The sequence below is a fragment of the Daucus carota genome, chromosome 5, assembly GCF_001625215.2.
Source record: "Daucus carota subsp. sativus chromosome 5, DH1 v3.0, whole genome shotgun sequence".
NCBI lineage: Eukaryota > Viridiplantae > Streptophyta > Magnoliopsida > Apiales > Apiaceae > Daucus > Daucus carota.
The window spans coordinates 35,317,179-35,547,394 of record NC_030385.2 but is presented as its reverse complement, the minus strand read 5'-3'; the positions used below and the strand labels follow the sequence as shown (position 1 = coordinate 35,547,394).

General features: G+C 33.6%; 24 protein-coding genes, 4 long non-coding RNA genes, 14 other non-coding genes and 2 pseudogenes across 60 annotated transcripts; 28 read left to right on the top strand and 16 right to left on the bottom strand.

Moving 5' to 3' along the window:
- The first annotated feature begins 20,344 nt into the window (after nucleotides 1-20,344).
- On the top strand, nucleotides 20,345-20,447 carry LOC135146907 (U6 spliceosomal RNA). The gene has a single exon (XR_010284000.1). It is a non-coding gene; the product is annotated as a U6 spliceosomal RNA (small nuclear RNA).
- A 4,926-nt stretch (nucleotides 20,448-25,373) lies between these two features.
- TRNAG-GCC (transfer RNA glycine (anticodon GCC)) lies at nucleotides 25,374-25,444 on the top strand. Its single transcript has one exon. It is a non-coding gene; the product is annotated as a tRNA-Gly (tRNA).
- Nucleotides 25,445-25,700: 256 nt separating this feature from the next.
- LOC135146893 (small nucleolar RNA U3) lies at nucleotides 25,701-25,912 on the bottom strand. The gene has a single exon (XR_010283987.1). It is a non-coding gene; the product is annotated as a small nucleolar RNA U3 (small nucleolar RNA).
- A 3,611-nt stretch (nucleotides 25,913-29,523) lies between these two features.
- LOC135146826 (U1 spliceosomal RNA) lies at nucleotides 29,524-29,683 on the top strand. The gene has a single exon (XR_010283923.1). It is a non-coding gene; the product is annotated as a U1 spliceosomal RNA (small nuclear RNA).
- A 194-nt stretch (nucleotides 29,684-29,877) lies between these two features.
- Nucleotides 29,878-30,047, top strand: LOC135146896 (U2 spliceosomal RNA; annotated as a pseudogene).
- A 1,372-nt stretch (nucleotides 30,048-31,419) lies between these two features.
- On the bottom strand, nucleotides 31,420-41,144 carry LOC108222801 (photosystem II reaction center W protein, chloroplastic). 7 transcript variants are annotated; one of them, XR_010292275.1, is made up of 6 exons: nucleotides 40,997-41,144; nucleotides 39,621-39,695; nucleotides 39,244-39,422; nucleotides 36,096-36,338; nucleotides 35,409-35,581; nucleotides 31,790-31,811 (listed from the first exon to the last, which is right to left on the bottom strand). XR_010292275.1 is itself a non-coding variant. In XM_064094318.1 (5 exons), the coding sequence occupies exons 4-5, from the start codon at nucleotides 36,238-36,240 to the stop codon at nucleotides 31,498-31,500; spliced, it is 459 nt and encodes a 152-aa protein (XP_063950388.1). In that variant the 5' UTR covers nucleotides 36,241-36,338; nucleotides 39,244-39,422; nucleotides 39,621-39,695; nucleotides 40,997-41,130; the 3' UTR covers nucleotides 31,420-31,497. The 7 variants fall into 7 exon arrangements, 1 of the variants encoding a protein (XP_063950388.1); XR_010292276.1 differs by having other exon boundaries at nucleotides 31,794-31,811; nucleotides 35,409-35,524; nucleotides 40,997-41,143; XR_010292274.1 differs by lacking the exon at nucleotides 31,790-31,811 and adding an exon at nucleotides 33,638-34,139.
- Nucleotides 33,077-33,179, top strand: LOC135146906 (U6 spliceosomal RNA). The gene has a single exon (XR_010283999.1). It is a non-coding gene; the product is annotated as a U6 spliceosomal RNA (small nuclear RNA).
- Nucleotides 37,661-37,731, top strand: TRNAG-GCC (transfer RNA glycine (anticodon GCC)). The gene has a single exon. It is a non-coding gene; the product is annotated as a tRNA-Gly (tRNA).
- Nucleotides 38,138-38,349, bottom strand: LOC135146889 (small nucleolar RNA U3). Its single transcript, XR_010283983.1, has one exon. It is a non-coding gene; the product is annotated as a small nucleolar RNA U3 (small nucleolar RNA).
- Nucleotides 41,145-43,231: 2,087 nt separating the features above from the next.
- LOC135146898 (U1 spliceosomal RNA) lies at nucleotides 43,232-43,390 on the top strand. Its single transcript, XR_010283991.1, has one exon. It is a non-coding gene; the product is annotated as a U1 spliceosomal RNA (small nuclear RNA).
- Nucleotides 43,391-43,645: 255 nt separating this feature from the next.
- LOC135146854 (U2 spliceosomal RNA) lies at nucleotides 43,646-43,841 on the top strand. The gene has a single exon (XR_010283949.1). It is a non-coding gene; the product is annotated as a U2 spliceosomal RNA (small nuclear RNA).
- A 1,720-nt stretch (nucleotides 43,842-45,561) lies between these two features.
- LOC135152987 (uncharacterized) lies at nucleotides 45,562-48,714 on the top strand. The gene is made up of 2 exons (XR_010292399.1): nucleotides 45,562-45,904; nucleotides 47,311-48,714. It is a non-coding gene; the product is annotated as an uncharacterized LOC135152987 (long non-coding RNA).
- LOC135146843 (U1 spliceosomal RNA) lies at nucleotides 45,731-45,889 on the top strand. Its single transcript, XR_010283940.1, has one exon. It is a non-coding gene; the product is annotated as a U1 spliceosomal RNA (small nuclear RNA).
- Nucleotides 46,004-46,201, top strand: LOC135146897 (U2 spliceosomal RNA). The gene has a single exon (XR_010283990.1). It is a non-coding gene; the product is annotated as a U2 spliceosomal RNA (small nuclear RNA).
- LOC135146878 (U6atac minor spliceosomal RNA) lies at nucleotides 47,715-47,845 on the top strand. Its single transcript, XR_010283972.1, has one exon. It is a non-coding gene; the product is annotated as a U6atac minor spliceosomal RNA (small nuclear RNA).
- On the bottom strand, nucleotides 48,322-49,642 carry LOC108222802 (photosystem II reaction center W protein, chloroplastic). Its single transcript, XM_017396716.2, has 2 exons — nucleotides 49,386-49,642; nucleotides 48,322-48,713 (listed from the first exon to the last, which is right to left on the bottom strand). The coding sequence occupies exons 1-2, from the start codon at nucleotides 49,471-49,473 to the stop codon at nucleotides 48,400-48,402; spliced, it is 402 nt and encodes a 133-aa protein (XP_017252205.1). The 5' UTR covers nucleotides 49,474-49,642; the 3' UTR covers nucleotides 48,322-48,399.
- Nucleotides 49,643-55,845: 6,203 nt separating this feature from the next.
- On the top strand, nucleotides 55,846-61,267 carry LOC108220391 (F-box/LRR-repeat protein 17). 3 transcript variants are annotated; one of them, XM_017394143.2, is made up of 11 exons: nucleotides 55,846-56,625; nucleotides 57,178-57,279; nucleotides 57,607-57,751; nucleotides 57,854-58,038; nucleotides 58,244-58,348; nucleotides 58,661-58,758; nucleotides 58,871-59,091; nucleotides 59,179-59,245; nucleotides 59,335-59,420; nucleotides 60,180-60,290; nucleotides 60,933-61,267. In XM_017394143.2, exons 1-11 carry the CDS (start codon nucleotides 56,048-56,050, stop codon nucleotides 60,996-60,998), a joined length of 1,764 nt encoding a protein of 587 aa, XP_017249632.1. In that variant the 5' UTR covers nucleotides 55,846-56,047; the 3' UTR covers nucleotides 60,999-61,267. The 3 variants fall into 3 exon arrangements, with proteins under 3 accessions (XP_017249632.1, XP_017249633.1, XP_017249634.1); XM_017394144.2 differs by having other exon boundaries at nucleotides 55,847-56,625; nucleotides 60,180-60,278; XM_017394145.2 differs by having other exon boundaries at nucleotides 55,847-56,625; nucleotides 60,180-60,285.
- Nucleotides 61,268-61,927: 660 nt separating this feature from the next.
- Nucleotides 61,928-68,810, top strand: LOC108220097 (ATP-dependent kinase-like protein notR'). Of its 3 annotated transcripts, XM_017393763.2 has the most exons (12): nucleotides 61,928-62,136; nucleotides 62,812-62,945; nucleotides 63,271-63,314; nucleotides 64,075-64,152; nucleotides 64,608-64,800; nucleotides 65,558-65,588; nucleotides 65,667-65,725; nucleotides 65,903-65,976; nucleotides 66,961-67,047; nucleotides 68,018-68,079; nucleotides 68,193-68,221; nucleotides 68,344-68,810. In XM_017393763.2, exons 1-12 carry the CDS (start codon nucleotides 62,088-62,090, stop codon nucleotides 68,428-68,430), a joined length of 927 nt encoding a protein of 308 aa, XP_017249252.1. In that variant the 5' UTR covers nucleotides 61,928-62,087; the 3' UTR covers nucleotides 68,431-68,810. The 3 variants fall into 3 exon arrangements, with proteins under 3 accessions (XP_017249252.1, XP_017249253.1, XP_017249255.1); XM_017393766.2 differs by lacking the exon at nucleotides 62,812-62,945 and having other exon boundaries at nucleotides 61,959-62,136; XM_017393764.2 differs by lacking the exons at nucleotides 62,812-62,945; nucleotides 63,271-63,314 and having other exon boundaries at nucleotides 61,958-62,136.
- Nucleotides 68,811-69,879: 1,069 nt separating this feature from the next.
- Nucleotides 69,880-71,787, bottom strand: LOC108220212 (auxin-responsive protein IAA16). The gene is made up of 5 exons (XM_017393913.2): nucleotides 71,352-71,787; nucleotides 71,011-71,252; nucleotides 70,655-70,790; nucleotides 70,212-70,273; nucleotides 69,880-70,131 (listed from the first exon to the last, which is right to left on the bottom strand). Exons 1-5 carry the CDS (start codon nucleotides 71,642-71,644, stop codon nucleotides 70,094-70,096), a joined length of 771 nt encoding a protein of 256 aa, XP_017249402.1. The 5' UTR covers nucleotides 71,645-71,787; the 3' UTR covers nucleotides 69,880-70,093.
- Nucleotides 71,788-74,327: 2,540 nt separating this feature from the next.
- Nucleotides 74,328-77,703, top strand: LOC135152874 (uncharacterized). Its single transcript, XM_064094019.1, has 4 exons — nucleotides 74,328-76,039; nucleotides 76,120-76,791; nucleotides 76,878-77,155; nucleotides 77,627-77,703. Exons 1-4 carry the CDS (start codon nucleotides 74,328-74,330, stop codon nucleotides 77,701-77,703), a joined length of 2,739 nt encoding a protein of 912 aa, XP_063950089.1.
- Nucleotides 77,704-80,263: 2,560 nt separating this feature from the next.
- Nucleotides 80,264-81,742, top strand: LOC108221667 (uncharacterized). Its single transcript, XM_064094018.1, has 5 exons — nucleotides 80,264-80,723; nucleotides 80,852-80,984; nucleotides 81,081-81,392; nucleotides 81,511-81,633; nucleotides 81,731-81,742. The coding sequence occupies exons 1-5, from the start codon at nucleotides 80,389-80,391 to the stop codon at nucleotides 81,740-81,742; spliced, it is 915 nt and encodes a 304-aa protein (XP_063950088.1). The 5' UTR covers nucleotides 80,264-80,388.
- Nucleotides 81,743-81,794: 52 nt separating this feature from the next.
- Nucleotides 81,795-82,579, top strand: LOC135153011 (uncharacterized). The gene is made up of 2 exons (XM_064094582.1): nucleotides 81,795-82,295; nucleotides 82,387-82,579. Exons 1-2 carry the CDS (start codon nucleotides 81,819-81,821, stop codon nucleotides 82,567-82,569), a joined length of 660 nt encoding a protein of 219 aa, XP_063950652.1. The 5' UTR covers nucleotides 81,795-81,818; the 3' UTR covers nucleotides 82,570-82,579.
- A 14,622-nt stretch (nucleotides 82,580-97,201) lies between these two features.
- LOC108220674 (auxin-induced protein 22D) lies at nucleotides 97,202-98,234 on the top strand. Its single transcript, XM_017394513.2, has 2 exons — nucleotides 97,202-97,493; nucleotides 97,632-98,234. The coding sequence occupies exons 1-2, from the start codon at nucleotides 97,342-97,344 to the stop codon at nucleotides 97,987-97,989; spliced, it is 510 nt and encodes a 169-aa protein (XP_017250002.1). The 5' UTR covers nucleotides 97,202-97,341; the 3' UTR covers nucleotides 97,990-98,234.
- Nucleotides 98,235-100,077: 1,843 nt separating this feature from the next.
- On the top strand, nucleotides 100,078-104,811 carry LOC108219732 (NADH dehydrogenase [ubiquinone] flavoprotein 2, mitochondrial). The gene is made up of 10 exons (XM_017393236.2): nucleotides 100,078-100,259; nucleotides 100,355-100,387; nucleotides 100,482-100,547; nucleotides 101,912-102,028; nucleotides 102,259-102,336; nucleotides 102,491-102,596; nucleotides 102,726-102,772; nucleotides 104,144-104,221; nucleotides 104,323-104,388; nucleotides 104,466-104,811. The coding sequence occupies exons 1-10, from the start codon at nucleotides 100,194-100,196 to the stop codon at nucleotides 104,571-104,573; spliced, it is 765 nt and encodes a 254-aa protein (XP_017248725.1). The 5' UTR covers nucleotides 100,078-100,193; the 3' UTR covers nucleotides 104,574-104,811.
- Nucleotides 104,812-106,245: 1,434 nt separating this feature from the next.
- Nucleotides 106,246-109,179, bottom strand: LOC108220849 (V-type proton ATPase subunit F). Of its 3 annotated transcripts, none has more exons than XM_017394720.2 (5): nucleotides 109,042-109,179; nucleotides 108,754-108,824; nucleotides 107,892-107,973; nucleotides 107,688-107,770; nucleotides 106,246-106,609 (listed from the first exon to the last, which is right to left on the bottom strand). In XM_017394720.2, the coding sequence occupies exons 2-5, from the start codon at nucleotides 108,814-108,816 to the stop codon at nucleotides 106,445-106,447; spliced, it is 393 nt and encodes a 130-aa protein (XP_017250209.1). In that variant the 5' UTR covers nucleotides 108,817-108,824; nucleotides 109,042-109,179; the 3' UTR covers nucleotides 106,246-106,444. The 3 variants fall into 3 exon arrangements, with proteins under 3 accessions (XP_017250209.1, XP_017250210.1, XP_017250211.1); XM_017394721.2 differs by having other exon boundaries at nucleotides 108,754-108,885; nucleotides 109,042-109,157; XM_017394722.2 differs by having other exon boundaries at nucleotides 108,754-108,843; nucleotides 109,042-109,137.
- Nucleotides 109,180-109,648: 469 nt separating this feature from the next.
- On the bottom strand, nucleotides 109,649-112,104 carry LOC108220506 (uncharacterized). Its single transcript, XR_001806744.2, has 3 exons — nucleotides 111,601-112,104; nucleotides 110,009-110,153; nucleotides 109,649-109,934 (listed from the first exon to the last, which is right to left on the bottom strand). It is a non-coding gene; the product is annotated as an uncharacterized LOC108220506 (long non-coding RNA).
- A 2,475-nt stretch (nucleotides 112,105-114,579) lies between these two features.
- On the bottom strand, nucleotides 114,580-122,757 carry LOC108223730 (histone acetyltransferase GCN5). 2 transcript variants are annotated; one of them, XM_064093291.1, is made up of 14 exons: nucleotides 122,074-122,739; nucleotides 120,038-120,102; nucleotides 119,788-119,868; nucleotides 119,259-119,291; nucleotides 119,090-119,161; nucleotides 118,710-118,878; nucleotides 118,471-118,514; nucleotides 118,109-118,208; nucleotides 117,680-117,748; nucleotides 117,212-117,266; nucleotides 116,235-116,353; nucleotides 115,761-115,854; nucleotides 115,026-115,167; nucleotides 114,580-114,951 (listed from the first exon to the last, which is right to left on the bottom strand). In XM_064093291.1, the coding sequence occupies exons 1-14, from the start codon at nucleotides 122,593-122,595 to the stop codon at nucleotides 114,885-114,887; spliced, it is 1,632 nt and encodes a 543-aa protein (XP_063949361.1). In that variant the 5' UTR covers nucleotides 122,596-122,739; the 3' UTR covers nucleotides 114,580-114,884. The 2 variants fall into 2 exon arrangements, with proteins under 2 accessions (XP_063949361.1, XP_017253609.1); XM_017398120.2 differs by lacking the exon at nucleotides 119,259-119,291 and having other exon boundaries at nucleotides 122,074-122,757.
- Nucleotides 122,758-124,367: 1,610 nt separating this feature from the next.
- On the bottom strand, nucleotides 124,368-126,805 carry LOC108220733 (glutathione S-transferase T3-like). Of its 2 annotated transcripts, XM_017394582.2 has the most exons (3): nucleotides 126,674-126,805; nucleotides 125,234-125,652; nucleotides 124,368-125,123 (listed from the first exon to the last, which is right to left on the bottom strand). In XM_017394582.2, exons 2-3 carry the CDS (start codon nucleotides 125,645-125,647, stop codon nucleotides 124,503-124,505), a joined length of 1,035 nt encoding a protein of 344 aa, XP_017250071.1. In that variant the 5' UTR covers nucleotides 125,648-125,652; nucleotides 126,674-126,805; the 3' UTR covers nucleotides 124,368-124,502. The 2 variants fall into 2 exon arrangements, with proteins under 2 accessions (XP_017250071.1, XP_063949644.1); XM_064093574.1 differs by lacking the exon at nucleotides 126,674-126,805 and having other exon boundaries at nucleotides 125,234-126,665.
- Nucleotides 126,806-127,383: 578 nt separating this feature from the next.
- Nucleotides 127,384-138,901, bottom strand: LOC108220514 (uncharacterized). Its single transcript, XM_064093573.1, is given in 16 exon segments — nucleotides 127,384-127,811; nucleotides 128,081-128,352; nucleotides 128,618-128,830; nucleotides 128,946-129,203; nucleotides 129,789-129,956; nucleotides 132,738-132,803; nucleotides 132,884-132,903; nucleotides 133,004-133,063; nucleotides 133,153-133,213; nucleotides 133,305-133,502; nucleotides 134,629-134,686; nucleotides 134,772-134,889; nucleotides 134,978-135,016; nucleotides 135,132-135,201; nucleotides 135,743-135,845; nucleotides 138,560-138,901. Coding segments are annotated over 16 exon segments (1,920 nt in total). The 5' UTR covers nucleotides 138,640-138,901; the 3' UTR covers nucleotides 127,384-127,675.
- Nucleotides 138,902-139,176: 275 nt separating this feature from the next.
- On the bottom strand, nucleotides 139,177-140,500 carry LOC108222597 (protein ELC). Its single transcript, XM_017396493.2, has one exon. It carries the CDS (start codon nucleotides 140,438-140,440, stop codon nucleotides 139,376-139,378), a length of 1,065 nt encoding a protein of 354 aa, XP_017251982.1. The 5' UTR covers nucleotides 140,441-140,500; the 3' UTR covers nucleotides 139,177-139,375.
- Nucleotides 140,501-143,480: 2,980 nt separating this feature from the next.
- On the top strand, nucleotides 143,481-146,355 carry LOC135152979 (uncharacterized). Its single transcript, XR_010292367.1, has 3 exons — nucleotides 143,481-143,731; nucleotides 145,049-145,138; nucleotides 146,132-146,355. It is a non-coding gene; the product is annotated as an uncharacterized LOC135152979 (long non-coding RNA).
- A 2,337-nt stretch (nucleotides 146,356-148,692) lies between these two features.
- LOC108222461 (uncharacterized) lies at nucleotides 148,693-150,483 on the bottom strand. The gene is made up of 3 exons (XM_017396380.2): nucleotides 149,776-150,483; nucleotides 149,490-149,682; nucleotides 148,693-149,397 (listed from the first exon to the last, which is right to left on the bottom strand). Exons 1-3 carry the CDS (start codon nucleotides 150,100-150,102, stop codon nucleotides 148,928-148,930), a joined length of 990 nt encoding a protein of 329 aa, XP_017251869.1. The 5' UTR covers nucleotides 150,103-150,483; the 3' UTR covers nucleotides 148,693-148,927.
- An 8,074-nt stretch (nucleotides 150,484-158,557) lies between these two features.
- On the top strand, nucleotides 158,558-160,964 carry LOC108219936 (probable histone H2A variant 2). Of its 2 annotated transcripts, none has more exons than XM_017393533.2 (3): nucleotides 158,558-158,706; nucleotides 158,986-159,116; nucleotides 160,428-160,964. In XM_017393533.2, exons 2-3 carry the CDS (start codon nucleotides 158,994-158,996, stop codon nucleotides 160,722-160,724), a joined length of 420 nt encoding a protein of 139 aa, XP_017249022.1. In that variant the 5' UTR covers nucleotides 158,558-158,706; nucleotides 158,986-158,993; the 3' UTR covers nucleotides 160,725-160,964. The 2 variants fall into 2 exon arrangements, with proteins under 2 accessions (XP_017249022.1, XP_017249023.1); XM_017393534.2 differs by having other exon boundaries at nucleotides 158,610-158,706; nucleotides 158,989-159,116.
- Nucleotides 160,965-161,791: 827 nt separating this feature from the next.
- On the top strand, nucleotides 161,792-164,548 carry LOC108219934 (beta-carotene isomerase D27, chloroplastic). 2 transcript variants are annotated; one of them, XM_017393532.2, is made up of 7 exons: nucleotides 161,793-162,065; nucleotides 162,168-162,307; nucleotides 162,490-162,582; nucleotides 162,823-162,896; nucleotides 163,214-163,326; nucleotides 164,075-164,167; nucleotides 164,261-164,548. In XM_017393532.2, the coding sequence occupies exons 1-7, from the start codon at nucleotides 161,840-161,842 to the stop codon at nucleotides 164,299-164,301; spliced, it is 780 nt and encodes a 259-aa protein (XP_017249021.1). In that variant the 5' UTR covers nucleotides 161,793-161,839; the 3' UTR covers nucleotides 164,302-164,548. The 2 variants fall into 2 exon arrangements, 1 of the variants encoding a protein (XP_017249021.1); XR_010291983.1 differs by lacking the exon at nucleotides 164,261-164,548 and having other exon boundaries at nucleotides 161,792-162,065; nucleotides 162,823-162,885; nucleotides 163,220-163,326.
- Nucleotides 164,549-165,677: 1,129 nt separating this feature from the next.
- Nucleotides 165,678-169,422, top strand: LOC108223925 (2-methyl-6-phytyl-1,4-hydroquinone methyltransferase, chloroplastic). Its single transcript, XM_017398398.2, has 3 exons — nucleotides 165,678-166,520; nucleotides 167,641-167,947; nucleotides 169,040-169,422. The coding sequence occupies exons 1-3, from the start codon at nucleotides 165,946-165,948 to the stop codon at nucleotides 169,193-169,195; spliced, it is 1,038 nt and encodes a 345-aa protein (XP_017253887.1). The 5' UTR covers nucleotides 165,678-165,945; the 3' UTR covers nucleotides 169,196-169,422.
- A 607-nt stretch (nucleotides 169,423-170,029) lies between these two features.
- LOC108220617 (uncharacterized) lies at nucleotides 170,030-170,990 on the top strand. Its single transcript, XM_017394430.2, has one exon. The coding sequence runs from the start codon at nucleotides 170,096-170,098 to the stop codon at nucleotides 170,678-170,680; it is 585 nt and encodes a 194-aa protein (XP_017249919.1). The 5' UTR covers nucleotides 170,030-170,095; the 3' UTR covers nucleotides 170,681-170,990.
- Nucleotides 170,991-175,647: 4,657 nt separating this feature from the next.
- Nucleotides 175,648-176,468, bottom strand: LOC135152955 (uncharacterized). 2 transcript variants are annotated; one of them, XR_010292322.1, is made up of 2 exons: nucleotides 176,172-176,468; nucleotides 175,648-175,966 (listed from the first exon to the last, which is right to left on the bottom strand). It is a non-coding gene; the product is annotated as an uncharacterized LOC135152955 (long non-coding RNA). The 2 variants fall into 2 exon arrangements; XR_010292321.1 differs by having other exon boundaries at nucleotides 175,648-175,945.
- A 5,750-nt stretch (nucleotides 176,469-182,218) lies between these two features.
- Nucleotides 182,219-182,290, top strand: TRNAE-UUC (transfer RNA glutamic acid (anticodon UUC)). The gene has a single exon. It is a non-coding gene; the product is annotated as a tRNA-Glu (tRNA).
- A 152-nt stretch (nucleotides 182,291-182,442) lies between these two features.
- Nucleotides 182,443-188,074, bottom strand: LOC108223164 (ETO1-like protein 1). The gene is made up of 6 exons (XM_017397282.2): nucleotides 187,788-188,074; nucleotides 187,247-187,605; nucleotides 185,418-187,130; nucleotides 184,078-184,369; nucleotides 183,473-183,782; nucleotides 182,443-182,883 (listed from the first exon to the last, which is right to left on the bottom strand). Exons 2-6 carry the CDS (start codon nucleotides 187,372-187,374, stop codon nucleotides 182,663-182,665), a joined length of 2,664 nt encoding a protein of 887 aa, XP_017252771.1. The 5' UTR covers nucleotides 187,375-187,605; nucleotides 187,788-188,074; the 3' UTR covers nucleotides 182,443-182,662.
- Nucleotides 188,075-199,863: 11,789 nt separating this feature from the next.
- On the top strand, nucleotides 199,864-212,982 carry LOC108223995 (protein LIFEGUARD 2-like). Of its 2 annotated transcripts, XR_010292065.1 has the most exons (5): nucleotides 199,864-200,211; nucleotides 200,416-200,529; nucleotides 201,278-201,435; nucleotides 201,557-201,815; nucleotides 212,553-212,982. XR_010292065.1 is itself a non-coding variant. In XM_017398509.2 (4 exons), the coding sequence occupies exons 1-4, from the start codon at nucleotides 199,965-199,967 to the stop codon at nucleotides 201,761-201,763; spliced, it is 726 nt and encodes a 241-aa protein (XP_017253998.1). In that variant the 5' UTR covers nucleotides 199,864-199,964; the 3' UTR covers nucleotides 201,764-201,960. The 2 variants fall into 2 exon arrangements, 1 of the variants encoding a protein (XP_017253998.1); XM_017398509.2 differs by lacking the exon at nucleotides 212,553-212,982 and having other exon boundaries at nucleotides 201,557-201,960.
- LOC108221666 (flavone synthase-like) lies at nucleotides 204,802-207,528 on the top strand (annotated as a pseudogene).
- LOC108220845 (protein FAF-like, chloroplastic) lies at nucleotides 209,142-211,442 on the bottom strand. Its single transcript, XM_017394715.2, has 2 exons — nucleotides 211,259-211,442; nucleotides 209,142-211,074 (listed from the first exon to the last, which is right to left on the bottom strand). Exon 2 carries the CDS (start codon nucleotides 211,012-211,014, stop codon nucleotides 209,530-209,532), a length of 1,485 nt encoding a protein of 494 aa, XP_017250204.1. The 5' UTR covers nucleotides 211,015-211,074; nucleotides 211,259-211,442; the 3' UTR covers nucleotides 209,142-209,529.
- An 8,873-nt stretch (nucleotides 212,983-221,855) lies between the features above and the next one.
- Nucleotides 221,856-221,928, top strand: TRNAF-GAA (transfer RNA phenylalanine (anticodon GAA)). The gene has a single exon. It is a non-coding gene; the product is annotated as a tRNA-Phe (tRNA).
- A 257-nt stretch (nucleotides 221,929-222,185) lies between these two features.
- On the bottom strand, nucleotides 222,186-227,357 carry LOC108220775 (serine/threonine-protein kinase Nek4). Its single transcript, XM_017394632.2, has 15 exons — nucleotides 227,198-227,357; nucleotides 226,376-226,542; nucleotides 226,189-226,255; nucleotides 225,800-225,865; nucleotides 225,585-225,631; nucleotides 225,461-225,506; nucleotides 225,283-225,363; nucleotides 225,136-225,178; nucleotides 224,968-225,017; nucleotides 224,808-224,889; nucleotides 224,655-224,704; nucleotides 224,216-224,289; nucleotides 224,050-224,101; nucleotides 223,182-223,640; nucleotides 222,186-223,037 (listed from the first exon to the last, which is right to left on the bottom strand). Exons 2-15 carry the CDS (start codon nucleotides 226,459-226,461, stop codon nucleotides 222,393-222,395), a joined length of 1,848 nt encoding a protein of 615 aa, XP_017250121.1. The 5' UTR covers nucleotides 226,462-226,542; nucleotides 227,198-227,357; the 3' UTR covers nucleotides 222,186-222,392.
- Nucleotides 227,358-230,216: the final 2,859 nt, after the last annotated feature.

Here is a 230,216-nt window from a genome sequence, read left to right as displayed (position 1 = left end):
GTTTTAATGTCCACTAAAGTTCGTAGAATAAATTTGACAGGGTATATTCTAGATTTAGTGATTAAAACAACCGGGTTATCAAAGCACAGAAAACTGTGGATATAACGAACAAGCAAGTTACTAACAACTTGAAAGCTTTACAAATGCTTTGAATGCAAAGTGAATGAACACTTGAAAATGAAGAATGGATGCCATATTTATAGGCAAAGCATTGTACATGCAAGACAATCACTAGACAAGACAATTACAAGCTAGCAAAGACAATTACAAGAAGGGTAAGACAATCTAGGCTTGGGCAAGACAAAAAGGGGCAAGGGAAGACAATCACAGATTGTCTACCAAGCTTTAACCAAGTCAGAAAGACAATCAAAGGGAAGGGAAGACAATTGCACAAGTCAGTAAGACAACTGCCAGAATCGGTAAGACAATCCAGGATTGTCTTGCACACCATCCACTTGACTCGGCAAGACAAGACAATGAGATTGTCTTGCTGTCTTACACATGCCTTCGGCAAGACAATTCACAAGAATTGTCTTGCACACCATTGAAATGAATCGGCAAGACAATTAGAAATTGTCTTGCTGATTCAACCAAAACCCAGGCAGACAATGGAGAATTGTCTTGGAAGCAAAGTGAAGCCACTCGGCAAGACAATCCAGAATTGTCTTGCTGAGGTGGTTTTTGTGATTAAATAAAGAAATAAAATAGTATATTAAAATAGAAAATTATTCACTTAATTAATTTAATCATATAAATTCATAAATTAAATTAATTCGAGAGTGAATTAATTTAATAAATAAATTACATAATTAATATAATTATTTGTGAAGTGAAATAATAGTCTATTAAAATATTTAATCACACAATCTTCAGTAGAACAGCTTCCGGTCTTCTTTAAACTTGAATAACTTCTTCTTGATTTGTCGAACGAATGAACTACCACTTCTGCTTGACTTCAAATATTTAATTTGAATAACTGATACACAGATGTACTGTCTGGTTCATCTGTATCTAGTTAAATCAAATATTCTTCGTCAAATAAACAATAAGAATTTGGTTAGTTCGTCGAGTCTTCGTCTTGTACGTACATCTTCATTAAATGGAATCTTCTGATGAAATAAAGTATAGAAACTTTATGTCTTCTGAATTCCTGGACGTGCCACAAAAGATTATTTGTGCACTGAGGCTTGAACATATTAATGAACTTCTTTCAGTGGCGTGCAGCAGCATCCTGGAACTTATCTGACATATGATTTCCATAAATCATTTGACGTTCTTCGTACTGATTCCGATGACTTGCTATTTACTGAGCTTTCTGATCTGAGTTGAGTTGTACCTCTTTAAATACAAATAGGCTGAACATATGCCTTTCAATCTCCCCCTATTTGTTTGTTAACATAACATGCAAATTTCCTTAGAGGATAACTCAACTAACAGATAAGACAAAGATTTAAACAATAGAATGTAAATAGCAAAAGTTTACGGCTTGCATTAAACATTAAACCATGATCATAAATAGATTACAAAAGGATGTTCCTTGAACATATCTAACAAATATCCTAATCAATCTATTCACTCAGAACGAGTGACTTCTCCTTCTTCAGCATCAGAATAGTGAATAATTGGAGTAGAAGGCTCATTCTGAGTAGGCTCTTCAGCTGCAGTGGATTCTCCACGCTTCTTTCTTTCACGAGCCAGAGCTAGCTGGTGAAGAACTTCCAGATCCACAGGGTCTTCACGAAAGTCAGATGGCTGAGATTTTGTTACACCCTTCATCCTCCGAAAGTATTGAGAAATGTTTCTTCGAGTGCAGTAGGATGAGATTACATCATCAGCATCAGACTTGGCTTTAGATGCGAAGCCCTTGGTCCTTAGTAAGGTGGATGCTAGAGCCAGACGTTTGGCAGGGTACTTTGGCAAAGCCTCTTCATTTAGATAGACAGTGCAGAGGATTTCCAAGTGAACAAACTTGACACAGTATGGGTTCTTAACAACCTGAGGACTGTTGAAAACAGCACAATCCAACAGTTTGTCACGAAGAAGTTCATTCAAGTTTGAGCAACGCTTGACTTTGTTGCGAAGTACCCAGAGCTCAGATACAGAGAATGATTTGAGAAATTCGACAGATAGTCTGAATGAACCATTCCTCTGTGTGTAGACAATTAGCTCCCATTCTTCTAGCAGTCCCCTAACAGCAACAGTTACATATTCCAGTTCTAAGGCAAAGGCATGCATAAACACATCCTCATCAGGGTTCACCTCTCGAAGATCATATATCAGAGATAAGAACTTCTTATCATCGAAAGTTTCCCTTTGAGGTCCATTGAATATTCTCCTAGCAATGTCCCAGCCTTTTCCTTCTTTTCTTTTAATTTCAAGATTCTTCTGCTTGATCGCAGCATCATAGATTTTCTGCTTTTCAATCTTGATTTGTTCCTCTGTGATCAACTTGTCTTCCAGAAGTTTCTGATAATCACGAAGCTTACGCTTCCTGGCTTCATTTTCTGCTTTGAACTTCCTGACATTCTCCTCGTGTTCAGGATCAACAGGTTCTTCCTGAAACAAATAGCTTTCATCAAATTTACCTTCTTCTTCAGCCTGACGATAGGTAGCATCGAATACGTCATCATCATCCATGTCTTTGGGATAATCATCATAATTGTCAGTGTTGAAGACATTTTCAGATTGATGTAGTGGTTCTTTGCCTTTAGACCTTTTATAGCTTTTATCAGCTTCAGCTTCAGAAGATTCTTTGCCACTTGCTCTTTCTCCACCCTTGTCACTCCTGCCAGCACCATCCTTATTACTCCTATCACCAGCATCAGCATTGCTGTGATCATCTTTGTCCTTATCTTCCTTATCCTTCTCCCCCTTAGTTGAGGGATCCTCTGGAGTAGACTGAGCTGTTGACGGATTAAGCTTTAAGTGATTAACAACTTGAGCCAGCGTTTGCTCTAAGTTTCCAAGCTTTGTCAGACAGAGCTCCTGAGATTGATCAAACTTGTCCATCCTAGAGTGAATACCCTTGACATGAGCATCTAATTCCTGTTTGAGAGAAGAATAAGAAGGATCAACAACCTTTTCCTGTAGAGTCACCAACTCTCCACTTCTGAATCTGGCATTCTCAGCATTCAACCTTGAAATCTCAGCTTTCAGAGCAGCCATTTGTTCCTGTAACAGATCTGTGTTGGTGTGTGCACTCACCTCACGAACACTCAAAGATTTTTCACTATCCTCTCGTGCATGTGTTTCGCTCGGTGTTTGCCTGATTTCACTCGTGTTTGTCACACCGTCACCAGTACCTGTATAGACAACCATAGTTCCCTGAGATGGAACTGTAGGTTGTGAAGGAACAAATTGTCCTTCAGATGCCTGTGAAGGCTGATGTACTTGCAGGTTGCCAAGTATAGCCTGATCCAAAAAGAAAGAGTGATCAAAAAGTTTTTCATATGACAATTTTTGAATATCTGTGCTCTCTCTAAGTGAAGAATCAAAAGACAAAGGTTCAACTAGCGTGAGTGCTAGTTGCGTGCTTGACTCTTTACAGGATACCGCGGTTGGACGGCCAATTTCAATAAATGCATTCTGTGGAGAGAATGAATCTAGAGACTGTATATTTACCATGTCAGTGTCCAAATCCTTTTGGGAGGAAATGGATACGGCTGCAGTTGTCTCCGGTTCTGCCACCCTTTGCTTCTTATGAGACAGAGCTGCGGGTTCTCTCAGAATTGCACTCCCACTCCGTTTCCGGGCTACCTTTCGAACAACTGGTGTATGAGTAGTGTCGGTTGATGTGTTTGACGAAGAATCAGTTGTTGAAACGAAAACGTCAGCTTGGTTATGAACCTGGGTGTTTACAGGTTCAATGCTGGGAGTCTGGAAATCAAATCCAATATCACAATCAAAATCTGCAATATCAATATTAAAGGTATCAGTGAGATTAGAAAGTACCTGAGCTACCTGTAAATCTGTCCTGAAGTCCTGTAGCTCTGGATTGATAGCAGAATCAGCAGGCAGAGGCTGAGAGGTGGATTGTGGTGGAGGAATGGTATGTGTATGTGTAGGTGAAGGTGTTGGTTCAGATTGAGAGGGAAGAATGGAGGCTTGTTGGTCTGGGAAGAAGTTGTATTGTGGAGGGGATTGGTGTTGAGATTGGTGAGGAGAATTGTATGATGATTGGTGAGGTGATTGTTGTGGTGAGTTGTAAGGAGGGTTGTAGGGAGAGTAATGTGAGGATTGGCTGGATGATTGATAATCTTGGAGAAGTTGAAGTGGTTGAAAGTTCTGAGGAGGAGATTGTTCCTGAGGTTGTTCTTGTTGAAGTTCAGGTTGAGCCAGTTGTGGTTGATCAGGTTGATATTGTTGTTGTTGTAGTGGCTGAGGAACTTGGACAGGTTGAAGGGGAACATTAAACTGTTCCAACATGTAAGGAGTCACAACAAGAGGCACACTCTCATGCTTCTTTTGATTAGCAAGTCTTGATTGAATCTTGGTGCAAGTTCTTAGAATGGGCACCACTGCAGAATCAACGTACATTGCTCTATCTGCATCATTCATCTTGTCACTTAAGAATAGCATTAAGAACCGTGGAAAGTGACACTCAACCTTGTCATTGTCATGAATGGATCTCTGAGAGACAGAACCCATTTTTCTGATAATCTCCTTGAGTAATATCTTCCCGAAGTTAATTCGACGATTGTAAGCCACAGAGAATCCAAAGATTTGAAGCATAGAAGATATGTTGTGAAAATTCTGCCTTGTAGTGGGAGCAAATACCTTTGCCAAGGTATCGAAGAAGACATCCCATTCAGCCTTCAATTTGCTTTTAGACATTCTAGGGAGAAAAATCTGTCCCTGGTAGTGGATGTCTTGGAAGAATTGAGTGAGTTCAGCACTGGTTGGTTCCTCTTGAAAGTTATTCCTTGGAAACCCTAGAATCCGGTTCACATCATCGACAGTTATAACAATCCTTCGTCCATTTGGCAGATCACCAATCAACCTATAATTCTCGAGAGTTGTAGAGTTGACGGCATTAGAGTAGAAGTCGAAGAGTGGTTGCACTTGTATAGGAATATCAGCGGTTAGGGCAGTACTGACAAGGCTTTGTTGAGTCAGGAAACGAATCCACTTCTTGAATCTATCAGAACAATCCTCGAAGTTCAGGTTAGCACAATAATTGGTCTCAGCAATCTCAAATTCTCCGGCCATTTTTTAATAATTAAAAATTGAATTAAGCGAGAAATTTTCAAATAAAATGTTAATTCTCAATTATCTCGCAAAGTTCAATTATTAATTAAAATTGATTAATTAATTATTAATTCGAAATATTAAAATAATATCGAATTAAAAGTTAATTAATTACAATGGCACTTAGTCAATTAATCCAACTCAGAATTTCACAAGCCAAACGAGTCCTTAATATCAAAAAAACCCCAAAATTAACACAAACCCTAACTCCAAATTCGATTAACTCAGTTCGAAGAACACACAATCAACACAGAGTACTCAAACCCTAGGCTAGTCACAGCGCAAACTCAGTCGAAAAACCTTGAAAACGGACTAAAAACCGACGAGAATCCGACGAGAATCCGGCAGAGGTTCGGCTGAAATCCGGCGATTTGAACCAAACCAGCAAGCAAACGCTTGATAAGATGTGAACCAGCAAGTTTTTGATGAAAAACTTGAAAAACAAAGGTCGGAAACCGTGTGTGTATAGATGTGCAGATGGAGAAGACGAAGTGTGATCAGCAAGACAATCGAAATTGTCTTGTTGAGTTGTGGTCGAGAGTATAAGTAGGGAAGACAAAAACAATTGTCTTGACAGCCTACTGTAGTCTCGGTAAGACAATTTTGAATTGTCTTGCCGAGATTACACACTTAGCAGACAAAGGTTATGTCAGTAAGACAATAGGATTGTCTTACTGATACACGCGGAGGCTTAGCAGACTCGGTAAGACAATGTAATTGTCTTGCCGAGTTTGATAGAAGGACAAGAAACAAAACCGGTTCAGTAAGACAAAAATAATTGTCTTACCGAGCCAAACAGAAGACAAAAACATTGTCTTGCAGAGAAAAAGTAATAATAATATGATTTTTGATTATTTTAAAATATAAAACATTTTGCAATTAAAATCAAAAATCTATAATAAAGAAAATACTATAAATTACACAAATATTTTGTAAATTTCAACTTTAATTAAGTATAAATACTTATGACTTTAACTTTAATTCAAAAAGATGAATTAACTTAAAATCAAATATTTATGCTTAATTAATTTTGAAAAATACAAAATAATTACAAATAATTATCTAAATGCTTAGAGAATATTACAGGGGAGTGTATGAGCACTTAGAAAATTACCTACTAATGTACAAGCAAGCATAATTACTTAGAATATTATCAGATAATATACGGGAAATCATATAAAATCTAATAATATAGATATAGTTACACAGAAAATTCACATAAAGTATACAAACACATATAATACATATGAAAAATATATACAAGAGAACTATGGCATATTTAACATCCCTAACTCACAAATCAGCTTAGAGAAAGTGGATTCATCCAGTGGTTTCGTGAAGATGTCAGCAATTTGCTCAGTCGTGGGTACAAAATGTAACACCACTGTACCATTCATGACATGTTCTCGTATGAAATGATACCTGATATCAATGTGCTTGGTTCTTGAGTGTTGAACCGGATTGTTGGAAATGGCTATGGCACTTGTATTATCACAAAATATAGGAATTTTGTTTACTACAACACCATAATCATTCAGTTGATTCTTGATCCACAAGATCTGAGCACAGCAGCTACCAGCAGCTATATACTCAGCTTCAGCAGTAGAGGTAGACACTGAGTGCTGCTTCTTGCTATACCAGGAAACCAACCGACGTCCTAGAAATTGACAGCTTCCAGACGTACTCTTCCTATCAATCCTGCATCCTGCATAATCAGAATCTGTATAGCCGGTTAAGTCAAAACCAGTATTCTTAGGGTACCAAATACCTAAACCAGGTGTACCTTTAAGATATCTAAAGATTCTTTTGACGGCTATAAGATGTGATTCCTTAGGATCAGCTTGGAACCTAGCACACAAACATGTTGCAAACATGATATCTGGTCTACTTGCAGTAAGATAAAGTAGAGAGCCAATCATACCTCGATAGCTTGTGATATCAACTTTCTTACCAGATTTATCCTGGTCAAGCTTTGTGGCAGTGGCCATGGGTGTCTTTGCCGGTGAAGAGTCTTCTAGATTGAACTTTCGAAGAAGATCTCTGACATACTTGGATTGGCAAATGAATATTCCATCTTCCTTTTGGCTTACTTGAAGACCAAGGAAGTAGGACAGCTCACCCATCATACTCATCTCATAGTTACTCTGCATTAACTTAGCAAATCTCTTGCACAAGTTATCGTTAGTAGAACCAAATATAATGTCATCAACATATATTTGTACAAATATCATATCCTTATCATGCAATTTGTAAAAGAGAGTTTTGTCTATGACACCTCTAGTAAAATTGTTTTCAATTAAAAACTCAGAGAGAGTGTCATACCATGTTCTTGGTGACTGCTTGAGTCCATAGACAGCTTTGAATAGGAAGTATACAAAATCAGCAAATTCTGGATTTTCAAAGCCAGGGGGCTGTTCCAGATATACTTCTTCTTCTAGCTTTCCATTCAGAAATGCACTTTTCACATCCATTTGATATACCTTGAAGTTGGAGTGTGCAGCAAATGCAAGAAATATTCTGATGGCTTCAAGACGAGCAACTGGAGCATAGGTTTCATCGTAATCAATTCCTTCTTCTTGTGAATAACCTTTTGCAACCAGTCTGGCTTTGTTTCTTACAACAATGCCATCACCATCTAACTTGTTACGGAAGACCCATCTAGATCCAATGGTAGATTTTCCTTTTGGTCTTGGAACCAGGGACCAGACTTCTTGTCTCTCAAATTGATTGAGTTCTTCTTGCATGGCAAGAACCCAATCAGGATCAGCAAGTGCTTCTTCTATTTTCTTTGGTTCTAGTTGAGATAGAAATCCAGAAAATAAACATTCATTTGTCGTAGCACTTCTAGTCCTTACACCAACATCAGGATCACCAATAATTAGATCAAAGGGATGATCTCTGCTCCAAATCCTTTCCCTTGGAAGATGTGTCCTTGATGATTCAGCAGTATTATCATTAAGCTGAAGTGTGTGACTAGTTGATCCATCAGCTCCCCCTGAGTTGTTGCCAGGTTGACTTGATGATCCACCACTGGCATCAGTGGAATCTCCAGCATTATTGCCATTTCCTCCACCATTGCCTGGATCATTATCATTGTTGTCATCACCTGTTGCAACCTCAGGTGGCACATCATCATCTGAATCAGAATCTGGATAGTTGTCAAACTTCAGAGATTCAGATGGATCAGCAGATTGTATACTTGGAAGTTTAGTGTCATCAAATGTAACATTGACACTAACTTTCACTGACAGAGTATCAATTATAAAAACTCTATAAGCATTATTTGTATAACCAACAAAAAGTGCTTCATAAGCCTTTGGCTCAAACTTGTTCAAGTTCTCTTCACCATCTTTGAGAACATAACACTTGGCTCCAAAGACATGAAGATGTTTGACATAAGGTTTCTTGTTGTTATACAGATGAAATGGAGTTTTCATATGATCCTTGTTGATCAAAGTTCTATTCTGGGTATAGCAGGCAGTAGACACAGCTTCAGCCCAAAAGTACAGAGGAAGCTTTGCTTCAGCAATCATAGTCCTTGCAGCTTCGATCAGTGTACGATTCTTTCTTTCGACGACTCCATTCTGCTGAGGAGTTCTTGGTGCTGAATACTGCCTTCTAATTCCCTTTTCAGAGTAAAAGTTGATTAGAGTTTGATTTTTAAACTCAGTTCCATTGTCTGATCTTACAGCTTTTACAGGAACACCTTTTTCCAACTCAACCAACTTGATATGATCAATTACTGTCAGGGGAGTTTCATCCTTAGAAGACAGGAAGTAAACCCAAGTAAATTTCGAGAAGTCATCCACAATGACTAAGGCATATCTTCCTCCATCAATAGATGCAACATTCACGGGGCCAAACAAATCCATATGCAACAAATGAAGTGGATCTGTAATGGTATTGATGGTTTTGCCTTTGTGAGATGCTCTCTTCGCTTTTCCTTTCTGACAAGCTTCACAGAGATCATCAGATGAGAATTCCAGGGAAGGCAAACCTCTCACTAGATCTCTCTTGACTAGAGAGTTCATGGTTTTGAAGTTGAGGTGTGAGAGTTTCTTATGCCATAACCAACTATCTTCAGCAGATGCTTTGGCGTAGAAGCAGTGAACTTCGTTTCCAGGTCCTGAAGACAAATCAGCTACGAATATATTGCCTTTCCTTATGCCACATAGTGAAGGACGCTTATCCTTGATATGTTTAATGATACATATCTCCTTTTCAAAATGAACATAATATCCTTTGTCACAGAATTGACTGACACTCAGGAGATTATGTTGAAGTCCTTCAACTATTGCAATATCTTCTATGATAATCCTTCCAATTTTATACTTGCCATATCCCACAGTACGACCTTTGCTATTATCAGCAAAACTGACTGTAGGGCCAGCTCCTTCTCTTATGTCCTCTAGCAGGGATTTATTGCCAGTCATGTGCATTGACGCTCCACTGTCAAGCACCCAGGTAACACGAACAACTCCACTGGCACCCTGCAAAAGACAACTTGATTAGACAGTCTTTGGGACCCACACTTGATTGGGTCCTGCAGTCTTAAAGAACTGATTTCTATTAGGTAATACAACAGAGCCTCTTGGACTGATACTTGGTTCAGACTTGACTGAACTTACTTCCTTAACAACAGCCTTATAAACCTTAGTTTTAGGCTTTGGAACATAAGTCTCCTTCCTAACATGAGTAGGACTAGCAGTCTTTGATCTTGCATGCTTGTTGTTTGTGTGTTGTCTAGGTGATGTGTTTTCATTTTTAGCATGCAAATTTTTAAAATAAGCAGACATTAAATTGAAAGCACAAGTCATACAATTATCAACACTACAAAATTTATGACATGCATCAAAAGCAGGAACAACAGAAGTATCAGTCATAGTAGTAGGAACATCAATAGATTCTACTCTAACCTTGTTATCAGATTTAAAGTTCTCAGTAGAATGACACCTATTGTTCTTGATCTTACTATTAACAAAATTATTGGGCTTGTTGAATTTAGTTCTCTCAGAGTTGACACCTAAACCAGCTTTAGGCAACCTAACATTGCCTTTCACTTTGATTGGTTTCAGTGATGTCAAGATCTCATCTCTCTTCTCATTACTCTCTTTCAATTTAAGGTCTTCCTGTTTGAGTTCATATCTAATGACAACAGGACTCTCTAAAAGAGGTTCAGCTTCTGAGGTTTTAAACAAAGGTTTAAGGGAATCTTTCAAAACAAAAGGAATCCCTCTCTCTTCAGCACTCTTCTTAAAAGGAGTAATGTTACTAGCCTTACCTACAGATTTGTTATAGTCAAAGCCTATTCCAACAGTTCTCTTGATCTCTTGTTTATCATTAAGTTCTTTGACTATCAAGGAGGCATCCTTAAAGGCTTTACATTCCACTTTCTCTTCGTCTAGCTGAAGTCTTAAAGCAATCTCACCTTTCTCTAGAACTTTGACTTTAGCACATTGTAATCCTAAGTCCATAGTCAATTGTTCTATTTTAGGTTTTAATACTTTCATCTCATTCATTTTATAAGCATGAATTTCTAAGACTAAAGTATCAATTTTAAGATTAGCAGCTTTCATCCTTTTAATAGCATCATCTCTTTCAAGTCCTAATTGCATAAACAGTTTAGGGCATGTAGGATCTACCTGAAAGCTTCCAGCAGGAGGAGGTGAAGATGATCCAGTATTAGCCATGAAAGCAACATTCCCTAGCTGCTCCTCTTCATCACTATCTGTATCATCCCAGCTTTTGCCTTCTGCCAGATAAGATTTGCTTTTGAAACTTTGACTTCCAGAAGTACCATGATGCTTTATAACCAGTGCATCATACTTCTGCTTCAGCTCATCATACGAATCTTTTCTTTTTCCTTGAACCTTGGGCTGTTTGCATTCAGTTGCAAAGTGTCCAGGTTCACCACAATTGAAGCATTTGAACTTGCTTCTGTCCACCATCCCAGTCTTGTATCCTCCTTTGCTTGTAGAAGATGAATAGCCTCCCTTCTGAAACTTACTAACAGTAGGTTTGTATTTATAGGAAGGGTTCTTCCGGAATCTCATGTTTCAAAACTTCTTGGCAAACAGTGATAGAGATTGATCTTCTAACTGTTCAAGCTCTTCCATTGTATAGAACTCTTCGTCACCACTGGAAGAAGCAGTTTGACCAATCTCAGGTACAACAAATTCCTGAGTAGTCTTAGAAGGAACAACAACATCCTTCTTCTTTTCTTCCAGTACAGGTGACTCAACAACTAGAGCTCTCGAATGGTTTTGTGTTTTACCCCAGCCATATCTCTGTTTACTCTGAACTTGCTCCAGTTCATAAGTTTTCAAAACTCCGTAGAGTCTTTCCAGAGAAATCTCATTCAGATCTCTGCTTTCCCTGATGGCAGTGATTCTGTGTTCCAGATGTTCAGGAAGGGTTAAGAGAAACTTCATGTTGACCTCTTTCTTGTCGTAGAATTTCCCATTCAGATTTAAATTATTTATCAAATTATTAAGTCTGATAAATACTTCTGAAATCCCTTCACCGGGATGGGAACCAAACTGTTCATACTGAGCCATCAGTATCTCTTTCTTGTTTTCCCTAACTTCCTCTGAGCCTTCATTGATAATCTCTAACGTATCCCAGATTTGCTTGGCGTTTTTACAATTTACAACAGCATTGTACATCACTGGATCTAGAGATTCAACCAAAATTAGTTGAAGAGCATCATCTAAATTCATCTGTTCACTCTCTTCATCTGTGTACTCAGAAAGTTCTTTCGGAATGACCTGATGAGGTATCAACACACCATCCTCTTCGTGTGCTAATATGACCTTCATAGGAGTAGTAACACCTTTGTCTAAAATCCCAATGTATTTTCTGTTCGCTGTTCGAAGGAATAGGAACATGTGCCTTTTCCATAGGCCAAAGTGTTCCTGGCTGAACGGTGGGATTTTAATGCTACTGATCTTTTGCGTACTCATTTTTTAGGAATTTAAGGTGAATAGTGTTTGGATGAGATTTGGATTTTTGAAAGAAAAATATTTTAAATCAAAATTAATTTTTGGAATAAAATTAATTCGAATAAAAAATATTTGGACGTTACAGAGTGTGTATAGGATCTGATACGGAAATTGGTATCAACCGCTCTGATGCCAATTGTTAGGTCCGGATATGATTGTAGAAGGGGGGGGTTGAATACAATCAGTACCAAATCGTCGCGGAAGTGAATCTGATTGAATATGATTTGTTAATCAGATTATAATTAATTAATATAACAATGGTTGAAGTCGTTATATAATTAAAATGGTTCAGTTTTAATGTCTACTAAAGTTCGTAGAATAAATTTGACAGGCTAAAAAGGGTTAATCGGTTAAAACATAATCGAGCTGACTCAAAATTTGAAATTGGATTGCTCTCAAAAGGTTTGTATTTACATAATTCAAGAAAATAAAATTTGTATTTTAAAATAACGGTCCTTAATATAAATAAGAGAACTAAATTGCAAATTATAAAACTCAACTCAATCCCAACTTGCATTTACATTAGTGAATTTATAAAAACCTGTAACTAAATACACTGAAATAAAAATAAACTTTCACATGAGGTATTCAGAAATTATTTTAAATTTTTTTTTACATCGTTGTTTGTGTTCAGAAACAATTTCATAATATAATACATAATTTTTGAGAGGTCATAGGGGGTAAAGTAGCTGTTAGAAACTAATATACACATTGTTATCTCTCAAACAGTTAAAGTTAACGGCAAAATTGGACGGAATAGTGACTACGAGTTACAACTTGCACGGGAATGTTAAGTATAAGGTGCATATTGCCACATTTTAAAATTCAGGTACTAAACTGCGTTTGGAGCAAACCTAGGGTTACAAAGTGTAATTAACTCTAAAAATAATAATGTTTTTGATGAGTTTTTTTTTTTTTTTTTTAAACGCAGGAACCCACAGCCGCTACCCTTCGGGCGCGCAGTGGGTAAACCCACAAGCTCGCGCACTAGCCTGCAACCAAGAGGATAAAAGTCCCCTTGTAGGGATCTGCTGTATGCAACAACAATGTCAAACATGACCTCAATCTCTTTCCTCTCCCATTAATCTTTCTCAATCTCCCTCATCTCTCGATCTCTCTCAATCTAATAATTTGATCCCGAATACTATAATATAATTGCAACACATTTATCTTTTTTATGGTTTTGATAAGTACAAAGTTAATTTTAATTGTTAATTTTTATAATAAAAACTAAATAAATTAATTTTAATTGAGTAAATAAATGTATATAAATGAAAATATGTTATAATTCTATAATTTTTGATTTTGATTACCCAATTACAAGTTGAGAATCAATTTAGTTATCCGATTGCAAGTTTATATTATTTCAATTAGTTAATGGCAAATTTATACTAGTTCAGTTAGTCGCGTGAAAGTTTATTGAGTTCAATGACCCAATTGCAAGTTTCGAGTTTGTTCAGTGATGTTTTAGCCTATTAACCCGGACTAAAAATTATTAGATGATGATCTAGCATATAAACATTTTTCGGATTTTTAAGTAAATAAATTCAAGTAATTTATATATATAATATTTGAATAAATTTGTAAGTTATTATTTAGTTATATAATTACATTATAAATTTATTAAAAAACTTGAATATTATTATAATTATGACAAAGATGGCTTTTAAGATTTCCTAGTTGCTAGGAGGGGTTAGAACTTAAAAGTGTATTGGTCACAGATTCCCAATCAGTTAGCTTGCCAGGAGTCGCTGAGAGAGAAGAAGTGAACTTGTACAACCATGATACTAATTTTATGCCCATGTTTGTTTAGCAGAATCAACTTCTGTTTCTGTTTTTCATGGCCGATTTGTATAAATAAGTAGAAAGCTTTTCTCTCGGCCTTTCTTTTCAAATACTTTATCAACTTATTTACTTCTCACTTAAATTAAAGAAAGAATCAAGTTTGCCCAAACGTCTAAGCAACAGTTGAATACGTTTTACCAGAAGCTCTAATAAACTGTAGTCACAAGAGCATCTGTAGGCTTGTAGCTGATACTTGTATAGAATCAATAGTCTCTTATTCGTGCAGGATTCACATTGGGATGGTAGCAACTCTAGAAAGCTGGGATACTTCACTCACCCGCCGCACCGCGCACTCGATTCTCGAGGATTCTTCGATGCTCGGGGATTCTTGAAAATTCTTGTTAATGATTAATTATGAGTTAACTATTTTATCACTTAACTATCTTATAGTGTAATGCTTCTTAGCTAGCAAAGTGGCAGAGATCAGAAATGGTTTGCTCAGAACTCCGCTCTTATACTTTAGTAAAGTCAGAACCACTCCAACACCTCACCATTCCAACTTTTGCCATGGCTGCTGGGCTTCTATTTTCAACACCTCGCCATTCCAACTTTTGTCATGACAGGCAACCCTGCACAAATTTTACAGCAAATGTAGGTATTTTTTTTTATTTTTTTTTTTGTAAAGTCTACATACACGTAGATGAATTGTATCGAAATACAATAAACCGCATCAGGGATTTCTTTCTTTCAAGAAAGTTTATCATCTAACCGAAAGTCATGCAAGCATAACTCCGGACGCTTAGACAATAAAGCTTAAATGAATAAGTAAAGAAAACCCATAAGTCCCGTAGCTTCCAGAGTATCCTGAAAAAACAAATCAAACAAAACATAAATCAACATACAAAAAAATCACACACATATAAGTTTAATTAAAGTAAAATAGAAAATCTAATAAAAAGCAAAACAAAAATATATATATATATTAAAAATAGATAGAAAATAAAATAATATAGAAATATTAATTAATTTCTAACCAAAGGAAAATCCTTTGGTTAGACACATAAAAATTAATTTTTTGGGCACAATAAAATTAAAATTTAAGTGAGGAGTAAAGGATGAAATATAATTAAATATAATTAAATAAAATGATCATCAAAATGGTCAATAAGCCATTAAAAGTGGCATCCATAATTGGAACAAAAAGCCATAAAAGGCACTATAAAACCATTAAAGGCACAATAAATTCATCATTAATGACACCCATAAATGGTTTTTAAATTTTGAATCTTTGAAAAATAATAAAAGTAAACAATTTTCAAATTTGGATGGTAATTGATTATAACTTAAGAAAAGTTGACTAATTATATACTTATATATAATAAGCGTAAGGGAGATAATTTGGTCGCATGGTCCTATGGTCCAAAAACTGTTAGGTCCGGATATGATTGTAGAAGGGGGGGGTTGAATACAATCAGTACCAAATCGTCGCGGAAGTGAATCTGATTGAATATGATTTGTTAATCAGATTATAATTAATTAATATAACAATGGTTGAAGTCGTTATATAATTAAAATGGTTCAGTTTTAATGTCCACTAAAGTTCGTAGAATAAATTTGACAGGGTATATTCTAGATTTAGTGATTAAAACAACCGGTTATCAAAGCACAGAAAACTGTGGATATAACGAACAAGCAAGTTACTAACAACTTGAAAGCTTTACAAATGCTTTGAATGCAAAGTGAATGAACACTTGAAAATGAAGAATGGATGCCATATTTATAGGCAAAGCATTGTACATGCAAGACAATCACTAGACAAGACAATTACAAGCTAGCAAAGACAATTACAAGAAGGGTAAGACAATCTAGGCTTGGGCAAGACAAAAAGGGGCAAGGGAAGACAATCACAGATTGTCTACCAAGCTTTAACCAAGTCAGAAAGACAATCAAAGGGAAGGGAAGACAATTGCACAAGTCAGTAAGACAACTGCCAGAATCGGTAAGACAATCCAGGATTGTCTTGCACACCATCCACTTGACTCGGCAAGACAAGACAATGAGATTGTCTTGCTGTCTTACACATGCCTTCGGCAAGACAATTCACAAGAATTGTCTTGCACACCATTGAAATGAATCGGCAAGACAATTAGAAATTGTCTTGCTGATTCAACCAAAACCCAGGCAGACAATGGAGAATTGTCTTGGAAGCAAAGTGAAGCCACTCGGCAAGACAATCCAGAATTGTCTTGCTGAGGTGGTTTTTGTGATTAAATAAAGAAATAAAATAGTATATTAAAATAGAAAATTATTCACTTAATTAATTTAATCATATAAATTCATAAATTAAATTAATTCGAGAGTGAATTAATTTAATAAATAAATTACATAATTAATATAATTATTTGTGAAGTGAAATAATAGTCTATTAAAATATTTAATCACACAATCTTCAGTAGAACAGCTTCCGGTCTTCTTTAAACTTGAATAACTTCTTCTTGATTTGTCGAACGAACGAACTACCACTTCTGCTTGACTTCAAATATTTAATTTGAATAACTGATACACAGATGTACTGTCTGGTTCATCTATATCTAGTTAAATCAAATATTCTTCGTCAAATAAACAATAAGAATTTGGTTAGTTCGTCGAGTCTTCGTCTTGTACGTACATCTTCATTAAATGGAATCTTCTGATGAAATAAAGTATAGAAACTTTATGTCTTCTGAATTCCTGGACGTGCCACAAAAGATTATTTGTGCACTGAGGCTTGAACATATTAATGAACTTCTTTCAGTGGCGTGCAGCAGCATCCTGGAACTTATCTGACATATGATTTCCATAAATCATTTGACGTTCTTCGTACTGATTCCGATGACTTGCTATTTACTGAGCTTTCTGATCTGAGTTGAGTTGTACCTCTTTAAATACAAATAGGCTGAACATATGCCTTTCAAAAACTTATCATCCGTTGGATCGTATATTGAACAAATAACCACCGTTAGATTAGAATAAAATTAAATTATGTTCTATAAGGAAACTAACATCTACTTGCATGTTTATAATTCCTTTTCTGAATTCAAAACAAATTCTGTCTTTCATGTGTTTTTGGTTTTTTTTTTTAATCCAAAATAAATATTTCCTACAAATTATAATTGTAGAATCGTATAAATCGCACCGTCACAAAATTATTTTTATCCATCGGAACGTATATTGAACAAATAAGCACCGTTAGATTAGAACAAAATTAACTTTTGTTCCATAAGACAATTGATTTTTTTAAATATATAATTCTAATATAATGAAAAATATTCAAATCACTTTATAATAATTCTAATATAAAATACATTTATAAATATAATCTAATAGGAGTTGGCGTCACATATTCTACTTAAAATAATTTAAAATTTGATAGAAAGAATTTAATACTTTGGCATGATACATACAATTTTAATTTATTATTTATAAATTAATTTTTTTCACACCATTTAAAATATATTTAAAAAGTTTATAAATAATTAAAAGGGCTTTTTTCATGAATACTCAAGTCAAAAAGAAATTTTGCCAAAATACAATCATTTTTTAAAACAAATTGCAAAAATACTATCATTCAATTTTTTTTGCAAAAATACGATTTTGCATATGCAACCAAATCTACAACTACGAGCAACCACACTTTCAACTAAATATGTAACTTTTTAAAAAAATGCTAAAATTATATTGAGTTGCATAATAAATTGCAACTAATTAAACTAAATGCCCCTGCGGGATCAAAAGCAAAATCAACAAATATTGCAACCACAAGCAACCGACATTAACCAAAACTTCTTGGAGAGATGAGCATAACAAATCGGCACCAACATCCACTTTTAAGAGCTTCTACTTCGGCCTTTCTCCCCTCTCTTGGACTCATCCTGCGTGTGCCCGCTCTAATCACCGATCCAACAATCATCAAGAACACCACGAAGATTGTACTCACTATGAGTATGCCTAGAGTTTCGCGATCAGAGAAAGTACAGCCGAGATAATCACGAGATCGGAGAAAGAGATAGAGAGAGTGAAGAGAGAGGGAGAAGAGAGACAGATCAGAAGGGGAGAGGCAAGAACACGCATAGATTTTGAATTGAAAATGAAATGCTGACTTACACGTATAGATAAAAAGGGGACGAAGATGATGATGCTTGTGTGCCGTAGTTATGCAATTTCTTTAACCCAAATATTAAAAGTATCGTATTTTTGTAATAAAAAAGGACAGGTAGTACAATTGCAATTAATATGGTAATAAAGGGTATTTTTGCCAAATTCCCTAATTAAAAAAGCTCACGTGCCTTGCACGGGCTATAAGCTTGTCTCCATAATATACAGACAACACATTTAAGGAGCATTAAAACACATTTAAGACATATAAATCCAAAACCAATTTCAAATTTAAATTTATCAATTTATCAATTTAAGATAATTCATTTGTATACAAACGGTCAATTAATTATTCAAATTAAAGCATAATTTACTCAAATTAAAAACAAAAATACAAGTTAATGCATGTAGTGGAAAGTCAAATTCCAAGGATAAACAAATTTAAAAAGGAGTCAACTATCCATTCAAAAATAACTGATTTTAAGATTTGCAATTACTACTATTAAAACCAAATAATATTCAAAATTACAAATCTAAAACTAGAATCACGGAATAAAATTAGTCAGTCAGGCTAATCTAATATTGCAACACGCACTAATTAAGTCACTAGTGCACCGGCTCCACCGTCACCATCCAAGAACCGCAAACAATTATCATGAACACTAGCGAAAAAACTAAAAATCGAACATGAAGATACAAAACACCAAATGTAACTGATAGGAAGATCGATAATACATATCCAATCTTTTCAAGTTCGGACAAAAATAGATAGAAAAAGATGAGAATTGGATACGAAAACAACCCAAACAATAATAAATTTAAGCACACAATTATACCTAATCATGAAATATGAATCATCTCACAATAATATATACAATAAAACAAAAACCAATCACATAATCATAATCATGTAGGTTTATGTTTTGAAAAGATCACACCTGTTTTTTTTAAGTATTTCCGCAGATCTCCAAGACAATTTGCTGATGAAGGAGGTGTTGACAGCGTAGATGGCGTTGCCCAAAGATTAGTATAGAGTCGGATATTCTTTCCTTAGCCATGGCGCTTAGATCAAAGATTAAAAGTTAAAAAGATACGTTAAAAAGAAAATAGCAATGTTGGTGAAGCATGATCTGAGAAGGGTGGCTAATGCGGTAGGAGTGGGACAATGGTGGTGTGTTCGGGGACAAACGCCCGGTTGTTATTGAGTTTAATAGTATAGACTATTGACCATAGAAGCGAAGAATTCAATGTCACGGTTGCAGACTGCAAATGTAGGTATTTTAGTATTACAGAAAATTAAGCTAAGTGCTTGATTATCTTAACGGCTAATCCATTGGTCATGGGGTAAATCACATTTGTATTTTTTGTAAATTTTATTTTCACTTTATTAATCCTACCAAAAAAAAAAAAGCATTTGCATCACACTTAATCATTTGATTTTGATATAAATGGGCATCAAATGGAATATGTAACTTTTACACAAACACTTGAAATTCGACAAATATCTTGACACTTGCAATACTACACTTTTCATGTAGTCGACCGGTGCTGCATATCGAGGCTAGAATCATGTGACCTTATCACCGACTTATGTGGATATATTATGAGCAGCAATACTTTGACATCAGCAGAATGTACCGGCTGTTTGGGTGACTACAGAGCTTATTTGAGCATTTAAATCTGTGACTTTGGGGTGTGTGTGTGTGTGTGTGTGGGGGGGGGGGGGGGGGTAGAAGACCCAACGCACCCCGCGAAATTCGGACACTTAAGAAAACCGAACAGGCAGAAAAACTAAGATGTCGAAATTGCATTTCATCCTAATTGAGAAAATTCTACCCCCGAACAGGCAGAAAAACTAAGATGTCGAAATTGCATTTCATCCTAATTGAGAAAATTCTACCCAATTTCTTCTTTCTGAGGACATAGTTGCCAAATGATCTTACAGAGTTACAGTGTCAACGCTATATTCCGTTAAATTACTCCGCTGCTTTTCAAAACTTCAAACTGTTTGAAAATTTTCCAAGTTAGCAAATAATGTATTGGATTAAAGGGTTAAAGTCAAATGGTCAGAGGTTCTTGGAGCTCAATTTCAGTTGAAGTGATAACTTAAGTATCCCACATCATTTGAAATATGGAAAATTGAATATTTATATAGCAATGAGAGCAGCACTAACACTGTCCCTTCGGGGACATCCGATAAAATTGGAACGATACAGAGAAGATTAGCATGGCCCCTGCGCAAGGATGACACGCACAAATCGAGAAATGGTCCAAATTTTTTTTGCCATTTTTGCAGTGAACACGTACTGTTGAAAAGGCAGAATACCAGTGGAGAGGACTAGTTAAGAACTTCATACTTCAGAACAAGCTAGTTACTAACAATGAGTAAGCTTATGCTGATGAATAGAAATAATGAGTTTAATCAATGTTTTAGGTTGTCAGATGTAGTTTTTTGAGCATTTGGCAGATAAGTCCAAGAAGCGATTTTGGTCAATTGCATTATCTAAAAAAGAGTTACACACGAGTGGTAGACTTATGCTGATGAATAGAAATAATGAGTTTAATCAATGTTTTAGGTTGTCAGATGTAGTTTTTTGAGCATTTGGCAGATAAGTCCAAGAAGCGATTTTGATCAATTGCATTATCTAAAAAAGAGTTACACACGAGTGGTAGACTGAGCACATGACAAGAAACTAAAAGAGAACATATAGGGCAATGAACCGTGTCTGTTAAACTGCGGTTAGTAGGTAGAGGCTGCATATGACGAGACTATATAGAAAGAAATATGTCAACCCAACTTCAAGACAAATCCTACTATATAGAAAGAAGATGTTAATCATGCAGTCATGTTTCATCCACCAGAATCAAGATGCAGAGGAGTACAGTACCTTTTTTATTGTACTTGTGGACTAGTACCAGCTTTGAGGGTAATCCTTCACATAGTCATAGTACCTGTGGACTATGCTTTTCTCCGGTTCACCTGTCTCAGTTTCAACGTCTAAAAATATAAGACATTCTCAAGACTGTTTAGCAAGAAGTGCGGGCATAAACATTTCTTAGATGGAAACTGAACTAGAGGGACATCACTAAATCCATCTAGAGATGACCAGCTGTAAAAAGCAGAGTCCGAGTTGTGCTAACATGATGATCATGCAAAGGGGGACGAGATCAACAAGAATCTGGCTGAGAACAAAGACATGAATGCAAAAGGGAATGTGATAAAAAGAATATAATCCGTCAGAAAGCAGCATGCCGACCCCCTCTGAAAAGGAAAGGAAAAAAGAGAAGAAACAGCGGAATTTGGCTGAGAACGATCCTCTACGACTCATATGGCCAACAAGGTCAGAGGGCTACTGGTAAGAGGTCTCTGGATTTTGTGTTCTGTTCACCTGACACCTGTTAAGTAGTCTGTGAATTTTTATAAAGATCAGTATACTCTCCACATACATTACAACAATAACGGTAAGACTACTAATCCTTCTCCATATACTACCAACAAGCACTTTGTTTGCAAAACAGACTTCAATACCTCGAATTCAGAGATACAAAAGCATACTTACAGTATAAAAAGATGTCTAGATAGTTCACAGTACAATGCCGGAAACAAATGAATGTTTAAAATCAAACCGAGTACATATTCCATGTCAGATCTTTAAAGTAGAAGTGCTAAACCCCTCCGATTAATATCTTTGGGACATGAAAATTATCACTTTAACGAGGTCATCACATAACATGGGTTTACATTTTTATACTTTAGAATAATTAATATTGGCCATATATATAAGTTTTTACATTCTAAGGAGATATAATGCATGTTAACACGTCAAAACATTACATACATATTAGAACACAATTTAAGTTTGTGAAAATCCGCCATAAAAACAACATACAGATATCATAAAAAATCATTGAAAACAATTAAGATGATAATGGTTGGTGTTAAAGTTATTGAACAGCAAAATATAGCACAAACTAGTATCATAAAACATTTTTCAAATTCGTAAAGTGCATAAAAAAGTGATCATATTTGAAAAAATTACCTTATCCAAAAGTTGGGACCAGGATTAGATACTGTGATATTCTTAAAACATATCAATTACCTCGATAAAGGGGAAGTTGAACTTTAACACTAGTCCCGACTGGGGATCAAAAGCTTTATCAATAGAGAGGGATCACTTTGGAGAGAATCAACATGGAGGATATCTAATGTATATGCAATATAATGCGTAAAAATTCTGGTAAGCATATGACATGAGAAGCTGAGGGCAAACATATTCATGAAAACTCATGACCAAAAATACTTAGGCTTATGTTAAATCAAACATGAGCTGAACTCAACAATATTTTACATATGAATGCTAACAATTAATTGAATTCAAAGCCAAACTTGAGATGACCTCGGGCATAATATATTTTAAACAAACAAGACAAACAATTTTCAAGTCAAAATCTGACTCGAGCCGGTGGTAGACTAGTAGTGGACTCTGCAAAACTATCAAGGTTTTCTAAAATTATGTACTAAACTCAACCTGAAATACAAAAAGAACAAACATTAACTTACGCATACTTCTATTACAGGGGTCCATATCAGATGGGACCAGCCTCTAATTATTCTCGACCCTTCCAGTATTTCTCCACCTGTCATTCTCTTATTTTCCAATAATGGGCTCAGATTCACATGTTGATTTGTTAGCCTAGTACCGTTAGTTTGTCCTTAGTTTGTCCTGTAGTAGAGGACCAGTACTGATTTTCTATATATGCTCCTATGTCTGTATGAACCTTTTTATGCAGTTTTTATATATTCATCTTGTTGGCTTTGCTTGGTCATTTCACTGCATCTCATTTTACAGATTCTTGCATTGATGTGTTGATTGATTATCATCATTTGCATTTATTTTCAATCTGTCATCAACTTCATCATACACAGCATGACAAGCAGTTAAGATATGATCTCATACCTATTCAGTGACATTAGAATTAAGATCCCTGATGTTTAGTCCAGCCAAAATTCGTCCTTCAACAGATGGTCTGGTTTTAAATTCTTTTTACAAAGTGAGGCTGCTTATTGAGACTGAAATATTGAGTAAAGGGGGCAGTGCTTTGACATCAACCGAAATTGAAATATAATTTCGGTAAATTGCAGCAAGTAGCAAGCAATTAATTAATGACATGTATTCATAATGAGAAACTGTAACTTTTAATTAAATTTTTTTTGGAATAAAATCAATTAAACAATGACAAGTAGCTTTTCTAATTGTTGCAGATTCTCTCCAAGAACTCTACTACAAGTAGACAAATGACAAGTGTTATACCTACAGGCATACACTAACATGATGTGTGATATTTTATGACATGTATTACTAATGAGCAAATTGATTCATATGTTTTAATTCTCAACAGCAATGAGCATATAATTGCTAGTTAAGAAGTATGTGAGTAGCTGCTAGTAGATATAAATTACCCCCGGCCAGCCGGCCTTGAAAACAAGATATACAATTAAGTATTTATTATATAAATTGTTATTGCTAGATCAGCTTTTCATTTCTGTTTGATTTTGTAATAAATTTAACAAGTGTGTCAATATAGAGCTAATAAATAGAAAAGTTAAACACAAAGCATCAGGGGTCTCGCTGGACATACCGGACATGGGTTCAATTCCCTTCTGGTGCAAAGCAATGATAAAACAGGCAATTAAATTGAAGCTGTACAGGCCCCCCATATCAACTTGCCAGAAAATGGAACTTGACCGCTGCTATTTCTGAACAAACTTTCAAGATGAACATGCTGCTTCTTTTCTTTATTTTCTGTCTGTTATGGTTTTCTTATGTTGTCCATAGTTATTCTTTAGGCTCAAAAGCATCCTCTACTTGTATTCTTGATTCTGAAAAAAAAATCATGGATGTAGAAGTATACTATTGTGAGAAATTGTTTGACGACTATGGTGGACCAACACATATACCACTCAAGATATAACCAAATGTACTATTTAAAAGACTGCTATTTTGATAAGAGATAACAAATGATATACAGGCATGATCAACATCTGAATTTATAATCTACATCGTCCTAAAGGTTGAAAGGCCAAGTACTCATGTAACCAGAACTCCAAAACCTATTTGCTTCATCCAAATATTGATTTATTACAAGCACAGATGTTTAAGTATTGCGTACAAACGAGCTAATATTGAAATATAGATATTGCCATCGATAAGAGATAATAAATGATACACAGCCATGATCAACATCTGAATTTGTAATCTACATCGTCCTAAAGGTTGAAAGGGCCTAGTACTAGTGTATTCAAAACACCAAAACCCTATTTACTTCAACTCTTATATGGATTTATTACAAGCACAGATGTTTAAGTATTGCGTACAAGTGAGCGGATATTCAAATATAAATACTGTTATCGAGGAAGTTGATTAAAATGTGCGCGTGGGGGGGTGGGGTGGGGGGGGGGGGGGGGTAAATAGGCTCTATCAAACAACAGCAACAGCATCCCAGCCAGGTTTCTAGGTGACTGTGATCCTTGAGAGCTCAGATACCCTCTCTACAAGAAGTTATTTGTGAGGAACGATTATAGCATTGTAAAATTAAACTATATAATGGTAACAAATCACTACTTAATTAAGAATTGAGAGTCTGCGACTGCATACAAAGACCAAATGGTCCAAATCTTGAGTATGGATGGCAATGCAACATCACTAAAATTCCCCTCAAATTCCCATCAGAACAACTAGTAATTGGGAGGTCAATATAATTTTCATAAATATTGTAGTGCATGTGATATCTTCGAATTGCTAGGAAATGCAAAATCAGTCAGGCGTGTCCAACAGTTAAAAAATCAATTACATATCTTCACATTGAGAAACATTTCTGTGAGTTGGTTGTTGCCAGACTAAACATCAAAGATGTGAAGGGTTTGGATGAGAGAATCATTGATATTACTCTTTCAAATGTTGTAAAATCTTCTGTTACACTATAAGTAGCTATGCATTTAGTAACTGGGGTAAGTCTCTAAATAAATAATAGCTAAAAAAGACCCTCAAGACTACATAACAAGTGAGCAAGACCTAGCAGACCTGATAAACTGGAAAAAAAAAAAAATACTCAATAATTTAATTTAATTTCTTATTGTCTCTGTACTGTTTCATTATTTTAAGAAATTGTGTATATGTAGCTACCAAAAAGACATTTACACACAAAGCACCAGTGGTCTAGTGGTAGAATAGTACCCTGCCACGGTACAGACCCAGGTTCGATTCCCGGCTGGTGCAAAGCAGTGATGAAACAAGCAATATAATTGCAGTTGGATGGGTCCGCTGCCATTTCTGAACACACATTCAGAACAGAAATTGTTGCTCTGAGCTTTACTTCTAGTCATATCTTTTTTGTTCTATTAATTTCTCATGGTAAGTATATCAGTCCCATTATAATGTGCAAGTTGTGCTTACATGATAATCATGAAAGATTATAAAAATGACACAGTCTCTGGACAGAAAAATGACATAAGGAAGAGATGAAAAGAATATGGGTCTGTCAGACAACTGCATGACCACCCCAACCAGAATCTGGCCAAGAACGATCCTCTACGGCTCATATGGCCAAACAAGGTCACAGGGCTGTTAATCACGCTCTGGTCATGCAGTCATGGTTCATCCACCAGACTTGGTCACCTGCCTCCTTAGAAATCAAGGATACAGAGGTACGAGCTTATAGAACAGATCCTGTTCAAGTAAGGTCATGAAATACAAGCCTTAACAAGTTCAATAAATTCCTGAGACCATTTTTCTTTTCTTTCAATCTGGTACTTATTTTGTTAAAAAAAGATCTGGAACTTGTTGTTCCGCTTAGGGTTCTTGTTGAGATCCATATACTATTCACATACATTCCGACATTAGGAGTAAAAAAACTACTAATCCTTCTCCATATACCAACCAAGCAGTGTGTTTACAAAACTGATTTCAATACCAGGGTACAATAGCATACTCAAAGTATAAAACACAAGTGGACAGTTCTTTAGTACAATATCAAGAATAAAAGACAGTTAAACATCATAATTGAAACTGATTGTAGCATTTGCATGTTGGAATCTAGAGTGAAGTTGTAGTTCCTGCATAATTAAAGTTTTGCATTGTTGTTTTTATCGCCTCTGAATCTCAACAACATTTATGAACACAAAAGTACTTAACACAAAATTCCCTTCCTCCTCATCCACAAGCTCTCCTATATATGCAGGAAAGAGTATTTACTATATTCTAATTCCACATTAACTAGCTTAATCACCTGTCATCTTTGCTTATCCAGAAAAATCAGGTCAACTACGTTTATCTAATGAAGAACTTATCCCTTACCATATATATGTAAACAATAGGATGCTACTTGCTAGAGAGATGGTTTCTTTCAGATATAACACAAAAAATGGAATTCTTCAAACAGCAGCATTGAAGTCAGACGAGAAGGAAGTTATAGTTTATAAAGAAGAATCAGGCGAAAGAATGTAACCAAGCTTATGTTATTTAATAGTAGACAATCTTCTACTGAATGGTGTCTCACTAATTAGCATGAAATTGTGATGCAGGCAGCGAGGCCAATTGTGGTATAAATTGTACCTTCAAGCTAATTTTGACTGCAACTGCCACTACCATAATATAGATGACTAGAAGAAGTGTATATCACCAGAGACAAAGCCACAGTCCTGACCAAGCGGGGACAAATTTTTCTGCGACCATTTAGATATAGAAACAAGATATGTACGCTTTTAGGACCACGAAAGTCATGCTACAAAACAAATATGTAAAAAAAAACATTAAAAGAAAAGAAGAATTTATGAAGACTGAATACTTTTATCGAAAACTAAGCATTACTACATAAATTAGGCATCTAAAAAAGCATTACTACTTTTATCCTTGCTAATTGCTAATCAAATTAGTAAATTAACCGACATGTCCTGTACTAGTATTGGGGCTGTATAAGGGGTCGGAGCTCACATCTTGCTCACAAATTAGGAACTGTCGTTTCTCTTGTCTCTTTAAAATTGTTCTTCTTATCCAATTTAAAAACCCCAAATAATAACTAATCCTAGCTTTCGAGCCATGACACATGAACCCTAGTAGGCCAGCTTGTATTAAATCAAAATCTCGATGACTTGAATAAACTGCAATGAAAACCTAATTAAAGCATTATGATTAACCTGATCCTGAAAAGGAAAGTTAAGTGTTTCACTTACTCAGCAATCTCAAATAAAAAACTATGTATACACACACGCAAGAAGGCCCTCGGAAGTGAGAAAGAAAGTTAAGTTAGTCTTACTGGAAGCAAGAATCTAGTTGGAAGCGACAATCTAGGTTAGTTGATCAGCGGGGATTTTGTGGTGTTTTCATCTCTCCGATTTTGCACGGGGAACCGCCACATTTTGTTATCCCTCTTTCTGTTTTAATAAATTGAAAAAAAGCAACTTGGGGATTAAGTTTTACTCCAAGTTACTGAGACCACCTAAAATGAGTCTCGTATTTTACGTGAATCGGACTTAATCGATGAAATTACGAAACAAAAATTACTCAGAAATCAATTAAATTGATTGAGGATTAATCGAATTGATTGGTGATTAGTTGGAGATTCAATCATTTCGACGTGCTACGGAACACGGATTAATTGTTGACTAATCATAATTAATCATCGAATTTTAGAACAGAACCTAAAATTCATAATAATGATAAAAGGTTAAAATAATAATGTATGTCTGAATTGATAATATCAAACAAATTTCTATTATTTGTGCAAAATGTATTCTACATAAAATGTATTCAACATTATACAATAGAACAACCAGTGTTACAGAAATTGGGAATCGGACATAATCGGCTGAGCTACCGATTCAAGGATTAATCGGAAATCGGAGATTAATCGGTGTGAAAATCAGATTTATTTTAATATTAAAATATTATTTAATATTTAGTTATTATTATATTAGCTATTTAGTAACTAATATATTTACTATATTCACAAACTTTATAATTACTCATATTTAAAGTAATATAGTATTTTAATTCTAATAATTTATCATATATACTTCAAATAAGAAATATATATAAGGATTAATCGGATTTTAGAAATCGGATCGGTGACCGACCTTGCAGGGGATTAATCGGTTAAATCGAGGATTTTTAGAACACTGAATAGAACGTGTAAATTTCTGACAAATATTTACATCAATTTTTAAGTTTTCTAGATAATGTTTTAATTTTGACAAATAATACGTTGATAAGATAAGTCACTTACCGAATGGGAAGAATTAGTAATAGTCGGATCAGACCAATTGAACGGGTGGGTGTGATGTTAAATATTTTTTAATAAGATGATTCTGTCGAGTGTCGCACTGTGATGTGTTGTCTCTCAATACTCAATAAAATTTTGTCTTGAATCATGATACTTAAGTCGATCAATGGAAACATGAATAAGACAAAATAATAATTAAACAACACAACAACACATATATGAGTAAACCGATCAATGGGAACATGAATGAGACAAAATAATTTGATTACAACAAAAATAAATCAAGTTTAAAATTTTGGGGCCGTTTAGATAAATTTAAAATAAGTGTTTTTTGTTTAAAGTAAAAAAGTGAAGTAAAAGTCAGAAGTAAGTTAAAGACTTATAAGTGATTAAACTGTTTAGGAAATAAGCAGAAATCTTGAACCAAAAGCTGGTTATCCTTACTTTTTCAAGGTGCTTCTAAACTTTTTACACAAACGGTACAAATAAGTGCTTCTAACTTATAAACCCATAAGTCGGTTTATAACTGTCATCCAAACACCACCTACGTTCAAAATGAAATTCAAGAAACAAAACAAATATGAGAATTTTACTGGTGCAAGCAGAAATGATTGATTGTATGGACTTTAAGGCTGGTGTATGAAGAAGACATGTTGCATGGACTTTAAGAGTCGATGTGTGTAGATATTTTCTATTTTAATTTAAAAAATATTAGTTTGTGTTATATATAAAGAATCTAACATAAAATTAAAAATAAGATATGTACTAATTTATAGAAATAAGTTAGCAAGAGGTAGATTTTGGAAAAATAAAATTCATTTTTGTGAATTTATATGATAAAAATTATTATTAAAAATAGATAATTTATCAAAAAACTTTCTAATAAGTCATAAATTATCTAAAATTAAAAAAAACTCAAACATAACATTTATTTTGTGCCACCATAGTTTATTTAACTTGAAGGGTACAATTCCAAAAAGGCAATGGGTAAGGGGAAGATAGCGTACCACATCGAGGGGGATGAGAACAGAGCCTTAGAAGCATTGCATAAATTAGGACAAAGGGGCAACATTACAAAGTACTTACCTGGATGGGGTCAATGGATGATCAAGAAGGTCCATGGCCTAGGTTAGTGACCTCCATTGCACTTGGGAGGGGTGCTCGCCTAAGATCTACCCAAGTGGTGGAGTCTACATCATAATTTGTGACAGGGGGACTTGCGTTCGCGCAGTCCCCACAACTCTAGTGAAAACGTTAGTGAGCATGTTATTGTTATAATCTTTAGTGTTGTTTTCCCAGATGATCAGAGCATAAAATTTAGTGTTGTTTCCCCAGATATTTTCTTATAGTTTGCAAGTCCCGGGTACCACATCGAGAGAAATAAGTTAGAGGTACTGAGCTTTTTAAACACGATCACACCAAAGGTTTGAGCATACCTTTCTCGGCCTTTTGGCTAAGATCAAGTGTAGTATCTGTTCTTATAATATCTGATATGTGGGCTTATAAGTTCACACGATATTAAGGGGCTGTTTGGTTGAGAGAAGCAGCTTCTGGCTTCTGCTTCTCTTGACCCGTTTGTGTAAAGAAGTAGAAGCACTTTTAAAAAGCTGAGAATGCTAGCTTCTCTTTCACAGCTTCTGCTTCTTTTCCAAACATTTTATTAACTTATTTACTTCTCACTTCTACTCCATTTCTTTACTATAAGCAAGAAGTCACTTCTTTTAAGCTAACCCAAACGGCCCCTAAATTTATTTTTTGAGGGGAAAGTGTCGCCATGGTGTTGCACTACTGCCTTGGCCTGGCCCACACCACCAAATCAAAGTCCAATTTTTTGTTGTGTTTCCTGATGATTTGGTAGCAAAGTAGGATCATTCAAATTTTGCAGTCTAGGAACACAAGAAAACGTAATGGTGTTACGTTTTGCACAAATTTAACTAATTCCTCATTAAACATATAACATACCGATGAGGATCCAACAAAGAGTCAAGCCAAATCGAAATCCAGTTTTCAATTCTAAGCTTATTGCTCAAGCCAAATGTTTTTTAGTCCAATTCCTGCCATGACTGTCAGCGATCATGATGCTCCAGTGTCCCCATTGGAGCTTCCCTTTGTGATCCAGTGATGGCAGTGATGGCTTTCATTTTAGATCATGATGCTCCCATGTCCCCGTTTGAGCTTCCTTTTGTGATCCGGCTTTCGTTTCAACACCAGTAGAACAGAAATTAGGTATTTTAGTATAAAATTTTCTTTATTAATAATATGTTTAACGGGAACACGACTCAAAATAACTTTTATGCAATTATAATATTAATTCTTATCAAAATTGATAAAAAAATTATAACGCCATATAATGGAAACAAAGTGCGGATATATAATCACAACAACGATGGAAGAGTAACTTCAGAGGGAGAAAGTCAAAATTTTCTCCAACTCCGTCGAAGCTTTTGAACAAAAATAAGTTTTCACCTCATATTGTTACATGACATTACAGATCAGATATATAGCTTATTGTAATCTTTTGAGTAGAACTAATGCATAGTAATACAATATCTTTATATGTGTATATTCACTTCAGCTATTCTCCCACATCAGGAGCATCAACAACCCTGCTTGCTTAAAATATTTTCCTGTTATTGTTGTGTTCGTAGAAAGGAGAGATGGTTGGCTTTCTGCTCCGGTGGATCTTATAGCCCAGTTCTTTTTTTGGCAATTCAGTACGAACCCGACCCAACCCAACCCGAAACCCAATTTACTGAGACCGAGACCCGAAAGTGACCCGATTGACCCGAAATTAGAATTTCATTTCTAATAACTTCAATTTTTAGTTTTATTCAATTTCAAGTGATTTTAGCTTGACTCGAAATCGACCCGATTGCTAACACGAACACGACCCGTTACCCGAAATTGCCTCCCCTAATGCCTAATTAATGAATCAAATGAAAAGTAAGCGTGGAACTGTAAGAAGAGAAAAAAGTAGAGTACAATCAAATGAAACTTCATAATGTACTGGTTTTACATTGTTGCCTATTTCAGAGAGGTGTACAAGTTTAGCTTACAGGGATAAACCAGATTCCTCATCCTCATCAAGGCCGGAGGTGTAAACAAAGTAAAGCGACCAAATCAAACCAAACATGCCCAAAAGGATCCAACCTAGAAGGTTGTTGCTCAAGCCAAATGGAAGTCCAGTTCCTTCCGTGCTCAATCTTTCATCAACTAGTGCCATGGCTGCAGGGCTCGACATGGCTGCAGCAGTAGCAGCAGCCATCAATGATGCTCCCATATCCACCTTCGTGCTGCCCTTTTGCAATTCAGTGTTGGCTTTCATTGAGCACCTCACCTTTCCGACTTTTGGCATGACTGGCAATCCTGCACAAAGTGTACAACACTTAGTAAAACTGAAACTAAAACAATCTAGCAATAACAATTATTAAAAAGAAATATCTGCTAGTTAGCACTTAGCTTCCTAATTGATTCACTAGTGAGGTATGCTAACCAATTTAATATATATAGGAGTGTTTTCACATACCAGCCAATTTAGCAATCGTTTTTTTTACAACTTAGGCTTATATGCCTTGGAGAGTGTTCCGGGACAACAATGAATAAACCTGCCGCTTAAGGCTATCAATCGCGCTCGAAACAATAGAGTTACATAATTACATAAACAGAGTTACTTGAACATCTGTTAAATTTTACAAGTTTACACAGTATAGTGAAAGATAATTAGCCGTAGAGTACATAAAAATTCTTCACTAAAGGTTTTATTTGCTTGTCGAAAAGTAATTTTGTATGAAAAATGTTCTCCGAAAACTTTTGTCATGACAGGCAACCCTGCACAAATTTTACGGCAAATGTAGGTATTTTAGTATTACAGAAAATTAAGCTAAGTGCTTGATTATCTTAACGGCTAATCCATTGGTCATGGGGTAAATCACATTTGTATTTTTTGTAAATTTTATTTTCACCTTATTAATCCTACAAAAAAAAAAGCATTTACATCACACTTAATCATTTGATTTTGATATAAATGGGCATCAAATGGAATATGTAACTTTTACGCAAACACTTGAAATTCGACAAATATCTTGACACATGCAATACTACACTTTTCATGTAGTCGACCGGTGCTGCATATCGAGGCTCGAATCATGTGACCTTATCACCGACTTATGTGGATATATTATGGGCAGCAATACTTTGACATCAGCAGAATGTACTGGCTGTTTGGGTGACTACAGAGCTTAAGTGGATTAGAAGACCTAACGCACCCCCGCAAAATTCAGACACTTAAAGAAATCGAACAGGCAGAAAAACTAAGATGTCGAAATTGCATTTCATCCTAATTGAGAAAATTCTACCCAATTTCTTCTTTGTGAGGACATAGTTGCCAAATGATCTTACAGAGTTACAGTGTCAACGCTATTTCTGTTAAATTACTCCACTGCTTTTCAAAACTTCAAACTGTTTGAAGATTTTCCAAGTTAGCAAATAATGTATTGGATTAAAGGGTTATAGTCAAATGGTCAGAGGTTCTTGGAGCTCAATCTCAGTTGAAGTTATAACTTAAGTATCCCACATCATTTGAAATATGGAAAATCGAATATTTATATAGCAATGACAGCAGCACTTGCATTGTCCCTTCGGGGACATCCGATAAAATTGGAACGATACAGAGAAGATTAGCATGGCCCCTGCGCAAGGATGACACGCACAAATCGAGAAATGGTCCAAATTTTTTTTGCGGTGAACACATACTGTTGAAAAGGCAAAATACCAGTGGAGAGGACTAGTTAAGAACTTCATACTTCAAAACAAGCTAGTTACTAACAATGAGTAAGCTTATGCTGATGAATAGAAATAATGAGTTTAATCAATGTTTTAGGTTCTGTCAGATGTAGTTTTTTAGCATTTGGCAGATAAGTCCAAGAAGCGATTTTGATCAACTGCATTATCTAAAAAAGAGTTACACACGAGTGGTAGACTAAAGAGCACATGACAAGAAACTAAAAGAGAACATACAGAGCAATGAACCGTGTTTGTTAAACTGCGGTTAGAAGGTAGAGGCTGCATATGACGAGACTATATAGAAAGAAATATGTCAACCCAACTTCAAGACAAACCCTACTATATAGAAAGAAGATGTTAATCATGCAATCATGTTTCATCCACCAGAATCAAGATACAGAGTACAGTACCTTTTTATTGTACTTGTGGACTAGTACCAGCTTTGAGGGTAATCCTTCACATAGTCATAGTACTTGTGGACTATGCTTTTCTCCGGTTCACCTGTCTCAGTTTCAACGTCTAAATATGTAAGACATTCTCAAGACTGTTTAGCAAGAAGTGCGGGCATAGACATTTCTTAGGTGGAAAATGAACTAGAGGGACATCACTAAATCCATCTAGAGATGACCAGCTGTAAAAAGCACAGTCCGAGTTGTGCTAACATGATGATCATGCAAAGGGGGAACGAGATCAACAAGAATCTGGCTGAGAACACAGACATGAATGCAAAAGGGAATGTGATAAAAAGAATATAATCCGTCAGAAAACAGCATGCCGACCCCCTCTGAAAAGGAAAGGAAAAAAAGAGAAGAAAAACCAGAATTTGGCTGAGAACGATCCTCTACGACTCATATGGCCAACAAGGTCAGAGGGCTACTGGTAAGAGGTCTCTGGATTTTGTGTTCTGTTCACCTGACACCCGTTAAGTAGTCAGAGAATTTTTATAAAGATCAGTATACTCTCCACATACATTACAACAATAACGGTAAGCCTACTAATCCTTCTCCATATACTACCAACAAGTACTGTGTTTGCAAAACAGACTTCAATACCTCGAATTCAGAGATACAGAAGCATACTTACAGTATAAAAAGATGTCTAGATAGTTCACAGTACAACTCCGGAAACAAATGAATGTTTAAAATCAAACCGAGTACCTATTTTATGTCAGATCTTTAAAGTAGAAGTGCTAAACCCCTCCTATTAATATCCTTGGGACATGAAAATTATCACTTTAACGAGATCATCACATAACACGGGTTTACATTTTTATACTTTAGAATAATTAATATTGGCCATATATATAAGTTTTTACATTCTAAAGAGATATAATGCATGTTAACACGTCAAAACATTACATACATATTCGAAAAAAAAATTAAGTTTGTGAAAATCCGCCATAAAAACAACATAAAGATATCATAAAAAATCATTGAAAACAATTAAGTGATAATGGTTGGTGTTAAAGTTATTGAACAACAAAATATAGCACAAACTAGTATCATAAAACATTTTTCAAATTCGTAAAGTGCATAAAAAAGTGATCATATTTGAAAAAATTACTTTATCCAAAAGTTGGGACCAGGATTAGATACTGTGATTTTCTTAAAACATATCAACTACCTCGATAAAGGGGAAGTTGAATTTTAACACTAGTCCCGACTGGGGATCAAAAGCTGTATCAATAGAGAGGGGTTATCACTTTGGAGAGAATCAACATGGAGGATATCTAATGTATATGCAATATAATGCGTAAAAATTCTGGTAAGCATATGACATGAGAAGCTGAGGGCAAACATATTCATGAAAACTCATGAACAAAAATACTTAGGCTTATGTTAAATCAAACATGAGCTGAACTCAACAATATTTTACATACGAATGCTCACAATTAATTGAATTCAAAGCCAAACTTGAGATGACCTCGGGCATAATATATTTTAAACAAACAAGACAAACAATTTTCAAGTTAAAAGTCTAACTCGAGCCTGCATGCAAACATTAGGCCTGATTAGTCTACTAAACTAAGTGGTAGACTAGTAGTGGACTCTGCAAAACTATCAAGGTTTTCCAAAATTATGTACTAAACTCAACCTAAAATACAAAAAGAACAAACAAACATTAACTTACGCATACTTCATCATACACAGCATGACAAGCAGTTAAGATATGATCTCATACCTATACAGTGACATTAGAATTAAGATCCCCAATTTAGTATTTTCCTGATGTATAGTCCAGCCAAAATTCGTCCTTCAACAGATGGTCTGCTTTTAAATTCTTTTTACAAAGTGCGGCTGCTTATTGAGACTAAAATATGAGTAAAGGGGGCAGTGCTTTGACATCAACCGAAACTGAAATATAATTTCGGTAAATTGCAGCAAGTAGCAAGCAATTAATCAATGACAGGTATTCATAATGAGAAACTGAAACTTTTAATTAAAATTTTTTTGGAATAAAATCGATTAAACAATGACAAGTAGCTTTTCTAATTGTTGCAGATTCTCTCCAAGAACACTACTACAAGTAGACACATGACAAGTGTTATACCATACACTAACATGATGTGTGATATTTTATGACATGTATTACTAATGAGCAAATTGTTTCATCTGTTTTAATTCTCAACAGCAATGAGCATATAATTGCTAGTTAAGAAGTATGCAAGTAGCTGCTAGTAGATATACATTACCCCCGGCCAGCCAGCCTTGAAAACAAGATATACAATTAAGTATTTATATAAATTGTTATTGCAAGATCAGCTTTTCATTTCTGTTTGATTTTGTAATAAATTTAACAAGTGTGTCAATATAGAGCTAATAAATAGAAAAGTTAAACACAAAGCATCAGGGGTCTAGCTGGACATACCGGACATGGGTTCAATTCCCTTCCGGTGCAAAGCAATGATGAAACAGGCAATTAAATTGCAGCTGTACAGGCCCCCCATATCAACTTGCCAGAAAATGGAACTTGACCGCTCTGCTATTTCTGAACAAACTTTCAAGATGAACATGCTGCTTCTTTTCTTTATTTTCTGTCTGTTATGGTTTTCTTATGTTGCCCATAGTTATTCTTTAGGCTCAAAAGCATCCTCTACTTGTATTCTTAATTCTGAAAAAAAATTCTTAGTTTGTAGAAGTATACTATTGTGAGAAATTGTTTGACGACTATGGTGAACCAACACATATACCACTCAAGATATAACCAAATGTACTATTTAAAAGACTGCTGTTTTGATAAGAGATAACAAATGATATACAGGCATGATCAACATCTGAATTTATAATCTACATCGTCCCAAAGGTTGAAAGGCCAAGTACTCATGTAACCAGAACTCCAAAACCTATTTGCTTCATCTAAATATTGATTTATTACAAGCACAGATGTTTAAGTATTGCGTACAAACGAGCTAATATATAAATATAGATATTGTCATCGATAAGAGATAATAAATGATACACAACCATGATCAACATCTGAATTTGTAATCTACATTGTCCTAAAGGTTGAAAGGCCTAGTACTCGTGTATTCAGAACACCAAAACCCTATTTACTTCAACTCTAATATGGATTTATTACAAGCACAGATGTTTAAGTATTGCGTACAAGTGAGCGGATATTCAAAAATAAATATTGTCATCGAGGAAGTTGATTAAAATGTGTGTGTGTTTGTGGGGGGGTGGGGTGGGGGGGTGGGGGAGTAGGCTCTATCAAACAACAGCAACAGCATCCCAGCCAGGTTTCTAGGTGGCTGTGATCCTTGAGAGCTCAGATAGCCTCTCTACAAGAAGTTATTTGTGAGGAACGATTATAGCATTGTAAAGTTAAACTATATAATGGTAACAAATCACTACTTAATTAAGAATTGAGAGTCTGCGACTGCATACAAAGACCAAATGGTCCAAATCTCGAGTATGGATGGCAATGCAACATCACTAAAATTCCCCTCAAATCCCCATCAGAACAACTAGTAATTGGGAGGTCAATATAATTTTCATAAATATCGTAGTGCATGTGATATCTTCGAATTGCTAGGAAATGCAAAATCAGTCAGGCGTGTGCACCAACAGTTAAAAAATCAATTACATGTCTTCACACTGAGAAACATTTCTGTGAGTTGGTTGTTGCCAGACTAAACATCAAAGATGTGAAGGGTTTGGATGAGAGAATCATTGATATTACTCTTTCAAATGTTGTAAACTCTTCTGTTACACTATAAGTAGCTATGCATTTAGTAACTGGGGTAAGTCTCTAAATAAATAATAGCTAAACAGACACTCAAGACTACATAACAAGTGAGCAAGACCTAGCAGACCTGATAAACTGGAAAAAAATACTAAATAAGTTAATTTAATTTCTTAGTGTCTCTGTACTGTTTCATTATTTTAAGAAATTGTGTATATGTAGCTACTAAAAACACATTTACACACAAAGCACCAGTGGTCTAGTGGTAGAATAGTACCCTGCCACGGTACAGACCCGGGTTCAATTCCCGGCTGGTGCAAAGCAGTGATGAAACAAGCAATATAATTGCAGTTGGATGGGTCCGCTGCCATTTCTGAACACACATTCAGAAAAGAAAATGTTGCTCTGAGCTTTACTTTTTAGTCATATCTTTTTTGCTCAAATTCTACCTAATCCTACTAATTTTTCATAGCAACTATATCACTCCCATTGTAATGTTTGTCAAACACATCCAGATATAACTACTTAACTAGTGTACTGTGAAAAGCAAAAGCATGTAAAAGTTGTGCTAACATGATGTTCATGAAAGATTATAAACAATGACACAATCTCTGGACTAAGAAAAGAATGGCAGTAGGAAGGGATAAAAAATGAAAGATTATAAACAATGACACAGTCTGTGGATAGGAAAAGAATGGCACTAGAACGGGATAAAAAAATTTTTTGGTCTGTCAGACAACTGCATGACCACCCCAACCAGAATCTGGCTAAGAACGATCCTCTACGGCTCATATGACCAAACAAGGTCACAGGGCTGTTAATCACGCTCTGGTCATGCAGTCATTGTTCATCCACCAGACTTGGTCACCTGCCTCCTTAGAAATCAAGGATACAGAGGTACGAGCCTATAGAACAGATCCTGTTCAAGTAAGGTCGTGAAATACAAGCCTTAACAACTTCAATAAATTCCTGAGACCAGTTTTCTTTTCTTTCAATCTGGTACTTATTTTGTTAAAAAAAGATCTGGAACTTGTTGTTCCGCTTAGGGTTCTTGTTGAGATCCATATACTATTCACATACATTCCAACATTAGGAGTAAAAAAACTACTAATCCTTCTCCATATACCAACTAAACAGTGTGTTTACAAAACTGATTTCAATACCTTGACAGGGTACAATAGAATACTCAAAGTATAAAACACAAGTGGACAGTTCTTTAGTACAATATCAAGAATAAAAGACAGTTAAACATCATAATTGAAACTGATTGTAGCATTTGCATGTTGGAATCTAGAGTGAAGTTGTGATTCCTGCATAATTAAAGTTGTGCATTGTTGTTTTTATCGCCTCTGAATCTCAACAACATTTATGAACACAAAAGTACTCAACAGTCAACACAAAATTCCCTTCCTCCTCATCCACAAGCTCTCCTACATATGCAGGAAAGAGTATTTACTATATTCTAATTCCACATTAACTAGCTTAATCACCTGTCATCTTTGCTTATCCAGTAAAATTAGGTCAACTACGTTTATCTAATGAAGAACTTATCCCTTACCATATATATGTAAAAAAATAGGATGCTACTTGCTAGAGAGATGGTTACTTTCAGATATAACACAAAAAATGAAATTCTTCAAACAGCAGCATTGGAGTCAGATGAGAAGGAAGTTATAGTTTATAAAGAAGAATCAAGCGAAGGAATGTAACCAAGCTTATGTTATTTAATAGTAGACAATCTTCTACTGAATGGTGTCTCACTAATTAGCATGAAATTGTGATGCAGGCAGCGAGGCCAATTGTGGTATAAATGTAAGGCTTTAACACGTACCTTGACCTTAACCCATCAGGGTACCTTCAAGCTAACTTTGACGGCAACTGCACTAACATAATATAGATGACTAGAAGAAGTATATGTCACCAGAGACAAAGTCAGAGTCCTGACCAAGCGGGGACAAATTTTTCTGCGACCATTTAGATATGGAGGCTTTTACGACCACGAAAGTAATGCTGCAAAACAAATATGTAAAAAAAGACATTAAAAGAAAAGAAGAATCTATGAAGACTGATTACTTTTATTGAAAACTAAGCATTACTACATAAATTAGGCATCTAAAAAAGCTAAAATAAAATAATTGCATTTCTTTAAGGCTTCAAACTAACTGCTCTCACCATTTTAAAATATAAAATAACTTTCAGGGTCGTTACCTCATATAACATTGGATATATAATCAAGATTGTCCTCAGATAGCTGTAGGAAGAGCAACACTAGCTATACCATACCTGCAAATACCATGCATGATATATAAAACAATGGTCTTTCTAATGTGTGCCCAATGACACACAATAAACACTAAATTTGATGAGTTTGGTGCATTTCTATTGGTGTGAATGCAGGAGGGTCCATCCATATTTATGATTACAAGACCAATAAAAATGCATCAAGCTCGCAGGAGTTGGCGCTTATTTTGTGACCTTGCACACATTAGAAAATTCGATAAAACAAATAAGGAAGTCTAAGAACGTAGTTGGGTCCTGTGAACCTACCTTCCTATGCTTGGCTCTGCCAATGTTTATACTATGTGGAACTTGTAAAAGTTGTTAAAAATAAACATGTGAAAAGAAAAGAGAGGGAGGGAGAGAGGGGGGCAACAGTGCATATTATGATGTAACAAAAAGAATCATCATGCTCCTCTGCACTTCATGTCCTTTAGATTATGTGGAATGATACAGTTGGAGGCTTCTACCCATATTAAGGAGTTCTACTGTTCTAGTGTTACTATGATTTGGGTCACTTGACACTTATAGGGGCTTATAAGAACTCAACAAGACTTCCATGAGCACAAATAGTTGAGCCAAACTCAATAAACTATAATATAGGTGGCTATATACTTAATTTGAAAGCTGAATGAAGATAGCTCAAGCCCCAAACTACAAACTGAACAAGCTCAAACTAGAAGAAGAAACTCAATGCAATATGGCATCGGAAATTTTATATATGAGTTTGTGAATCAGATAGATACAGCAACTAAAAAACAAAGCACACAAATCTAACTAACCCTTGGAGTAAAAGGACATAGTTGAGTTTTAGTTGGAAAGAACTCGACAAAATGTCCATGATGTCATGTTTTAATTATTTCATCATTTGGCAGGTAAATCGGTTCATCAGCATCTATAATAACAAAGCTGATTCCTTGCTAATTGCTAATCAAATTATTACATTAACCGACTGTCCTGTACTAGTATTGGGGCTGTATAAGGGGTCGGAGCACACATCTTGCTTACAAATTAGGAACTGTCGTTTCTCTTGTCTCTTTAAAATTGTTTTTCTTATCCGATTTAAAAACCCGAAAAATAACTAATCCTAGCTTTCGAGCCATGACACATGAACCCTAGTAGGCCAGCTTGTATTAAATCAAAATATCGATGACTTGAATAAACTGCAATGAAAACCTAATTAAAGCATTATGAATAACCTGATCCTGAAAAGGAAAGTCAAGTGTTTCACTTACTCAGCAGTCTCAAATAAAAAACTATGTATACAAGGCACTCGGAAGTAAGAAAGAAAGTTAAGTTAGTCTTACTGGGAGCGAGAATCTAGGTTAGTTGATCAGCGGGGATTTTGTGGTGTTTTCCTCCCTCCGATTTTGCACGGGGACCGCTGGTTTTGTTATCCCTCATTCTCTTTTAAGTTGGAAGAATGCCAAACTTGGGGGATTAAGTTTTATAAGTTAACGAGACCACCTAAAATGAGTGTTCCAAAAAGTGGGAATGAGATTAATTGTTGAAAACACGCAACAAAAGTTAATCGGAGATTAATGAAATTGATTGTGGATTAATCGAATTGATCAATTACTAGTCGGAGATTTAATCAAATTCAACGTGGTACCGAACCAAATTAATAGTTGACTAATCATAATTAATCATCGATTTTAGAACAAAACCTAAAATCCATAATGATGACAAAGGTTAAAATAATTATGTATGTCTACATTGATAATGAGCCTGTTTAACGGAATTTATGACTTATAACTTAACGTGACTTATCATAAGTGGGTTGTTTAAAATGTTTGTTTGGGTAATTTTGATTTATTAACGGCTTATGGGGTTATTAAAAGTATAATAATAAAAATAAAAGTGTTTTATGAGTAATTTATGACTTGTGGGTGATTTTTATTAAAAAGTCAAGTTCAAAAAAATTAAATTACTAAAAAAGTGTATGAAACTAACTTCTGGTTTTAAATCAGCTTCTGCCTTATTCCCGACTTTAAGCTGGTTTCTGATTTATTATATAAACATACATTCTTCAGTTTAGTTGAATACCACTTTAAGTTAGGACAAACAAGCTCGATATCAAACAAATTTCTATTACTTGTGCAAAATGTATTCCACATTTTATGTAAAATGTATTCTACATTATATAATAGAACGCATGGATGTCTAACAAATATTTAGGTTAGTTTTTAAGTTTCGTAGATAATATTTTAATTTTAACAAATAATATGTTGATAAGATAAGTCACTTGCTGAATGAGGAGAATTAGTAGTAGTTTAACCGGACCAATTGAACGAGTGGGTATAATGTTAAATATTTCTTAATAGGGTTTGGTTAGTGTGTGCCCATGGGCACATGCTAAGCACTAACATTTATAAAATTGGAGAGTTTTGATTGGTGTGGTTGTTGCAACTGCAGGGAGGTCCACCATTATTAAAGAAGCTAAGCCAATAGAAACCATCCAAATTCATAAAATTTGGTGCTTAGTGTGTGCCCATGGGCACACCATAGAAAAACCGTTCTTAATAAGATGATTCTGCCGCACCGTAATGTATGTCTCGTAATGTATTATTCCACGGTGCTGATTAAAATCTGTCTTGAAACATAATACTAACTGGGTGTTTGTTTGACACTTATAAGTCCAATTTCTGAGATTATAAATTAGAAACACTTATTTGTACCGTTTGTGTTATAAGTCAAAAAGCACTTATAGAAAGCTAGGAATGTTAGTTTTTGTTTCATGACTTCTACTTATTTCATAAACACTTAATCACTTATAAGTCTTATCTTACTTCTAACTTCTACTCCACTTATTTATTCAAAACAAAAAGCACTTATTTTAAACTCACTCAAACGCCCCCTAAGTCGATTAATGGGAACAAGAACAACACAAACTAATAATTAAACAACACAAATACAAAAATCTTAAACCGATCAATGGGAAAATGAATAAGCTTAAATAATTTGATAACAACAAAAATGAATCAAGTTAGTCAGATTATGTTGCCGAAGTGAAATTTAAGCAATAAAACAGATACTAGATTTTTACTGTTGAAGCAGAAAAGATTAATTGGAACACTTTGTATGGACCTTAAGATTGGTGCATGAAGAAGACTTTTGGCATGGATTTTAGGAGTCGATGTGTGAAGATATTTTTTGTTTTAATTTAAAAGATAGTAGTTTGTGTTATATATAAAGAATCAACATAAAATTAAAAATAAGATATGTACTAATTTATAGAAATAAGTTAGCAAGAGGTAAATTTTGGAAAAGTAAAATTCATTTTTGTGAATTTATATGATAAAAATTATTATTAAAAAATGGATAATTTATCCAAAAACTTTCTGATAAGTCATAAATTATCTAAAATTAAAAAAAAAACTCAAACATAACATTTATTTTGTGCCACCATAGTTTATTTAACTTGAAGGGTACAATTCCAAAAAGGTAACGGGTAAGGAGAAGATAGCGTACCACATCGAGGGGGAGGAGAACAGAGCATTAGCAGCAGAGCATAAATGAGGACAAAGGGGCATCGTTCCAAATTACTTACCTGGATGGGGTCAATGGATGATCAAGAAGGTCCATGGCCTAGGTTAGTGACCTCCATTGCACTGAGGAGGGGTGCTCGCCTAAGATCTACCCAAGTGGTGGAGTCTACATCATAATTTGTGACAGGGGGACTTGCGTTCGCGCAGTCCCCGCAATTCTAGTGAAAACATTAGCCTTACTTTATTACTATTGTTTTAATTGTTTTGTGTTCCCCCAAATGAAGAGCGTTATTACAGTTGAACGAGAACATAATATTATAATAAGTGCTATGTTCGAACGAGAACATAGTTATACTAAGATATAAAAGGTGTTTTTTAGTATGCAAGTCCCGGGTACCACATCGAGAGAAATAGGTTAGAGGTACAAGAGCTGAACTATTTAAACACGATCACACCAAAGGATTGAGCATACCTTTCTCGGCCTTTTGGCTAAGATCAAGTGTAGTATCTGTTCTTATCAGTTTAATATCTGATATGTGGACCATTGGTTCACACGATATTAAATTTATTTTTTGAGGGGAAAGTCCTATCACTATAGCTTGCTATTGGGGGCTTTAAGCGTCGTCATGGTGTTGCACTACTGCCTTGGCCTGGCGCACCCCACCAAATCAAAGTCTAATTTTTTGTTGTGTTTCCTTATGATTTGGTAGCAAAGTAGGATCATTCAAATTTTGCAGTCTAGGAACACAAGAAAACGTAATGGTTTTACGTTTTGCACAAATTTAACTAATTCCTCATTAAACATATATAACATACCAATGAGGATCCAACAAAGAGTCAAGCCAAATGGAAGTCCAGTTTTCAATTCTAAGCTTATTGCTCAAGCCAAATGTTTTTTAGTCCAATTCCTGCCATGACTGTCAGCGATCATGATGCTCCCATGTCCCCATTGGAGCTTCCCTTTGTGATCCAGTGATCGGCTTTCATTTCAGATCATGATGCTCCCATGTCCCCGTTTGAGCTTCCTTTTGTGATCCGGCTTTCGTTTCAACACCAGTAGAACAGAAATTAGGTATTTTAGTATAATATTTTCTTTATTAATAATATGTTCAAAATAACTTTTATGCAATTATAATATTAATTTTTATCAAAATTTATAAAAAAAATCATAACGCCGCCGCGAAGCGCGGCTTTATTCACTAGTTTTTTAATAAGATGATTATGTCGAGTGTGGCACCGTAATGTATTGTTTCAGAGTGCTGATTAAAATCTGTCTTGAAACATAATACTTAAGTCGATTAATGGGAACAAGAACACCACAAAATAATAACTAAACAACACAAATATTAAAATCTTAAACCGATCAATGGGAAAATGAATAAGATTAAATAATTTGATAACAACAAAAATGAATCAAGTTAGAAAAATTATGTTGCCGAAGTGAAATTTAAGAAACAAAACAAATACGAGATTTTTACTGTCGAAGCAGAAAAGATTGATTGGATCACTTTGTATGGACCTTAAGATTGGTGTATGATTTACTCAAAAAAAAAGAAAAAAAAGATTGGTGTATGAAGAAGACTTTTAGCATGGATTTTAAGGGCTCATTTGTTAACGAGTGAACCATCCCAAACTGAACAGACAATCCATTTTATCGCTCAAGGCTGTTTGATGAATTTCGCTAGACTCACTTCTTACAACAAATATTATTTGCAATAATAGCACAAACAGTTTTTATTATTAACAAAAAGTTTTAAATGAATATTTTTTATTTTGCCATCATAATTTATACAATAATTATAAAAATTTAATACAACATATAATAATGATTGATAGTCATAAGTAAACTAAATTTAATAGAGGGAAACACTAGAATATGAATCCCTTAAATTTTGAAAAATTTTAAAATTGAATATTTTTTATTTTTCCATCATAATTTATATCTTAATTATAAAAATTTAATAATACACATAATAATGGTTGATAGTCATAAATAACTAAATTTAATAAAGTGAAACACTTAAATTTTGAAAATTATATAAGTTTATATTCATAACTTTTCAAAAAATATTTAACAAATAATATTATAGTTTTCGTTCAGATTAGTTATCATTCAAAAGTTTCAATCATCTAGAAATATTTGTTCAGATTTAACAAATGACCCTTAAAAATCGATCTGTGAAGATATTTTCTATTTTAATTTAAAAATATTAGTTTGTGTTAAAAATAAGGAATCAACATAAAATTAAAATAAAATATATGCTAATTTAATGAAATAAGTTAGCAACAGGTAAATTTTGGAAAAATATAATTTATTTCTGTGAATTTATAAATTTATCAAAAAAATCTGATAAATCATAAATTATCTAAAGTAAAAAATTACTCAAACATAACATTTATTTTGTGCCACTATAATTTATTTAATATTTTACTTGAAGGGTACAATTCCAAGAAGGTAAGGGGTAAGGGAAAGATAGCGTACCACATCGAGGGGACTGAGAACAGGGCATTGGAAGCGGAGCATAAAATAGGACAAGGGGGCAACACTACAAATTACTTACCTGGATGGGGTCATAGATGATCAAGAAGGTCCATGGCCTAGGTTAGTAACCTCCATTGCACTTGTGAGGGGTGCTCGCCTAAGATCTATTTAAGTGGTGGAGTCTACATCATAATTTGTGACAGGGGGAATTGCGTTCGCGCAGTCCCCACAACTCCAGTGAAAACGTTAGTGAGCATTTTTACATAGCCTCCTTGTTATTGTTATAATTTTTAGTGTTGTTTTCCCAGGTGATCACAGCATATTTTTTAGTGTCGATTCCCCAGATATGTCTTTATAGTTACCAAGTTTAATATCTGATATGTGGGTTATAAGTCCACACGATATTAAATTTATTTTTCGAGGGGAAGTCCTGTCACAATAAATTTATTTTTCGAGGGGAAGTCCTGTCACAATAGCTTGCTATTGGGGGCTTCATGCGTCGCCTTGGTGTTGCACTACTGTCTTGGCCTGGCGCACCCCACCAAATTAAGTAAAGAGTTCTGTTTGATAGTGTTGTGGTTTTACTTCGTTACTGATATAGCCCTTTGCTTGTTAAGCCAAGTAGAAGATTATACATCAGAAATTTGATAGTGATACAAATAGTATGCAGACTGATATGGAGCACAGAAAGTTTACCATAAGCCTGCAACCTAGAGCCCTAAAGGCAATGCCAAAAACACATATGGTAAGCCTGCAACCTAGAGCCCTAAAGGCAATGCCAAAAACACATATGGCAGGAGCCGGAAAGGCAGAATATGGAGAGAAGTAGCTAATACTTGAGAGAGAGATAAAAGTGAAGCTAGTTAGTCACATGGAGATAATAAGTTTCAACTTAGATTTATGTTTAGTCCAAATATGTAGTCTTTTTGGCGTTTGCCAGATAAGTTGTTGAAGAACTGCATTATCATAAAAAGAAAGATAATAAGTTTCAACTTAGACTTATGTTTAGTCCTAATATGTAGTCTTTTTGGCGTTTGCCAGATAAGTCGTTGGTTACACACGCGTGGTTGATTAAGGGCACATGAGAATAGACTGAAAGAGGACATATATGAAAACAAAACTAATCGTCTGTTAAACTGCGCTTGGTAGGAGAGGGAGGGTGCATATGAAGACAGACTATACAGAACAGGGATGCCAACCCAACTTGAAGAAAAACCCTCACTAGGACTCCAAGCTTTTAGGGTCCACGGACAACATAAGATGTTAATCATGTAGTCATGTTTCATCAGAGAGGAATACTTTATTCGAACTCTTGGAATCGGTTATCACTTTAAAGAGTATTAATTAAAGGGTTCATGTATAAGTGAGGTATTTTGGACTCTTGAAACCAGTACTTTTCATAATTTTAAGAGTATAGCATGTTTAAAAAAATAATTTGCTGGACGTTATATCAATTTAATTGTGATACATTAGACCCTTGATCAAATACTTTTATCCTGAAATTTGTTCAAGACAGGTTAGTAGCACATTTAACTTCTGAACTAGGCGATCAATAGCTCAATTTTGTTCGAACTTATCCTGGTGTGTTCCCGATCTAATGTGACACTGTACTTTAACTCTATCTTCTAACTTCATGTTCTTGTATTGACAGATAGCTTCACATATACATGCCATATTAATTTCTATATTCAGATGCTCCGTTAAGAGTAATAATACAAGAAATCAGTTCTTTATCCGGCCTGGAAACATATATCACTATGTCATCAACAAAATGCAGATATATAATCACAACAATAGAAGAGGAACTTCAGAGCGAGAAAGTCAAAAAATTTCTTCAACTCCGTCGAAGCTTTTCAACAAAAATAAGTTTTCACCTCATACTGTTACATGACATTACAGATCAGATATATAGCTTATTGTAATCTTTTGAGTAGAACTAATGCATAGTATTACAATATCTTTATATGTGTATATTCACTTCAGTTATTATCCCACATCGGGAACATCAACAACCCTGCTTGCTTGAAATATGAACTCAATTCTCCTGTCAAGTTTGTGTTCGTAGAAAGGAGAGATGGTTGGCATCTCCCCTGACAGGGACGGGAACTGCTCTCTTGAGCATTACCTGTTACCACACATCCGGTTAAGGCTTTCCACTTCGGCGGATCTTATAACCCAATTTTTTTTTTTGGTCGTAACTATTGCTCATGGGATGATCTTAGGCTATGCATTCATTCCTAAGGAACATATTGAACCTATACAAGTAGTGACTTGTCGAGCAGCATGCCTTTTTAATAATCAGAACACGCGGCTACTTAATGAATCAAAGTGAAAATTAATGTTGTGTTTGGTTGGGGTGAATGATTCTGGAAGGAATGTAATGAAAAATGAACTATATTATGAATAATTATTAAGAAATTCCATTCCTTCCTCCATTCCATTCCTTACCTCATTTGCTAAATATCACACCTTAGATGGAATGCTCCATTCTCTCCCATCCTCAATTTCTTCTCAAAACTCATCATAGCAATTTTGCACTCCTTCAATTTTATTTCAAAACTTTCTTCCTATCTCTATTTAGTTTCATGTATTTTTATTCATTCCATTCCACTCTCCCCAACCAAACACAACATAAGTGTGGAACTGTAAGAAGAGGAAAAAGTAGAGTACAATCAAATGAAACTTAATAATGTACTGGTTTTACATGGTTGCCGATTTCAAAGAGGTGTACAATTTTAGCTTACAGGGATAAACCAGATTCCTCGTCCTCATCAAGGCCGGAGGTGTAAACAAAGTAAAGCGACCAAATCAAACCAAACATGCCCAAAAGGATCCAACCAAGAAGGTTGTTGCTCAAGCCAAATGGAAGTCCAGTTCCTTCCGTGCTCAATCTTTCATCAACTAGTGCCATGGCTGCAGGGCTCGACATGGCTGCAGCAGTAGCAGCAGCCATCAATGATGCTCCCATATCCACCTTGGTGCTGCCCTTTTGCGATCCAGTGTTGGCTTTCATTGAGCACCTCACCTTTCCGACTTTTGGCATGACTGGCAATCCTGCACAAAATGTACAACAAATGGAGCTAAATTAGTAAAACCGAAACTAAAACAATCTAGCAAAACAATTATTAAAAAGAAATATCTGCTAGTTAGCACTTAGCTTCCTAATTGATTCACTGGTGAGGTATGCTAACCAATTTGATATGTTTAGGAGTGTTTTCACATACCAGCCAGTTTAGCAATCGTTTTTTCTTTTACAACTTAGGCTTATATGCCTTGGAGGGTGTACCGGGACAACAATGAATAAACTCACCGCTTAAGGCTATCAATCGTGCTCAAAGCAATAGAGTTTCATAATTACTGAATGATTATGTACTATAAACAGAGTTACTTGAACATCTGTTGAATTTTACAAGTTTACACGGTATAGTGAAAGATAATTAGCCGTAGAATACATAAAAATTCTTCACTAAAGGTTTTATTTGCTTGTCGAAAAGTAATTTTGTATGAAAAATGTTCTCCGAAAATTTAATTCTAAATTTTCCGGGAAAACATAAGATGAATACCTAAAGCTGTACAGCACATGAATCACACAAGATTAACATTTATTTTGTGAGAATATATCAATTGTGATACCTACCTTTCCGATAAAAATTTACCCAAGTTGGCCAAATATAAAACTTTAATGCAATTTACATAAAAACACATAAGAAGTAAGATGATTTTTACCAAGAATTGGGGAAGAAGCTCGCAGAATGGGTGCCTTGTTGGCTAGGCCAACTTGGGTGGCTGAAATGCAAGCGGTGATGGTGGCCATTTTTCTGCTCAGATGATCTCTGTTCAACAAGTTTGAGTCTTGACACTACTTCAACTTGCAATAATAAAACTTGTTACAATATAATATTTGTGCAGAGTGATATGGTTGGTCCAGTGTGTCCAAAGTGCACCACACAACTCAGATACGTAGATTGCACCTCATCTGCTGTCACCCAATTGGCTCCTTCCACGTACCTTATCACATTTAATTTATTTTTAGGCTTCTTGGGCTTTAGTGCTGTCGTCAGCATTATTACTTGGGTTTTGTGTTGTTTCTACTAGTGGGCTGACAACTGTAAGAGTATAGTTCATTTTCCAAATTTTCTGAGCCCAATGCTTGTGTTCTCATTCCAAACATAAGTGGGTAAATAGAAGAAATAGGTACTTGTGCTAAGCCCACTTCCTACATTATATAAGATCTATTTTATTCTTATTATATTATATTTATAATAAAATAATATTTTATTTTATTTTTCGTTTAATTAAAAATTGTTAAAATTGTAATAGTTAAGTCAAGTGGTTAAAAACTTTCAATATATTTAATTATAATAAGAAAACATGTCCAGTTACTAAAATACAATATATTATTAAAAATACAAATTCCAAGAAAATATATTACATAAAAAAGATTATTTAACATTAAAAAGAATTCAGATGAACAGTAGTTAACTGTTTAAACCGGCGAGTCGTATAAGATCATGTCCGGTTTACCCTTTTAAGGTTAATTATCTAGTTGGTCACTCAAGTGGACTTAATGTATCAAGTTGATCACTGAACTGAAAACGGTATCAATATGATCACTAAAGTCATCATAAATAACAAACAAGTATCTCGATATATGAGTTCAAGCAGTAAAAATATTATTTATAGAGTTTTACGCATTATTCTTGAATATTATCACAACCAACTAAAAGTTTATGACTTCTAGTATTTATGATAATATATTTAGATTTTATCCAATTTATTTATTATTTAATTTAATTAAAACAAAGGAAATAACTATATAATAAAAATAAATAATAAATGAACTCAATAAAATCTAAATATATTATCATAAATACTGGAAATCATAACTTTTTAGTTGGTTGTGGTAACATTTAAAAATAATGCGTAAAACTCTGTAAATAATATTTTTATAGCTAGAACTCATATTTCGAGGTACTTGTTTGATATTTATGGTGACTTTAGTGACCATCTTAATACCATTTTCAGTTCAGTGACCAAATTGATACATTAAGCCCACTTCAGTGACCAACAAGATAATTAACCCTTTTACTATATATATCTGGTTTACTAATGAACATATTGATTTTTACTATATAATCACATAGTCGTATATATTTCTTCCATCTTTCTCATTTTCTAACATTTTGTATTTCTTGACACATATTTCAAGACGCATATAAAATATAGTTTCATAACTTTTTAAATATTTTATTTTTTATATAAAAAATTAGATATTAAATCTTTAGTAAAACAAGGTTCGAAATAATTTATCATATTATATTTTATGAGAGCTTAGAAATGCCTATCAAGCTCCCATCCACTCATATCTCATGTAAATAATTGAGAGGGGAGAAAATATTTATAGATTGATAAATAGTGTAATGATACCGGACAAGAGAAAGTATATAATTTAAAAATTAAAAAGCAGGCCTGTGGTCACACAGACTAGGGGTGAGCGTGGTTCGGTTCGGGGCGGTTTTAAGGTAAAACCGGAACCGGAACCGCGAATCTTCGGTTTTTAAAATTAAAAACCGAAACCGCAACCGAACCGTCGGATCGATTTCGGTTTCAAAAACCTCGGTTCGGTTTTAGTCGGTTCGGTTTCGGGTATAAAACCGCAAGAAATGAGAAAATGAAAAAAAAATTACGTATAGAATCTTTAAAAATTATTTACAACATTAAAAGTTATCTCTTTGTATCTTTACGGTATTAGATCAATGAAAGAGTCCAAGGCTGCGAGTCTATGATTTTTATAGTATGTTTCGTACTGCTCTTTTGGATAAAATCTAAGGTATGTAAAAAAAATCGAACCTAATTCAAGTATTCTCCAACCTATACCAAACTATAATCTAAATTCTATATATTACTTAGTTACGGTTCATGATATATTAATATAAATATATGTATATATTATCTTAATGCAATATATGTACATATATAAATATATTTATAATTATATATGTATTATAATTTATAAATAATAGTTATTTATTTATTTTAAATAATCGGTTCGGTTCGGTTTATTTCGGTTCGGTTTTAATCTAAAACCGGAACCGCAACCATTAGAATCGGTTCGGTTTTTTAATTTGCGGTTTCAGTTCGGTGCGGTTTTATACGGTTCGGTTTTCATCGGTTTTTAACGGTTTTGGTTCGGTTTCGGTTTCAATTCGGTTTTTTGCTCACCCCTAACACAGACCATCAAACCGGCCACGTCCATTTTGCATCATGTCTCTGTAGGGGTGGCAATATTGGACCCGACCCGACAACCCGACACGAATTCGACCCGCAAAATACGAATTCGGGTTGGGGTTTTTCGGGTTCGGGTCGAATTCGGTTTGACCCAAAATCAACCCAGAAAAAACGGGTCATTTTCGGGTTGAATTCGGGTTACCCGAAATTGACCCGAAATTACCCGAAAATTAATATATAATATAAATATTATATATATTTATATATATATTTATATTATTTATATTAAATTTATTAGTTAAATTTGATATAAAATTATTTAATTTAATAAAAATTAATTTATTTGGATTAAAATAATATTTATTTATTATTAAAAAATATTTTTATTAATAAAGATTAATTTTCGGGTCGGGTTCGGGTTACCCACGGGTAGTGCGGGTCGGGTTCGGGTTGGGTATTCTGACCCATTAAAATTTCGGGTCGGGTTCGGGTTGGGTAAATTTTTTGACCCGCGACTGTCAACCCGACCCGAACCCGACCCGAAACCCGAAATTGCCAGCCCTATGTCTCTGCAATGCAACATATACAAGAAAATGTTTACTCAAGTCACTTTGCAAGACCTCAAGTAGTAAAAGTGCTATGTACTAAAGATATTCTAAAGCAATGTTAAATGAATTTAAAATCGTAGTAAAAACGCCGTGTACTAAAGATGTTCTAAAGCAATGTTAAATGAAATTAAAATCGAAAATTGAACTGAAATCTAAATTTTTTATTTAGTCGGTTTTTATTGTTTTCTCGAAAACTTCCGTTTGTTGAATTTTTTGATTTAAATTGTAATTAGTTTTGATTTGATCCAATTTTTTAAAAATAGTCTGACTTAAGCTAAAATAACCAATTTATATATATATATATATATATATATATATATATATATATATATATATATATATATATGTTGTCTGTCTGCAGATTATCTCACAATATGACAATAACGATAATTTATAAACGACCTAAACTAGTGCGCGCACACACATATATATTATATTATGTATAAGTCAATACGTCGATATCAATAATATATGCATGACTTAGATTATATGTATATATATTATATTTGTGTATAATTTATCATCTTTTATGATATTAATAATATATGCACGAAGTAGGCCGGCTGTATGTATATTATATTGTTGCGTACTTGTGATTAGATTCTACTCGCCAAATTCAAGTCATACACATATAATCAAAGACTAACATTCTTTTATGACAAAAAAAAATATCATTCTTTGATTATCAAATTAGTTATGTTCTTTTAATCAAATCTAAATATTATAATTTCGATGTTTCAATATGATGTGAAATTCATAAATCTCAAAATCATAAAATACCTGTTTGATTATTTTAAAATTTGGAGGTAAATAACAAAAACTTATGATATTAGTATACAAAAAGGAATTATTAATGTACATGAGAAAAAGATTTTGACTAATTTGTGATTATTTTTTAAGATCTTTTTCATCAACTTGATTGTGTTCATTTTCAAATCTAGCAAATGTTTATATGTTTAATATTAAAACGGATCTTGTGAAAAGAAAACTGTAGATTCGGAAATATCTAATCTCGTCGAACATAAACATATATATACCATCTCACATGTTTAAAAAATAAAAATGTCACATTCGGTTATCTTAGGTTAATCCCATAATGATATGATCTTACAATGTATTATTTTAATCAATTTGAATCCAACCGAAACTCAAGAATCATGATCTTAATTTATTTATTTTAATTGGGCACGTATCGAATTTTCGATTGAGTCCTATTTCGTTAGCTCTACTTCTTAATTACTATATCTCGAGTTGAGTAAACATATTCTTCATCACTATATATCGTTAAAATTATTCTTTAATTACTATACTCTGAATTGAACCTAATAATAAGAGTATCATATTCTTCATTACACAAAACAGAGTAACAAATTAAAATTATGAAACTTATTTATTTGTCGTGAAGTGCAAAATCACGCGAATAAGATTCTCATCGTGTATCTTGATTAACTGGAGTATTGTTTGTCGGTTCTTATATAGATGTTTAGATGTTTCAGTGCGAATAAAAACTTGAATTAGTATATGATATTTAGCTTGAAACTCAAATCACAAATGTGGTAAATAATATATGTGTTAATTAATTAAAACGTGGTTCGGTGATCCCACTATGTAAAGAATTCTAACCTTACTACATGAACATATATCACTCACATGCTGTCAGCTACAATTTTTTTTAAAGATTAACTAGCTAGCCTAAAAGGGTTATCAAATTTGAAAGTAATATTCAATTCTAATTATTACGAATCTCCCTTGATATTGAACAACTATCTTTCGGAGATGTCAAATATATATATATATATATATATATATATATATATAACTCTTTCTCTTCCTCCCTCCGTGCAAAGATTATTTTTCAAGTGTGATTATAATTTTTAACCTATTTTTTGATCATAGTTATTCATTTGGACTAATATTTTCATACAATATTATCAGTTTTTTCCATTTTATGATAATGGATACAGTCACACAAATTTTATTGTCAAGTCTTACGTGAAGACATCATTCAAGTCCTTTTCACAAAATATGTTTTGAATAACCGCCAGGTTGTCGAGGACAGCAATTCCCGCTAAACTAGACAAAAATCGGAAAATTATGAAATTAACTATTAGGGACTGAGTATTTTCAATTCATTCAATATATTCATTATAAGATTTAGTCTACAAAAAATGAGTAACTTATAAGTTATAACCTATTAACTTTAGACAGTATTAATATGATTTGATATATAAATTATGATTGAAACTAAAAAATATTAAAATTAATCAAACGTAAAATAGATTATTATAAATTCAAGTCAAATCTAACAAAACTCTAGTTCATATCAATTTAGCTGAAATTCAAATCTAATAATAACATAAATCATATTAATTGTGCTCAGTATTAATCTTGATAACAAGAAAAGATACGAGATAAGAGCACACTCATAATTACACTTGAGCATTAGTCGATTTAATTTATAATCAATTCAAGATGTAAAAAAATCTAGATAAATTCGACTCCTAAAGCCTAATAATATATACATGTGCATATTAAAATATGTTTACTTAATACATAAAGCTAAAAATAAATTTCATAATATACTATAAAAATTCCATTTTGATATGTATATCATATAAATCGAATTTTTCAAATTAAGATTTGTATAAGTCCAACTAAAAAATCTAAATCAAATTAATTTTAAAATTTCTACACCGAACATACATGATTACACAATTATTTTCATTTTCCGATTAGCTTTTGCTTTTTCGAAAATAAAAATTTATATTTATTAAAAGACAATAAGGAAATTTTGAATTCTGATGCAATTCTATTATCTCTTCTTAAAAAAAATCTAATATACCAAATTCAGAATAAACTTAAATTATCTTTTATAATATTCAACGAGTTACGAAGAATATAAGGAAATGAAGCGTGAAATTCATCATTTTTTTTCTACTTTTTTGAAGAAGGAAATTCATTTTTAATGTATTTACTATACAGACATTTCACAAATGAGGTAAATAATTTAGCACATGAAACTCTTCGTAAATGTTTTCATCTATATTACACAGATAAGCAAAAAGTAGTAATAAACCATGGGTTTGCCTAGTGTGGTCATGGGCACATGCTAAGCGCGAAATTTGATAAGTTTGGTATGTTTTGATGAGTGTGATTGTTGTACTTGCAGAGATTCATGAGAGCCAATCAAAATCTCTCAAACTTGTGTGCACACTAGAAAAACCGATAATAATGAAATGCATTTAAGTAATCTACATTGATAACAAAAGATAATGAATACTATAAGAAAATCTCAAAAGTGGTAATAAAGTTGAAAAATACGCTCCTAATTAATAAATTTCGAAATGAGGGCGCCAAAGCATCCTATCTTCCCGCTTATTTCAGACCAGCCTCCCCTCCGCCCTCCTTATATCTCTTTCATCTCTCTCCCTTCCCCTCTCTCTCTCTCAATCTGTAATTACGACCTATACACAGATTGAAACACAAATTAATTTACTAGGTTTGACTATCAACAGTTGAGCAACTAAGAGAGAGAGATATATAGAGATATAGATGCAAGGGCACCAGCCGCATCCAGCGACTCCCGGCGGCGGCGCCGACTTCGCCGCCGCGTTCCGTCCGAACAACGGCAAGAAGCGCGGCAGTTACAACTGCGGACGGTGCGGCCAGCCGAAACGAGGCCACATCTGCCACCTACCACCTTCCTCCGCCGGCGCCACGCCGACCGACTCGACCTCGTCGGCGGCGACGCCGATCTCGGTCCCACGGCCGCCACGTCAGCCCTACACTCGCCTCCGCCGCGCACTCTCCTTCGATGACGCCGCCGCGGAGTCTGAGAACGAGAACGAAGAGAGAGAAGAGGAGGAGGCTCCGAGGGAGATTGATGAGGTGGCGATGAGGTCAGGAGAGTTGGGAGGGATTTGCTTGTATGAAGTGATGAGGAGATTGGCGCCGATGGAGTTGTTGAGTGCGGCGAAAGTGTGTAAGGGATGGAGAGATACATCTAGAAGGATTTGGAAGGCGGCGGAGGAGTTAAGGCTCAGAGTTCCTGTTAGGTCTCAGCCCGGATTTCCTGGATCTGTTCTTCGGAAGTGCCCCGGGCTTCTTCGGCTTTCGCTTCGTATGGAAAGGTTTATAGTCCTCTAGATCTAATTACACTCTTGTTTATGTATGTTTGTATGTATGTGTATTCGTATGAATGAATGCTGGTGCTGATGAATCTAAACTTGGATCTGTATCGATGCTTATCAGATTTAATATTGTGTATTTGTGTTTGTATTAATTGAATTTGACAGAAATGTTGCAATGTTTGAACTGGAACTATGCAGTAGAACTGTACATATAGAGGCTAGTGCTGTTGAATTGAAAATTGGATCTGGCATACTTAACGGATTTATTACAGTGTATGTATGTGTGTTGATTGAATTAATGCAAATTGAATTTGATAGAAATGTTGTGATAGCTGATCTGGATACATGTCATAGGATTTTATGTGGAGAGATTAGTGCTGATGAATTGGAAGTTGGATCTGTCATGATGTTTGATGGATTTATTATTATGTGTTTGTGTGTTTTACTTTTATCAGTAGGATGTGGATTTGATAGAAATGGTGGAATTATGAATTGATGTGTTAATGGTTGATGTATAATTTATTGATCTATTTGTGTTTATGATTTGTGCAGTGATGTGGATGCGACGATGTTGGCTTGCATTGCATTTTCATGCCCTAATTTGCAATCTTTGGAGATTTTTACTTCTGATACCTCAGTTAATCGGATTACTGGGTAAAATTTATTGCTTCAGTTTTTGCTTAAAATTTAATATACATTCATTTCAAACGGGCTTAAAATCTAATATACATTTGCTGAAATTCGTATCTTGTTTCAATTACTCATCAATGTCATCTATGGAATCTATACGTAAAATTTTATATATTGTTTCAGTTTATTTTTCCGTGTCATAATCTCATTCAGTTATATCTTCCATATAAAGTAAACTCTCATGTTTCTTATTTTGTGGGCAAGCGGATGCAACTTTTAAATGGATACTAGTCAATTGTTTATGTTATAACTTGTGGTCGTGAACTGCTGCTAATGTTTGTTTTGGTGCAGGGATGAATTGGGTCGCTTTGTAGCTGATAAACGCTGTCTATCAAGTCTTAAAATGGAAGGGTGTTGTAACCTTGGTAGTTTTAATATTTATTCATCAAGTCTGTCCACACTGTGGCTTTCCAATCTTCATTCACTGACCAAGACGGTAATTATATTGCTAACCTTGGTTCCTTGAGGCTTGAGACACGATTCTTTTATTGTGCTTTTTGTATATGGATCATTTGAACTGGGTGTCTATTGTCTATAGGTTTTTAATTGCCCAAATTTACAAGAGATCTCTCTAAATTTTTCTTGCCAAGAGAACGAATGTACTGATCTTGCTACAATGGTTGATGGTCTGGGAAGAAACTGCCCAAAATTACAAAACATACACATTGCTTCAGCTCGACTTTCACATGCTGTTGTGCTTTCTCTGACAGCTGCACACTTGAGGTTCGTTCGGCCTTTTTTTCCTGGGTGGCTCTATTATTTAGTAAATTATAATGATGATAAGGTTGTAACCGATCATATGTAAAATGTATTAAATTTATATAAGTATTTACTATCAATTTCCATGTGGATTGTTTTGTTTTACTTTTACTTGCAATAAGAGAAAATGAGCTATTTGACAAAAGTTTGTTGTTGCTTCTCTATTCAGGGGTTTGCGAATGCTCTCTCTCGTCCTTGGAACTGAAATTACTGATGCATCTGTTGCAGCAATTGCAGCAAGTTACTCTAATCTGGAATTACTTGATCTGAGTGGGTATGTTGCAGTTTCAATCTGCTTTATATGTTCTTAATAGTTGGATATAAAGAAGCAACCAGGGCTTTTACTGCTACTACTACATAATTATGGCACTAGGACAATAAATCTCCTCCCTGAAACATAGAAAAATGGTCACAATACCTTTGTTTTTTATTTTCTTTTTTTGATAAATTTCATCTTTTGATTTTGTTCTTTAAGAGACATACACATTTACTGAAGTTAAATATTATTAAATTGCTTCAGATTATTTAGGAAATGTTTATGTATTCTAGTAATCTCTTCCTGATTAAGTTGCAACTTTGATTTCAGGTCTGGTATCAGTGACAGTGGAATAGGAATGATTTGCAATGCATTCCCAGACACTTTATCCAAACTTCTTCTAGCTCTTTGTCCAAATATAACCTCAAGTAATCTCAATAATCACTTATTATGGAAATTTTAAATGAGTATATAATGCATATGTCTGTGATTTTCTACATCCTTTTCATAAACTTATGGTCTGGTTTGTTTTTGTTGCAGGTGGCATCCAGTTTGCCACTGCTCAGTTGCCACTTCTAGAACTCATGGATTGTGGAATGACTATTCGTGATTTGTATGAACAAGATCCGACTTCTGAAGTAGATACTAATTCTGGAGCACAAACACCATCAAAGAGCAAGCTACATCTCATGTACCAAAAGCTGATAATCAAGCATGGCCGGTTGAAGAAATTAAGCTTGTGGGGTTGTTCCGGCTTAGATGTGAGTTTTAATTAATATGAAGCATGTTCGCAGAGTAAATATTTACTGTCCTCTGTTCTAATTTTAGAATTATAAAATTTGATGCAGGCTTTATACTTAAACTGTCCCGAACTCAAGGATCTCAACCTAAATTCGTGCAAAAATTTGCACTCTGGTATGTACTTTATATATGATTGGCTTATCACCTCTTCAGAGTTTGAATACTTCATATTTCATTAACATTTACTCTTGAATTATACCCAGAGAGCATGCTAATTCAGTGTCCCAATTTGGAAAATGTGCATGCATCAGGGTGCCAAAGTATGTTAGTTAAAACCATTCAAGATCAGGTATAATTCAAGCCTTTAATTTTTTTATATCTGCATGTACATTACTATTGCCTTCCGTTTTCATGAGTCAGAGGGTCCAATCTATAATGTATAATTGGGGTATTGCTTGTGGGAACAATCTGTAGCTTTTTATAACCCTCTACTTTTTTAAAAACTATCACGTCATTTTCTGCAAGTACCTAGCTTCATTGGTGGAAACTGAGAGGAAATAGATATATAATGCTTCAGTTTTAGGAAGAATGGAGATTGAAATTTCATTATTTGAATAAGTCGATATTTTCTAAGTAGAATGTAAGTAAGAATATAATTTTTTTTCCATCGTCTCATTATTTGACACTCATAAGTTATGTTTGTATAAACTTTAAAGTGACTGTAATCCGTTTCCTATATATAATTTATACAATATTGTTAATACTTGATCCCTTGAGATAATCCCATGAATTAGTTCTGATCACTTGCTAGTTCGTTTGGGAGATTATATAATTCAACCATTTAGTGGGTATTATAATCCCATAAAAGTGTAAACATTGGTCCAAATATATTCTGTGGACAATGGGATAACTTACGAATGAACTTTCATGGAAAATCTAAATAAAGAAGCTAAAGGCTCAAGAATTATAATCACATGAATTGAAAATGTCCTCAGGTCTCTATCTACATACTTGTGCCAAGCCATGCCACTTCCTTTGCAGCCCAGAGTTGATAAACTATCATAGTATGTTGAAGTTAAATAATGTTGTACTCTTGGTGTTTTTACAGGTCTGCAATGGTATGGATGCTTCACAGAACAGACTACCTTTCAAACGTTTAGCTGATGGCTCCAAGAGGGTCCAAGTCCCGCATTTCCTTAATCAGCAGGTGACTTGTGAGGTCCCATACTCCCATTTATATCTTGAACTGTTTCATTTTAACTACTAAGTTCTCCTTTATGTAGCCATTTACAACATAATGTACTATATGCAATTAGCAAACCAGTAGGACTGTAGGAGTCTTCATGTGACAGATATTTCTACTGAATAGACAACATTCAACTTTTTAAACCTTAGATGATAACATGTATAAAGACACATGACTTGGAAGATAGTGATGAAGGAGACACACAATATAAAATGCTTGTGACTTTAAAGCACAATATGAAATGCTCGTGGCTTTAAAGTTATAGGCAGTCCTATTCTTGAATCTTGACAATTTGAATGAGTTTAGACGAATTAAATGGAAGATTGTATTTTACTGTGACAAGTAGAATTTGATCTACCTCATTAACAAATGATTTTGAGTAGCTGAAACATACTGCAAAGGATTCAACGAGTTATGTGGAAACTCTATTTTTTGTTTCTACTCATTCAAGTGAAACTCTATCTTGGTTATTCTTTAAATGTTGCAATTTAAGTCTGGTGAATTATACGCGAGTTTATTTAGCCGGCTCTTTGAGATCAAACATTTTTTCCCCCTCATATTTTGTATCTTTTAGTTTTTGTAACACTAAAGAGAATGCAATTCTGGACAATGTAGGCATACCATGACAAGGAGTGGGGTGAACGGACTTGTAAGAGGAGGTGTACTTTGCTAGTGGACTAATGTACAATGCTTCAATGTATGAACATTGTACTCTAATTGTTGTTCAACCTTGTTTCCATTTTACATTCAAAAGGCATGGCCTGAAGTGTTCAGTGCCTGTAGTTGCTAGGACTTCCAGTGCCAGGTGGCATAATTGATAAATTCTTTTATAAACTCCTACATCTGATTTTAGATGTGAATCTGGGGATCAGAAAACATTAAGCAAAAATTGTTCTGGTTTCTAAACCCCGACACCATAATAAAATTTGCAAACTGCAAACCCTTGTGAATGTGATACTGTCTTGCTTTGATGATTGGTTTTTTTTTTTTTTTTTTTTTTGCCAAAGCTTTGATAATTGATCAAGTGCATAAATATCCAGCAATTATTACCGAGCATATTACTACCGGTTAATATTGGTGGTATTTCTATGCATATAATTAAAATTAGTGCAGGAGACTTGAATGGTTTCAGTAAGAATAACTATTTTCAGTTAATTATTATTATTATAAAAGTTACAAAATTTTGGTGATGTTATTAAACTTTCAATATCATTTAATATCATTGTTCTAAAATTCACCGATTTAACTGATTAATTCTCTTTGAAATCCGATTGATTTTTTATTATTTTTTTAATTGAAGTGTACATGAAAATTTATTAAAAATAAAATACTATGTTACTCTAATGAGTAGTGATGAACAGTTTAAAAACTTTGTGATACGGTCAATATATATTTTTAATAAATAACTAATATAATAATAATTAAATATTAAATAATATTTAAATATTTAAATACATCCGGTTATCATTCTGATTAATTCTCCCATTTTCAATAATTCTCTGATTCCGGTTTGTGCAGACCACGCGACAAATTTCAAAATAATATTTATTTTATTTTATTTTCTCTGAGAAATTATGATTACGTGTCCAGCTGCTGCGTGAAATCAAGGAAAATGGATATATACACGGACATAAACACACCTCATCGGTGGAGTACTTAGAGTCCTTTAAACACCTGTCTTTCACACGTACTTCAAGATTTCTTGTAGTAAACAGTCCTTTTACTGAAACCCAACACACACAATTACACACACACACACAGAGTCATACAATGGACGTCTTCTCCTTCTCTGCATCCTCCCCCCGATGTTTATCTTCAGGTATATAACTATGAATTATGTATCTATCGTTTTATGTCTATACTGGAATAATTGGATAAATCAGTAATTTAGACTTCAACTTGAATTGGTGTTATGTATTTGTGAAGTTCATAAATTAAAATTATTTGCAGTATATATTTATGCGTTGATGTTGAGCCATTGATCATCAGTAATTGAGTTGACTGATGTGATCAGTTGTGATATTTTATTTTAATCTTGTTTTCACATTTGAGCTTTGGTTTGGTCTATATATTTATTGAGAGAGCTGCTAATTCAACGATTCTTGTATCGAAATTTTGATTCGGCCTGAGGATTAATGTAATCATGTTTATATCTTATGCAATTGAATTGAGTCCTAGTCTACTACTTTGGTGATTATGATTTCTTAGTTGCCAATAAATATGTACATATATACTCCAATCCAGTTTCTAGCTCTTCGTTAAGTTCCGTGGTAGTAGTAGTATTTTCAGAGAATATATAGTGTGTTGATTCGTTGTTGAATTGCATAGTAGTTGTATTTTGAAGGAGTTAAAGTGTCCTTACCTGTCTTACTTGTTAATGTTCTTGGAGATATTGTGCAATTTGGCCGAGTGAAATTCATGTTTGTGGATTTTTCTTGGAAGTCATACAGCACACGTTTTATACTTTTCTTACTTTTTTTCCTTGTATGTACAGAGGGTTTCTTACTTAAACATATTAGAGTTGCTGATTGGTATCGAGGTTCTCTTTTTATCTTGCCCAATAGATGCTCATCTCGTCTGCTATCAACTCATAATACTCTAGCTATCCGAAAAGGAAACTGTGTGCAGGTTCAGTGCATATTACATATATTGGATTTTTCGCAGAGTATCTAGTTAGTTCAAATATGGGCAGAAAGAAGAGAAAAAAATATAGTATTTTCCATTTCTGTAAGCATAAATGAGAAAAGGATATAAATTGATCGAAAGCAAAAGAAGTTGCTACCCCCAAAAGTAATTATAAATTAGGAACATCTCTACTAACTACTAAAATTTAATACTCCTAACAGTTTCATTAAAACAATTGTAAATTCTTAATTCTTTTTTCTTTCATTCCCATGTACATTCAACTAGTTTATAGAATGTAATCTATATGTTGGTTTGTATACTTTTTTAGGTATCATGCAGCCAAAAGAGTGAGATTACTGTGATAGAAGCCCGGTATGCTATCTTTCCCTGTTCAAAAAGATTAGCAGATGAAACATACAACCACATTCGCCTTTTCTTTTAATTTCTTGCTGGATAACCATATCTCCCTTTGCTTGTCTTTTTTAATATATCTTGCAGAATAGGATATTTTAGCATGGTCCACTTATCGAACTATTGCCTAGGATCACATTTACAATCTGTTTTATTTGATTAGTTACTATAATTTAATAGCAATTATGTATTTCTTTGCTGAATTTTCTCTAACATACGAGACATGGAGTACACAGTAACTTGATAAATCAGGTGTTAGAAATGGACACTGCTTAATAATAGGCTGATCAGTATATATTTAGACGCAATAGAAAATATCAAAGTGTATTAACGTAAAAAGTTGATTATTCATAAACCTGCTTCTATCCAAGGATGGAAGTTGACAGATTCCCTGCACTTTTTTGTTCAATCTATTCCTCTTATACAATGGATACAATGTCTGAACACATTGTGATCACAGATATAGCCTGAAAATAGTCTCACACATTTAAGAATTATATAGAGGTGCGGCTAAATGATACAACCTTCCTTTAATTCAATTTCCTCCGTGAGATGCAAACTTTGTTTTCTTTTTAGTTTGCTGGATTGACATGTATGCAGGGAAAGTGCTCTGGAGTCTGGACATTCAAAATTAGCTTTGGTATTGTATTTTGTGATACATTTGTATATGCGACAAAGTTCAAATATGTTTCTTCAACAGAATTCTTTCAATTTTTTGAAGGTGTATGGATGAGATCTATGATACTTTGGCCAAGCGTATTGTTCCAACTGCAGCTGCTGCAACTGATGCCTATTTTAAGTAAGCCCAAACTTTTGAATCCAGAGGCAACTCACTCTTGATATTGTGAACATTAAATCTATGAATGCTCATCTAAGAGTCAAAAAGAACGGCATTAATGTCCACTGTGCTTGAGTTACTTATTTGATTAAACATCTAGAATCAAAAATTGAGTTTACAGAATGTTAAGGTGAATTTGTAATTACAACTTATGGTTCTGTTAAGAAACTCTGTGGTCATCCACAACTACTTTTGTGTACTGATTTCATTATCTCATCGTGCTGTCATCTGTCCCTTCTTTATGTTCTATTTGTTGGTCCAAATCGCCAAATCCTCCAAGTAATAAATGGAAATGGTTAGGATTCAAGCGTCACTAGTGTTTCGTTGGAAGTACTATATATTTCCTGTTCTAATTATATTTGATCTGTTAGCTGATCTTGTGAATTGCTTTTAAAAGTGATCTGGCATAATTATAGGCATATCATAGGTATAGCTGGCCCTCCTGGTGCCGGAAAGACTACCGTTGCATCTGAGGTTGCTAAACGTGTTAATCTATTATGGCCTCAAAAATCTTGTTCATTTGATTCGCAAGTTCAGCCACCTCCTGTGGCCGCAGTTCTCCCGATGGATGGATTCCATCTTTATCGTCATCAACTTGATGCCATGGAGGTAATCTTTCTCTACTTGTCTGCATCTACACACTGTATATATAAATTCAGTTATACATTCTATAGTCTCCTGCAGTTTTAGTAGTAATGGCTTAGGTGTAAACAATGGTCTGGAATCCCTTTTCAGTTCATACAGAGAAGCAAAAGACACTGATGTTTAAGAAAGCTAGTTTGACTTGTGACAGAGGAAAATAGGTGCACATCTGTCCGTGCATTTTGGTTAGTTAGACGAGTACTGTAGAACACAACAAAGTGGATACGATAAAAAAAAAGCTGGAGATTTCGATTGAAATATATGTCCAGAAAAGCTTCATACAAACACATCAACGTGACAATAAAAAGGCCTATCATTCTATTAATGACTTCAAAAGTCCCGATCAAAGACTAAAAAGGTTAAGGCTGAGTCCTGTCCTGGATTTTGGACAGGATAGGATATTTATGTTATGTGTTAGGCTTTCAACCGGAGCATCCATTCATTCTTGAGAAAGACCTTTGGATGTATCTATTTTTTTATTGCATTATTCATTATGGTATGGTAAGAGTATCTGGAGTGTTCAAAATACTTAGGTTAAAGAGTCCTATTTTAACGGTGGCCCTCTAGTTTCTTTCATGAAAAAGATAACCTCATTCTATGATATATTCATGTTTTTTTTACTATACTAAAGCATGAAACTGCGCAAGGTGCCTATTTTTTAAGACTTACTCATTAAATTGAAATGCTCAGCCATGACAAAATTTGAAAATTTCACCATTTTTAGGATCCAGTGGAAGCTCATGCAAGACGAGGAGGTAAAAAAATATTTCTGCTGTGGTCAGGATCTTAAAACTCCCTAACTCGTAAAAATGATGTTTTCCTTGTTGAATCAGCTCCCTGGACGTTTGATCCTGCGCTATTCCTTACATGTCTCAAGACTTTGAGAGACAAGGTAAGTAACTTTAATTGAAAAATTATATTTTTCTTTTGGTTTGTGAATTGACAAGATATGTCAATGTAGAAGAATATTGTTTTCACCCCATGTAAATATTATGAAATAGCGACTTGCTATATTTTTGTTGCAAACAGTAATATCTAATGTAACACTTCTGAGATCTATGTATGCCAGGGATCAGTATATGCACCGTCATTTGACCATGGTGTTGGGGATCCTATAGAAGATGATGTCTTTATTAATCTTCAGTAAGTATTTTGAGTTGTATTTGCATTCATAATATTGTCAAGTAGCTTTTTTCTGCTAAGGTGTGATTGCAGGTTAATATTAATTATGATGGTCTTAGTCACATAGATCTTTAACAAGACAAGAAAAATAATCGGAGTTCTAGATAGGATTCAACCTAATAACTGAATTAGCCATGATTGGTACTGAATTTAAGTGTTATATTGTGAATATAGGAAATAAGCTTATGTTTCGACTAATCAGAAAAGGATAGAGGAAGCAAATTATGAGAGGGGATGGGGAAGCAATGAGACCAACCTTCACCCTCAAAATTGAAATAGCAAGGCTTACTGTCAAAATAAAATTTTCATATATAATACAAGGGAAATTTTAAGAACCTACTATCATATACTGAGGCTTCTACTGTCCTGAATTACATTGTAAACATACTGCTAGGATAGATTTTAGCAAGGCTGACACACTCGAAGGTTGATCAAGGGCACTTAAAATGCAGACAGATGACTTACGTAGTCCTCATCAATAGTGACTTAACCCTGCTCCAAAGGCGCCAATCATCAGGATAATAGATACTTTCAAGTCCAGACAGCCCCTGTAACTTGTGTTGTTTGAAGTACCTTCCAATCTCCTATGCTGGTCGAACTCCACTCGTATCCCCCCCCCCCCCCCCCCCCCCTTCTTCCCTTTCTGAGATACTCTTTTTGTTGCAGTGCCATTACGCCATTGTATCTTTGTTCAGAGTTCTATGTGTTTAAAAGAGTTGCTCTTTCATGATAATGGCTTTTGCAGTAGTTAAGGGGATTAATAGTTAATACATCCTTCAGTCTGAATTGTATGTTATAAATATGCTACAGAGATGCCCAGTGTAATTGTTCAAATTGAACACAATGATCTATATAGACCTTGGGAGACTAGGAATAACACATTTAGAAATGGATCTTACTGAAAAATCTAGTGCTGAAAGTATTGTGTTTTGCCTTCTTTTGCAGGCACAAAGTGGTGATAGTTGAAGGTAACTATTTGTTCTTGGAAGAGGGAGCCTGGAAGGAGATATCATCTATGTTTGACGAGAAGTGGTAAACCATATGCTGATGTTAAATAGTTAATGTCGTTTATACGAAGTATTTTCATTTTATAATTGTTACTGCTATTAGCAAATTTTTTGGTTTGGAGACAACCAATATGTAATTATCTTACTGTGATCATGCGTAGTGTCTAGGAATTGTTGGTTGAACCTAGAAAATGGAGAATAGCGGCCTAAGAGCATCTCCAATGGCCTAAGAGCATCTCCAATGGGCTCTTCAAACAAGCTCTTGTTGGTTGAACCTAGAAATGGAGAGTAGCGGCCTAAGAGCATCTCCAATGGGCTCTTCAAACAAGCTCTTATCTGAAAAATTAGAGCTCCACAATTGGCTCCTTAAATAGGGTTGGAGTTGTCACGATATTTAATATGTTAACTTGTTAGGAGCCATATATTATATTATTTTTTAAGTATGATTTAAGAGCACCATTGGAGATGCTCTAAGCAACTTTCTAGGTGGTCTCCATTTTATCATTTTGTCTGTCTGTTGTATATGTTCATCAAATATGATGTAGTAGACATGCAAATATAAGGAATTTAACATCATGAACATTTAATTAGGGTGGTGTCCTCATTTCTGCAATAGTAGATCTTTTTTCAGTTCTTTTTACAAAAAAGATCGATGATCTGACTAAGTCATGCCTTGCTAACTTAAGACTTTCGAGGGCAGATGGGCCTAGCCTAGGAGTGTAATGTTAGTACATTGATTCTTTTAAGCTAATAGCTGTGAAGTGGTGAGGAGGGTGGTCACATTTCATGCAATCTTTGCATGGTCTTCCTGATAATATTTACCTTAACAGGGGAGCCAAAATTTGATTGCAGGGTATAAATACATATCAGTATATATCAGACGATGTTAATGTGATCCATCTCATCTACTTTATGCATTGATGTTATGAATTTTTTTGTATTTTTTACTTTGGAGTAGAGTTGATTATGATAGAAGTAACTGAAATTTGGCAAAGGTTTGTAGATATTGATATTGACAAAGCAATGGAAAGAGTTTTAAGGAGGCATATATCAACTGGTACATACTTTTTTCCCCATTGCTTTTTCTTTTTATAAATTTTTTAAAGCTCCCTTTTTATTTTCGATGTAAAATTCATGTATACTAATGTAATTTCCCCTTTTCTAAATCAGGAAAGCCTGAAGATGTTGCTCGGTCACGAGTAAGCTTTCTTATTGTTCTTTTTGATTAATTTATCCGTAACAAAAATAATCATTTTCTTACGCAATCGATGCTCTTTTTTGGTGCAAAGCATCTGCTTATAATTTATTGATCACTTCCCAGGTGAAATTTAATGACCGACCCAATGCAGAACTCATAATCAAGACAAAGAAGAAGGCAGACGTAATAATCAAGTCCATTGATTTCTGAGGTCAGCACCAGAATCAGCACATGGAAGATACCTAGCCTTTCCGATCCATGATTCTATGATCTCACATCAGCTTTTGATGATCTATTGATTTGTTGTTTAAATTGTGATGGTTGGGATGGTAAATGGTTCAGTCCGGACACCACCTCAATTAGTAGATAATAGAAGCAATAGTTTTCCTAGGGAAGTTGTTGGCACTGTGGTGCTCTTAGGTTGCAAAATGGTTGCCCTGTAATTTTGGTTTTGATGCTTGTTCACCTTTTTTTTTTTAACCTTGTTTAGTTTAGTTATGCTCGAAACCAAGGGACATTAAAGAAGTATATGTTCCTCAATTGCATTCGGCATGTAAATGGCTCAATTGAGGAGGTAACATTTTCATAAATTTTTGGAGTGTCCGCTGTACTGTTTAGCCCAAACTTTCCGAGAACTGTCCGCATTTCATTGGACAGTGCAATTTGCTTTGAAAACTTGGATTTAATCAGAAATTCTGAATTTTTGAAAACTTTTTATCAGAAATTGTGATTTGGTAAGTGCATAAAAGAATTTAGATTTGGATTTTAAGGATTTCGTTTGAAATCCTAAGAATATCAAATACTGGTCATTATAAACTTAAAATTTGAGAGGATCAAACACTGTGTTTGAAATGAAAACACAGAATGATGTATTGTATTGTATTGTATTGTATTGCAGTGATGATTATGTGTCTGGAATGGAAACACAAACCGATATAGTGTAATGATATGGTGTGTAGTTGTTAAGAAACTAAAATAATAAATATGTTTAGAAATTGTTAACAAACTAAAATTTTCAAATTGTCGATAAACTGAACTAGTCTATGTACAACTTACAAGACAAATATCTACCAATCACGTAAGTTTACGTATAAGTTATATTGTCAAAAATCTATCAATCTCGTATAATTAATTAAATATGTTATCGGAATTGCCAAGATAATTTTTTTTTATCAATTTCGCATATACACATTACTGAAATATCCATTAAAAAGTAAAGAGAGATTTCTATACAATCAAGTTTATTTTGTTGCCGGAATTAATCACCAAACATTATTTGAAACAACAGAGCAATGATTAACAGACACGAATCCTACATTATTTGGTGGCAGAGCAGTTGGTAGATAGAGTTGCAACTTGCATATCATATTCATGGCAGCTATTAACATGGCCAACATTGCAAGCAATACACACACAAACCTCTTTCAATTTCGCCATTAATGTTATGCAAATGGAGCCTAGTAACCCGACCATGTTTTCCCATTATTTCTTCCACTCTTTTATCTTATGAAACCATGGATCTATATGAAGATTTATGTAATGTGTATATCTACTTAGTTGCACATGTTCTTGTCCCCCTTTAAAGTTGACATTTTATTAAAATACAGGGAGATATATATTTAAACAAATTTCCAACAAAATTTAAATAATACAAGCAAATGATATAAACTTAAAGTTCTTATTATTTAAGCAAACCTTTGATTTATAATTATCAACTAAACAAAACAAACTTGAATCCAAGATTTATTTGTTTGTCCAAATCTCACACTAATTACAACTATAACAAACCATAGAAATATATATCTATAATGTGACAACCTGCTGCCTGAGTTGATCAATCTGTGCGACTGTACAGCTTGCTTGTCGTAGACTTTCAGGTTCTGTTTTTGCGTTTCTCCATGGCTCGAGGTGCTGAAAATTTAATCGAAATGATTAAAATTTAATCGAATGCATGAATATTTTAATAGTTCTCTAAATTTTCTAGTATTTACCGAGGTCCATTGCTTCAACTCCTTTCATTATGCGCAAGCGCTTGCAAGAACCAACAAACATCCTGCAGATTGAGAATTTGAGATTGCTTATGAGTGATTCTTATCTCAAATATACATAATTCTACTCAAAAAATAAAACAACTGGTGATTTATGTAGTTAAAACGAAGGATTATATAAATTATTACTTGTGCACCACCATACGTGCATATCATCACTTATGATCTCACACGCAAATCACAAATTTCAATAATGATCAAATTTAGAATTTCAAATAAAATTTAAATTTCCAAACAGACCATATCACATACCACAGATTTTCAGTTTTCATTTTAGGTTGATTTTCATTAAAACAGAGGCTATATATTAGTGATGAAATTGAAGATGGATAGATGATAGTACGAGAGGATGTAATGAATGAGAGAGTAGGTAAAAAAGAACTCACTCCCAAGGGACATCACCCACGAGCATCCAATCACCATCCTTGTCTTCATAAGTAGGAACATAATCAGAACTATTAAGAAGGTCCATCAGCTTCCTCTCATTCATGAAATCCATCATCCCTTGGCTCCCACACTTACCTACATTCGTAACATATTACAATGTCCGTCATTTATGTTTTAATGTTGTTAAGCGATCAGTTCTCCCAAGTCTCCCGTCCGAGCTCAACATCATTGTTAAGTGATCAATTTTACTAAAATCTTTAATAGAATTTATTCGAACAGGATGGTTCAGGTAGCCGAATATCAAAATTTAAAAATGTGCTTATAATAAGTTGAACATATGAGTTGTAGTTGTTACCAATAGTGAAGGAATTGAACATGTTGCCCAGGGCATCAGAGAGCTCCCGGTAACTCTTGTAGATGCTGAGATCCACTTTTCGCAGATAAGGTGCACCGTCCAAGCTCACCTTCACCAGGGCGGCACCGAGAGGGCTGCTAATTTTCTCGCCCTCCTCATCTCCATTTTTGCTCGATGTTTTCTGTGAAGACAGAATGTTCTTTCGGTGTGACCGCACTGGTGGCCATCCCACTATCTGTGCCCTGAAAATTCCATGCCAATATTCATACAATCTTAACACACGTTATCAGGTTACCAGTTCTCCTAAAACCGATCTTATATTAATCTTTAACACGTCTTACTTGGCGGGAGGTTTGACAAGTGAAACTTTAGAGCCACCATCACCGAGAAGATTCTTGATGTCCTTAGGCTGATCCACAATCTCAGCATCATGACACACAAGATTCAGCTTCAAATCAACATGAGTAGTTTCGACAAATCCTCTCTTGCCGTTAACATTTGTAGTAGAAGAATTAACATGAGTAGTAGTATTCTTCAGTTTAGTAGCATTTCCGGGTAATCCGAGCCGGAGTTCAGTCTCCTCGAAATTGATCATCTTTCCGTTCATCTCGCCTAGTATGCTCACAACTTCCATGATAATGTGAATAATTATCTCACGATTTTGTTGCTTTGATATATGGATAGGCTTAGCTAGATATTTATGTTTAGTGCTTGCTATTTGTTTTTGTTGATGTGGATTGGGAGTGCTTGCTGTTTTATTTATCAAGCCGAAACTAAGTGATCACGGTACCATACGAGTTTAATGGTATATATAGAGAGTGTTTTATCGGACTAAGAAAATTAAATTCATTTAATCTACCATGTGCTTTTAATTTAGTACCCCGACGCAATGTTCTAAAAATTATTTTTGATTTATTTAAAAAATATTTTACTAATTTATCATTTACAATTTAATTTGACTAAAAATCTACGTTAAATCATGAATTAATAAATTAATTGATTAATTTTGATTCTCGATTTATACGATCACGCGGATCACACAAAACAAAATTAAATGAAGCTATTATCGTTCTATATCAGCTTTTACCTACTGTTGTATATCAATCTTCTTAAAATTGTATACACAGAAACATAAAAGTAAACAGTGTAAAATTACGGAAGTAAATAACTGGAGCGGTGTGTTAATTTACTGCTGGGCTTGAATTGTCGTGTACAAACTCCCCATAATGGTCCATGGTCTCACCACGTTGTGAAATCTAGAGCTGCAGCTTCCCATCTTGCTGGGGCAGTGAGAATCGAAAAACAGACCTTATTAAACTCACGAATTCCAAGCTGTATCTATGCCCCATGTAAATATAGAACTATATCAGAGGAATCTAGCAGCTAGATTCCTGGAATTAGCGAGCGATTAACCAGACTTTACAGCAAAATGTCACAAATTTTTTTGGTAAAAGAGATATAGATTATTGTGTTAATTGACAAAATAAATCAACGCGAGTAACACATTGGCACCCCAGCAAACAAACACAATACTATCCTACTAGTACTTTATAGAGTTAATGACACTTTATAACCCCTAAGTTTGCTCCAAATCGCAGTTTAGTACCTAAACTTTAAAACGTGCCAATATGCACCCTAAACTTAACATTCCCGTGCAAGTTGTAACCCCTAGTCACTATTCCGTTCAAATCTACCATTAACTTTAACTGTTTAAGCGGTAACTGTGTGTATATCAGTTTCTAACAGCTAATTTATCCACTGTGACTCCTCAAAAATTATGTATTATATTTTGAAATTATTTCTGAACACACACAACAATGTAAAAAAAAATTAAAATAATTTTAAAAATATGTATCTAGATTTAGAATCTGAAAATTTATATTTTTAAAATTATTTTAAATTTTTTTTACATCGCTCTGTATGTTCAGAACTAATTTCAAAATATAATACATAATTTTTGAGGGGTCACAGTGGATAAAGTAGCTGTTAGAAACTGATATACACACAGTTACCGCTCAAACAGTTAAAGTTAACGGTAGATTTGAACGGAATAGTGACTAGGGGTTACAACTTGCACGGGAATGTTAAGTTTAGGGTGCATATTGGCACGTTTTAAAGTTTAGATACTAAACTGCGATTTGGAGCAAACTTAGGGGTTACAAAGTGTCATTAACTCTACTTTATATGACTAAATAGGTTTAGTTTATAGAGTAGCTATAGGTTGATGATCGAATTCAAACCCGTCTTTTTATTAAAAAGATGGCTTTGTCTCTTTCTCACTATATATTCTCAATCTACCTTCACCTTTCTAGACAAACACTAGCCGGCCGGTATGGAAACACCGAGGAGAAATCCAAAAGAGCTAGCCTAGCAACACTACGTAGCAAACGAAGGACGTATTATTCAGCTTGTGCTGGCTTTGATAAAGCAGCGGCTATTAAGTCAAAATCAATTATACACACCGACATATCATAATTCATACCACTACAAGAAAACAGGTCAAAACCGACCGCACAAAACCGACTGCCGCATATAAAACCGACCGACGGTCGCGTGGTCGGTTTTAACCCGTCGAAATCACAAAACGACGTCGACCTGGGTGACGTGGCAACAAATAAAACCGACCGTCGGCAACGGTCGGTTATATGTATGACATGGCACTGTTATAACCGACCGTTCCTTGTGGTCGGTTTTGTGTTCCGCGAAAAAATAATTAAAAATTAATTTAAATAAAAATATCTGTGCGTCAGCCCCATAAAACGACGTCGTTTTTTTTGTTTGGTACTAAAACCGACCGATTTGTCGGTCGGTTTTAACCTGCAGCTTTTATATCACTTTTTAGCTAGTAGTGAGCTCCCATTCACTTGAAATAAAAATCAAAGGAGAAGAAAGGAGCTAAAGTGGGGAAGAATTATTGCTTGCAAACATTTCAAGTAAGTGATTTTCATTTCTTTGCATTAAATGTGTGTGTGGTGGGTGTGTTAAATGTGTTTGTTATATTAAATGTGTGTGTGTGTATTGAATGCTTGTATTGAATGTATGAAATTCATGTCAAATTATTTGTTAAATGTATGTGTTATTACATTTGTGTATTGAATGTATGTGTGTATTGAATGTATGTGTGTGTTAAATGTATGTGTGTGTTAAATGTATGTGTGTGTTAAATGTGTGTGTTAAATGTGTGTTAAATGTGTGTGTAGATGACAAACTTGGATCGAAGTTGGATTAGTAATCAAGTGCAAAGTGATAAAATTTCGTTAACTCCGGAATATAGGAATGGTGTAGAAACTTTTTTAAAATTTGCAAGTGAAAATGGAATGGGAGAAGATGGTACAATGAAGTGTCCTTGTAAACGTTGTAGGAATTTGAATTGGTTAAGTATCGATGATGTTAGATTCCATTTACTTGCTAAGGGGATGCTTGAGGGTTATACCGTTTGGACATCACATGGTGAAGAAAGAGGAAGAAAACGTAGTCGAACATCGCATAATCGTTATTGTGTTCGGGAACCTACGAGGGTAGAACAACCGGTAGATTTGAATGCGATGCTACATGATTTTGCCGGTGAAAATTCCGAATTTTATAACAACGTGGATACGGGAACTAGGAATGTAGAAGAAGTTCCAAATGATAGTGCAAGAAAATTGTATGAGGTGATTGTTGAAAATGGAGCACCTATTTATCCCGGTAATACGAAGTATACAAGATTAAGCTTTACCACAAAATTGTTAGAATTCAAGAATATCTCACATTGTAGTAATAAGGCTTTTGATAGTTTGCTTACACTTTTTGCGGATGTATTACCAAAAAAACACACGTTGCCCCAAACTTATTATGAAATGAAGAAGATAATGAAGGGTTTGAGGGTTGAATATCAAAAGATTGATTTATGTGAGAATGATTGTATGTTATTTTATGGAGATGACAAGGATAAAGTTGTGTGTGATATATGTGGTCAAGATCGTTATCGGGATGTTTTGAGGAAAGATGGTAAAAAAATACCAAAAAAAATATTGAGACATTTTCCTTTGATTCCTCGACTACAACGCTTGTATATGTCAAAACATACATCCGACCATATGAGATGGTACAAGAATCGAGATGTCAAAGATGGAGAAATTAGTCATCCCGCGGACGGAGAAGAGTGGAAAAATTTTGATCGTCGATATCCATCATTTGCTCAAGAAATTCGTAATATAAGGCTTGGCCTTGCAACCGACGGTTTCAACCCATTTGGCCCTACCGGGAAAAAAACATATAGTGTGTGGCCCATAGTAGTAGTTGTCTACAATCTTCCGCCATCAATGTGTATGAAAAAACCCTATATGTTTATGACCGATATAGTGCCGGGTCCGAATAGCATTGGCAAAGATATTAACGTTTGTCTAAGGCCTCTCATTGATGAATTGAAGATATTGTGGAATACAGGAATTGAAACATATGATCAATCTTTGAAACAAAATTTTACAATGAGAGCGGCTCTTATGTGGACAATTAGTGATTATCCCGCTATGAGTATGATAAGTGGATGGTCGGGTAAAGGAAAATTAGGATGTCAAGTGTGTCTTGGAAGTGTGCAAGGGTTTCAATTAAAACATTGTGGTAAATGTAGTTTCTATGGCACGAACCGAATATTCCTTGAACCGAATGATCCACTACGTCGGAAAAGTAATTTGTTTGATAATGCGGAAAGAAGAGTGTTTCGTGGTCGTTTGTCCGGGGAGGGTGTAAAGGAGTTGCTTGACGGTTTAGTTTTTCCACCACCCGGAAAGACTAATACAAAGGCGAGGAGTATTGGATATGGGGAAGAGCATCATTGGACTCATGTTCCAATTTTTTATGAACTCCCTTATTGGTCTTCACATAGTTTACGATATTCAATTGATATCATGCATACGGAAAAAAATGTTTTTGAGAACCTATTTTTTACTATTGTGAATGCGAAGAAGTCAAAGGATCACAAAAAAGCAAGAGCGGATTGCAAGCACTTTGGTGTGTTACCTCATTTGTGGATCGATGAAAATGGCAAGTCACCCAAAGCACCTTTTTCCATTACAAGAAAACAACGTAAACTTTTGTGTGAATGGATTAGTTCACTGAAACTTCCAGACGTTATTCCTCAAATATATCTCGTTGTTGTAATGTTGAGGAGTGTACATTTTATGGATTCAAATCGCATGATTGTCATATATTTCTTCAAAAATTATTGCCTCTTGCAATTCGTGAGCTTTTACCGGCGCCTATTGCGGATGCCATCACGGCAATTGCAAATTTTTTTCAAGATTTGTGCTCATCCACGGTTACAAAAACCGATTTGGAAATAATGGAAAAATCAGTTGTGAAAGCATTGTGTTTGTTAGAAACAATTTTTCCTCAAAGTTGGTTTGATTCGATGGAACACTTGGTTGTGCATTTGGCGGAAGAAATTAGACTTGCTGGACCTGCTTACTGGCATTGGATGTATCCAATTGAGCGTTTATTGGGGAAACTAAAACAAAAGGTCGGCAATAAAGCAAGAGTTGAGGGTTCCATTGCCGAACGATATATGGAGGAGGAGATTGTCAATATTTGTGCGTTTTACTTTGCATCCGACTCGATTCACAATAAATTAAGTCGTAATGAAGTTTTGTTTGATGTACAAAAGACCGACAAATTAGAAGTTTTTAAATATCCATGTGATTCTCTTGGAAAAGAACGAAGTCGATATTTGAATGATGATGAGCAATTATTAGCTGATGAATATGTTCTTCTAAACTCTCCTGAAGTTCAACCTTATCTAAGGTATGGTATTTTATAATAAATTTTTGTGAAGATGTCGATACATTTTATGATAAATTCATGTTACTGACATTTATGCATTATTGTAGGAGGTACCAAGATCGAGTTATGAGACAACGTCCTGAGACAACGCCACAACAATTAGATCATATTGTGAAAACTCGATTCAAAGCTTGGTTTAAGAAAAAGGTTGAGAAAGACGAGATAGACGGACCTCGTTTCATGGACTTACTAGAAGGACCGGCATTAAAGGTCATGACTTTTGAAACTTGTCAAGTTAATGGATATAAATTTTCAACATCATCCGCATCCGGTTCCGGTGTTGTTGTTAAGGGAACTTTGCACGAAAATAATCTTGATTATTATGGTCAACTAATAGAAATTGTGAGACTTATTTATCAAGGATGCAATCACGTATATTTGTTCAAATGTATTTGGTTTGATAGTCTCGGAAATGGTGTGAGGATCGATAAGAATCGAGTGGTGACGGTTGATATAACTTCAAGATTGAGATCTAACGAAGTTTTTATTTTAGCTAGTCAAGCCTCTCAAGTATATTATGCTCCTAGCGTATTGGATCCACGAAGCAAAATATATACGGTGGTCAAATCTAAAAGTCGTCCGATTGATGAGTCAATTATTGTGCAAAACGATATAGAGGATGCTTTTCAAGAAGATAGATCTAATGCCGCTAGCTCATTTTCATTATTTGTTGATTTTGCACAATATGGACAAATACCATTTATTCGGCATGAAAATCAAGATGATGATGATGAAGAAGACGAATTGCGAGATGATGAAAATCAAGAAGATGATGATGATGTTGAACACAATGAAGAAGAGGAAGATGATAATAATGAAGAAGAGGAAGATGATGATGATGAAGATGATGACGGTTTTGATGACTTTCAATGATGTTTAATTTTGTGTAATGATTTATAATGGTGTAATGATATACAATGGTGTAAATTTGTTGTTGGTATTTTGTGATGTTTGGTTGTTGAGGATGCTTGGTTTTGATTGTTTGGTTTGATTTTGTTGTTGGTTTGATTGTTTGATTGGAAACTGCAGATTCTGCTGCAATTTTTTTAAAATTTCACCAGCAAAACCGACCGAATGGTCACAAAACCGACCACTTTTTACCATATTGATGCCTGAAAACCGACCACATTCGACTATAACCGACCGTTCTCATCACATAAAACCCAGAAAACCGACCGTCTTCAACAGAATTCGGTCGGTTATGAGACGGTCGGTTATGTGAATCAGGGTGACCTACTGCCACAAACCCGACCGGCTCATAACCGACCACTTATAACCGACCGTGGCAGGATTTGACCTCGGTCGGTTTTGCGTAAAACTCAGTCAAAGTTTTCATATTTAATTTGTCATAATATATATATATTATAATAAATATAATGTCCCAGAAAACCGACCGTACTCAAGTAAAACCGACCGAGCTTCTCCAGAAAACCGACCGTCTGTACCTATAACCGACCGTACTCATGTAAAACCGACCGTTTTCCCCTTTGACTTCGGTCGGTTTTAAGTAAAAGTCAGTCAAAGTCTATATATTATTTATTATTTATATATATATATAATAATAATATAAACATATATATATATTATATAAATATATATATATATATATTATTTTACATGTAATATTTATATAAAATATATTCTGAATATAAATATATATATAGTCACTTCAGTCTTCATCATCTCTGCATGACTGATACACGTATGGTTACAAGTGAAGTGTCCGGAGAGAAAGGTGTGAAACATAACTCTTGTTTCCTCCTTTCCTCACGGTGACAAGTAAACATTGTTCCTCCCATCCTCTTTGACAGTATTCAAAGCAGATCGTACGCTGACTCAATACTATTCAATACAACGTGTTTATATATTATTGGCTCATTTTTAATATATATTATTTTAACTTTTGTTTCCTATTTACTTCACGTGCCTAGAAATTAAGATTATTCCGATCTATGTCGTGTTCCTAACTGATATATGTCATAAGCAGTGTTGTAATTAAAAATCGCCGATTTAACCGAGTAATCCCCGATTAATCCACTGCAATATCGAACATTGATTGCATTTTTGAAATACGCATATATATTTCTTAATCGAAGTACATATGATAAATATTAAAATTAAAATATTATATTACTTTAAATATGAATAATTATAGAGTTTATGAATATAATAAATATATTAGTTGCTAATATATAGTAATATTACTTTTGATTTAAAATTAAAATATTATTAAATAATACTAGCTATTAATATATAATAGCATCCTAATATTTTTAATATTAAAATATTAAAAGTTATGGTTTTTATTTAATTAAATAAAACCCTAAATTTAGGGTTTAATAATAAAACCCTAAATTTAGGGTTTCTTAAAACCGACCGATTTTTGCTAAAACCGACCGCTTACTTTTTTGCGCCCAATTTTTCGCGAAAAATTAAAAGACGCGCCTTAGTTAAACGACGGCGTTTAGGAAGATTCAATGACATAACCGACCGCACAGTCGGTCGGTTTTATGCCCTGTATAAATAAAAAAAGACAGCCGTTACTTATATTATTGCCTTAACTCTCTTTAACCTCTCATCTCCTCTCAACTGCCTCTCTCAACTCTCAGCCCTCTCAATCTCTTTCGCTCAATCTCTCTCAATCTCTCTCGCTCTCAACTTCCTCTCTCTCTATCAATCTCAATCTCTCTCAATCTCTCTGCAAATGGCTCTCTCTACTTCAACTGCTGTTGCTCTTCTTCAATTGTTGATTTTGGTTCTCGATTTGTGCTGCCCATTTGTGCTCGGTTCTCAAATTAGGAGGGCTCGTTATGCTAGGAAGAAGAAAGCCCCTTCTCGTTTCAGTTTTTCTTCGGATGAACCCAAAGGGGTATGCTCGATTCTATTTCGCTTTTTAAAATTTTCAATTTTTAGTTTGTATATGTTGGTTGTATGTGTGAATCTGTATATATATGTGTGTATATGTATAAGTTTGTGTTAATTTCTGTTAATGTGTATGTATTTGTGTATGTGAGTATGTTTGTATGTGTTAATTAGCATATACGTGTATGAGAAATTTTGCATGCAATTTGTTCGTCGGTTATGTGTAATTTGTTGGTCGGTTATATGTGGGGTGAATTTTTTCTTAATTTTTCAAGTTTCGCTTCGGATGAACCAAAGGGGTATTTGTATGTGTTTGTATAGTTTGTGTAATTTGTATAATGTGTGTGTTTGTATAATTTTTGTAATTTCTTTTTGTATAATTTGTATAGTTTGTATAATTTTTGGCCTCCAATTTGTATAATGTGTGTTTGTATTTGTATGTGCTTGTATAGTTTGTGTAATTTGTATAATGTGTGTGTTTGTATAATTTTTGTAATTTGTCTTAGTATAATTTGTATAGTTTGTATAATTTTTGGCCTCTAATTTGTATAATGTGTGTTTGTATGTGCTTGTATAGTTTGTGTAATTTGTATAATGTGTGTGTTTGTATAATTTTTGTAATTTGTCTTAGTATAATTTGTATATTTTGTAACTTAATTTTAATGAATTGTATTGTAGGGGCTCTTTGGTTGGGTGATGATAGTCGTCATGATTTCAATGACGATATATATCATGGCAAGAAAACGGAAAGCAACGGACAAAGACACCGACAAAGGCAAGGGAAAGAGTGTCGGTAGTAGTACAAACAAAAAGAAGGCGAAGGGAAAAGGCAAGGGAAAAGGAAAGGGAAAGACGGGGTTGCGTGACGAGCCAACGGATTCGGAAACCGAATCGGAGCATAACACGAGGGAGGCGGAGGCGGAGGAGGAACCGGCGAGAAGAGTTGTGAGGATGCCACGGTCACATTCATGCGGCATTTTTGGAGCTAAGATACCAACAAGACCTCGACGGATCAATATCTCCGATGGACAGTAAGTATATTGTTTTATATGTTGTGTTTTGTAGTGATTTGTAATGGTTTTTAGTGTTAAATATATGTAGTGTGCGTTAGTTATTAATAATTTGTTCACGAGTTAATATTTATAATGTTCTTATATAGTATTGAAGATAATGAGGCAAAAAAGACTTTGCTTGCGATTATTCGGGCAAGATGGCCTTTGGGTAAGTACACGTTTAGTGACATAGACGCGGCTTACCCAAAGTGGCTCGGTCTAAGGGTTGAGGAGTTTCTCGTAAGTACATTTTTGTTTACATAATATGTTATTGATTTTGTTGGTAATTGATTTGATTATTCAATTTTAATCCTTGTACTTGTTGATATTATGTAGAAATATTATAGGCAATTGAAAGGTCAAAGCCGTTCACAAGCCAAAGCTATCATTGAAGATCACATAAAGGTCACAATCAAAAGGACCATGAATGAATTGAAGAGGAGGATCGAGAGGAAGTCAAGGGAGGAAGGGGTTTCGAAGTTGGCTTTGAAACCGGAATATTGGAATATCATTTTTTGGAAAGATCTTCTCAAGTATTGGGACACGGATGAAGGGCACTTGCATAGGTCGGAAGTTGGAGCTGCTAATCGGCAACGCGTGGAAAGGTTGCATAGCGCGGGTGCTCGCTCCTTCAACCGTGTGCGCGAGGTAGTACTATTTTTAATATGCAAACACACACACACATTTTGTTTTTACCTTATAATTATATAATATATAATATGATAATGCAAATGCTAATATAAGTTATTTTGTGGTATAATTCAAGAACATGAAAAAGAAATTGTCTAAAAGTCCGACAAAGCTTGAGGTGTGGGATGAATGCCACACTAGGATCACCTCCACTCCCGAGAGCCGGATATATACTACCCCCGCCGCTATGCGCATTGCGGTAATCTTCTAATTTTAGCATTTTAATTAATTGTGATAACCATGAATACGTCAATATGTTTATATGTTTAATTAATGCTTATATCTTCTAATTTTAGCACTTTAATTAATTGTTTATATCATAACCATGAATGCTAATCAATTGTGATAAATGTGTAGGAACGATATGCCTCCATTCTTGATCGTATGCCGGTGGAGGTTACTCAAACGGGGGAGCGGGATGAGCCTTGGGATTGGTGGATGGAAGCAATGGAGGTTCCCCAAGGCGAGAGGCCAAAAAAGAACTATGTTGTGGGGTTCCCCAAAGCTCGAGCTAGTGATTTGATCCCAACACTAGCCACGCGCTATAGGGATTCCACCCGTGGCGGCGCCGGCTCATCCTCATCCGCTCCAACACAAAATCCAGTGGTTCCCGATTCCATCTTCCTCCCGATTGTCCGCAATGTGCTCAATGAAACCCGTGCCAATCCTCTGCAATTTGCTCGTCGCCTATCGGATGAGGAGATAACAACCTTTGCACGCACAGCCCTCGAGGCGTCCGATCCAGCCGCTGACCCGGCTCGGAGGGCGGAATGGAATAACCTTCTTGGCGGCGAGGTTGTGCACATTGTAGGGACATTGCTCGAGGATGTCCTCCAAAAAATGGATGCTCGTGCTAAAATGGTAATAAAATTATGACTTAATGCTTTGTTTTTTGTTTTTGGTTGATACGTAAAAATGAATGGATTTCTAATTGTTTGACATGTTTTTGTAGGCAACTGCGCAAGAGGGAGAGAAAGATTATACGGATGTGGACGAGGAGACGGATGAAAACACGGATGCTGAGGGTGAAGGCGAAGCCGGTGGTGAAGGCGGTGGGGAAGGCGGTGGCGAAGATGGTGGCGAAGATGGTGGCGACGGTGGTGGTGAATCATCCGATGTTTCATTGACCGATTAGTTTGAATGTTTGGATTAGTTTGAATGTTTGAATATTAAGACAATGGTTTGAATGTTTGGATTATGTTTGGATTTGTAATTAGTATGTTTGGATTTTGAATTGTAATTAGAATGTTTGGATTATGTTTGGATTTGTAATTAGTATGTTTGGTTTAATTAGAATTGTTTCGTTTAATTTTGTTGTTGGTATTTGGTGATGTTTGGTTGTTGAGGATGCTTGGTTTTGATTGTTTGGTTTGATTTTGTTGTTGGTTTGATTGTTTGATTGGAAACTGCAGATTCTGCTGCATTTTTTTTAAAATTTCACCAGCAAAACCGACCGAATGGTCACAAAACCGACCACTTTTTACCATATTGATGCCAGAAAACCGACCACATTCGACTATAACCGACCGGGCTCATCACATAAAACCCAGAAAACCGACCGTCTTCAACAGAGGTCGGTCGGTTATGTGACGGTCGGTTATGTGAATCAGGGTGACCTACTGTCACAAACCCGACCGGCTCATAACCGACCGCACATAACCGACCGTGGCAGAAGGTTGACTGCGGTCGGTTTTGTGTCAAAGTCAACCCAGATAAAAGGCACAAAACCGACCACTTCAGTCGGTCGGTTTTACTAGTGGCTTCTGACGTGTTGTGACACGTGTTGACACGTGGTTACAGGTGGCATCAAGTGGAGCCACTTTTCTGGGAACAAAAAGGCACATAACCGACCACTCACTTGGTCGGTTTTAAGGATTAAACCCGACCAATTCACATAACCGACCAGGGTTTAACCGACCAGCCATATCGGTCGGTTTTAGGCTTATAACCGACCGATATTCTTCATAACCGACCGATTCGGTCGGTCGGTTATGTCCTGTTTTCCCGTAGTGTACACACCATGATCGACTTGCATGGAAACCAAGACATGCATGAGCACGACCTGTGAACTGCGGGTATCTGCAAATATATATGCTGATATTATTAGTTAATTAAGTTAATAATTATCTAAAATTAAACATATTTCAATAAGTTAAGTGACATTCAACGGCAACCACATTTTAAAAAGCGGAGCCAAAAATTGATTTCTTTCTGAAAATTTGAAACTCTGACCATTTTTTAAAAAATCGATGTAAACTTTGGTCACAAATCTAAAGTTTACTCTATTATATATAGAAATGCCAAATTTTATATACACATTTATATGATTTTAATATTTTTGGCAATTGGAGAGACATTTTCATAATGAGGAGAATGTGAAGTGATTTGTTATAATTAAATTGGAGCAACTTGTATAATGGTTTATGTGCAGCTTGTGTATAATATTATGGCCATGTGTGGTGACTGGTGAGTGGTGAGATGCAAAACGGAGGTCCCGCAAAAGGGGAGCATGTGGAAGTGTTGGCGGATTGTCACCCAGAGAAGTCAAACTCTATTTCATGTGCGCCGCTGCAATGTAGGTATCTCACTAACATCCATTAATCACCCTCTAAAATTCTTTTCATAATTTTCATTCATTAGCCTGATCAGTCTTCTTTATAATTTATCTCATAATTGATTGTATTAAGACAAATCGTGTCTAATATTATTTCACTACTACTAGTAATTGTCTTTCTGGGACTCTAGGCGGAATATCACTTGCTTTTTTAAACCATTATTAATCCAATAGAGGCCCTGCAAATGTCTGACTTGGGAATCCAAAAATTACAGTTCTGTAATTCGGTTATCTATTTACTAAATTATATGTAACTATGGTTCCTGTTTGACTCAAGTTTACTTATCTGACTTCTGATTTATATAAGTTAAAATCAATTTATTCTGACTTATAAATTAGAATATGAGAAGTTGAAAATTATATTTTTTATGACTTATATATATTTTATATTTTTTTATTTTGTCGTTACAAATATGTATAGGATCATAAGATCATTCTAAAAGATAATTTAATAATTATTATAATATTAATAATATTTATACGTAATAAGTGTTGTAAGTATCTAATTACATATATTAAGAATTATTTATAGATAACAGCTTAATTGTAAGTGATAAATATTTCTTTTCTTTTTGGAAACAAGTGATAAATATTTCTTAGAATTACGAAATGGCTCATATTCGTTGACTTGCAATTTTTCCCTGCATTAGTTTTATCGTCCAATCTTAAGTATGTGGCTCAGCCGGTGGGCGTAGGCGCGAGTAATGGTCAAGTGAATCTGGTCCTGAGTAAGAGGCGAAGATGTATTCGTACAGCTCTACTTCATAATGCTCTCACATATTTGAAGGGTTCACGGGCATCACGCTTGTCATTGATCAATTAGATACTACTCATGCATTATTTTCGTAAATTTCCACGTTAAAATTGGAACTAGAATCAAATATATTTCATCCATTTTCGAAGGTTTTTCAAAATCATATACATACACGGTATAATTCGTACAAGGACTCGCAGAAACAGTAGCCTTACATAAAGACGGACCATGCAATACAGCAGCAGTGCATGTTTCATTTTCTTTGAAAAACACCCATCGTCGTTATTTTTCTGGTAGGTAAAACACACTTGTACGAGACTATAGACAATGGAACCAGTAGGAAATTGAGTAGTTAACACTATGTAGGGACTTGCGAGTACCTCAAAGTCCAAGAAGTTCCAACACTCCCCACCACACGTGTGAATCCGGTCCCATATCTCCCCATCACCATTTAATTCGTCGCACGTGTGCCCACTTCTTTATTATTGTAGGGTTTCGCCGAGTTCATTCTGCAACTTCTCCAAATTCTCTGCACCAGCTCTACGTTGCTGCCTAATTTTAGTGTACCGGCCAATTTTATTTTTATTTATTTAATTATCCAGAACGCAAATTCTGAAAATGTATATTGTCTATCGCACAAATTCAAATAAATTTAATGCTATGACTCAGATTTTCTCCATGGATTTTAGTGTGGCAGATACCTCTCCCTTAGCGAGAAAAAATGCCGACAATTAGGTTCGAATACTTACAAATATTGATAAATATGCTAATCGATGATAACAGAATATAAGTGCAGATGAAAATGATATTCGGAACGAGTACATCTAATAGTACAGACAAAGACAACACAAGCTATTCAAAATAATTTACATAATTTAGTCAAAGATGTGAAGCTCGTGTAGGGCTCCGAGAATTCAAACTGGTCCTTCCATGATCCAGTACCCGTGGGCCCAAATGTCTGTGGTCCTTCCAATCGTACGAAAATAAGTGAGTTGGGCTCACCACAATAAAAGCCCAGGATTCTAGAAATGAGTTGTATCCGGCTGTAGAGATAGCATGAGTCATTGTAGATAATATAAATGATGAAAAAACACATACATTGTGCACCACCACAGAGGAGTACTACACCCCCAGTGTGGTTTAGGTATGGGGTGGTGCATGCCATGGGGCCTCTGCCTCTTTTATTTGGTAATATAGGGTGTTGTTTGGGTCCTCTGGGGAGCAATGTAAAAAGGTTTGTTGAATTTTATCAAGTATAGCTCGGTTGTATACTTGCTGGCAAGGGGCGAATTTGGGGTTAGTCTTGATATGGTTTGATTTCAAAGATCCAGATACATGCACTGTGTGTCTTATTTCGAACACAAGAATCTTCGAGATTTAAATGCCCGTGTCATGTACGGAGAAGCTGGGAACTTGAGATGCAATCATAATTCATATGAATCATATCAGTATTTTTCGTCCCGATAATACGGGATAAACTCACCGGTTAAGCTATCCAATCGAGTTCAATACCGTTTTTTAAGTTTCTCTGGACATTGAAAACAGAAGTCTCTCTGCCGAAAAACAACAAGTTGGTAAAAAAAAAATCCATATACCATGGGACTTGCCTGCATGTGAACTGCAGATAAATTTCTGAAGGATCTTATGTCATGTGTAAGCAATCTTAAAATCAAGGCAACCGAATAAAATGACTTAAAACCTCCTGATTCTGTGCCTGATTAATCCAAGACTTTGTGGATCTTAACTGTTAACTCTGATCTTAGAGTGGTTTTGAGACAATTCGAATCCTGGAATCCTGCAATGTTATATATATATTAGTTACCTTTGGATTGCATCAAAATAATTAAGATCGCCTTGTTCCCTGTAGGCTTACAGATATTTATAAAGAAATATAAAAATACAATGATCGTGTCAGCGCTCACTTCTTCATTCTTATCTCCCAAGACTATCAGCAGTTCGTTGTTCGGAGCTCGGCTGGAGCTGGCTCAGGTTTTTGACTCGTCTTCACAAATTAATTAAACGTCATTTAAATTTTAATTATTGTTTATAATTCCAGTTTTGGAATTAATGATTCTCTCTCGTGATAACGTAATTTTTTATTTTCTATGTCTCTCTTAATTTTTTTATATTTTAAAACTTTTTATAATATAAATACTAATCATTTTAGATACTCCTATAACATTTCATTTCTATAAATTAAATATTAACAAACCATATCACGCCATCAACTAACCTTATTTCACGTGAACGAAATAAAATCAAAAATAAAAAGATATACGAAATCTATTATATATCTAATAGACCAACTATGAGTAATTTAAATCAAAATGAGTAAATGACTAAACTACCCTTGCTCATTATGCATAATTTAATTTAAAAAGACCAGACTACCCTTACTCACTATTAATATTTACTTTTAATACCAACCTATTTATTAGACATTAATGTCTCTTCATTAATATGCATTAATTACTTTATAATTAAAACTCTAATACATATAAGTATATAACATTTATAGTTATTATGATTTAATAAATAAATAAATATCCAGTATTATAAAAAGCGAGAAAAAAAATATCGACGATTAATCGAAATGGTTAACATGGTCATTATTTGATTAATTTAATATTATATATGTAAAAATAATATATATAATCATTTTTAAAATTTTAATTTCTCTTAACAAATTTTGTAAATTTTTATATTTTGTATGATTTTCGACCCATTATTCAAAATTCTGACCAATTAGACATCGATTAAACGGATTTTACCAAATCGGATCAAAATCCGTCCGACTATTGATTAATAGGTTAACTCGGCCAATTTTTAGAATGTTTAATTGTTATTATTTAATAAAATTATATACATATGTATTAGAATAACTATAAATAATATATATAACTATATGACAAAACTCTAATTCGGCAAGAATCTCATTTTTCGTATTAAATTTTCAATAATTTTAGGTGAGTGGTAATTTAATTATATAATTTTATATAGTGTACTACTCCCTCTGTCCCATTTAATTCTATACGTTTATTTTTCACTGCTCGACACGCATTTCAATGCTCTTATAAAATATAGTTCCGGAACTTATTTTTGAGATTTTCTTTTTCTATATAAAAATATAACATCCAAACTTTAATTCAGAAAAGAAAAATTTTAAAAATAGATTGCACAACTAGATTTTATAAGAGCATTAAAGTCCGTGCCGCGTCCCCGTCCCCCAATGTATACTACTCAGGGGGACGGAGAGAGTATATTTTTTGTATTTATATTTTAATAAATATCATAATAGTGAGGATATGTGTACATATATACATCAATATAGAGTGTATTTGAGTAAATCTTATGAAAAGTGACTTCCTTCTTAAAATAAAAAAAAGTGGACTATTTGTGAGAAGTGAGTCAATACTTATAAGTGATTAAAGTGTTTGAAAAAAAATTGAAGTCCTAAAAAAAAGTTAGAATTTCAAGTTACTATGCGTGCTTGTGACTTTTTACAGAAACAGGTCAAAAAAAACATATGCGACTATTTTAGAAAAAAAAAGCCAGAAGCAAGGACAGATATACACATAATATGACTTAAAATACAAATAAATATTAAATTGAAATTAAATTTACAAATAATCTCAACTTAAAAAAGATGAACAAAAAAAATATGAGATACATTAATTTAATTCAAAACGACCAATTTACCCTTTGCTCATTATACAATATTTATATATATAAAGGTTATCATTGACTTTTAACACTAATGTATTTATTAGACATTAATGTCTAATCATTGTAAATTAATTCGATATGACTAATATACCCTTCTCTTAATACACATATTTTAATATATTTAAAAGTTATTATTGACTTTTTATACTAACGCATTTATTATACATTAATGTCTAAGCAATGTATTTATTATACACATTAATTATAACATGATCATTATTTGAAATTATTTTAATATTATACATATAAATAATATATATCTAATCATTTTTAAAATTTTAAATTTTCTCCACAAATTTTGTAAATTTTAATATTCTACCTGATTTTTGACTGATTAATCCAATTTTGACCAATTAATCATCGATTTAATCGAGTTTTACCAAATCGTATTAAAAATTCGTCTGTTATCGATTATTCGGTTAATCGGCCGATTTTTAGAATATTTAATTATTGTGATTTAATAAAATTATATATATGATTTAATAAAATCATATATATGATTTTTTAACTATACGACAAAGACTCTGATTCGACAAGAATCTTATTTGTTTTTATCAAATTTTCAATAATTTTAGGTGAATGATAATTTAATTATAAAATAAAATTTTAAATAGTGTATATTTTTTATATTTACATTTTAATAAATATCATCGTAGTAAGGATATATGTACATTTAGACATCAAGATAATAAGAATTAAAATACAAGTAAATATTACTTCAAAAAAAAAAAATACAAGTAAATATAAATTTAAATTATATATAGGGAAATTCTTGATGGTACTCTCGTAGAAGTGGTTTTTTTCAATGGTACCATCGCATTTTTGACTTCTACCGATGGTACGTTCGTACTTTTAATTTACTCTCTATGGTACACTCGTGTACTTTTTATTTACTCTCTATTGATTACAAACTTAAAACAAATTGTATATTTGAAATCCTTGCGAAAAGTTACATAAAATAGACCCTTAAATCATGTAAAACAGTCAAAATGATGGTATTCTTTCTGAGCAGTTTAATGTTCGATCGTAGATGAAAGTATACTCTTTTGTCATAGTCAAAACTCTAAGCTGACGATTACTGCGCGCTGCTGACATAATGAGATGTTATATTTCCAATTGTGTTTAAACATCATGTAATATATACTGTAGTTGATGATAAAAGAAGCAGTTTGGCTGCTACATAATGAGATGTTATATTTCCAATTGTGTTTAAACATCATGTAATATATACTGTAGTTGATGATAAAAGAAGCAGTTTGGCTGCTGACATAATGAAATGTTATATTTCCAATTGTGTTTAAACATCATGTAATATATACTGTAGTTGATGATAAAAGAAGCAGTTTGGCTGCTACATAATGAGATGTTATATTTCCAATTGTGTTTAAACATCATGTAATATATACTGTAGTTGATGATAAAAGAAGCAGTTTGGCTGCTGACATAATGAGATGTTATATTTCCAATTGTGTTTAAACATCATGTAATATATACCGTAATTGATGATAAAAGAAGCAGTTTGGCCAAGCATCCCGGTACAGGGGCTAATGACCAGAAGCCTGAAACAGTGATTAGCCGGTAACTATTTTTTTTTATTCTATATATCTAAGTATCTGACACATACTTGTAGCAGTAAAATCGAATCTTGATCAATTTAATCCAAAATGACTAAACTATCCTTTACTCAAAATACATTCAGTTTGTTCGACTCGATCATTGGTGTAGATGTCGTATGGCTTTCTATTATTAGATTAACACCTTTGTTTCAAAAAAAAAAAATATTTTTCATTCACAAAATTTGAACGTACGTCTATAAAAAAAAGAAAAGATTGGGAAAATAAAAAATTTTAAAAATGATTAGATATATATTATTTATATGTATAATATTAAATTAATTCCAAAATCATGTTATAATTAATGTATATTAATGATTGAACATTAATGTCTAATAAAATACGTTAGTTTTAAAAGTCAATAATGACCTCTCTATATATAAAAATATGTATTTTGATATTGCAGTCAATGGACTGGCTTGATGTATAATGTAGGAATTAAGTATCTATGGGGCTATGTTTGGCTACGAAAGTTAAGCCTTAATGTTTATTTGTTTTTATAAAAATGTATATTTTATAATTTTTTGGATATATCATATATAATTATGATTTAATAATAAATAAATAAATATTTAGTGTTGTAAAAAGCGGGAATCAGAAAATCAACGATTAATCAGAATGATTAATAGGATCATTATTCAGAATTAATTTAATATTATATATGTAAAAGTAATATAAATCTATTATATATATAATACATCAACCTTGAGTAATTTAATTCAGAATGACAACTCTGCCCTTCGCTCATTATACAATACTTATATATATAAAGGTTATTACTGACTTTTAATACGTATTTATTAGACATTAATGTCTAATCATTAATATAACTTAATGATTTTATAATTAAAACCTCAATACATATGTATATTATATTTATACTTATGATTTAATAATAAATGAATAAATATCCAATATTGAAAAAAAAAGAATCAGAAAATCGACGATTAATCAGAATGATTTAATATTATATATGTAAAAATAATATATATAATCATTTTTACAATTTTAAATTTTTCCTACAAATTTTGTAAATTTTAGTGTCTAGCCTGATTTTCGACCCATTAATCCAATTTTCGACCAATTAGTCATCAATTTAACTGAATTTTGCCGAATTTTATTATATATCAAATACAACAATAATTCCTAATTTGATATGAAGAGGCTAATCTACCCTTACTCACTATCATTGTATTTATATATAAAGAGGCTATCATTGACGTTTCATACTAACCTATTTATTAGACATTAATATCTATTCATTAACATACATTAATTATTTTATAACTAAAACTCCAATACATATATGTATGATATTTGTAATTATGATTTAATAAATAAATAAATATCCAGTATTATAAAAATCGAGATCGAAAAATCGGTGATTAATCGAAATGATTAACATGATCATTATTTGAAACATCAACCTTGAGTCATTTAATTCGGAATGACAACTCTGCCCTTTACTCATTATACAATACTTATATATATAAAGTTATTACTGAATTTTAATACGTATTTATTAGACATCAATGTCTCATCATTAATATAACTTAATGATTTTATAATTAAAACTTCAATACATATGTATATTATATTTATACTTATGATTTAATAATAAATGAATAAATATCCAATATTCAAAAAAGCGGGAATCAGAAAATCGATGATTATTCAGAATGATTTAATATTATATTTGTATAAATAGTATATATAATCATTTTTACAATTTTAAATTTTCCCCACAAATTTTGTAAACTTTAATATCTAGCCTGATTTTCGACCCATTAATCCAATTTTCGACCAATTAATCATCGATTTAACTGAATTTTGCTAAATTCTATTATATATCGAATACAACAATAATACCTAAATTAATCTGAAGAGGCTAATCTACCCATACTCACTATCATTGTATTTATATATAAAGAGGCTATCATTCACGTTTGATACTAACCTATTTATTAGACATTAATATTTATTCATTAACACACATTAATTATTTTATAACTAAAACTCCAATACATATATGTATGATATTTGTAATTATGATTTAAGAAATAAATAAATATCCAGTATTATAAAAAGCGGGGTCGAAAAATCGGTGATTAATCGAAATGATTAACATGATCATTATTTGAAATTAATCTAATATACATATACATGTATATATATATATATATATATATGATTACTTTTAAAATTTTAATTTTTCCCCACAAATTATATAAATTTTAATATTCTACCTGATTTTCGACTAATTAATCCAGTTTTGACCAATTAATCATCGATTTAACCGAATTTTATCAAATTGGAATAAAAATCCGTTTGATTATCGATTAATCGGCAGGTTTTTAGATTATTTAATTATTATAAAATATATATAATTATATGATGAAGACTCTAATTTGGCAACAATCTCATTTTTTTATATTAAATTTTCTATAATTTTAGATGAGTGGTAATTTAATCAATATATATATATATAAAGGAGGATGCGGGGCGTCTCTAGAATTGCTCGATTCAGTCTTCTGATTTTTCTTAAATTTTGGATAAAAAATATCATTATAATTCAAAAAATCATGTGTAAGAATTCTAAAAGTAATAGAATTCTTTTCTCATTGGGTTCTAGAAGTAATACAATTCTTTTTCTTATTTAGAAATCATAATGGTAATACAATTCTAAACAATATAAGCTACAATCTATGAAATTCTAAGTAATTAAGAAATAGGAATCTTAAAATAAAAGAGAGATAATTCTAAAAAATTAAGAAATAGGAATCTTAAAGAAAAAATTATAGTTAAAATCTATGAAATTGGATATATTTATCAAATTATAATTATAATTTTATCATAATGCAAATGATTCTTGATTAGTATTGTGTTTGAGGGGAGGGCGGCCCAAATTAATTTTTATCTACATAATAATAAATTTTTTATTAGTATTATGTTTGAAGGGAAAGCGGCTAAAATAATTTTTTATCTATGTTATAATATATTTTTTTTGTCAAAACAGGTAGACGGTTCAAAATAATTTTTATCCAATTATAATCTTTAATTTTATTATAATTAAAATAATTTTTATTAGTTTTGTGTTTGACAGTAAGGCGACTCAAACTAATATCCAAATTATAATGTTTTGTAATTAGTATTGTGTTTCACAAGAGAGCGGCTCAAACTAATTTTGATCTAAATTATAATATTTAATTTTATCATAAAAATAATAATTATTGATTAATATTGTCTTTGACGGGATGCGGTTCGAACTAATTTGACAGGATAACCACTTAAACAAATTTTTATACTAATTATAATATTTTTTATTAGTGATATGTTTAACGGGGAGATGACTCAAAATAATATTTATGCTATTATAATATTAATTCATATCAAAATTTATACAAAAATTATAATTAACGCCGCCGCGAAGCGCGGCTTTATTCACTATTATATAATAAAATTTCAAATAGTTTATATTTTTTGTGTTTAAATTTTAATAAATATCATAATATTGAGGATATGCGAACATATGGACATCAACATAATATGATTTCAAATATAAAAAAATATAAAATTACAATTTAAAAAAGATGAGCAAAAAAATACTCCCTCCGTTTCAAAATACATGTCCACTTTAGAAAAAAAATTCTGTTTCATAATACTTGTCCACTTCAACTTTCAATGTAAATATATATTTCCAAAATCAACTCTCCTCCACATATTTCAAATTTATATTTCCAAGATCAACCCTATACCACATATTAGGTTCAATTATGACTTATTACACCTCTTTTTTCTTAAAATCCACTTTTCTTAAAATATGTGATTTTTTGAAAGTGAACATGTAATTTGAAACGGAAGGAGTATAACATATATTAAAATAATAATTTAAAGCAGTCGTGCTTTGCACGGGTTAAGAAGCTAGTATATATTATAGGGTCGAATAATATTATTCGACCCTATTAATCCAATTTTCGACCAATTAGTCATCGATTTAACCGAATTTTAATATATTTTTTGTATTTATATTTTTAATAAATATCATAAAAGTGAGGATATGTGTATATACAGACATCAACATATTATGATTTAAAATACAAATAAATATAAAAAAAGATAAATAACGAGATATAACATATATTGAAGAAAGTGATTTAAAGCAACCCGTGCTTTGCACGGGTTAAGAAGCTAGTTAAGAAATTATGAGATAACCATGACTAAATACGAGTAAGTTTATAATTTTTATGATGAAAATTATAGAGAAATAACATGATTAAAAAATGAAAGTTCAAAACACATAAGTCAAATTTCGGATTCAAATAATTTAGAAGAAGTAATAAAATGATAAATATTTTTCCTGATCATGTTAAATTTGATTCCAAGCCGAGGAAAGGTAGCCTAAATTTTTTCAAGAAAACATCCATTTACAAATAAAAATGAGGAAATTAAGGATCATGAGTCCATGAGAGGGGGATTAGGCATGGCCACAACCCACATGTCACACCACATGCCCATGGCACCCACCTTTCACATACAAGTTTCTCTGTGGGCGCCACTCTATAATACAGATGCCCATGTCTGACTTCATCTCCCGACATAGCATAGGCCCCACTCACATGCGTTGTTTTTTTTTTTTTTTTTTTTGAAAATGAGAATGAATCTCAACAATATGAAACAGCAGTTCACCGTGATAATTCTTTCATTCAAGAAAGCTTATTATCTAACCGTCGGACATGCAAGATGACCGGGGAAATTTAGACAATAAAACTTTAATGTCCGAAAAGAAAAACCCGTCTTCTTCCAAGAATCCTGAGAATAGAAGAAAGAAAACAAGAATAATATAAGTCGACATATATAACACATTATATATATTATAAAAATAAAAGATAATATATCCAATAATTAATTAATATTAAAATCACGTGTATATTGCATGAGATGATCAAAAAATTCCCACAATTATGATAACTCATAATTGAGACAATTAAGCTCTTAATTAAGGTACAATTAATAAAATATTAACGCCCTTAATTAAGACACAATTAACGTCCTCAATTAAGGCCAATTAACACCTCAAATAAGGCACATTTAACTCCATCAATTATGGAGCACAAATTACACCCTCAATAAAGAGGCACAATTAACGCCTTCATTAAGGCACAGTGAAGCGCCTTCCTTTTTGAAACCGGATCGCATGCTGATCCCGGAACTACCGTTGCCGTCGTCACCCTCGGCCACCAAAATGGTATATATATTAAAATGCATTCATTTACAAGATTCAAAATTCAAATAACCCATAAATGGTACAAATATATTTAAATGCATTCATTTATAAGATTCAAAATTTGAATCTTTTAATTAATCTACTAATTACTACATAAAAGTTCAAATTAAAGTATGAAGAGAAAATTCAAATTTTAAAACCAAATAAATTAAAATAGTCAACTTGCCATTCACAAAAACTAAAATTAAGACCTACATTTACTACTATTAAAATCAAATAAATTCCAAATTTTCAAATCTAAACTAAAATCATGCAACAAAATAAGTCAATCAGAATAATCTAATATCAAAACACGCGCTAATTAAGCACCATTACACCACCTCCACCGTCACCGTGCAAGAACCGGAAAAACACAAACATTCATCATGGACACTAGCGAAAAATAAAAATCGAAAATGCGAATCCAAAACTCAAAAATGTAACTAATCATATGATATAAAAATGATTACAAATACCCAATCTCCTCCGAATCAGGCAAAATAGATCAAGAAATGACAAAATATGATACAAAACAACACATACACTAATAGATTCAAGCACACCACACCATTATACCTAATCATGAAAATTATGAACCACACCATAATAATATATACTGTGAATCCATAAATAATCACATAACCATAATCATGAAGTATAATGTATTGGAAAGATCGCACCTTGTCGAAAAGACTAAAAGCTTTCTGAAACGCGACAATCTTATTTGGAGGAATGTATTGGTAACGGTATTGAGAAGATCATACGGACAGCCAAGAGAAATCACCTAAAGTTTCTTTTTCACCGCACTTCTTGCCAAGGACTGAGGTAATTTGCTTTGGCGTTCAGATGTTATCCAGAATCAGCGAAACCGAGCCATTTTCTCCGGAGTTTAGTCTGCTTAGAGCACAATATCTTAGTTAAATTCAACATAAAATATGGGGTCCTCATAACTTAAATCATCAAGACTTATTCACATATCTAATAACATTTTTTACTCACATGCGTTGTTTGTCCAGTACGGGATCCCACGATTATGATTGGTGTTTAAACAAAAACGGGAGAATCGATCAGAGCCGTCGAGATGGAAAGGACCACAGAGGGCTTTAATACTAATCACTTTAATTTGTCTCCTCTTTGCTTAATCCCAACCCAACAGCTTTACCTGTTTTCGGGCTCACCTTGTCTCCCAACCGTGCCATACTTTACCCACACGCTTCTCTCTGCTCGTGAAACAAATCACACTTCTAGATACCACACAAACATTTCACACGCCCCTCTTTTCGTTTTAAAATTAGTTTGTTTTTCGAATTTTATGTTTAGACAAAATAGATGTATTTCAACTTTTATTTTTTTCAAGTTTGTTAGGTGTTATTTTTGAAATATAAATTTTTATTGGAGGTTTATTATTTTCTTAATAAATATTTTTTTTACATATTTTGATCAAATAGTTAAAAATTTTAAAATTTTTTATATATAAAAATATGTAATCAAAATTTTAATTCTGCTGTTAAAGAATCTAAAATCAAGTGTAATATTCAAAGTTTCAAATTAATATAAATAGAAAATATTTTTAAATTAACATGCATGCTTTTTCTTAGAGTAGATTAGACGTTTATTCTATCACGAAAAAAATACCCTACAGAACAAATAAAATACCGTGTGATGAATGGATTATAGTAACAGTAAGCGTGGTTCCAAAAGCGCGTGGAGGCTGAGTATTTCGTGTCCTGAAATTCATGCACAAAGAGAATAATTTGTCTAACCCTAACAATCCTATAAAACTCATTCCATTCATCAGACTATTCCTCACAACTCACAAACCATTTTCCAAGTCTTCTCTGCCTCACCTCATAATTTCAAACAATCAACAACTGATCGGAGCCTCGCCGGAACTCACAACAATCTTCTTTCTGCTTCTCAAAACTCGAAACATATTCATGGAGATGGATAAACAAATGATACAAGAGAACGATGATCTTCATCTCAACCTGAGATTAGGGTTACCAGGATCCGACGACACAGCAAAGAAAACAAGCGGTACCAAAAGAGCTTCATCTGATCATCAAGATACATCACCTCCTCCCACCAAGTGAGTATAAATTTCTAATAACATATAACTTATTTATTATGATCGAATAAAATGAAACAGAAGGAGTAATTTATAAATAGTTTTTCGTTTTATTCCGAAGTATATTAAACTTTTTTCGAAATTGTTATGAAATTATAGGACGCAAGTCATTGGATGGCCACCAGTACGATCATACCGAAAAAACATCCTCCAACAAAAGCAAGAAGAAGGCGCGATGTACGTGAAAGTAAGCATGGACGGAGCTCCATTTCTTCGAAAAATCGATCTTAAAGTCTACAACAATTACCCGGAGCTCCTCGAGGCCTTACAAAACATGTTCAAATGCAGCATAGGCGTGTACTCAGAAAGAGAAGGTTACAATGGATCCGAGCATGCGCCGACTTATGAAGACAAAGACGGAGACTTGATGTTGGCTGGAGATGTTCCATGGGAGATGTTTGTGACCTCTTGTAAGAGGATGAGGATCATGAAGGCTTCCGAGGCTAAAGGCTTGTAATGTTTGTTTGGAGATTAATTAAATACAATACACATATATATACGGTAGGGAATTTAAAGGTTGAGTTAGGGATCGATATTATATACTTATACAGGCTCCTGAGGAATTAAAAGATCGGAGCTCCGAGCAGATGTTCATATGGCCGCTTGGGTTTAATTTTGTTTTTGTTTTGCTTTTTCATGTACACGGAACTTTGTAGCTACATGCAGTTGTACAAAGTAACCTCAGTGTCTCTTTTTGTGTTAGTTAATTATCAGTCTTCGCACGATTTTCTTATGTACAACATAACCGATTCATAATTTTTATACAATCATACACTGCAAACTTTTTTTAGAGTTCGAAAGATCAATATTGTAGTTTATATATTGCAGTTTAGATTAGTTTTTTCTGGTTCCGTTACTAACCGTGAATGATTATAAACTTTCATGTGAGGTGATTATGCTAGACAAATAGTTACAAATTAATTGATTATAAACCTGTTCATCATTTCATGGTCCGGATTCTAGTAATATTATGTTCTCGAAAGTCTGCAACGTTCGATCCAGCACGAACTTATATCTTTCATGTATTAAACCATATATCTTTTGATCGTTGTAGAGTGTAGACTGCTTATATTGCTGGTGTTCATCATATATGCTATGTAACGAGAAACTTGACGGAGTATATTGGATTCCAATATTGCCAAGTTGTATTTGAAAAATATTCAATGTATTACAAGTTAGATATAACAAAAAATATGCTAACAGCTGCACATAAGTTGACTTAATTTTTTATTTTTTATGCAATAATACAATATATGTTAAAAAGAGAATCAGTCCCTAATGCAACAAGAAGATTTTAAATATTTCTCCAATTACTTACAAAGTTGAGAGAAACCGATTAATTTGCTGGACGTCAAATATTATTTTGTTATTTTTGATTAAATTTTATGTGGTGCTCATCCTTGAAGTAGCAGTCAAACATGACAACTTGTTCAAATCTTGCCGAGTGTGCATCCGTCCCCGTGTTTCACATGTTGGCATCATAGCGAAGACGAAGATGAGGATCCAGACGGTGGCTTGGCTATATAAGAACACAAGAGTGATGGTCATGTTTCGCCAGATTTCGGGCCACATACAGTCTTTGACTTGCAAATATCATGATTTTGGTTTCATGGCCATCCAAATTCATAATTTAGTAATTTCTAAATTTATAATTCACTAATTTGTGTTTAAAAATCTACGAGTATCATTTTTGCTAAGCATCATAAATATGATATAGGTGCCTAAACTTCAGCCTTGAGGGCACCTAAGTATGGGCCATATCGCCTGCTGGGTCGGGCCTCGACCTCGAGTATGGTTGGCACACAGAGAGAGTGTCTACGTTTCATACCAGTTCCTTTTAGCGACAAATCTCGGTGGTTAATCGATAATCGCTGTTCCATTGAAATTTTAATGATTGTTTTTAATATATGAATTTCAATAAATTTTGTGCACATTCTTAATAAAATGTCGCAAAATTCATATAGATTTTTTATTCAATCATAATATTTTAACATCTCATGAATTTTGGTGAAATTTCAAAAAATATAAAATACATGTCACAAAATATATCATTTTAATGGATTTTAAATAATGCCAATTGAATATAATCGGATTAAAAAAACATAATTTCAAATTCTGATTAAATATCACCAGATTTTGTAGCATAATTTAAAATCTCACTTGAAGACCCAAATATTTTAATTGAATTTTAAACAATTTCAATTGAATACCCACAATTTTCATACATGAAAAAAATTATTTAAAATCTCAATTAAATACACCCTCTAAAATTTTTACACAAAGTAGCCGAATGATATCATATATAAGAATTTTTTTTGTTTCTTTATCAATTCTCTTGCTAATAATTTATTTTGAATGATTTAGATTTTTACCATGTAACGGCAGCCCAACACCCAATCAATTCTTTTCCCCAGTTGAAAATTGGAAACGAATGAAGGCTTAATAAAACGAAAATGGGCCGTAATAAAGGATAAAGCCCACGAAACTAGGATGCGGGCTAAACGAGGCGTGGAGAGCACACGTACGAAGCTAAATATGTGGTACCCTGCGCACCCCCGTGTACACTAGCATCCTCTCCATCTCTCTCTCGTATCTCTCTCGACACAGTCTCTCCCCATCTCTCTCGAATCTATCTACATCGGCCAAGAAGGAAGAGAGAAGATGCTGAGACGACTCGCCACTCAGCGTCTAGTCCAGATCCGCCATGCTTTCAATCCAACCTCTCAGGTCTTTCTTTTCCGCTTCATTTCACGTACTATTATCTATCTTATATCTTATATCTAATCTGATATAATCATTCTCTTGTTTTCTCATCTCTACAGACTTCTCGATCCTTCTCAACTGCCTTAAATTATGTAACCCCCTCTTTTGACTAATTAATTGTTTTTGTTTTTAACAATTTCAGTATATTTTTTATTTCAATTCATTGTATATATGTTTGTGTTGTAGCACATTGATACACCTGATAACAACACCGAGCTTCCCTGGGAATTCAATCCTAAAAACCAGGAAAAGGTCAGCTCAGTCCCCGCACCCTGTTATTTTTGCTCGTTTTATTGTGTTTAATAGACTTACAAGTTGCCCGTAATTATAACATGCTTATTCAAGGTGTATTGAGCTTTTGTTGAATTTAATAAGCGAGAAATTGTTAGAGAAATCAAATGTCTTGCGCCAGGGATTGTTTTAAGTTTTTTAATTGTACAAGGGCTTACTTATCCGAGACGTGAGGGATATGTTGTTGACATGGAACTTTCTTATCTTCATACATTACCTTCTAGCAGTTTCTTTAATTCTGAATACTTTCCAAAGACTGTACTGTATATTCGAATCCCTTTTTTTCCCTTTCACTTTTACATGTTTTATGGTGATATACTTGTCCATGTCTTACGAAGCTTTAATTCACACTGTTAGGTTACAACCTCATGCTTTCGGTCTTTCTGATTTGTATTTGAATCCATTTTAGTTAGTTATAACTTGAAACAGAAAATGAGGGAGAGTTATCACCTTCTCCTTTTCTCCTTGAAGGATTTTTTCTTTTTCCTATTGCCTAACAGCCCGAAGTTAATTGGACATTTAGAAGAATCGGTATATTGAAGTTGCTTAGGCAATTTTTGCTATTTTTTTTGTGATTACATACAATTCTTTTATTTTGCACGCAAGGGTGCAAATGCATCCTCTACTTGCTTGGAAGAGTATACTCCCTCCGTCCCTCCAGATTGTTTACATTTGGGGAAGGAAAATTTGAAAAATAAGTTATGATACTATACTTTATATCCATCTTAAAATGCGTGAGTATAAGCTACTCACTCTGTCCCAATTTATATGTCCCTTTTCAAAAAAAAAATTGTCCCTCTCTCTTTTCAAAGCAATGTTTTAAATAATTTTTCTTAAAATACTCCTGAAACACAATTTCCAATGTTTGACTAATATACATATACTCACAACACACTTTAAATTAGTTCAGCTATAGACAAGAAAATTAAATACTCTACTAACATTTCCCATTCCATTACTATATACTTCAACTAACCACCAATAATCTAATTACTGTTAAGCGGATTCTTAGACCTTGTTCCGAAGCCCGACAAGGGGCCATATATACTCGAGACATATCAGATTAGTTCTTTCCTTTATACAGTACTATGGTATGGTATTACATATAAATACTAATCTCAGTTGCATGCTACAAGTTGTGTGTGGTTAGAGTAGATTTTTCTTCACACACATTTCTTTTATTTTTCAGTTGACCTAGTGTGCCTTACTCTTACGGAATACAGACACACAATTGTCAATTTCCAGTCTCAATAAATAGTCTTATTGCTCGTCATTTCCCGGGGAATTGGAATATTGATTTAATATCTATCTCCTGCTATTCACAGGTCAAAGAAATATTATCTCATTATCCTTCTAACTACAAGCAATCTGCAGTCATTCCTTTGTTGGATCTTGCTCAGCAGCAACATGGGGGATGGCTTCCTGTGTCAGCAATGAATGCAGTACGTGATGTCAACTACTGTATATATTTTTTAAGTCTTAGATATGTAAATATAATTATATATATGTGTGTTTTATCCAAGCACTTGTGCAAGGTTCTGATATGTTTTATTATTATAGTCCCATCTTTATATTTACTTTCTATGATAACCATGTTGCAAAAACCCTTTGAATTTTCATATAAGTCTTTCATTTGTGTGTTCTCACAATGTGATCTGTTTAATTGGTAAAGGTGGCGAAGGTAATTGAAGTTGCTCCTATTCGTGTGTATGAAGTTGCTACATTCTATTCGATGTTCAACAGAGCAAAGGTGATAGTGTTTCTTACCCTTTTTTGTTTGTATACAGACAATAGTATTTCATGCACTTGTCAAAAGATTGATGATTCATGATTGTTCTATTATATTGTTCAATGACCAAGTTTTTGAGGAAGATGAGTAAAGCAGCCACTCTGTTGTTTTGCAGGTGGGAAAGTACCACCTTTTAGTTTGTGGCACAACGCCGTGTATGATACGTGGCTCACGAGATATTGAATCTGCATTACTGAAGCACTTGGGGGTAAAACGCAACGGTGCGAAATCTTTAACATTCATATTTTTCTTCTGCTTTTTTCTGTGTGAAAATTGATCAGTACTGTAAGATTTCCTTTTAGTTTGTGGAGGCAACTCCTTGTTTGATATTTGCTTTTACTAAATTGCAGAAGTAACAAAGGATGGCTTGTTTTCTGTTGGAGAAATGGAATGCATGGTGAGATACTTTCCATTATCTATACATAGTTCCGCTAGATGAAATTATGCAATATACATAGAGGATAGAGCTAAGCAACATATGTATCTACATATAGTGTTATTGTGATGCATGGAATATATATATATACACACAGTAGGTGTGAGATGGATTTTTTATGCAGTGTTGGCTACTGAGAGGGAGAAAAGGGGAAAATAGGTAGAGATACAGCAGGAGTAGAGAGACTAGCTTGAAAAAGATACGGAGTAAGGACTTGAGTGATAATTATCTGTTAAAAACTTTGGCAGCAAGTTTTATATATATTTAAACATTACAACCAGAAGTTTTGATGAATTTGGACGGGCTCACTGAAAATTAAACATTTCATCTTGTTGGTGATTTTATGAATCAGATTCATTATGATATACGTATAGAGATTATCATAGACACAAGTATAGGCATAATGTCTGAGAAAGATAGAGCAGTAGATGAGTAACAAGTTTACAAGGTGCTCTAATAAGAAAAAAACTCAACTCACATTCTATATATTAAGAATTACAACCCGAAATTATGGTGGCTTTAGATGGGCTGACTGAAAATTGAGCATATCATCTTGGGAGTGGATTCATTGATCTGTTTCATTATGATATATAGACACAAGTATAGACATTATTTTTAGTTATATTGCTTTTAATATGGTACATTAGGAGTGTCAAGTTTGTGCATTAGCTAGTATGTGCTTTGGTGGTAAAGTGATAACAACATGCTAATTTAGTAGGCAGGTCACCTTTTTATAAAAGTGAGGCTCATTAGAGTACGTGTGGCTTTCTGTTTCTTTCTGCTTTTTTGAAGCAGGCATTATGAATGAGAGGTTCTAATTTTATAAATAACTGTTGGCGGCAGATTTTTATTTAGAAGAAATGGATAGAGTTTTAGGATACCACAGGTAGGAGAACCATTTTTGACACACAGAAAGAATAGTGGACCTTGCTAGTTACTTATTGTGCACATCTCATGTCAAGGAGTTTTGAACCCACAATTACGGAACTGATAGCCAAACTGCACTGTCCTGTAAAACTGGCTTTTTTGTTCCAAGAGTTGCATTATTATGGATATAGTAACGATTTATAATGATGAGAGTTTCATACCTGGCTATGGATTTTAGGGACAATTAACATTTTTTACTGTTTAAAATTTCGAATGAGAAGTTAGACTTCCAGAGCCTGTCGGTTTAAACCTTCAATAAGTTCATTTTAAAGTCTTGCAGTTGCCATGGCCTAAAGGCCTGGTAGTGTGCAACTACTGCAACTTAAAATAGCATTAATTGCAGTATTTTGGAATGGTTTTAAATTCAGTATTTTTGTTCATTATAATATTTATCTATTTCTGCAGGGAAGTTGTGTAAATGCTCCCATGATAACTGTAGCTGACTATTCCAATGGTTCTGAAGGGTATACCTATGATTACTATGTGAGTACCTGTTAACGTATTTTGCTGTGTGCCCGTGGCTCAGTGCATATCTGTTGTGCATTAAACAATAATAACATATTGGTCGCTTATGGCATATATAGGAAGATCTTACTCCAGAGCGAGTTGTTGAGATAGTTGAAGCTTTTAGAAGAGGGGAGAAGCCACCGGTAAGGCTGCTGAGTTGGGTCAAAATGTTATTTAATTAGTTAGAACTGGATTTGTAATGTTATATTTCAAATTGCAGCGTGGAACTCAGAATAATAAGCGCATCAACTCTGGTCCAGAAGGAGGGAACACTTCGTTGTTAGGAGAGCCCAAGCCACCTCCATGCCGAGATCTAGATGCATGCTAAAAGTGATCTTGTGTAATGTCATAAATAATTAACAGAGTATGGACGGTCACAGGCACCTGTGGTTGAAAACTGTTGGCCGTCTTGTTAAATGCTCACTGTTTTTTCACACCTTCACAGTTTTTGATTTGTAGTTGGTTTAAACAAACAATTAAGCTCGCTTGTTAAATGAGCTATTCTTTTACTTGTATCAGAAAGTCTTGATGTTGATGAAATCTATGGACTCTGTTTATGTTGTTCATAGGTGCTGCTTTGATTCTTATGTTGTGTTTAGTTGGGGTGAATGATTCCGGAAGAAATAGAATGAAAAATGAACTAACTTATGAACAATTTTTTAGAAATTTCATTTTTTCCTCCATTCCATTCCTTGCATCATATGCTAGATATAAGGAACTCGGCAAAATAGCCCCGTAACTTTGGGAGAAGGGCTGCCTCCTCACAAAGGGGGTCGCAGTGACCAGGCCCGGGCGACTGTTTACCAAAAACACAGGTCTCCGCAAAGTCGTAAGACCATGTATGGGGGCTGACGCCTACCCAGTGCCGGAAGGTCAAGGAAGTTGGTGACCTGATGACAGGGGAGCCGGCGACCGAAGCCCCGGTGAACGGCGGCCGTAACTATAACGGTCCTAAGGTAGCGAAATTCCTTGTCGGGTAAGTTCCGACCCGCACGAAAGGCGTAACGATCTGGGCACTGTCTCGGAGAGAGGCTCGGTGAAATAGACATGTCACCTTCAATTTGAGATGGAGTGCTCCATTCTCTCCCATCCTCAATTTCTTCTCAAATCTCATCATAGCAATTTTGCACTTCCTCAAATTTTTTTCAAAACTTTCTTCCTATCTTAGTAGTTTCAAATTTTTTTACTCATTCCATTCCATTTCATTCTCCCCAACCAAACACAACATTATTGCTGGCACGTATTGTTTGTAATTGTTTTTCTCTTGGTAATCTTAAATATCTGTGCAACTTAATACAAAGGCTTACAATGTTCATTTCATATACACAAGTCAATGTTGGAAATTCACTTAAAGTAAGTTGCTCAAATATAAGCAACTCATCGTTGTTGGATGTATCTTATTTTTTTCAAGTAAGTTACTTAATTTTGATTAATTTTGAAAAAGAGTTTAAACTAAAATTTAATTCATTAGTTATTTTTTGAAATTAATTCAATAAAAAAAAACTATCAACCAAGAATAGACACGTGTGTATGTATATATTAATGACAGACACAAATATAACTAAAATTTAAAAGATTATTAGAAGTATATTTTATTAAAAGTTATGAATAGTATATAATTACACACACATATATGATTTTTTCCAGGTTTTAGGTTATGATTTTGGATTAGATTTTGGATTTCAGTTTGAAATATCCAAAATCCAATTCAAATTAAAAAAAAATAAATGTAAGTCCAAAATCTCGGATTATCGATTGGATCAGATTTTTCTCAAATTACTAGAAATATCTTTCAAATTTGTTACTCAGAGGGCGTACTTGTACCTAAAACCTCTACTCCACCCGCCACTGAGACTTAAACCTTTAAACCTGAGTGCTCACTCTTGACTCTTCCCATGTTCACTAGAAAGGTGATCGATGGATACACCGAATGTATTAACTATTACGCTGAGTTCCTCATTTACACCGACATCTGATCAAGTCTCACAACTTAAAAAGAATTAGCAAGAAACCTCTGCACTTCAACTTAAAAGTCAACAGATAGTTACAATCTCGGCACTCATATTATTCATATATTAAATCCACTCAGAACCATGAGATGAAATCTGATATGCGGTTCCAAAAATAATTCATAACAAATACATTACATAATTGGTTGAACCAAGAAAATTGAATTAACATAACCTAATAATAGAGATATTAACGGCGATCAGATGCCACTGATTCAGAAGAGAAGAGATACTTCACTCGAGAAAGAACAGAGTCGTGTGCAGGATCATATGGATGGTCCTTTGAAGGAATCTCCAAAATTGCTGGAATGGGTTTGTTGTAGCTGTCAACTAGAAACCTAATCATGTTGGCAACCTGAGAATCAAGCATAAGTAGATATTAAATGTATATATATAAATAGAGAATAATGCATACAAGGTCAATCTTATATTGACACTTATATGAGGTTAATTCGGATACTATATTCTTTCTTTGTTTCATTAATGATCAAAATGCATGACAGTAAAGAATATGCAAATTAGTTGATATTTATAATTTGAATAGTAATAACTTGAGTACTTAACAATGAATGATTTGGCACCATACATGTAATAAGTATATATATATATTTTGCATTTACTAGGATATTATACTTCAGACAGTGAGGTATAATATCGGAAATATATTATTGCCTAGAACAAAGGTGAACAGATGGAGTACTAATTATCTATCCATCCTTCGCTCCCTAGTGAGAATTTTTTGATGGGTAATGCAGGATTAGAATTTTTAAAAAAAATCTTTATTAGTGTTCCTCGTCAAAAATCACAGATGGTCCATTCAATTAACAAGGAAGTTTTGACAATGCCTGGATATACATTGTTACATAGCCACATAGTCACATAAAGTACAACACATCATCCAGTAGCAATGAACATGAAACTTTTGCCAATTATAATTTATATAAACGGCAATGAACTAATCAATTTATGTTGCATGCTGAATAAGCATAACATTGATAGAATAGAATTATAAAAAAATAAGACAACCTTTATATTACTATTACTTGTTGTACATTATAACATCTCGTCTGACAGAAAATTTGAACCTTGAAGTATATTATTTCATTAGTACTATGTTACCCCTCCTATACTGGTGTTGGTTTTATTTTAGGATTCTTAGAGAATTTTGTTCTATCAAGGAGAGCATCAAAGCTTTTGCCCATAAATTATATTTCAAGAGCTCAAAATTGTCCAAATATAAAGTCTTCTAAACTTGTGGTGCGACAAATTGTCAATTTAAAAGAGTACAAAAATTGTATTACAGTGTGAGACTGCAGTACTATGCACAGCCTTACACAGCAACATAATTTCTAACACAAACTTCTCACACTCAAAAATATTGGGCATTGCAAATTAGGTAACAGAATAAAGACACAGAAAGGCTATACACTTACGTATTGGCTGACCAAGACTATTGCAATGTCCTCTCTAGCTGTGAACTCTTTGAATGAATCTTCGATTTGTTTGACAGTAGTTTCTGAAATTAACAATTATATAAGAAATCATAAAAAATCATAGTCAACTTATTATTAATGCGGAAAATAGCGTAATAGCAGGCAGCCCAAATATTATATAGTATTTCAAGTAAAGAACAGTACTTGAGTCCACAATAAGGTAATTTGTCTTCCTCCTTATGTCAACATTTCCAACTCCAGCAAGTAGAAACCCAGTTATTGTGTCCTGCATAGAAGAATCACTAACAAATTATTTAACTTCGCATCAAACGTTAGGACAATCCTACAATTTTAGAGCATTCTGCAAGCTAATACAAATCAACTAGGAATATATGCACTTAAGATCAGAGTTGATACTTATACGATGAAGCACATACCCCCCCCCCAAAAAAAAAAAACAAAAACCCGCCATTCTCTCTCATACACACACATGTGTATATTGGAAGCAACACAGACAAGCAATAGGGTAGCATTCTAGTAAAAGACTCGAGCATGAATAAATGGTGTGGAAATACACATCAGAGTACTTGGGAGACAAAGATTAGCGGCTAGAAAATTAGCGCATTCTACTAGTATGCTACACATTAATTATAGGTAAATCGTCTAACCCACAAGGTCCACTCATAAACTACTCCACATCAATTTTGCTATATATTTGAAATCAAAAGTACAGCAAACATCCCGCAGAAATTGGACACGGCATATGAATTGTTACATAGGAGCAAGACACGATTGCCCCCAAAGTTTTGCATGACCAAAACTTCACCAGGTTATTCAAAGCAAATAAGCGACCAATTGCATTCTTCGACCTCAGTTTCGTGGTATTTTACTATACATAGCCCTATACGCCAACATCAGATGCGAGATTAAATATTAAAATCCAATTTCCCAAACCCATAATCAGGCGGCAGAAAGCAACTTAAGCCGACCGCTAAATCAATACATCTCAGACATAAACATACCAAACAAACATATAATAGTAAATTAATAATAAGAAAACAATGACCTCATCCGCAATCATCGCGATCAATGCTGAATTGTTAGTGGGGATTTGAGCTCTGTTCGCCATTCAAACACCTAAATATACAAAACACAGCTGAGCTACCAATATCAGAGTGCTATTCATACACACCATCACCTAGAAATCGAAATGATTTCGATATCAACAATTATATCAAACACTAAACTATTCATAAAACTAAATCCAAATAACAATCTGAATCTAAACAATCAACAATTAAAATTAAAAGTGAATATAATAAACAATTAAAAACTAATTGCATCAGAAGCATACCTGACAGGTAGAGTAATTAATAAGATTGCGATGGATGAGTGGAGGTAAGAAGAGGGGTCTGATTTGCTTATTTCATTCACTAAACAGCACAGCGGACTGTTTGTTTCTTCTCCGACCTTTTTATGTTACAGCCAGATTATTATTTTATTTCTTTTTTCTTACATAATATTAATATTATTTTTATATATTCTATCTCTGATTTTCTTTTTTCATCAAAGATACTTCATTATAATTTGACAAGTACTACTTTCTTATTAATAAAATATTACCGCAAAACATATATATTTTTTTTTCTAAAAAGGGGTCACAAATTATAGGGTAATAAGAATTGAGCGACTAAAATTGATTTAAAATGTTAATATGGTCCATCTTTTAGGATATCAGTTTATATATAAATATATTTTTTTTAAAAATGTTTAACAATTTATTTCTAAACATATGATATAGAAACGATTACAAATATTTACTAATAAAAGTAATTAATCAGAAAATTAGTTTCAACAAATTACAACTAAACTAAAAACTTATCAATTTATAAAAGTTAAACATCATTCTCGATGTAGAGATTTATTATTTGCAAAAATACTTGTAATGGGGCGAAGGCAAATTAAATTTAAAAAAAATTAATTATTTCATCTAAACTTGTTCTTAATTCGACTTTGCAAAACACAGTATAAACTTTGTTGCTTACATGTGACTGTCAGATACTTATTTTCGACATACAAAACTGCGAAAGTATACAACAAAGTCATTTACATATGTGTTGAATTTCGAATTTGAAGTTTGAGTGCCGTCTTCGGATCCTAATTGCCCCTTTGGTTAAAAAACATGTTGACTTCAAATCGAACCCCTTCGATCATTCCTTCGTGGATTAAGTTTCCAAATTTTCAGACCTGTCCAAAACAATACTAATATCATATTCCTAAACCTGCAATGCTAGTGTTGCAAATACGTTTAGTAGTATTACCATGCATCAGGAAGCATCCACCTAGCATCTGTAACGAACATGAACATCTCCAATGTCATTAAATGAGTGTGCATTTGCAACAAACATCTCCAATGTCATGTAGTATTGCTCTCTGATTCAACTAGCTTTAACATTGTCTTCAGATCTGCAATCCAAGATGCATTAGAAACTCGAATGACTAACTTAGGAACACAGTACTGATGCCTACTCAAGAAAGCTGGAAAATATATTCAGAAGAAAAGCTAGCAGTTATAAGAAAATCCCATTGTGAATCTGGAGAGCATATTATATTTATAAAAGAATAGATGTAGTATAGGTATGTATTTACTTGCAATAGCACAACACATCTTAGGATACTGGAAATACATGCGGGAAAATGAAAACTAGCATATAAATGCAGATTATTCCAGCAATGCACTTGAACTTGATGTTTGCATTTTAAATTATATAAACAGCATACAAATCATTATTATTTCGTGTTCTTTGTACAACGTATTGATTATGGCATACATGTCGCTAAGGGTGAGCATTTTTAATTAACCGAACACCACCACATACCCGAAATAATTTTGGTTCAGTTAACCAAACTTAATATTTCGGTTCGGTTTTCGGGAGCCAAATATGAATTTCGGTTTTTCGATTTTTTAGCCACGGTTAACTGAAATCCGAATTGTTAACCGAGACATTGATAGGGTTATAAAAATATTATTAATAACATAATTCAAGTTCATTACTTCGAATTTAATTCCGTACACTTCCCTCAATCGAATATTAGCGGACACATATTCGAGGGAATATCTGATTCAAACCTTCGACCGAGAAATTGAAGCCCTATCCTAATTTCCTAATCGAATCTCAGTCTCTCAGTCACAATTCAACTATTGGAGGTAAATCTTTCTTTTAATTCAACTAATTTCCTTTGTTCCTTGCTATCAAATCGTTCTTTGCTACTTTCAAATCGTTCTTTGCTACCTTGTTCCTTGTTTGTTTGCTCCTTGTCCAGTTATTTAATCAAGTATAGAAGTAACAATGCCTGCTGTAATATGGGAAAACCTCAAGTCAGGGGAAATACAAGATGGAATGATTTTCTCAGTAATCTAAGGACATCATTTCAGTAATTTGATAGGGATAAAACTCAAATAGTAATATGGCATATATATTAGCCTAGAACAAAGCTAAACAGGTGAGAAGCCAACTATCCTATCCTTCTATCCCTCACCATGATACTTTGTAGATAATGAATAATGAAGGATTAAATATTATCTTCACTCAGTTCCTCAATACGGATGGTCCATCTAAATCATAGCAGTTTCGCGATCGCCGGGTATACATCATTACATAGCCACAAATAGCATTACATCATATCATCCAGTTGAAATAATACATGATATTTCTTGAAACTACAATATTATGAAAACCGAATATGGGTAAATAGCAATGAATTAAATCTATTTTTGCCCCTAGCAAAATAAACGTCAGAGTTCAGACTGATAAAATCAAAAACTATGACCTACCATTACTTGCCACTTACTGATTAAACATAAGACAAATAGAATCATAAAAACATGACATGGCCTTTATATTACTATTACCTGCTTGGACAACAGAACATTTTGTCTGATAGAAAATTCGGACGTTGAAGTTTGTGTTGATTTTATAGTGGGAACCTTACGAATTCTGTTCAATCAACAAAAGCATCCAAGTGTATGCCCTGTAAAAGTACTTCGTAAGCACAAATATCTTCATAACATAAAGTCTTCCCAACACTTCCAATCTAAGTTTATCTAGCATTGATCTTCTATTTTAAGAATAGAAGCGCTACCTGTTATTCCTATATTATTGCATTCAAACACTGAGATCTTAGATAGTAGTTTGTTTTAGATGATTTAAATACATATGAAACTCTTCTATAAACAAACGGAAATAGCAAATCCATAAACAGAGATGCACATTTGATAAATCACAAATTTAGACAATACTCGCTCAGCACTTTAGTTAACAAATAAGAGAAAATACACTAAGACATTAGGAAGGCACTAATACTAATCAGGAGAATCAGACAGAATTAGGAAGGCAATCTAAAAGGAAGTTAAAGAGACAGATTACCTAACCAGAGGAATTACTGAACAAAGAGAGAAAGAGAAATTGGGTAGATCTTCATCCACTTCTTGGCTACTATCATTAGATTGCACAAACAAGGAGCAGGGGTAAATTTACAGAACTATGCTTATGTGAACCATGCACAAAACACTCTAATTTCATCTACAAGCTTAAGCAATGAGCTACTAGCCTACTACTACTACAACTATTAGCACTTGCATCCACATATAGTCCGAAGTGATCTATTACTCTACTAATAAATTGTGCCCCCTTTGAGAGAAAGCTGTACTCAGATATCAGACATGATCATAAACAGAAGTTCCAAATTCAACAGGGTTAAGCATTGCAATTAACTTCATCAGATAAAGATGCAAAAAGGCTTTATGCACACATATTGGCTGACCAAGACTATTGCAAATTTTTATGTCCTCTCTTGATGTGAACTCTTCAAATAAATGTTCAATTTTTTCTTCAGTAATTTCTGAGATTAAGAATTAAATAAAACAAAGAAAGAGAGATTTCGTCTGGAAATTGAGATTTTTTTCTATCCAAAATTTATTGACAAACAAATCATCTTTATTGTCAATCTTAAAGAGGCCTTAACAAGCAACAACTTTAATATATGAAATCTTAATAATATCTATTTCCTTCCTTAAATTTCCTTCTTGTACCTACATCTAAAGATTATATGGATCCTAATTTTGTTGAATTATAAAGTTGGGATGAATTGGCCCTCACCACAATGGTAGTATATAACTGAAGACAAATAAGGCAAGCATATCTATATGTGGTGCTGAACGAAGTCATCCAGAACAGAGCATAATAGCCGGCAAACCAAAATAATTAGAGTATAGCAGAAAGAAATTACTCGAGTCCAAAATAAGGTCATTTGTTCTCCTCTTCAGCTAACCATTTCCAACTCCAGCAAGCGTCCTACACAGAAAAGTTACTATTAAAATAATTAACTTTAAAAAATCCCACAGGTATAGACTGTAGTCTATAGAGCAATTTGCGAGCTAACCTAAATCAACTGAGAATATACGCAGTTTAAGACCAAGTTAATACTTATAGAAGCAACAGGCACACCAGACAAGGCAGCCCCCCCCCCCCCCCCCCCCCCCCTCTCTGACACACACATTATTCATATAAATGTCTCAAATAAAAAATATATAACAGATAATAAATGAAAACTGCAATTGCTTTAATATAAAGTCAGCATTCAAGCAGTTAACAAAATTGCAGCAAACAACACAAGTTTACAAACACTAAACAATTCTATATTATACATTACAAATTTCTAACACCTAACAATTCATAAAAATCCCTAATAATTTGTATTCAACAATCAAGGTAACTGATCAATTATACTACTACTCCACTAAACATTAGTATAGTTAAGCTACCAAATCCAATCAAATCTTAATCAGAAGCCCCTCGACATGATCATGATCAAAGCTATACCCAAACAGGTGAATAATTCTTGTCCGCTCTCTCGAAAACCAGTATCATCTCATGGACATAAGAATGCGTATTTTGTTGTCCCATTCCTCCTTGAGTGCAGCACGGGTACTCCTAAGTCTCTTCTGATGTTCCATCCACATTTTCTGAACTATGTCAAGTGAATTCAGCAGTACCAAAACATCCTCTTCTGAGTTTCCTCCCCGCCTTCTCTCTGGAACGCGTTCGTGATCTTGATCATCGCTGAACGAGAGTCTTCGTCCTACATAATTACTTCCTAGTCTTCTCTTCCTCTTCCGAGTTGGATTCGGAGAGAATACTACTGAATCCATTGAGACAAAGACTATGTGTGTGGAGGGAGAGACAGACAGACAGAGAGAGTCGATTGCAACTTACTATGCAATATACAGAGACACAACCAATTAGCACAAAGCGAGCGAAAGAGCGAGAACGAGAGCGAGAGAGAGAGACTCTGCAAGTGCAACTCGCAATCCTCAATTTACAGACACAAGCAAACCACATACAAATCATACACAGACTGGAGGGCGAGTATACCTTACAATGGCTTGCAAGAACCAAAACGAAGCCCCTCGATGAAGCACCGGTTGGTGTATTTTACACGAGTTCCCGAAAACACGAATTTAGGCTTGTCGGTTTAGGTTGATTTGAGTAAGATCCTAGATTAATCCCAAAAATAAAGTTATCTTTGATGAGAATTTTCGATTAGAATTTACATGATCAGAAGTTACGCGAAATTATTTATATAATATTTATAAAAATTACATATAATTTTATATTTCTTTAAATTTAATTAGAATTTTACTTTAATATGCATATATAAATTTATAATATTAGAGTGCCTATTACCATTTAAACATATGTAATTGTCAAGACAGATCTGAATGAGTTTTAAATAAGTGCATTTTGATTAAAGTAAAAATGTGAAGTAGAAGTTATAAACGAGTTAGGACTTATAAATGATTAAAGTGTTTGAGAAAGAAGTAGAAGCTGTGAGAGAAAAACTAACACTTGTAACTTGTGCTTCTGCTTTTTTACACAAACGGGATTAGAAGATTAGAAGTCAGCTTCTTTGGAAAAGAAGTACTTTTTCTTGGTTGCAAATCAGGCACAACATTTTCAAAAGGGCGTACGTCCCATATTATTTGAGGATAAGAAAAGCTAAGATATCACATAAAATACATTTATGAATGATGATACAACATCCATCCCAACATATATAGGTGCAGTTTGACTGAATTATTTGTTTGCGACACCAGGTGTTATATGAGCCCCCGTGTGTACACCAACTTCCGTCACACTAATGTTGGATTTTGAGACCCGACTGAAGACCTAACTGAACCTTTGACGTGAAATGTGCTTCCAACCTGTCCATAATAAATGTGTATATTACTTAAATTTTAGTGACTCGGATATTTGCACAAAGTTGGCAATAACAAACCTAGATGAACATTTATAGTAGATGGTTTCAGGAGAGTTATATGTGCGCGCATTTGCAAACATCCTTTTGGCATCTGCAACGAACATTTCGAGCGTCATATAGTATTGCTCTGATTCAACTCGCTTTGACATCGTCTTCAGGTCTGCAATCCAAGATACATCAGATGCCAAATAGTAAGTTAAAGACTCGAAAAAGTTGAGTAGAACCTCACTCAAGTAGAAAGAACAGGTAATTATAAGAAAAGACAATTGTAAATGTGGATAGAAAATTATGTGAATAGAAGTAAAGGCATAAGTTAAGAAATATCCATTGCAAAACAACAGTGTCTAAAATTTCTGTACAAATATATATATATCACATCATAATACTGTAAATGCATGCGGATAAAGAGAATAAAACCAAACATATATGTAAATTACACCTGCACTGTACTCGAACTTTATCTTGGCATTAAACGGGTCATCATTGCCGTTTTTACATCATTTCATTGTACAAACTTTCAGAAGACATGTTAAAATCATATCATATTATATCTACAGTTCGCAGTTGTCATAACATATTTCTTTGTGATGTTTGGCATTAGTATCCAAAGAGAAAAATGGGAACCAAAAAGCACAAAAGAGACTGTAATTACAAGATGTTTAAGTGACAGTAATTTCCATAACAAAATTATAAACCTAGAAAACACATTTCATGCCATAAGAAACAAGCAAACACAGTCATGCAGTTTTTTACCCATGGGATCTTTTATTATATCGTAATAATCAGGCACATCACGTGAATCGACTGGTTCCTTAAATGGCCAAGCATCGGGATGGTCATATATAGCCTGCCCAAAAAGAGAGTACTCGCGTTTAGTTGTACACTAAAAAATGAAAGAGGCAGAGATGGCGTAAGACTATAGTGAATAACAAAAGTTCAAAAACTAATGTATGGTTTTTATCTTAATAGTCTTTAACATAGGACTTCTTATGCGAAGCCAACTGCCCAACTCTCCACTAGTCAAAGTCAACTTAGTTGCTCACAGTTTACCAGTACTACTAGAGATATGCAAACTTTGAATTCTTTAATAGTTTAAAATGTTTTATCAGAATTACATTCGTTTATAAGAAAAATCAACATTGCTTATCAGTATTGGAAATGCAAAATTAATAAATATTTGAAGGCTATAGCAATGGAATAAAGATTATAAAAAAAAAAAAAACCTGCCTTCAGAAGTGCACGCATGAGGGCAGTCAATTGCTTTTGATTAGATGTGTTGTCTGCAGAGGCACTTAATAATTTAAATCGTGAATGACCATACTGATCAGGACTCCATCCAGCCTCCTCTGTTATAAATGTCAAACCAACTCAGTCATTATCTGGTTGGAAATGCTTGATGCAAAGATATAATAAATGATCCTATAAAGTCCATATAATACCTTGAGCTTTAAGGAGAACTAGTAACTTAACACATGAAAACAGGAGCTTATAATCAGTCCTGTACAAGTATGCAATAAACTCAAATATATCTGTTAAGGCCCAGCTTCGATAACTTATATATCGACAACTTATATACGTTTTGGCAATGCAGGTTCATGATCAGGGGATATTAACTTGTCTCAAATACAATATGAAGATGACCGATGAAATTACTCAACTATTCCTGCTTGGGGCAAAGTCAATGGCTGTGCTAAAATCGATGGAGCTCTTGATATATTTTTGCACTAAAAAGTGATGGTTGGTTCTATATTTAACTAAATTGTTCATATTTAACTGACTTCTCCATTTATGGGTATAAAATTTGTTCACTTTATCTATTTCCCCAACTTTTTTTCATTATTTTAGTAATGTAGCAAATATAGCACTATATAAAATTTGTTCTATATATAGTACCAACTATAGCACATCATGGCATTGCTAAACTTTACTTTTTGTGTCATATATAGATATAGACTACATTTAACACATAATGAGGCATGTTCTTAAGTTTTAAGGTCTAGAACAATTGTGGTTCCTAGAATTTTTAACGTTCAGCATTTTAAGCATATAGCACCATTTTGTATAATTTTCCTTAATTATTATTTAGCAAAACTGCAAAATACAAAACATATGTAAAACATCCATGCATCAGATTTGGCGCATGAAAGTCTTAGGAGAAAAAGGAAAACTAACAGTAATAGCTACTGGGAGACAAAAAATCTTACTTAAACCAGGAATGTCCTCAACTTTAATGACTCTTTTAGGTACACCAGCTTCTTTCTGAACAAGATGATTTTGATGTGTGTTAAAATATAACAGTAATTTCACAGTATAATATCACGACTATGTTAAAGTAAAATTATTAATGACCTGAACCCAAAAATAAAAACCATTTACTTTATTTCATAAAATTTAATACTTTTCCAAATGCCATACCTACCAGGAGCAAGTTGCTAAGAAACCTGATATTATTTGCTTAGCAAAACCCTTGTCAGGCTGATAAAACACAAAACATGCATACAAATACAAGCAAGTATAACCAACTGCTAGCCCTTATTTCCCCCATGATTAACAATCGAAACAATCCAAGAGTGCATACAACATTATGAGTGATACTGTTAGCTGATAAAAGATGTACCAAATGGATTCACTTCCGCACATTACAAAATAAAGTTAATTAAGATAAGCTGTACCTTTTGGAAATCAATTCCAGGGTAGACTATATGACAATTTGATAGTTCTCGTATCTTTTCATCAATTGCCTGCCATAAGTAACACAAAAACAGTCTTACCAGTTTATTAATTAATGTGTAGTACGTACTTGCCTATATGAAAGGCAAATATAATTGTTTTGGGTGTAGAACCCCTGCAAAATCTAAGTTGGAAACTATTAAACTGTCATTGCTTGCTTCGCTATACTCTCAGTTCCTAAGATGTGGCAGCAGCATTCTTATATATTAGAACATGATCAGCAAAATTTTTGGAAAAAAAAACATACTATCAAGATGGCTAACAAGAGTGCATAACCCAAAGCAAAAGCAGTGAGCAGGTATTTCAAAAAATTTCTCCAATAAGTTCTTTCCGGTGATCAACTAAACAAGATTTCTGATAGATCCTGTTACCTGCCTCTGACGTCTGATCATAGTTGACAAATCAGTGTACGGCAGCTTGGGATCGATTTTGCACTCCATAAGTATCCCTCCATCATAATCTTTAATATACCTGCACATATGAGGATCTCACTAAAACCTAGAAGCTATGATACATTAACTTTGGCATAATCATGATTGCCGTCACGAGTAGAGGTAGATTCACTCATTCACTTGTACAGCAATAACAAGAAGAACTTAGCAACAAAAGTATCTAGGAATAAAAGGCAAAACAATGAAAAAGAGCATCAGCTGTTCAAGTATATAAATTACTTTAATGCAAAAATAAAATCCTTATAGGTCTTAAGCAATTAAGGAGTTATGCATATACATACCCACGCCACCGCTCTTGCTCCAAGTATATTTCTTTGGTGAAGCCCTATATTAACGCAATAGATACACATGTTATCTTAGAAGTATTACTTCAGACAGGAGCATATGAAACTAATGTTTTAAAAGCATCATCATTAAGGAAAAAGTGCCAGACTATTAGAACTGGGCAGGCACACAAATTACACAAAAAGAGAAGAAAAAAGATGGAAATCTTATTGCATGAAAAGTAAACACCTCTGACCTGTTTCTTAAAATATCCAACAGCGTTATTATCAGCATAAGTCAGAAAATGAGTCAGACCATCAGCATCACGTGCATGTTGCTTTAAATGGTTCATCAATCTAGTGCCATAACCTTTTACTTGTTCATCTGCTGTTATTGCACAAAAAGCTATCTCGCCAAACTTCTGGCTATGGTATTCAAAGAGCAGTGACAACATTGGATTTCACATCACAAAATTTTTACAATACACAGATTATTATTTACAGAAATGTAGCTCCAACCTCAGAATTCATGTATTTGACAATATAAATTCAGGCTGATAACAATAATGACACCCTGACTGGAGAATATAATTTTAAAAAATGCAACGTTATATGTAGCACATTATTACGTTCATACCTTAAATATGGTCGGTATGTTATCCCACCAACAACTGTGTTACTTCTGACAAGCATTACAGACTTATGAGTTCTGCAACAGACAAATTGGAAAAATACGAGTCATTCATTCAGGGAGAAATACAGAAATAAGCAATACTTACAGAGTAAATCTGATTACTGCCCCCTACATGTATCTACTTTCTGATACCAGATTCATGAAGCTGTAATGTAAATATTATTTTAATGTGAGGATAGCATTTACCCAAACGTGTCAAACAAAATTAAAAGCCTGACAAAAAATTACATGACAGAACTAGCTGTTTAGTGAGACAGACAGAGCAACTCAGCAAAGTGACAGTTATCTGGTACTTGAAAATGGCATCAGATGATCCGATATCTGCTATAACTAGTATAATGATTCTCAATGAAAAGTTTATTATATGCAAACAATAGCAAACACAATTCTCCAAATGGTAGCTGGAAACTGCAATCTGAATTAGTCTGTATCATCTAACACCTTGATACTTGATAGTCATGAAATGTGTGCGCGCGCATGAGTGTGTGTCTATTCTGTCTATCTGTATGTGTAAACATGCAGCATTTTCTTTAACTCAGGTACAGAAACTTTGTGGAAAGCTGTATTTACAGACAAGGTCATAATTAAAATTGTTATGCTTAAACATTTTATTATTCTATTTGCTATAAAAAGATGATTACCTGTCCATCACAAGACGCACAATGTACTCCTTTGGCATATTAGGCAGTTGCCTAGAAAATATATTCTTCAATCCTATTAACCTGTACATACACCAGGATAATATCATCTTAATTCTATGTTTGCAAAGTTTTAAACTTTGAAATAAATATAAACGATTTTTCTTATGAATAATGCAGATCTTTAAAAAAAATGTTCTATTTTAAGTTATATATAGATCAATTGAATATGAACAGGAAAGAGAATAGATACCAAACCATATGCTCATCAATACCATCATTTCTTACACATGAAAATTTGAGTCGCCCTGCTTCCTCCTACAAAAATAAAAATTTATTGGTTGACGGGTTACACAGAATAATTTAACAGAATCAACACCTTAGAAATGTACAGATATTTCCAGTTATGTTCTTGAGATAATAATCTTTACTTTGGCTTTTAACAGAAACAAAAGATTATGCTAGGTGGAAAACGAATCTCGGCCACCAAGAGGAAAGCATGGAACCTTAATGACCAATAAGTCCGACAAAATTATATTGCCAAGTAATGCAAGTATATTATTAACAAAAAATAAGTTAATGAATTAAATACACACACATATAAATACAGAACTTCGAATCCTATTGACTTCAACTAGCACAAAAAAAATCCAAGAAAGCAAAGATATACTGATACTAAATAAAAATAAGGGAAAAGAGAATCTAAAGGCCACAGTAGAAAAATTTTCTACTAGTGCACCTCAAGTTCACAATATTTAACATCTAATTAAAAATCCAACCGTACTATTGTAAATATCTAGTAATAATAAATAAATATGCAAATTTTCAAATAATTTAGTTATTTGGATCATTCGTTTCTAGTAAAAAATATTCGATCAATCTCTACTGTTAATATTATATAAGAAAATAATATCATTTTAAAATCAATACTCTCCAACTTAAATTTATATAATAAATATTCTACTACAATATTTTAACATAATCTCCATATTCGTACGGTAGAGTTGCGGAAAAACATCCATTAAAAATGATTATAGGCGCACTAATAGAAAAGTATTCTACTGTGGCCTTTAAAAACTCCAAGCCAATAAAATAATACAAAATAAGCTAAATACACAAACGTGTAAAGATATAAGTTAAAACAATATATATTCTAGTCAGACTGATTTTTAAATAAGTAGTCTAATATATCACAAGGAAATCACAAAGATTCACATCTCCCAATAAACATAATATAGAATTAAGCATTATTAAGGTAAATGTTTTGTCCAGAGTGCTTAAAAGCACACCCAATACCAGACTTCTTACTCATCTGTGTTGAGATCTGTCAGGAATCAGTAGGAAACGAAAATTTGAAGAAATAACGTGTTTTCATGACGGTTCTAGGAAGCAATCTTGACTGGATCCGGTTCATTTCTGAAATACATTGAACTGTCAGACATGGTTCGGTGGTGGAGTTGGGTTTTTCAGAATTTTGGGTTTCAATGGTTCGAAGAGAAGATTTTGATCAAGGTTGCTTCCAATAAATATCACAAAAACAGCATTGTTTCTTTCAATTCCTCCTTAAATCATCATGTGCGACTAACTCCCAACAGACATTCAAAGGCAGATGAGTAGAACATCTGGAACCTCTGGTTTTCAGCGCTCTGGGAAGTCAATTACCATTGAGAATGGTGGACACACATAAGCTTACTGTATGCAATATCTACTGCTTTGTTATGCATTACATGGTGAGCTCAATCAAGCCATCATATAATTATATAAATCTCGGTACAAATTTTATGTTTCTAGTAGGGAATCGTTCTCTACATATAAAACAATTGGACTAGTGGTAAAAGTAGATCTCAAGTATTAGATTACTGGACATCTTGATTGCATACCGACAAACTAACATCCAAGTTGCGAAATTTCCTAAAAAATTTGCATGCACAAACGACTTAATAGTTACCACAACCATACATCTCAACACCAAAATCACATTATCTTGCAGAAGTTCCCCATTTTCAACTTAATAGATTAGTTACCCCAACCTTTACATGCCTAATGACAAACTAACATTACAGTTGCGAAACTTTCTAAATTTAAGTAAAAAGTAACAATATATATAGGGTCACATTCAGCTACAACTTCTAAAAACTTCCAGCATTACCAAAAACTAACATGATCTGAATTTCAGATTTTGCCTGTAAACTTAGATCACTAAAACAACTCACTAGTTACCAGCACTGCATTGAAATAAGATAACACACACACACATACTGAAATCAGATATGATTAGTAGTAAATTACTTCTCTTTTCAAATTCTCTTCTCGAGCACTATAAGCACCTCCAGTCTGTATATTCTCCGTAAATATACTCTTAGCCGTATCCTCCTTACCTCCTAACCTCGCCGCGCTCTGTCCAACCACTGGATCCCCTGTAACAGAGTTTCCCGCCAAATTCGGTTCAACTTTAACTGAATTTTCAGTTTTGAGCTTCGTAGTCCGTGCTGACGGTCCCACACTATTCTCCAACCGATTAACCGTAAACGTGCGCATCGAATCATCATACTCTTCTTCGTCTTCGTCCACGACCTCTTCTGACTCGTCGGACGAGTCAGAATCATTGCCGCGGGCGCTGATGCTTTCGTCGTTGGAGGTCAGCGCGCCGTCACGAGTGTCGGAAAACGAGGACGGGAAGGGCGGCGCGTGGTTCTCAGACGCGCGCTTTCGTTTGCGGATTGATGAGGTGGCGGAGGCCGAGGCGGAGTGTGACGGCGACGGAGATTGCGTGCTCCGCGAACGTACAGGCGCCGTTAGGTGATTGTCCATTAGTGCGAAGTTCTCGGAGCTTTTAATTTGGTAAAGTGAATATAAATTAGGGTTTAGTTAGGATGAGAAAGGGAAGATCAATTGTTTTGATTTAAGGCTTTGTTTGGCTCTCCGTACTTCTTCACAGTTACATTGTTCTCTTCATTTGCAAACATAATCCAAATAAAGTTTGAAGTGATTACTTGGTAACCCTCCTAATTGAGAATTACAATTGATCTATGAGCTGTTTAGGAATTAGCGGTTAGCGGTTAGCTGTTAGTGGATCGAATTAGCTGTTTTGACTAACTGATTGAATTAGATGTTTTGACTAGCGGATTGAATTAGCTGTTTCTTGTAAAACTGTTTGGTAAATAGCTGATTGATTAGCTTTTTTTGACACAAACCAAAACCGCTAACCCAAAAAGCTCCTCAAAGTAGCTTTTTCAAAATTAGCATTTTGGATCTAAACCTCTATTTCATTCCGCTAACTACCAAATACTAATATTAGCTTATTTTAGTGGTCAAACCTCCAAAGCACCTCAAACCTCTAATTTTGCCCCAAACTTCTAACTTCCAAACAGGGCCTATGACTAAATAATACTAATACGTAGATTATTAATATTTCAACATACATGTGATTTTATAAAATAATTTTATTATGTGTTATGTATATTTATTTTTATCATTTTTTCTAGTTTAAGTTATGTATTAACTTATAATAACATGAATTATTTTGTTAATTAGTTAATTAAGATTTAAAATCAAAATATTTTTTTAAGAAAATGCAAACATGATTTTGATTCGTTTCATAAATTATAGTAATCCATAGGAGGTTGGCTAAAATTATAGACGGCGGATAGATATGGCTACAATCATAGACAACAGATAGGTATCGTGTGAGTATTTTAAGAGGTTGACTATATGTTTTATTTTTGGTATGGCAACTCACATTTTAGCCAAGGGTTTTCTATGATCGGAGATGTTAAGTAAACGTAAACTGTATTAGTGTGCAAGGACACCCTTTGCGATTTGCAACGCCAATAATCATTTGCTGAAAATCATTGGGTAAATAAAATTTTAAATATTTGTTTACATATTCACATAAAAATTTAAAATTTTAATTATACTACTTCAACCCTGACAACATTTGGATTTGGTTTACGATATAATGGAGGTGGAATCAGCGCCACAATGGCTTCTTGATAAGCTCATTAAAGCCTACCACGGGCCACGAGGAGGATGTGCTGAAATTGGTCACAGTTCTACATGAAATAAGGTTTTGACAGAATAAAGAAGCGCCGGAGGAAAAATCTGTATCCCCCGCTACTGCAATGGATTGGAGTTCCAAAACTATAGCTGACTAGAAGAGGCTAGGCTCTCTCCAATAGTTCTAAATGAAGGTAAAGCCATAGCAAGCAAAAATAAGCGATGGAAGCCACTTGATGAAGGGTAAAACTTGATGGAAGCCACTTGATGAAGGGTAAAACTTACGGTTGCAAGGCCCTATCTCCGTGTTCGAAGCTGAAGTTAATGGGGTTGGGGAGGCTCAAACACTGAAGTTATCGGGATTGGGGAAGCTCTATCTTGGGTTATATTTGTCAAGCAAATAACGATTTCTAAGATAAAGCAGGCATGTATTGACTGGAGTTGTATGCTAAATTTCTACAATAAAGCTATCCTGTATACAATATTTTGACTTCTCCTGTTTCTCCTATTTTGTTGGTAGAGACTCTCCTGTGTGATGCTTCTAACTAATGAATGGTGCATTTTTCTTCAAAAAAAAGAAAAAGATAGATCATAATCCAATAATTTTCCAATAAGTTCATAGTTTTAAGATAAAAAGATAATCATCCTATCACTGTTTCCAATAACTGCATATCTAAAAAGGGTCCTTAACTAATGTCTCCAATGATATACTCTCAGTTAATTTACAACTGAAATCCTGTGCTGCGTCTTTTCTTAATAATTGAAGATTTGAGTAAACTATAGTACTCGGCTTCAATTTCATCCATGTTAGTAGTGTTGGTAGACATAATGCGCTGCTCATAAAGTATTTCTTCGCGTTCTTCCTTTTTTCTTTCTCGCTCTTCCTTTTTTCGTTCTCGTTCTTTTTCTTCTTGTTCCTGTTCCTCTTTTCTTTTTTCAAATTCTTGTCTTTCTCTTTCCAGTCTCAGCAGCTCATCCACTCTTTTAATCCTTTCACTTCTTGCAACCAGTTGCGATTCCTTCATCTCAACAAATATTGCTTTAAAGTATTCATCCTCAGCTTCTTCAGCTTCTTGAACCTTTCTTTTTGTGATCTTATGCAATTCTTCAGTTGTTTTTCTTCCCATTGGTAGTTCTAGAGTAGCTTCATCTTCAACATTGAAACTAACCGAATCTGGAGTAGATGGAGAGGAGACTAATGAACTGGAATGTTGTGGTTTCTTGTTTTTTCTCTTTAGCAAGTTGGAGGCAAATTTTGGTGAATATCGCAACTCATTCCAACAATGCATGAAGGGGAAAGAAGATTTGTGTATACTTCTGTACAGCTCCAATGCTTGGCATACCTGCATTGCATTACCAAACTATATCAATAATTGTAATTAGAAACAACTGCTGCCAAAGATATTATAAAAACTGGTAACACATTAATCATGTTGAATAAATAACAATTTACCCTATTTTGTTCTGTGGTTCCACTCTGATTTGTAGCGTCTATTTGGTTGTAATACTCTTGAAATTTACCAACAGCAATTTGAATCGAAGACCACCGATGCATCAAAGAGTTAGTATGTCGATCAGAATCAAATTGCTTATGTTCATGAAAATAGGCTGCAATTCGTTCCCAGTATGGTTGTTGTGTTTGATTGTTTTCATGAACAGGATTCAAGTCAATGTTTAACCACGCGGACATAAGTAACATATCCTCTTGTGTTGAGAAATTCTTCGTCCGGGATCTTTTCTGTTTATTAACTTCAGAAGAACCGCCTTCTTGTGTAGTGGGGATTGGAGGAAATAAAGGGGACTGCGGCAAATATTCTGGATGATTGTCGTATGTACCATTATTCGACAAATCTGCAAAAGACTCCATGATCCCTGTTACGAATATAAACAGTCACTGACTAATAAATGACAACTCTCATAATGTGATAGTAAACAGTTCTTCTGCAATTTATACTATTAACAAGTATCAGTCAAAGTCATGAAAACGATATACAACCTTTGCAGTTGCATAGGTCTCTCACTTTACTTGACTCAACAAAATAATGCAATAGCTTTTTTGGACCAAAGTACATGATAACCCAGCTATAAGTACAAAGACCCCTTTCGCAGTAGTTTACGACGCAAATACAGATATTCAGAAGTTCCAATATCAGTTTACAATACCATGTGCTTCAATCTAGTGACTCCCTCATTACTGGCCCATAAAATAACAACCATTACCAATGTAAGAGCAGTATAGTTCTGCTGTATTAACCAATCACCCAATTTATAAGCCTTAGAGGATCTCATAAATACAAAAATAATTTGATTGCTGGATAATCTATGGCAGAGTCAAATAACCAAATGCACTCTTTTATCGTGTACAGCATCACACAATGTTTCAACTATCAACTATATATCACACATTTACCCCATGTAATTACTATCCAAGTCAAAAAACTTTGTCAAGTATCCATATATCTAACCAATATAACTTTCTGCTTCAAATTCACGACACTTTTAGTTTCAGTTTCGTATCAGGAACATGATTAATCCCAATCATCGTTCACTCATGTTTAACAAACCAACCATAAATGGCACAACAAATGTACCACAAGCCGAGCATAAACAATCTATCACCACTGAATCAAACCAAACCCTAGATGACATATACCGATACAAATCTCAAATCAAGCATTTTAGCACTCAAACAGCGAAGAATCACACACAAACATACACTTTAATTAAAAACACACAATTAAACCAAAATAGTGTACAATTATCTTCAGATTTCTCAAAGGTAATTTATCAAACACTCAATTTGCGAAATTGATAACATATACATATACATGCAAACAATTAGACAATCAGACAATTAGACATTAAGAACCCTAATTAATTTTCTGAGACGTACCTGAAAACCCTAATTGTTAATTTGACACAAAACAAGCATGGCGAGTGTTTTGGCGAGTGTTCTGGCGAGTGTTGCAGAAGATTTATGTTAAAACATACTAGTATTAGTTTGTGTTAAAATCTTCTAATATTATATAAAAATCATATTAAATTTTATAATATATGATTGGGCTTGGGGACAGTGTGAAACAGGAAAATATTCAATAAGATTTTTTTAAATTTTTCATGCACGGATTAGTAATTAATAATTTTATTGACTAATATGTATTATCATGAAGAGAGTTTTAATAAAAACTAAAAGTTCGGGATAAAATATAAAGTATGCTTTTGACGTGGTAATAGATTAAAAATAAAACTCTGTACTAAATACAGTGAAGTCCAAGGTAACTAAACAAGAATCTGTTTAGCATTCAATAAAATAAGTTTTGGAAAATTGATTTAGAAAACAATTTTTTTCACATGATCCCTTTTATTTCATCAAATAAAAGAAAAAAGAAAAAAAATAGGTGTTAAATGACCAATCTATCACTGTTTTTACAAAGGTAGCAATCCAAACGTTGGATCTCATCCATCTTTCTTTTAACGTCAGGTCATATGACATTTTGAAGTCCTTAACGTTAATTTACTAATTTATGTAGCGGTTCACACTAAAATACCAAATTGATTTACGTTTTGTAATATATTTCAGACCTAACGCAACACGATATAACATTTACTTTCAAATATTAAAATATTACTTTTCTGCGCCTTGAAGAGGTTTGCATATGACTATTTTCTGGACAAAAATACTGTAACAAGGTCAAGTTTTGCTATTGGTTACTCAGCACAACAGGCTTTCGCCAACCTACAAAAATGCTAAACAATCCTGACTATAAATGTGATGGTGCTTGCTATCTGCAGCACTTGTAGCCGAACTACTGATGTATCCTGAACCAAAGACCCGGGCATCCTTCAACTTTAATAGTGGAAAAGCATACCGAGATGAAAATCACAAAATGGTCCATTACTCTGATCTTCGTTGGTCTTTAGTAATGCTGTTGTACATTGGTAACAGCCACTGAGGACAAGGCCTTCTCCTTCCATAACACCGCCAATAAACTAACAAGGCCGACACTACTACACAAAGAGGAATGGCCCATCTGGCTCAGAAATAGAGTGAAAAGTGAAACTGTCAGTCTCTAACAGATAATGGAATATTTGTCAAACTATATTCGATATCTTTAAACATTTGCTAAATATATTTAAGCAAGAGCGTTTCTTTGGTTCTGTCCATGTCCTTTACCTATTAATGCATGGTCAATTGCAACAACAATGAAGACAGCTAATTTCTAATAAAGTGTGCGTTAAACAGGAAGGTGATAAAAACTTGAGCAATTATGTATAGCAAGTAAAAATATGATGTCATTACCTGTCCACATCAAGAAGAGGGCTGTAAACAAGGGTTTCCCAAGTCGCTACTACAAAATGCCAAACAGGGTTGTAATAGAGGGACTCCGCTGACCAAAACATCCTCGTGTACGTCTCTAAAAATATAAACATTATCCAAGCTCCCATCTCAATCAAAAAAAACTTAATGATAAACCGGCCTATTACCACCATGACAAGAGAGAAGGCCACCAACCAATTATATAGGCGATGGTTATATTCTTTAATAAATAGAGACTTTGATCTTCCCATCATCTGCAGAAACATGTTGTAAATGAAAAGGTATAACCACTAACATTTAAAACGCAAGAACGAAACAGTTAAGCGGGATATATAAGCTCCATTCCTTGCTAACTAATAAGATTCATATAAATTTTGGGGAATAACCTTCCTGGGATATATGTATCTGCTCCACTCATAACTAAACGAATATGAATATTGTTCACTGACATGAAACTCACAAGACACACTAAGGAGGAAAGATATTCTTTTAAGATTGATATAAATTTCAGGAAATAACCTTCATCATTCGATTCTCATAGCTGGTTTTAGATGGGCCAACACAATCTATTTCAAAACTTCTGTTGCACTGGAGGAAGCCTGCATTAAATTTTGCCATTGACGGAAGTCTGAGGACTTGAAGTCGGTCCATTTTGTCCTCACAACTAGTATATAGTCTCTCACATAACTTGGCAGAATTAAATTCGTTTGCCATAATGAAATTTTTATGCACCTGAGGATAAATCATTTGCCATGATGGAATTCTTAGCACCAGAGGAAAAATTATAATAAGCAGAAGTCCAACCATTCCAAAATCCAAATACTAGGTTATAGATCTAATCTCATACCTTCTCAATTTCTTCATCTAATTGTTCAACTGATTTTTTTGCATGATGACGACCAAAATGTTGCACATCAAAAGCCTTCATTGACAGTTCTCTTGAAGCTTCATGGGCTGCTTGCAGAGATTCCATGGAAACGGGTAAACCCACTTTCACCATCCTATCATTGTACAATTTGAGACATCGTTCCAGGATACCCTTGTTAAAAACCTCAACAAGAGAAACAGTTGAAGGGATCTCTCCCTTGTTTAAGGCTTCAAGGATCTGAAATGAAAAACACAAAAAAAGATATACAACCCAATCTAATAATATCAGAGACCTCTGATATAACACCACTGTCCCGTTCACCTTTCTGAGAGGGTGTTTCTTTCCCCGTTTTCTGAGGAAGATAAGCACGTGGTCTAAAATAAAGTATTAAGTATGATTCTTCTTTTCTAAATAAGTGCTTATTTTCCCCAAAACACCCTCTAACTATAGTTGAGTGCAAGATTACAAATGGTGAACTCAGATTGCTTTGCACTTCACGGGGAACCTTATGGATGCAATGAGCAGTTACACAAGACAGTAAGTAATTACAAGGAAGTAAAAGACACTTAAACTACTCTAATAGGCTAATAGCACGCGACAGAAAATCATGTGACAGTTTATCACAATTAGGTAGCTATATGTGGCACAATTTCACATATGTGGAAAATTTATCAATTTGAACGTGAGTATAGTAATTGGTAACTGGTTTCCATCTCAGAACTACTGGGCTAACAAATTCATTCTGGAAAGCTTTTGGTCCTCATTAATTCATAACATTTTTTTAAAACTTACAGGCAGAATAAATTGGGTTGAAGAAGGCACCTGCTTCAGAAAAGATACAAATTTCTTTCCATTTAGATGTTTTCCTTGCACAACTTTTGGACGAATGACAGATACAACAAGTTGTTTTAATTGTTCTCGCTTCTTGACATAATTTTGATCGAGGTCCTCATCCTTTAAGTCACAAAGCTTTGTCCGCTGAAGATGAGGCTGTTTCGAAATTTGAAAGAAGCTATTAGATCATATAAGTGACTTTGACTGATGCAGAGTGTTATGAACCTAACTTTTAAGTTATACCACAAGACGCTGACAACTTTGTGAAGGACATCAATACATACAAGACACAACAGTCAACACACCAATTTTATAGCACAGTAAGAGTGTCAATTTTATAGCATTGTCCCTGCATCAAGTTGCTATGAAATGACTAATTGCAAATAGTGTCTTCATTATACTACCAAGTGTATCATTGGCCGATTGTCAGCTAAGGGGTCATTTGTTTAGTCTTAACCATAACTTCTGAACCATTGATATATCTGAACGAATGATAATCTGGATCATGAGTGAATGATGTCATTTGATAAATGTAATTCTAAAATTTTCTGAATGATAATATTTGTTTGAATTTTTATATATATTTAATGATATATAATTGTTTTTAAAAAAATATTATTTACATAATAGCATAATATAAGAAATATATAATAATTTTATTTCAGCAATCAGGGTTATATACTTTATTAACTAATACATGTCTTTATAGAAAAAGTCCAAAATTTGTCCTCAACCACTTGTACTATTTAATCACACTCAATATATTATATTTTGTAAAAGTCCGTACTAAAATATTAAAATTTTGATAATTGCCGGGTTGATATATCGATACTATTCATACTTATGATTTAGTTTATCGTCGATAATTTAGTCATTTTATTAGCACAGTATTTATTTATTTTTTAAAATTTACCAAATTAAAATATATTTTATTATTAATTCAAACACAAATCTAAATTTAATTATCAATATTTATGTAAGTGACAGATAATTGATATAAATAATACGTAATTTCAAAGTAATCATTAATCAAAGTTAATTAGAAGAAAAAAAATCAACAAAAGCAATCAATTTCAACAATGATTAAAAGAATTAAAGAATGTAACTATGTTTAACAGTGAAATCGGCTGCTGGACCAAACCCCCTCCATTTCCACACATGAGTCGTCCAGCTAATTTTAACTACTCGTCCAGATTATTTCATTTCGTCCAGAAAAAAAAACATTCAACCAAACGATCTGATCAAAAAGCCGGTTCATCCTGTCCAGTTAAGCCATTAACAAATGGCCCCTAAGATGTTCCAAGATGCTCTTTTGGCAATTTTTTCTACTTGACACTTTTACAAGCAGAGAAAAGAGAATATTGTTTAACCCTGCAATTTCTGAATTAACACTACGTTACTATGATGACATGGAAACTTGATTTGTATCAGTTTACATATTTTCATGACATTGAAACTTGCTTTCTATCAGTCTATATATTCTCAGAAGGACCCAAATAATATATTTTTAAGAGAAAAGTGCACTTTGTGTACCTGAACTTAACCCATTACAGCACTTTCAATACTGTACTTTAATATCCTACACCCGATGTATCGTACTTCTCGATTTTATGCAGTTGGTGTACTTCCGTCATCTCACGCATTACGCGGTGAGATTAAAATGTAATTAGCAGGGTTAATTTAGTCTTTTAAATAATTAACACACATATATTTGGAGTGACCCAAGCACACCGTTTCTTCATCAATGAACCATCAAACGAGCTCTCAACCGCTTCGAGGGCATCCACATTGCCTCCCTCACCCCCACCGATCCTCGGAGCAGACTGCCTCCTCAAATTGGGCACACTCCTCCTCACAATCCTCCCAGTCGAGGCTCGACTCCGACACGAATCAGTCGAAGCATCCGACGAGCACGAAGCGTTCATCGACAAGCTCGGCCTGAACACCTTATCCCCTCCCCGCTGCTTCCTCGGAATCGACGGCATCAGCTTCGAGTCCGGCGACAATGTCGGAGACTTCTTCCCCCTAACTTCACTGATCTCCGACAATGTCGGAGACTTCTTGTCCATTCTGGTGGGTTGCTTAGTGACCGGTTTGCGCGACTCGGTGACCGATCTGGCGGTGTTTCCGGCAGGGCCGATAACCGGCCGGAGCGACTCGGATTCGGCTAAATTCATCGGTGTTAGATAAAATTAGGGTTTCTAATTCACTCAATTGAGAGATGAGATGAATTGGGGGAATGTAAACAAACCCTAGGATATAAATTGAGGTGATTTGGGTGATTTGTGCAAGTGTAATCTTTGCTTCGTTGCCGTTGTTAGCTTTTTCCTTCTTCTGACATGACACTATATGTGTGTTAATTATTTAAAAGACTGAATTAACCCTGCCAATTACATTTCAATCTCACGGCGTTATGCGTGAGATGACGGAAGTACACCAACTGCATAAAATCGAGAAGTACGATACATCGGGTGTAGGATATTAAAGTACAGTATTGAAAGTGATGTAATGGGTTAAGTTCAGGTACACGAAGTGCACTTTTCTCTATTTTTAATTCGTTTATTTTTCAAGGTCAATCGTGCTTCGACGATGTTATTTAATTACTTATGTTCAATAAACCCAGATAACAAGTATCTTTCCTGCCAAAGTATAGCCTCCTTCTTGCTGATTGAGGTCTAGCCTTTACTAATAAACATCTGATATTAGCTATGTAACAACAGAACTTGCATATTGAGGTGGCAAAATCCGACATGACCCGAAACCTGACACTAGTAAATACGAATTTGGGTAGCGGGCTTTCTCTTTCTGGTTGACAAGATATTCACTAGAAATATTTTGATCAAATTCAGGTCATCCCGAAATAAAGTTGCATAGCATGAAGCATAATGGATATCAACAGTATATAAAACAGAAAAAGAAGAATATAACTATTCAAACCTGCGGTAAGCTAAAGGCTGTGCTATTGTCACCCATAATAGCCAAGGAATCACGAATGTGATTAATCTGAATTAATATAAAAGAACATACAAGGTAAGTTTCATACGCACCAGATTTTACATTCTGAAAATTTGAGAGTGAATTACCTGATCAATATATTTATCACCTGCATTAACAAAAAGCATCTTTGATCCAAATATATTCCACATATGATCAGATAGGTACAAAACTTACTGTAAAGACAGAGATGTTAATGGAAAACTAACCATCAGGATTAGGAACACGTTTGATAGCTTCATCAACCATTTCTTTCACAGACTTCCCCTCTGTAAAGTTACCAACGGCACTCATTTTAAAGCAGTACCAGAAAAAAATAAAAAAATACAACCAATCAATGTAAACGATTCAAACTTACGTAAAAAGTCACGTTGTATAAGCCATAGAAGCTTAGCTGGTTCAAAGGCAACATCTTGCCCCTGCAATATCCACCGGCTCAAGAACAAATATGCAAATAAACATATAAGACTATATACACTTGGGTATAATATCTATATGGCCTCAGATTACCTTCACCCTGTTCATGAGAAACCATATCAAATTAAAAAAGTCAGTGTTGTTACAAGAACATAGAGGAAAGTGAAGATGAAATACTTGTACTGCCAGTTTAAGTGAAAATTGTTGTATTTATTGAAGTGCGCACCTTCCATAGAACTCTTCAGCAAGCTCAACAGCAAATGACAACCTAGATATGTCTGCTTCACGAATCTAAGAAAGCAAAAGAACAAAAAAATAAGATGTACATATTAAATCATACTCACTCCGTCACTCATTTCTTTACTGTTTGGCACGCATTTTAAGGCCTATATAAAAAGTATAGTTTCATTACTTATTTTAAAAAAAAACTGAATAAAAATTTAAACATTATATTTTATTTAGAAGGAAAAAAAATTAAAATAATTTATGAAACTACTTTATAAGAGCCTTAAAATGTGTGTCGAGCTCTCTGTCCCAAATGTAAACAAACAACCCACCGGGACAGAGGAAGCTTATATTACATGAAGATACGAGATTTGCTAACAAGGATGTGAAAAGCATCCAGGGGCACTATAAACTTCAGGCAAGTACATTCATTTCTAGCAAACGGATTCCTCATGTTCCCCTCCCTCCCTGATCTGCTAGTGCATATTAGAGACTTAATAAATATCATATTTTTAAGTGAGTTGTTTCATTTTCATTGTTTATCATTTCCTTTCCATTATTTAACAATAATAGGATCCATAAGATTCCTTACATGGAAACTCAAAAAGAAAGCAAATAAAAATTGAGACCAACATTATAAGAAATACAAAAAACTCATAACTTCCATCATCTTTTGGCATTAAATTACTTAAAGAAAAATAATACATTTTAAATTAACAAGTTATACCCATATTCTAGCACCAGCGGTAGTAGTTTTTAAGTACTGTAACTCTTAATAACCATCTACAGAGGCAAGAGGAGTCATTTTGTGTACATTAATTATTCTTTTCTTTTAACTCCATTAACAGACCAAAATATCAAAATGTGCAGAGACTGATGTGCCATACGCCTATATGGATGGCTACTGAACATCCTATATGGATGGCTACTGAACATCAAGTGTTCCCCTTATAAAAGTATTCGGCTGATTCCACATGTGTAATTTCCTGTCTTTGTGTAACTCTTGAGGCCCTTTCCTTTAAAATAAGAAGCTAAAACACAAGAGGCTAGAGTATCAACCAGCAACATGAAGTCAAAATACAGGTGAGGCATTGCCCAATGCACGCACAAGGCTAGTGTGTGTCTGTTTCTGTTTGGACTTTCTACTGGGGGTAAAGCAGTAAAAGAGTTTGTTACAGGCAGAACAACAAACCGTCTCAGGCAAATTGTAGATTAGCACCGAACTCAGAACAGTTGCCAAAGCAAATATCCTAACATGGAAGGTAAAAGGAATAAGGACCGAAGAGATAAAACTTATAGGCGCCTTGAAGCTGAAATTATAATAAAGAATTTCACCTATCATCGTATACATTTGACTTCCCAATACTTTCAAAACCCTCTGTGTCGAGGTAAAAGACAGAAGTTTTAACTCCATCGATATCTACCTCTACGGGAGTTCCCCATACCCATATACCTGCAGATGAACACAGGATACTATCAGTGATATCTAAAAGTGGAGAAGCATGTAGATCCACGGCACCATGATAAATCCCAGCCGATACCTTTTGTTTTAGTATCACGCATGTGTCCCACTCCAAAACCTTCAAAAGTCAAACATCAAATTCAAGCTTGACGGTGATTTTCAAATTTTAGGAAATACTAAGAGCGAGTGGTTCATTTTTAAAACAAACCAGTTAACATAGTATTAGGGGGCACCTTCATTACAGGAAAGTGAGAGAAGCTGATTTAGCAGAAACGATTTTCCAGAGCGATACGGACCAATCACCTGGTAAGACATCCTTAGAGATCAATTCATTAAACATAACCATGGTGCCACTTTATTTTTACTAAGTAACCATAGTGCTACTCCAGGGATGTTAGGGGGAAAGGCTAAAGGATATAGCATTAAGACATATAAAACAATAAAACTTTACAAAGGATGCTTTTGTCTAGAGATTGACAAGCTAATGTAAATTAAATTTTAAAAGGCCTGCTTAGTAGTTTTAACCCAATCTTCTGACACCGTTTGCAAAAATGTTAAACAATTTCTTTTTATACGTAACCGAAATTCCTTATATTTTTCTTTTAAAAAAAAAAAGAGGGAGTATTTTCTAGTTTCAGAATGGTTTTAAATATATCTCTTTTCACTAGTACTTTATACTTATGTAAAAAGCTTTTGACTTTAAAAGAAGATATATGCTTTGCTTTGCCAGATTGGGAAAGTTCGTAAATTGTTAATAATATTAAAGATACTATCCATATATACTGGAATTCGGCCATATTAAAAGCAGCTGAAGTATGGTAACAGATATTATTATCTTGCTTACAGCAACAGCTGCAATTGGGGTAGTGATCCTCTCAATTGCTTCCAGTCCAGCCCTCGCAAGCTGTAGCTTTGTATGTCCAGGATCTGGTTCTACAATAGGATACCTGCAGAAGGAAAAAAAAAAAATATATATATATATATATATATATATATACACACAGATATTTGCATCAGTTATTTTTGAGTTATGACTAAAGCTAAAGACAACCTTATATTTATATAGAAGTAGTAGCAGCTGATACAATTTCAAGTTAAAATTGAGATTAAAGACAATGATAAAAGTGTGTTTATAGAGGAAAGGTTGTACAACAACCAATGCAACATGTATATTATCATATGCACTGCATATTAGCACCTTTTTATTACAAAGGTCAACTACACAAATAAAGATACGCACAAACACATGCCTTAACTGGGGCATGAACCCGAGCCCTCTTGTTACCAAGATATCCACTAGACCACGATGCCAGGGATTACATATAAGCACCTGATACTTAAATAGACTGTATTCCAAAGAAATTTAAATGAAGTGTGAAGAGGCTAAAGACCACAATTTAGTTCGGAAAAAGAACTAAAGTAGTTAAATGCTAATGATATTTTTTAGGGAGTGGGAAATAGTTCTGATAATTAGTTCCATCGATCAAATGTAATGAGAGAACCCTTTGCAATAGCATGTTCATTCTCCAATATTCTTTTATGAAATTCACCTATGAAAAATGCGACTTTATATTTTTGCTACTTTGTATAAATGTAGAAAGTTTCGCAATGCAAAGCATATATGAAAATGAACAACAAAGTTTGAAAATGATGAGAAATGTTTATCCAACAAAAACCTGAGCATTCCTAAGAGCTCGAATCCCCACTATATAGAGGACAAAAGCGGCTCTTTGTATTTATTTATAGTACAAAATTCATCTAGTGGCTTCTACTATCACCTGTATCATTAACATGGTATCAGATCCTAGGTTTAGGGATAGAACTCGGGTCCTACCCCCAATATATTAAATTGTTTGTCTGTTCGTTGTCTGTTTCTCCACTCTTACAAGGACAGAGGAGTCTTAATAGTTTATGATCCATTTAGTAGCTGCTACTATCACCCTAAACTTTAAAAAAGCTAGCTATCCATTAGTATTATTTTTTGTGTCAAAAACAGTCGCTAAATACAGATGCACTCTATTTATTTTGAATCCAAAGAACTACCATTCAAAAATAAAGGGATGTTGGTTCAAAAATGTTTGTATTGGACTTGCAACAGTCAATAAATCCAGTTCCATTGCTAGTTAAACATAAATGTAGCAGGAATTCTTAGGTGCAAAATCTGAAATTCAGAGAGGATGTGTGCCAACAATGAGATTACCTTTTTTAGTGTAGGACAAGGCTAAGAAATGTTAGGAAATAGGGAATGAAACATATCTCCTCTAATATACCGATCAGATATCACCAAATTTATCAATATTCATAATACATATAGTGATAAATATACAAGAATTTATATAGAAACCCTATGTGTTGGATGGGTTAAATTTAAGATACATGTATATAAATCCTAATAATTATTACAATATATTTGAATAAAAGAAATTGAGTAGAAATAAACTGGGTAAATAATTTTTTTATGGATGTTGTTATCCCAATACACCATTATATAGGGTTACCGCCCTTTGGTCTCAGTTGAACATGGATTCTCCAAAGAAGTTTGACAAATCGATGATACTCGAACAGTGGGTCGAAATAAAGTAGGTAGATAAGATAGTGCCTGAAAGCTTTAGTTCTTTATGCCACTTGATGTAGGACAATTTAAGAAGAACGTTAGAAAATAGGGGATAAAACCTCTCCACTGAGAGTAGTAGAGAAACAACTAAATCCGCGTATATTTCAAATAATCATCAATTCATGATACTTAAAATATGAGTAATACAAGAATTTACATAGATTTCCTGTGACTTGAAAAATTCGTAAAATCCTAGGTAAGATGAAACGAATCCTAATAATTATCTGTAATCCTAACTGATAACAATTACCGTATATTTAATAGCAAATTTATTTCTTTCTTTCTCCATATCATAAATCCTTTTGCAGCTTAAAACAATGCCAATTGTATCTTTTGTCTCAACCAAGCAATTTAAATGCCTTTAAAACACAGATATTGGGTCACTCACAAGCATAGAAAACTTCAAAAACAGACCTTGTACGGTATTGTTCATGGAAGCTATAATTCTGAGAGAAAAAAAAAAGATTATTTGGTATTGTTCATGTAAGCTATAAAAGTACATGAGCTGAATCTAGTATGGTTTCAATTTTACTCCTACTTTATTCATTCTTAAATGAACCAACTGCAATATAACAATAACCTCTTGTAACTACTGGTTGCAAGTCTATGCTTAAGTTCTTGTTGCTAAGTGTCAATTCAATGTATTCGGAAACTTGCTTACATAAAGATTGAAAACAAATTAATATGCAAGATTAAAAGAACATAATATCATTAAACCAAATTACATTGGGTCGCATTTAGATTGATATAATCCCTATTAGTGTACTTGGTCTTTATTTCTATCGAAAAATCGAATTGAGGTCTACCTAGTGTCACACATTACCACCCCTAATTGTCACCAAGCTATACAAGCATATAGCAACTAATTCAAGCCTACAATTTTCATCATGTAAGCACTACAATATCATATCGATTGATAGAAATCATGATAGATCACATTGTGTTAAAAAAATTAATAAATTTAAAGTACATTAACAGCACGATAACTATACAATGCAGCTAATGACATTACAGAGAAGTCGAAAAACAAATTCGAAACAGACTTACGCTTGATCAAAATCATTGAATGTTAAAAACCCAGATGGAAAAAGGCCAAGAAACACAATGACCCAACTCAAAATCTTCATCACTGATCCACTCCTCTCATCAAAGAATGCAGTACATGGATGAAATGGCACGCATTTCTAGGCCCATTAGCGGGATCTCAGTAGAGCCATGGCCGAGCGTTCTGCTTATGAATCTTCGGATCAAGTTCCTTGAAATTATTATATATACGTGCGTATTTGTGTGTATAGATGTGATTATTGCAAGCCAAAGGTGTTTTTCTTTTTTAGAGCAGAATTCGACACAAGAGACTCGCAAGAGCCCAGGAGGGAATTGCTCGAGGGTATATATGACATAAGACATATTAGGTACAAAATTTTCCATAAAGTAACATAAGTTGGAATGTTTTAATCCGTATATTTATGTAAATAATGCGGTCATTTTAATTAAACTTAACTCATGTAATTTTGTGAAAAAATTTATATTTAATTTTACACATGAATTATTCTTCAAAATAATTTTTTCGTGATTATCAATCAGATCAAGATCAAATTTAAATGTTGTGTATAAAAAATATTATAGAACTTGGACTATTACCAATTGAATTGAATGTAAGTGGATTTTCAATATTTATAACAAATACTTATGATGTTGGATGATTTCTCGAATTTTAACATAAAATCGGATGCAACTAATGTACACATACTCAAAAATTTGAATGAATTCTAGAGACTTAACATAAATTGGATAGGACTCATTTACGAATTTTGCAACCATGATCGTATTATCTCACAATATCTATGTCAATTGCTGATATAGTCAATTTTGCAACCTATTTCTCATGGCATTCAACTTAACTAACTTGGCCCTGTGGAAGAATTGTTCTCTAGCCAAGCTCCTCACTTGTTTGATATAAAGATCAAAACTCATCACCTCTTCTTCAACAGCCTTGTCCAATGCATACATCAAATCTTCGATTGCCAAGTCTGCAGCTGCACATTCCAAAACTACTTGTGATTCATCATCTGCGGTCTCGAAAACATCTTCTATGTTATTAGCACTTATGTTGTCATGATCATGAGCTTTAATCCAGTTCATCACAACATCAGCTTCCTCAGTCATTTCCTTCACTTTTTTCTTCAAGTTTCTTTTTTCGGCCTCAAGTTTGACGATCATGTATTTTGTAACATCAACTCGCTTCACCATTTCAGCTTGAATGGTTGATAAATACTCTATGTCATTCTCAGACTCAGTCCTCAATGCCATCATGTCGTAGTGAAGTCCACAAGATAACCGGTCCATGGCCTGCCTTCTTGAAACCAATGAAGGCTCTATTGATGCAAAAGTGCTTGAATTATTAAAAGGATGTACAAGAGAGAACAGCTTGACAAAGTTGCGAACAAGGTCTAATAAGTTGCATGGAGGGGAGAGCCATGTTTGAAGGTAAGGCGTCAAGGTGGAGCCAGAGGGATCAACAAAAGGATGGTCTTGTTGTATCTGAGAGCCTAAATTTGATGAAACAAATACGATAGGAGGCGTGTTGGGATAATCTTCATGAAGCCAGATTGTTAAATTGATGGGAACGGTGGAGTTGGAGACATGGAGCTCTCCTGCTGCAAACAAAAGGTTAACAATGTTTCCATTGTTGTGTGTGAAAGCTTCAACAGAGGGGCGAAAAGATGGGAAATTTTGCAGAAGCAGGATCAAGTGCTTGCGGATCAGCAATTTTTTGTAAGGGTCTGTGTAGGATAGAGCAAAAGGACTTGTGCAAGAAAGTGCACCATCAATAAACTGAATTGAAGATGTTGATGACATTGTGAAATTATCAATGTGTTTTTGTTGTATCAGCAAGGGCCTGAGACTCCACCATATTATAACATACATATACTTGGTATATACCAAATATGTATTGTATAAGGTCGACGAATGAGATATACGTGAATCTTAAAATCTACATTAATATGATATTAAACACAATACAAGAAGACTTCAAAGATGGTGGTTGAAGTCCATCTATATAAAGTTTATTTACAGACTCTTGCTTCTTGGAATCTTCCAATTTGCCTTATAAACAAGCAATCTTATGTATATAGTCAATGTTAGAAAATCTCATCTGCATTTTTTATGCAGTGATATCCATCAATATGGATGAACTTTCAACAACTAGTATAAGTATATATAACTTAGCTCCAAGTAATCAAATAATTTATGCATTAAGCTTGGGCGTGATTATATCAGTTGTAATCAGACCTGACGTGTGAAAAATAAAAAACTTCGATATGGCTAAATTTATATCTATGGTCAAAGCAGTTAACAATATATATAGTAGTATACAGAACTGGTCTAGTGCCAAGGAGCAGCAACATAGTATGTGCATCTTATCAAGTAGGTTGGATGTTAGTTAGATACAAGATCTCTGTTTTGACCTCTATGTTTCTTATGTATAATTTTAGTACACTTAACAGCAACCCAGACAGTTAAAACTGTTCTTTAAGGTGATCAACGACGAGACGTGGGATTGATGTCTTAGATAAACTCATGAGTTGTGTATTTAATAATCAAATTTAGAGAAGGTTTTTTCCCCTAAATGAAAGAGAGCTTTTGATTTTTACTTTCTCAATCAGAATCATTAAAACTGATGATTGGAGATCTAGCTTTTACATGCAAATTAAAGAAGCTGCTTAGAAAGGAAACTCCTAGACCTAGAGTTTAAGATTCTGATCTGGTCAGCTAGCTAACTTTAACATGAACACTACTAACTACCAAATTAAAAGTACAGGTACTCCGTGTGATTTGTGTTTGAATTAGCTTCTATACTGTATAGAAGTTGCTTGATACTAAAGAGCTGCAAGCCTGCAACTGTTAATGACTAAACAGTAATAGCTAATTTGTCGGACGAGTGAATTTTGTTCAGCCAAATATGATTATTTATATTCTTTTGCTAATGAATAAATGGGAGTACTGCTCCATATTTTACATATCTTCTAAAACGTGCCAACTAGATGATACATAAATGCCACACAGATAGGGGCCGTTTGGATAAACTTAAAAAGTGTTTTTTGCTTAAAAAAGTTAGCATTCTCAGCTTCTTATAAGTGCTTCTGATTTATTACACAAACAGATCAAGAAAAATAGAAGTCGGCTTCTTATCGAATAAAGCCAGAAGTAGGCCTGCCCAAACAGGCACATAATATAGCTAACAGTTTTATACTCTCACAGATGCTCTTATTTCCTTAATCATCTGCATTTGTATTTACTCGTAACAAAGAATATGATTACTAGTTACCAGCATTTGTACTTATCCCTGGCAAAGAGCATGATCTTCTTGGATTAAAACATGACCTTCCTCCAGGGTTACAATATGCCAAATTTGCATAGTGCATGGTATGCCAAATCTAAGAGTAGTTTTCACATGATTCTTTCCTGTAGCAGAACAACAATAAAACCCAAAATGGCAGGATGCACATATGTGTTCTAGAAGCGGACCTTGAATTTCTGTAAAACAAAACTTTAAATCTTTTATGGTAAGATACCTGAAAAAGCTAACAAAGTAAGTTACTTTTCTCGTCCTCCTAATTTGTAGTAGACTGACAAAATTCCTGAAACCATAGCTATAGACTCAGGGAGTCAGTGTATGTTAGTACTTCAAATCGTTTCTTAAATTTTAACATGGCCACAACCTTATTTTCCATGAATTTGTCTTGGCACTCCACACTTGAACAAATCCTGCAACAATTTCGAAATGTTTCTTACATTCTTCTTGACCGATTCCGATCCTAAACATGTCATGATAAAGTTAAAATTAGGGAAAGAACTGGTCCACCACCTTTGCACCGGAACTTGTTAATTTATCATTCGGTCCACACGAGCGCCGAACCAAAATCCCAAGAATCAGAGTTACGATAACAAATTGAGTTAATTTTTGTAACAAAATCATTTGAGTTAAAATTTTAAGAAAATCCCGAGACTCGAATAAATAATTTATTTTATAGAGAGTGGCTATAGTTTTTACCAATCCTCTGAAATCTGAATCCGCCTGGCTGCAACTTTTCCCATGAAGTATGTGTTTTTATTTTACTATGCGTCTCTCTTTTTAACCTATTGATCATGCCTCCTCCATTTATCTTACTTTACCTCTCTCTTTAAGTGTACTTTACCCTCTTTTGTTTACAGCCAATGAAACCAGAACAGCCCAGTAAAATAAAGCAGTAAATATGATATTTTATTTTATTCCCCGCTTTTTTCTTATTTCATCACGATTGAAGGTTTTGACCCTTGTTGGCCCGAGGGATCCCTTGTAACATCTGGGATTATCCGTGTAATTATTTGAATGATTAATGAATATTATATGAATTTTATATGAATTTCTGTGAATTAATTGGTTCCTGTTCTATTAATTTAGTTAAGTATTTTTGATTAAATTTGAGGAATATCAATTTTTATATGTTCAGTACAAAATATAGTTTATTTAGATATGTTCATATCGATTTATGTATTGACAGATGATTTTATATTTGATTTATGGATTTAATTATGTATATTTTAATTAATTATTAATTATTTTGATTTTTCGAAAACCGTCAACCTGTAGCGGTACCGAGATTTTATTTCCCGAAAATTTCAACAAAATTCACCTTTAGCCTAATTTGAACATTCCGGACACTTTTCATGTTTTGACTTTTTCGATCCGGAGTACGGTTTGTTCCGGAGCCGGTCCGGCGGAGTTTTTCGGTATTAGATAATTATCTAGTTGTCTCGATAAACGTGAAACTGGTTATTTTATACTTATCCTTATCTTGTCATAATGACGGTGGGACCCGCATACTAATGACGGATTAAAAAGCCCCGTTTGATGATTATCTCGAAAACCGGTACCGATTGGACCCGTTTTATTAGTATAAAGCTGTTAAACATTGTATTTTCATGCCATATATGATTCAAAGGGGTACTAATTATTCATAAGTATAAATATACTTAACCGTACTTTATTTTATTACGAAAATCATAAAACCAGTTAAAACCGAGAAATTCCCGAGAGAGTTCTTCGTGTTCTTGAGATTCAAACGAGGATTTGGACGCGTTATCGGACTCGGATTTTGGCGTTCAAGGGCTCAAATTGAAGGTTTTAACAAGTAGAATCATAATCTAGCATCAAAATCAGTGCAGCAACATCAGGTGGGTGTGGATTTTGAGTTTTAAATTCGAAATAAATAGGCTTAAATTAGGACTTTTTGATTTTGAAGTTGTTTGTGTGATTTGATGATTGTATGTTGTAGATAATCTTCTCCTGGTCATTTTGGTATATCATATGCTTGATTTGGAGTTCAATAACATGTAGAAAAGTCAGTTTAATTATTGAAATTGTGTTCTTGGTGTTCTTGAGGATTGTTGCCGGAAAAGTTGAATTTTTGGCCGGATTTTCAATCCGTTAAGTCTGGGTTGATGTGGATAGTATCAGTAGAAAGGGCGTGTTGAGGGGAGTATGTTTATGTGTCCAAATCAGTTGAAAGAGCTATGTATAGCTCGCCGGATTCTGGAAACGTGGCTCGCCGCCGGCGAGCTTCGTTCTCCATTTCCGGCCTCGATTGAGGTTGGTTGTGAGATTGGGAGGTGCAGGAGTACTCAGGGTCATCCCTGCTAGTGATCTGGAGGTTTTGGGGGCCGGAGGTGGCCGGAACCGCCGTTTCCGGCGAAAGTAATTCGGCCGCCGGCCAAAATGCAGTTCAGTACCTCGGCTTTTGAATATGATGAAGCTGAGGTACTGTACTTTCAAAGTTTGCAAATCAAACCTTGAATTTTTAAAATCTTTTAAAAGTTTTATTTATTTAAATTTAATTTCGAAAATCATTTATTTTAATTTCAAAAATTGTTTTTAATTATTTATTAATTCAAAAATAAATCTGATTTAATTTATTAATTAATTTTAATTAGTAATTAATTATAATAATTAGTCAATTAATTTAATTATTAATTGATTAATTGTTTTAATTAATTATTAATTGATTTTAATTGATTTATTAATTAGATTTAATTATTTTAAATAATTTTAAATGATTTTAAAATTCCGAAAAATAGTTTCGAACTTTAAAATATTATTCTAAAATATGATTGAAGCTCGTTAATTGATTTCAAATGATTTCGGATGTGTTTTCGAGTATCCAGAAATGGATTATTTATTATAAATGGTTCTTTGACCCGTTTTAATTCTGAAAAATGTTTAAAAATTCATAATAAATACCAGAAAAATCCGTTTGACTTCAAACTTCTTTTGAAAAATATATTTTATTAAATATTTTATGTGATACGTGCTATGTGCTATCTGATTGAGATGTTATGTGTTTACGTGATTGATATAAAATTGTTTTTGATATATCTTTTGATCCGTAAATCGGATTTGGGTGAAACGAAGGGTAGATAGAAGCCCGTTTCGAATGTAAGATGATGAGAATAGTATGAGATCACATATTGATAATTAGTTGTGATGATTAGCAGAGAAGCCAGGCGTATTAGAGGGGGAAAGCAAGTGGATATAGAATAGTATATCGAGCAGGAGCGATTGAAATTTGAAATCGTCAGTATAAGGCAAGTTTCCTTGGTACTTTCCTTCAATTATATATATATGATCCTTGATGTGATTGCTTTGCGAGCTTTCTAATTCACTCATGACACTTAATGAGCCATATTATGAATTGTTTAATTCATCGATTCTTAAACCATCAACCAGATTCTTTGACTATCACTTGGATTATTCATTTATTGATTCTTGAGCCCTTAACTTGATTCTTTGATATCTATTTTGGAAACCTTATTCAATTGTAAACCTTCAACCCTTGAGATTTTTGGATAACTACCCTATAAACCTTATTTCAATGTTTTGACACACCTTTACTATCCAAACCAATTGATCGGAAGTCAATCATACTTGAAACACCATATACCCCATAATTGTTTATTTTTTTTTTTTTTTTTTTATAACCTAACTTCTTTGGATTTGACAACACCCTTTGACATGTGGATCTTTTAATAAAACCGGAAACCTTCTTTCATACAAATCATGATTATTGTTTCGCTTGGAAATCCAGATATGCTATATCTGATTCCTTAACTCGTGAAATTATTCCTGATTCTCATTATGGAATATCTTTAAGATGCTTCTGAACTGAATTCTGTTTCTGCTCCAAAAATTTAATTATGTTCTTAATGATTCTGTTTATTGCATTATGTTGTTATTCATCCTGATTTATAATAGAATTGGATAGTTTTCTTAAATGGACCAAATGAATGGTCAGACCAGATGAGTGGTCACTTTAGGCCAATGTGTGCCTTGGATCCAGTAAACGAGCATGGCGGGGCCTGCTCGGGGTTAGTGTCTGACTGATCAGCAGCCTAACCTTTGGTTTTTAAAAATAAAATTTAATATCCAATTCTAATTGAAAATCTAAAAAGAAACTTTGATATTGAGATTGATTCTCTTAAATACTGACTTCCATCATCTTTTGATAAATGTTTAAATGGATATTATTATACTTGCTGAGCTTGTCAGCTCACTCTTGCGATACTCTATGTTCTTTCCAGTGAAAGCAGAGAAGGTTGGTAACGATGATACTCAGGCTAGTGGTAAGGCCAGGATTCCAGGCTGAGAGATGGAGAGAGCTATCGGCAGCGCTTGACTTTTGATATATGTATTAATTTGAATAATGAGACACAAATGACGTGTAAGCTTGTAAGATTTAAGTTTTTATTTTGGGATTTGGGTTTGTAATAATTGAAGTTGTGTTGTGGCTTGTTTTATACTTTAACCTGTTGCGATCCAAGGACAGTTAAGGGTCACTATATATCTATTAAATCATTAATTACAGGTTTATGATAAGGTGTGGACCCCAAACTTCTGACCCGGGTTTGGAGGGCGTCACATCCCTTCCCTTTAAAAAAATTAAAAAATTTAGTGATATTTTTATATGTAGGGAGTTAACTTTGTAAAACTGTCATGAATATTTTATAGAATATTATATGATATTATATATTTTTGGATCAAGTTTTATGGAATACCCAAATATATTGAAATATTGAAGTATAAAATTGGATAAAATACAATCCAATCATTTAAATTTTAATTTTTTTTCTTAATTATTTTTAGAATACAACACATAACTACATAAGTATAGCAACAATCTTAATACTATACTCTAATGTTCTTGTCTTCTCCATACAACTCCATTTTATGGGAGAATATTTTAATAAACCTCTCATATTTTTGTATTATATTAAGAGACCTTATTATTTTGTTATGTATTTGTTATTATCAGTTCTTCAATGGTGTGTCTATGAGCACACGTTAAACATAAAATTTGATAAATTCTCTTGTTTTGATTGGTTTATCTTCTTGGATAATGATGCATTCTTACCGTTACAACAGCCACACCAATCAATATCATCCAATTTCATTGATTATAATGCTTACCACTGATGTCTTGTGAGCACACACAAGACAAACTCATACAGTATATTTCGGAGAATATTCTTGTGGACCCTGTCAGTATTCTCGTTAGAAAACAAAATAGGAAAGCACTGAAACCTCGAGTAAAGCATGCAATAACTTTCACAATTCCATTCATGGGTAATATCCCTTCTGTTTTGAAATATAAGTCGCTTGACTATTTTGCACGCGTTTCTAAGTCTTTTGACCGCATGCTGAAAATCATTATTTTTGAATTTTTTTTTGAATAAAAATATATGATTGATATTTTTATTCAAAAAAAGAAAATTTCAAAAACAATGATTTTAAACATGCGGTCAAAAGATTTAAAAATACGTGCAAAAAAGTCTAGCGACCTATATTTCAAAACGAAAGGAGTATTACTCTAAACAGGACTCCTTTCGCACGTGCCCAAAAAACGTTTCTCGCTTATATGTCGGGACTGTTTATAAAATGAGACAAATTATTAATTTACGTCTAATTTATAAAACTAAATATAGTCATGAGTGATCTTGTTGGTTTTGTATTTATGAGTACTTTAATATAGTAAAGTTTTTATATTTAATACTAATATGAAATTAAAGATAGTAATGATCAGAAGTGTGTGTTGGTAAACGTAATAAAGGGATACCGGAAAAGTATTTTGGGGGAGGGAGGGAGTAATATTTTTCAAGAATTTCTAATAAATTTATAAGAATTTCTCCTGCACGTTGTTAAACGAAGTCCTAAGTTATAATTTTAAGGAATATGCATAAAAATTCACTACAACAGAGTTTTTACTTATTTTTTAAATATTAAGGATTCATTTTTCAATTCTCATAAATAGGTAATCTCTAACTCATTCATTATTTGATTTTTAATTATTAAATATTCAATTCTCATCTTTTGCACAGTCTTTTTCACATTTTTTGTTAAAAAAATTAAATTAATATTATAATAATCACAGAGAACATAAATGAAATACTCCCTCCGTCTCAATTTATAGGTCCATTTTGGAATATACACACATATTAAGAAAAAAATTGGTTTGATGGAATCTTATCTCATGTATCATTAATTAGTGCATTGATAAGTGAGAATATTGTTGAGTTTCAAAAAAATCTCAATAAATATAGGAATTTAGTGCATTGAGAAATGAGAATAATGTTGAGTTTAAAAAAAAAATCACAATTAATATGTAGATAAATTTGTATTGAAAGAAGAGAGGGACAAATATTTTGGGACAATTTTTTTTTCCAAACTGGACCTATAAATTGAGACGGAGAGAGTAATTGTTAGAGTTGTCAATCAGAATCCTTATTTTTTAAAATTTGAATTGTTTATCATATATTTAAGAACTTTCTCGGTGTTCTGGATAAGACATGCATACGTAAACAATTAAAAATTAAATAACAACAAAACAAGGGCCCACCAGCTTCTCCTTCTGCTTTCTTCACCTGAAAAGAACTGATCGGAAAACAGAAAACCAGAGACAAAAAGAACATGGTAACACAAAAAACGAGTTACGACTCACGATTAAACTCAATAATCAGTTAATCACTTCACAAAATAAACAGCACTTTTCTCAATAGTTGTTACTATTCATGTGATAATATAATCTACCATCAACATCATCGAAAAACATAGAATTTAAGCACAAAATATGCAGCAATCAGTAATATTCTCATAATCATCACCATAACTGAAAGACACAAATCTGATAAGCTGCCTCTTTTACATGTTTTAGACTGACACTGTTTCATACTACTGGCCGGCCGGGGACCCTTACAAGTAAAAAAAACTAGGTACTTATAGTTCTGCCACACACTGGCATTTTACATTACTACTACTTTACTACTACTGGACTATTATTATAATTCCGGCCACACCAGAAACATTCCGAAGAAGTTTCTAGATCATTCTTCAGACATGCTGAAGAGGGTGTCACTGTGGCCGGAAGACGCTGGAGACTTCACAGCCGCCATCAGAACACTAGTTGTCGCCTTCTTGGTTCCGAACAATCCACCTTTGCCATGAGTTGTGAAGCCAGTCGAGTCCATTAGAGTCAGTGCTGGTGGAGCGAGTAGTGGCTGCTGTGGCGGAAATGTTCGGGTGTGAGGAGCGAGCCATTTGGACTTGACATAGTCTGCGCGGCGCCATGGTGGAAAAGGCATTCCTTTCTTCTTCAAGCTCTGCTTAGCCGCCTCGGAGACGAGATGCACTATGTGCTCAATACGATCAGGCTTGCCTACGAAGATCTCAGGCAGTATCTCGAGGATCGCGTTGTACTTGTTGGTTGATCTTGCGATGGCGAATTCTGAGCGGAAATCGATGTCCACGATTAGTCTCTCGTCTTTGGTGATCACATCAACGTACTGATGCTCACCTGCATATACATATATTTCAGATTTAATCAGTAAAGTTTATTAAACAAATTCGTTAATAAATCGAAACTTCGAGAACGATTTGATCTCGTACCAGGAGGAAATGAAACGTTTTTTCCCCAGCTCGATTTGCAGATTGAAGCGTCGTATCCGAGAGCTATGAGACCATCAGTAACCGATTTTCTGGTGTAATCGTTTGCGCAGTTGATGAGTTTGTTTTCGTCGACGATTTTCGCAATGTCTGCTAACAGATTGCTCTCCGAGACAGTCGAGCACAGCACCAACTCCTGTTTTACAGATTAAAAAATAATTAAAATGAATAAATTATCTACGAATTACATTTCAGGAGTAAAAAATTGGAATTCACCGTTTCGAATTACCTTGAGAATTTCACATGCATGAGCATGATGAGAATCGAATTCATCGTCCGAATCGCTGCTATTGAAGCAGTAGCACTTGCTCCGAGAACACTTCATCTGCTTCTCACCACCCTCGATGAAATTCCTCACCATGTTACCTAAACAAACCGAACTCGGATCGGATACGTCGTTTCCGCCATCCGCACCAGCTTTCTCCGGTGCCCTCAACGCATTGGCGAACGGCAGCTCGAAGAGCCTCCTGAGCCGCGATCTCACCGCTGGCCTCGCAAAAGCCGATGCCCCATGTGAACTGGAACCAACGGGCTGAATCTTCGATGGAAAAGGCATCTCTATAATTCAATCAAACAACAACAAATAGTCTCGTCTTTTGTAAACATCAAACAGTAAAAAAAACACGAGAATCGCTAGATCTATCTAAGCTTCAAGCCGAAAGCAAGAATTAATACATCTATCATAACAACTTTCATATAAAAATTATAATTTTAGTTGTAAATTGAGAGACGATATAACATAAACTTCATTTTCACTTATCGGCATAGTCAAATCACTTTCAATCGAACCGAACCGAATCGAAAAAACAGTTTAAAGGCGTTAGCTCCACATTCCGGCGGTCAGCTGTGTGTGAATGATCGCCGGGGATGTGAAAGAGATAAGATTTGTAAACAGATAAGGCTTCTTATTTTGAAATGTATGTATAGGTGTGTGTATACATATGTGCTATGAGGACTAAAGAGTGGAGTAAAGTACTGGGGGAGTTTTATAGGGGTTTTGCTGACATGGAGTGAAACAGTGGTTTTTGACATGACAGTGCGGATTTGATCATTCACCGGGACACGTGTCCGAAGGAGAAGCTCGTTGTGTGATGACAGGTCACCACCACGCCCACAGGAGTTGGCTTCAAATCCGGGAGTTAGACGTGAAGTTACAACATTACCCTCAGTATTTTACATGTTCAGTCAGTTAAGTTAATAACAAAATCATAATAATAGCATTTACTTTACCATAAAATAAGATGTTATTAATTAAAATGTTTAATCTCAATTTGTGCAAAATTTTATACATATAACACTACTTTTATACATATAATTAAAGAAATATATTATTTCTTGTTATAATCAGACTTATATGTAAGACATAAGAGTTTTTCATTTAAACTCATGGTATTAATAGAACAAATAATATTTTTATTTTTTTATTTTTGTGTTATCAATATCTTAAAATTATATATATATTTTTAAAATCAAGATCTTAGAATTAAATATATAATCGTCAGATGGCTCTTGTTACATATTTGTCCTTTTTATTCTAACCTTATAATGTATATTTTATTATATTATGTTGTCTTTCAAAATTGTAATAATTATATAAAATAAAATTACACTTTATGTACATAATCTTTCTAATTAGTATGTAGAATTTTAAAGCCTATTGGACAAAATAACAAACCGGTAAGAGGTTAACCCTCGTGACAAACTTAGTTAATCCTCCTGATGAAAGGAGGTTTAAAAGTGTACTCACGTTCATGGCATGAGAAAAGCTAACACATAGGAGTATATAATTACAGCTCAGACTTAAAGATAAAAATAATGATAAAACAAGCAATACAAAATGTTATTAAATAAATATATATTAAATGGATAAGATTTCAAAGAGATAAAATATCCATAATTTATTTAAGATATATGGATTTTTTGGTAATTTTACATTATATTAACCGGAACACAGTTTTTCAGCAATTTAAATCAGAACATAGTTTTATATCTGATATCTGGTATGTATTTACTATTTCATGCTAAGAGGTATTTTTGCTGATACCTCATGTCACATTTTTCTTTTGGTATAAAACGATAAGTATGAATAAATTCAGGGGACACGTATTTGGTATCATGTCTTTAATATTGATCCAAGTGTCCTACATGCATCTTTACGTTACATTTTTTGAATCGATATCCTTTTACAGTTGTGTTATGTGGACGGATGTGTAAAGATTGGAAGTATGTTAATAACTACATGTCCCTGAATATGATTATAAATTGTTTTAGGTGTATTTAAACAATGATGACAGGTTATACATATATTTAAATAGATAAAATGTGATCTATGATATTAACGCTTAAAGTGGTGTTTTAAATTTTCATAAAAACAATTTTTTAAAAAAGGTTTCCAAAAAAAAATTTAGGATTCTACATTGGCCCGTTTGGATGAGTTTAAAATAAGTGTTTCTTACTTAAAATATAAAAGTGGAGTAGAAGTTAGAAGCAAGTTAACACTTATAAGTGGTTAAAGTGTTTTAAAAAGGAGTAGAAGCCTGAAACAAAAACTAGCATTCCTAAGCGTTTATAAGTGCTTCTTCACTTTTTACACAAAGAATAAGTGTTTCTAACTTATAAACCCAAAAGCTGGATTTTTAAGTGGTAAACAAACATCACCTATAATGTCAGAAGTTTAAACAATAGGAATACGTTGCATAATGTCAGAAGTTTAAACAATAGGAATACGTTGCTTATGACTTATAAGACCGAGCTGGTCTTTTAACCCAACCAAACACTCTCTTAATACGTTTTTAATATCAATATTATATATTTAATATTTTTATAAAACTGAAATTTGAATAATTTAATTAATAAAATGGATTCGTGTAGGATGATTATAGTATTGAGATATGATGAGAACACCACAATTCTTGTTCACATTTCATTGGCCGACTTTTGTTTATAAAAATTATAATTTCACAAATGTAGTGAGATAGTGGGTCTGTTTGTATTCGAGAAGCATGCTTCTAACTTGTATTTTTCTTGATCCGTTTGTATAGATAAGTAGAAGCATTTTTAATATCTGAGAATGCTAGCTTGTCTCGTAACTTTTTATTTATTTTCCAAACATTTTATTAATTTATTTATTTCTCAATTCTAATTCAATTTTTTATTTTAAGCACAAAATCACTTCTTTTAAGGTTCTTGTTTTCGAAACACTTTATTAATTTATTTACTTATTACTTTTTTTACTTTATTTTAAACACAAAATGATTTTTTTAAGATTGTCCAAACGGCCCGATTGTATACTCAAAATGTAAAACACATGAATATAATTTTTACTTTGAAACATGTACTTGAAATTTGTGCTGACATAGATTCTTAAACTTCCTGTCAACTTTATGCAATATTGGTGTTCAGGAATGTGCACGTAAACTATACTGTATATAAGTTTCTTTTTCTCGCGAAATGACCATGCATGTTATATTGAGGAGCATTAAGCGCAAAAGGCAAACCATTTAACTTGGGGACTGGGAGTGTGGTTTAAAAGTTATAGTTTTCGATTCCAGATTTGATGAATCTTACTGCTTCCCTTTCTATTAAATGCCATCAGAGAGGTGGTATCTATATTAAATGAATATGGTAGTGAGTTGCAAAACAAATCTATATAGTTCTCTGTCATTGTGGTGTTAATTATCAAGCTGCCTTCTAAAGATCTCTTCAAAAACTTTGAAACCTGCAAAACAGTATGGCATACCACTGGAGATACCTCCGGCCACCACCCGGGGCTCTAAAATTCAAAATGCATGGAGTTTCTTCACTGACTCCAATGCAAAATGGTAATGGTGCAGTGTATATTAATGAGAATGTGGGGGCTCTCTTGCATTTAACTGTGGTCTGTGGGTGATATATGAGAAGGGCCTTCATGAGACTTTTAATAGTCGGTTTTTCCACTGTGTGCCCATGGGCACACACTAGACAAACCCTTTAATAGTATCATAAAAAGTTTAATGTGGGGGCTCCAGCATCTGATTAAGACATATAACTGTCAACTGATCAGATTAACATATTAATGAATAACAACAGATAGTCGTGCTCAGTTGCTTATGTGTGTGTGTGTGTTTTTCCTGCATGGAACAGAAAGACAAGGTTAGCTAGACTAGGACCTGAGATTGGGAATAGATGATCCAGACTTCATGGATGGCGGTGATACCAACGGCGGAACGGCCCGAGGCTGACTCATTTAACCTCCATAGAGGCATTACAGCGGCACTTGACAGATCAAATCCATGATCTTGGATTATAAATACTGTGTGTGTGTGTGTGTGTCAAGTCAAGGCTCCCTAAATGGTGAATCTTATTGTGATGTGAATGATACTCAGAATGGTATGCATGATGCAAGAAGAAATTTCGCATGGCAACCATAGCTGTAGCAATGGTCTCCGTCTCCAAGGTGACCCGGTTACATGAACGAAGAAATGACGGCTTCTATTTGCTGCAGCCATCGGAAGATATTATTGACCAAAGTGTGCATGCATATTTTATTGGCTAGGTCCGTGAGTGTTAGAATATAGCATGTTACTAGTATATATGGGATGCATGTTAGTCTTTGAGTTGCCTTTTTAATCCTTTGCAGTAGTCTAGTCTTGATATGCATGGTCTTTAGTGCTAGCTTTACTGGTATATACTAGCTTATAGCTGGTGCAAGGCACATGAATTTTTTAATTATTTATAAACTTTTTAAATATATTGTAAGTCGTGTGAAAGAATTTATTTATAAATAATAAATTAAAATTTTTAATTAAATAAAATTTGAAATTATGATTTGTTTGTAAGTCAGAACTATTGTAAAATTATATAGGTTCTACTTTTCAGATTTGTTTCTGTAAAAAAAAACTGATTACACATGTTGGATCATCCGACAGTGGCGATGCTGTATAAAATACACCGTCATAGTCATTAATGGCTTCAAATAAACTATTGTAATCAAGCCGCCATTTCTTTTCTCTTATGTATCATGCCAACATATTAAATTTTTCTATCAGATTTTAATATATATTAAGTAGAATATGTGACATCAACTTCCATTAGATTATATTTATAAATGTATTTTATATTAGAATTATTATAATATGATTTAAATTTGGCTTACTAATTTTAAAACATATTAGATATAAAAATAATTTTGTGATAGTGCGATTTATATGATTCTACAATTAAAACTGGTAGGAAATATTTATTTTGAATTAAAAAAATCATAAACATGTGAAAGGCAGAATTTGTTTTAGATTCAGAAAAGGAATTATAAACATGCAAGTAGATATCAGTTGCCTCGTAGAATTAGAAGTTAATTTTGTTCAAATCTAACAGTACTTATTTGTTCAATATACGATCCAACGCATGATAAGTTTTTGGACCATGTGATTATGTGACCAAATTATCTCCCTTAAGTTTATTATATATAAGTATATAATAATGGGTTTTGTGAGAAGTGGGCAGAAACTGTATGCCGGTCTTTTAATCATATGTGGGCCTTATGCGGGCTTTCTTTGAATATATTCCACGCGGATATAAAGGGACCGTTTGGGTTAGCTTAAAAGAAGTGATTTCTTGCTTAAATTAAAGAAGTGGAGTAGAAGTGAGAAGTAAATAAGCGAATAAAGTGTTTGGAAAAGAAGCAGAAACTCTGAGAGAGAAGCTAGCATTCTCAGCTTCTAAAAAGTGCTTCTACTTATTTACACAAACGGGTCAAGAAAAGCAGAAGCCGGAAGCAGCTTCTGCTTCCACCATCCAAACAGGCCCAAAATCTTTAACAAATAGCAATAATATAAGTTAAGTTTTAATTAAAATATTCTCTTTATTTATATCAATAACATTAATTAAAATCTTCTCATCTCAATGGTTATATTATTTTATATAAAATTTAATATTCAGTTAATATATATAGTACTACCACGTTCTTTGTTATAAATAAGAATGAAACTAATTTTTAGAGTTAGTCGAGTAAAAGTGATCTTTCACATGTTAGCAAAAATGAACAATTTTTTCAAAATCCATCTGATATCTAGTTGGCATGTAATTGGGATATGTCATCACAAATGGTCTTGTCGAGCGCGATATTAGTATCAAATTAAATCAAATATATATCCTGTATATCCGATTTAGAGCGAAGTCTGATCAGGATAAAATGTACACAGATCTATACTCTTGTTCCCAAAGAGCAGGGAGCTGTTTTCGTACATATCCTCGACTAAATGCAAGATAAAATTTTGCGTAACATGTATGTAAATAATACTTTGGTCAAGATTTTTTTACACAAGACTTATTTATATCGTAAAACCTTCCATCAACTGAATGATTTGAGCACTTCTCTTCGAACTAGAGTGTTGTAACCAGAAAAGCCCATGTTATCGCAAAAATTTTGCATGAATTCACCAACATGAAAATTGAAAAATGATAAAAACATCCCGTCTTCGAAGATTGAGTCGATGATTGGACATTTTAAAATTCCGCAATTTTTCCTTTGATTGCTGGTTCTCTATTACAAGGCCAATGTATTCAAAATCACTAATTGCAATATTTCTAACTGTTCCTTGCAAATACTTCCAATATACTCACAACAAACTCTCACAAATAACAACCACATGTTAAGAATCTTTTCCAAAACTTTAAAGAAAAGATATATAGATGTTTATAAAATGACGGTGAATGGAGTGTAAGGATTCAATACTGATGCAAATACTTATAATAATGCAAATACTTATAATGTTAGAGTATGTTCAAGCTAAATATTCGGTTTAATAATGCAAAAAATGGTTTAAGCGACAAAATAAAATCATACATGCAATAGATGCATTATTATCAATGAAATGGTTACAATCATAAAATAGACTCACGTGTGAGTTAAGATAATTTGTTAATTGTAACTCGACTTATTTTTCGTTCCATGCATCTATTGAAACGCAAAATTGGAAATGATTTATTTTCTTATTGACACTGAATTTATAAAATTTATAATGAAAGTTAATATGTGTGTGTGTTTATGTGAACATTAAAAATGTGAATTCAAGGGATTATGCTACTGTATATGTGTTATTAATTTAACATTTAAGATAATAATTTTAAATTTGATTATAGAATAATTATAATTTTATTGTAGAATAATGTCGAAATTTACATATCTCTCAATGATTCTTAAGATTAACAAAATGACATACTTTCTTTCTCATTTAAAATAAATATTTGTGAATAAATTTCATCAAAATATAATGAATATGTTGCTACTCATGAACTCTATATAAATAAGTCATTTGTATAGTACTGTTATTTACACACACGCACACATATAATATGCATAACACACGCATATGCGATTCATATCATAAATAATTAGTTTATTATCAAATCGAAGTTAATGTACAGACCATCACAATTAATTAAACCAGTTACACTGAAATCTAAAATCTCATTTCGATTTCGTTTCGAATCATAAATCCGTTTTTATTATGATTTGATTTGATGAATCCCGGGTCCAAAATCTAAAACAGTAACCCTAAACATGATATCTAACGATAATTATATGTATAATTTTAAGTGTTTGACACCCTTAAACACATCAAAATATTAGAAAAACAAAAATATAATTCTGCAAAAATCCTTCAAGAGAAAATTATTAGAACATGATCTGTTGATAATTACTTTCATTATTGCAAGAATTCGTGCTTACTCAAAGACGTTTTGTTGAATCTCTTCCATTATTTATGGGGCAAGTTCATATTGTTTATAAAAGTATTTGAAAAATAACAATATATGATCGATATCAAATACGATGTAGCAAATGAAGATAATACTGCACTAGAATTTCTACAATGCCATTCATCAAATATAAGATAATCTTAACTAGAATAAATTAAGATTAAACACATTAATTTAATTTGAAGTTGCTCTTTATCAAACTTGTGAATCCATATATTATATTTGTATAACATCTTTGTCTATTTCTATGACTACTAAATCATATAAATTATATGTATATTATAATATATATGTAAATGTAATATTAGTTGTCGTAATTATCTTTTTAAACATGAAAGATCATTGCCGATTTTTAAAACCCTAAACTGAAACTTGTTGCATTAATATCAACTATATATAATCCGCAAATACATAATCTATGTCATCATTAGTATATTTACTATAGTACCATTTAATCATGAATTTAAATTTAAATATAAATAATATATAATTAATGATCATGGCTGAGGCTTCCGCAATCTCTTGATAAAGATTTTCTTTTTCAAACTTAATGTATATATTTTAAAAGGATGAAATAATTTATGTTTTAGAAATGAATATCAAAGTGAACCTATTTCTGATCTGTGGTGCATCTCAAGTGGACCTTGACGAGCTCCACATGTAATATAATGTGATTGCTGTGAGATTAATTGTTAGTTTTTAATTGGTTTAGAATACATGAAACTTTGACGAACTTTGACGAGACTCTAATAAAACCGATATATATTAAATAGAATCGGGGCGGGGTTAAGTACATAATATCATACACAACTAATTTTCTCTTCATTTATATAATCAAAACGAATATACCAATCATGACTTATTAAATTTGTTAGATGGAGAATCAAAATCTCATTTCTCTTTCACTTCGAATCATGAACTATTTTTACGATTCACCTTAGATTATGAAATTTTTTCTATGATTTGAATCAAACTTTCGAATTTTTTGACTTCTTTGTGGTTTAACTCAAACCCTCGGGTCATATCTTTCCTGTATAGGATACGAGCACAGCCCTTGCAAGGGCCAAGGAGACTGTCGATGCATAAAATCCGATCTCCACCGTACAAATCCTTAAACTACATCCAACATCCGCTCACGTGACGAGCGTGGGCAAAGACGTTGACCTACCACTAGTTTAACAAGGAAGGGCAATTTAGTCCCAAAATAATTTCGAAATTAAAATTTTGCTATCCGCCCAAATTAGACCCGCCAGTACAAGTGGGCAGATATTTAATTTTAGGAAACTACAAGGGCAAAATCGTAAATAAAATATCAGAAGCGAAATAAAAGTCCCAATTATCTGACCCAAAGCAGAGCCTCATCCGCAATTTAACTTTCTCTCTCTAAAACTCGACGCCTCTCTCTAGTTTAAACAGCTCTCAGGTACTCTCTCTCTCTAGATTTACGCCGGTATATACATACATAAATTTGTACACACGTATAATTGAGATTTTGTCATGTTAATTCTTGAAGCTACGTTGATTTTTAACTTGTTAATCGCTTCAAATTCGCTAGATCTCGCTTATTTGTGTTATGAAATTGATAAGCTTGTGTATTTTTCTGTCTTTATGTTTTTGTGTGCAATTTTACACACACAGTGTGATTATGTGTCTGTGTGTGTGTTAATTTGGGTGTTGTGATAAATCTGTTTGTTTAATATAGAAGGATAGATGGCGGGAAAAGGAGGAAAGGGTTTAGTAGCTGGCAAAACAACTGCCGCGGCGGCAGCGGCTAGCAAGGAGAAGGATAACAAGAAAAGGCCGATTTCGAGGTCATCTCGTGCTGGTCTTCAGGTATAATTTTGTTGCTTTTATGTTTTTAATTCGCGTAAATTTTCACATTTTCTGATTATATTATGGGGGATTTTTGGGTTTTCCTTGTTTGCTTTCGGGTTATGTTTTATATTCTTTTGTGGATCTTGTGAATTGTATAATATATGAATTATGCACATTGGAGTTTAAGTGCTTGATTGATGTATTATGCGCAATCTTATACCTATGTTAGCTAATGATGGATTAAAAAATGAATTTTGAATTTGTGTTTTGTTAATAATTTTGCAGTTGAGTTGTATTAGGTTTTGTATACTGAAAATTTGTATTTTTTTTGGGAAGCTGTTACTTTTTTGCAACATTGACTTGTGTATTAGCTAATATTTATGAAGTTGTATTTTGTTAATAATTTTGCACTTGAGTTGTATTAGGTTTTGTATACTGGAAATTTGTATTTTTTTTTGGGAAGCTGTTACTTTTTTTCAACATTGACTTGTGTATTAGCTGATATTTTTGAATTTGTATTTTGTTAATAATTTTGCACTTGAGTTGTATTAGGTTTTGTATACTGAAACTTTGTAATTTTATGGGAAGCTGTTACTTTTTACAACATTGACTTGTGTATTAGCTGATATTGGATTAGTTTCTTATGAATGGTGTAAAAATAAATAAAGGTAGACCATAGAAGCCAAGTGCGTATATGAAAATTGTACCAATTGTTGAAAAAATGTGGATACAGCACCAACAGGCAAAATTTTGAAATCGGAGAATTGCACAAGTAAAAGCAAGGAGTATACTTAAGAAAGCTTTTGTCCCAGTACCTTAGTTTGGATACAGGCTGATTAAAGCAAGTGACCACTGGCGAGTAGCATTCACATGATATTTGGACTATAAAGTCTCTCTCTGTTAGTTAATCATAGTTATTCCTTCTTAAAACCACATACGGATTGTGTTGAAGGTTATGCTTTAATAACTCAACTGCTCACTTTATTATATGATCGTAAAGTTTCCTTCCATGAAACTTACATGTTTCAAAGTTATTCTTTGTTTGCCGATTTATGGTATCTTCGATTTGGTCTCAAAGGTAGTATTTGTTCAAATACCAAATGATGTTGTGTTAGGGCCGTAAAGTGCAACCAATTAGACTAGTATGCCTTTCAGGCACAACTGCAGGTTATCAGATATTGTGTTTGCTAGCTTGTTGCAAATTTTTCTGGGATTGCACAATATTGCAATCCCGTCAACTCTGTTGTAATTGTTGTACATTCTACAAGAAGTGCTTTATTTTAGAACTTTAATGTGAATGCCATTTGTTTGTTTTCTTTTGGACTTCAGTTTCCTGTTGGTCGAATTCATCGTCACCTGAAAACAAGGACTTCTGCTAATGGGCGAGTTGGCGCCACTGCAGCTGTGTATTCTGCTGCTATCCTCGAGTACCTGACAGCAGAGGTACTCGAGTTAGCAGGAAATGCTAGCAAAGATCTAAAGGTGAAGAGAATCACGCCTAGGCATCTGCAGCTTGCCATCCGTGGTGACGAGGAGCTTGACACTCTCATCAAAGGAACAATTGCTGGAGGTGGTGTTATCCCCCATATTCACAAATCCCTCATTAACAAAACCACCAAGGAATAAGTTCGTCACTTGTTAAAGCCAGTGTACTTGTCTATGGCTCTGTTAGATTGGTTTCCTGTTGACCAATGCTAAATCCTGTAATTGTAGTTTTAGAGATTCTTGGGTATATACCTTTAAGCGTATGTACTCCTTCAGCTTAAACTAGAAAGGGCTTAAACTAGAAGGGAGTTATTAGTTTGGAATCTATTAAATTCTTGTTTGCTTATGACCAGGTCAATGTTATGGATTGTGTTTCTTTAATCTTAGATACTTGCTGAATTATTTGTTTCATTTCCTTTCCTTTGCCAAGCACCTTGCTTGCAAAAAATACCTAGTGTTGGATCATGGATGTGGTTTCTGTACGGAAGCTCTGAACGAGTGACTTGGGTAATGATGTGTTCCTGACTTCCTGTACAGAAGGATTCTAGATTCCCGTACAATTGGTTTCAAATAGCAAATTATAATTTGATATATGTTTATTCTGGCTCAGTTTGGAAATTAATGGTAATTAGATGTTTTGTATAGTTGATTTAAGTATTTATTTTGACTAGCGGATTGAATGATGATTAGCGGATAGAATTAATTATCTTTTTGTAAAATTGTACCATACACTAATATTAGCTGATTCAAATGGTCAAACTTTTGATATAATCCAATCCTTAAGCAACGCAAATTGTTACCGGAGAGACTCTTTTATAAGAACCCTGAACCTAATATTTTTTGACTTGCAAACTAAAAATATCAAAGGTTCAGTGAAATGAACCCTGACTATCTACAGATGTCATTTCAGAGGATAAAAATGTTTGGTGATATATATTAGTTAACAATTTTGCTTAAAAAAGTTTACCAACTAGGAGGAATCATTAGTTGAGGCCGGACATGACTAATGAGTATATAATGAAGTTAAAATTTTGTGAACCAGGGAGATTGCAGAATGGTCACTGTCCACTTCTTAGTACGGCTTATGTATTGTTTAGCTTTCAGCTTCACACATGAGGAATCTTTGTGGTTAATATGCTCTAAATCTCTAACATGCTATTTTGTTGTTACATGCATCTCTCCAAGGAATTTAATAGAGTTAAATTGCGGAACTTTAAATTTTAAAAAGATACTATCAAAAATCAGAACAGACCTTGATGCTGAACATGGATGCAAGACTTGTTCTGCATGTCACCAGCTCAGTTCTTCCTTGCTTGAGCCAACACAACATGCACAGACGTAGATGTCCTCGTGCTGTGTCTGCAATGACGTCGCCAACACAAAATGTAGAAAGATTAACAACTTTAAAGACCGAGTACAAAGACAACTGGTTTGACAGTATCGCCATTAATCATCTGTCTAAGAGCGTACAAGAAACTATAGGTTTGCAGTTTTTTTTCCATATACATAGATGAGATGTAAATGTATTGGTTAAACAAAATAGTAACTGATGTATGCATGCGCGTGTTTGTTTTTGAATTATAGGATTTAAAAGTAGCAAGAAGGGATATGATGGTCTGGTGGAGGCCACAACAGCTGCAAGGCAGCACTTCAGCCCGGACCAACAAAGACAACTGGTCATTCAGGCACTTGATAAAGCTTTTCCTAAGCCCATCCTCTCTTTGGTGAGTTTTTATCATCATCATCATCTCTCTCTCTCTCTCTCTCCCCCTCCCTCCCTCCCTCCCTCTCTCTCTCTCTCTCCTTCCCTCCCTCCCTCCCTCCTCCCCTCCTTCCCCATAATATTCCTTATGTTTCATATCTGTATCAAATTTTAATCAGCATCAGTGTTATTTAATAATGGCAGATCAGGACAGTGCTACCACCGTCTAAACTTCAAAGGGAATATTTTGCTGCGTTCACTACAATATTCTTTCCCTGGCTAGTTGGCCCCTGCGAGGTATGAAACTCTGAGTTACACTAGCGTGCAAGTAATAGGAATAACATTATTGGTAGAGAGGTGCAAAGGTATGCGACTATCATCATAATACTTAGTATATCATGCAAGACTATCCAGTTAAAAAGACAGAGCCTAAGTGCTTAGCAAGCTTAACTTCGTACGTACATATGCTTGCAAGGTGAGCAGATGGCAAGTACACTCCTTTTCTTCCAACGCTAATGTAAAATTTTATGTTACAAGGTAAAAGAGTCGGAGTTCAATGGAAAACATGAGAAAAACGTTGTCCACATAAAAAAAATGCAGGTATGTCAATTGTTGTCTTATGTTAACATAGCTCAGTTTGAGTTTTGGGGGGTGGGGGGAGTTCCACTCTGGTCTATAGACTATGGGAACCAATTCTTCAGGCTGGGCATCTGGAACCCCCTAAGGATCCACTCTTTTTCTATAAGCAGGAATAATTAGTACCTAGCAGAACAGAATAAGTTGATTACAGACAGTCACATCTGCGCCAATATGTTCAATGCCCTTTAGTTTCTGTCACTAATGTGTCATCTTGACAATTCACTCAATTGAGGCATTATTAACATCACCTTGCATCATAAACATCAAAGTCTTATATTGTCGTCATAAGTTTCAGGTTTTTGGAGGAGAGCAATTGCGTCAACATGTGCACCAATTTATGTAAGATGCCTTCTCAAGCTTTCATTAAGGACTCATTTGGAATACCAGTCAACATGGTTCCCAGTAAGTATCTAACAACAGGAAGCCTGTATACTGATAACTAATTATGTCAGTCAGTGTGTACTCAAGCTCGCATGCCAGGTTATTTATTTTATAAATATGTCAATACAGAAGGGTACATATTATAAATATGTTTCTGGTAATGACAATAGACTTGCAATAATTTAGAACAGCTACCATAACTTCATAACAATTACAAAACAACACTTTCTACTTAGAATAAACCAGTAGGCCATATGGCAAAATGAAAAAGAGAGATTAGCAGACAAATTAAAATTAAAATTTATGTCTTAGCTTTCTCTGTACGCAATAGTCTTAGCTTTCAAAGGCGAGTTGGTCATTATATCACAAACTAGGATTTGTTGCCCGCTTCGCATGGTGCTTTGTTCGAGATTTTTTCTTTTTCTTTTAATTATTTTGTTAAACCAAATCTGTTAATAAGTACTGAAAATACAAACTTAACATTTTATTTGCGGGCTGCGCATGGTTCTTCTGATTTGGGCTTATTTTTTTAAGTCTTATAGACCAAACTTGATTATAGTCCATAAACGGCCCATTATTATTTAAAAAATAAATTCGTAAATCATTATTACTTTAAATAAATAGTATTGTTAAGTTCTTAAGTTGTTTATATATTAAAACTTCTAACCAACAGCTATGCTTACTCGAGCATCATTATCAGCAAAGCATATTCATGGAGTTATAATTGACAAGAATCAATGACTACTCACCTCCTGCTATTCATTGGCAGATTTTGATGATATGAGCTGTGAGATGATATTTGGCCAGGAACCACCTGCACAGAGCGATGATCCAGCATTTAAGCAACCATGTTACAAACTATGTAATTGTTTCAAATCCTTCTACTGTTCTTTTCTATGTTTATATTTTACCTTTTATATTGTAAATATTTGTTTGTTTCCTGTGTAACATGCAGGCAATGCAAAGCAAAAGCACAGTACATCCTGCACTAGCTAATCCAGAAGAGCGAAAGCCTGGTGCCGTTCTACGAATTCTAAAGGACTTGTCAAAATGTATGTCAAAGTATTCTTCAACGAGATGCGGATGATGAAGATCCACTAAAATATATAATACTTGAATAATTATGATCTTGTCTATGCTACTTAGGCGAGCCTTGATGCAAGATTGTAAAAACCATATATTTATCGTTTGTTTTTATAAATCAGATAAGAAAAGATGGCCTATATACATTGGCTTATAAAAATTGATGTCAGCTCAGAGGCTAGTATCTAGCAGATGCCATTAAATCATAACTGTGCGACAGTAAAATCACGGTGCTTAAGAACAGGGAAAAACCAGAGTCATACTTACGATAGTGATTGGTTTCCTTGAATCTTCATTGTGGGGCTTGCCGACCTTGTAGATTTGGGACTAGCATGACTCCTACTTTACTTATTAATCATCGTAAAGGCACAGCCTCTTTAGCTCCCAAAAGCCTGTTTACTAAGGATGTGAATGAGAATCGAGAATGGGATTAAGAGATGTGGGAACGGGGTATCCCAAAGAGTAAAAAAAGTTACTAATCCGAATACGGAGATAAATTTGAGATTCTAATTCCAGTTAACCGGCTCATTAACCATGATCCAAATGCCTCTTAAGTTTACCAGCCTAATTTAGTTGTGAAGTTTTCTGTTTAATGAGCAAGTGGTCTAATGGGACAGGGTCTACTAATTGAGAAGCTCAACTGAGGTGGATACCATCCAAAAACAAGCTTTTAAACTCTTCTACAAGGTACTGGACAAAAAAAAAAAAAATCTCAATAAGTCAAAAAATATGTATCCAAAAATTTTGAGCATCCAGTGAGAGGGGCTATATAAGCATAATGTTCAAGTGCTCATACGAGCACAGATGCTCTCCTTAAGTTGATTAGGGTCCAAAAACTGTGTACAAGGTTTGGAACTTAATGAAGTCCACAATTAAGTCGTTTACTGTGAATTAAACAAAAATAAAGAAGTTGGAAAATGGATCTCAAGTTATCTGACAACTTGATTTTAGCTGAATAAGATGTAGTTGGATAACTGGGCTTCAATAGAGGCTATTGCTTATAAACACTTCGGAGTTTGACCCAAATTTATAGTTCGTCCTTAAAAAACAATTGGTCCATCTAAACTATTCAACTAATCCCTCCATTTTTATTTTATTACAAAATACTTTGTTTTTTTTACCTCAGTGGATGAAATAGTAAAAATAATATATGACATAGTTAAAATTGAATATTTGTGACACAAAATTCGATATTATTTCTACACAAAAAATAAAATTGATAAAAAAATGGATATTCATGAATAATTTTTTTAAAGAAAATAAATAATCAACTATACACTGAAAATCTGAGCCACTAGAATGACCAAACAACCACCACAAATGCAACTGAAGAGCTAAGGTTTCTTGGTTTCTGGGCCCCTTGTCTTGATGTTACATACACACTCTGTAAAATCACCAAAGGGTAGAACAGTTGCAACTTTTGAGCCAAGATCATGCACTAGTTCTCAAGCCAAGTTGCTACAATCTGCATTAGTTTTGGTTACAACCACCAATTCAATCACCTAAGCTTGTAATTTGTAAGTTATTTTATCTGGGTATTTGTTATTTCTTCATTTCATGGCTTCTTCAATGCTTAGTGGTACTGAAAATTTCACACTCATTAGAGGAATTACCCCAAATGGGCTTGGTCTTGTAAGGTCAAATTTGAATGGTAAGCCTTTCACTAAGCTTAGTTTCACTTCTAATGGTAAAAAAAATCTCACCTTTAGAAGTAAAAGTACAACCTTTGTTCCCAAATGTAGTGCTTCATCTGCAAGGCCATCTTCACAGCCTAGGTTTATTCAAAACAAGAAAGAGGCCTTTTGGTTTTACAGATTCTTGTCAATTGTGTATGACCATGTTATTAATCCTGGACATTGGACTGAAGATATGAGAGATGATGCACTTGAGCCAGCTGATTTGAATAATAGGAATATGCTTGTGGTTGATGTTGGTGGAGGGACAGGGTTCACTACTTTGGGTATCGTTAAACATGTGGATGCCAAGAATGTTACCATTCTTGATCAGTCTCCTCATCAGCTTGCTAAAGCTAAGGAAAAGGAGCCTCTGAAGGATTGTAAGATAATTGAGGGAGATGCGGAGAATCTTCCATTTAGAACTGATTATGCTGATAGATATGTGTCAGCAGGGAGGTATAACACATTAACTTTCTAGTTTTGGTGATATGATTTGTACATGGCTTTTGCGCTTCAAATTATTATGTTCTGTTGTTATCACTTGGTGATGATATTATATTAGTTTAATTAGCTTCTATTGGCAAATTCTGGTGTTGTTGATACGCAGCCAATAGTATATATTGTATTTAGTAGTGATGTCTAGTTGTTGGTTTTACATGTTATAAGAATAGTATCTCTAAGTCTGTATGGTGTTCCTTGCGTGGTTAACTGGTTATACGATGCAGATTATATATGATATTGAGTATGATATTTTTGGTGTTTGTGTTTGACACATTTGATATCTTGACTCTTGACATGTGAACTGTGACAATGACCCGATCACAATAAGAAATTACATTGTTCGTGTCACAGATTAGACCTGATGGAAATATATATATCAATTCTAGAACTCAAAGACTATATTATGTTGTGACCTTTCTCGACCTGGATGACTGCATGTACTGACTTTGTGTTTTCCGATGGAATTGATTGTTATCCATACAATTAAGATTTGTAAATCTAAAGGCTGTGCTTAGAATCATCTTTAGTGTTTCTATGCATAATGATTTTTCTTTGATAATATTGTTTGTTGTTTAGTTTCATACTTCCTGGTTATATATTGTCACAAGTCACAAGTACCAGATGGACTCAACTTAATTATCTTACTATTTTTCTAACGCATATGTGTGTGCTTGTGAAAGTGCATGTGATGCCTTTGTAATGAATAACTCAGAATTGCAGGAGATGTCTTTCATATGGGTTTCAAGAAACACTGTTGGTAAATTTTGTTTGATTTTGTTGCTGAATTATATTTAATGCAAAAAGAAATAAAGCAATGAATTGGATAGAAAATGAATAATAGAGTATTTATTCATGAAGAGAAGCTCTTTACTGCAGTTCTAGATAATCCTTAAAAGTCCCAGGTTTTAAACAAAATGCCAGAAACAGTTTTTATCTTTGTGCGTGGTTTTATTTTTTATGCTACATGGATTGGTATTACAATCAATACTTACTGCGTTTCTGTTCAACTTAAAGAGCTATATAGACCTTTCACATTACAGTCTATCTCTAAAGGATTTTATTCTTGTCTTCCCAGTATTGAGTATTGGCCAGATCCTCAACGTGGCATCAGGGAAGCATACAGGGTACTGAAATTGGGAGGGAAAGCATGTATAATTGGTCCAGTCTACCCTACTTTTTGGTTGTCACGTTTTTTCGCAGATATGTGGATGCTCTTCCCTAAAGAGGAAGAGTACATTGAGTGGTTTGAGAAGGCTGGATTTAAGAAGGTTGAGCTAAAGAGGATAGGTCCAAAATGGTATCGTGGAGTTCGTAGGCATGGACTGATCATGGGATGTTCTGTTACAGGTGTTAAGCCTGCGTCAGGAGACTCTCCTCTAGAGGTAACTTTGGTTTTGTATATTATTCATTATTTTTGTCTTCCCGTCTTATTAACCTTCTCATACTTCACTTCAGTTTTGTTATAGTTTCTTTATTGTTGTAAATAAAGCATCATGAGTACGTATTACGACTTTAATATCATTTGTTCTTTAAGTTATATTTAGCAAATATATGATATTGTAATGGTGCATTCTGGGTTCACATCTTCATCTATTAGAGTCAAATGGAAATTCCAATTTCATTGTGCTGGCAATTTTAAACTAGCCGTAGTGAGTGGGGGAGATGACATGAGGCTGGAGTCAGGATGGGCTATAGTTAGCCACTTAACTTCATTGTAGTTATTTTATTTGTTTCCCTTAAAACATTTCAGAGATGAATGTATCATGTATGTTCCTGATTGTAATGGGCAATGCATCATTCTGTTATGGCCTATGGAGCAATTAATTAAAATAAATACTTATATTGATTTTACCCTGTCTCTGGTCTTCTTCTTCTTTTTTTTTGGAAAATGCCGATGTGGATTGGTTCGAGTTCTTTGCTTAATGTTTGGTACAACGCTGCACATTTCACATATACAGCATCTGAATAGAGTCTCAGGGAATAAATTCCACGCTCCAGCCATGCTTTTTAAACTCCTTTTTTAGCATCTTGTTTCCAAACTTTCAGTCACAAGCCCAAATAAGCTATATAGGCATTGGATTTAGGAGTTTATAAATGACTATTGTAGATAAATATGTACTTAATCACATCTGAAGATATTAATTTGTAGGACCAGGTTCACCTTACATTTTGGGGGTTGACAGCATTTGACTGGGGTGTTACTCCTTCGAAAGTATACTTTCAGTTTTTTGGTCATTTTTATATTAAAATATGTAGCCGAAAGCATGTTTATAGAGAAATTTTTAGTATCCATCTTCAGATGATTTTTTCACAAGGCACTACGTCAGAAAATTGTCAGGAGTAATAGTCTAATCTGGAGGTGAATGCAGATATATAGTTCTCTCTATCTAATCGACCTCATGACCTGTTCTTTTACATACTGTTGGCCTTTGTGTAAATATAATTAATTAACACGGATAGCTATATTGTTGCAGCTGCCCCCAAAGGTTGAGGAGGTAGAAAAGAAAGAAAGTCCATTTGCTTTCTTGACGCGCCTCATTCTAGGTTCCTTGGCTGGATTGTACTACGTATTGGTTCCTATCTACATGTGGCTGAAGAATCTAGTTGTTCCCAAAGGTATGCCAATATGAGTAACAGGTTCCAGAAATAGAAATTCGCCAATGTATGTACATTTTAACTGGTCGCTGGAGGTGTTTACAATATCACAGAATTATGAGGTTCGAGGGAGAGAAATCAGACTATTATGTATATTTCAGCTAGATGCTGGAGCTGTTTACAAATTTCCAGTTTTTGTTATTATATGTAACTGACTTTAGTTTCGTTTCTATATATATGAGTGCTTGCATATTCAACACCACCCTCTCAGTCCTCTAATCTTCCGGTTTGCTGCATCTTTTCCAGCCCCGAAAATTAGCTTTAACTGCCCTAAACACTGTTCAACAAACCTAGAACTGGCAGCATGGTGTAGTTTTTGCAGAGCTAAGAGGAGTTATCAGAAACCTCTTCTTGTTATTGTTGAATACTCGGGAGTTACCAAAGTAAATAATTAAGGAGAAAAGGGGAGAGACTCTGCTCTAGATTTTTTTAAACAGAGCAAAGTAAATAATGTCATACTAGCATTTTGTGAATGCTACGAGTTTTTCAATAATTGAAAAATATATTTAAAAAATTGCAAATTTAAATAAAAGATTTGACACTATCAATTTTTATTACCTAATTAAATTCTTTATTTTTTTTATATAAGCATAAAATGATAACTCAAAAATCAATTACATATCTTCTTGCAATTTAGTTATGAATTAATAAATATATTCTTAGTCCAGTGTCATAAAAAGTATGAATCGGATTTAATTCGGTTTGTTGGATTAATCAGAAATTAATTGAAATTAATCGATCATAATTAATTAAATAATTAAATATTTCATCAATTCGGCTGGATTAATAGATGATCCATAATTAATGGGCGACTTGTAAAACAGAGCCGCTACCGATTCACTCATATTTGGACTCAAGAGTCTTCACCCTCGACAATGGCAGCAAACATGGAAGAATACTCGGCATCATCGACCCTAATCCCCTTCCCCGCTCCCCTCCCTCTCCTCCGCCAACCCATACCCGCTTCCCGACCCGACGACCCATCTCTCGGACCCTTCCTCCTCGCCTTCCCAGACCCCCAATCCTGGTCCTCATCTCTCTCCTCTTGTCAATCGCAAATCACCCACCAATGCGAATCCGGGTCGCGGGTCGGATGCTCCATTGCCGCCTCCCACAAATGCAAACCCCCCTGGTGGAAACCCTTGATTGGACTCTCCAATCAAGATTTTAGAGAGAGGGAGGCCTGTGAGGTGCGAGAAATGGAGAGGTGTGTTGAAGAAAGTAGGGGGAAGTGTGTGAGCTTTGCGAGGGAGAAGTGTGTGAGTGTGTTTCGAGATGCGAGGGTTGCAGTGGACTGGAGGAACGGGGATAGGAGGAGTGTGGGGAAGTTGGTTTGGTTAGCTACTTTGATGGGGAGTCAGAGTGTGGGGTTTGAGTTTTTGAGGTCTCAAGTTGCTGTTTCGAGTTATCGAGGTAGTGAATTGTTGGGTCATCATTTGGATGTCGATATAAAAGGCTAGTGATACACTGAGAAGTTCTTGGTAAGGTATAAAAGTGGTGAGTTGATAGGGGATCATTTGGATATTGATTTGAAGGGCTAGCGATGCAAGTTTTGGTTTTTCTTCAGGGTGTAAGAATTTGATCTTCAGTTATAGAGGTGGTGAGTTTTTAGGTGATCTGTTGGATTTTGATATAAATGGCTAGTGACATAAGTTGTTTTTCATCTCGGTGTAAGGCTGTAAGTATTTGAGATGATATGTGATATTTGATGTTTATGTATTATATAAATGGAACTATATTGTTTGGCCTAAAGTTAATTTCTTTGGATTATATGCTTCATAAATCATATTGATATGAGTGATTTAATTGGTGAGTGTTGTGTTGGTATAGTTTCTTCAATTTTGAGTGTTGCTGAAAATCTCTCACTAGAGGTATAACCTCATGTGTGCTAGATTTGTTAAGTCGTATCTGCATACAATGCCTTTCGTTAAGCTTAGTTATACTAATCATGGTAGTGAAAGTAGTACCTTTGCACCAAATGTAGTGCTTCAACTGCAAGACCATCTTCACAGCCTAGGTTTATATTAACAAGAAAGTGTTGAGAGATGATGCACTTGAACTTGCTGATTAGAATAATAGGAATCTGAAAGTGGTTGATGTTGGTGGAGGGTCAGGGGTCACTACTCTGGGTATCGTAAAACTTGTGGATGCCAACTACTCTTGACCAGTCTCCCATCAGCTTGCCAAAGCTAAGCAAAAGGAACCTAAGAAGAGATAATCGAGGGAGATGTGGAGGAGCTTCCGTTTAGACCTGATTGATGCCTATCGGCTGCAGGTATAATTTATAAAGCTGTTCTTCTTGATTTGGTCATCTGATTTGCGCTCTACATTTTTGCAATGTTTGTAGTTGTCAAGGTTATAAGTCTATTTTAGTTCGATTCTTCTTCAAAAATTACGTCTGTCCTTGAGGTGCTACAATAATTCCTTTGTTTTGTTAAAATTTTTGTTATAGGAAAGTGTATATAAATGTGTTGCTTGCTTAATACTCCCTCCATCCCATTTTAAGTGTCCTGTTTTGACTTTTAACGGTCAAATTGACCAACTTTTGACCAAGCATAAAGCACAAATTCGTTACTATTTTAAAAAACTAAAAATTACATTTTATAGTATATTGCATGTACATTATAGTGACATAATTTTTTTAATTTTTAAAAATTATATTATATATGTAAAAATCAGTCAAAATTTGGTCAATTTGACCATTCAAAAGTCAAACAGGACACTTAAAATGGGATGGAGGGAGTATGATACTAGTCCTATTTCTTATTGTGTGTTATTAGCTATCCTTGATGTTTGGTTTTGACATGTTTATTCATTAGCATTGACATTCGAAATTAAAGAATCACAATAAGAAATCACATTGTCTGCCTATGCCTAGTACTAAGATTCTATTTGAGAATAAAAATATAAGAAATTAAGGCTATAAATACCAGTAATTGAAGAGTATTTATTATGTTTTCTAAATGCATGTACTGAGAAGTGGATTAAACTTAAAAGTGAGCTCTGTGACAACTGAATTCATATTATCGGATTGCTTTATTTAACTAAAAATTGCAATTGTAATACAAAGATTATGCAGAGAGCCATCATTAGTGCTTCTAATTTCTATGCATAGCAATGTTTTGCCTAAATATTTAACAAGACTTGCATGTTAAAAACTCTTGCGATCTTTTTGACACATTTTATCTGGAGGGGGGAGGGGGTATGCCCTTGTGGTGAATAACACAGAACTGCGTACAAGGTTCAAGATATGGTTGTTACAATGAATAGTAACTACATGTCTATTTAAGACTTCAAGTTGAACAGCTACAGAGATTTTTCACATTGATATCTATCTCTAATAGTATTCCTCGTAGTCTTCCCACAATCCCACTAGTTCCCATTATTGAGTATTCGCCAGATTCTCAACAGGGAATCAGCGAAGTATGGGTACTGAAATTGGGAGGGAAAGCATGTGTAAAGTTTAATTGGACATGCTACCTTACTTTTTGGACGTCTTGTTCTCTCACAGATGTGTTGATGCTCATAAAGAGGAAGGAGAGTATATTTAGTGGTTTGATAAGGCTGGATTTGGGAATGTTAAGCTATAAAGGATTGTTTCAGAATGGTGTTGCGGCCTTGCGGGGTTCATAGGCATGGGCTGATCATGGGTTGTTCTCGCTTTTCCTATGGTTTACATGTCCTAAAAAATGCAATGTGAGATTGTATGTTGACTTTGATATCTCATGTTTGTAGAATCAAATTCAGTACCCATATAATATTGTAGTACGCCACTGTGGGTATCTTTGTGGGTTTGACAACATTTGACTAAAATGTTATTCTTATCTTTTTGTCACTTTACTGGTCTTGGAAACCATTTTAATCTTGATAAAAAAAAAAAAAGTTGTTCATTTGGTGAATTTGCTGTATCCATCTCCAGTTTGTTTACATACTCTTTTGGCATTCTCAAAAATGAAAGATTGACCGTGATTCGCTTTATTATTGCAGGTGGAAGGTTTTGGAATTCAAAAGCCTGCAAGCTGATTTGCTCTCGTAATGTGCTTCATCTACACGTGGCTGAAGGATCTAGTCGTTCCTGATGGTAGACGAATATGGCGAAAGGGTTCAAAAGAGAGCAATGCACTTGTGTACATATATTTCAACCCGATGCTGGAGGTGTTTACAATATTTACAGATATGATTGAAAGGTTGGATGGAGAGAAATCAGAGTATTGTGTATATTTCAGCTAGATGCTGGAGAATGGAGATGCACTATAATCCAGTTTTTTGTTACAATATGTAACTGACTTTTGTTTCATTTCCTTATTTATGAGTGCTTCGATTTTAGACAAACACCCAGTCCAGTCTAGAAGACTAGTAGTTGCAACTCGATCAAGTCTTTACTCATGAGGGTAAGATAAAGTCTTTACTCATGAGGCTAACATAGTACATAATAATAGAACTCAACACTTGCAGGAATCATGTCTTGTAGAGTAGAGAGAGCTGGAAAAGCATTGTTAAGAGACTAATTTCTTTGTCCCCTTGATCCTCTGTTAGTTTAGGTGAATTGAAGGCTGCTCAACTAAACCTCAAAATGAGACTAGCAACTAGAGGACATGCTTTCACTGTTTCACATGTGCAAGAATGGGCTCTGATATATGTTATTGTTTCATGATTTGTTCAGACAATAGACGAGGAAATGAAGTACTTTACATTGCAAAGCTACTACTATCTGCTATTAATGCCACAGCTGAAAGACTGTGCTGGGGTTCTCACTACTCTCTTTTACTAAAAGCATTGTGAAGGCTATGACTTGCTTCCAATACTTATGAAGCAGACTATTTGTTATCACGATTTTTCTATAGTGTGTTCATTGACATACGGTAAGTAGTTATGTGTCAAATTTTGATTGCTTTTTCAATCATAAATGTTGATGGACAGTGTTTATTGTATGCCCATTGTCACAAAAACCCTTGTTACAAATCTATGAATGAGGATCGAACTGGACTACAAGAGATAAGCTCTCACTAATTGAGCTGAGCTACCTCAAGACATAAGCCCTTGCTACCTGAGCTATCTTATCGTATCGACTAATTAAATTATCCGCAAGGCCATGAGAATTTTTTTAGTTCTTGAAACTTACACGAGCCTGTTTGGTATTTGGAGGAAAACACGAAGGAAAATTTGACTCGATTTGAACTCAGGCCAATTGAATAACAGTTTAAAAATGGGAAGACTTGAAATCTCTGTCGATAAGATGTCAAGAATCTACAAATAAATGAAGAGTTTGGATCCGTTGTACATTTCCTTGATCATAAACAGTAACAACTCTTCTTTCACAAGGGTGAATAGTACTCACAAAAAATTGCTGCCAAATAATTTAAAGACATCGTACCCTCTTGTACTGTACTGTTATAGAGACTCATGCATTTGAATTAAGCTAGCATAAGCCATCCTAGCTGCCTACTCCCCTAGGGTTTCCTTTCACAAGTTGGAAGGTGGGAATCATAACATACACGAATATATCTCTATAAATATATTCAAATATTCTCCTGTCATAAAAGAACAGGAACCGAACCGGTCGAGTCGTACTTAAACTCGAGTTTGTTCACGAACAGCTCGATTCCTCTCCGGGTCGAGTCATTCATTGTGGAGGTCACACTGGTGTGATACCATCAACAGATGAAGCAGCCATATGATCTGATCTTTCCTCATTGCTCTCGGAAAGTTAAGATCATGCTGGCAGCTTCAACTTTTGGTGCATCACAATTCACATTACCTAACAAAAACTTGAAAATAACCGAATATTACTATGTGAGAACTATAGACAGACTGAGTGAAGGAAGGAGAGTATTTCATGTTGCCTCGAATTATTGTTAAAGAGCAAAGGAAAGGGACATATATAGAGGAAGCAGCAAGGAAGAAGATGCAATATATTCTTGCAATTGGTGCTAGCTAGCAATAGTAGTACTGCACTGCTGGTTTAATAATAATTTTGATATTATTAGGGACTGAAAAGTATTACAAGAAAATTGGTGAGCTAGCCAAAAGCAGATGGCTGACAGTGGTCCTAGCTTGCACCAGGCGTTTTAAATAGGATCACACCACTACACTACCAACAAGCACACTCCTCTGGAGTTTCTTAGTTTTAGGATCTCAATCACTTGTTTCTTTCTGTAGTCGACCTTGTTAATATAAGCTTAATTTGTGCATTAAACTATTCTTGAGGCATCTTAAAAATATGGTTCTATTATAGTTATCCATTTTGTGTAAAAATATCTAATATGTAATTACATTATTGATTTGTATTATTCATCTTAAACATTAATTGTAAATCCAAAAACAAATACGCAATACAAACCATCTGTTACTTGTGACGAGAATGAATTGGTATTAAACGTTCTAGAGGAAAATTTTAAAGGCCCGCATCTTAAGAATTGATGGAATATTATAGTCGAAAGACATAATACCTAATTTTTTTTTATGAATACATGGAATAAGTTTTTTAAATACGCGGAAAAGTTCACTGCTAGAAAAACTGCTAATTTCAACAATCACTTGTCAATTACTATTATAGATATTTTATAAATTAAATTAGTAACTTCCGGAGAACTCCAGTCTGGGCGTTGGGTAGAATAGTTGTTGCCTTTGAGTGGTTCGACAAGATGAGAATCCCCTAGCTTGCTTCTTATTCACTTGATTCACTTCCTTACTGGCCACCGGGTTGTCTGTGCATGCACTTGCCCCTGTAATAACATTTACACACACTACAATTTAATGAATATAAATTAAATTAGTAACTTCCGGAGAAATTTCTTATTATGAAAAAAGGTTCTGAAGATCTACAATTAATTGGTTTCGACATTGCAATATGTTAAATACTGTACGGACACATATGCACACGCGCGCATAAATTTTATCACAAAACAAAAAGCACTATCAAGTGTTGCATAGAAGAAGAAATGTACTTACAGTGATTCTTCTGTTTGATTTTACCTCAAATCTATCTTCTGGGTCCTCCAAACAGGAATGAGTGAGGCTGTCCGAGCATGACCTAACTAGCCAGCAAGGGTTGCTTTACATGTACATAAAACATATGAATCTCATGCTCAAACTAGACCAAACCATCAAACAATGTAATGCCAAAACCAAGGCTAGCTAGATAGATCATGCTGGCAGCTTCACTTATTCCCTTGGGGACATGAAAAAAACTAAAATTAAACATGTAGGAGATTAGGAAATAGTGGTGGGAAAGCAAAGAGAGGTTTGATGGAGGATAAGTTGAAGATGAAGGGGGCAGTACAGTTACAGTATTATTTATAGTGGTGAACCTGGACATATTGAGACTTAGCAAGAGAGTTGACATTTCACAGACAGTAAATTAATTAATGAGAAAACAATTAAGTACTCGGGGGGTGCATGTGGGCAGCTAAGAAAGAGAGTGAAAGTGAACTAAACAGCTAAGAGGGCACAGTAATTTCTTGTTTAAAGTTAACAGGTGGTAGAAGACTAGGGCGGCCTGGCAGGGAGCCTGTCTGGGCCGGGGTGACTCCACATACACAATTAATTTGGACTACTGTTTCAATGTGTTCATACACCAGCTCTGTGTGTACTCAATTAGCTGGCTACTAGGGTTAGAGGCAGAGAGGACTGGGCTACTGCTGCTAAGACTCTTGCACTCTTGCTGCTAGCTAGGGCTAGCATGAGTCCCATTTCATTTTAAAGTTTCGGACCAAGACCTGGGAATATTCAAAAATTACAATTAGGCACTAAAAGTCTAAAATTAGTTCAAATGTTATACTCCCTCTGTCTCATTTAATTCTATACGTTTCTTTTTCACTGCTCGACACGCACTTCAATGCTCTTATAAAATATAGTTCTATAACTTATTTTTGAAATTTTCTTTTTCTGAATAAAAATATAACATTCAAACTTTTATTCAGAAAAGAAAAATCTTAAAAATAAGTTATAGAACTATACTTTTCAGGAGCATTAAAATCCGTGCCGCGTCCCCGTCCCCCTATATAACTCAGAGGGACGGAGGGAGTATATATTAGTGTAAATAGTATCAATATTATACTATTAAAGTCACAACGTTAAAAGTTTGGTACGTCGGTCCCTACTTAAGCTGAATTTTCGCCTTTTTAATAATTAATATCTTTTTTAATTAAAATTATTATTCTTCTATATTTTCTAAATAAAAAAACTCAATTTTCTAAACATAACATCTGATAACATAACAACTACTCCCTCCGTCCCCCTAGGTTGTTTACGTTCACTGTTTGCACGCATTTTGAGACTCGTATAAAGTATAGTTTAATAATTTATTTCTAAAATTTTCTTTTTTGGAATAAAAGTTTAAACATCAAACTTTTATTCAGCGAAAAAAAATTAAAAAAATATATTGTGGAACTATACTTTAAATGAAAGTGGAAAAGCGTGCCAAAAAGTAACTTAAAGAAATGAGAGGGACAGAGGGAATACCTTTTTTAACTAAAACACATTATCTTTTTTAGATTTCTAACTAAAAACCGATTTTCCATACATATAAAAAAAATAATATTATTATATAATAATTATTAATATACAACGATGATATGTTTGAACTAAATACATTAATGTTATTTATAATTATTTCATATTATCATTTTAAAGTAATAATATAGATATATTATCTATTTGATTATTTGACTTCAATTAAATTTAAGATATAAACGATAAAATTTTAAATATTTATAAGCTAGCATTATGCAGAGCTTGTTTGAGCACAAGCGCTTATGGTTTTTTCTGCTAAAAAACTAGATTTTACTTAAAACTTATATCTGAAACCCTAAGATATATGTTTTTAATACTTAGGAGGGAAGGTGGGTATGAGATGAATGTATGACAATCAATTTCATTTTTGATTTTTTTGTCTGTATTTAACTGATTAAATATTAATATTTAATACAACAATCGGCAATGCGGCAAAAACATATCATCATAATAATTTTATTAATATTTTTAATTAATATAATTAATAAATTAAAAAAAAGAATATATCGACTCCAGTATTCAACCAAACAGACAGATATGATACTTAATCCTACACCGATTTAACACGATTCCTCATTTCAACCTCACACTAATCGGCGAACCAAACGACTTTGGTGAGTTGGGTATAATCATTGCTAAATTGAAACTATAAGACTTTATGTAAAATTTATTGAACGTCCGAGACATTGTACATCGATGATATTGAATATATTGGTTGACTATAATTTTAAAATAATATGTTATTAATATTTAAATTATTATAAATAAAATATATTAATTTAATATATATAGTAATAAATGATGTGTAGTTAATTACCAGCTCGACAAATATAATTATTAGGATTTTTTTAAATTATAGATAAGTGATGTATACGATTGAAGTGTGATTTTTTAAAATGATTATCTATAATTTTTTTTTTCATATGTTAACTCGTTCTTTTTTACTAAGAACTCTTCGGATGCTCCAAAGTGGGCTCATGTGGAAAGGCCTGATGCAAATTCAAAACGTTCATCACAAAGCTGGTCGGGACATTAACTTCATGTTGCGCCAAAGGACAAAAATAAGATTCGAATTCATTTATCATTTCCCCAATCAATTGACCAAGTACATTAACGAATGAAGGTTCGCGACAGCGAGAGGATATATAATGGAAAATGTGAGCTAGCAAAACTGGATATTGAAAAGGTCAACACATGGAAACGTGATTACATGTGATAATCTTAATTATTTATGCACCTTAAAACATGCACTAGACTATTCTGCTCCTGTTAAACACTGCAATTAACTATTTATAATTTGGACGTTTACTTTTGATTTTGGCATCTCCTCCCTAGCATAAATCAAAGCTGCTGTATTTGTATACTCCTATGACACTAATATTACTTATGGCAACATGTATTAAGTATTTGACATGCTAATTAATTGAGAGCTTAATCTTGATCAAGAAGACCTTTAGCATAAATGAAGGGGCCGTTTGGGTGAACTTAAAATAAGTGCTTCTTACTTAAAATAAATAAGTGGAGTAGAAGTTAGAAACAAAATAAGACTTATAAGTGATTAAAGTGTTTGGGAAATAAGTAGAAGCCCTGAAACAAAAGCTAGCATTCTTAGCTTTTTATAAGTGTTTTTCGACTTATTACACAAACGATACGAATAAGTGCTCATAACTTATAATTCAAAAGCTGGACTTATAAGTCCGAAACAAACGCGCACTAAATCTAAACAAGCCAAGTTTGAAATTTCCCAATCTCGAAGTAGTAGTAGCTTATATAGCATGCAGAGCTACATATCAGTGGTAGGCTAAGAGATGGAGTGGTCCTCCTCGTTTATTTTCTTATTTTTACAGACTGTATACTATTTACATTTTGAATTACTTCTGAAACCCTATGCATATATCACAGTCATATCTATTCATATTCTTTTAAATTTTCCTTGGTATGCTAACCCTACTAGCACAAAATCTCACCACTCAGGTACCCAAGGACTGATTCGTTTAAATTTTAACCAGCAGCAACCCACATGGAGCAATGAAAAAATCATTCTAGTGTGTGTTTTTAGCCGTGTTCTAAAAATCGCCGAGTCAGCCGAGTACTCATTCCGAGTACTCGTTTTTAACCCCTCGTCCGATCCGAGTTCCGAGTAATCGGGTTCAAAACCGATTTATAAAAAAATCGGTCAAAACTCGGTTTGACTCCGAGCACTCGAGGTCAAATCCGAGTTTCACTTATCAATTTTTTATTGTTTTATTTGAAAATTATTTCAAAAGAGAATAAACGTAAATTTATATATGTTTTGGTCTTTCTTTATAAAATATTGACATTAATTAAAAAGTATGTGTGTTTTATCATTAAAACCTGTGAATGATTATTATGTCAAAAACTATTAAACAAGTAACTTTTATTTGAACTTCATTATTTCAAGTGTGTTATTAAAATATTAATATTATCATATAGTTTTATTATTAATCAGTATATAACCATATATGAGAAAAAAATTAATTAAAAAAAATACCCGATTAGTAATCCGATAACTCATTCCGAGTACTCTCCCGAGTTCCGAGTACTCATTTTTCCGAAACCAAACCGAGTGGACCGAGTTCCGATTTTTATAACCTTGGTTTTTAGACGTACAATGTGTGTGTTATGCATGTATGTATAGGCTGTAGGCAGCAGCTAGGTGCAACATTATTTTTACATTCACACTCATCAGCCAGATTTACATGCATTTTATATGACACCTACTAGTTAATTGTAGATTTGGTTCTTTTCATAAAATTGTCAGCTGCTTTCTTTATGCTGCGCAGGAACTCGGATCATTAAAGCTAAAACCTACATCTCATGGCAGATATATTAATTCCCGAATTCAATACTTAGGGGAGGATGGAGTTATTGATATTTAAGTTTTACACAGCGAACCTTTTAAGAAATCCAAAAACCTAAACGGATGTCTTGTAAGTAAATTACAGTCACCCCGTCCATTCCCAGTAACTCTGGTTAGATAACATGGTTTAAAATAAATACATTTCTTCAAATAGAAGCTCTGGTTAAAATGAATATTCGAAATTAATTAGAAATTATAAACTCGACGAGATGTTGAATGATTATTAATTGATGTACATTTGTGTACTGTAATCTTCAAATAAATAAGATGCTTATTTTCCAATATTATTTAGTACAATGTTATTATTGTATTAAAATTTTAATTTCGGATGTCAAGTTTCGGGTTTTAGGTATTTTGGATATTCAAGCCAAATATTTTGCGTTTCAAAAATAGCCGAATCCATCTCGAAATCCGTCGGATCGCGTTTGGGTATTATTTTTTAGATATAGACATATCCAATTTCATCCGGCCCGATTGTCATTCTAGATTAGAGTCATGATTATCAGAGATAACATAAAAAATGAGATATGATTAATGTTCATAACCTTTTTATTAGAAACAAAAAGTTATTTTTCGATGACTTAAAAGAGAGAATATCGATACATAGAACAATATTTCGGGAGCTCGCTATATTGATATATGATTTGTCTTACACCTACTATCTGAAATCCTTAGAATAGTTATTTAATAGTTTTTTTTGTTGGTCTTATACTTCTTTTAATTTTATTGTGAGGCATAATTTTTTTTCAATCATAATAATTTTATAAATCTCCACACTGATATATGGTGTGGGTAGAGAAGGTATTTATATACATCATATCGTTGTATATTTTATTAATATATGACAGATAAAACGATCAATGTATTTCATATCATAAAACAATTCGTTTAACATAAATTAGCGAGAATGGTATTATCATTAAGCAATAATATAATTGTACATAGAATTAAAATTTGCTTGCAAGAAGAGCGATTCTAATAAAATTCGGGTTTATCATCCATAAATTTGGGTTCTCGCCTTAGATTTAATAGACTTTTAAAATTTTAAGTCGAATCACTTATCATGATGGTAGAGTGACAAACATCTCATATCAATATGTCAATTATCTGATCTGGATCACTTATAAATCTTACAAAATCAGTTGTTAGTAAACTAACAGTCTGTTTTTACCTATCAAAACGAGGTCAGTTGGAATCCTCTACCAATCCCTTCATGCTCCTAGTTTGAAAAGAGCTCGATGAACTTTCAATTGAGGAAGTCATACTATCAATCATATGTTACCAATCTTTTATTGTCTCCCAACCAATCATATGTTGTCTGTTATTTTTCTTTGTTAGTGTAATTTCAAAATTTAACTCGCACCATTAGAATGAAATTTTTAGTATTTCGTATCCTTCGATTAATTACTGATTCTCATTTCTGTTTAAAAGTCAAAAGGGCCCGGACACTTTGGGAAATAATCTTGCAAGGTGTTTATTTAACAACTAACAAGAGCAAATGAAAAATAATATAAACATCGTGTCGGTCGCAAACATTTCACACCACCCTGCCATTTATGAAATCAGTAAGTTATATAAGAAACTAAGCATTTTCCTCTCATAATCCATTGTCGTCCAGCGGTTAGGATATCTGGCTTTCACCCAGGAGACCCGGGTTCGATTCCCGGCAATGGAACTTTTTTACCCCAATTTGACATAAAACTATTTTTCAAAAATAAATTATTATATCACAGTCGTAATGACAAATTTTATGTCGTAATTCATATTTTTGTGGGCATTTTTAACTTTTAGGTAAAATGCTATGGAAAATTATGCATCAGAAACAAGTTGAAAATAATATAATAAGAAGCCAACACCGATTTCAATTTTGACTAATCTGTATGTGCCAAAATGGGTAAAGACAGTTACAAGACTTTAGAAGTAAAAAGAGGAAAACAAGACATGTATTTCACTAGAATCATAGACCAGTGACAACATTTCAAAATAGATAAATTTTCACTCCCCCACCTTCCAATTCTATAGACCATTTCTTCTATTTGTGTTTGGTTCATGGCTCTTGGCTGTTTACTCGGCTATGCAGTTCCAGCATCTCTTGATGATTTGGGTCAACTGAGAGAGCAGCTCGACAGTCTCGTAAGGCGCCAAGAACATCACCAATGTGCTCATGAAAAGCTGCGCGTAGATGTAGAAGGTGAAGGTCTGCTTTGAATGCAATAGCCCTCGTTAGTTCGGCTATGGCTTCTTTCTCGTTCTGGTTGTCCATTAAAACTGTAAGAGCAGTGAAAGTGAGTGTAACATTTTACGCACTTTAGAAGCATAGATGCATGGGAAAAACTGGAAGGAAAAGATTGTAATGCCCTTGGGGCATGGCAAGTAGTCTAATGCTAAGAAATGGTTTATACTAAAAGATAGAATCTATGCTTCATGCTAATGCTGAAGTAGCTATAACTATTGTTGTCCAAGTTAAAGATCAGTTACCATAAGCATTTCGTCCTTTTCTTTTTCTCCAACAAAAATTACTCTAATTATCTTTAGTTTTATATGCAGAACCAATTACCTGTTCATGTGATCATTTCCGTGGTAAAATTGACAAACAAGGAAATCTATACAAGCAGGGTCACAACGAAGTTCTACTTAATGCTCTACTAAAAATAGCAGAGACACTGTCAGAGTGATCTTGCAACCATTATGTGAAGTTTAGAACAAAATAATTTTTGCTTAATTCTCTTCTGTATGATTCAGGTAACTACTTTTGTAGAAGGTAAAATTTGTTGGTTCAAGGCTTGCAACTTGTTCAGTCGACATAATGAGAACTAAAGGACCTACAATGAGCTAAACTGAGGGTAGGTGATCTGACCTGCAGCTCGATATCTGTACGGATATACTCGAAGTGGATCTAAAAAGGTGACCATCTCTAGATCTGCCTTTGTCTCGTCTCGTTCGCAGTACTCTGATCTCTTTTCATAAGCAGATGCATTATTCCGGGCCTTTTCAATCAGTTTGGTCATTTCCTCATATGCAGCGGCCTTGTCATTTCTAAGGAAATGAACACGAGCTAAGCCTTGGTGTGCTCGAGTGTGACGAATTTTCAAGGCATTGATGTAGCAATCAGCTGCTAAGTCTAACTTTCCGCTATCAACATAAACACTGCCCAGATTGTTCAAGGCCTGGAAAATCAAAGATTCAGAATAATATAACCTTAGGAATCATGTCCACAGGAAATATTTATATCCTATGACTAGAATAAAGTGAAGACACAACTTAATTTTTATTAGCAAGCCCTAATCAACCGGGGCATATAGACAGAGGTCAGATATGTTGAACTTTGTTGAAGTTTTTATCTGTCTGTCTTTGTCAAGTCTTCATCACCCAGATAGTATAATTTATAAACTCTGTTTTGTTTTGATATGTGATAAGGATTTAAGTACTTGAAGACTACAACAGGTTTTGAAAGATAAATACCTGTCCTTTTCGTAGCCTATCTGAGGGACACTTTAAGGCATCTTGAAGAAGAGAGACAACGGCAGAAGAACAAGACGGATCTGGACTAGAGTCAGCTAATGCATAGGCCTTCAGAAAGAAGGCTTCAAAAGATCTCTTGAGGGCTATAGACTCTTCAGCTTTTCGCAGTCCTTCATCACAATGACCTGTATCATATAATATCCATCCCTCGTAAACTAAACGTTCATGTTCACTTGATGCATGCTGGCGAGCCAACTGCAAACTTCGCATGGCTGCTTCAGGACAGCTTAATCTGTAAACCAGTGAAGAAGCAACGATAACATCGTATTAGATTATTAGTCACCATGAAGCAAAATACATACTCCCTCCGTTTCAAATTAGATGTCCACTTTAAAAAAATTACACAATTTAAGAAAAGTGGTTGTTCACAAATTAATTGCATTAAATGATCAAAATATGTGGAGTGAGATTGATCTAGGAAATATAAAAAAGAGATATGTGGAGTAGAATTAATTTTGGAAATATGATTTTGCATTGAAAGTTGAAGTGGACATGTAATTTGAAACAAATTTATTTATTAAAAGTGGACATGTAAATTGAAACGGAGGGAGTATTAAAAAGCAAACACACGTTCATAAAAAAACAATCTGGAAGACCAAAGAGAATTGAAATCTAAGCTTTTAGCATTCCAAAAAGTCAAACTAATAATAACCAATAATGATAAGTATAGTAGAAGTAACATTTGTGTAGTCTTGGGTCAATTTCTATGCCTTAATTGCATGTATGTGTGCTAAGATCATGTAAATATAAAACTATTGCTCTCATGCTTTGGTTCTCATAGTTTATCACTAAAGACCATTCGGTGTCTTCTGGTAATCTAGTATAATGAATCAGTAACTGAAAGAGGCCAGAGTAATGCGCTTTAGCAATTCCTCAAGGAAATATACAGCAGAGGTAAGATTGTAAGATGGAAACTTTGATTCCTTGCAAGAGACTATCACATCACAGTAACATATAATGGCATATTGTGCCTATCAAAAGATCACAGATTCAAGATAGACATGCTTTTACGTCAAGAGCTATAGAACATACTCATGAATCTATCTGTGTGTGTGTTCGTAGGTGACAAAGTGTCAAACAGTGAGGCAGCACCATCAGTATCTTAACATATCCAATAAGTAGGTAAATAATTCCACATAAGGTTAAAGTACTTAATTTGAGATATAATTATTTCATACCCAGGCCTCATTCCTAACAAAATCCTACTATCCTAGTCAAAAACTAATAACCATAATATATAAACATTAAAGGCCTAAATGAAGCAGAGTAAAGGAATATACCTAAGGAGAAGCAAAGACTGTCTGAAGTATAGAACACCTTTAGCAGCATCAGATTCAAGCATCTGGTATATTACAGAGAGGGATCCAATATCATCAACTGAAGACCATCGATCATATAATTGCAGCCAACAATCTGCAGTTGTCCAGTTAGGAACATGTTCACGTACAAGGGTGCGAAGCTGGGATGCAGCAACACGTCCTTCAAACATCCTATAATTTGGGTTAAGTGTAAGAATTGCTTGGACATCACAAATGGCTGATTTATAGTCCTCAAGGGCTAGGTAGAAGCAAAACCGGAGCTCCAAACACTCTAATGCCAACTTGAAACCGAGTATCCGATTAATTTCTGCAAGAGCAGACTGAACGTTTTCTTTCCTCATTAAGGATGCGGCTCGATACATGTAAGGGAAATTGAGTGTGGGGTCCAATTCAGTGGCTTTTTCAAGATCTTGCCACCTATCATCACCTTCGGTGTACAGTGAACGTTCCTGGAACATCCATCCAAGTGGTGTACAAGAAGAAATAATGCCGGTCAGTTTCTCAAAAGAACAATTTTTTTTGCCCCTGATGTTGGCCAGTCTGGCCAACCCAACAACAGAATATATATGTCCTTCATCATAAGCAGCCTGAAATAGCCGTTCAGCTTCATCGTACTCTTTTCTCAGAAGTTTTACACATCCCAACCGATGATATGCTACCACTCTCTGTCTGTGATTCTCAGCAGAATCTAATAGTTGTTCTAATAAAAGGGCTGCTACATCTGAGGTAGGATCCACATTCATGGCCACTTCGCCTAAGAAACAGTAGAGTGAAAATGAAGCTGAACCAGCCATGATTAACTTATGTTGCCTATTAGCATGTGTTAAAAATTCAACCATGCGGTTGTCATTTAAAGAGTCAGGAAGATCGTGTAAGAAAACTTGCAAACATGATGCAGCAAGAACAGGGGAGTTTTCTTCAAGAGCATATTCCATGAGTTGCATAGCATCTTGCCTAGAGGAAACCAGACAAGCAAGTTCCCTGTCACAAGCATCCTTAAGCTTTTCGCAGCAAAATTTGTTGGCAAATATCAATATTTCTAACAGAAGATCTGGGTGGACCTCATCCAAACATCCAGTTTGGCTGAAGGCACTGATCACTCTCATTCCAGCAGCAGAAACACTGTTTTCAGAAAAATCTATGTCTTCATGATGTGATTCAGCAAAACACCCAGTTAGCATGGCACGAAACGGGGCTGAAAGCCTAGCAATTTTCTGCCTGTCACACTGTATAGTCTCGTTACCAATCCGAAAAGAGACATTTCTTGGGACATGTTTCTCATTTGCCTTGCTGTCTTTTATATTATATGATTTTTTATCACTAGGAAGTTCAGAAGCAATGTCCATCATTCCAAACTCTTTTACACACTTGCCACATGAGGAAAGCAAGTCTGAAATAAGTTCTTCTCCTTGCTTCTCATATTTTAACCATGCCCCAAACACAAGTTTCTCATGCACAGTGCTTGACTTAACCCAAGCTGATCGGAGACTTCGCCTCATCAGTTTGACTTCACCAAGCCCCTTAAATACCTGAAACTGAAGTAGATACAGGTTTGACCTCTCATGTGGAGGACACGACTCGAGTTCTTCATGAATTTGAGCTAAAACTTCTACATAATCAACAGGCTTAAAGAATGGAAGAATTTGTGGTTCTTGGACCTTAATAAAAGATTCTCTACAAACATCAACATTCAACAACCAAAACATATCCATTACTTCAACTATAAGATCACATAAAGCTAAAAAAACAAAGACTTATAACAAAATTAAAAACAGTAATTGGTAGCTTACATAGACGAAGGAGACTGCGCTGAAAATTTGGAAAGCTTCCCTCTTTCGACTTGAAGCCAAGATTGGGGTATAACCGGATTAAAATGTGTATCTTTACATGATTCGGAAGGGAAAAATGCCCTCTTCATAGGGCATAAAAGCTGAAAAATTTCCCAGATCTCCACAGTAGCCAGATAGGTATACACCAACCAAACTTACCCAATAATCCAAAAATACAGGTATTACTCCACTAAAACAAAGCTTTTAACCTCACCCCCAAATCACAAAACCAACCACTTCACAACATTTAAATCAACAAAAAACACATCTTATTAAATATATAAACATTACAACTTCCCTTCACATGCTTCAATTTCAACCTAAAAATCAAGAAACACATACAGTAATCATCAGTTGAAAATCAAACAAAAATTACTTTAATAACTTATTAAAGTATACATAAGATCTCAACTTAACAATCCCACATTAATCTTTTACCTAATCTAATACTAAAAAAACACATACAATACAAAAACATAAAGAAAGAAAGATAGAAACATACCTTTTATACAATTAAATGGATCTTGAAAAAGTGCCAATCAGCCCTAAACAAAAATCAAAGCCAGACCCACTAAATTTCAAGCTTAATTAAACAACCCCAGATCAAGAAACTAGTAATGGAGGCAGCAGAGAGCACGAACCAAAGAAAACAAATTAAAGATTAAATTTTTAAGCAAAAGATTGAAACTTTTTCTTTATCTTGTATTGTTCTTCCACTCTCTTTTACAATTGGGAGACCAAAAAGATTGCAGCTACTGTTGGTTGGGAATACAAAACCAGATGCTCCCCATTAAAATGCTCATATATTAAAATTATAAATAAATTTGTGTAGTGGTGAAAACGACAGCGTTGTGGCCAGTTTGGTTGTGAAACGTCGTCGTTTTCATAAATGTCAAGCCAATTGGTCCAATAAGAAAGATGAGTTAAATGGAAGTGGGTCCATAATTAAATCAAGTGAAGGATATGTTTGTCTGCATTATTTCCATATCTTATTACAATATACAGTTAATAAATAGTATTTTATATTTTAAATATCCGTTAATAAGTTATTTAGATTTATTTTGTTGACTTAGCGAAAAGGATAGATACATTTAAATTTGTGTCACAGATATGCTTAAATCGAAGTAAAAGATCTTTTTTTTTTTTTTTTTTTTTTTTTTGACAGAAAGTAAAAGATCTTTGATTATATATTCACTGATATACAGAGTTTCCACGAGATACTTCTTATACACATGATCAAAACTGTGATAAATTGATGGCTACATAAGTTTTAATTTTATATCTCTCATCAAATTCTAGGATTTCGATTAAAAATATATATACCGGTTTAGTAAACTCCCCTAAATTTTTTTTTTAGATTCTCGACACATATATTAAGTATTTAGAAATTAATTCTAAAAACGAACACATTACATAATAATAAAATAGTTTGTCTCCGTCTTACTTATTTGTATGCAGCTTTTTATATTATTTCACATATATTTTAAAATTTTCATAAAATATAATTTCATAACTTAATTTTAAAAAAAATGTTTCTGAATAGAAATTAACAAAAATTCTATTTAGAAGAAAAAAATTAGAAATTATATAAATATATTTTATAAGAGTCTTCAACGTGTGTCTCGCTTCTATATCATATATACAATCACGTAGGACACATCGGGTGGCAGATAAAGACTCAAAGACGAGACTAAATTATACAATAAGATCGAAAAATATTATATTTCGTTTAAATTACTGAATTCTCTTTTAAAATCTCACATAAATACTTGTCTAGTTCTTAGAGACTTAGACATGTATTTAAAGAGAGAGGAAGATAATATTAAACATAGGGGCCGTTTGGTTGGGCTTAAAAAGAGTGATTTATTGTTTAAAATAAAAAAATGGATTAGAAGTGGAAGTTGGTTTAAACTTATATGCTACTATAAGTGTTTGGATACGTGACTTATAAGTTTTTTAAGTGTTTGGATAACTTAACTTATAAGTTGGTATACTTTCGTAGTTTTGTAATATAATTATTTGATATTTACGAAATAAATTGAGAAAAGTTGATGAAAATATCAGATTAGATTAATATTTATATTATATTAAAAAATGATTTTTGGTTTGCTTTGTCTGACATTTTGTTATAAGTTTCATTTTTATTTCTTAAGATTATATTAAAAATATAATTTAGGAATGAACGAAATGATTTAACCAAACTTCGGTTATTATAACTTATTCATAATCAATAATGTAAATAAGTGAAATTATAATTTGAAACTATATATTGTGATGGACTGAAATGTCTCACATTTAACTATTTATGTAATCTATAAGTGTGTTAAAGAATTTATATAAATATTAATATATAATATTAATATATTTGAGTATTTCATAAACTTGAAGACAAAATCTTAGATATAAAAAAAATACTTATATTCAATCATGGAGATAACTTGATGTAATATGAGGAATAAAAAATAAACAACAGCATTGGAAACTAAAAGAAGTAGAAGCTACAAGGTCTGGACCAAGCTAAGGTATCAAATATAATGAGGATGGATGGGAGATGTTGGGACGATGAGATTGTGGCGGACCTTTTTAACAATCGAGATCAGCAGTGTATCAAAAAGATTACTCTTACTGATGAAGCCAGTGGAGACAGTTTATATTGGTGCAAGGATAATTCGGGTGAATATTCAGTCGAAAGTGCTTATCGGATGTTACAAGTTCAAAAAGGTCGTTGGCAGATTTCTGATAATGGTAGTTTATGGCGCAAAGTCTGGCAAATCAAAGCTCCTCCTAAGATTTTAAATATGATTTGGCGTGCTCTTGCACAGTGCTTACCGACGCTCAGTGCTCTTCATGGAAAGCATGTTCCTGTTAATAGAATGTGTCCAGTTTGTAATGGCGAAGAGGAGACCACTCTGCATGCTCTCGTTAAATGTCCCTTCGCAGCGCAGTGTTGGGGAGACAAAGGTCTGTTATGGGTAGATACAAGGTGTGAATTTTTTGCAGAATGGCTGGATAAAATTCTGGGACTTTCAGAAAAAGATGAATATGCGGGAATTGTTACGATGTGTTGGAATATATGGAAAGCTAGGAATAATTTTGTATGGAATAAGGTCAGGTCGTCGGTTTATGAAGTAGTTAACTCGACAAAGCAGTATCTTGCAGATTGGACAAAAACTCAGAAACTTTCTACAAAGGCTCTATTTCAGCTCGAAGAAGAAGGAGATGGAGCATGTAACTGGGTGAAGCCACAGAAAGATATAGTCAAGATATCGGTCGATGCGGCAACTTTTACTGAATCCTCATCTTATGGTGTTGGTATGCTGGCTCGAGATTGGGAAGGGAAGGTGATTCTAGGACGATCGGAGCATTACCAGGAGTATGCGAATCCAGAGCTAGCAGAAGCTATCGCGGTTAAAGAAGCTCTAAGTTGGTCCAAAACAAACAAATGGGATGTTGTAGCTGTGGAATCAGATTGTATGACAGTAGTGCAAGCAATAAGGAGCAAGGTGCCAATGTTATCTCCTTTCGGCAAGGTTATTATGGAGTGTCGAAATATGCTTAAAGATTCAAACATAGTATTGTTTTTTATTAGACGATCTGCTAACATGGCTGCTCACTTCTTAGCGAGGGAGTCATGCTCATTTCCAGGTCGAGTTTTTGATAGGGGATCTGTCCCTGTCAATTTATGTTCCATTTTGTTGGCTGATTTAATGGAGTAATTCTGCTTTTTTCGTCAAAAAAAAAAGAAAGAAGTAGAAGCTCTCCCTGTAAACCCTCCCTAATGAAAGTCGACCCCCTATTTCTCTCATTTTTCTTCTCACCCGCCGCCTCCCCTCCGCCTTTACCTTCATACACTCGATCTAAATAAAGAGATCTTATTATCCTCGCTCTTGTTTTTCTTGTTTTTCCTTTCAATAATTTTCAATAATCTTCATCTTTTGGGTGAGATTTTTGATTCTTGCATCCATCTTTTTGGGTGTTTTATGTCTCTCGTTTGGGAGTGGTTTGTGTCTCTCTTTTTGGAGTGATTGGTGTGTTTTAATATGTTTTGATGTGTTCAGTTTTGTTATTTTGATCCGTTGATAATGATTCAATTGGTGTATCGGGAGATCTGGGAAGCCAGTTTTGAATCTGAAACGATAGTGATTATCGCAAAAGCTCACCTTGCACAACAAAAGATTGTTCAATATATCGGGACATCTGTATCTCCGACCTCAATTGGCGTAACTGACGGGTATGAACACGGAACTATCACCTGTTTTTTATGTGCGCAGGTCAATTGTGATGCTACCATTTTCAAGATTGTTGGTGTCGACTGGATTGCTTTGGGAACCTTTATAATCATTTTTATCGTCAAGAATATTTATATTCTGTTTGTTAAGCGATCTAAAAATAGAATGACTAGTTATTTAACTCATTTTATTTCCCAATCAGGTTGTATTATCAGTTTGGGGAATTGTCCTGACTATGTTTGAGAGTTTTATTGAATGCATTTTGTCAAAAAAAAATGAAGTAGAAGCTAATGGCTAAAAAAAAGCCAGCTTTCGTAACGTCTCTTCTCCGACTTCTTTTACCTATTTTAAGTGCTTTTAATAACCAAACGCACTGCAATCAGGGGCGGACCCATAGCCTTGGCTATGGGTTCCCGGGCACCCACTCAACTTCGCGCCGAAATGTAATTATAAGGTAAATTTCGGATAAAAATTAATTTAAAATTTAGCAGGAACCCACTAAAATTTTTATCAAACTCATAATTTACCTCAATAATTCACAAATCTTATTAACTATTGGGCGCAATTGGTGTTCCAAATAATTTAAAATCTTGTATTTATTAAGATATTTGTCTAAATATATACTTTTTAGTTTCCGGTGTTCTTCAAATTAACATTTAATATTAATATCAAAAATTTAAATATTAATATTTAATTAAATATTTATTATTTATATTAATAAAATAAAAAAAGAAATCCACTGAGAAAAATTTCTGGGTCTGCCACTGACTGCAATAAAGCAAGAAGTGGGCTTATAGATTTTTAAGCCCAGAAACCCGGTTCCCAAACACCCACATAATATGCAATCATAAGAGTACAAGAATAATAGGAAAAATGGATAAAAGTGAATATGAAGAGTATTACTCCCTCTGTCCCATTTTAACTGATGTTTGACTTTCTCCCACGTATATTGAGGTGTGAAAACACAATATCTATACTCAATAAAAAAATTCAATTCTTATATCAAATAAAAGTTTAGATTCTAAACTTTTATTTGATATAAATTTTATAAAGAATAATTATGTCTAGATATGATTTTTTTAACATCTTAAAACGTGTAAAAAAGTCAAAAGCAATTAAAATGGGACGGAGGGAGTATAAAAGATGAACACACATTAATCTACTAAAAATCCATATTTTATATTGTAATATACTCAGAGAGTGTAATATACTTAAGAGTGAACTAAGAGTTTATCAGAAATGCTCTCAGATAAACAAGAGCGACAGAGCATTTTCAACATTTTTTGTGGATATATACAGATTACAGTACATGCATGCTTCCATATGGTCCACTTAACACGCACTCCCGCGAGAACTTGCTCCGTGCCGATGTTTTTGGCTCTTTGCATCGGGACTCTAGTACTCTTTATGTTTTCAAATATGCTTTTGATTTTGTGCATAAGTATATTTTTAAGTCTCTCAAAAAAAAAAAAAAAGTATATTTTTAAGTGCATTGATCACATAGCTAAAATTAATATTTTTAATTTTTTTTGTAAATTAAAATATAAGATTAATATTTTTATTAAAAAAAAATTTAAAAAATAATAATTTTAAGTATGCAATCAAAACTTTTAAAATTATGTGCCAAAAAATCAAATGTCAAATATTTAAAAACAGGAGTAGCAAGTACTCCTCGTCCCATACAGAACCTATTGGGACGGGAGGGAGTAGTAAACATCTTTTTTTCACCTCAAATCAAAACATTTTTTATAGAGTTTCTAGGGTGTGCAACTCGGCCATTGTTTTGGTTTTTTAGTCACAGACTCTGCTAAGGCATACGTGAAAATTTCTTTCGCAAAATTAGAAAGAACTTTCTGGAAAACAACTATTGACCTAAATTTTATCTAGAAATGAAAGCTGCCGTCATATTTTTCCGGAAAAAAAATGCTTTTCTTAATTTTTACTAGAAGCAATTATAGTATTAAACCTCATCAAATTATAATTTTTTATATTATACTTACATCTATGTAGGATCACAAACTATCAACAAGAGCACCTTTTTATTAGTAATAACACTTTTGTATTGCCTCGAAGAACAATGTCAAACTCACGTAAATATAAAATTATTATTAAATATTCTTTTTGTTGCAGCTTTTTGTATACTTGACACATATTTTAAGATATATATAAAATATAATTTCATACTCTATTTTTTTTATAAATATTCAAATGTTAAATTCTTATTTTTAAAAATCTAAAATAATGAATTACATTTTGTGAAAATTTTAGAAACGCGTGCCATACCTAGTCCCACGAGATAAACTATCCAGAGGGATAGAGTGAATAGTTATTTTCTTCAATAACAATACTTTTTTTTTATCGATACTTAACAATATTTTTTTATCGATACTTAACAATAAAACAAATGGATTCCTTTAATTAGTATCTTTCATGTAATAAATTTATAAATTATTTGAGGGGTTTTTTCACAAATACCCATATTTAAAATAGTTTTTACGAAAACACAATCACTTTTTTAAAAAAAATATGAAAGTATTGTCTTTTAACTAAATTTGAAAAAAACACGAAAGTTGCATTTGCAATCATATTTGCAATTGCTAGCAATCATATATACAATCGTAAATACAACTTTACAAAAATATGTTGAATATTATATTTACTTTTATAATAAATTACAACTTACAAGAGGTTGCAAATAGACTATCTCTACGAGACCAATATTTATATCACAGAAGTAACCACGAAATCAATTCAAAAAAGCCCGTCTTCCTAATTTTTACATACTTTTGTAACTTCTTTACCGGAATCAAATCTTCCCCCAACACACAATCTCTGATCTCCATCTCGCCTTAACTTATCACTGTTGACTTTCACAATCTCTATCCAAACACAATCTCTACACGCTACTGTACTCGTTATCGTCACCACGAGTCCGTAGTCACAACTCTGTTTATGAATTTAGGAACATGATTTTCATCACGATCAAGAAAATTGGTATTGATATAATGATGATGATAGAGAGAATGCGAGCAGAGAGGAGAAAGATGATAGTGCGAAAGAGAGAGTGTGAGGAGAGAGGAGAGAAAAACCGACTTTGATGAAGAAGAAAGAGAAAACGAAAACCTATACAACAAGAACAAACCCCGTATTTATCCAAATATTTTAATTAATATCATAAAGAACACGTATTTTTGTAATAATTCCAGACATGTAGTAATTTTATAATTAATACAAAGAGGGGGCATTTTTGCCAAATTTTCATTTTTTTAAATTAATTTTGTAGAAAGAATATGTAAAGTTGAAACACAAAATTCATTTCGCAACTTATTTTGAATTGTGAAATATGTATATGATATTTTAAAACATGTTTTATAATAATTATTTTATTATTATTAAATTTCATAAATAATAGTTCATAAAATTATTACTAAAAAATGAAAAGATATATAATTTTCATTTACTAATAATATATAATTTCTTAAAATTAAGGGGGTGTTTGTTTGCCACTTAAAAGCACGGCTTCTAGATTTATAAGTTGGAAGCACTTATTCGTACCGTAAAAAATCAAAGAAGCACTTATTGAAAATTAGGAATGCTAACTTTTGTTCTAGTGCTTTTACTTATTTCTCAAACACTTACTTCTAACTTCTATTCTACTTATTAATTTTAAAAAAAAATATTTATTTTAAATTTATCCAAACGATCTAAGTTTAAACGGGCTCTGACGAAGAACAGTGGTGCACTCCCCTTGTTCCCATGTTCCAACACCCGCGGGCCGCGTTGATAAGCAGACATGTTTGAGCAAATGAGCAAACGGGGAGCAGCGTAAAAATAATTTAAAAGAATTTCTGTTAGTTTAATCCTTTATATTAACCCTATAATCAAATGTAATGTACAATGTACTTGATAATGATCTTACGTCTTCGCCCAGTGTAACAGTGTATGATAGCTACTTATCATGTGCCATTTTAGACTTTTGTTAAAGTTTCGTGGGCAACGCATGTTAAAATTCTCTGCTTTTTATATAGTAGTGGGCACGTTAATGATATGCACAATTCGGTTCCCTTACATTTCTAACCAGTTTGAACGTAAAATTTTCAAAACTAATCAGCTTACGTTCAACTTTTCAAAACTAACCAGTCTAATTCCATTCAATTCGGGCGACCCATACTAAATCTTAGCTAAAGCATGGATCGCCTCGGCTATGGGCGACCCCTGTGTGATCATTTTTTCAGCATAGGTCGCCTGTGTATAGGGCGACCTCAGTGCTGATTTTACAAAATGGGAGGCAGATGCAATCTTACAAGCTCCAGTTGTTACGTTTTTCTATTATTATTTTCTTGTAATATTTGAATGAATTTAAAAAACCCACATATTTATAAAATAATACTAATAATATTATAGCAATATTATTTATAAATATTATAAGATTAACATTTGTAAATTACGATTATAACCATAATATTTTTAAATTCCGATATAACAATATCATTTTACGAATATTTTTTAAAATTTTTTTTTTTCAATTTCATTTATTATGTTAGCCGTATTTGTAAATATAATTCGAATAGTTAACATTTTTTAAATATTAAATAATAATATTTGTAAAAAAAGAATTCAAATATTTATAAATTCCGATTAGGACAATAATATTTGAAAATTCTGATTATATCATTATAACAATAATATTTGTAAATTCTGATTATAACAATATAATTTTACAAAAAATTTCTTTTTTGACAAATATTTTCCTTTTTTTACGATTTCGTTTATTATGTATTTGTAAATATAATTCGAATATTTAATATTTGTAAATATTAAACAATAATATTTGTAAAAAAAGAATTTGAATATTTGTAATTTCCAGTTATAACAATAATATTTTCAAATTTTGATTATAATAATATTATTTTACAAATATTTTCTTTTTTACAAATGTTTTCTTTCTTTTTTTTTTCGATTTCGTTTATTATGTTTACCCATTTGTAAATATAATTCGAATAGTTAATATTTGTAAATATTAAACAATAATATTTGTAAAAATATTATTCTTATATTTGTAAATTCTGATTATAATAATAATATTTGAAAATACAGATTATAACAATAATATATGTAAATTCTGGTTATAACAATATTGTTTTACAAATATTTTTTTTTTGCATATATTTTCCTCTTTTTTTCGATTTCGTTTATTATGTTTACCCTATTTGTAAATATAATTTGAATATTTAATATTTGTACATATTAAACAATAATAAAAAAGAATTCAAATATTTCTAAATTCCGATTATAACAATAATATTTGAAAATTCAGATGATAACAATAATATTTATAAATTCTGATTATAACAATATTATCTTACAAATATTATTTGAATTCTTTTTTTACAAATATTATTATTTAATATTAAAAAATATTAACTATTCGAATTATATTTACAAATATGATTAACATAATAAATAAAAGCAAAACAAAAAAAAAAGAGAAAATATTTTTGTAAAAAAAATATTCGTAAGATGATATTATTATATTCGGAATTTACAAATATTATTATTATCATATTTATAAATAATATTACTATAATATTATTGTTATTATTTTACAAATATGTCGTTATTTCAAGTCCATTCAAAGATTACATAAAAAAATAAAATCATAAAATATAACAGGCATGCAGTTCCGTGTGCCTCCTTCCATCTGCCTCCCCCTTTGTAAAACCAGAACCAACACTGAGGTCGCCCTATACACAGGCGACCTATGCTGAAATAAAGACCACAGGGGTCGCCAATGGCAGGGGCGACCCATGCTTTGACCGAAATTTAGTTTGGGTCGCCCGAGTCGGATAGAATTAGACTGGTTAGTTTTGAAAAGGTGAACGTATACTGGTTAGTTTTGAAAAGTTTACGTTCAAACTGGTTAGTTTTGTGAGGAGCCTGCACAATTCAATACTTCTTTTTCTTTTCTTTTTTTAAAATTTTTGTAAAATTTTATAGCATCTTGAACACTAGATATAATTAAATAAAATTTGAACCCGTAATGCGTGATGAATGAATATAATGATCGAATTATTTTAAAAATAACATCTTATAATTATTTAGAATATTATTTTATTATAATAATAAACTATATGAAATTCAACAAATAATGGTTGATTAAGAAGATCTCCACGCAATTGAGTGGAATAATATATAAAAGTTAAAAATTTATAAATTATAGATTCTGTAGACTTCTGCATGGCTAGACAAGAGATATAAATTGGTACATCAGCAAGAAAAAGAGTTTGTCGTGTCCATGAACACATATTAAGCACCAAATTCCATAATTTTGATGGATTTTTATTGATGTGTTTGGTGAATTTGCAGGATCCACCATTATAAAGGAGGAGCAAATCAAAATCCATCAAAATTATGAAATTGGGTGCTTAGTGTGTACACACTAGGAAAACGGCAAGAAAAAAAGTCTAGCTGGCCAGTAAAAGAAGAAAACTGAATCAATTAATTTGTTGCACTATAAAACAGTGCATCATTTGAAATAAAAAACAATGCTTATCTATAGCTTCTGTAAAGCTAAACAACTTCTAAGTTATACACCTACTTAAGTAAACTTTGTGCAAGAAACAAAAAGTTAAAGAGACTCAGGCTAAGCATATATGGCCTGTGGGAGTGGAACTAGAAGCATTGACAGGTCCGTTCTTCATGAAATAGGTTGCTTTCATCTCTATGAAATTATGATAATTATGAAACTCTGCAATTGAAATCTGAATAACAGTATTCAGCAAAAATTAATAAATCCAGATAACAATTTATTGACAAAAATTTATTCTAACATTCTAGCAAAAAAGACATACCCTCTATATGTCCTTTGGATGTCACAAACAGAAAAACAAAGGGGTCTTGCAGGCTGCAGCAATCTGCAATATCATTTCATTTTTACCTCCGTGAATGATTTTGTTAATTACATGAGAATCACACTTATGTATAGGATTGTGCATATTTTAAGACTTCTAGAGGGAATGAAGTTATAAAACCTTACTAATTGGTACCGATCATAGACATTCACCTTGCAACAATACAAGATAGCCGGTTGTTGTTCAGCAGCATGGAAAACAACACCTGCAGTTCTGGAAACATTTAGGAATAAAAGTATGTTCAGTGCACGACCAGTTACAGTAGTATATTTCTTCTTTTATATTCGACGGAAATGCAAACCATGATCTAAGACCTTTGTTAAAGAAGTTATATCTCATTATTTTTAAACAATGCCTTGCTCTAGAAAAAGCCTGCCCCTGAAAGCAAAGCAATAACCTAGTCCCATAGTCCAAACTCCAAACCCAGCATCTAGACTTATACTCACAATTTAGTCATTTTGACCAACGTATATAGTTATGTTTGGAAACTTAGATTTCATTTAAAATTCTGGTTTTAATCAAATGACATATTTGGAGGGAAAAAAAATATTAGATGTGAATTTCATTTGAAATTCAGCACATTCATATATTAGCATAAAATAAAGAATTTGAAATGACACCTAGAGATATGTCATTTTTTTTTTTTTTGACAAAGAGATATGACATTTGAAATCAAATACATGTTTTTCAAAAATGAAAACGTAATATAACTACAAATCTATAATTGCAAATCAGATAACGGGTGGCTAACTTGGAAATGTATAACGGTCTTGCGCATAACTTGGAAATGCATAACTTGCAAATCAAATATATATTTTCAAAGCAAATGAGTTAATAAAGTGTTTTGAAAAGAAATCGAGATGTTAGTATTCTCAAAATTTTAAAAATAATTCTACTTAATTATACAAACGGATCAAAAAAATGAGAAGACAGAAGCAACTTTTGATTCCCCGACCAAACGAGAGCCGTAGATATACAACTTCCTCGTATATCTCTTATACGCAACTCATTTAACAATATTCAATCCTGGTTGAACATAATTTTTAGGAATATGAAAACAGAAATACAACATGAGAAGCCAAACAACTTGCTATTCTACTTAGCAACTAATCATTAAAAATTAAACCACCTAGGTGATATTTGACTGTGTTAATTAAATTTTATAGCCATCCACGATTTGAGACAAGTAAATTTAAAAATCACACAACTTGTTCCTAAAAACAAAAAATCAAAAATATTTATAAAACAAGTGAACGCAGAACGTTAGTCTATAACTGAATTGGTATCTAGCAAAATAAATAGTCAAAATGCAAAATTATAAAAAATAATAAACCAAAATATGGATATTTGATGGACAAGAAACAAGCCAAGGTATATCACCACGTTGGCTGCTATCAAAACGCCACGTGTCACTTTAATAATTTTCCCCATCTACCAAACGCGCCTTTAAAAAACCCCCAAATCTTCAACACTTTCCATTCTTTTGTCAATTTCGACTCCATCACGAAATAGTTTCACTGTGTGTATCTGTGTGCAAAAATGTGGCGCCAAACCAAAAACGACGTCGAATCGGGGACGAGTGAGCCTCTTTACCCCATGATGTTGGAGGCGCCGGAGCTCCGGTGGGCCTTTATCCGTAAAATCTACTCCGTCGTCGCTATTCAGTTGATTCTCACCGTCGTTGTAGCCGCCGTCGTCGTCTCTTTCCGGCCAATCTCTGCTTTCTTCACCACGACTAGTGCCGGATTATTTCTATACATACTTCTCATTTTCACTCCTTTTGTCGGTAAGTTTTAGTATATCTGATCGTGTATAGGCTCGTGCTCAGGCGAAAACAGTTCTCAAATAATTATTGTTAATAGTCTAATAATTTACGGAACAATATTTATGAAAAGTGCATAACAATTGTTATTGTGTTCTAGTGCTAAAATTGTAGCAAAGTTATAATTTGAGGAACAAATATATTGGTTTTTGATATTTTTTTTTGCAGTGTTGTGTCCGTTATCATATTATTATCAGCGACATCCGGTGAACTTGATATTACTTGGAGTGTTCACGTTTGCTCTCTCGTTTTCCATCGGTCTGACTTGTGCTTATACCAGCGGTATGTTTGTGTTATATATCCTTATAGCATATGCATCTATCAATCAATGTATATGTACTTTTTTATATTATATGCCTACAATTAATTAAAATTCCGCTAGCACATTTTGCATTTGAAGTCTCATTATCTGTTTCTGAATTAAAGTATATAGCAGGTATTAAAAAGATTATGTGACTTTGTAATGTTGCTCTGCTATTCTTGTCATCCGATTTAATTGATCAACCAAACTATTATTTAACGTTCAGGGTTCTGGTGCTTATGATTTATGACTGATGAAGATATATCTTTGAACAAATATGCTTCTTCAGGAGGATGTATCTTAGCTAAAGCGGGATAATATTATTTGGTTGTTTAGTCATATCAAGTTTGTATTAGTTACAAACTTCTTGAATTTTTTCTTCAGCTTTCTTTTAAAGCGAGATGAGATTTTTTTTTGGTTTGACAATGATTGGAGGTTTCTAGTTATTAGTGAAAATTATTTCTGAAAGTGCGCATAAAAGGGGTGAATAGGTGTACTTAGACCGACTATGTCTAATTTTAAATTTTATCGATTATAATAGCCGACTTTAATCAAATCAGTATGTTGTTCCTAAGACAATGACTTACTGTTGTTGTCTCTCTTTTTTGATAAGTTCAATTCTTAGTCTATGTAGTATTATATTTTGGTCACCGACTTCATTCTGTGATGTTTTTGTGGTTAGAGAACTCATTTGGTCTTGGAAGTTAACTCAAATTGAATATGCTACAGGAAAGGTTATCTTGGAAGCTGTTATTTTAACAGCCGTAGTTGTCGTGAGCCTTACTTTGTACACTTTTTGGGCGGTAAAGAGGGGTCAAGACTTCAATTTCTTAGGTCCCTTCCTCTTTGGTTCCATTATTGTGCTGATGGTGTTTGGCTTTATTCAGGTATGCATTTTTTTCCATTCTGTTTTGCTGTCCATTCTTTTTCTTCTTCCCCCCCCCCCCCATTTGCTTGTGTTTGAGTCCGATATTTGGCTGTTAAACATTGGTTATTTCTTAATTTCAGATATTCTTTCCCCTCGGGAGAACTTCAGAGATGATTTATGGCTGTCTAGCATCAGTTATTTTTTGCGGATACATTGTCTATGATACAGATAACTTAATTAAGCGCTACAGTTATGATGAGTACATCTGGGCTTCAGTTTCTCTGTATTTGGACATCATCAACCTCTTTCTTTCGCTTCTCACCATATTTAGAGCTGTTGATAACTAGAGGCAGCTGTTATAGTCTTTCTTTGACTTCTATATTGGAGAACAAAGAAAATGTAAGTTTCACTTGCTGTACCTGTATCTATATTTAGACCACTTGTACCATCTTGAAGTAAACATAATTTGCTAGAAATGTTACCCAATAAAAAGTTATACATAATCAAGTTTCTAGTTTCTCATATAAGACGTCATTTGTCGTTATTATGGGCTAATATGTAGATTGTTGGAAGACACCCAGTTTTTCTTGTTTCAAGTGGCTGAACTTTCTCTTAGTATCACCATCTTTGGTGGGTTAGTAAATATATTAGCGTCACCAATTTGAGGATTTATTCGAAAAAATCTGCATATATCAATGTGATATTTTTAATAGCGAAAGTTTACACAATACTATGAATTCTGAAACAAAAGTTCCCCAAAATCTAGGGACTTGTCTATCCCCTACATGGTGAAGGTACACGTACCTTTCTACCTTAGGAAAACGGACACCATGAATGCCCGAGAACACTGTGGGAACAGGATAAGGTTAAGGACATGGGATAGTTTCATATCTGTGCTTGCTCTAACCTCATTACAGAAGAGCTTTTAATAATTGGTTTTCTATTACATAATGAAACCTGCCATATTTATTGCGTGTCTGTGACTTACTTCTTAAGATTTTGAGTCCAAATTTACCACAAGTCTGTATGTATGGTAAAGTAGTCTATCGACGGAGAAATATGTTTGGCTTGAGAAGGGATAAAATTCTCAGAAATTGCCCATAAATCCCAGTCCTAAAAACACTGGAAATTCTTACAAATCCAACAAAGAAGCGCAATACTATTACCATTTTAACAAGTCTCAGTCTTGATGAAATTTGGCCTTAACACACACACACACACACACACACACTTGTATCACATGTTAAGTGACACTATAATTTTTATCTTGTTAGCTTAATCAAGTGATAAAGTATAGCGTGTTAGAGACTTCTGAATATCTAAATACTGAGTTTAGCACAGACATCCTAGGCTTTGAAGATCATGAATTACTGATAAGTGATAACTGTGCTGAGCTGATCTATTGAGGTCCATTTGATGTTATTGCTATATGGCACCTCTAATATCTGCTCCCAGCTTCAAAACTAAATACAAGCCTTTTTTTTCTCTTTCCATTTGGTTTTGACAATGTTGATGCTAAATGAACACAGTAAACTAAACTGGGAGCTGCTGATGGTTGATTTCTTGTTTTAATTTTAGTAAATATGAGGTCAGTATGTGCTACATGTAATTTTTTTTTAATGGCGTCCTACCTCTTAAGCAGACCACCGTAGTTTTAGCATCAACTGCAATTATAATTTAAACAGTGATGTTAGTAATTAGCATGTCAAGATATTTTAATGGAATTAAACATCTCTTGTATTTTGAATCATTTCTAGCTTCTAACTATATTTGTTGTTACTATAAAACCTCTTTTTGGTGGTGTCACTGTATGTATATTTGAATTGATAATCCAACACCACCTTGTCAAGTCGTACACTAGTACCTGGGTGTTCTTTCTTTTAATATGTTTACACTTTTGCAGTTTTGTGTGTACGGAAGTTTCTGGTTGTTACCATTTTATTTTATAAAACCTTGACATGACTATATTTTCTTATATAAGTAGTTGGGATTGCCTGAGCAGTCCAGAAACCTAGCTCCTAGTATGCTTAAGTGAAATAAACTTTGAATTTATCATATATCTATAGCAATTCTCACTGCTTCATCACTTATCATATATCTGTCATGTTCTGCTCAAAATATTCTTGCTGTTCTATTTATGATGTGGGTTTATATATTTAAAGTTGAGGTGGTAAAACTAAGCTGTATGGACTATATAAGGTAATAGTTAGAAGTTTAGTGTTCAAAGAATTGCCTTCATCGATATTCTTTGTATGTCAATTTGGGGTTTGTTATTGCAGTGTTCTGCATGGACGACTTGACTATACATGCATTTTTTTTTTCTGGCGGGACTATTTGGTTGGGGTGAAGAGATTCGGAAGGAATGGAATGAAATTTGAACTATATCTCTTTAGTATATATTGCCTGAAGGCTCTTTCACTGCGTTTTTACCTTTCTGTCCTCCTCTTATTAACCGTATTTTCATCATTTGCCATTTGACCATATTGACTTCTACGGTTTTGCACGTGTATGATGCTGTGCAAATTGTGCATACACACACACAGGTACTTGCACAGATTTCGGTATCTTTTGTTCAACTTTTTGATTCAAAACTTGAGATTTCAAATTTGAATTATATACTCTTCTCTTCTCTTCATAAACGTAATCAAATCTCATATTTTGAATTCTATTCTCTCATCTCCCCTCTCATGTATCTGTTCTTTGTTTCATTCGTGGTCTTTGAATTTATTTTAAATTTTTGACATAACTTTAATCTTATATTATATTTGATTTTAAAGATATCAACTAAAATAATGAAGTTGTGATATGTGCAGGTAGCAATCAAGTTTATGAGATTTTATTGAAGAAGATGTTACGATTCTCACAAACATTAAAGGTAAAGAACTAACTATTTATAAGTGTCTTTGAATGAATTGCACACAAAGTGTTTGCTATTAGTTCTATTCAGTTTTATTGTAATTTTTCGAAACTAATCTATATATGTATACCGAATAAATGCGTACAGATGTTTGCTAACATAATTTTAAATGGATATGGTAGTCGTAAGTTGTAGTTTTGAAATAGCTTTTAATTGATTTCAAGTGTTTAAAACTTTAACACATCAAAGATAAAGAACTAACTATTTAAGTGTCTTTGAATGAATTGCACACAAGGTGTTTGCTTTAAGTTCTATTCAATTTTATTATAATTTTCGAAATTCGATCTATATGTATACTGTATAAATGTGTATATATGTTTGTTGATAGTTTTGAAAGAACTTTTAATTGAATTTAAGTGTTTAAACTTTGCAAATTGATTTGAATCATGTAGACAGTTGCTGTAACTTATATCACTATTCTATTATCAAACTCTTGAGATTCTTGCCTTATTTGTATTCTTATTTTCAATGGTGGCAGGTACTGTAACTTATATCTACGATGATTCTGTTGATAGGAGGTCTGAGGTCGTAAAATAGTGGAGGCCTTTGAAGACTGGAGTATTTTTCAGGCAGTTGATCACGGTATTGACAACACTTTGGTTTCTGAAAATATATCATCTTTCTCATGAATTCTTTGCTTTGCCAGCTGAGGAGAAGCTCACGTATGATACAACCGGTGGCAAGAGAGGCAACTTTACTGTCTCCACTCATCTTAAGGTATATTTAAGATTTATCACACAATTAATATAATGTATGATAGGCTTTGATTTGTACACACATGATTTAGTTAATTGTTAGAACCATTTAGATATTACACGTTAAGGTTTTTAATTTAAATCAAGTTCTTAGGTTCGTAAATGCTTCTAAGTTCTCATTTTAGTGTTCCTCATTAATGGCAGAACCTGAACCAAATGACGATAAACTTAGACTGCAACCTGAACTGAGATTTAACTAATGATAATGACACCAGCTTAGTCTGCACCGTCAGCTGAGCTTCCCAACTCCACAAATGAACACAAAATTGTTTTAGTCTAGGCTAATAAAATTGCACATAATGTGTTGGATAATTAACACTAGCAACCATTAAATCGAACTACAAAATCGTGATCTTTCAATCAACTGATCATTCTCAGGAATTATTATTAGATAATAGTAATGCAGTATAATATATTATAGTAACTAATACAATACAGGGTGACAGCGCAATGGACTGGCATGAGTTTGTAACCAATTAGTGGTCGGGATTACTCCCGACGGCCTCATAAGCCTGAGGGATGGAGGTCCATCACAGAAGAATACTGTGAAAAGTTACAGGATCTTGGTACCAAGTTACTGGAAGAGTTATCAGAGGCCATGGTCCTTGAAAAAGAGATTATTACAAAAGCTTGCGTGAATATGGAACAAAAAGTGTTACTTAATTACTATCCCCGTGTCCCAAACCCGACTTGACACTTGGATGCAGAAGGCATACAGACTCAGGTGCAATTACCCTTTTGCTTCAGGAGCAGGTTAGTGGATTACATGCCACTCGGGATGGTGGCAAACTTCAATTACGGTTAAGCCTATGGAAGGAGCTTTAGTTGTCAATCTGGGAGATTATGGTCACGTAAGTCATTCCTCTCCTAATTGACAAATATTTTCGTGTTAATTATTTTGTTAGCAAACAAATAGTGTGTGTTACTAAACAAGATTATTCTGTGTGCAAGTTCATTTTATAAATATCCTAATATGGGAAGATCTTTTTCCACTCTTTGAAATAAATTTTGGTGCTTCCAGGAGATTTTCTAGCTTATTGTTTATTTCCATGTATTTGTGTCTTCGTGGCAGGAACAAGTCCTTGAAAGTTTTCATGATACAGAGTTTTGGATGCAGAACAAGGTAGCATGTTAGGAAATTTGACATGTTCAGGCTCATTCAGGAGGATCATTCCTCCGCCTCAGCATACAGAACAAAAGTTGTGGCTGCCATTTCTTTGTGTACCTTCCAACGGCCATTCTGGTAAGTGAAAGAAGCATTTACGACACCAAAGCAATTGCACTAATCAGATCCTTAAAGCAGCGATGGCAATTAACAGTAGCATTCTTGCTGAGATGGAAATCCCAAATACATATTTGGCATCTATTTATAAGGTTAGCGAACAACCCTTTTAAACAATTCAAGTTTGATTTATTTTCCTAAGCATCAATCAGATTTTATGATAATTATATAATACTATTAGACTATTTGTCCACTAGATTTTAAAGCATCTGTTGCAAGTAGTAACACATAATGACATAAATAATCCTGAAAATTATCACTGAAAGTACTAAAACTGTGTAGTGTTAATTTCAATTTCTATTCTGATGGATATTAAATTTTTAAATATATCGATTTAGTTCATTTCTATCATAATTTGTTTGTATGAATGGGGACTGAGATATTGTCATAGGTGACTAGAAGAGCAAATAACAATGATAGAATTGGATTGTTGTAATTGAAAACTTTATATACTACAGAAGAATATTATAATAAAACTTTGCACTGTTAATTTTCATTTCTATTATGGGGAATATTAAATTTTAAGCTATATGAACTTGCCTTTTTCTTTTTCTGTCATATTTTCTTCATATCAATGTTGATTAATATAATCTTTGTACTGATGTATAAGATATCTGGAATTTTTTTTTTATAACTTGGACAAAAATATGAAGTTGAGCTATATTTATCAGTATCTTATACATTTTCCGCTAAGCATGAAGGCTGGATCAAATCTTTTTCAACTGAACCCTGAGGATACTGTTGCAATGGACATCAAATTTGTTTGGACAGCTATGGAAGAGTGCCAAAGTCTCGGCCTTACAAAATCAAGATAAATGGGAATCAAGGCTGCTGCTTATTTCTCTTCTAGGAGCTTTTTGGGGGACGAAAGGAGTGTTGGAATCTGAGTTTCTGATGAAAATTGCAAAGTCAAAAGGTACGCCTGTAGCACGGATTGCATTGAGAAGGGCTTATGAGCAAGGGGTGATTATTGTGGTGAATAGCTTCAACAAAGAGAGACTAAAGCAGAATCTTGATATTTTTGAGTGGGAGTTGAGCAACGAAGGGTCCAAGAAGATTGCCGCAATACGGCAAAGGAGGGCAAACCTTGAGCAGCTCTTTATCTCTGAAACTAGCCCCTTTAGGACAGTCCAGGAGCTCTGGGATGGAGAACTTTAAAGATAATCATGCCCTAATTATAATAGCATGCGTAAACCTTCTGAACATTGATACTGTATTTATAATGAATTATGGAATGAGCTTGACAAAAGGCCAGAACATACTCTTTCTTTGGAATGCAGCTACTAACTTGATTACAAGTATTTTATTTGTGGTTTTATTTGTCGATGTTAGATCGAAATATTAGTTAGCAACTTCAATATAAAAGCCGAGACATTGGCATAACATGTTCATTGTCTACTCTTCTTTATCATCATCTCAGGGTTTGTGCATATTTTTTAACTACTTCTTTTTAAAAAAAGATTTTTATTTACATTTCAAAATCTATTGGATATTATAAAATTTTATATTAAAAAGCTAACTACTTCTACTAATTCTATTTAGTTACTTATTTTATATATTAAATATTAATCGGTCTCATATTTCATGATGTGTCAAGTGGGGGGTGGAGAGAATAATTTATTAAATAGAAAATTTAGGATTATTATTTTGCATCGATTTTGAAAAAGTAAGATAAGTAAAGAAACCTTTATTTAAAGAAAGTTGTCTTTACTGAGTTATGCTTTCCAATTTTTATATGTAAATTATGTAATGATTTCTATAACGCACATTTTTTCTCAGTAGTAAGAAATTAATAATTTGAACAACTTCTTTAGAACTATATTTTTCTAACAAATATAATTATCTATATTTTTAGTTTTATACTTCAATAAAATTGTGTATTATTACCAATACCCATCTAGCAAATCCAACAAAGTAAAAATGCTGAAAAGTTATAAACATATCTTCATAAAGATGTAAGAAAGACAAAAATTAAATATTAGAGGATTATGTTTTTAACCAGAAGATGCCACCATAACTTTATATTACAAGTGGTGTTAAATGAGCTTATCAATATAATATCAATATTTTTAGTAAAATATTTATATATTCAATTACAAAACACTTATCAAAAAAAATTACAAAACAAATATTGAAAAAATAGAATAAAAAAATCATTGTAGAAAAATCATTTTTTTTAACGTAGAAACCCGCGGCCGCTCTTTTTTATATGCGCACTGGCTAAACCCACGAGCTCACGTAATAGCCTAATCATATTTGCCATGCGTAGTGGGAAATCTTTTTAAATATAATTATAAATTTTTAATTACTTATTTTATAAGTAATTAACCAGCATTAACAAACTATTCTTTATGTTATCTTCTTTATTATTTTTCAAATCTTTCTTAAAATTTAAATTCATTTTAAAATAAATTAATTTAATAATATAGAATTAATTTCTTAAACCATGCGTAGCGGGCAAAAAATCCTAGTTCTGAATAATTGTTCAAATTTCATTCCTTCCCCCATTCCATTCCTTATACTTTAACTAGAGTTCACACCCTCATTTTGAGAAAGAAGGCCTCGTTCCGTCCTATACCCAATTTGTTATCATATCATCTCATCATAACAATTTTGCACTCATTTTTTCTTCAAAACTTCCCTCCTACCCCTTATATTTTCTTTTATTTGCTCATTCCATTCCATTATCTCCAACCAAGCACAATATTTAGATGATCCTCTAGAGTATTACGAGATTTGCCACTAAAGACATAAAGTAGGAAGACGAGAAATCAAGGATGGATTATGACTTAAATCTAATCAAGTTGACATACATAATAATTAATAGGAAATATGAACATCTCCACTTGGTTGGGATGACGAAAGCAGAGGACAATGGAAAGTGAATTCCATTATGAGGCAGTGACAGACAAGTAGTCCCATGAGGTCAACGTCTTGAAGATTCTGCCTGTCCTTGAAAAGTTATCGTAGTTGGTAATCAATACTACTCTTAATTACTTCAATCCGCCAGGTAAATATGTATCCTCAATCACTGGAGATTTATTCAGGCGTCAAAGTGGTCTTTTTAACCATCAAAGATCTTAATTATTTTAAGAGTATGTAGCAGATATTAATAATAAATGGGATAACAGTCTGGGGGTATCTGGGTGGATAGGTAATTTAGGTAGTTACTATGCAATGTGCATCCCAGCTTAGAAGAGATCTCCTTCCTTTCCTGCAATTTCTCAACACCAGCAGTTCTTGTTGCTCATAGGATTTTGGTTTATTGGTGGAAACTATATTGTTGTCAGTTTCATTTTTTAGGGCTGAGCAAGGGGTAAGTTGGCTCTTAAGACCTGTGGTTGCAGGTTTTGGTCTCCAGAAGTACTCATAAGCGTTAAATGAGGCAGCTGGCGGTGGTGTGATCGGCATGGATCTTGTTGTCCGAGGTCTTGGTGGGAGAGATTGTGGTAATGATGTTTTCTTCTCATTTTCATGCTTTGGTTCTACTTTGGCACCTGCATGATTAAACTTAGGAGACCATTTAGGGTTCTGGTTCTCCAGTCCCATGATTTTCTTCGTCAAAGCTGACCTGTGTATGTTAATCACCCCCCTTGCTTTTTCAGACACTGCATGTTCAGTCGCAGTCTCTTGAAATTCTTCAAGTTCCTCTTCAGTTTCCTCGGTTGTTTCATCATCTTTTAGGATATCTATTTCATCATCTTCTTGCTCAAGTATATCAAAGACATCCTCAAGGCTGTCTTCTATCTTATATTCTTCTCGGTCAGAAATGACAGCTTTATCTCGGTCGGGTTTTTGAACATTGTGTTGACCTGTTGGAGGTTGGATAAGTGTGAGGCGAAGACGTCCATCTTGGCGGTGTGCCTGGAGTTTTTTAGTTGAAGGTACTGAAATAGCTTCAAGAACCAATCGACCATTTTCACGGTGAGAATGCATGTGAAGAGATGGTCCTTCGCTGCTACCTGCAAGTAAAGGGATGGGAGGGGGGAAAGATTTGGATTGCATCCTTTTGTTAGAAGCTGTAGAGTTATTGTACTTCGCAACTGCTGCAGTTTTTCCAAAGAGAGAACCCTGTGATATTTCTTTCTCTTGTTGTGCCAGTGGTTGTGGTCGTTCTTGAACCTTGCCTAAGCCATTGAACTCGGAGCCAGTCTCTAAAGGCTCAGACATGGTGACCTTGTCAGAGCCAGTTTCTGATCCAAGACTTTCAGTGCATATCTCAAGGCTTTTTGAGCACAAGGAGCTTGAAGATTTCTTGACAAGAGGATGAACATAAGGAGGTGGGAGCTCTTCTGTTTTCTTCTGTGATACAATTGAGCTCCAAACATCATCTTGTTTAGGAATCTGGTTAGATTTCTTACCATTGAATTCTTCTTCTTCTTCATCAGATGAAGAAGACTGATGATCAATAGTTGAGATAAATGAAAGCTGTGCAGAGGATAACACCCTTTTCATCACTGGATGTTTAGTAAACCCATTATCGGCCAGCCATTTTTTTGAAGACATGTCTGCCGAAAGAGTTCTCCTAAAGGAGGCCGCTGCAGGTGGCTTTGTTGCTTGAGAGTTGGATCCAAGAATGGAAACTATACCTTGCTTTTCTTTAACTTCTAGTGGTAAGTTCCTTTCGCATGCAACAGTGGACATCTTGACAGGTGATTAATCTTCGTTGATATGTGTCGTGGGAAGAAAGGGTACCACTACTCCCTGCACAAGGTTACAAGTACTTGTGAGAAACGTGTCAAAATATTTACCATAGCCAAGTGCTGTTAGTGTTCAGCTTTGTTGTCAACAGTGAAGAAGTGTGTTGTGTGAGAGCTCGCACATGTGGTGTTACATAATAGGATAGATTATGCGCTTGCTGAGTTGAAATCATCAAAATGTGAATTACCTGATATGAGAAGCGGCAGTAATTAGTGAATAAAGATGCAGTGGCTGAGCTGGGGGCCAAGGGCTGAGGGCCGAGGAGGGGAGCAGTGTAGATGATATATGAGGGGTTTTATGAATATTGCAATTACCTAGGCGAGGGGCAGAGGTATTTATAGGAGCTCAAGAAAGTTATGGAATGGGACCAGCATACGCTAGCCACCTTTAAAAAAATGCCTCTCCCTCGTTTGATTGGATAAACATATATTAAATTAAGAATCAGTTCTAAATAAAACGAGTTGTATATCCCTTTCTAGTAGGTAGGAGTTACAGGTGCATGTTAGCCTGGTTGTTTGGGGTGCTGGTTTTTTTAATTGGAAAATTTACTTTCTTTGTTCGAACTGCTTAGTACAGTCAACTTTCTGTGTTTATACGACGATCTATCATAATTCTTTATTTGGTTTTGAATTTGTATATACCGTTGTGTATAATTCAAAGTGAAATAGATGACCGGAGAGAAATAATTTTCATATATTTAATGAGTTTGGAACAGATGAAATTCTACTGGTTTACTGCTCTTTGCAAAACCATGAATTTTGCAATTTACAAAGGAATAACATATTCGACGTTGAGAGTAAGGGGATATGATGATGATGACAAGTTAAATGAGAGACATGATTGTAGTAAAGATATTTCTATGTATGGTAAAAGGTAAGGAGCAAATTGGGTATGTAAGAAATTGGGGCTTCAAAGAGGAAGCAAAAAGCATCTACTTTGTACGTGATTGGGCGGCTCAGAAATATAGTCTCACAAATTAAGAAAACAAATATTAATGACCTGATGTATTGTTTTCTTTTCTAATTCAATTCATTAGTATAAAGCTGCAATGGTGTTGGTTAAAGCAACCCCCTCATGTATGGCGCGTGAGGGTATCACGTCGCCCATTATCAAAAGTTTATGACGTCGACTTGTTGTAAAGTAAAACCGAAGTTTATCATCTGCCTTGGCCCTTAAGAATCTATACTCTGATCAACTAGAAGCAAAGAAACAAACTTCTGATTAATTATATGGCGTGATACACCGTGTTTTTTGGAGAGTGGATACGGCAGAAATAATCACTCTGGTCTCGGCTATTTTGGAATCCTCCTGATTTCGTGACATGTCTATCTAGACATATATTACTTGTGATGGTTCTCCAGGTATGTAACTATTTACTCCTACTTCCAACCAAATGTGTGAGAACTTTGAAATCTTTGAATGTTTTATTTTACATTGATTTAGCACTATATTTGAATTATTCTCGGAAATTATAACTGCAGGGGCGTAATGATCATGACATACTAAAAGAAGGATCTCCATTGCTAATGGGGCATGTACAATTATTCAATGGCAGCCAATGAGGGGGACACACGTAAACCAAGTGGAGTAAAGAAAAGTGTGCTAGATGACAAGCTACGGCCATTCCCATTGATCTCCAACAGAATATGTAAGAACTTTAAATATATACTGTCCACCAGAGATCTATGGAAAGGGAAGCAACACACACATAATGGAGTGAAATTGCATTTTATTTCATTATTTTATTTAATTATTGTGAAATGCAGAGCTCTTTTGTCACAACTTCTTTTGAATACGATTCCCACTTGCACCGGCCAGTGGAAGAGAGTGAGAACAGACAAGCAGTATATATTATCAATATCTATCTTTGTAGCTGTACTCCTATAGTACGAGTGATTCTATGTCAGATTACACCCCCAAGATAATTGTGATCTTTGATTTTCAGTTCACGGGTCCTTTTCAGATCCATCCATCCAGTGAAAATTCAATAGGATCAGTTAAAACTTGTAGGAAAATGCTTTGCTTTAGATCTTCACCAAGTTTCATTCGGATATCTCCATTTATTTTTAGATCCTCCCAGAGTGTCATTTAGGGTTTTCGACTTCGAGGGAGACTTATAACATATTTGTACCGCAAGAATTGAAAACCATTTTTATTTGATTCTGTTATTAAAATTTGGCATATAGACATGCAAGTGATGATCCATTTGCTCGGTGATAGCCTTGTAGATTGTTGAGGTAGATCCGAAGGGTTATAAGAAGGTTTTATGGGTTCCTTCTTTTCTCCAGTTTCGGTTCATGTCCTTTTTTTTTTTGGTATTTTCTTGTATATCTTCGTGTCAGGATGTGAGTCATTCCGAAGAAATTTAATGTCAGCTGGGGTTCTCGATTGAGGGAGACTCATTACTTGTTTGTGTATTATAAAATTGAATCAATTTTATTCAGTTTTGTCTTAAAATTTTTAGTACTCTTCTTACACTTGAGTATATATATATTTTAGACATTTGAGAGGACAGTCTACATCAGAGGATTTTCTTTTATTTGGGGGGGGGGGGGGGGTGTGTTCTTTTTCTTTGGCCTATGTTTCTTATCCTCTCTTTCCTATTCCCCTTGTATATTTTTTGGTTAAAGTTGTATTGTGATTGTAATTTTGATTTTAAAAAACACATTAGAATAAATGATTTTTACGACACTTCTTGTTATAAATGATCTATGTTGGAGTATGTTATTATTGAATGGACATTTTTACAACACTTCACGTGTATAAATAATCTATATATATGTTATTATTGGATGGACATATTTAGCTTGTGTCCATCAGTAAGTTAAAATCGTTTCGTTATTATTATTTTAATTTTAGGTAACAGGTAACACTCCTAATTATAATCAATCTTTGTCGGAGCATGTTATTATTGAATGCATTTTCGACGCATGCTTATACAGAGCTGCTGGTCTGCTGCTAGAGAACTGGGAGTTCATCGAAGTATTTCAAAAATTCACCGCAATAAGGTGAAAGTGTGACAATGTCTGAAGTTTTGAGGAAAAGAGTAACAGGTTAGATCTATCTCCACAATGTTGTTTGTTAAAATGCTATAAGATACTCCCTCTGTCCTAATTTATTTGTCTTGTTTAACTTTTTGTTGTCAAATTGACCAAACTTTGATTGGTAATTAATAATTATTCTTACATGATCTTGAAAGTTGAAAAGAAACATTTTAAAGTAGAATAGATATTGATTCTAGTAATATATTTTTCATAATTTTTAAAATTATTTTATATATGTAAATGTAAATTCTAGTCAAAGTTTGAGCAATTTAACCATAAAAAGTCAAACAAGACAAATAAATTGGGACGAAAAGAGTATAAGATATTGCTTAGGTGATTTGCTGACAATAGATATTGTTAAGTCTGTTTGCATGTCTATAAAGGTTTGACAAATTTTATTATTATAATATTTCTTAAATTTTATATAAAAGAAATGTATGGTTGGAATTAAGAATATTATTACGTGTCTCTGTATTTTTTATTTATTGATATTATTTAATACAATTTTAACTGAGGGTCATTTATGAAAAATAAGAGGAATGATAAAGTAATGTTAATTTTGGTAATTCACCGTAACCGAAAACTTCTTGTTCCTATAATTGGCTCGTTTTCTTCTGGATTGTACCAAAGTGTACAGAAATTTGTCAGTATCTCGTATGGATAATACTATCTATGTACGTATATTCAGGTACGTGCTTTAAGAGTGTGCCATATTTGGACAGTGTTTCTCTGCTCTGCAGCATCACCATTTACCAATACTGACATTACATTATCTTTCACAACAATATGTACACACTAGCAGTAAAGCTAGTAATAATATTATATTATTTTATCCAGAAACACGGTTCGGTGGATAATAGTATAATACTTTCATGCAGCGTTCAAGAGTTATACTGTACTGCGTATTATATACCCAGTTCTTTTTAAACTAAATCCATAACTTTGTTTTTAGACCATCTGGAAGTCCCTTTCTTTGTTGTCTTCTTGCTTTTAAAACTTGACACAAGTCGGATTCAAAAACTACAGTATTTCTCGATATATATACTCTATCTAGCTCGTATATTTAATATTCTATAAGATGTTTTACTTTTTTTCCTTATATGTATGAGCATCGTCTCAATAATTAAAATTAATAATTTTAAATTTGTATTCTGAATAAAAATATATTTTAAAATTTTATTTATAAAAAAATTCAAAAATTTCAATCTTATTAATTGATTAAGGACCTGTAAAAATACATGAAAAACAATAAATTAAACTCCTTATAAAACACGCCAAAAAAAACAAACCATCATTAGAGCATCTCCAAGAGACTCTTCATTTAGGCTCCTAACTTGAGATTTGAGGAGGGAGAGGAAAAATGTTAGCTCCAAGATACTCTTAGAGCATCTCCAACGGTGCTCCTAAATCATTCCTTAAACAATAATATAAAATGTGGCTCCTAGTAAGTTAATACACTAAAAAGCATGAGAACTCCAATGGTACTCTTTATACTTGCTCCTTATTCATATTTTATATTTATTTTATATAAATGAGAGGAAAAAGTTAACTAAAAGAGAGAGAAGATTGAAGGGAAATTAATATAATATTGGGTTAGGAGCTACTAGATACTCTTTAAAAGAAAGGAGAGAGAGTAAGCTCTTAAATTTTTTAAGAGCATCTAGGAGCCCATTGGAGCACTAAAATTTGATTTGCTCCTAAAATTTAGACTTAGGAGCTTGTTTAGAGAGCCCCTTGGAGTTGCTCTTAAGTGGCTCTTAAATCACTAAGAGCCTCTTGTTTCTTTCTCCTCTCTTCAAAGTTAAGAGCCATCACATGACTCCTAACTTATTTTTTCACAATAAAAAAATCCTTCCCTCCAATTCACCTCCATCTTTTCCTCTCTTTTGTTATAGTGGAGCCCAATATATAAATAAAATATGAAATAGAGAAGAGATGTAGAGAGTATTGTTGGAGTTTACACTCTTAACTTTGTCCTAAATTACTAAGAGCCACATTTTTTATATTATATTTAGGAGCCAACAAGGAGGCTCTTGGAGATGCTCTTAATCACTAATTAGTCATGACTAATGCAGAGGCTTTGGTTATGATTCCCAACTTTGCTACCTTAATTGTTAAACCATCATCAAAAGAAGTCAAATGTCCATATATTTAGGCATTTAGGGGTGTACACTAACACAGGGGTATACCCCCAAAGTACTTGAGTCCATGACAGACTTATTATATACGAGTATACGAAAACTGATTATGAACAGAAAGTATCTATACAATTCCCCAGAAACGATGATATTGCTGGCTAGCCTAGCTGTGATGCATCATGCATGTCAGCTCACATGTACAAACTGCTTTTTTATCTTCACAAGTTCATCTGCATCATTTGACGTTACTATTCCTAATTGGTCAAGACTTTCTGCATTTTGTAGTAGTATTTGGTTTATCCACATTTTACCCACATTTCTATTTTTCTATTTAATTTGAAATGTTTTCTGTAATACTCCTACCATTTTAATATCTGGAAAAAAATCTTCTACTCAAAGAAATATCGGTATAATAAAATTTCCTTAGATTATTTATTGCTACCTAAAATTTGTTACCAATGAAAAACACAACTTCCACCGGTATACTTATTCTTTCATATGTCATATATATCTAGTAGAATAAAAGTTTATGGCCAACTACTCCAAAGGTAATGAGGATGTGACATAACTCAAAATTGCCATAGTCCATCCACCAAAACAAAAATGAAAAGAACAAGGAAGAACAATAAATAAGTACTCCCCCCGTCTCATTTTACATGTCTATTTTGCATTTCGAGAAGTCAAATTGACCAATTTTTGACTAAACATTACAAATTATCTACTCATTATTTTTAAAATCTGAAAGTTGCATATTAAAATACACTAAATATACTTTTTATCGATATAATTTTTATTATTTTTCTCAATTATCTGATACATGTAAAGTTCAGTCAAAATAAAATCAATTTGATTGGTCAAAAATCAAAATGGGCCTGTAAAAGGGGACGGAGGGAGTATAAAACATAAAAGGCGCAATAATGGTCCTTGCAGTGAGTTGCATTTGTGTTTGGACTCTTCTTTTTCCTTCTTGGAATATGTTGACTACTGTTTTTTTAATTAAGTAAAAATAAACTTCAAATGTTTGTATTGTTGATTTTTTGATGATAAGGTTTTATATATATATATATATATATATATATATATATATATATATATATATATATATATATGTCAACATTCCAGAGAGGGACTCCCTATATGGAGTTGCATAGTGCGCCACTTAAATCATCAATTTATTATAAATTCTGTTAGAGAATACATATAAAACGTGATTCCAATATAGAATACTATAAAATAAATCTATTTTAAGTAATTTAACACTTAAAATTTGATTTAAAAAAATATATTTTCGAAACTGATTCTACAACAAAATAATTCTGGATGAGTATTATTCTGTTATAGAATCATGTTGAGATATTGTGTAATTTTAGATGATCTTTGGAATAAAAAAATTGTATAACTTCGTTTTCGGTTTAATAATCAAAATTTGCAATTATATTTCATAAAAAAAATAATAATATATATATTATGTATATATTTATAATGGTGTGCTACGTAATCTATATAAGAGGGTATGTTATGGAGTGCTACCTGTGTGTGTATATATATATATATATATATATATATATATATATATATATATATATATATATATATATATGTATATGTATATATATATATGTGTAACAAATTCACGGTTTTTTTAGTTGAAAATGAAGTTCATTAAAAGTCCTTAATTGACAATTTGTTATATATCCAAATATTTTTGTACACATTTGCCAACGGGTTACACCAAAGCTTTTCTGTCCTTTATTTTAATAATTTGCATACATGTGCTTTTCTATTATAAGAGTTATTTGATTTTGGTATTATGAAATAATTCATTTTCTATGAATTTTTTAAATTTGTTGAAAATTTATATTATTATGAAACGAACAAGTATACTCTCTGTTCCATTTAATTGTATACGTTCACTATTCAGCACGCACTTTAATCTCCTTATAAAATATAGTTTAATAATTTATTTTCAAGAGTTTCTTTTCTAAATAAAAAAATTATATTTAAATTTATATTAATTCTTTTTAAAAAAGTAAGTTATAAAATTATAAATTTATAATAGTTTTAAAATGCGTGTCGCGTCCCGTGTATGATTACGAAAGTATATGATTATGAAATCAATTAGACACTATTTACATACTAAACTGACGATCATTTATTAAAAGGTTTTTGATATAAAAATGTTCGAAAACCTTTTTGTCTTAAATATATTGGGTAGTAGGCTAGTAGCTGTGTGAGGAAAACAGTATGAAGCTAATATATATTCTTTCATGGTATTTAAGGGTCAGAACTCATAAACATGCAAGTTTTGGTGATATTAATTAAGTTAAAAAAATATCACAATTTTAGAGAATATTTTTTTATATAAATTCTAGAAAGGAAAAGGAAGGTGTGGGATCAAAGAGAGAAGAAATATTCGAGCCCAACAAGAGTGTGCTAGCTTTATTAAACTTTATCATTCTCATCTCATCTGGGTAAGGAAAGATCTCATCTTTCCATTAATGCTACATTGATTGGATAATTTGATGGACAATACAAGAAAAGAAAAAAAGAATATGTGAATAATAATTCCTCTCCATCCTTTTCTTTTCTTTCCCACAAATAAGAATGGATGAAAGAAAGCTAATATATCAGCATCACAAATGAGGTTCAACCACGTGGCCTATTGGCTAAGAGGACACGTCGTGTACTCATTGGCTTGATCCAGGCACTTTTGTTTCTTTGTACCAGTTGTTTGTTCTGGTCCAAACCTGTGCCCCACGGCAATGCGACCAGCGGTGCCTATGGTTTTGCTTTTATGGCCATTCCTATCCTGCACTTATACCTGTTTATTTAGATTATTCGACATGTAGTATGTATTACAGGAAGATATCTTGAAATGTCTCCTAGAAGTAATTTGACAGATGTCGAAAGTTGTTTCGATTTGAAAAACAAATGATATATACTCATTATGGTGCAAAGAGAAGAGATATGTTTACCATCCCAAACAGAAGTCAGAGGACTGTCATGCTTGGTGAGTACGAGTGTGCGTCATGCTTGGTGAGTATGAGTGTGATAGCAGTTCTCCGAATTAGTTGGTGTGTGAAAGTTGTTCCACATGACACATAGAATTGTTAAAAAAAGGAAAATTAATACATATTCTATCAAATATGAAATTTGAATTAATAACCGTAACATAATTCAGAATTTAGTACTCGATTTTTATACATATATGTAAAAAATTATGCGGAACACTTTTTTTGTTCATAGTAACTGTGAACACGTAGAACACTTGACATTTAACTTTTTTCTGGTCCTGCACTTTTCACATAGAAAGTAGAACGGTCGTAAAAATATGTTCGGCTACTTTGCATGCAATTTGCAACGAGGCTTTATGTTTGTCGAGACTTGCTCTGCTAGAATTTGTAAAGATGCAAACATGAAATGTCACTGGTCACAACTCACAACGCGCATTCCGTACAAAGGAATAACAAGAGGAGCTAGGGTTTACACCACTTCGTGGCTTGTATACTTCCATATGTGCCAATATTTCTGCCTCTCAATTACATTTTGTATTCTCTTTATTGTGTTCTTTACAGTTGCTATGAATAATCTTGTCGGGAATTCATAGAAAATTATTCTTCTTAGCGTTATATATTCGCACAGAATATAAGCGTTGTTGATTTAACCTTTTTAACCTTTTTTCTTACGTTTTTGGAATATAGAAATATACATTTTTAAGTTTATCTAAAGATTTTGTATTTTATTTAAAGAAATGAAAATGAATGGTTATAATTTAATTAATTTATCTTAACACTTTATAATTCTGTCAGAAGAATAAATGCCAGTTAATTACTTTTGAGTTATGAATATGACAATGATGAAGAGTATAATCCTGTTTAATTTGCTATCCAGTAAGTGTGGTATCTTATTGTCCATCATATTAATGGATTCTTGAGTAGACATGCAACTTTCCGAATTGGGTTGTATCTAAATCGGAAAGCTTACTAGGATTTTTATTTAATATATTTTAAATACGCTGAGGGAAAGCTATGTACCAAGCTAAAAGGATTATCCCATCGCGAGATTCCCATTGACAAGACATAGCCAAACTACACCTTGATCTTCTTACACTTATTTGGCCTGTTTGTAACTGAAGAAGCAGGAGTTAGCTTCTTACTTCTACTTTTTTTACTCGTTTATGTAAATAAGTAGATTCAATTTTAAAAAGTTGAGAATGCTAGTTTTTCTCTCAGAGCTTTTCCTTATTTTTCAAATATTTTATTAACTTATTACTTCTCACTTTTAATCAACTTCTTTACTTTAAGCACAAAATCACTTTTTTTAAATTTGACCAAACGGCCACATTGTTTCCCCCAGCTTTCAGAACGAATGTCCAGACTCCATTTCAAATAATAAAGTACTGTGGAGGATGTACAGCTTCATTTGGGCTGTACATGGGTTAGAAAGGAGCCACCATCTAATTATTTTGGTTCATTAAATTTCAATCCAGATTTCTGAAATAAAGTTATTCGACGAAATTTTACTAGAATAATGTTATGTATTTCAAATTCTGTTTTCAAGTTGAAGTTGGAATTTTTTTTTTTTATCTTTGATCAACTATGTCACAAGAGAGGTTCGATGGTTTGGCTATGTTATCTATAAAGAAGAAGATGACAGCCGAACTTAGATTACAAAAATTTGACTGAACTTTTTATACACCAAAAAGCAAGAAGAATTATTTATGGGCCTCACTAATTTTTTTTTCACATACGGCTCTAGTATGCTGGAGAATTGGTTATGGATTTTAAACTTTTAGATGTTGGGTCCTTTTTTGTTTACAAATCTGTAGTTTGTGAAGCCCATGAAACATTACAAATCAATCATGGCCCAGTCTTGAAGCGGCAAAGTCTTTAGTTGTTACGAGCATTTTAGAAACAGATCTGTATTTTGCCAACAATTCGATCTCTCCCCTGAGATCCTCTCACTAGTTCAAATATGAATGCTCATTGAGTTTGAAGTCTTGTCCAAGGTAAAATGCACTAGAGTTCGTCGAATTAGGAAAAAACACCCCAAGTAATTTATTAAATTCTAAAAGAGTTCGTGAAACAAGCAGACCTCAGATTAACAAAGTTTATAGACACTTGCATACTGCTTAGTGGTTCAAGTCTTCAGAACAGCTTTTTAGATCAACTCCTGCATCCATTTTAATTTTCGCTTGGGATGCAATCGAAAGAAGCCTTGAGACACCTTGAGTCCACATCTCATAATCTCCAACAAGTGCCTTCCAGGCCATGCTAGCATGTTCTTGCAAACCTCCAATACAACATCTGTTAGGTATTTATAGATAAATATGTACCCGCTCTATTAAGAACATTAAAAGGAAAATCAACTTACTATTTTTCTTTTTGGTTATGGTTGATAGAAACTGAACATTACAAATAAAACAATTTATTCACCTATCATTTTGTCCGGAGAGATTATAATTTCCAGATTATTACCTTATTTATCTCAGTTACAGAAGATTATAAACCAATGAATTCATAATGAATTCATGTCTCAGTCATTATATTAGTCTATTTCGCACTGTGGGTGATTAATCATTTCGACTTCTTGAAGTCATCAAGCGGGGATAGCTCAGTTGGGAGAGCGTCAGACTGAAGATCTGAAGGTCACGTGTTCGATCCACGTTCACCGCACATGTTTTTGCCCATCATATTCTTCAATGATTTCATTTTTGTATTTGAATGTACTTGAGTTTAGGTGCTGAAAAATAAGTCATGAATTATTATCATTTGTTTTTTTGTGACAAGAAATCTTATGTTAACCAGTTTAGCGAAATCAATATCGAAAGAATGGGTTTCATTTCACTAGAAAATCTCAACAATTAGAAGAAAATCTTGACAAGTATTGAAGGCAAATGCATGCATCCTAAGAAATTAAGAATGGGCAACGATTTAAAAGAAACATACATTAAGTTGAGACTAGTAACACATATATGCACCTAGTCTCCTCTGCTATCATTCTTAAAGGAGAGGTGAGATACCAATCCTCAACATAAATCTTCACTTAACAACTAACATGCTTGAGGATGATAAACTAGTAAATTGTAAATTATAAATTGTACAACCGTTAATTATGAGATGGTTTTAGAGATTTGTTGCTACACAACAGTCTCCTTGAAGCTCTTTGTCAACCATATAGCAGTTTCTCTAGGAGAAACCTTCTCAGGCCCAAATGGCTTTAACAGCACAGACAGCTCTTGAAACCGATTCTGCTGCATGAGCTTTGCACTGAACTCGAGCAGCCCTTCAAGGGCCTCTGCTCGTTGCTGGTACGACGAAGTGTCGAACCTGTGTTGCTGGGAACCTGATTCTGAAGATGGCTGGCTTGAGATGAAAGTTGTTGGTTTGTTCTCCGAGCACTCACTTCTTGTTCTCAGAGCTGTAAAGTCAACACTTGGTATGTATGATCTAGTGACTGTTCTGCGACTTTTGTCAAGAACATGGACTGTGCATTTGTCCTTTGTGATTGAATTATTGTCACAGCTTGGTGATGTAGAACACTGAGCTGATGTTGATGAAGTTTTTGGAACGGGGAAGGAAAGGTCTTTAGAGGAGTCCAACGGGAATTCTGTCATCTTGGCCATTCTTGGAGCATTGACTGACACATCAGGAGATGCTACATCATGTAGGAGTCCGGTGCTGGCTTTGTAAGGTGTTTTTAATGTGTTTTTTGCTGGCAATGGAAGAGATGCTCTGCGAGTTGATTGCATAGGTTTACTAGATGGCGTATGCCACTTTTGGCGCTGCATTGATAAGCAACTAAAGCATAAGTTTCTAGCTGCCATAATCTTGACTTGGCAGTATTGATGTTTAAGATAAATTTAGGCTCAGGCCATCTATGAAGAAGAATACTTATTTCTAACTATAACAGGCTACAGTAAACTTACCAAATCACGGTCTGTAGTTGACCTGATGGTCGTATATATCTTGGGAGTAGTCTGTCTTCTTGGAGTAGTAGAAGCTTTTGCTGGTGTAAAAATTGGGGATTTGACAGAACTTAATGACTTTGTACCAACTGTCTTGTCCATAATGTTCTCTTCACCTCTACTGCCAATGGACAATTTTCTATTAAATCTTCGAGAATCACCCGCAACTTCAGAATAACACAAGGAATCCAGCTCCAACTCAGATACACCAGGATTTAAAGCCCTATCATTTGCAAATGATTGCCTTTTCTGTTTATCAGAACCCATGGTCACAACTTCAGGCTCAGCATATCTTGTTTGCTTTATATAACTGGTAACAAATTGCTGAGCGGGGAAAGTATGCCTTCTAGGACTGTTTGAATTTAGATGCATGTTGAAGACATAGGGCTGGAGATATGGGAGGCTGAGCAAGTCTGCAGCCTGTGGAACAAAGCCAGAAATTAAATGCAAAGACAGTGGAAACATGCAATTCATGTCTTACAAATTTCCTAGCACAAGTGTAGAATATTTAAGTCCTGCATGAAATATTTATCAGAGGTTCTAACTCTTTACAATACTTCTCAATGCAAGAACTCAAACTATTAACTAGGCACAAAGCTGCAGACATGCCTTACTTTGTGGTAACTAAAGTCTTAAATAGAATTTACAGCTCACATTTTAATACAATATAGTTACTGAAATATAACATTCCTAATAGATTGGCAAAAGGGCAAACTGGATTATAATTATGGAAGCTGACAATCGACAAATAGTACCTGATGAGATCTTTTAATATTATACGTGCTTGTTATATGTTGCAAAAAGTAGAAAACATAAGCATACTACATACACTTGGTCTAAGTTCCGGGTTTTTCCTCAGCATGCTCTTGACAAGTCCTCGACTGCAAGTAAGTTTGAAAGGTAGATCAGTAACAATATAGACAATAGCTAGAAAACGTAGTTATTAATGAATGGCTATAAATATACTCCAGATTTTGTTGACGGAGGTAACTTACAATGCACCAGAATACATGACCGGCAGTGGAGCTACTATAGACTTGTTTATCTTGTTGATCAGAGATTGCATATCCTATTAAAAGAAGACACCCAAATTACAGTCTATAGTATATGATAAGATCTGAATCTTGTAAAAATGGAAAAATCTAATATAGCAGCCTTAAGTAGAGTAGTGGACTGAATTTTGAACCCAAAATTTTACTGTGTTTAAACTTTGAACTTTAAAGCTAAACAGGCTTGAAGTCCACAATTGATGCATTGTATAGGGAAATCAGAGTGGAATGTAGCAATCACTAGATCAGTGTATATATATGAAATGATAAACTCTTTCCCCTTGGTAATACTCAGATCTCAGTGCAAGACCACAGAAGCAGTGATGATCAGTAAGAAAGTAACAACAGTGAGCAAACAATTACAAAATTGTGATTAGTAGCTTACAAAAGCTTTGAAGGCAGGTTTATGGGCAGCCATTTCATACATGCAACATCCTGGTGAAAAGTATCACACATATTTAAGTATGAAATACACACAAAAAGAAAGAGATAAAACTTAATGATATCGCTGTTAGTTGGATGAAGTCCCAGTATTTACCAAGAGACCAGATATCTGACTTTGAACCATAAGGTATATCAGCAAGAAGTTCAGGGCACATGTAACTAGGAGTTCCCACAACCTACACATGGTAACTATAAGGAGAACTGCAGATTAAGAAATATGTAAGAATCTAACATGATGTAGCTATGATACTCACAGAGCATGCAAGGTCATCAGAAGTCAACATCTTAGCAAGGCCAAAATCACCTACAAATAATAACATCACCTCAGAATACATTTAAATATAGGCAACGAGTAGATAAACTATTTAAAAGAAGTTACTGAGGCATCTCAGGCAACAAGCATAAGCCGGTTTGTCATGTACCTAAGCGAATGTCTTGATTTTTCTTCAGAAAAATATTTGAACACTGAACCAAATAAGAACCAGTATCAGAAACACATTAGTTATTAGTAATAATATAAAATAAGCGTGCTTGGGAATTTTGACAATGTGGTAGGAGATTTCAGTGACCTTGACATCACGATGAAGGATGTGATTCCTGTGCAAGTAATCGAGTGCCATAAGAAGCTGAATAAGCCACTTGCAGAGTTTCTGAAAGTTGTTCAACATTTGTTATGCACAACTGAATCATTGTAAATATATATCAACTACAAACATGAAAAAAAAAAGGTTAGGCATGTTATATTACCTCTTCAGTGAAATAAACACCATTTGTTCTTTTAATAGCATCCGCCCTAAGTAACAATTAAGTTCAAATATGAAACAGATAACATGCTGCGTCATTATTTAACATGTGACTGAACATAACTTACATGTCTCCTCCTTCACAGTATGCTATAACAATGCAAACAAAGCAATTCTGCATATGACAGAATGAAGTTGTCAAAGGCCTAATATTATAACCCAGGACTGTGCCAAAATGAAGAGGGCGAAGAGATGAAAGAAATATAATAGACCAATTAAACTACCAGAACCCATTCACAAATACCACTTTTTGAAAATATGATCATCTTGGAAATTGTCTAACCTTTTCCACCCAGGAGTCTTTGTATTCCACGATATATGGATGTTGCACTTTTGAAATAAGTTCCATCTGCCCAGAACAAAAAGCAATAGAAAATTGTGTTTCAATAAGAATAAATTTGAACCATGCCGATTAACTTTATACATATACCAAGGGCTGTGACTCAATCTATATGTCATGGCGCGAATGACGCACAAATGCTATCATTCTGGTGCACTAATACACAATTACCCCAGATGACGGTAACTTTATTCCATAGACAGAACCAAATTATGATTCAAAATTACTTCATCAACCAAGCACATATATCGTAACAAGCTAAGTTTTAGTTATGAATTGTGTGTACAATGTACATAAACAGAAAACTGAAACCAAAAGACTGAAATACTGACCTCCTGGAGTGCAGATCTGCGTGTCCTAACTGTTTGGCGAGCAAGGCGAATTTTCTTGAGCACATACCTTTGAAGAAAAAAAAGAAAAGAATCTGATTGTTGAACTAGTAAAAATTAAAAACATCTTCAAATGTTATGAAGGATAAAGACTGGCAGCATCAGTTAACAATTATTAAAGCATACTCACTTTTTGTTCTCTTGTCTATGCCTCACAAGTAGAGCAGATGCGAACGACCCTTTGCCAATCTGCTCAAGTATTTCATATTTTTCCATTGCATGTACTTCTGTATTGTGAATCTGATTTCCTCTTCAAATACACGTTCCAGTGTGCAGACTACTAGACTCAAAAACTTCCTACACACCATTAGGTCACCGAGTTAAAATTTTGTTACATAATCTAAGACTGCTGAACTATCAAACTACGAAGTTTAGCGGAGGCATCAACTTCAACTCTATTGTTGTATCATATAACACAAGGTCATATCCTGAACATGAAAATGCCTCTACAACATCCTGGGGCTAAAAGGGCTAATGAATGAAAACAATAGGCAGGTTACAAGATTCGTCAATACAAACTCTACACCATACAGAAACATATATAAAATATCGCCGCATTGTTAAAAACTGAAATCAATGACCAAACTTTCCTAATTCATCACAATTGCATAACATAATCGAAACATATATACCCCCATCCCACAAAAACAGCCCGCGTTAAAATTTTAGTAATCATAAAGAAACAATTTCATCCAGAACATCAAAGTGTCTTGGAAATAACTCCGTAAGTTAATACAAGAAATTCAATTAAAAAGATTAAAAAAAATCCCCTTTAGAAGAAAAATTGCAGCAGGGGTGAAATTAGTGCGTTAATCACTCAAGTCCTGGAAAGAAGAGACAAGAACATCAAATAAAGCACACAGATTTTACATAGAAAACCAAACCCAAGTACAAAAACAGTGAAATTGCCATGGAAATAAATAGAAATGCTAAAAGGGATAAATATAAGTACCAAAATCAGGGGGAGTGAAAGTAGAAGCAAGAATGGAGGTCCCACTGAGTGACAACATGGGTTCTCAAGAAACTTATGTTTGTGTGTGAAAAAACTCAGCGTTTATTTGAAGAGAGCCTGAAGCGTGTGCAGAGAAGTGAGTAGAGAAGAAGAATAGAATAGAGACAAAGTGAAAGCAAGGCGGAGAGAAAAAATTTAAAGTTTGAAGCGGGCGTGTATTCAAACTTCAAAACACTGGAAGCCTGAGTTACGAAAATTGCAACTTAAATAAATTTAGGAAGTTATTTATAAATTAAAATAAATTTTGAGTTCAGATAAAATTATTAATAATATATAAAATCTTGTATTGTAAAATTACTATAAGATGTATTATAAACAAAATATATAATTTAATTTTTTTGAAACGAGAATTAGCAAGATTAATTACAATTTCTTTAAATTTTAAAAATAATTTGATCCGGCTCATAATTCTAACTCAGCATTGACCTTAATTTAGAATATTAAATTCGAAAATATTTAATTCGAATTTTGACATATAATCAGAATTTTTAATTATTCTTAATTATCATATAATATTCAGTTGATATTATGTAAAACATTAAAATATGAATGATGAATTTTGTGAGATTGTTCGGTGTATTTCAAAATATTTAAAATTCCATCAAAATTCATAAAATTTTGTGCTTAGATTCTAAAAATTCATGTCAACTCTGCAACATTTTATATAGCATAAAATCAAAATCAAATATAATTTATTAAAATTCATAGAATATGTATATACACCTCTTAATTTCATAATCGTAAGTCGTAGCACTAGTTATAAATCTGCATGTTTGGAGATATTTTTTTTGTAAGAAATAAAAAGAAAATACTTAAAAATTGTTTCCAAATTTTTGTTTCAAATTTGACATCACGCCAATAATAATGACAAACTGTGTAGACATAATCACCTAATTAAATCAGTTGTTTCTATATCAAGAACTTTGTAACAAAATATGGTGTTTCATATAAAAATTTATAAAGTTTGTATTCATATATTACTTCATAATATTAAGTATTCTGACATAAATCTAATATTTATTCTTTCTACTATCAAGTCACTAATTTTTTTAGTTTAAAAAAAAAATTAACTTATTTTTTTAAGAATACTAATATATTTTTTCAAATGTAAGTATTTTATTTATAAATAATTATGCAAGTCAAGAGTGGCTATAAATTATAATGGACTTAGTCCATTCTCTAATAACGAGCCCCGTATTTTTTTGATACAATAATGTGCATGCGATTAATTATTAAATTGTAATTGTATGTACCTTCCAATTTCTTAAGATTGACTATGAGTATAGAATTGGGTTGAGTGTGCAGAGTGCAGAAAGTTATCCTATGCATTCAGATTTATGTTCCATGACAATTGTGCAGTTAGAAGATGCTGGAGTAGGTCTAACTTTGTAATTTATAATAATAAATCGTCATCGTTCAAAACGTTTTTATTATACTACAATCTTTTAGTCTATGTGACGCTATACTCCTTCCATACCAATATAATTACTCTTTTTTTTCATATTTAATCAGAAATTCTGATCTGTGTTTAAAGGGTACCTACTTTTAATTAACCCATTTAAAAGAATTTAATATAAACGTGCCTAAAGTGATGGAGTAGTATGTTGGAACTAAAATTAGCTGAGCGGGCTATTTACTAAATAAATCTTCAAATGAGGTACAGCCGAAAATATTCCAGGGTGGGGCCGGAATTCATTCTTCTTCTTCTCTTTTAATAGAAGGTGGGGCCGGAAATTCTTGAATTATGTCATCGTTGATAAACAGTAATGATCAAAGTGCAAGTTTCTTCTGGGAATGCTTTCAACCGGAGAAGGTTGCATATTCTACTTCTGGGGAAAGGGGATCAATGGTATTTGAAATTGGGTTGCCGTTGTTCGGATAGAATGCGATGGTAATTGAAATTGAGTTGGTGTTTGTTTGGATTGAATGAAATATTAGTGGAATAGAATGAAATTTATAGATAAAATCGGAATAATTAGAGTTAATATTTTTATTTCTTCCCTGATTTATTTTAAATATTTGAACTATTAATTTGATTTGAATAATTTGAAAATAATGCCCATTTCACTTTTTTTAATCATATTTTTATTTCATTTTTCTCTTGTGTCATTACTTCAAAATCAATGTTCAATCCAAAAACTTGATTTATTTTTCGTTTGAAAACTAGTCGAATCAAGATATATTACTAACAAATACCTGCTTCTATCGGAACTCGGAAGGTGTACCGAACAAATTTCAATCCAAAGTGTGATTCTCCTATTTGGACTTGAAAGGTGTATGTTATTGTTAGTAAGACACGTTCCCTTGGAAAGGAACAAGTTATATACACTTGTAAAGTTCCCTATATGCATGCATAAAGTTGTTGAAATTGTTACACCGTTTCCAGGAGGCTCGACTGATCTGTTTACAAAAATACATTTTGAAATATAATAATATGATACAGCTCGAGGAGTAATATTTTAAGTTTTTGTCCATAAATTCTAATATTCTATACCCATCACAATGTGATAATCTCTTTTATAAGTAACATGAAGAGAAAAGTTATCCGCTTCACATTTTCTTTCTTCATTTAATAATGAAGTTCCGCAGTTAATAAATCATGTAAAATTGTCATTTTATCAAACCATTCAAGAATGAAACAAGTTGGATTGTTGCAGAAAGTTGTATCATTATTAATTCAACAATCTAGTCATTATTAGTGACGACAAAAGCAAAGATCATTGGTTCAAAAGCTATAGCTTTCGTCCGCAAAGAGAAGTATTTCATCATGCTTCAACTTTGTCTGTTGAGGCACCTCCGCGGCTCTACTCATCGCCCGTTCCGACAGTTCGAATGCAATTTGTGATACTCGAATTTCAAATCTCAAAGAATGCGATTTTTTAGTTTCGAAAATTAAAATATGAGTTCTGAGTCTTCTGACTGGGTCAATCAGAGTCTCCCTAGACATCCGGATGGAAAT

Coding starts and splice junctions, on each gene's coding strand:
- LOC108220674 (XM_017394513.2), top strand. CDS start 97,342: ATGGAGATGGATAAACAAATGATACAAGAGAACGATGATCTTCATCTC. Junction 97,494..97,631: donor ACATCACCTCCTCCCACCAA/GTGAGTATAAAT, acceptor ATGAAATTATAG/GACGCAAGTCATTGGATGGC.
- LOC108220097 (XM_017393763.2), top strand. CDS start 62,088: ATGGACGTCTTCTCCTTCTCTGCATCCTCCCCCCGATGTTTATCTTCA. Junction 64,801..65,557: donor ATCAACTTGATGCCATGGAG/GTAATCTTTCTC, acceptor CACCATTTTTAG/GATCCAGTGGAAGCTCATGC. Junction 67,048..68,017: donor TCTATGTTTGACGAGAAGTG/GTAAACCATATG, acceptor AATTTGGCAAAG/GTTTGTAGATATTGATATTG.
- LOC108220212 (XM_017393913.2), bottom strand. CDS start 71,644: ATGGAAGTTGTGAGCATACTAGGCGAGATGAACGGAAAGATGATCAAT. Junction 71,253..71,351: donor CTTGTCAAACCTCCCGCCAA/GTAAGACGTGTT, acceptor TGGAATTTTCAG/GGCACAGATAGTGGGATGGC. Junction 70,274..70,654: donor GTGGGTGATGTCCCTTGGGA/GTGAGTTCTTTT, acceptor CTCAATCTGCAG/GATGTTTGTTGGTTCTTGCA.
- LOC108222461 (XM_017396380.2), bottom strand. CDS start 150,102: ATGCCTTTTCCATCGAAGATTCAGCCCGTTGGTTCCAGTTCACATGGG. Junction 149,683..149,775: donor ATGCATGTGAAATTCTCAAG/GTAATTCGAAAC, acceptor TCTGTAAAACAG/GAGTTGGTGCTGTGCTCGAC. Junction 149,398..149,489: donor AAACGTTTCATTTCCTCCTG/GTACGAGATCAA, acceptor ATGTATATGCAG/GTGAGCATCAGTACGTTGAT.
- LOC108220391 (XM_017394143.2), top strand. CDS start 56,048: ATGCAAGGGCACCAGCCGCATCCAGCGACTCCCGGCGGCGGCGCCGAC. Junction 57,280..57,606: donor TCAGTTAATCGGATTACTGG/GTAAAATTTATT, acceptor GTTTTGGTGCAG/GGATGAATTGGGTCGCTTTG. Junction 60,291..60,932: donor ATCAGCAGGTGACTTGTGAG/GTCCCATACTCC, acceptor TGGACAATGTAG/GCATACCATGACAAGGAGTG.
- LOC108220617 (XM_017394430.2), top strand. CDS start 170,096: ATGGCAGCAAACATGGAAGAATACTCGGCATCATCGACCCTAATCCCC.
- LOC108223164 (XM_017397282.2), bottom strand. CDS start 187,374: ATGAAGAGGGCATTTTTCCCTTCCGAATCATGTAAAGATACACATTTT. Junction 187,131..187,246: donor GCGCAGTCTCCTTCGTCTAT/GTAAGCTACCAA, acceptor TGATGTTTGTAG/AGAATCTTTTATTAAGGTCC. Junction 184,370..185,417: donor CAGTCTTTGCTTCTCCTTAG/GTATATTCCTTT, acceptor ACTGGTTTACAG/ATTAAGCTGTCCTGAAGCAG.
- LOC108223995 (XM_017398509.2), top strand. CDS start 199,965: ATGTGGCGCCAAACCAAAAACGACGTCGAATCGGGGACGAGTGAGCCT. Junction 200,212..200,415: donor CATTTTCACTCCTTTTGTCG/GTAAGTTTTAGT, acceptor TTTTTTTTGCAG/TGTTGTGTCCGTTATCATAT. Junction 201,436..201,556: donor TGGTGTTTGGCTTTATTCAG/GTATGCATTTTT, acceptor TCTTAATTTCAG/ATATTCTTTCCCCTCGGGAG.
- LOC108222801 (XM_064094318.1), bottom strand. CDS start 36,240: ATGTTCATCTTGAAAGTTTGTTCAGAAATAGCAGAGCGGTCAAGTTCC. Junction 31,812..36,095: donor GGGAATTGAACCCATGTCCG/GTATGTCCAGCT, acceptor CACTTTGTGCAG/GATTGCCAGTCATGCCAAAA.
- LOC108221667 (XM_064094018.1), top strand. CDS start 80,389: ATGATAGTCGTCATGATTTCAATGACGATATATATCATGGCAAGAAAA. Junction 80,724..80,851: donor ATCAATATCTCCGATGGACA/GTAAGTATATTG, acceptor GTTCTTATATAG/TATTGAAGATAATGAGGCAA. Junction 81,393..81,510: donor CCTTCAACCGTGTGCGCGAG/GTAGTACTATTT, acceptor GTATAATTCAAG/AACATGAAAAAGAAATTGTC.
- LOC108220845 (XM_017394715.2), bottom strand. CDS start 211,014: ATGTCCACTGTTGCATGCGAAAGGAACTTACCACTAGAAGTTAAAGAA.
- LOC108220849 (XM_017394720.2), bottom strand. CDS start 108,816: ATGGCGAACAGAGCTCAAATCCCCACTAACAATTCAGCATTGATCGCG. Junction 107,974..108,753: donor TCGCGATGATTGCGGATGAG/GTCATTGTTTTC, acceptor TCTTCTATGCAG/GACACAATAACTGGGTTTCT. Junction 106,610..107,687: donor TAGTCTTGGTCAGCCAATAC/GTAAGTGTATAG, acceptor CTTGATTCTCAG/GTTGCCAACATGATTAGGTT.
- LOC108223730 (XM_064093291.1), bottom strand. CDS start 122,595: ATGGACAATCACCTAACGGCGCCTGTACGTTCGCGGAGCACGCAATCT. Junction 118,209..118,470: donor GAGCAAGAGCGGTGGCGTGG/GTATGTATATGC, acceptor TCATATGTGCAG/GTATATTAAAGATTATGATG. Junction 115,168..115,760: donor TATAATAAAAGATCCCATGG/GTAAAAAACTGC, acceptor CTTGGATTGCAG/ACCTGAAGACGATGTCAAAG.
- LOC108222802 (XM_017396716.2), bottom strand. CDS start 49,473: ATGGCCACCATCACCGCTTGCATTTCAGCCACCCAAGTTGGCCTAGCC. Junction 48,714..49,385: donor AGCTTCTTCCCCAATTCTTG/GTAAAAATCATC, acceptor CATTTTGTGCAG/GATTGCCAGTCATGCCAAAA.
- LOC135153011 (XM_064094582.1), top strand. CDS start 81,819: ATGCCGGTGGAGGTTACTCAAACGGGGGAGCGGGATGAGCCTTGGGAT. Junction 82,296..82,386: donor TGGATGCTCGTGCTAAAATG/GTAATAAAATTA, acceptor ATGTTTTTGTAG/GCAACTGCGCAAGAGGGAGA.
- LOC108220733 (XM_017394582.2), bottom strand. CDS start 125,647: ATGGAGTCTTTTGCAGATTTGTCGAATAATGGTACATACGACAATCAT. Junction 125,124..125,233: donor GAACCACAGAACAAAATAGG/GTAAATTGTTAT, acceptor AATGCAATGCAG/GTATGCCAAGCATTGGAGCT.
- LOC108219934 (XM_017393532.2), top strand. CDS start 161,840: ATGCTGAACATGGATGCAAGACTTGTTCTGCATGTCACCAGCTCAGTT. Junction 162,308..162,489: donor CTAAGCCCATCCTCTCTTTG/GTGAGTTTTTAT, acceptor TAATAATGGCAG/ATCAGGACAGTGCTACCACC. Junction 162,897..163,213: donor AAAATGCAGGTATGTCAATT/GTTGTCTTATGT, acceptor TGTCGTCATAAG/TTTCAGGTTTTTGGAGGAGA.
- LOC135152874 (XM_064094019.1), top strand. CDS start 74,328: ATGGGAGAAGATGGTACAATGAAGTGTCCTTGTAAACGTTGTAGGAAT. Junction 76,040..76,119: donor TGGATCGATGAAAATGGCAA/GTCACCCAAAGC, acceptor TGAAACTTCCAG/ACGTTATTCCTCAAATATAT. Junction 76,792..76,877: donor GAAGTTCAACCTTATCTAAG/GTATGGTATTTT, acceptor GCATTATTGTAG/GAGGTACCAAGATCGAGTTA.
- LOC108219936 (XM_017393533.2), top strand. CDS start 158,994: ATGGCGGGAAAAGGAGGAAAGGGTTTAGTAGCTGGCAAAACAACTGCC. Junction 159,117..160,427: donor CATCTCGTGCTGGTCTTCAG/GTATAATTTTGT, acceptor TTTGGACTTCAG/TTTCCTGTTGGTCGAATTCA.
- LOC108222597 (XM_017396493.2), bottom strand. CDS start 140,440: ATGTATGTTATAATATGGTGGAGTCTCAGGCCCTTGCTGATACAACAA.
- LOC108220775 (XM_017394632.2), bottom strand. CDS start 226,461: ATGGAAAAATATGAAATACTTGAGCAGATTGGCAAAGGGTCGTTCGCA. Junction 225,364..225,460: donor GTGTTTATTTCACTGAAGAG/GTAATATAACAT, acceptor AACAACTTTCAG/AAACTCTGCAAGTGGCTTAT. Junction 224,890..224,967: donor CTGATGACCTTGCATGCTCT/GTGAGTATCATA, acceptor TACCATGTGTAG/GTTGTGGGAACTCCTAGTTA.
- LOC108223925 (XM_017398398.2), top strand. CDS start 165,946: ATGGCTTCTTCAATGCTTAGTGGTACTGAAAATTTCACACTCATTAGA. Junction 166,521..167,640: donor AGATATGTGTCAGCAGGGAG/GTATAACACATT, acceptor TTGTCTTCCCAG/TATTGAGTATTGGCCAGATC. Junction 167,948..169,039: donor CAGGAGACTCTCCTCTAGAG/GTAACTTTGGTT, acceptor ATATTGTTGCAG/CTGCCCCCAAAGGTTGAGGA.
- LOC108219732 (XM_017393236.2), top strand. CDS start 100,194: ATGCTGAGACGACTCGCCACTCAGCGTCTAGTCCAGATCCGCCATGCT. Junction 100,260..100,354: donor CTTTCAATCCAACCTCTCAG/GTCTTTCTTTTC, acceptor TCATCTCTACAG/ACTTCTCGATCCTTCTCAAC. Junction 100,548..101,911: donor ATCCTAAAAACCAGGAAAAG/GTCAGCTCAGTC, acceptor TGCTATTCACAG/GTCAAAGAAATATTATCTCA.